At 44.9% G+C, this 285,691-nt stretch overlaps 6 protein-coding genes across 19 annotated transcripts; 3 read left to right on the forward strand and 3 right to left on the reverse strand.

Moving 5' to 3' along the window:
* The first annotated feature begins 22,683 nt into the window (after window positions 1–22,683).
* On the forward strand, window positions 22,684–76,105 carry VPS35L (VPS35 endosomal protein sorting factor like). Of its 7 annotated transcripts, none has more exons than XM_048961695.1 (31): window positions 22,685–22,777; window positions 24,983–25,082; window positions 26,116–26,283; window positions 26,575–26,697; window positions 27,043–27,067; window positions 28,436–28,512; window positions 30,313–30,441; window positions 34,153–34,237; window positions 35,189–35,248; window positions 37,251–37,347; window positions 37,717–37,764; window positions 38,804–38,897; window positions 39,588–39,665; window positions 40,268–40,390; window positions 42,536–42,582; window positions 44,561–44,672; window positions 44,905–45,021; window positions 45,351–45,404; window positions 45,807–45,887; window positions 46,690–46,752; window positions 47,372–47,457; window positions 48,295–48,375; window positions 49,983–50,046; window positions 52,266–52,364; window positions 53,182–53,259; window positions 54,723–54,837; window positions 64,732–64,871; window positions 66,071–66,236; window positions 67,810–67,928; window positions 72,845–72,991; window positions 75,390–76,105. In XM_048961695.1, exons 1-31 carry the CDS (start codon window positions 22,761–22,763, stop codon window positions 75,486–75,488), a joined length of 2,892 nt encoding a protein of 963 aa, XP_048817652.1. In that variant the 5' UTR covers window positions 22,685–22,760; the 3' UTR covers window positions 75,489–76,105. The 7 variants fall into 7 exon arrangements, with proteins under 7 accessions (XP_048817659.1, XP_048817656.1, XP_048817657.1 ...); XM_048961698.1 differs by lacking the exon at window positions 22,685–22,777 and adding an exon at window positions 22,804–22,822; XM_048961697.1 differs by lacking the exon at window positions 22,685–22,777 and adding an exon at window positions 23,721–24,190.
* A 3,171-nt stretch (window positions 76,106–79,276) lies between these two features.
* KNOP1 (lysine rich nucleolar protein 1) lies at window positions 79,277–89,895 on the reverse strand. The gene is made up of 5 exons (XM_048961404.1): window positions 89,845–89,895; window positions 86,270–87,641; window positions 82,596–82,664; window positions 82,016–82,093; window positions 79,277–79,671 (listed from the first exon to the last, which is right to left on the reverse strand). The coding sequence occupies exons 2-5, from the start codon at window positions 87,638–87,640 to the stop codon at window positions 79,360–79,362; spliced, it is 1,830 nt and encodes a 609-aa protein (XP_048817361.1). The 5' UTR covers window position 87,641; window positions 89,845–89,895; the 3' UTR covers window positions 79,277–79,359.
* Window positions 88,895–141,911, forward strand: IQCK (IQ motif containing K). Of its 2 annotated transcripts, none has more exons than XM_048961410.1 (9): window positions 88,895–89,047; window positions 90,808–90,863; window positions 92,595–92,733; window positions 95,538–95,635; window positions 101,166–101,218; window positions 101,349–101,426; window positions 110,241–110,325; window positions 116,369–116,480; window positions 141,779–141,911. In XM_048961410.1, exons 1-9 carry the CDS (start codon window positions 88,999–89,001, stop codon window positions 141,802–141,804), a joined length of 696 nt encoding a protein of 231 aa, XP_048817367.1. In that variant the 5' UTR covers window positions 88,895–88,998; the 3' UTR covers window positions 141,805–141,911. The 2 variants fall into 2 exon arrangements, with proteins under 2 accessions (XP_048817367.1, XP_048817368.1); XM_048961411.1 differs by lacking the exon at window positions 88,895–89,047 and adding an exon at window positions 89,063–89,395.
* On the reverse strand, window positions 133,395–149,585 carry GPRC5B (G protein-coupled receptor class C group 5 member B). Of its 5 annotated transcripts, XM_048961407.1 has the most exons (5): window positions 149,409–149,585; window positions 144,875–144,987; window positions 142,923–143,936; window positions 138,369–138,481; window positions 133,395–137,019 (listed from the first exon to the last, which is right to left on the reverse strand). In XM_048961407.1, the coding sequence occupies exons 3-5, from the start codon at window positions 143,926–143,928 to the stop codon at window positions 136,975–136,977; spliced, it is 1,164 nt and encodes a 387-aa protein (XP_048817364.1). In that variant the 5' UTR covers window positions 143,929–143,936; window positions 144,875–144,987; window positions 149,409–149,585; the 3' UTR covers window positions 133,395–136,974. The 5 variants fall into 5 exon arrangements, with proteins under 5 accessions (XP_048817364.1, XP_048817365.1, XP_048817363.1 ...); XM_048961408.1 differs by lacking the exon at window positions 144,875–144,987 and having other exon boundaries at window positions 142,923–143,932; XM_048961406.1 differs by lacking the exon at window positions 144,875–144,987.
* Window positions 149,586–165,147: 15,562 nt separating this feature from the next.
* LOC125700730 (zinc finger CCCH domain-containing protein 11A-like) lies at window positions 165,148–171,079 on the forward strand. 2 transcript variants are annotated; one of them, XM_048961843.1, is made up of 10 exons: window positions 165,148–165,256; window positions 165,807–166,647; window positions 167,870–168,037; window positions 168,229–168,348; window positions 168,467–168,590; window positions 168,931–169,014; window positions 169,103–169,204; window positions 169,517–169,656; window positions 170,202–170,269; window positions 170,782–171,079. In XM_048961843.1, exons 3-10 carry the CDS (start codon window positions 167,984–167,986, stop codon window positions 171,038–171,040), a joined length of 951 nt encoding a protein of 316 aa, XP_048817800.1. In that variant the 5' UTR covers window positions 165,148–165,256; window positions 165,807–166,647; window positions 167,870–167,983; the 3' UTR covers window positions 171,041–171,079. The 2 variants fall into 2 exon arrangements, with proteins under 2 accessions (XP_048817800.1, XP_048817801.1); XM_048961844.1 differs by lacking the exon at window positions 165,148–165,256 and having other exon boundaries at window positions 165,753–166,647; window positions 168,934–169,014.
* Window positions 171,080–218,921: 47,842 nt separating this feature from the next.
* Window positions 218,922–237,319, reverse strand: GPR139 (G protein-coupled receptor 139). 2 transcript variants are annotated; one of them, XM_048962189.1, is made up of 2 exons: window positions 237,179–237,319; window positions 218,922–223,421 (listed from the first exon to the last, which is right to left on the reverse strand). In XM_048962189.1, the coding sequence occupies exons 1-2, from the start codon at window positions 237,297–237,299 to the stop codon at window positions 222,487–222,489; spliced, it is 1,056 nt and encodes a 351-aa protein (XP_048818146.1). In that variant the 5' UTR covers window positions 237,300–237,319; the 3' UTR covers window positions 218,922–222,486. The 2 variants fall into 2 exon arrangements, with proteins under 2 accessions (XP_048818146.1, XP_048818147.1); XM_048962190.1 differs by lacking the exon at window positions 237,179–237,319 and adding an exon at window positions 224,469–228,722.
* Between the last annotated feature and the right edge of the window lie 48,372 nt (window positions 237,320–285,691).

Raw genomic sequence — 285,691 nt, forward strand, 5'->3', positions numbered from 1 at the left:
TCGGTAATGCAGGCTGACCGTACCCTGCTGGGTACAGCCCTTGCTGAGCACTGATTCTTAAAGCGTTAACTCCCAAATTGAGGAGTTACCAAGATTACAGTAGGTGGGGTGCATGCAAGGTCTGTAGCTGTTTCTGGGCCTGTTGTTACCTGCTACCGTGACTCCTTGTTCATAAGCCTCCTGTGGGTTGAAGTGTGCGGTACTGGAGAATTAACAGGCTGCTCCTTCTCCTGGTCATCACTCCTAGGCACATCGCTGTTCTGAAAAGTGTCAGGCAGTGGCAGAAGCTGTGCTTGCATCTGCCTTGCTGGGTAGGCTTGGTTTGTGTTCAGTGAGAACACAGGCACTTAAAGGCTGCACAGGTGGGAGTTGTAAAACGTGTGCGTTATCACCCATTTGCTGCCTAGTGGTGTGACACACACACAGCCCTGGGTTGGTGCTTACAGCTGTAATAGAACAGCTTTGTCACAAGTACAATTAGTGGGGATGGGTTTTGTGCATAGCTTCTCAAAAGTAAATCTGTTCCCTCTGTTGCTTGCTTCCTTTTGTCATACAGATTTTTGATTCAGAATAGCATAGGTCTCCATCCTATTTAATCTAAGGAAGAATTTGGTGGCTGGTGGAATAGCTCCAACTTCTTCTTTTAGGTTCTGTAGTGTCCTTATTTCCCAAATAATATTAGTCATTTCTCTGGCATAACCACGTGTTTGGGCTTTTCGGTTTGCTGTTAACTTAGATGTCACGAACGGAGTCTAACATTTCATTTTCTAGCCTCTCCCCATTTAAAAAGGGGGATTGGGGTTTTTTTGATTACTTGTTCTTAACACTCTTACTGATTCCTAAATTCACAGAAAATCACATACATTAACTCCTGCACTTGTGGCAGGGCTCCCAGAGCCTCGCAGTGCTGCACTGCTGGGAGGGGGGCAGGCTCTCTTCACTGCTTTGCAGCAATAGAACAAGGGGCAACAGGGGAAACTGGAACATCGGAAGTTCCGCACAAACATGAGGAATAACTTTCCTGTCAGAGTGACAGAGCACAGGAACAAGCTGCCCAGAGAGGTGGGGGAATCTCCTTCTGTGCAGATATTCCCAACCATGCTGGATGCCGAGCTGTGCGACACGCTGTAGGGAACCTTCTCTAGCAGGGATGTTGGACTCCATCTCCAGAGCTTCCTTCCAACCCCTGCCGTTCTGTGATCCCTGTGGATCCCCTCCATCTTGAGCGTTGAATGAAGGCGAGCCCCATCTGCACCTTGCCCCCCAGTTTCGGCCACCTACCTCCCCCCCCCTCACCCCCCATATCAAGCTCTGCTTTCCAGTTTAGACCACCTGCACCTCCATTTCAGCTGTGCCCTCCAATTTTAGGAATCCAGTCCCCCTGCATTCCTCCCAGTTTCCTCCCGGTGAGGGCCATCTGCCTACCCCAGTGTAGCTGTGCCCACCCAGTTGGAGCCATCTGCCTCCCGCTGTGGGCACTGTCCCCGCATGCCCCCCCCACACACTCACTTTGGAACTCCCCCTCCCCTCCAGCCATGGCCCTGTATCAAGCAAAATGTTTTTTCACAGTACAGCTGTTCCAGCGCAGTTTAATGTGGTCTTGATGCTGTTAGTAAAACCAAGGCAATTTCCTTTCTCAGAGGAAGAACACTGATCTCCTTGGGGCTGCCAGGGTAAGACGTGGTACAAAACTCCCTGGCTTCAGTTACAAACGTGTCCACCTAAGGACCCTGCTGCAGACACGTGCACTCCCGGGCCCTTTGGAGAAAGCTGGGGCCTTCCAGGTGCCCTCCTGTCCCCTTCGTCCCCACGGAGCTCCTGTTGCTGGAGGGAACGGTGCGATACCGGCTGAGACACGGGCTGCCGCACCGGGACTGCGCCCAGAGGCAGAGATCATCGCAGGAACCGCACTCGGGACAGCGCAGGCATCCCGGGCCTTGGGGAACGCTCCCGTTGCAGCCCCGATTGCTCTCAAAGCAGAGCTCCGGCTTCCTCACGGTTACGGATGACGAACGAGACGACGGCAGCACTCTGCTCGGGAGCGGCGCCACGGCTCTTCGCTCTCCACTCAGAGGCTTTCCGCCGTCGGGCTGCTTCTCGGCTCCCTTGCCGAGAGCTCCGCCGCCGCCGTTCCCAGCACCTTCCCCGCCGGGGCGGCACCACGCTGCGCTGGGAAGCCGACGGCAGCGGCGTGCGGAGAGCGACGGCCAGGCGCTGCGGGCGGGACTCGGGCCGTCGGGCGGAACTCGGGCCGTCGGGATACGCTGCCCGCGGCGCTTCCGGGGGCGGCCGCCGCTCCTGCTCTTGCTCCCCACCCGTTCCCGTCAGCAGCGCCGGCGAAAGCCTTCTGCTGGCTTAAGGGCGGCTCCGGTCTTCTTAAAACCTGAACTGCTCGGGGGGAAAGGGGCCCCGATACGCAGAGGAAGCTCTGCTCTGCTCTGCTCTGCTCTGCTCGCCCGTGTCTGATCTCACTTGTCCCTGCAGGCCCCCAAGGTCAACCGGCAGGGTGGAATCCTGTCCCTGAGCCGGGGGTGGACTCCAGAGGCAAGTCCCCAGTCTTCATTGCCTTGATATTTGCTCGTACTTGGTGGTGGACCTGCGGTGGACATCCATTGGGACAGCCCTTACGTTGCATGCTCGAAGCAGTGCGCTGCCGTGAGGACGCACTGCGGTGTGATGAGAGATTCCTCCGTGAGAGATGATTCCTGTGCCCACCTCCCACGGACCCGTGCAGGGCTTCTGTGCCACACATTTTTATAACCATCAGCCATGGGCCGGAGCCCGCAGGTGCTGCAAGCAGAAACACGTCAGCTTTTGCATCGGAACCGCCGTCCCTCCCCTCAGGGCACCGCCGGGCCACTCACTCGCAGCCGCCGGAGAAGCCGTGCCCGGGCCGGCAGGCGCCCAGCAGCACCACGAGAGGCGGCAGCAGCACCACCGCTCCCGGAGGCGCACAGCAGCCCATCGCGCCCGGCTTCGTCGCCGCCGGCGCTCGTGTCACAGAACCGTTGGTTCCGAGGTTTGTGCCGCCGTGGGGGGGTGCGGGCAGGAGCTGGAGGGGACCCCCGGCTGCCTTCTGCCGTAGCAACGCCCTCTGTCTTGTATGGATGGATGCGGAGCCACACGGTTGAGTGTGCAACCCAGGTTTGTGAATGACAGCAGCACGAATTTCAGGCTCTGCCCCAAAGGGAAACAGCTGCTCCTAAGGCCCTCGAGGCGTCACGCGCACCAGAAGTGGCTCTCAAACAAACCTTGCTGTGGTTTTGCGTGCTGTCCTGACGGCGGTGCCCCAGATCTGCTGAGGGTGCACAGAATGCCTCAGAGGGCAGTTTGCCTTGTGTGGGTACTCAGCTGTCCCCTTAGCGCTGTTCTCCGGGAGGTTAAGGGGAGTGGTGGGACGGATGAAGGGCTCCGCGTGTGTCTGAGGGAGGGATGGGTGTCTTTGTGGAGACAGGAATGGAGCAGCGCCAGCAGTACTGAGGAAACTCAGTCATGGCCCCAAAGCACACGATGCCCTCAGCAAACAGCACCGATCTGCGCTGCAATGCAGCAAAACCCGGGAGCAAAGGGGAAAAGTTAAGTGGGGAGGGGAATAGCTTACTTGGGAGGAGCCAAGCAAGATGAGTAAGTATTGAAAACAAAGAAAAGGGGCAACATGGAGGCCGATACGGAAATCATGTATAAGCAAGCTGCACGTTGGTTTGTTTGCGTGTTTTATTGGGCCCTGCATCCGATCACTGTAATCCACCTTAATATTTTGTTAAGAATTATTCTACACAGAACTCCAGGGCTGGGGGGCTGGAAGGGACCTCTGGAGTCCTCCAGTCCAACCCCAGGCATCACTGAGCAGCCCCAGCCCATCAGATATCCATCAGCACTGCTCAGATCCCCCCTCAGCGTTCCCTTTGCCAGGTGCTCAGCCCCAGTACTCCCTGCCTGTCCCCATCAGGAGGGGCTCCAGGCCCAACCCACCAGTTGGAAACCCCAAATGCCAAGGATCACCGACTGGTGGGATTGCTGTGCGTGTCATTGCTAATGAACGCCAATTAACTCATGAGCAAGAGACCATTTTTGCCACGTGGACGGAAAGTGAGCGCAGCCCACCCGACTGCAGGCAGCTCCAGCATCCACAGACCTTACAGAAGGATGAGGCCAGCCACATCTCCACCTTATTTAGGAGGATAGGGGAGTGGTGACAGGACAAGGGGAAGTGGCCTCAAGTTGTGCCAGGGAGGTTTAGGTTGGATCTCAGGAAAAACTTCACTACAGAAAGGGTAGTGAAGGGTTGTTTTTAAACACATCCAGGGACGGTGACTCAACCACGTCCCTGGGCAGCCCATTGCAGTGCTTATATATGGGGTTACAGGGCACAGGGCTGGGGCCAGCACTTGGTGCAAGGGAAGCAGTCGGAGAGCCGCACGCCAGGGAGGGCCTCCTCGGGCCCAGCCTCAGCTGGCTTGTCTGACCGGGACGGTCACCCAAGCTCCCACCAGAGCAGGGAAGTGCTGGGGAGACTTGATACGTGGAGGGCTGTCCTTGAGCTCTTGTTCAGAGCTTCTGCCCTGGCAGTGTATATTCGCATTTAGAATACCGTGTCCAGTTCTGGGCTCTCCAGTTCAAAAGAGACACGGATCTCCTAGAAGGAGTCTGGCAGAGGGCCACAAAGATGACAAAGGACCTGGAGCACATCCCTGATGAGGAAAGGCTGAGTAAGCTGGGTCTGTGCAGCCTGGGGAAAAGAAGACTGAGGGGAGATCTGATCTGTGTTAATTAACACCTAAAGGGAGGTGGGAGGCAAATGATGAGGCCAGGCTCTTCTCGGTGGTGTGTTGCAATAGGACAAGGAGCGCTGGCCCAAAACTTGGACGCAGGAAGGTCCATACAGGCGTGTGCAAGAACTTTTTACGTAAGGGTGACGGAGAACTGGATCAGGTTGCCCGAGAGGTTGTGCAGTCTCCTTCTATGGAGACATTCCGGACAGGTAGGCCTGTAGGCCTGGGTGCCTACCTGTGCGACCTATTGTAGGGAACCTGCTTTAGCAGGGGGGTTGGACTCACTGATCTCTTGAGGTCCCTTCCAACCCCTGCGATTCTGTGATGCTGTGACATCAAGAGCTATTGTCTGGGTGGTCTACAGCTTCCTCACAAAGGGAAGGAGGGAAGAAGACACTGATCGCTTCTCTCTGGAGAGTCTACGCTGGAGGTGGCAGCAGCGTGATTCCTTCAGTGCAAGGTGGCAGGAGTGCAGCTGCTGCTGCAGTTTCCAGAGAGCCAGGCGGGACCCTGCAGGCAATGGCCGTCAGAGCCTCTCGCCACCAAGCGTCCGGCTGCCAGCAGTGGGTGAGCTCACTTGGACGTTGCGGCCGGGAGGTGCTAACCGGCGAGTCTTACATTTCCACTACTGAATTTGGTATGGAAGCACGCTAACGATGGGAAATACGCCTGGTGTAGGAAAGGGGATGTCCTTAGCCGAGGTATGGAAAACTGAAAGAGAACAGGTGGAGCTGCAGATGTGCCGATAAGAGTGTAGGCACGTGACGCTGGACTTGGCAGGTTTGCGGGAGGGTCTAGCTCCCCGTGTTCATATTTCAGCCATCAGCCTTTGTACCAGAGAGGCTTTATGCGCTTGGCTTGCTGCACTGCAGCACGTTTCACGTGCGTGGGTAACCTGTGCCAAAGCGCCCTGGATCCCGACCCCGTTTTCTATATCACATCTTGTCCTCGGTGGCCTGCGGTGTCAGGGGCACACCGAGCTGGAAAGCATTCCCTCTCAGGGTTGTGGAAGCACTATAGAAGTTTGCCACGCAAAGTTGTGGATGCCCTGTCCCTGGAAGCATTCAAGGGCAGACTGGAGGGAGCTCTGGGCAGGCCGACTCAGCGGGTGGCATCCCTGCCCTTGGCAGTGGGGTTGGAGGTAAAAGCTCTTAGTCGTCCCTTCCTACCCCAGCCATTCCGTGATTCCGTGTTTCTATGATGTAAGCACCGGCCCCAGCAGCCCTGGTGCAGCGCATCACAAAGGGGCGGGGGCTTCCCGGGGCCGTGAGGTCACAATGCCCCACTGTGATGCCATCCCTGGGCACAGGCCTTGCTCTGCGCCTGCCCCAAGTGCAACACTTGCTGTAGCGGCTGTGGTGGTGGTGGCAGCATGGCACGAGTGTGGGGGGCCACGGCCCCTGCCCGCCTTGTCGTGCTCCTCCTGCTGATGGCGCTGCGTTCCCGCGAGATTTGTGCTGCTCCGCTTCGAGCACAGGCAGCAGGTGAGTGGGCAGAGACGGGGCCAAAACTGGGAAAATGGGGGGCCTGAAGTCACCCTTCCCTGGGGCCACCTTCCGGGGTGGACGTTAGGCAGAGGGTGACGGGCAGCACCGCAGGAGCCGGGCAAGAGCCCGTGGCAGCGCTGTTCCCCAGGGCTGGCTCCAGCCGTGCCGGGCCGCGGCTCTGCCGCTTGCTGGCTGTAGCACAGCCTTCATCCTGGGTGATGTCCTGGGGCAGACTCTGTGTGCTGGGAAAAGCGTGAGCATTTCTGCTCCGGCCTCGTGGTACGCCCCATAGACGAATCCCAGTTTCCAACACAGAGCCCCGACCGCAGCCCAGAGGAAGACACAGGTGTGTTTTCCTCCGGTGCTTCGGTGTGACCTTCCTTTGTGTACACCAGAGGCGTCCCAGGAAGACAGGCCCGAGGGGCAGCTGCTTCTTCCCTGCGGTCCGTAAGGGTTGTTGCGCGTGGCGTGGAGAGCGCATTGTGGAAGCTGCCAGGTGGCAGCCAGGAGGTCCTCCCGGCCGCTCTGCAACTGTGCCATCGTGACCTGAGTCTTTCTCCCGCCCCGTCACCTGACCCACCTCCAGTTTCTACGGGAGAAGAAGATCACAACATCCCCAGCAATGGGAACGTCTCTCATCAGTTCTTGATTCTTGATTCTAGATGCTGACATTGGTGGTGGTGAATCGACCTATTCAGATGTTAGTCTGAATCCAGGTCTTATGCCTTGGGATCAACCCAGAGGTAGGTTCTGAGTGCCTGTTTCCAAGAAGGCAGACAAATTTGTGCCCCAGTAGCATACAGTGTCATTTCAGATCCTCTCAAGGTCTTCCTAACCTGCTTGTACCTTGGAGGTCTTGCACAGATCAGTCATGAGTAGTTTGTTACTGGGAGAGCGGCCACGTTTCAGTGGGAAGGTTACCCCTGCCTCTCTCCAGTTGCGAGAACGCAGACCTTCTTCTTTGCGCCACGTCAATCCCTGACCCACCACCACACCCTGCAGGCCACTGAGGAAAAAGTAGCCCCGACATGCAGAGGAAGCTCTGCTCTGCTCTGCTCGCCCGTGTCTGATCTCACTTGTCCCTGCAGGCCCTCAAGGACAACCGGCAGAGTGGAATCCTGTCCCTGAGCCTGGGCTGGACGCCAGAGGCAAGTCCCCAGTCTTCATTGCCTTGATATTTGCTCAGACTTGGTGGTGATAGCTCAGCAAGCTTTCAGCTCTTCACCGGCCAGCGTGACAATGCTGGGTGAAATGCATGGAGTCCACTGATTCCTGGCTGCTGCATGCTCCCACTGCTGCCTTTGTCTCTCTGACTCCGAGGTCTCCCAGTCAGAAAGCCTCAAGGGGCTGAATTTTGTTCATGAGGTCTCGGAGGGCTCTTTCATGTGGCCTGGAGAAAGTATTTTGAAAGCTGCTGAATGCCAGCCACCAAGGTCCCCTGGCCCCTCTGCAACTTGGGAGCTTTCGTCCTGCGTGTGGCTCGCGTGTCACTGCCTGAGCCCCGTGTAGTCACTGTAGGTTCTAAGGAAGAGAGAGGTGGCCACGTGCAATGGGAACGTTTCTCATCTGCCCTTGACGACAGCTGTGTCCGTAGGCAGTGGCTTGTCGAAGCCTCATCTTAATCTGCTCCATGAGACTCAGGGCAATCCCCCAGCTAAGTCACTGGAAGGAAAGGGTCTGTAGGTGTTCCCCTTCCCTTCCCCATTCCCTTTCCCTGGGCAGTTCCACTTTCAATAGCACGGCGCCACTGCAGGCACCCAGCAACTGTTTTCAAGGTGCTCCTGCGTTGAAGAGAGAGAAGAGGGTTGTAAAGTAGCCCCCTGTCACTCCCATCTGAAGAAGTATGTGGGCAGGTTTGACGGCAGCTGCTCTGTCCTGTGTGTCTTTACAGATGTGGATGGCGGAGAATGGGATCCAGCTTCCCAGCTGGGTTCCAGGCCAGAAGGTCCGGCGGATCTCATGGGTATGTCATGGCTTTTTACTTCCTTTGAGAGCTGCCAGCTCAAAGCTCTAATGTCAGCCAGGCACGTCTGAAGGTATGAGAATCCAGACGTGCCTTTGCGTGCCCTGTCACCGCATGATTCCCCGATAGCACCTGCCCCTCAGTGACGCCATCATGCAGCTGTAATGCGTAGATTGCAGTGTATGGTGGAAAGTTCTCGTGGTTCTTTGGTTGCAGACGTGGCTCCGCAGAGGGCGTTGCCAGATCCTCGACTGGCGTCCCGCTGGCATCCCAGAGGTGGGTAGTCTGCCTTCATTGACTTCACCAGAAAGAGCACTCACATCAGAAATCGGTTTGCCTGAAATTTATCTTAAAACTTTCCATGAAGGTCCTGAGACATGGATTGAGGAGCTGAAGACAGGAAAATATTCCCCTGTCCTCAAGGAAATGAAGGAGGATTTGGAGAAGGCAGTCCCTGGTGCGTATATTTCCATCTGTTCACCAAAAGACTTGGGAAGCTGAGGTTCTACGTGTATTCGTGGAGAAACTGTAGCATGCATAGCAGGAAGGGACGGGCCAGAGCCTTGCTGTGGTGCTGCTCCTGTGTCTGAATCGGCTGCAGCTTTTGCCCGTTCCCTTTGAAAGAGGGCATTTAGCATCACCTTGCAGCTTGTCAAAAACGCACAGCGTGCACTGTGAACAACAAACTCACCTGCAACCTGCCGGTCTCCCAGCAGGCCAGGTTTTGCTGTCCGTGCAACAGAACTGGAAGTGTGTAGCATTTTTTTTTTCAGTGAATGACACTTTCAGACTGGTGACGAGGCGCACCGCAAAAAGCCCAGGCTTTGTTTCTAAACTTTCTTGCTGTATCTTGCCTCCTGAAGATACCATCATCCTGATGAGGAGCACTTACTTACAGTCCCATGCTCCTGCCTTCTTTCGAGAGAGGCAGACAGAGAGCCTGTGCAGATGGGGAAGGCAGCAGTCTCACGCTGCCCATCTCTCGGAAAGAAACAGAGGACACGCAAGCAACTGGTCATGCAGTTAAAGGTCTCTCACAGTGCTCTGTGTCTGTGGTTACATGTTGTACAGCTCCCACTGCACCCAGTTCCCAGGAACTTGTTGCATGAGGCACAAGGCATGACAGAAGCCTAGAGCGGGATCCCTCCTGTGAACCGAGGCGCGGGGGGATACACTGACCCACACAGATGGGGCACTGGCATTGAGGGATCCTTCTGCTCCTTCTCATGGATAGGTCGCCGAAAGGGAGGAGCATTCCGGTTTTAGTTTTCTTTCCAAGTGAACTGTGACTTCACAGTTCCTTTGCAGAAGGGAAGGGAAGGGAAGGGAAGGGAAGGGAAGGGAAGGGAAGGGAAGGGAAGGGAAGGGAAGGGAAGGGAAGGGAAGGGAAGGGAAGGGAAGGGAAGGGAAGGGAAGGGAAGGGAAGGGAAGGGAAGGGAAGGGAAGGGAAGGGAAGGGAAGGGAAGGGAAGGGAAGGGAAGGGAAGGGAAGGGAAGGGAAGGGAAGGGAAGGGAAGGGAAGGGAAGGGAAGGGAAGGGAAGGGAAGGGAAGGGAAGGGAAGGGAAGGGAAGGGAAGGGAAGGGAAGGGAAGGGAAGGGAAGGGAAGGGAAGGGAAGGGAAGGGAAGGGAAGGGAAGGGAAGGGAAGGGAAGGGAAGGGAAGGGAAGGGAAGGGAAGGGAAGGGAAGGGAAGGGAAGGGAAGGGAAGGGAAGGGAAGGGAAGGGAAGGGAAGGGAAGGGAAGGGAAGGGAAGGGAAGGGAGGTTATGGGTCAGGCTGGGTGATGTACGTGAAGTGCCGTGCCTTGCAAAGCTGTCTTTGCCGGCCACTCCAGCCGTGAGCTGCTCCCAGTGCCTTCTGCCATGGTGCAGTTGAGTTTAGAGCTGGCGTGAGCTCCAGGAGGACGTTCCTCTGGGTAGCTCCACGCACTGTTAGATTTGTACAATCGTGGTTCCCCACGTGGGCACCCAGGATCTGCTTCCAAGCTGCTTCTGTGTGGAAGGGAGAGAACAGCGTCGTGAAGGAATCTCCTGTTTCAATCGCATGCTCTGCCATTCTGACTGGCAGAACGTCTAAGTAGAGTCGCTCTGTCCTGTGCTTGTTTGCAGGTGTGACTGGAAGTGAAGGTCATCCAGCTTCCCCTCCGAGTTCCAGGACTGAAGCTCCGGCAGATCACACGGGTATGCCATGGCTTTTTAGTTCCTGTGAGAGCTGCCAGCTCAAAGGCCGAATGTCGGCCAGGTCTCTTGGCAGGTGTGAGAGCGAAGTGCTGCGTGTGTGTGCCCTTTCCTTGCACGATCCCCCGGTATGCTCCACTGTGCTCCACAGCGATGCTGTCGTGTACGGAAGCTTTTCACGGCTCTTTGGTTGCAGAAGTGCCCCCAGGGAGGGCTTTGCGTGTCCTTGGCAGGGGAGATTTAATTTCATGCATTCCGTGCAGGTCCGGAAAGAGGAAAGGGTGCATCTAGAGGAGGGTATTACGCCTGGTGGTCATCCCGTGTCCAAAGGAAACCCGTGATGAAAATAGGGGAGGCAGTGCATGGCAGAACTAAAGGGACTGACCAAAAGACTGTGCAGAAGAAGCCGTTGCAGGAAGGCAGCAGTGACACGCAGCCAGTCTCTGACCGAAATGCTCAGGCAGAACAAGCAGCTGCTTTGCCAGGTAATTTCAGTCCCGTGGTCATCCGGTGTCCCCAGCCAGAATCACTGCGTGCCACCAGGCTCTCCCTGCCTGCTCTTGCGCAGCAGGCCAGCAGCCAAACCTGAGCGTGTTCCTACAGAGCACGTGCTACAGAGGAGCCCGAGGGCCATGAGCCCTGCCTGGTAGGAGCCTGCAGGAGTGTTTCTCCACTGGGCTGGCTCCAGCTGTGCCTTGTGCTGGCTGGAGGCTGACCTTCAGCCTGGGGAATGTCCTGGGGGAGAGCTCCGGACATGAAATGTGGGGAAAGTGTGAGGGTTTCTGCTCTGCAGTGCTGCCCACGGACAAAGCCCAGACCCCAGGGCGGAGCCCGGCCCTCAGCCCAGAGGAACAGATGGGCAGTGCCGGTGCAGCCTCTCCCTACCCAACGGGAAGTGGAAGCAATCCTTCTTGTCCTCTGGTGCTTATACACCGGAGACGGAGGTACCCACTGATGAAAAAGGAAACCTCTTGGCTCCGTGAAGCGCACTGTGAGATCATCTGCATTGCAGATGACAGTAACCTGTGGCACTGTCTCGGTTCTTCCAGGGGTGGACGTAGGGAAAATCACGAAGGCTGCTGTTGGCAAGGAGCTGCAAAAACGCCACATCCCAGTGGTTGCTGTGGTCTCAGCTGCGCTGCTGTCCGTGCTGACGCTGGCCTGCATTCCTATGCTATGGATGTGGAAAAAACACCTGTGAGTTGACTTTTCCCCAAGACACTGTATCGCTGCATTTGGCTACAAAGCATTTGTGGTGACAGGATCCTGATGGCCAAATCAGCTGCTGGCAGTACACTGCCAGGATTTATGCTGCAAGGCCTTTCAAGCGTCCCTCGATTCCTATCGGTGAGCAGTGCTTTCTGAAACTCATTCCCACAGGGCGCGCAAGAGAGAACGGGCAGCTGCAGGACAAGCTCCTCGTGACACCGACTTCAAGAGAGATCAGAACGCAGGCAAAGACCGAGCGGAGCTGGGGGAGGATGAAGAGGAGGATGTAATCTATGAAAAAAACAACTTCATCCCATTCTCCTGGTCCTTCGAAGCAGAATTTGCCGAGCTGTGCAGCATAATCAGCACAGACCCCTCCCTTCAGCCCGCATGTCCCAGCAGCTCTCCCGCTGACAACATCGCTTCCGTTCATACCTGCAGTCCTTAGGACTCCCCTGAGCCATCCAGTGCCCCTGTTACCGGTGCTGAGGGCTCAGGTTCATTTCCATCAAGTTCCATCTTTATGATCAATAAAAACATCCTATTCCAAAGCTGCTGCTGTGACCATTTCCATTGGGTTACAGGGCACGGGGTCGGGGGCCAGCACTTGGGAAAGGATTCCCTCTCAGGGTTGTGGAGGCACTATAGAAGTTTGCCACACAAAGTTGTGGATGCCCTGTCCCTGGAGGCGTTCAAGGCCAGGCTAGAGGGAGCTCTGGGCAGGCCGACTCAGCGGGTGGCATCCCTGCCCTCGGCAGTGGGGTTGGAGGTAAAAGTTCTTAGTCGTCCCTTCCTACCCCAGCCATTCCATGACTCCGTGTTTCTATGGTGTAAGCACCGGCCCCAGCAGCCCTGGTGCAGCGCATCACAAGAGGGGTGGGGAGCCTCCACCCGGCTTCCCGGGGCCGTGAGGTCACAACGCTCCGCTTTGATGCCATCCCTGCACACAGATATTGCTCTGAGTGCTGAGAGACTGCCTGAGAGAGCGCACTTTGGGTTCGGCTCCTCACAGCTGAGGAGATGCAGGGCTGCGGCCTGCGGCACCTGCAGCAGCCGCCTGCTGTGCCTTCCCCGTGCTCACAGGAAGGCCGGAGCCGGGAAGGACTCTGCGCCTGGGGCAGGACAACGCTGGGTACATGTAGGACTGGGGGAGAGGGGCTGCAGAAGAGCTCTGTGGAGAGGCACCTGGGGCTTCTGGTTGGTGACGTGTTGAATGTGGGTCAACCGCATGCCCTGGTAAAGCAGTCGGTAATGCAGGCTGACCGTACCCTGCTGGGTACAGCCCTTGCTGAGCACTGATTCTTAAAGCGTTAACTCCCAAATTGAGGAGTTACCAAGATTACAGTAGGTGGGGTGCATGCAAGGTCTGTAGCTGTTTCTGGGCCTGTTGTTACCTGCTACCGTGACTCCTTGTTCATAAGCCTCCTGTGGGTTGAAGTGTGCGGTACTGGAGAATTAACAGGCTGCTCCTTCTCCTGGTCATCACTCCTAGGCACATCGCTGTTCTGAAAAGTGTCAGGCAGTGGCAGAAGCTGTGCTTGCATCTGCCTTGCTGGGTAGGCTTGGTTTGTGTTCAGTGAGAACACAGGCACTTAAAGGCTGCACAGGTGGGAGTTGTAAAACGTGTGCGTTATCACCCATTTGCTGCCTAGTGGTGTGACACACACAGCCCTGGGTTGGTGCTTACAGCTGTAATAGAACAGCTTTGTCACAAGTACAATTAGTGGGGATGGGTTTTGTGCATAGCTTCTCAAAAGTAAATCTGTTCCCTCTGTTGCTTGCTTCCTTTTGTCATACAGATTTTTGATTCAGAATAGCATAGGTCTCCATCCTATTTAATCTAAGGAAGAATTTGGTGGCTGGTGGAATAGCTCCAACTTCTTCTTTTAGGTTCTGTAGTGTCCTTATTTCCCAAATAATATTAGTCATTTCTCTGGCATAACCACGTGTTTGGGCTTTTCGGTTTGCTGTTAACTTAGATGTCACGAACGGAGTCTAACATTTCATTTTCTAGCCTCTCCCCATTTAAAAAGGGGGATTGGGGTTTTTTTGATTACTTGTTCTTAACACTCTTACTGATTCCTAAATTCACAGAAAATCACATACATTAACTCCTGCACTTGTGGCAGGGCTCCCAGAGCCTCGCAGTGCTGCACTGCTGGGAGGGGGGCAGGCTCTCTTCACTGCTTTGCAGCAATAGAACAAGGGGCAACAGGGGAAACTGGAACATCGGAAGTTCCGCACAAACATGAGGAATAACTTTCCTGTCAGAGTGACAGAGCACAGGAACAAGCTGCCCAGAGAGGTGGGGGAATCTCCTTCTGTGCAGATATTCCCAACCATGCTGGATGCCGAGCTGTGCGACACGCTGTAGGGAACCTTCTCTAGCAGGGATGTTGGACTCCATCTCCAGAGCTTCCTTCCAACCCCTGCCGTTCTGTGATCCCTGTGGATCCCCTCCATCTTGAGCGTTGAATGAAGGCGAGCCCCATCTGCACCTTGCCCCCCAGTTTCGGCCACCTACCTCCCCCCCCCTCACCCCCCATATCAAGCTCTGCTTTCCAGTTTAGACCACCTGCACCTCCATTTCAGCTGTGCCCTCCAATTTTAGGAATCCAGTCCCCCTGCATTCCTCCCAGTTTCCTCCCGGTGAGGGCCATCTGCCTACCCCAGTGTAGCTGTGCCCACCCAGTTGGAGCCATCTGCCTCCCGCTGTGGGCACTGTCCCCGCATGCCCCCCCCCACACACTCACTTTGGAACTCCCCCTCCCCTCCAGCCATGGCCCTGTATCAAGCAAAATGTTTTTTCACAGTACAGCTGTTCCAGCGCAGTTTAATGTGGTCTTGATGCTGTTAGTAAAACCAAGGCAATTTCCTTTCTCAGAGGAAGAACACTGATCTCCTTGGGGCTGCCAGGGTAAGACGTGGTACAAAACTCCCTGGCTTCAGTTACAAACGTGTCCACCTAAGGACCCTGCTGCAGACACGTGCACTCCCGGGCCCTTTGGAGAAAGCTGGGGCTTTCCAGGTGCCCTCCTGTCCCCTTCGTCCCCACGGAGCTCCTGTTGCTGGAGGGAACGGTGCGATACCGGCTGAGACACGGGCTGCCGCACCGGGACTGCGCCCAGAGGCAGAGATCATCGCAGGAACCGCACTCGGGACAGCGCAGGCATCCCGGGCCTTGGGGAACGCTCCCGTTGCAGCCCCGATTGCTCTCAAAGCAGAGCTCCGGCTTCCTCACGGTTACGAATGACGAACGAGACGACGGCAGCACTCTGCTCGGGAGTGGCGCCACGGCTCTGGAGTCCTCCAGTCCAACCCCAGGCATCACTGAGCAGCCCCAGCCCATCAGATATCCATCAGCACTGCTCAGATCCCCCCTCAGCGTTCCCTTTGCCAGGTGCTCAGCCCCAGTACTCCCTGCCTGTCCCCATCAGGAGGGGCTCCAGGCCCAACCCACCAGTTGGAAACCCCAAATGCCAAGGATCACCGACTGGTGGGATTGCTGTGCGTGTCATTGCTAATGAACGCCAATTAACTCATGAGCAAGAGACCATTTTTGCCACGTGGACGGAAAGTGAGCGCAGCCCACCCGACTGCAGGCAGCTCCAGCATCCACAGACCTTACAGAAGGATGAGGCCAGCCACATCTCCACCTTATTTAGGAGGATAGGGGAGTGGTGACAGGACAAGGGGAAGTGGCCTCAAGTTGTGCCAGGGAGGTTTAGGTTGGATCTCAGGAAAAACTTCACTACAGAAAGGGTAGTGAAGGGTTGTTTTTAAACACATCCAGGGACGGTGACTCAACCACGTCCCTGGGCAGCCCATTGCAGTGCTTATATATGGGGTTACAGGGCACAGGGCTGGGGCCAGCACTTGGTGCAAGGGAAGCAGTCGGAGAGCCGCACGCCAGGGAGGGCCTCCTCGGGCCCAGCCTCAGCTGGCTTGTCTGACCGGGACGGTCACCCAAGCTCCCACCAGAGCAGGGAAGTGCTGGGGAGACTTGATACGTGGAGGGCTGTCCTTGAGCTCTTGTTCAGAGCTTCTGCCCTGGCAGTGTATATTCGCATTTAGAATACCGTGTCCAGTTCTGGGCTCTCCAGTTCAAAAGAGACACGGATCTCCTAGAAGGAGTCTGGCAGAGGGCCACAAAGATGACAAAGGACCTGGAGCACATCCCTGATGAGGAAAGGCTGAGTAAGCTGGGTCTGTGCAGCCTGGGGAAAAGAAGACTGAGGGGAGATCTGATCTGTGTTAATTAACACCTAAAGGGAGGTGGGAGGCAAATGATGAGGCCAGGCTCTTCTCGGTGGTGTGTTGCAATAGGACAAGGAGCGCTGGCCCAAAACTTGGACGCAGGAAGGTCCATACAGGCGTGTGCAAGAACTTTTTACGTAAGGGTGACGGAGAACTGGATCAGGTTGCCCGAGAGGTTGTGCAGTCTCCTTCTATGGAGACATTCCGGACAGGTAGGCCTGTAGGCCTGGGTGCCTACCTGTGCGACCTATTGTAGGGAACCTGCTTTAGCAGGGGGGTTGGACTCACTGATCTCTTGAGGTCCCTTCCAACCCCTGCGATTCTGTGATGCTGTGACATCAAGAGCTATTGTCTGGGTGGTCTACAGCTTCCTCACAAAGGGAAGGAGGGAAGAAGACACTGATCGCTTCTCTCTGGAGAGTCTACGCTGGAGGTGGCAGCAGCGTGATTCCTTCAGTGCAAGGTGGCAGGAGTGCAGCTGCTGCTGCAGTTTCCAGAGAGCCAGGCGGGACCCTGCAGGCAATGGCCGTCAGAGCCTCTCGCCACCAAGCGTCCGGCTGCCAGCAGTGGGTGAGCTCACTTGGACGTTGCGGCCGGGAGGTGCTAACCGGCGAGTCTTACATTTCCACTACTGAATTTGGTATGGAAGCACACTAACAATGGGAAATACGCCTGGTGTAGGAAAGGGGATGTCCTTAGCCGAGGTATGGAAAACTGAAAGAGAACAGGTGGAGCTGCAGATGTGCCGATAAGAGTGTAGGCACGTGACGCTGGACTTGGCAGGTTTGCGGGAGGGTCTAGCTCCCCGTGTTCATATTTCAGCCATCAGCCTTTGTACCAGAGAGGCTTTATGCGCTTGGCTTGCTGCACTGCAGCACGTTTCACGTGCGTGGGTAACCTGTGCAATAGCGCCCTTGTTCAGCTCGTCACAGCTGAGGAGATGCAGGGTTGCATCTCTGGAAGCTGACAATCCACGGCCAGGACTCGTGCAGGGCTTCTGTGCCGCACACATTGCACACATTTTTATAACGATCTGCCATGGGCCGGAGCCCGCAGGTGCTGCAAGCAGAAACACGTCAGCTTTTGCATCGGAACCGCCGTCCCTCCCCTTGGGGCGCCGCGATATTCTTGCAGTGTGTATGTCAAAATATATAGATATACACCTATATACATAGTGTGCGTTCCTGGGAAGGTTCGTCTAGAGGATAAGTGCTCCTCCATAGAAGTAGACTGCACAACCTCTCGGGCAACCTGATCCAGTTCTCCGTCACCCTTACGTAAAAAGTTCTTGCACACGCTTGTATGGAACTTCCTGCGTTCAAGTTTTGGGCCAGCGCTCCTTGTCCTATTGCAACACACCACCGAGAAGAGCCTGGCCTCATCATTTGCCTCAGAGATCTTCCCCAAGTTAAGTAGAAGGACTCGCAAGAATTACGATGATAGCAGAGATCGTGAAATAAAAAAATTATCCAATTCTAATGCAGAAACATTTTTTCCCATACAGGATATAATAAGACACAGCATTCCAGATCACCACAACCTCTGCAAAGGAAGGAAAAGATGCGCCAGTCCAGCCTCTTCACAACTTCTTGGAAAGCTCCCCACTCAGGGAATGACTGGGGCAGGTGTATGCAAACACACCACAAAAGCACCACCATGGCTAAGGAGCCAGGCTTTGCCCTGATTTCAGCCGTTGCTCTGAGCCCCGAGGGGAAACGGGAACATGGGAAGCCGCTGGGACGTGGGATGTCTTTTGTCCCTGAGCCAGATCCTCAGGAAACACCAGCTCCCAGGGAAACCTGGCCTTGGACTGCCCTGTCACGGGGGTTTGAGCCATGCCGAAAGGAACGTGGGAGCTCTGGGCAGCTCTGCCATTGGGACCTGGCTTCCACATTGTCCCCAGAGCCTAGCTGGACCCTCGGGCAGGGCTCTCGCAGCAGCCCCCAGCCACGTCCAGCAGGAGTTGCAGCTTTGTGGGATAAAGAAGGTTGTTGTACTGCTAATGAGTGGTAAAGCTCAACAGTAACTTGAGCCAGACATATACGGCCACAAGGCACCTAACCCTTACACGTGACCAGACTTGGTTAGGCAGGAAAACTGTTGTGTTGCGGGTATAAAAGGTGGTAAGTGACTAGAATAAATGCCTTTTGTTCTGCACCAGCGAATGTGTCTGCACCTCATTTGCCCCTTCAGCATGAGAACCTGGGCAGCCCTGCCACACGGCTTTTGACAGCTAACAGCCCCGTGTGATGCCTTGGGAAGGCATTCCTGAAAGCCTTACCCTTGGCAGAGAGTTGCAGGAGCACTGGGAATGTGGAGACTAGCTCTGAGCTGATGGTCATAGTCCAGCAGCCCTCCGTGTTGCCTGCCGACGGCCCTCAGCTCAGTACAAAGGATGCTCTCCCTGGCTCCTCAACCAACAATTCTGTGCGAGGTATCCCTGCTCCTCCACGCGTTAGCGAGGGTCGCCCAGTGCAGCCTTGCAGCCCCTGACCCCACTCCTGGACACAGAAGGACAGAGCCCCTGAGCGGGGCTCCAGCAGCACCCAGGCCCTGTAGGGAAGTGCCAGCGCTGCTGGATGATACCCTTGTGATGCAGTGCATCGCACAGTGACATCAGCCCATGTCACCTGGAACCCTGTTAGGTCACCACCGTGGAGAGGGCACGACTCGGGAACGGTGATAGGGATGTCCCTTCCTGTCCAGAGAACTGGTCACCTCACTTGTCTCCATTTTTTTTATTTCCCGCAGTTTCTGAGAAATCCATCAGGAAGCCCATGGAAGTAAATGAGGCGGAGGGGCTCTGAGCAGTGCTTATGCCATTCTTCTGGCCCGGTTTGGCCTAGTTCTGTGATTAAAGGGGCTGAGGGACCCACGGGCCCACACCTCTGGGCAGGCAGAAGATAGGAAGGGAAAAAGACAGGGAGGTGGGCCTAAATACACAACAGAGGCAACGAGCTATGGGAGAAAAAACTAATATGACAGCAGAATGTGAGATAACACAATTCAATACAGTATAATTGGAAATGAAGCTAAGAAGTCAAATAAATGAGAGCATCCGAAAAGCAAAGGCCTGGCTGTGATGCTGTAGGTGGGATGGCTGGGAAGCACACACCACAGAGATGAGCGGAAAAAGAGACAGGGAAGGCAAAAAAGAGACGCCATCCCATGACTCCCAGTCAATCTTATCTCTCCCCCTTACTGGAGCATGGAAATGGAACAGCAAAGTCTTCTGGGTGCTGAAATTCCTTCTGTAGTTTCTCTTCTGAAACGGGTACCTGGAACCATCGGCAGTCCACGGAACTGCAGCATTAACTCTTCAAATCCCAGTGCGCTACATGGTGCTATGATGTGGAATACCGATAACAAGAATCATTAAACCATGACAGCCCGCAGGAGAGCAGCAGCCTGTGTGTATCCACGGGGACGAAGGAGCATGTCTTGGTTGAGGACATAGCCCAGGCTCTATCTCATAACATTCCCAAGTCTTTCATTTCAAGAGCCATGTCAGCAGGACTACCACATCTGAATGCAGTGCACACAGACGCACGTGGCCCCACCTCAGTCAGACTGCAGTAAGTGGGCTGCAGGCCAAGAGTGAGTTTGTGCAGCGCTGCCTATAGAACTGGGCCCTTGGTCTCTTTGCAGCTGCTGAAAAGCAGGAGTATAGCAACTACTTTGTGTTGATAGCAGTGTCAGCAAAGACGAGGGTAAAACAGTTCGGCACAGAAAAACAAAACGATTGTGGCTACTATTGGTTACTTCAGATCTGCCTTCCTAATTAAAGCTACGAGGAGATTCTAGTAATTGCATAATGTAGAAAACATACACCTGCTTTGAAAGCTCGGGTCTCCTGCAGCACTGTGTTGCTCTTGATCCCGCAGAAACAGCACAGCTGTTTATTTTTTTATTAACTTCTAACCCTTATTCCACACTTGCTCATTTTTTTGTGGACATCTGCTTGTCCTCCCCTCCGCAGAGATGAAGCTCAGAAGGAGGACGGAGGGGAATATCTTAGTGCCTGCCTGTCACGTCCCAATCTTCTCATGGAGTGAGACGGTCTGGCCTTGTGTAGAGGCCCTGGCTTCTTTGATGTTTGTTAAATCTGTTTTTCTTTTGCTGGGAGTTTCTTATCCTAACAGAACAACCCTACAATATGTTTTCTAACCCCTAGCACTATGCCCACATTGTTTGGAACATTTAACAACTATTGCAGTTTTGCAAGAAAGAATTAATCACATAATTCAAACCCTACAATATGTTTTCTAACCCCTAGCACTATGCCCACATTGTTTGGAACATTTAACAACTATTGCAGTTTTGCAAGAAAGAATTAATCACATAATTCAGGAATAACGTTTCTAAAACATGCTACTAACATACACAGTATTTCTACTTCTGAGATCAACTACTTCTAAGAACAAGTTACAGAATACAAGTACTTCTTCAAATCATTTGCCCTTTTTAATATCTAATGCAGAAACAACACTCCATTCCCACAAGAGCAGGTGTCAGCTTCTTTCTCATTCAACACATTTTCTGATTAGTTCTGCACTGCGTGTTCAGAATTGCTTCTCGTTCAAGAACTGTGGCACGAGGTTTGGACTCCTTGACAGCACAGAACATGGAAGGGAGGACAAGCTGTAGGCTCTTTCATACAGTGACACGGGAGCCCTCCTCTCCCTGGTGGCAGCCAGCAGCCAGCCTTGCTGGCCAGTCTCATCCAGGGATGCTGCAGGCCAGGCAGCACTGCTGCTGCCAGCTTCCCTCTGGAGACAGCAGGGATCAAACCAGAGAGATCCCAGCACCTTCAGAATCACAAATACTAGACAAAGCTGGGGTCTGCGAGGAGGGTTCCAGCTGGTGGGATCATCTTTATAACCAGAACAGACATGCAAGAAGAGTGAATGTGAGTTGGGATCCCGGTGCTTACTCTGCAGGGATGGTAGTGTGACACACAATGCTTCCATATGCTGTGAGATCCCTCTGTGAGCTGTTTACCTCTCTCTTCTCTGCTGCTCTGCAGTTCTTGTGTAGAGGATCAGAAAGTACGTGAGTGGTGACTTCTCCTATTTATCACCAGACTAGTTCCACTCCTGGACAACTTGACCTGCAACATGTATTAAAAGGTACAGAAGGAGCTGAGCGTGAGAAAGAGGTTTTCTGCCTTGCTTTACATGCTCCTAGAAACGTTCTGCTCCAGGCTGCACAGCCTGGACTGCCTCTGTCAAGATGTCATCATCTGAGAAGGATGCAAAGGGAGGACAGGTGCAGAAGCAGAGGTGGAGGGGTAGAAGAGGGCAGAAAATAGGGATTTAAAGGAAGGGAAGCATGATGAAAGTGACACAGCTGATACTCTGCTGATATAGCAGAAGTATAAAATGGGGAACAGAAGAACAAACTTTTAAGAAGCCATACATCAATTCAGTGCTGTGAATTTCTTTGGGTTCCCTTAGCCAAGCACAGCAGCACTGATGGGCTATAGCAGATGGAGGCACTGCAGCTCCTCTGTCTCTGCCCAGCCCCATAGGATTTCACAACAACTGATGGGCCAGGGCAGGCTTTTCTGATCTGTGGGTGGACCTTTGGGCAGATTCAGTCTCAGAATCACAGAATCACAGAATCACAGAATGGTGGATGTCGGAAGGAACCTCTGGGGATCACCTCATCTGGCCGTGTCCAACCGGTGGCACAGCCCAGTCTGCAGCCATCCCCCACCCCCTGCCATCATTGCAGCAGTTCTGCCCCACCTGGTGACTCGGCCACAGTCAACAATTAAGATGTTGAAGAGCACCGGTCCCAAGATGGACCCATGGGGGACACGGCTTGTGACCAGCCCCCACTTGGACATAGAGCCACTGCCAACTGGCTGTGATCATCCAACCTAGCTCTTATCCTTGCGTTGCTTCATGAGGCTTTTCTCTTGTCAAGTGCCAGATCTGCTTTTGTTCTTGATATGCTTATTTATACATCTTTAATACTGTCTGACTTGATTTGGCATGCCACCGTAACATCAGTGTAAGAGTACGTTTACTTTTGTATTCTCATTTTTACCCATCTTGTTTTCTGCTTGAACACGCTGCACAACGAACATGCAGTCTCTGAAAAGAACTAACTGTTCCTCCAAGATGTAGAACCTCGTGATGTTGTCATGCAAAATATGGGAAGAAAGCTCTCTAACTTCAACGTGGTGTTAGAAAACCAACGTTCCTTTATTCCTCACGATATGTACCAGGCAACTTGATAAATCAAGGACGTGCTCTCGCAGTTCAGGTTCTACACCTAAAATTAAGACATAGATATGTAACTAGTGGCATGCATTTTCCAAGAGCTCAGTACAAGCTCGTGTCCTTCTGGGCATGCACAGCTGCATCCAAAGCAATTGCGTGCCCCGTTTCCTCTGCTGTACTTCTCCTTCAGCTTCATCACAGTGACTTCTTCCCTGACCTTGAGCTGTTTTTCTCCCTTTTGGCAAATTTCCACTACTTGTTCTGCCACAACGAGCAACTTTCTATCTTGGTGCACTGTAACCCACGTGAAGCCCAAGAAAAAAGTCCTCGTGTGGATGCAAAGATAAAAGTCTATCGCAACTCCCCAGGGCTTCTGCGAAGCAGGACAGCTGAGAAACACACGGCTGTTTGCACATCAAGCAGAGCACAACCGGCAAGTTTTAGAAGCAGCGCTCCCTGCTTGCCTTCGCAAACATAACGCGTCGGTCCAGAAACTAATCTCCCGATCGGTACCGCTAAAGCAGCCCGTATCACTGCGCACTGCACACTGCGCGCCCCGAGCCCCAGGCGGGGCGGAAGTAGCGGCGGAAGTGGCTGCGGAAGTGGCGGCCTGGCGGCGTCACGTGACAGCCGGCACGTGACGACCGGCTGCACGTGACTGGGACAAGATGGCGGCCTTCCCCTGGTGAGGCTCCGGGGCCCGCATTCCGCGGAGCGCCGTCCCGTCGAGGTGGTGCTGGGGGAGGGTCGCGTTTCGGGCTCCCGCGTTTCGGGCTCCCGCTGACTCGTGAGGGTCGGTCGTCGGCTTCCGCGTACCCGCAGCTCAGGGGCTGCGGCGTTGATGCGGGAGACGCTCCCTTTGCGCGGATGGGCGGTGGGGAGCGGCGTCCGCCTCGCCCTCGGGAAGAGAAAAGCGGGCGGGGGCCGGGCGTCCCTGCCGCTGTCGTCTGCGGCTTTGTGGGTTTTTATTTTCCCGAGGTTAGCAAGAAAGCTAGATGAGGACGGTTCACTTTTTGCTTGATTCGGTGATGGCGCCGTGGCTGGTGCCGCTCTCTCAGAAGGAGCGGGTGAGGTACAGCAGCGCCCGGGAGTGTCACTGTTGGCCTCCGCATGGCGGGCCTGGGGCCGGGCTGGGGCACATGAGCTTTGCCTGGCAGTGAGGGAAGATGTTTGTAGTTATTTCTTTCTTCTCCAAAACTGTTCTGCTTTCCCAGCGAGCTGTTTTGTTTTGTAAGACCTGTTCTCCTGCTGCAGCCGAGATACGGTGTAATTAACAAGCCATCGGCTGAACGCAGAGTCGAACAGAGGAAAATGCCGGAGTTAGTGGTAATTAGTGGGCTGATGAGGTGTTCCCTTGTGTATGTGTGTGTGTGTATACGTATATATGTATAATACTTTGTGCTGCAGGTAACTGAAAACTTATGTTGCTGTAGCTAAGAAAACGTGTGTCTGTAAGGCATCAAGTGAGTGTCAGCGCTTCTGCTGTTTACTGGGGTTGGATCCTGTGTAGTTGGTGACCCTACAGAAACTAAACAGAATAAGTATGGGTGTAAACCTGAGCCTGTGGTGGGCTGTGTGCCTACAGGATGCCAGTGCTGGGGGGAAGGGAGAGGTTCTTGCTGGGCAGGAGGGGGCTGGCAGTCTGGCTGGTGCTCGAGATTGATGCCACATGCAGTGATTGTTGTGTATGGAAAAAGACTCCAAGCTGCTGGGGAATCTGCCTGGCGCCTGAGGTGCATCTTGTTGTGTGCACCAGAAATGAAACCTAGCTTGGTGTGGCTAATGGTGTTTTTTCTTTTTCTTTTCTTGCGGGAGTTTGTTGTGAGGCTGTTTAGTGAGATTGGAAAGCTGAAAGCAGGCTCCTCTGATCCCTGTGCTGGTTCCAGTTGTGCTGAGCACTTTATCATGTTGTAAATGTACTCTGTAAAGGGCTATTGTAGGGGAAGCAGCTTTTCTTCATTGCCGTATGTGCTTGTCCAGTGATGCCTTACGTGACTATGAGAATACAATTGATACCCTCCTGGGAATGGTGTGCCATGTGTGAGCTGTGAGCTGCTTACTTCTGCACCATTGATTGGGAGAAATGTATAAAGAAGAGGTATGGAAATACTGGCAGAGCTGTGACAGAGCAATAGAAATATGGTATTCTCCCTTTTCTGCCTTCCTACTTTGTCAGACATAATTTAAAAGCATGCTTACGTAGATATTTCTGTTTCAGCAATTAAAAATGTAGGGCAGTTGTTCTGTTTTACAAAAGAGCAGCGTCCTAAGCTGCAGTTGATAAAAATGGTGTGTCGTACTGCTAGTTCCTAGTGGCAACAGGATTTCACTCAAATACTTTTATTTATGTTGTTTTCAGGAATCAAGTTGTTTTGTTTAATAGACGTGGAGACCATAGTTCTCACGGCACTCTCTTAAATTCAGATTGAAATATCTATGTTTTTATGGTTCTTTTTTCCACTTGATGGCATACTTAATTTTCATAGGAGAAGCAAAGCTTATCCACCATGTAAGTATATGATCACAGTACATGAGCATGACTGCTTAGATTTCTTCCCTTGTGTTTTCACACCTACCATTTCCCTTCACTTGGTTTAAGAGATGTGTTCAGTGATTTCCATCAGCCCCTCTCGTTATGCTCTGTTAAACTTCCCGTTCTGCACTCGTTGAAACAGAAGAGAACCCAACTGCAGAATGCAACTGAATGCTTGCGAGGAAAATGCTTTCAGTTTATGTAAAAAAGAGAAAAAATTGCAGTATACGCTCTGACTTCTTTTCCACTGGATATTTCTTTTTGTAAATGTAGGTGCATCTATGTAAATACGTGCTTCTCTGTTCACAAGTGATTATTTATATGCATATATACTCACCCTTCTATCTTGCTTTTTAGGCATGCCAGGTCAAGAAATTATGCTTCAGAATCTGATGTCTGCAAAGTAGAATCTGTGCCCTTGGATTTTGGTGACTACCATCCACTGAAACCCATTACAGTGAGTTTCTTTTTGTGTGTTCGGAAAGCAAACGTGTAGTAAAACTGCTGGTTTTCCTTCTCCTCTTAAAAGTAAAAGGCTTTGAAATTGGTGGTGGTGCTACTGAAGTGTCCAGGTTTACTCCGTTGTTCATCCTTTACAGACATTTGCTGGTACTGCTGAGTGTCAAAAATGATCCTTTTCCGATAGAGCATTTCAACTCGTGGGTTTTCTTGATTCCTTTAAGTGCTGTATAAGGAATAAGTTGGAAATCAAATAATTGCATCACAAATAACCTGCATCGTGGCTTGATGTAAGATTTGTTTTGGATGAACTTCCAGTCAGCTGTATGCTTTAAAACACTTAAACTTTGATGTATGAGAAGTTTTTAAAAGTATGGGTGTACAAAAAAAAAAAATCCAGTTTCAATGAGATGATAGCAGTATGCTCAGTTTTTGTTGTTCAGCCTGATACCACGTAGTCTGGGGCATCTCTCTGGCCATTTTGGGTCAGCTGCCCTGGTCCCGTCCTGTGCCAGCTTCTTGTGCACCCCAGCTCCTTGCTGTCAGGGCAGTGCACAAAGCTGGCAAGTCCTTGACTCAGTATAAGCCTGGCTCTGCGCCATCTCAAACACTGGCATGTTATCAACGTTTTTCTCATCCTAAATCCAAAGCACCACAGGTACCAGCAGCTGTCAGGCAGAAAATTAACCCTGTCCCAGCCAAAACCAATACATGGGAAATAGCAAGTAAGAAATTGAAAGAGAGAGAGGAAAAAACTAAAAGAGAGATACTGGAAATAAATTTAGAATGAGTGTTCTTAGAGTTCTGTAGACTCAGAATTGGAAGAAAAGATGTCATGGAAATGCTAGTGAAGATTGCCTCTGGATTCAGAAATGTGCTTCTACTTAATGCAGTAGCTGATGCTGAAGGCTTTGTGGTAGATGAGTCCTTGCTTCCTTTGCACTATTATGGTTTATGTCGTCTGTAATGCTTCATTTAAAGGACAGGGGAAGACTTTTTTTTTTTTTTTGACAAGTTTTGAACTTTTCCAGGTTACCGAATCCAAGACCAAGAAGATGAGCCGGAAAGGAAGTACTTCTTCTACCTCTTCTTCTTCTTCTAGTTCTGTGACGGACCCACTGAGCAGTGTGTTGGATGGTACCGATCCCTTGTCACTCTTTGCAGCGGCTGCAGATCCTTTGGCTACCACTGCTTCCATGGTAATACTGTAGGACACTTAACTGAATAAAAGGAGCCAAACAACCAAGCCAGCCATGGAGAAAATATTTGTCTCACCAATTAGAAGCTTAATGTTAAGCTTGGAGAATATACTGTACTAATAGAATGAAGTTTTTCCCTTTGTGTTTCATGTTGATGTATATTTTTAATATGGTAACTGTGGAAGGATCAGTAAACACTTGAAGCGTTCAGTTAACCTTTATCAGTTTTCTCTTTTTTTCCCTAGATTTGTTAAAATGGTTTTAACATCTGCTCTCATGCTCTCCTTATAGGATGGCATACGAAAGAAACGGGATAAAGATGACAGCTCAGCACTAGGAAGTGACTTTGAACAGTGGTCAAGCAAACGTGGTGAAATACTTGCTAGATACACAACAACTGAGAAGCTCTCTATTGTAAGTGGAAGCTCCTCCAATTTTGTTTATTATTTATCTGTTTATTATCATTCTATAATGGGTTTTAGGTGCCGCTGTTTTGTAACCATTTCCTGAGTAAATATTGCACGTTTTAATGTTGTGAGCTGTGGTGCATCCTTTCTGTCACTTCTGATTGTTTAGGAACAGAGACCAAAAGTCTGTTGAGCCGTCATTTTATTGTTTTCTAACAACAGAAATAACTTGTAGTTTCAGGTCCACGTCTAAATTATTAGAGCCTTCGTTAGCATTGTACTATCCTGTGCATTCTTGGAATGCTGGTGAGTACATGTTCTCTGAAAATGTGCGTTTTCTGTTTCTTCACAGAATCTGTACATGGGATCTGAAAAAGGTAAACGGTTTCTCTGTGTCTAACCAGCAGTGTTCCTTGAAGTAGGGTGCGAGCGACAGACTTGTGGTCGAGAACAGTTGAAACGTAATCCTGCCCTGACATACGCTTGGCTGTCTGCTGTTTTTGTCAGTAAGACAAGCTGCATTTCTATTTAAAATAACTGCTGAAGACAAAACGTCTGCCTCGTCTCGTATTCCTGTAAGCTAATGAATTCAAGTGCGAGAATCACTCGGAGTCAAAAATTTCAGGTTAGGTGTAGATCTTAGCGATAGCAGCGGTAGCAGTTCTTAGTCATTATTGCAAGACGGGCGCGCGCCCCCTGTTGGCAAAGGAGGAATTGCGCACCGGTCAGCAAAACCCATTCTGTTCGGTGCCCGAACTCCAACGCAGGTAATGCTCTCCTGGCACTCGCCCACTGGTGAGCGGCTCAGCTCACAGTATCCCCGGCGCTGTTGCTATGATCCATTCCCATATAAGGTCTGTTACCAACCTGTTGATTTTTGGTATGTTTTGTACTTTCCTATGGAGATAGGAGGGCAGTGAATGTCAGGTGTGAGCACATTTGTTCTGTCCTGTGCTGGGCTCTCCCCACCCTGCCTCTTTACCTTTATCTTGTGCCTGTCTCAATTCTAGCCAAGTCAGAACACCTCCAATCTTAACTTTTTACTCTGTTCAGCAACTTTGTTAGTGGAAGAAAAACAGCTGTTTCACAAGAGGATTAGAAGTTCAGGCAAGGCCTACACTATATACAGAAAATACTGGGAACTTCTACTGCAAAAACACCATCTACATCTCGCACGTGATTATGTGCTATGGAAGAACATGTAATTCACTGCCCCTCGTTGTAGCTTAAAACTTTCTTGTATTTAGAATTAATGATAATGTGTTGAGGATCACGTTTATCATCTCTTCTGCTTGCTGGAAGGGAAAGCAAGCAATCCCATAGGAACTTGTTCAGCCTGTGCAGCATTTAAGCTTCTGCAGAAAAATGAAATGCTTTGGATTGAGAATGGTCAAACACTGGAGCAACGTGTTGAAAGAGGGCATGAAATCTCCATCTTAAATAATGTTAAATTGGTTGGATAGTCTGTTATAACCTGCTGTAACTTCAAAATCAGGCCTGTTTTGAGGAGTGAAGTTGAGCCTTTCTAACATAAATTATCCTATGGCTCTGTCCTTACCAACAGAAGTTGTATGTTCAAAACAGAGGTGGGATCAAATGCTTGCTTTCAGTAATAGCTACCAAACGGACGGAACCACCTGTCTTCTGTCACTGAAGTTGCTGAGTTTGTCAGGCTCCTTCCGATTTGTTTCTGTTTTGAAGTCCAGGTGTTCAAATGTTAATCTCAAACACGTCATCTTTTATAGGAAAAGCTACAACTAGTGGCTCAGCAGTTTCTGAAAAAGTGAGGACAAGGTTGGAAGAACTGGATGATCTGGAAGAGGTAGGAAAGTTTCTGATTCAATTACATCAATCATCATCAAGTGAAATAAGCTTCTTAATTAAGATTTCATAGTTTTTTATATTATATTTAATATTCAATATATTTATAATTAGTATTGTACTTAATATTCAAATTATTCTCAAAGGGCAGTATTTTACAGAGAATGGATGAGGCATTCGTTTCCTAATACCTGAATCTCTAGGTTACTTTTACTGTGGCTTTGGATAATGTTGTTTTGAAGCCTCCTAATGAGCTTCAGTTTGCCATTTGCCTTAGCAAGCACAATTCTGATGGTCACACAATGGATTCTTTGAACAGAAAAATACAGTATTCCTTACCAGAGAGTAACGTGTACCATTGTGTGAAACTGTAGCTGCATTAAGTACATTCTTTTTTCTCTTCATCCGTAATTGTTCTTTTTTACCGATGATTGTTTCTAGACATTGAGATCATGAAATCTGTTTTGTAATGCAGCTTGTTATATAGATCAGAATTAGTCCTAAAAGTAGTTTTTTTTCTCTGCTACTTCTAACAACTGTTCCAGAAACTACTTCTGGTCTTCTGCATGCATTTATAACCACCCATTTCCTAAAACCTGAATAATTATTTTGCCTTCCAGTGCGTTCCTAGCTCATTTCTGATATGCAAGCTTTTTATAAGGTCTGTAAGTGTGATTCTGATCTCTGTTTTGCTGTTTGCTCTGCAGTTGTAGTTTGTTGAAAAAATAAGATTGTAAAGTTTAAAAGAAGACTGTCAAGTACTTAAGATTGTTGTTGTTTGGTTTTGCTTTTTTTTCCTAATGGCTACAAGAAGAAAGGCCAAGTGAACTGTATTTAGCCTTGAGAAAAGAAAACTGAGAGGGGACCTGATCCAGGTCTATAAATATAGAAGGTGTGGAGGGCAGAGTGGTGAGGCCAGACTCTTCAGCAGTGTATGGAGACAGGACAAAGGGAAACGGCCGGAAACTGCAGCATAGGAAGTTCTGCACAAATGTGCACAACAACTTCTTTATGGTGAGGGTGACGGAGCACTGGAACAGGCTGCCCAGTGGGGTTGTGGAGTCTCCTTCTCTGGAGATGTTCAAGTCTCGCCTGGATGCCGACCTGTGCAACCTGCTGTAGGGAACTGCTTTGGCAGGGGGTTGGACTCGATGATCTCTGGAGGTCCCTTCCAACCCCTACAATTCTGTGATTCTGATTCTGTGTAATAATTATTTTGCCTTCCAGTGCGTTCCTAGCTCATTTCTGATATGCAAGCTTTTTATAAGGTCTGTAAGTGTGATTCCGATCTCTGTTTTGCTGTTTGCTCTGCGGTTGTAGTTTGTTGAAAAAATAAGATTGTAAAGTTTAAAAGAAGACTGTCAAGTACTTGAGATTTAAGCTTTTGTCGTTGTTTGGTTTTGCTTTTTTTTTTTCCTAATGGCTACAATACAGCCGTTTCTTGCTGTCAACCAATTTTTTAGGAACTTGCTGGCAAAACGCGTTTTGTTTGTCTCCTATGCTGCTGCTACATAGGTCCTAATATGAATCTGTATAGTGTTAGGATAGCAATTATATATGATATATATAATAGTGTACCACTGAAATAGTCTGATTTCTGACCGTGCAGACAGTGTTTGAGTACCAGCATGTGTCTTGAAAACCAAAGTGGTTGTGATGCATCCCCATGTAAATGCCAGAGGTGTGGATGATGCAAAGTTAAGGGAGAATAAGGATTTTTTTTTTTCTCCCCTCAGTGATCTGACACTGCTTTTCCCCTTCTCTCTCTGCCTCACTAAGCAGACTTGTGTTTTCTTGTCAGGGGTCACAGAAAGAGCTGTTGAACTTGACTCAGCAGGATTACGTGAATCGAATTGAAGAACTCAACCAGTCTTTGAAGGATGCTTGGTCCTCTGATCAGAAAGTAAAAGCTCTGAAAATAGTCATTCAGGTAAGTTTCAAGTGGTTTTCTTCTGTGCCGTTCTGATGGGTTTGGTGGTGTGATTTGTCCTATTTCTTTCAAGAGGAAAATAGAGTTTCTGTTAGTTTTCTATTTATTTTAGTCTGCACTGAAATTCATTTCTTTTGGAGTTTTATGACTTCTGACAACAGTTAAAAATCTGACTTGTTATGTAGTGAAATCTTTTCTGGGGTTTATTGAAATACTACATGGAGGAAATTCTATAATCTTTAGATGCTGTTTGACGATCAGTCAGAAGTGGTATACCTGCTTTTAGAGAAGCTTCCAGTACACATGCATTTTTATGTACACAAGTTCACACACGTTTTTATGGCCTGATGTAGAACAGCAGTGTTGACTGGAGGTTTAAAAAAACAAAAGCAAGAAAAGTAGGATGACTCTAGGTTTTTATTTCAAAACTGGTTATGAAAGGAGTGTGCCTTTCTTTATATCTTCTGTCAAACAGTTTGAGTATTTACAGTTTGTCTCAAATAGTACTGAACCAACTGCTGCTATTTCTCTTTTTCAAAACTGTTAGTGTGTTATAGACTGGCCATTAACTAATTCATGTTTTTCTAATTCTGTACAAGGTGGAAGTGACCACAGTCTGCTTACTGGAATTTTGGTTGCAGTGTTGTGGAAAATAGATTGTTCAGAGAGAGCTTTTGGAATGGCAGTTACTTTGTTCAGAGTGTCAAACCAAACAGGATTACTGTTAAGACAAGTTTATTTATGCTGCCTGGTAAAGGGGTGGCTAAATTCAAACTTTCTTGTGCTACTTCTGAATAAATTAAAGCAGTCAGTTTCATAATATTCTGAAAGAGAACCTTGAGTTTTTGAATTATTGAATGGTATTTGATAGTGCTTCGTGTCATGCAGTGTAGCTATACCTTAAAGTCTCGTAGCTGTTGAACTTTATCTTGCAATCCTAACGTTTTTCAAGATGACAGGTATTCCAGTGTTAAAATTAGAGCTGGAAAGATGGAGGTTTGCTTTTGAGTACTCTTCTGTCTCTACCTATAAGATGGTTCATGTTGCCATAAGTTATGTTAACAGTTATCCCCAGAGGTAGGAAGAGAATAAAAATTTGTGTTTAGTTTGCTAGTATAAATGGAATATGAGTGGAATGTATGTTTCAGCAGCTTGGCATACCTGAAATCTGCCTTTTCTCAGTTTTTTTGGAATGAAAGCATAGGAAAAACTAACCCACATACTCTTTTACCTCTAATACTGTACTTGTTTAATACTTCTTCTTTTCTTCAATCATTTTACTGCAGTGACACTCCAAATCACAGAATCACACAATGCTGATCTCATCATGTTTGTGTTGTGTCTTATCAGTCCTTCTCATACCAGGCGTGGATCAGATAGTTTAGGTCTTAAGGGTGAAATGTAACAACTAGGGAAAGATAAAGGATAGGATCATTAATACAATCATGCTGGGTTGGAGTTACCTGAGTACTGTATTTGTATGTGTAAGGAGACATTCAGAAGTAGTAATTGCAGCTTGCCACCTACTTGCTTATTATTAGCTCTTACTGCTCTGTGGATGTAAATCTGAAGGGCATGAAGTGATGTGTTTGAGGATTTTGATTAGGGTATGTGGGATGGGATTTCCATTTAAAAGAGTGGACAGAAAAAGGATATGAAAATGTATCTGGTAAAAGATAATAAGAGTAAATAACGTGTAGTTAATACTTTCCTCTAAGGCATGGAGTTTTTCTTTTTTCTTCTCTTCTTCCCTCCCCTGTACAGTAATGGCTTTTTGAAGCATCAGTGTTTTTCTCCGTCCAAACTTACTAAGGGAATAGAATCGCTTGATTTAGGACCCTTGCAAACTACAGGAAATTCAATTGTTAAAATGTTATTTCTTTTTAACTTGTCTGCTATCTTTCGGTTTGTTTCACTTAAGGTGATGAGCTGTTAAAGGGGCTCAGAGGGGAATGGGACAATTAAATGTTCTCTTGTTTGATGTGGCTTTAAAAAAAAAAGCCACAGGCAGAGTGCATCAGAGGAGATAATGACATCTTTTTAAAAGCTGCAAAAGTGATGTAATGCTAGTAGTCATCTGGTGGGTTTATGTTAAGTCAAGATTTTTTTTTTTTTGTGCTGGGTACTCTTGTGAAAACAGCAGTAACTTTAGCTTAAATTGTGGTAAAGACAATAAAGGAAATGAAACACAGATAAGGTGAGATCAGAAAATGATGCATGACTTAAAGTGGCTCATTCTAATGTAATAATATGAAATCAGCAAATTATTCTGGAAAAGAAGTTATAGCTTTGTGAAGTGTGTGAATGTTTTTAATGGAAAGCAGCATGGAATCTTTGGAGGAGGGGAAAAAAAGACCAAGGCATATATTAATAATTTGTGCGTTAATATTTTTAGTGTTCTTTTACAAATGGCATCACTAATGTTTTTCAGGTAAGGTGGTTTCTAAGACAGGGTTCAGTCCTTCATTTTAGAAAAGTAATATCAAAACTGAGTATGGTTATCTTGGTGTTGCCTGTATATTTGCACTTTGCATTTGAATTTTGTACAGCGGATGCACCTAATTAATGGAGAGACTGGTAAGAATGAGATGGGCATTGGGTTAATTAATGTGAACATCAAGATGAAACATAAAGGAGTCTAAAAATAACCAAGTAATTCTATGCTTAGAAAACAAGACAGGGTAGAAATCTAACCGTGTTGCTGATTCTTCCTAGTAAAGAGCGTAACTTTAAGTCTTGCATCCTCTTAATGAATTAGAAGCTTCTTTGACATCAGGCTGTGATTACACACACACACACACACACACACACACACACACACACATATATATATATGTATATATAGCCTATAACTATTAGTATAACCCTTTCTGCTTTGGGTGTGAGGTGTGAATGCACACTCACATGTCTTTCTGGTGCACACTTGTTCTTTCATGATAATAAAGCAGAGACACAAAGCACACCCCTCATCAAAGCTTGTTCAAATGTTATGATCGTGGGGTGTCAGATTGCTATGTGAATTTCTGGAATATAATGAGAACCTGCAATTTTTTTTACTTATTCCATTGAGACTGTTGAAGGGATGGAGGTGACAGAGACTCCTGTGCTGCTCAGTCTTACAGAGAGCAGAGGCCACATCTAGCTGATGCTGGGATGAGGTGGGATTCTGTCCCACAGTCATGTGGCTCTTCAGGTGGAAGCTGATCCATTCTGAATAAACCTCTGCCAAAGTTTTTGACTGATATGAACCAGTTGGTCCGTTTCCAAAAGGTTTGAGCTGGTCATGTGAACTGCAAAGATTTGTTTAAACGCTCATTAGCTAAATTTTTAACATTTTTGCTTAGTTTATTATCAGATTTTTTGTTTCGTATGTGGGGCTTAAGCTGAGGGTGAGAAATCAGAAAATGCCCTTTTTAAGGAAGGAGTCTTTTTATGCAGCTTCTGGAATATAACTGTCTGAATAAATGCACAAGTCTGCAGGGTCAGCTGAAATTCTGCATTATGGATTACCTTGTGTGAAGAAAAAACAGCTCTGTGACTAATTCTGTTGGAAATGAAGAATAATCTGAAAAATAGGGTACCATGGATGGTTATTTTAAAGTTTCTACTTTTTGGTGGGAAATTGTTACTTCCATCTGTAGGTATTAATCCAATCTGATGGAACAAAAGCATGAATTTTAATTGTTGTCTGTTTTTCTTTTCCCTTTCTAGTGTTCAAAGCTTCTTTCAGACACCACAGTAATCCAGTTTTATCCAAGTAAATTTGTCTTAATAACAGATATACTTGATACTTTCGGTAAGTATAGTTGTTTTGTGTTGGGTAGTGGGGTTTTTTTTGTTTTTATTTTTTGTACAAAGGTAAATTATCCTAAAACACTGAAATGGTTCTCTTTTAACAGTAAATATTTTTCCAATGTGCACATTTGGAAACTACTGATACAAATGTATTTTGTAGTTGTTCAAAAACTCACATTAGTGAAGACTTGAAAATAAAAATATTTTATTTTGGAGCAGTTCTGTGTTTTATGTGATAGTGAATGTCCACAACAAAACCTTGGGGAACATCCATGATCTCTGAATTTCAGCATTTAAAATGCTGTAATTATTACGAAAATACCTCATTTCTGACTTGAGCTTCTTAGAATCATAGAATCATAGAATCTTGAGTCTAAATATTTCATTCTTTGTACTTGAAGTCTGATAATTTTGCTTTAGCTGAGCAGGGACTATGAAGTGATCTAAATGTTACTGAATTATTTTAGTTTTATTATTTTTAAATTATCCTTCATGTGAAACTGTCATCCACTTAATGTTTTTCTATTGTTTTTCTGCTGTTACGGAGGGCTTGTGGTGGTGTTTGAAGTTCAAGGGCATTGATATTTGCCAGGATGTGCTATGACACAGAGCAATTGTTCTGTCAGATCTTGCTTCCTCTTTGCTCTTTCCTGCTTTCAGTGAAGTTGCTGAAGATAAAATAATATCCAGGCCCAGCAAAGGCAGGACTCTAGCTGTCCTTTTTCTGACCTAGATGCATCTTCTGCACTTTATGGTGACAGATAAATGTTTTACAGTGTGCAAAGTGCTAAATGCTGGCTACTGATGCTTCGGTCTCACTAGAGGGCAGCACGATGTTAGCATGCTGTAAGGTTTCTTCTGGGTGATTTCAGTGTATGTTAATCAACACTTTGTGTGTTACAGTTTGTTAAAAATGCTTACTGGGTTTTTTTTGTTTGCTTGTTTTAACCAGGTAAACTAGTGTATGAAAGAATTCTGTCAATGTGCATGGACAATCGTGTCTCTTCATCAGGTAGCTTTGTTTTTTTCTTCCTAATGTCCTGTGAAATAAATCATATCGAAACCGATTTGAGAAGAGTTAACCTGGACCCCTGCCTTTATCTCTTGCAAAAACAGTTCTGCTTTGGATCTAGTAAATTTTAGTTTTAAATAAAGTAAAGCGTCCATTGCTTGTAGTGTCCACCATTCATAGTGTTTTTGCAAGTTTACCTTTTAGATGTGAAGAACATATCTGAAGTGTAATAAAATGTGCTTGTGGTTTTGTTCTTGCTAAACGTAAACTGGGTCTTCCTGAGATTTGAGTTCACAAAGAATCATTTCTAAGCACAGAGAGAGTTAAATATGAATTGCCGAATTACATGAGGGAAGATTTTTATTTTTTTTTTCTTTTCTGTTAGCATGTGCTGTCATCTTAAATTACTGCTTTTTAATAGTTTAATTTGTATAACTTGAACAGACAAAGCTGAGAGGCTCAGTTTTCAGTAAATAGATGTTTTTGTTAATAGTTCTGCTCTCGTTAAGGAAGAATTTTGGAAGAAGGAGCAGGCTGGAGTTTGCTTTACTAAACTAGTGTGGTCTTTTGAGTTGGGCCCTTCTCATTTTTCTTTTTTCAGTTGAAGTTTCAACATGGGTGTAAAAGTGTATATTTAGCAGTTATGATACAGTGCATTTAGTATGTGTACATGAGATACAAAACATTTTTCTTATGTAGTGGATACTGCAGTGGTAACATTGGGTTGCAGGCATAAGTTTTGAGGCAGCAGCCTGAAAACAGCTGATACTTAATAAACTTGCATAAAGTACTTAAAATACATTTGCTTGTTGCAGAAGTGAGAAACTGTTCTTATAAACATTAACGAAAGCAGACAGTTCCTGTATCACAGCCCAATTCCTGAGCACAATAACCTCCTTTTGGAGGGGTGATCTCATGCTGCAGTGATGCTGGGAGAACTGCAGGTGGGAGATCCTAGAGCAGCTCTAAAAGCATGGAGAGAAGGAAGATCTTCCTTCTTGTCATGCATGCCTTTCTGAACCCCAGAAGCTTTCAGGCCCAGCCTCTCTAGCCTCCGCATTGGTCGAGAACTGCTTTGGTCTAAGCTCAGGAAGAACTGCTTGCTATACGAAACCTGCGTCTATCTTGTGGCTTCTCTAGCCTAGGAAATGGGATACTTCCACGTGGAACAGGACCTTCTCTCTTTCTGAGGGCATGGATAAGACAGCACTGGTGTTCTAAAAATGTTACACAAGGAGTTCATGAGCAGATATTTGCTGCAGTCGCTGCTTGTTTAGCCTTATTCTGTGAGGACTTATCCTTCCCGACCGTCTGGGATCTGTGGGATCCCAGAAGCCTGTTTTGTCTTCTGATTCAAGTAACTTAGAGAAGGAAGAGGCATGCAATTGTGTGCCCAGCTGACCAGTGCACTATCCCCATAACCCATCTGTTCCACTCTAGGGTGACAGCTTTTTCCTGCTGGCAGCTGGTATATACACAGCCCCAGAGCTCGTGAAAAGACTGCACTGCAGTGTTGGGTGTTTAGCATGCAAGAACATGTGTTGTGTTAGTGTCTAGTATTTCCTGCTCCTCCTTCCAAGATCATTCTTAAAGTCTAATTTTTTAAAATAATCTTTAAGAGTGAAGAATTTGAGTGCTAGAACATAATTTACCAGCTATGTATATATGCATGCTGTAGATAAAAGCAGAGTAAGAAGTAATGGTTATGGGGAAGCAGGGGTTAGATTTTCTCAGACGCTAGAGCTAAGATTAGTTTTGAGAGCTTGACTTCAGCTTGGACTGAAATGTTACATAACACAAGTTGGAAGCTCTAGTTGCCTTTTCTAGCTGCACATCTACTCAGTTCTTACTACTGTAAGAAATAGTGGAGAATCAAACATAACAGTTTATTATGTTGTGCCTAATTTCTTGTTGAAAAAATACAATTTTAAATCTAGAATGAAAAGCAACTTGCTTCCAGGAAGAATGTAAATATTTCTGACTTGTTGTTTCTTTTCCCCAGATAATTTTTCTCCAGAGACTGTTAATGATACTGCTAAAGAGACTTGCTTAAACTGGTTTTTCAAGATTGCTTCAATCAGGGAACTCATTCCTAGATTGTATCCTTGTCAAAAGAGGCTGTCAGAACACATCCGCATGTTTTTCAGCAGACTTTTCCAAACATGAACGTATTTACTGCAATAAAACCCGCAGTAATCTGTGTTTATACTGACTTTGTTTTGTTTGTTTTGAGCTGCATGTCTTAAATTTTAAGCCATACCTGATACTCAACTGAAAGCTGAATTGGCTGTGAATAGCATGGCAGAGCTCGGGAATAAATGAAAATCTTACAGACAAATTGTAAAGAACAATAAAGCATAGTGAAGTTAATTGCAAAACATCTTGAAGTGTGTTTTGTATATAATGTTGAAGTTTATTTTTAAATGGCTTATACATTAGTTTTGTTCCTTAACTTGGCTTCTTTTCAGTTACGTGGAAGCAGCAATACTGAAGTGCAATAAATTCCTATCTAAAACGTAAGAGTGAAGTAAGAGTAAATGCTAAGTGTGGGAAGGATGGGGATGGTTGGGCTTATAAACTACTTTATGGGGCTAAGTGTGCTCATTCCATCTTTAGTAGTGGATAGGGTGTTAATAAGTCTTTGAAGAAGCAGTGCTGAGTTTTTGATGTTTGTGGTGAGAATGCCATGGAATAAATGCAGGGTGGACTGTGGTACAAATTGGAACGCAGCAATGCTTGTGACTTTGAAATATATCTATAATTGTGACATTCAGGAGGTTACAAATAAAAAAAATCCCATCACAAAGCAGTGACTTCACATGGTGGAGAGGGAAGACAGATTGTCAGTACTAGGAAAGAGGCAAAAAGGAGAAAAACTGAAAGGAAAATATTGATGTCAGCTTAATAGAAACAGAGTTGGAAGAACAAATTAGGAGCAACAAGAGTCTTGGTTAAAGTTTCAGGTGTTGCCAGACAGTGTGAGTTGCTGAGCTGAAAATGTTCTTTCACATGTCATTGTCCTTTTCAGTTGAATTTTGAAATGAGTGATTAGCCAAATTGCTACTACAGAGACAGCTTCATTACCAATGTAAGGCACTTCTTGTGCTGGAATCGATGGGCCTCATCTCCTGGCACTGGTACAGCTCTGTCAAAAAGAACCTGTGGGAAAATGAGACATTCAAGGAGTTTTGGCAGTACTTGAGTTGCTTTTTTTTCCACACTGAGTTACAGTACTGCTAGAGCTCTGCTGTTTCTCCAAAGCAGAGAAGTTTTCTGCTTACACTTGTCTTTCTACAATCCAAGTATACAAACCTTGGTGTTTGAACTGCTCCTAATGGCAAATGCTGCAGTTCAAATAGAGAGTATATGTTATAAATGTTAAATTTGCTTCTGAAATAACATGTTAATAGGAACTCCTACCAACGGTGAACGTGTAAATTGTGCTTGTTTGTCAGTCTACAAGGCTGTTTCTTGGGTTATCAGCAGGTGGTATAATTCTTTAACTTTAAAGATTTTTTTAACTTTAAGTCTTTTCATTCCTGAAAAATCTAACAGGGGGATTTCGGAGTGTCTCCCACGATTAACGTCTGTGATTAGAGGAATTGGAGATCCACTGGTTGCAGTCTATGCCAGAGCATACCTTTGCAGGGTAGGCTACCAGATAGCTCTTCTGTGTCGGAAACTTAATACAGCTAGCTCTGCCACTAATGAGGTGGGGGAGGAATTAACTGCCGTTTTCATCTGATATGGTCAGCAGCTTGTCTTTTCCTTCAAACAAATTAAAAAAAAAAAAAATCTCTTACGCTGTTTCCTTTTTTTTTTTTTTTTTTTTCATTTTATTTGTATTGAAAATTGGTGTAAATAGCTTAGTTCCCTTTGCAGGTTCCAGCCTCACTATAGGACTTGTATAACTGTAACTTTCTATTACTCATCAGTATTATTCCTGTGTCTATTAATATTTTCGTCTGGGATCCTTCCTTCATTCCATCCTCAGAAATTTTTGTGCGTGTTTTTAAGCAATTTCTAAACTTTTGGCTGGCTTTTAAAAATGATTTTTGCTGTAGCCTTTCTGTCTATAACAAATACAGGCTGCTGTACTGCAGGTACTGGGTAGACACTGATTTCCTTACCACTTGTAGTCCTGTGTGGATCTGATGTATGCGAACCATGTTTGAACTCAGTGTAACTGCCTTGAGTAATTGTCAGTGAACACAATTATATTAGCAAGTTTTGATGGGTGCAGCTAAGTGTATTCCTCTGGGAAATACATTTTTTGTTTTACAGTTGAAGGAGGAGCATAGGTGATAGATATAAATGAAGTCCTTCTCTTTTACTACAGGTTGGGATGGAAGTGGCACCACAGCTCAAAGAAAGCCTCAACAAAAATTTCTTTGACTTTCTTCTAACATTTAAACAAGTGAGTAAATAGTATTTTTTTATTTGCCAAATCACATAAGTATGTTGTAGTTTGCTTAAGAACTATATAAATACTTTTTGAGAACATTTCAAGTTCTTAAATCTAGATTTAGGATTGTTCCTGTTTCCAGATGTAGTATAGGAAATGTTACATGCACACTAGTAAGTTTTAACTACTCTATTTAGTATATTTCTATGTTTTTTTGAATAATCTTGTTGGTTTTTTTTTTTCCCAGTGTGCAAAGAATGTCTGTGAATTTTTATCACAGAATCGTTAATGTTGGGAAAGACCTCTAAGATCATCAACAGTCAACCTAACCTACCGAGTCCATCACTAAACCATGTGCCATAGTACTTTGCTCACATGTCACTCCCTTAAATACCTCAGAGGATGGGGACTTCCTAGGGCAGCCTGTTCCAATGCTTGCCCACCCTTGGTGAAGAAGTTCTTCTATTATCCAGTCTAAATTCTTGTTAGGAGACTCTTCCTGGTATCCAATTGTATGCTCTTGTTTCTCAGTTCCTAGTTAACGAACAAAGTTTGTCACTGTTTCAGTTAAGTACTTTTTCACTGTGGTGCGTGTTTGTGTTCTATTTCGACAGATTCATGGGGATACGGTTCAGAATCAACTGGTAGTACAATGTGTAGAAATTCCTTTGTATTTAACGCTCTACTCTCCTGCTATAGACTGGATTTTACAGTGTATTGCATACCATGCTCCTGAGGTAAGTGTGGTAATGCTCTGTACCAATGGAGATGTTGAAATGGAAAGTTAACTTGCTGAAGAACTGATAGGCCTACACCTATGTTTTTCCCCACTGTTTAACTGTGCAGTGCTGAGAGTAAAGCAATGCTTTGTAAACCTTAGGAGTGCTGAAAGCATCTCATGTAGTAACACTGTGTATTTTCTTGTTTGAAATTCTTGGAGAAGGTGCTCAGCACAAAGTATAAGTATTAAATATGAAACTGAAGCTTTGGCAGCATAAATGCTTTCTCTTATAAATTGTAAAAATTTATGGCAAAGCACATTGGATTATAAATGATAAAGCTAAAATATCAACAGCAACTTCAGCTTGGCTGCTCAATGTTTTATTGTCTAATACAGTGATTAGGTCTGAGATCTTGCTTTTGGAATGTTAAAATATAATTTGTTAGAATTACAAAAAACATTAAAAGCAGCTCCCCTTTTCTGTGTTTTGTGTTAATTGGCTGTATGTGTAACTGCTGATTAAGTTCTGCTCTCATCTAGTACAAATCATGCTAAGAGACATCATGTGGAAGGGTTTTCAAAATACAAACCTAAAGCAAATATGGACATTTGAAAGCACTGCTAACTAATCTTTTTAAAAAGAGGTACATTCAGGACAATGAAAGTCACAGAATTATTAAGTTGGAAAAGACCTGTAAGATTGTCTAGTCCAACTGTCAGCCCATCATTGCCATGCCCAGTAACTATGTCCCCAAGTGCAGCATCTGCATGCTTCTTGCATGTCTCCAGGGATGGTCACTCCACTGCTTCCCTGGGCAACTTTTTCCAATACTTGACCAAATCCTTCAGAGGAGAAATGTTTCCTAATATCCTGCTTGGCCTCAAGTTGCACCAGGGGGTGCCCATTACATCTTGTTCTATTGCAGTTATCTGGGAGAAGAGTCTGACCCCCATCTCACTGCAGCTTCCTTTCAGGTAGTTGTCCACAGTGATAAGGTCTCCCCTGAGCCTTCTTCAAACTGAATGATCCTAGCTCCCTCAGCTGTTCCTCATAATACTTGTGCTTCAGACCCTTTGCCAGCTTTGTTGCCCTTGTTTGGATGAGCTTCAGTGCCTTGGTCAGAATCACTGAATTGTAGATGTTAGAAGGGATTTCTGGAGGTTATCTAGTCCAACCCCATGCTGGAGTAGGTTCCCTAGAGCAGGTTACTAAGGAAAATGTTCAGGTGGATTTTGAATGTCCTCAGAGAAACAAATTTCACAGCCTCTCAGGGCAGCCTGTTCTAGTGCTGTCATTTTCCAAGTAAAGAAATTCTTTCTCATGCTCATATGGAACTTCCCATATTGCAGTTTGTGCCCACTACCCCTGTACTGGCACTAGACACCACTGAAACGAGGCTAACCACATCCGCTGGATTCCACTTGGTTTTTATTTCACAGGTGTAGGACTCTGCATTTACTCTTTGAACCTTAGGAGGTTCTCTCTTCCCAGCTCTCCAGCCTGCCCAGGTCAATGTGCTATAGTGAGAGGCCCAAAACTGAATACAGTGCTTGACATGTGGCCTCAACAGGGCCAACTGCAGGGGAACAATCTCTTCCCTGTGCTGTTTCTAATGTTTTCTGTTGGTGACTTGTGTGTGCTGTTGGCTCATGTTCAGCCAGCTGCTGACCAGCACGCTCAGATCCTTTTCTGTCACACAGTTTTCCTGCCATGCTGCCCCAGGCATCACAAAGCATTGTTGTGAATGATATTTTGAAGTAATTGCTTTCTGAAGATATAAAAGTTATGCAACTGAGGGGAGAAAAATGAATATAATCCAAGGGCATTGAATATTTAAATCTCTTACCATTTTTTTTAATGAAACTTAAAAAAAAAAAAAAAAAAGTCAATTTGTACATGAGCATACAAGCTAGTATAAAGAGCCTGAATTTGGCTTCCATAAAATAGCGTTTTTGATTATAATATTGCTGTACCCATTGTGTTTTTTACGTTGTACTACATTGCTGTTTCCTTGTGCTGTAAATACAGGATAAGATGGGATTATTGGAATGCGTTGGGGAGGTAATTAAAGCAGTTCTTAGTAGATTTTAGTACAGTAAAAAAAAAAAAAGCTGAATTTATTTACAGAATCTTACTAATTTTAGTGAGTAATTCTTACAGGTTCTGCTTACTGAGATGATGGAGAGGTGCAAAAAACTGGGAAACAAGTAAGTATCGTGCAGTCCAGAAGGCATGAGTCTGTAATGAGTACCCCAAGTGCCTGTAGTAAAATTCTCCATCTCCATTTTGCAACCACTATTTGGATGCATTGTATGGCTTTTGTTACTCATGTAAATGACTGATTATAATTGTTAACATCTTTTTTCCAGAGACGAATTCTGCCAGGCTGTATATTAGTTGTAAAGCAAAAGTTTAATTGATTAATTTGGTTGCTGCATTGTGTCCCCTAAGGCAAAGTTTAAGAAGCATCAGCCCTGTCTGATCCCTGGTTGTGCTTCATTTTTCTCTGCTTTCCTTCCCTTCCTTACCTGTGCCCTCCTAGCTACAGTTAGCTTATACGTGTGTTTTCCAAGGAAAGTTGTAAAGCAGCCAGTGTCTTTGGAAGAATATTTAGGTGACTGCTTTTTTTTCAAAACTAAAATTAGTATCCCAAATGTCACCTTGATGTCTGTGTGCAGACTAATCATGTTAAGTGAATAATTCAGGAAGATGGTCTGAAAGTTTTGGATGTGGTTTCTTTCTGAGCTTTGTGAATGTGATTTAGCCTGCTCATGAGTTAATCTCAGCTCATTTTACTGCTGAGCTCTGTGAAAGTTTTCAATTACATTGGCTTTTGATGTGCCTTACACTATTTAATTCTGCGTGGTTGAGGAGCTAAAATATGTTAATCACTTAAAGAGGAGAAACTTCTGCATTAGCATACTGTGACTGACCTAAGGAGTAGGAGAAGAACATGATTTTTAAAAAATGATGTTAAGATTGTTTAATCTGTATTAATTGTTTTATGTGAGTGCTGTGGAACTTATTTTTAAAATGCTTTTTAGCATCCCATTGTAAAGATGGGTTAGGTACCTCATCGTTCTTTTTATTTATTTTGAAATTGAATTATCCAGTTTAGATTGCCTAAAAACTGGTAAATTTCTTTTTAAGTGGAGTCACATAGCTTTGTCTTCTCATGGGTGTCACAGTGTCACAAGCAAGTCACACCAGTTCATAAATCTTCGAGTAATCTCAGTATATTTCATAATCATGTTGCGGCAGTCTAAGTGAAAAACGTCGGCCTGCTTCTCTGCATTGCAAAGCACGTATCTGGTGAACTGGAAGTACTTGTCTAATGAAAAAATGCAAATTCCAGTTAAATTGCAGTGGGACCACTAATGCTCAGTCAGGAACAGGGGATGCTGGGCTATTTTAAGCATGTTATCAAGGTTAATTGACTTGTATTCAGACTGCCCACTTTGGAGTGGTAAGGACACAGTATTGCTTGGATTGTGCAGCAGCTTTGGTGCTAACTTGTGGTTGAGTTTGCCCAAAGGAATTGCCTTTTGAGTAATACTGGATTTTGTTTCTTATATTTGCATAATAATATCAGTAAGGTGGATTTTGAAGTAATGAGTTGACTCCCCCACAGCAGCTTTGGCTCAGTAGTAATACAAACTTGGATCAAAGCAGTTGATTGTAAGTGTCTAAACATGTCATTGGCAATTGCATTATAATGAGCGGATGTTCTGTTATTGTTTTACAATCCTAACAGTGCAGCTACTAGAAATCTGATTTTCTTATGCACGTATGTATCTTCTTAATTTAGTGAGAAAAAACTTGGATAGAGCTTTGTCCTTCCAAAGTATACTGCTGTTCTGTAATTAAAAAGAAGTGTGTTTCTAAATACTATTTACTTGATATTTTTTTCCTGGCAAGTTTTTGGTCAAAATGATGGTTTCAAAAATAAACAATGCAGACCAAGTATTCTACAGGCTACTTTTTCTTTGTCTGGTAGCTTAAAATTAGTCCTTAAGAATAAAAGTTAATTTTCTAAGGCTTTTTTGCTCACCCCTAGCTTTTTCAAAATTTAGAAAAGATGCTGGATTGGTTTTAGTTGTCAATTTATATTAATATAACTTCTTTAATTAATAAGAACTTCTAGTTGCTGTTGAACTGTATTGATTTATCTTATGTTCATTGTAGTGCTCTGCTATTAAATTCAGTAATGTCAGCCTTCAGAGCAGAGTTTATTGCTGCAAGGTCTATGGACTTCATTGGCATGATTAAAGAGTGTGATGAATCTGGATTCCCAAAGGTAACATTTGGATGTAATATAACACTTCCTTTGTTGCTGTCTGGCTGAGTTATTTATGCTCTACTTGCATCTTTTCTTCTGCTTTCTATCCATACTCTGTTTATACTAGTTGCCTCCACGAGTTGCACATTACTGAAATAAAAGGAGATCTAAACAATCTTTCTACGTGTTCTAGAAGAGTGTTGGACAAACAGATCTTCATCTTTTAATTTAAATTTCTCATTACTTTTAGCATCTTCTCTTTCGCTCCTTGGGGTTAAACCTGGCATTGGCTGATCCTCCTGAAAATGATCACCTTCAAATATTGAATGAAGCCTGGAAGGTTATAACGAAGCTGAAGAACCCACAGGTGAGTTATTGACAGTGCAGTTCCATGTTGATCCTTGGTTCAGGGCAAAATGGCAGCTGTTGTTCAGCAGGCTGTATGTTTTGCATGGCATGGTTTACTTTTCCTAGATTCCTACTGTTGCCAAAAGTACAATCCCTGATAGTATTTTAATATAATCCCTCGGGCCTCTTCTTGCCTACATAAGTAGTGCAGTTTTGAAGTATGTCATTATCTCCAGATCTTTAGGTCTGCGTAAGTCACACCTCTGCAGTTGTTATTTTGATTTTTTCATGCATGTTTCTCTTAACCTCCTGTAAATACTGGTAATCATTGGACACGTGTATTTCTAGGATTACATCAACTGTGCTGAAGTGTGGGTGGAGTATACATGCAGACACTTCACGGTATGTGCTAATTTATTTCCTTTGAAGGTCTTCTCGTTCAGTGCCCATATCAGCTGTTCAATATTAGAAATAGAAAAGCCATGCGAGTTTAATATTTAAAATTCTTTAGTGTATGAAAAATGTATTTCCTTTCATGAAAGATGAATAGTGACAAAAGATATGGCACAAAGGAGTCCTCCACCACCATCACCCCTAACCCTGTGTGATATTTCTTACTTTTTATTGCACTGATTTAAATGAGGATTTACTGGAATACAGGCTAAAGTTCTTTGCTTACCTAGAGCTGTGTAGAAGGCTGATGCTTAGGCAAATGGAAATAAATTATCCAAATGGTTTTCAGTCATTTGATTTCTATTCTGGTTTCATTACTTTCTTATGTAACCTCTTTTTTTCACTATACAGAAGCGAGAAGTCAATACAGTTTTGGCAGATGTTATCAAACACATGACTCCTGATAGAGCATTTGAAGATGCTTACCCACAGGTAAAAACTTTTTTTTTTTTTTTTACAAATCTGCAAAATCTGTGGATTTTCTTAGATTGAACTGGTTCTTAAACATTGTTGATGTCTCCTACAACAAAACAATTTTTTAAAGGCTGGTTGTAATTTTGGAATCATTTTGGAACAACATAATGCTGTGGTTTGGTCCATCTTTCAGTCCAGAAAATAAAGCTAAAACAGAGATTAGTGTATTTAGTGTAAGTAGCAATAATGAACTCCCAAGTCAACAGTAGTATTCTAGTGAGACATGGAACATTGTGTAAACAGAAGTGAACATAAGTAATAATAAATCTATGTCTAGTTAAAATTGCAAGAGCTTCAGTGGGTTTTAGCATCCAGTTCTTGAGACTGTATGTCAGGTGAGATGTAAATTAGTTGGAGTGGTTCTAGAAAGGTTTTGTGATTACGTCCAAGTAATAGTAGAAAAAGTGCATACAAGAGAAAATCTAACAACATGTACTTTTTGTTTTAGTCTAGTGAGCAGGAGATCATAAATCAGAAAAGTCTGCCTTAGAAAGTAAAGAACAAACAAATAAAGCCTGGGTAGACTGGTTATCCGCTCTTCATGTGAGTTCTGAAGAGCATGTTGGAAAAACATCTGCTAGGAATAGCGCAGCGGTATTTGATCCTGCTTAGCAGAAAAGAAATTGCATGAATGAACATTGAAGAGGCTTCCAACCCAGTTTTCTCTGAGTGACCAGAGAATGCTCTCTGTTGTGGATACTCTTAATTTACATTACAATCATTTTCCTTTTTTTTTTTTTTTTTTTTTTTTTTTTTAAAGTTGCAGTCAATTATTCAGAAAGTTATTACCTACATCAATGATTTCTCTCTGCTTTTTTCAGTGGTAAGTAGTATCATGTTTCCTAATTTTTTTAGGAGAAACTGTTGCACGGTTTCCGTGAGACAGTTTAGCCAAGTTGCATGTTTAGATTGTTTGGAAATTCACATTGTGAGAAGACTTTTTATCAAGTAAGTGCAGAAACATCTTGGGAGTTGTCTACTGCTTACTACTTAAATAGTCATTATTCTAACTGCACTTTCCTGTACTTTTTCTTGCTTATGCACTTAAATTCTGTAAATTTTGTTGTTACAGTATAGGAGACAATCAGTGAAAAAGAAAATATCACTTATTTGCATCTCTGGGTGTAAGTGCTGATAGCTAGCTGTTCCTGTGTTATCCTTTAACATGTTCTATCATAGAATTTAAGTTTGACATCAAATCACAAAGAAAATTAGAGAAGTCAGAGTCTGGGTTAGAGGTGGAAAAAGGAAAGGCAGCAGATGTCAAATTAGTGAAACCAGCTCTCCAGAGTAAAATTCAAGACTGAGTCTATGGCTTTGGAGTCAAGTCTTGTTCATAGGTTGCTCAAGTACATCTGACAGGTTTACGCTCACTGTATTTTTGAGATGATGCAGAAACAAAATTTACCTTATTTTAATTGTTCATGTATTTGTACTTTCAGGAGAAATTCTTGCCATTTCTGGATATGTTCCAGAAGGAGAGTGTGAGAGTGGAGGTTTGCAAGTGCATCATGGAATCTTTTATTAAGTAAGTGGAGAATATTCAGATCAAATGCACTCTGGAGAATCTGGGCAACGTTCTGTAGGATTATTAGGGAAGATGGATTGAGCCACTGTTTAGTCCACTTATCTTGTGAAGATAAATCTAGGCTGTGGGGGGAGTTGGGGAATTGTCAGTTTTGTTAATCTATTGATTGACTGCTTAACTGTTCACAATGAAAGCTGAAATTGAAGTATTCACATTGATGCTACTTACCGTTGATCAACAGATGACTTGTTCCATGAGCATTGTTTCAACTGATGTTGCTTTAATTAGTTTATGAAAGGTTTTATTCCATCTGACATCATCGTATAGAACTGTTACTTTGGTGTAAAAGAGAAGAGAGTTCCTTCTTACAAGCTCCATTATATATTAAAAAAAGGTATTTTTGCAGCTGAAAATGCATTTGTAAGATGAGGTTTCATGCTCAGTTATTATAGAAGTCAGGTGGTTCTTTTCAGTTAATAGATTCTTGGAAACGCCTTTTTCTTGATCACCTTTTTGCTTTAGATTACAGTATTGCAAGCAGATGCTAAATGATGATAATCCACTGAGAGAAACTGGAACAAGTTTCTGTTTTTTCATAGAAGAGCATCTTAGCACATTCAAAATAGTGGGGTTTTTTGTTTGGGTTTTTTTTTTACTCTTTTGTAACTCTTGTACATTCTTACATGTACAAGAGTTGTACATGTACAACTGTACACTCTTGTACAGTCTTACAGCCCTGGTAGTAGGAATTACTCATTAAATATATGTTGCTCTATTCACTGTTTAGCATCTTGACAATGCAGGATTTTTCATTGTGTTTTCTAAAACACTTTATAGGCATCAGCAGGAATCTACAAAGGACCCTGTTATACTCAATGCTCTTCTGCATATCTGCAAGACGATGCATGACTCTGTGAAGTAAGATTAACTTTACTCCTACTAATAACTGCTTACACAAACTTTGGCTTCTTGGTGTACAATCTTGCTCATCTGAGAGTGTTTTATGATGGATTAAGGCGTGAATCCAGTTAGTGGTGAGGGAAGAGCTGTACAATGAAGTGGTAGCACATGCTATTCTTTAATTAGTGCTTTATGTACCTGTAGAGAGAGAGAGAAACAGAATTTTGAAAGGAAAGCAGCAGCAATTTTGTAGGTTTGTCTAAGGAAGGCACTTAAAATACAATTAAAGATACTTTTGCCAATTAAACTAATGTCAGCTTTGAGTTATAGTGAATAATAAACTATTTATGAGCTTTCAATGAATACGTGGTCATTAAAACACAGATTGCCATCCTCAATTTATCCTTTTATTTTGGCCACTTTCAGTCATAACCAAAGGTTGTGAAATCTTCAAAAGGACTCCTGGAAGATCCCTAGGAATATCAGCAAAGCATCATATTTCTAATTATTTTGAAGTAACTCTGACTTTTTTTTTCCCACATCCTGGTTCAGGAAAGTCCCAAGCCACTTGTAAGGGCTCACTGGCACAGTAACAGTTGTTGGAGGATGACAGCCTCCAGACTGGTAGCAGTTTGATTTGGTATTGAACTGGAAACCTATAATTGACCTGGCGATCCCATTACAACTCTTGTGATCCTCTCAGAGTTGTCTCTTTTGATTGGCAAAGCCCTAATAAAGAAAATCTCATCATGATTATCTTCTGCTTTTACAGAATTTGTATAATAAAACTACTGTCCTATTCCCATCTGGTGTGTGAGCTATTGGTGAATGGTAATTAATAACTAAAGGTCAAAGTTGGAGCTGAGTACATAATACAGGGATTAAATTGTAGTTAATTGTTATTTAACTGTTCATCTGTTTTCAGTAAAACAGATTTGACTTAGTGGATTTTCACATGATGTGAATTTATTTCAAATCTTATTTGAAATAAAATTGATATCAATGACAATCTTGAAAACAAAATTTTTACATATCAGTCTAGTTCTTACAGTGCTGCCTTTCTGTTTTAGTAACAAGATGTTAATGACAATTTTTAAATAGTGTAATCGGATTTTTCAAAAAAAAAGACAAGGTAGTGTTGTCTCTTAAATAAATACATTATAAATAAATACATTATTATACACTATTCAGTGTGTATTTGAAAAGTTTTCCCCCATAAATAGGATGATTTTTCTTCTAAAAAATAGGTTTACTTAATACTTTTCTATAATCAATTCCCTTTTAAGTTCTCAGGTTGTAACACAAGACTTAAGCCATTTTCTTACTTGCTCCAGTTAAGAACATTGAGCTTTGTCTTCATACTAAATCTAAGGTTCTGTAAAATGTAAAGAGACTCTTAGCAATTTTTATATTTCTACAAAATTTGGATTTTCGTGCATCGTTGTCTTCATGACATTCATATTATTTCCTTTGTTTTATAACTGAAATTATTAGGTTAGTGGTCTTAGCATGCAATAAATATTTTATATAGGCATAAAGTTAGCGTGTAACATTTGAACTCCTACAGATAAAAAAAAGTTGTTAAGCAATATTCAAGAATTTGCAATGTAAATCTTCTGTTACAGTGCTCTGACGCTTGAGGATGAGAAAAGGTTGTTAGCAGCTTTGATAAATGGATTCATAAAAATGGTGAGTGGCAGTTGTGTGCAACTGTTGGGGTGTACCTGATAGCTGGGATTTTCATGAGAAACAGGTGCCTATGCACCAGAATTAGAGATGGTACATGACTTATTTAAGGCTGCTGAAAACCTGAACCAGTGTATTTTATTGAGTATGCAAGTGTTGAAAGAAATAATGCAGTGTTGAAGCTGGCGTGGTGTGGTATGGTTAAACTGTACACGTGTATTTAATCATATTTTTCTGCTTGCGTAAAACATATTGAGTATTTATAAGTTTAATAGTAATTAACCTTTTATACTGCAGCTTTAGAGAGATGATCACAGAAATCACTTCTATGCAAATGAAATTCCCCTTCCCATAATAAAATGATCCCATTTTATTGATTCCCCCAAATGGGATCATTTTATTATTAGGAATAAGATAACTTCTATCATTAGTAGCCCCACAAAAACTCCAGTTGTTGTCATTAAATTAATTTTTAGTCCCTCTCTCCCTTTTAGCCAATAGATTTAAGTTGGATCTTGTCCCCTGTATTTGTGACGTGGGTTTTTTCATTTGTTTGTTTGTTTACAGAGGTGTTTTAAGTTCTTCTCTTGGTATTCTCTACACAGGTGCCTGCAGTGCTTGGCTTTTCTTTCACATAGTCATAACTGGCAGGCTTTGTCTCTGCTTGTCCTCGTTCTTCCTTTTAATTCTACAAATGTATCTCTGGGTTGTTATTTACTCTCTTCAGCTTTAATTTTAAGGCTCTGTAATGTGGTGGTTAAAGTATTTGTATTAAGGTTTTCATGCAGAGTAATATACAAGGGCTGCTTCAAAAGTATTGGCTCCTATTTCATTGTGTTGGCCCACAATGTCAGAGGTGAATGTTGGTGGGATGGCAGCAGAGGTTGAACGTTCCTGCCTACACCCCATTACATTTGATTGCTGTGTGACAGACAGCAGCAGAGGGACAGTCTGACAGAGCTGCATCTGATGTGAGAGTGCGTATGGAGCAAAGATGTGTTACTGAATTCCTCCATGCAGTAAAAATGGCACCCACTGACATTCGTGGACACTTGTGAACGTTGATGGAGAGCAAGCAGTGGGTGTTGGAGCAATGAGGAGTGCGTTTCAGCAGTGGTGACAGCAGTTCACCTCCGCTGGTGCAGGTTTGTACGAGTGTGACATGCAGCTCTTGTTCACTGCTAGTGAAAATGCAGAGCTAGTGGTGGTGACTGTCTTGGAAAAACAGTGTTTTGTAGCTGATAATTTGCTCTATCAAATGGTGTTAGTGTGTTCTTTGCATTTGCTGTAGTTTGCATTGGAATAAATAGGAAGCAATACTTTTGCAGCAACCTACATATAATTTCCCTTAGGAAGATTTCACACACTGAAGAATATTTGATGTGTATTTATAGATCTGGTTGGGAGAGGTAAAAAAAAAAAAAAAAAAAAAAAAAAAAAAAAAGTCCCAGAGTAGCAAATTACTAGTTCCAGTTTTTAAACTGAACATTAAGGTATTCAGTTTTCTTAAGGGTAGGGCAGAGTGAGCAGTTGCATAAACACAAGCAAGGCAGTTGGGTCTGCAGCATTAGAGGCAATCTTTTGTTTTCTTGTATGTTTCCTTTGATCTTTCATGTAATTTTCCTTCAATTCTCTAAAAACTTATTTTATGTGTGACTTGAGAAATAAGATATAATGCAGCCATGACTCTTAGGAAAAAAAAAATATATAGAATAGTTGTATCCATAAATATAGACTGCCTGGAGACTTTCTCTCGCTGTGCTTTTGATTGACAGCTCAGACACTCCAGCTGACAATGCTGGGTTTTAAAATCCAGAGGGTTAGAAGTAGAGCATTCTCAAGTAGGAATTGTTTTTGACTTATTTCCTGCCATTACTTTGTTGCTGCTATACCTAGTTAGAAAAATAACTTTTCCTGAGGGCCCACTACATAAATTGGAATTAGGAACCTGAGTACAGATGTATTCCTGGATTTGTGTTGTTTGTTTTTTAACCAAGCCTGTGTTTCCCAGTTCCATAGTATCGGGTGTTCTGCCAGTTTTGAAAGTACTTCTCATGAATCTAGGCAATCTTGTTTTCTTGAATAAATATTTGGTTTGCAAAATAGTGGAACGTACGCAAACAACAACAAAACATTCAGGTTTTTCTGAAGTTTAATTATTGGGAAACAGTTAAGTGCTTGTACAACAGTAAAATGTTTCTTTGTGTATGTGTCTGTTATAGGTTTCATTCGGTCGTGACTTTGAACAGCAACTGAGTTTCTATGTTGAAGCTAGGTCTATGTTTTGCAATCTGGAGCCTGTTCTAGTCCAGCTAATTCATGTAAGCAATAGTTTATCTACATTATCTTAATAGATGGGGATATATTTGCAATTCTCCCATTCCCTACCCAGATTATTGGTCACTATCAAAATGACTAACGACCTTACATCAGGTATTTTAGAAGCAGACTTTGATCTCTTCTTTCATTTTTATCATCCAGAACTCTCCAAACTTCTTGCTTGACTCTGAGGTCCTGGTGCACGATAGATATCATAGCAACAAAGAAAACTAGTTATACTGGGAGAGATTTCAAGGCCAAAGTACCATAAATGGTACTCTTATGTATTTGGAATTCGGGCTCTCTCTTATGTAATCCTCTGTATAGCAGTGGGTCTGATCTGCAGACATGGACAGAATCCTGCTGTAATTGGGAAGCTTAATTGCTTTTCAGTGATATGGCAGATGAGCATTTGCTGCAACCAATTCCTTTGTGTGATACACTACATCATATCTCCTTTTAAATCCTACTTTTTTGGTTATGTTTTTTAGTGAGTTGTATGTGATTTCTAGCTTAGAAAAGAGGTGATGCCACTGCATTAGCTGGGAAACAAGGGATAGTTTCAAGTCTTGAATTAATTGAAAACCCTACATTGGCAGACCTTCAGAATCATATTTACTTAAAGAATCAGTCATTAAAATTCTCCAAGTGGGGAGAGAGTAAAAACTAAATAATATAGTGAAGGCACACCATACCTGAATTCTTTTTGACAGTTTCTTTTCTCTAACAGCATGCAGTGAAGCATGCAGTTTGTTATTTGCAAATGACCTAAGAAAGCTGCATATTTCTTAATGTTTTGCTTTTTTTGTGTGCATGTAGTCTGTGAACCAACTAGCAATGGAGACAAGAAAGGTGATGAGAGGAAATCATTCTAGAAAGACTGCTGCATTTGTCAGGGTAGGTAAGAGTCTAATATGTTTTGAGCCTGTTTTCTAAGCAGTACTAATATCTGCTGCCACCAAAGCTTAGTGTTTGCAAAAGCAGTGTGTTATTTTTTAATTCTGTTTGTAATCTCATTATCTCTCGGTGCCATTGATCCTTAATCTCTAAAACCAAATGCTTATGTTTAAGAAAATGTAGATCCAAAGCATCCACTGACAGCTTTGTGTCAAGAAAGGACAACACTGTCTCTATCCCCAGAAGTGCTCATGTTCATTCTAGAAAGCTCAGCTTTTCATACTGTATTTGAAATAAAGCCTTTAATTTATGTGTAACTCAGTCACACAGAGAAAGGGAGACAGGAAAAATTAATACATTCAAATTTCCGTCTCATAGAGCCTTTCAGTGTTTAAAGGGGCCTTATAAGAAAGATGGAAAAAGACTTTTTACCAGAGCCTGTAATTGATGGGATAACGGGTAATGGTTTTAAAGTAAAAAAGGGTAAATTTAGATTAGAGGTAAGAAAGAAAATCTTTACTGTGAATGTTGAGGCGCTGGCATGGGTTGTCCGGAGAAGCTGTGGATGCTCCACCCTTGGAAGTCTCCACATTCAATTTGGGAGGAACTTTGAGTGACCTGATCTCTGCTTCAGAAGAATGTTGGAGCTAGACGATCCTTAAAGGTCTTTTCCAACCCAAATCATTCTATGAAGACAGTGCTTGAATTTCAAATGAAGAGCTCCCTTTGGCTTTAGTGTTTCCAAGGGTAGCCGGAAGAGTTTTGAAACACTCACAAACTCTTCAGGTTCTTTTTGTTCCAGTCTTCTCACCTGAAACATAGCAACAGAGATCAGCTGCTGCTTTATGTGCTGTGAAGGAGTATGTTGTTATTAATGAATGAGTTTTCATTTATGGACTTGCACTTGGGGTCCTGGACAGAGAAGTAACTAAGGTGGCAGCTTGTGTATGGCTGGGAATCACTCATTCCATCTGGATGTTTGGGCTGCTCCAGTTGGTTTAAATCAGCAGCATGCCATGCTAGATCTCATTCCTCCCAGTCGTGCACAGCACATTGCTATAAGGAGTTTGATACGTGGCTTGCCCCTGAGCACCCTACATCTAATAAAAGCACAACATGCTAATGAAAAAAATCAGCTTGTAGCTCAAGACCAAAACCTGGTTACTTAAGAAGGGCTATCTGAGTTAGAGTCATAGATTGAATGAAGAGGTAATCTATGGTAATTACAATAATTAGTAACAAATATTGTTATAATTATTGAAATAATAATGAGAGATACAAAGTTGCTGATTTTGGACTTCACATAATACCTAATTCTTATTCAAAATCTTTCCTTAAACCTATTGACAGATTTGCATTCCTAATCACATATGAAATCAGAAATGATTGCTGTAACTCTTGAGTTAAGAATTTTCTTCAGGTTTTTTTTTTTTTTTTTTTTTTTTTTTTTTACTTTGCTTTAGGCTTGTGTTGCCTTCTGCTTCATTACAATTCCATCTCTGAGCAGCATCTTTACACGTCTTAATTTGTATCTGCACTCTGGACAGGTTGCTCTGGCAAATCAGTGCCTTTCACAAGGTAAGGGAGGAGTTTGTTTACTTAAAGGTTTTCCTATTTCAGAAGTATTTCTAGCTTTGAATAATAATTTCATTGAGATTATAAGTCATGCAAGTATATAGCAGACGTAATTACAAGACTGTTTTACACACAGTAACAATGGAAGCATGTCATATTGAAGCAACTTTTTAGTTCTGTCTCTAATCCCATGGGGTAAATAACTAAGACAACTGATCCTATTTACATACTTGTGGATGTGAGGTGGGCAAAAAAACATGAATGTTTTTCTGCATGATTGTCCAAGAACTCCAATCACAAATAGTGTGCTTTAACATAACTGCAAAAGAAGAAAGTAGTTAATCTGTTAGCAGCACAGAGGATGACACAGTCTAGGAAAAAGCTGGAAAAGATTTAAGACTTAAGCCAATGACACCAGGAACTTGACATATTTTTTTCTTAAATCTGAATTAGTAATTGAAATGGAGCCTGAGTACAGATTTTTCTTCCTGTTAGTTCAGTCTTAAGTAATTTGAAACACTGACAAAAAGTGATTTGTAGAAAAATCTGTAGCTACACCAGAAAGTGTATGTGAGCAATCCATCTATATCACCACTTAATTGTGATCTTGTTCACGTTCATGCTGCAAAGGAAGACAGTTACCTATTTTGAAAGTCTCCTAATTTTAACTGTCTGCAGTATCTTTTCTTTTTGAAATGCTGTCATTCTACTTTATTTTGCAGTTCTAATATTAACTCTGAATGTCAACTCTAAAATGGTGAATGCATTTTCATATACATATTTTCAGTATAAGCAGATTGTCCCAGTTATAACCAATGTGTGATGGCTCGCTTGGCAGTGAGCTTTGCTTGCCCTGCCTTACTGTACTACAGTGAGCTGGGTAAGATCGTGCTGGTCAGCCTCTTGGGAATATTTATGGCTACTGAAATGAAGGTCAATCATGCTTTCTTTTGAAGAAAAGCAGCATAGACCAAATGGGTGACTAAGATGTGGTTGCTTTGGGTTACAAAAGGCTCTTGTTTACCACAGGAATGTATCAACACAGTAAAATTGAAATTGTAGCTGGGTTTCTTGTTGTGTGTACTCTGCCACAGAAGTCATAGGTTATATCTTTGGAAAGGCTTTATCTACAGGAAGGGGAAAGCAATTCCAAGTGTGTTTAACTTGCCAGCAGTCAGACGATTGCAGAATATTGAAAAGGATAGATTTTCAAGTAAGGAGATGCATCAGAATTGGGTATGGGTTCTGCAGTAGAAACCTCTTTGATAGCCTTTTAATACCACTGTAGGGAATAAATGCATGTTTACAGGGAGACAGAGCTGGATTCATTACCCAGCCTGACTTCTGCCTTGTAGGAGGAATAAAAGGGAAATCTATCTTTTTATTTGCTTACTTGGGTTTCCTTTTCAGTTTGATGTTCTCTCTGCATTTACCAGTAAGTTCCAGCTGCACAAAAAAGCTGACTTAGGATGCTGATTAGGATTTTTTTAGTACAGGATGATGGTTGTATTTCTTTGTTTTGAATGTGATGCTGCCCATGGAGCAACGAAGAGGGATTTAGGGCAAAGCTGCCTGTTGTGCTCAAGAATGCTGTGCAAATAAAAGATTTGCAAAGTTGGTTGTTGTGAAAAATACTATTTTTGCAGTTTCTTTGTACATAACTGAGTTAACAAAAAATAGACTCTTTCCTGTAGAGCTTACCCTAGTGAAGCAGCTTACCCTATCATTTGTACCAGTTTTTGTTGTCATCACTGTGGTGCAGTGCATCTTTTGTTGAAAACAAAACCAGAGCAGTTTTTCTGTCATATAAAGTCCTTGAGGACTCTGCTCTGCTGCTGCTGGGACCAACTCTGTGATTTAATAATTCTTCAATTTTGAAACTGCACTTCCCACCATTTTTGGGATCCATGTCTTGTCTGACAGGCTGGTGGCCACCAGCAGCTGTCCTTTCTTCTCAGGGTGAAGAGGTGATACATGTGCACAGCTGTGAGTGCACAATGCTCTCACTAAACAATGAGCAAGCATCTCTGTTCTGAAATCTTTTAAGGCAGCAGGTGTGCGCAAAGTATCATGAGGTCAAGTTCATGTTATTAACCATTCTTCTGAATTTTAGACTCACAAGCAGAATTGGTGGTGGTTCAGTAACTTGATTCATTTAGCAAGGTTTTACAGTTAAGCACTTGTTTGCTTCCTCAGGAAATTTCTTCTGAGTGTAATTTTTATTCAGTGACATCTCATTTGCATGAGTAATTTAGCTTTTGTTAAACAGGCAACAGTGGCACCAGTCTGTGGACATTTCTGTGATCTGTCTTTGCATATTCTGCTCTATTGTAGTCAGATAAAGCACTCAGAGAAAGCATTCTTGAAAGTTTAGTCTGTCTCAGTGTTTCATGTGTGTAAGGAATAATGATTAATTCATAAAAACAAATTCAAATCCAGTCAATTAACTGATTCCAAATCTGCACCTATCTATTAAAATCAACGCAGCATGAAGGCTTAAGAGTGTGCAGCTAATGATAGTATTAGACTAGGATGTGAAATCACAGAGTGACAGGATGGCTTGGGTTGGAAGGGACCTCAAGGATCATCAGATTCCACCCTGAGCTGCAGGCAGGGCTGCCAACCACAAGGTCAGGAGTAGAACAGGTCGCACAGGGCCCATCCAGCCTGGCACCTCCAGGGACGGGGCATCCTCAGCATCTCTGGGCAGCAGTGCCAGCACTGCACCACTCTCACTGAAAAACTTCTTCCTGATATCTAATCAAAACCTAAATCTCCCCTCATTTAGTTTAAAACCATTCCCCCTTGTCCTATCACTATCTACCCATCTGAAAAGTTGATTTCCCTCCTGTTTATAGTCTTAAATATAAAACTGAAAAGTACAGCATGTGATCCGATGGTTCACTTGGTAGTGGGACGTGTTTGCGTGTAGTTTTCCTTTTAAGACTCCAGCTGCTGTGTTTTGCAGTTTGTATTCTTGGATTTCTTTTTAACTTGAAAAACCTTACAGTGAGTTTAGCTCTTGTAGTGGGTTGAGTTTTCACTTTAAATATGTTATTAAATTGGATTTGACAGGATGCATTTCTGTTGGTAATAGGATGATTTTTCTAAATTGTCAATATATCTAATGCCAAAAAAAAAAAAAAAGTAAAGTTGCCTGCTGAGCTAGATAAGGGGAATTAAAAAGACTGTTTCCTTTTTTTAATGGAGAAGATGTGCAAGTCATAACAGTAAACAACATTGGCTAAAGTGGGGCTCACACTGATCAATTACCAACAATTGGAGAGCCACAGCTGACCTGCTTCCAACTGCAGGAGTCTGTGTTCCTCACTCTCGGTACTGAGGGGCCATAGTAACACTCCCAGAGCTGGTATCTGATTCTTCCATTTCCCTCTTGCGGATCACAGAGTTGCCTGCTGGATTTGCCATGTGGTTATCCAAGTAATTGGTTGTACCCACCCAAGAAGTTAAGTACTAGAATTGTAATTGTCATTTTTCTTGCAATAGGTTTTCCTTAATATGGCATAATTGGAACAGAAATGTGAATTTGTGTGTAAAGGCTAATAATAACAACAAATGGAGCTAGTAAGCGGCTGTTACTATTGAGAGCTTTTGCAGAGGACAGGAAAGAATCTAAAATGAGAAAAGTCATTGCATGATTTGGAGAGAGAGGCTCAAAAATACATAGAGATTGGTTTTTTAAACTTAATGTGTTCTATCGAACTATTGTGGGGAAAGGATTGAAATTAAAAACTAATCTAGCAGAGAAAAATAGCCTTATTTTCATTTTGGATCAGTTCTCCAGTTCTGTAGGGAGGAAGGCACAGTCTTAGGTTGACATACAGCTGGAAAGTAATAGTAAAAAAAAAAATTTCTTAGCTGCACAAATGCAAGGAATTTTTCTTAATGCAGATCTAGTATGTAATATTTCTATGCATTAAGTGCATGTTTTCATATTTCATATTTTCATATGTTAGAGAATCCTGGTGACAACGTGGGCTTCAATTCAGTTTCTTTCATATGGCCCATAGGTAGAAATATTGTTATAGAAGACACAGATTCCATAGCAGATCCCTAAATCAGCATTGGCAAAAGGTTGTTCCCATTCCCCACACCCCCCAGAATTTCTGATAATTTTTCATCTTCAAAGAGAAAAAAATAAATTGTCGTGTCTTCCCTGAGCCTTCCAAGTGGCTCTGCCTCTTGTATGCCTGCTCTTCCTGTATGATAACCTAGAAATATGTGTGAAAGAACTGCACAGCGGGAGCAGGGGAACAGAATTAGCTTTCTGATATGTTCTTAGATTGTACTGAACTTCATTTTGAGGTCTGTCTAGTACAGTGCGTCTTCAGTCAGGTGGATGTCTGTCCAGGTGTGCTGTTCAGAATGTATTAAATATGAATACTGTTTCCTTTGTCTACAGCTCCCAAAGAGTTTTTAAAATAAAATTAATAGACCATTTTCAGTGATTTTTGTCCTAGATTTGTTGCTTGTATCTCTAGAGAGCCAATTAAGGGCCCCCTGAGCTTTTTTTCTTTAACTAAGTCACACACCAGTGCTTTGGAGGGGCATGCTGCCAACCTGGAATTATGAATTCTCATCAGTCATGCTTTCTGTCATACAGAGTGCTTGACTAGATTGAGATTAAATGCATGCTTCATTGTGTCACTCTTCTGGATTTTGAGACATGGGTATTATTTTAATTGCATGTATTTCCTCCCTGTGGAATTGCTGCTTTTGCCTGTCAAAGAGAAGACAGCATGATTCCAGCTGTTGGTCACAGCATTAGCAGGTGGATATGGATGATGCAGCTTGCTGGTAACGTTTGTTGAGCAGTGCTTTCATTTCAAAGGCTGTGAAACCTTTGCCACACTTCAGAAGTAATATGCTGTGTGAATAATGTAATTTCATTGATTCTTCATGAGTTATTTCAAACCTAATGTTGTCAAACAAAAATTTATCGAACATGGAGAGTCTGTTCTCATAATCATCGGGTGCCAGTCAGTAGGTTTAGCAAATGCAGACTTTAATTCTGAAGCATACCCAGTGCTTAACATACTCTAAATATCCATTGCTCTGGTTTTTAGATGTAACAAGCAGATTGAAAAATGAATTCTTGTGCTACTACAGACAATGTTCTCTAATTCTGCTAGGCTTCAGCCGTGCTTTGGAAAAGTGTAGCATGGAATATTTAGTAAGTAATTTTTAATCATGTTCTAATTATGCTTCATCGTGTTTTCTCAATAGAATTATATAACTATTAACAAAGACTCCAACCTTTTGTATTGCCTTGAAATGTGTGTGCAGCTTACCTGCTGTGTATTGTGACAATTTCAGTCATCTTCAGGTTTTTTCTTACTGCATCTGTTGGAGTTGATAAGTTCCTAAAGAGTCTGTGTCAGTATGGTCTGTTCTGATAAGGAAATAAACTCTTATCTCAGTGCCTTTTTAACCTGGAAGGATAAAGAGAAGGAATCGGGAGGGCAGGACTGTGTTTTGGGTAGAGAAGGACATCATACATAATGACTACAATAAACAGAAATGACACAATGACAATTCTGTTTTTCCATTAATGGCCTAACGATTACTTGCCTTCTTGGCAGCTGTTCAGGGTGTGTTTTTCAGGAAAGCAACCATAATGACTCCAGAATTTTTCATGAGTGTAAATAGTTTATTTTGAGCTTATCTTCCCGTATCTACAGCTATGCTGTTTTCCTGTTTCTTTCCCCACAGGCTTTACTAATACTAGATTTTGTCAGCTGTTTTATTGCTCAGAATCATGAGCTCCACCAGAAGCTCTTTGTAGTCATGCTCCAGAGCACTCTGTAACGTTGTCACCTCTTCTCTGTTCAGCCCTGTTCATGGGAGGACACATCTTTCTGCAAAGCCTAAAGGAACCCAGTGGTCGTTTCACTTCTCTGTGAGACCTTGTCGTATTCATGCTCTTTTCCCCATCCATTCAATACTTGTATAGGTTTTGCATCCTCAGAGAGCTTTCCTTCTTATCTTTTGTTAGCTTAGGTTGGCTTTTCATTTGTTTATTTTTGAGCCTTTTATATGAAATATATTGTTAAAAGCTATGTAAAAAATCTGAGGATTTGCATTGGTTGGATCACCGAATGGAGATTGGCAGGTTTTTTTTTTTGTTTTTTGTTTGTTTGTTTGTTTGTTTAAAAAAAAAAAAACTTCAGAGATTTGAAGAATTGCTTTCTCTGCAAAGTTTATAGTAACTTTTGAGTCATGTTGCTTTGTTTGGTTTGGTCTTTAACTAATGGACTTCTCTTTAGAGGTTGTTGATAGTATTTTCCCTTTGTCTTTAAAGGTTACTTCAAATTTCAGCCTGACCCTCTAAATTCCTAGTTATAATTTTTTTAATGTACTTTTGTGTGTGTTTACTAACTGCAGCTTCAGGATAAAAAATCTTTCATCCGTTGTTCTTTGTCAGAATGTGTGATCTCTCTGTATGTATTTTGCCTTCTACTTTTTTGCCTCAATGTGCCTTTGTCTAGAAGTGTCAAGGACTCGGAGTAGCAACGTGCTAGCCATGTAATTACATCGTTGTGTGGTTAATTGATAATATAACTTTACATAATACATTGCAGTTCACCAAATCACAGTACGTCTGTTTTCTTATTTTGTCTTTGTTATTTCAGAATCTTTGTAGTTTGTAGAGAGCAGTGTTTAGACAGTTTTAGGACTGGGAACGTTCAGTAAATCAATAACTCAAGGGCAAAACACACTTCCATTATGTAGCAGATTTCTCACTGTGACCTCACTGATGTTTAAAGAGAAGAGAGTTCTAAATGTCTGCAGAGCTTGGTTATTAAAACTGCCATGCATTAGTTTACTTAAAGCCAGCAACAAAAACTGCACCTAACTGCACCTGTTAGTTTTTGCACTAGAGCACAAGGCTTCATTAAGTTCCCAACATCTGTCAGAAGTGGAAGCAAAACCTTTTGAAAATACTGGGATGGGCTTAATGGTGTTGTAGGATGTGACGGTGATGTGGAACGCAGACGGCTGCGTGTGGTCCCTGATCTTGTCCTTTGGATGGACTTGGCCTTCTGTAACTTATCTGTGACTAAAAATAATTTGTGTAGGCATCCCAGACCTATTCCCTTCTGCTCCTTAAAGGAATGCTTCAGGAGCTTAATTTTTTCCTATCTCTACTAGTTTTGTTTCCTTTTTTTTTTTTTTTGCCTGTCTGAAATCTTTTATTAGTATTGTTTAATGAATTGTCTTGCTAATGATGCAGCAAATATAAGTTAAATTTTTGCCTGTAAAGATTGATACATGGAAATATATGGAGATACAAAAACGTAGAAAATAATTAAATATGCGCGTAGGTGCCTCCATGAACATAACAGAACACTGAACAGTAATTTTTTTTCCTGTAGCAGAATATTACTGGAAGTTCTGACTTGGGTGAGACTGTTAGTTTTCCTGGCCTGAAGGTCAGTGTGTATGCTCAAGGGAAAGATGTGTGGAGTTACGGACAATCCAAGAGAAGGAGCTGCTGTGAAAGGATAAATTTGGCAAGGCACGATGTTTGTCATGTGCAGTGCACAAGATTAACAGCAGTCTGGGAAGACTTTTATCAGGATAATTTGTTGTGGTGAGCAGGCTGCTCTCCACATAGCCGACTTAAGTGGTTCACTTTAGAAGCAGTGTTGTACTTTTGGCAGGTGAGGAAACGGCATGCTTCTTCAGAAGAGGATTTCATCTTCTTCCCATTTTCTTTTTAATCAAGAACAAAACGTCTTTATAGCTTTTAGGTAATTATGGCTCCTTATGCCTTTTGGATACTAGGAAAAGTTGGTGCATGGTTTTAACTTGAAATATGTCTGGAGTAGTAGCTTTATAAATGGACTTTTAAAAGATGTAGAGAAAGCACTCTTACATAAAATCATAATCAGTGCAATTCAGAATTAAATACCAGTGGTTGTTCTGTACTTAGTAATAGCCAACACTTCTGTTGACAGCGTTGGAAGTGAACTTCTACTCCAAATTTGGAGCATGTGATGCGCACAGTGGCACCTCTCCACAGAAGACTGGTGTGGTAGTGTTCGCAGGAGAGTTACTTTTCTGCAAAATCTTTAATAAAACCTTTGCAATAATGTGAACTCACTTTATTTTTGCTTCTTATAAGAGGATGAATGTGCTTTAGTTCCCGAGTAAGAACCATTCTGTAGTTAGAAAAGATGAGGTGTACTCAGCGATCATCTTCTCATTTGCCAGTACTTTTCTGGAGGTACCTAAGTAAAACCTCTTTCTTATCGATAGAAAAAGCAACTGCCGTTTTGTTCTGTCACTTTTTTGTTTACCATGCTGCACTGTATTGTGTCCTCTTATGAAATAACTTCAGAAGGCAAGAGTGCACTCTGTGCAGACATGTATGCTTTGGTATGCAGACTGTTTTCTGACATGGCTTTTCATTTTCTGTTTGCTTGTTTTGATTATAAGGTGATGTGGGGCGCAACTTTTTTCCCTATATAGAAAACTGTGAAAGTGATACCAACTCATTTACATGTGCTGGAATGAACATCTGCTGTTACTTTCCTTCCTCTAGTAAAGCTCAGAGGAAGATCGCTTACCTTCCTTTGGGTTGGCTATGTAAACTAATATGTTGTTTAAAATAAATAGAAAACATTCCTTCACCTCAAATTAAATGTGCAAGATTTGGAAATGTGAGGTTTGACTGAAGGAGTCTTGTGTTCCAAGTTCTGAAAAGTTCAGGACTCAAGCACTCATATGCTGAAAAGAAATAAGAGTCAGAAGAATTAGTTTTTCCAAAGCAAATGTTTCACTGGTATTCCTCAAGAGCTTAAATAGATATCAGGCAGTACTATATTTAGCAAATTTGCTTGGAGTCTCGTGTGCTCAAATGAATCTGCCAGTGTGAGCTGCGCTCCCGGAAATGGCTGTGCATGCTTGTCAGCAGTTATCTCTGTTCCCACCTAACACCCCTTGTCTTCTGCCAAGAACCCTCTTTGCTGAAATTTGATTTCATGGCCTCAGTCTGTGTTCTTGTAAAATAAAAGATGAATATAGTATCAACTTTGGAGTATTCTTTAAATTATATGGCTGAAAAACTTGAATGGAACTTTTGGATATTGATGATATGATGAACTTTTGGATTTTGAATGATGCTTTTGGATATTTTGAAACGTAGCCAAGAAAGTGCAAAAGAATGTTGCTGTCAGAATTTTTTGTGCAATGAACTCATAGCCTGTAAGAGCACCTACATGTGCTAAGAGGAATGGTAGTGTTTTTAATTTGTGAATATTAACTTAATCATAAGCTGAGTTCCAGTGTTTGTTTTTTGTAGGGTTAGAGACATAGCCAAGAGCTATGAAAAATCTCTTAATAGCTGCCTGTAAATAGCAATAATTCAAATACTGTGTTCATATTTTAATGATGGTGAGTAAACACTCAGATGAAGTTGGCTGTATTTTCTTAGAATTTTAGCAGCCCTTTGTGGATGGATTAGTGTGTGAGTTAGTGTGATCTAATGCATACCACCCCCCTGCCCTTCTGGTTGCCTGTACTTATGTCATAAGCCATTCTTCACATGAATTTTGAATTGTGAGGGTTTTTTTTTTTACGTTATTTGTATTTTTTTATGTGCTTGCATTTGAAATAGTGATGCCCTGTCATTAAGTAAACCAGAAGAGTGATAATTTCAGATGTCTCCAGCAGTGTAGGGATGTTTTAAAAAAACAGCATTGTCAGAATTAACATAGATTTTGCCTTCTGAGTCTTGAGTTTCTTCACAGATAAGCATACAATCACTATTTGTAGTCTGTTTGAAACAAACCCTAAGCAACCATCATATCACAGACTTGGCTGCCTTATCGGTTGGACTGATAATACAGCACCTCTATTTTTGTTTTGTAGCTGATGCTTTTTTCAAAGCTGCAGTGAGCCTTGTTCCTGAAGTGCCAAAAATGATCAGTGTAGATGGAAAGATGCGACCTTCTGATGCCTTCCTCTTGGAATTCCTTTGTAACTTCTTTTCCACATTATTGGTTGTTCCAGTAAGTTGCTTTTGTGTTTAGTGTATGTTTCATTTAATGTAAACTTTCATTGTGTTCTGGTATACACTCGTTTTTCTATCTGCCGATTGTAGTTCTTTCCTCTTTTATTCTCCTCTTTCCTGACCAAGTACAGGGTGAATCAGCTTAGTGTTACTGTTTCAATCCTCGTAATTAGAATGGTGTATTCTGCTTTTTCCAATGGCAAGGGGTCTCCTCAGCCATGCATTTCGTGGAGGTGCTAACTTGTTAGAGGGGGAAGGCTCATTGCCACTGTGGTTGTACTCCACTGACTACAGAAGATGCTGAGGAGAGCTGTGTCGGAACTGGATGCTCCTCAGAAAAATGGCTCAGGTGATTATAGGAGGAAGATCCAAACTCTCAGATTCAGTAAAGAACTTGCAGTGGCATTATAGGGTTCAGTAACTAGCTTCCACCATTCCTTTTTCTATTTACTTTGAAGTGCAGACAATGAGAAGGAAGGGTTCCAAGAGGACTGAAACTTGTCATACAAGTGTTGATGGCATTGCACCAGCTGCAAGCTGGAATAAGCTGGGTGCAGTATTAAAACTGCTTGCAAAAAAAATCATGGTTTACATAGAACGCATCTTTGTAACTGTATTCCTTTCCTATTAAAAGTTTCTTGATTGTGACTTTGACTTCCCAGTGTAAACGTTCTCATAAAACTCATATGAGTAATACACTTGTTTCTTACTGACATTATTTGAATTAAAAAAATTCTACCCAGTAGGTGATTTTAGGGCCCTGGGTTTTAAGAAGCTGACAATTCCGCATCACTCCCCCATGAGTATAAAACAAAGCCTTTCAAAGTGTCTCTGTGAGGGCTGCATAGAGAATGTTTATTATTACGGGAAAACGAGCATTTTGGTATGAAACTGGAACACAATCATAGAATATCCCAAGTTGGAAGAGACCCATAAGGATCATTGAGTCCGACTCCTGGCAGTTGGACTATGAGTTCTCAAAATGGGGAAGAGATTTTTAAAAGGATTTTCTGAAAGCACACTTCAGGGGAGGAGTTGCCAGTTCTTGTTTGTGTTGTGGTTTTTGCTCACACAGAGTTCACACTGTGACTTGAAACCGCCAAATGCCTCATAATAATCTTCATTTTGTTTTGGGATTGGCTGGAGCTTTGCTTTGGGTGTTTGGTTTTTTTTGGTTGCTTATTTTCTTTTCTGTAGGACCATCCAGAACAAGGAGTGTTGTTTCTTGTGCGAGGACTACTAAACGTGATCCAGGATTATACTTGGGAGGATAACAGCGATGACAAAGTCAGGATTTACACTAATGTTTTGCATCTGCTGTCTGCAATGACTCAAGAAACATATATCTACCATGTAGATAAAGGTAACATGTTTGCCTGTTCCATCATGCAATTTGCAGTATTCCTATACCTAGTTAATGAAGATCAGTGTTACCCAATTTTCCCATCCAGGTTCACATGTTGTGGGTTAAAATGATCACAGGAGGTGACTGCCAAGCAGATATCTAGTAAATAGACCTGAATCTGATATGAGAATTCTACATTTATGGGCTTTTTGTGTCTGAAGTATCAACCTGATTTATACTTATCACTGATGTTTCATTCACACACATTAACACCAATTCTAAGAATATAACGCCTGGTTTTCATTATTTAAGTAATGTATTTGCTGCTTTGAAGGCACGTTTTCAGCTTCGGCAATTGTAATAGCTTATAAAAAAAAAAAATCTTCAGAATAGCTGGAAAATATTCTACAGATCTTTTTTTAAGTGTCTGTAGTCTTTCTGTAATAGCATGATATTTTGATGGCTCTGGTGTTGAGAGTTTTCATAGAGAGGTCCCCAAATTGTGATACAGTGACAATTAATTCTTTCAAAGAATACGAGCAAGATGAGTCACTATGAGAGACCAAGATAGCTCAGAGTTCTCTTTTGGTTGCACAGGGCTTTCAGGCGGCAGCAAGCTGGGATCCATTCTGCAGCAGTCTATCAGAGTTACCAACCATGACAAGAATATCTCTTGCAGTCAGCGGTGTAGAAGCTGGGTCTCAGTTGAATAACTGCTCTGCAGTGAACTTCCTGTTCACATTTCTCATGGAACTGTGGTTGACCTGCTTTTGTTTTCATTAGATTTTTATATGTGCAAAAAAACTGCATAAACCCAATATGAGATATTCAATTATATTTCAACAGAGAGAGAGTTGAGAGTATGAATTAGTGATTTCTCCATGCAGTTGGACAATGGTTCAGATCAGGTATCTTAACTTCTTAAAATGAAGTTTACCTGAGAACGAAGGATAAACTTTTGCTTATGTGATATCTGCTTTACCCATAGTACAGTTAAGTTCACAAATTTCTTATAACCTTTGTCTTAGAGCAGTATAAATAAATAAAGCCAGAATTAAAAGTATCAGTTGTATAAATTCTAGAAACTTCAAAAAAGAACAATCTTTCAAGGTCTCAGAAATTAAAAATGTGCTTTCTGCATTTCTTTCCAGCACATAAGATTTTACTGTAGGAAAGGACATAATTTATTTTTAAAATGTATTTTCCATTGAAAATCTTGTTTGCACCAAGTAAAATACAAACTTTGGCCAAGTCCTGCTGCTATTGAAAATGATGACCAAGCTTTTCTAACAAGGAAAATGTGAACACTGATACCATTTTCTTCCCTAGTGTTTGAGTGTAGCAGGTATTTTTGGACCTGGCTGCATCCAGGAATATAGGAGTGGTTTTAGTCTAGGAGATTCTTTTAAACTGTTACATTCTTAGAATCAAGAGGACATAGTAGGCAGCCAATTTCAACAAGATTATTTCATTTGCTTAGTGAAGGAAAGTCATTTTATAAGATCTGGTCTTCTATAAATTGCTGGTATTTTCAGTAACAAACAAACTCATAACTCTTGAGATAGGCCTGATCTTTACTTTATCTCTGCAGTGGATTCCAATGATACCCTGTATGGTGGAGACTCCAAGTTCCTGGCTGAAATCAGTAAACTATGTGAAACAGTAATAGCACAGATTCTGGATCATCTCAAAACCCTTGGAAAGGAAGAGGTATGTCCATACTTCAACTGGATTTAATGCAAAACCAAAATTACTTTGGAGTTGAGTAAACAGACCGCCTTCTTGGCCAGGTTTGATCTTTTTGGAAGTTCTGGAAGCTTTACAATGAGAGGGAATCAGTTTTCTTGTTTTACTTAGTTTTACTTCTTTAAAGAAGTTAATTGATCGTGTATGCAGACTTGTGGTAGAAAGACCTAATGAAGGTTAAGAGTTTCGAATTTTCTAATCTGAATATTGGCGTAGTCTGGGTTGTGGAAACATGACACTCTGTGTGGGGCAACATATAGATACCTTTATAAAGAAAAGGTCTTTGGAATGAGTGAGCTTCATGATGCAATCCTTGTCCTTAGCAAACTGGAGATTGTGCCACGCTCACTTATTTGTGGTGCAGAATCTGCTCCTTGTCCATCTCTCTTGTATCCTCCTGGCTGTCACCTTTCTCTCTCTGTAAATAAGCCATATTTTCTTGCCAGCTAAGTTATTTTCCTGAGATGTCCCATTCTGTAATAAGCAAAATGGGAGTTCATACTTAATGGTAAGTGCAGTGGAAATCTCCTTAAATTTGTACAAGTTTTGGATCTCAGACCATAGAAAGAGAGGTGCAGGGTGAGGGAAAACATGCTTTGTCTCTAACCTCTAAGTGTGTTTTATTTGTTCAATATGAGGTAAAGAAAACTCTTGGCATTTCATTGGATTTCTTGATTGGAGTTGTAGAGTCTGGGAGATGAAACACTGTACCAGTTTGTGTGTGGAGGGCAGGTGACCCGTGTTTTTCAGTGAAATCGTTGTGCTAACTTGCCTCTTTCTGAGGTTGAGCCTCGAGTTGCTCCTACTGAGCTACTGAATATTGGTTGCAGTCTTGTGGGCTTGTAGAGGGAGGTGGGAAGGCAGGAGATAATCATCTGATGCAACTTTTAAAGTACCATGTTTCCCAGTAGCTTGTGGTGTTTACAGAATGTATAAGGCATGATATGCCAGTTTGGAGACCTCTGTTACGAGTGCAGTTAGTCTTTTCACTGCTTTTGCTATATTGTTTACCCTTGTTAAGCAACCATAGAGGTGTAAGATGCTTTGGCAGGGGGGTTGGACTTGATGATCTCTGGAGGTCCTTTCCAACCCCTACAATTCTGTGATTCTGTGAAATCCTTTGGAAATGCCTTTACGTCATTGTATTCATGACCACTGTGAATGGCAATTCTTTTTCAGAGCTGCTACAGGAAAGAAAAAGACGCTTTGCTAAGTGGTGTCCGAGCAGATGTTGGCAGGAGATTTTAACAGTTTTCTGGGCAGTGGGTCGCGTATGAGGGATTTCTTATGTCTGAATCCCATTTGGAGTATGTGGGTGAGGATGTTTGTATGGCTGTGTGTGTGGTTTCTGAGAGGCTTTTTTTCAACTTTCAAGCTTAATTTGAGAGGTTGTTATTTCTCTGATGTATCTGTTATGTAGAAAACTGGATTTAAAGCTAAGCAGCATGGCTGTAATTCCTGCCCTGCCTTTGTCTCACTGTGTCTTGGATTTATTCCTGTGTCCATCCTTACTTATGGAGTATCTAATTTGCTTTGTTGTGTAAAAGTCCTTGAGAGATTTTGACCAAAAAAAAAGTTCTGTAAGAATGAATGTTTTTTGGAGGAAGCTGTTGTTGCTGAGGAAATAGAGGTGACAGTATTGTCATAGCCCTCTGCTGGTACATAGGTACATAGGACCTAGCATGAGATCTCTGTGGCGTTTTCATTGCCTTGGTGACAGTGACCTTATATTATTCATCAGCTTGGCCGCGTGTTTAAACAAACAGACCTCTGATACTGAGTTTTAATTGGTTCATTCCCTTTCAAAACTACTGAGGAGAATAGTAGGTCCTCACAATAAAAGGCTTTCACCAGAATGGTGGTTTGGAAGAGAGCAGTGCTGCTTCAGTCAACTCAGTGTGGTCCTTTTGCATTATTAAAGAATCCTTCATCTGTGTTACAGTGCTTGAAGTACAGTTCTCACTTCTGGACAGTTCAGTGTAATGCAAAGAGGTGCCCTGCCAGCCCAGAGACTTGGCTGGGCTGACCCATGCCGTGCCCTGAGGCAGCGCTGTGGCCGTGCTGAGCTCTGTGGGTGCCTGGGCTCTGTTGTGGGACGCTGCAGTGCTGGGCAGCCTGCACAGGGAGCAGCGGGCCAAAGTGAGCCACAGCTTTTCTTAGAGAAAGCTGGAGGTATCCTTATGCCATAGGTGTCTGGAGAAAGTCTTTAAAGACAGGAGTGAGTGACTGAACCACTAGCCAGAAGGTCACGAAAACAATTACATATTCTGTTGTGAGAAATATTGTATTTTCTTCTGCTTAGCTGTATGAAACTTGGACATTGCTCTGCACTTTGGGGAGCCTGAGGTCACATCATTGAGTGATGATTTGTTGTGTTTTCTTTTCATTCTGTGGTGATCAGCATTATTCCACAGGTTTTGGAAAATGCAGCTCCTGGGGGCAGCTCCTCTTGGTGTGGGGATTGTCAGTCCCGTGGCTCTGCGGCTGCCGAGCAGCTGATGGCTCCTTTTTGTGTGCAGCCTCTGAACGCACACTGCAGGTCAGCATGCAGCACAGCCACAGCTGCCAGCAGGCTGGCAGTGTGCTGGCATGCATCACTCCCCTGGGTGGCAGAGTGGTGCCATGTTGCACAAACATGCCTGCTGTCACCAGGACCCTTGTCTGACCCTGCTGGTTAGTTTTCATACACGGATTTACTGCACATTTGTGCCGCTCTCTCTCTCTCTCTCTCTCTCTCTCTCTCTCTCTCTCTCTCTCTCTCTCTCTCTCGTTGCACTGTGTAAATGGGAACTGGGTGCCAAAATGCTGTCTGAGATGACTGTGCCTACCCCAGCATGATGGGAGTTAGCATGTGTCTCTTCCAGCTTTTTTACTGTTTCAAAGTCATTTTTTTTTTTTTTAAGTACTTATGTTTCCAGTTAGTCAAAACATCATCCCTACTTTCAAGAATGGATGATCTGCTGGTGTTGTTACTGCCTGGAAAGCCTTGCTAGTTATGTCCAGTTCTGAGTGCTGCTGCATTTGTGTTTTGCCCAACAATTTCAGGGCTTATGAGAGTGCCTCCAGAGACCTCCTTAAAGGTTGGAGGTGCTCAGTGGAAGATGCACAAGCATTAGATAGTGGGGAAAAAAAACCAAAATGTAGTTAAACACCCTGTTTTGCCAGTTCAGCATAGATGGTGACAGGAGGGAGGCTGCGTGTAACACTGACTAGCAGGCAGTACACTGTATCTTTTTCCCTGAAGGATGGCAATCCTCTGAAAGAAATACTGTAGTAATATTTAAGCATTGACAGCTATTTTTCTGTTTACTGTCATTCAGAGTGGCATCTCTGTTCTTTGTGTTAACATTCCTGGACTAGACTGATTGTGTTCCTCTGCCTGGTAGGGAGTATGGTTCAACACTTCCAAATAATGGCTGCAGTTTCAGCTAATAAACCAATTTTGGAGCTACTGGGATGAAAGATTCTGAAGTAGGTAACTGTTAGAGGAAGAAAGAGCTGTCTTCCTGATAGCTCCATGTAATCAATTCAGTGTTTACAGAACATTTCCTGGACCCTGTAGCAGCTCTGGGCATTCTGTATGTATGTGCAACTCATCAGATTTTCTCTGCATCTACTGCTGTGTGGCTGATACACAGTAGTAACCACTCTTACACTTCTCAATTGGAGCACGCTGTGCCCTCTTTTCTAGCTTGCCAATTCTTTAATGGCATGGCTTTCTGCTTTTACAGAAATATCTGGGGGACTGATGGCAGTCTGTGTTTCTTTGTTTAGTAGCATCTCACCTTGCTTCTGCTGACAGTGAGAAGTGAAATTAATTTACTTTTGGTCCCTTAGGGAAAGGGCAGAGGCTGTGTGGCTGCACTGGTGGTGTCAGGAGAGCACAACTTGCACTGATCACACCGCTTATCCCAATTTTTGCCTCATTCCCTCTGTAGTCTTGTACCTGAGTGCAGTATGTTAGCTACCCCACCATATATTGAACTGAGAGGGCTGAAGTGAGTATCAAGTTCAGTAATCGAGGTGCTGAGCTGATAGTTCTAGTTACTGCCTTGCTATTGTGGATAAGATGCAGCTTTGGTTTTGTCAGGGACCTGTTTTCAGCCAAAACCAAAGGACAGCAGCAGCAAAGCAGTATAAAAGAGGTGCTGTGTGTAAGATGCATCCAACAATAATCTGTCTTCAGTGCAGAACTGTCAGTGCTGGAGAGCTGCCCTGCAGAGTCTGAAAGGCAGTGGTGTTCCTCATGGTAGGTTACAGCAAAGCACTGGTTCTCCTCGAGCTCCCTCCTAAAAATTGTAAGGAAATTAATTACTAAATTAATTACTAACATGGTACAGGTGTGTTTCCCTAGAAGAAAAGCAGGTTAAAAAAAAAAAAAAAGGAAGTCACCCTCACTGTGAAGTTCATCCACATATTTGTGTGGAACTTCCTGTGTTCCAGCTTTTGGCCATTGCTCCTTACGCTACCATAACACACCACTAAGACCCTGGCCTTGCCTAATTGCCTCCCACACCTTAGATATTTATAAACATTGATCAGATCCTCTCTCAGTCTTCTCTCTAGGCCCAGGTGTCTCAGCCTTTCCCTGTGCAAGAGATGCTCCAGGCCCCTATATTGTCTTTGTTATCCTCCTCTGGACTCTTTCTAGGAGATTTCTTTTTTGAACTGGGGAGCTCAGAACTGGACATGTGGGTTGACTCATAATTATCATTTTTTTTGTTTTATTTGGAATGGAATGTGGAAACTGTTCCATATTCCTGCAGCTGTACTGCTGTGTATTTCAAAACAATTATCTGTCCCTTGCACTTGCAAGCAAACTTGGAGAGGTTATGCTGGGATGACTGTATGATAACACAGGAATTCTTTTCTCATTATAGACTCTGAAGCGACAAAGCCAGCTGGCACTCTATTTCTTCAACACGATTTTAGCTCATGGCGATCTACGAAACAACAAACTAAACCAGCTTTCAGTGAATCTCTGGAATCTTGCCCAGAAACATGGCTTTGCTGACACCAAGACAATGGTAAGGAGTACGTACTGCAGAGAAATCGGTTAAGATTTTCTTTAGCTCCTTTTGTGGGAAAAGGCAATCCTATATAGGTTGATCCAAAAGTAACACCTCCTATTTATTTCCATGGAAACAACAACAGATACGAAAAGCACAGTAATGTTGTTTGATAGAGCAAATTCCCAGCCACAAGAAACTATTGTTGTTTTAACATAGTCATCACTGTTAGCGATACATTTTTGTCACTGATGAAATCTGCAGAGGTGACCCAGTGTTGTTGCTAGGAAAATATTGCCCCCACAGTCCACCTTTCAGCTGCCTGAACAGATGGAAGTTAGAAGGTTCTGAGTATGGACTATATGGTGGGTCTGGTTGGAGAGTCCAGTCAAGGTTAGCAATGTGCTGCACAGTCTTCAAACCAGTGTGGAACCTGGCATTACCCTGTGGCGAGAGAAAGGCTGTCTTCTGCTCTGGCCTGACTGTAGAAGTTTTAGCCTTCAGCTCAGTCAGCATCACAGTGCAGTGGTCAGAGCTAAGGGTTTGCCCAGGTTCCAGGAAATCCCTCCCCTTTTCCATCCCAGAGGACAGTGCACATCACTTGTCTTGCTGAGGATTTTATCATTGACTTTTTCTTCAATGGGGAATTCACACCTCACTGCTCCATGGATTGCCCTTTGACTCTGGCACACAGTAATCTCATCACCAGTAATGATTCAATCTAGGAAACTCTTGCTCCTTCACCTTGTATCAGTTCGATAGATCCTGACAAAATTGCATATGGTGTTCTTTCTGTTACTTTGTGAGCATTTGTGGGAACCACCTGGTGCAGACTGTGAGATTTTAACACTTATACCATGGTTTCCAATACTGAGGCCAATATTCAGCTCTTATAGAATCATAGGTTCCTAGGTTGGAAAAGACCTTAAAGATCGAATTGAACCACAACCTAACCATACTACCCTGACTCTAACAACCCACCTCTAAATCATGTCCCTGAGCACCACATCCAAACAGTTTTTAAACGCATCCAGGGATGGTGACTCAGCTACTTCTCTGAGGAGCCTGTTCCAGTGCTTAACCACCCTTCCTGTAAAGAAGTTTTTCCTGATATCCAACCTAACCTGGTGCAACTTAAGACCATTTCACCTCGTCCTGTCACCAGTGAGAAGAGACCAGCCCTGCTCTCGCTGTTGTCACCTTTCAGGTACTGGAAGAGAGCAGTAAGGTCTCCCCTCAGCCTCCCCTTGCCCAGATTAAACAGCCCCAGTGCCTTCAGTTTCATCCTATAGGCCATATTCTCCAAGCCCTTCACAAGCCTTGTTGCCCTTTGGACCTGCTCCAGCACCTCCATGTCCTTTCCGTGTTGAGGTGCCCAGCCAGCTTCGCCCCGTGAAGGACAGTGTCAAAGGCTTTACTGAAGTCCAGGTAGACCACTTTGACAGCCTTCCCTTCATCCATTAAGTGGGTCACCTTGTCATAGAATGAAATCAGGTTTGCACACAGTTCTCTGGTTGTGACCAGCTGATTTGTGTTGATTAGCTGATCGAGACTCTTTTCATTTTGTGGTGTGAGAGCTGTGCATGGCTGTCCAGAACATCAGTTGTCTTTCATGCTGCTGTTGCTGCTGAAACACCCCCCCATCCTTCACTGTGTTAACACCTGCTGTTTGGTCTGCACAGACTTTTAGCAGATACTGTTGAATATCAGTGGGTGCCATTTTATTCACATGGAGGAATTCAGTTCCACCTCTATGCTTTATCTGCACTCGCATGTCAGACACTGTTCTGTAAGACTACAAAATGTGATGGGATGTTGGTGGGAAGGTTCAGCCTCTACTGCTATCCCACCAACATCCCTCTCTGACGTTGTGGGCCAATGCAATGAAATAGGAGGCTTCCAGAGCCCTTTCTTGACCTAGACGAACCTGATCTCCTTACAAGTGTCTGTCTTGTTCTAACTGGGCTTTGAACTAAGTTTAAAACAAAAAACAACAAAACAACAACTTTATTTTTTAAAATGCTTCTTAATAAATAAAACAGCTTCACTTATTTGTACTAATCTGCTCTGTCTCTCACATTTTTAAAAGTATTTCACACGTTAAAGGATCTGGAAATACGGGGTTCTGCACTTTTCAGTACAGAAAAATGTAAGCTTTTAAAGAAAGACGTTGTTATGTAGTGGAGGAATTGTATGTTGACATATTGGAATGTGAGCACTTGAGAGCACTGCTTGAGAAAAGTGTCTATGGTCACCAGCTCTGGAGTCAGAGAAGCAAGTGGTTGTGTATCTAGTAGAATTTAGGGGAAATCAGAGGTGCATCTGTTAAAATGCCTTCCTTTAGCAAAACTGTGGCCTCTGAAATGAGAAAAGACAAAGACTAAACATCTCAAAACACCTTTCTTTTTGTACCCAGGTAAAAACTCTGGAATACATGAAGAGGCAAAGCAAACAACCTGATATGAGTCACTTCACAGACTTGGCCCTTCGCCTTCCTCTGCAGTCCAGAACCTGATGAGCGCCTCTTCCAGGGAGCCTTATGAGAAAGTGAGCATGTAGCCAAGGCCACAAATCGCTGATTCTTCTGGTCTTTGACTGGAATTCACTGCATTTGAATTTTACTTAGAGTGACAGATTTACTTGGGTACAGGTAAAACAGTTCTGAGTGCAATAATTTAATCTGAATTTTTTGTTTCCAGTTCTGCCACTGTATTTTAAATCCAGGTTAGATTCAGTAAAAGATATTTCAGCCTTTCCAAATAAAATTTGTTGTCATTGTAGCGACAAAGGAATAAAATCTGATACTCTACACAGATCAATTCACAGCCCCCAGACTTCATCCTGCCTGTACAGCAGTGTTTCTCCTGTGTAAAAGCAGTATTTCAGTGTAGTAATCCTACTAAGTTGTCCTCCTGCTTTGGAATGCTGCCAACATTTGGTCAGTTTGAGTAAGAGAAAAATGGACCAAGTGTTACTGTTCTAATTTCTAATATACATTTTCTCAGCTGCGTTTGTAATATCACTTCAGTTCAGTAGTGTTTTGTATCTTTAAACGCTGTCTGCAAAGGAAAATGGAAATGTACGCATATTCTCTAGTATGCTGTATCACTGAATAAAGCAATTTGCAGCTCACCTGTTTGTTCTGGAGGAGTTCCTTTGTGTATACAAGTTTATTACTTAGTCATGCTGTAATTCAGCTGTGTGCACTGCTTTTATACCTAATAAATTTCATTCTGTCTGTTTCTGTCCTGTGGTAAGCAACCACAGTGTGATTTTGCATCTATTGGTACTTCTATGTGGCAGTGTTTTAATGACTGAAGTCACATATTAAGATGTATTTGCACAGAAATGTTCTCTTTGTTAAGGCAGATGTCCTACTTTCAGCAGGGATAGAGCTGATTTTTCCTTCACTGTGTCTGGTATGAGGCTGTGTTTTGGCTTTAGGAGAAAGACTGCTGGTAACACATGGATGGTTTGGTTGTTGCTGAGCAGAGCCAAGGATGCCTCAGTTTCTCAGCTTCTCCTGCTGAGGGGGCTGGGGGGGCACAAGGAGCTGGGAGGGAACAGAACAGCTGCCCTCAACTGGCCAAAGGCTATTCTGTACCGTTTGGCATCATGCAGAATCAGCCTGAAAACAGGGAGTTGGTCAGGGTGGGCAGCTGCTGCTTGGGGACTGGCTGGGCATCGGTCAGCAGGTGGTGAGCTACTGCATCGTGCATTGCTTTTTTTGTCTGTATATCATATCATATGTATATAAAACTTTTGTTGTTGTTGTTCCTTTGTTGATAAATAGTTTTATTTCAACCCTCAAATTCTACTTTGTGGGTTGTTTTTTTTTTTTGTGATTCTCTCCCCCATGCCACTGGGAGGTGGGGGAAGTGAGCAAATGACTGCCTAGTGTTTAACAGCAGCTAAGCATATAATTGGTTTTGCTAGAACCATATATTCATTTCTAACCTTCAGTACCCAATTTAATTACACTTTCTTTAGATAATTCTGTATATCCTATGCATAGTGAGATGACAGTACTGCATGTATGTTACTATGATTTAGCTCCCCTTTTTGCTGCAGCTGCACAAAGCAACTCTCAGCAGCACATGGATGATTCTTTCTGTTAGACTTGGAAACTGGGTAAGTGCGATTGAACCGAGTGTCTAACCAGCCAAGTAGGTCACAGAGAGCAGCTGCAGTATGGTAGAAATTGTCCTGCAGGGGTAAATGCACTGCTCCAAACCCAGCGTGGAGCTGTTCCAGGATCTGTAAAATGGAAACTTACAGCAGGCTTAGTTGGCCCAGCCAACCATTCCTTTTCCCCCACAGACACCCATTTTTGCCTGTCATCTTTTGTGCACAGTATAACTTCATTTATTGATGCAAGACTGCCATGGAAAAGGTTTTCAAGGTTTTTACTGATGCTTTGATTAGTGCAAAAACAGCTTGGTTATAGCCAGAAAGCTCTAATTAGTTACCAGGAGCAACTTTAAACATCCAGCCTTGAAGCTCACCCCACCACTCTAATAACCTGCTTTTGGCTTACTTCCATGTTAGAGAAAAATTATTCTTAGTTTAAGCATCCCACTTACTATAGACCCGTGCGGCTTCTGTATGCAGTAAATACACAAGCTAGAGCAAATTTGACTGCTTGAATGAAGTTAGTTTGTCCTGGATGTCTTCTTTTTCCAACTGTGACAACATTAGCAAGGGCAAGGTGTCAAGCCATGCACAGAGCTACAGTTCAGCAAGTGTTGTACATCATATATGGCTAGAGGGGGTAAACATCCACATCCAAGGGCAAGTGTAGAACTATTATCCCCTTCAGCCTCTTCAGCAGTGGCAATGCAAGGCCAGTCACTACATACCCAGTAATGGCTCTGCAGCAGAGATCTGTACATGCTGTTCTGTCCTTCCCTTCTTAAAGGAAGCCATCAGTTAACAATTTCCCACCTATTCCATTATTTCAATGCATTTTTTGCCAAGTAGTTGAAGGCCTGAATTCAGCATCTGTCTTCATAAGAATGTTTTCTGACTCTGAACCTGTGGTACTTGAAGCCAAGCCACAGCTGCAGCCCAGAAAGGTGCTGAAGCCAGTCCTTAAATGCAACAGTTCTCTCAAAGCCAAGTCCAGGCCCTGTAGGAAGTGGTTCAGTATCTCCTTCCCCAGGTATGGCTTTTGCTGGAGTCTCTGCACGATTTTTCATTTCCCCATAGGCATTGCCCAAAATGCACTGAAACACACCATTCTGCATATTTTCTGCCAGCAGTCAGTTGCTTTCAGGCACAGCAGTCTGATAGAAAAGGCTACTGTGCAAAGAAAGGCTGCCTTTCTTTGCAAACAAAAAATTTAGCAGATTAATTTGCACCATCTTATCAGAAAGGACAGGTAAAACAGAAGAATGAGATGTAAGTAGAGACAGTAACTTGTGTTGAGCATGATGGGTTCCCTGCAAGGAGGCCACCATTGCTACAGCAGTCCCAGACATAAGAGATGGTCATCTTGTCACGCTCGAGAACCAGGATGACCTGAAAACTTACAGAACACCACATCCCACAACAAACAGCACGCAGTGATGGAATATGGGACATTTCCTCATTATCTTTTTGTAACCTCCCACAAAACAGTGCTCTGGAACTTTCAATTCTGAACTCAACGTAAACAATACACTCTTAATAGTTTGTGTTCAGAAAGTGAAAGTGCAGGTTGCATGAATGTCTGAAGATTAAGAGTTTCATTCATTTACAATAAACCCATAAATGCATTATTACAACCACCTTGCTTTTTATAATTTAGGAAACCTACTCACAAAGTGTTTATTTACAGGTAACGGCTGCTTCTTGAGACTCACACTGCTAGAGCATGTTGAAACAGGACGTTCGAGAGTATTTCTATTATAGTGAGGATGCCAATAGTCAAGAAATCACTTCCATAGTTAAGTCTTCCCTCATGAAATTTGTAGGCAACCCAGTAGTATTTCTTCCAAGTACAACACCATCAATTTGTACTGCTCACTGAGTGTAAAAACATGAAGATTTTACAGAATATTAAAATCCTTTTGAATTGCAAAGATGCAGCTAAAAAAAAGCTTATCAAATCTATTTTTTTTAAAATTACCAATTTGTACTTTCTTGCAGGCACTGTCCTCATACCTTCAATCTGTAAGGGAAATTTTCTTTTGTCTGTGGAAAACGCTGGGAAGGTTTGAGATCCTACTGTTCTTAGCTCCTTTTGTGTCCAAGTGAGGACACAACTCCATGTAAGCTAGAAGCTGAAAACTTGTATTAAAAATGCCTCATAAGTACAATGTATTGAACACTTCATATTTTATTTCAAGTAAAAATAAGTGGAAAGCAAAAATAAATTTCCCCATTTTCATTCCATTACTTCAGTTTTAATCTGCAAATTTTATAGATCTAGATGCATATTTGTCTATGTACACTTTCCTGTTGGCAGCAGGTTGAAATCCAAGACCAATTCTTTTGTGTTGCTTCAAGTCCATTGCTTTGTCAAATTCCATCTTCAGAGCCTGCTGTAACTTCTCCTCCCCTTCCCTGCTCAAAGCCATGTTCTGTTTGTTCGTAGTCACATAGAGATCTTCCATAGGTGCAGAGCTCTTTTTGAAACCACCCATCAGTCGAAGAAATTTCATCCCTCGCTCAGAACTTTGAAAAGCAGCTGCACTCCACTGGCCAATCTTTGTATCCTGTGAAACACACACACAGACAAACACTAAAATACCACCACCACTGACAACTTCCGGCTGTGTACCACCAGCCACCACCACCTGACAGGGCAGGCTGCTGCAAGCAGTCATTCACATGCAGCACCTCTTGCAGTGTGTAATTAGACTGCCGTAACCCAATGCTAGTGCAGCTTCATTAGCATAGGAATTCACTTAACCTGGAGACAGCATTTAATGCGCTTTCAGATTCTTTTCACCTGTCTTTACAAATCTTGACTTTCCTGCTTTCTGCTCAGAGCACCAGACCCTGCACAGATATTTCTCTTACTCTAAGACGATTCTAAGACTCAACCTTTCTCTCACTCTGTTGCCTCGTACAGCAATTTTTGTTTTTAATTTTTCTACTGCCCTTGATTAGGTAGCTTTTGTTTCCCAAGTATTTTGTTGTATTAGTGTTAGAGACAGTATTCCATCTGGCTCGTGTGCTTTATATAACAAGGGCATTCTCATCCCACTACTTACCAACTTCATTGCAAGGGTGCAGAAATTTTAGGGCATACATTAACCAACAGGACTAAATGTAATGCCCTTAGAACCTCCCCTCCCTTGCAGTTTGCCACCCCACAACTTTGCCTTTCACTGTATTCTCTGAACAAATTACTCCTTCAGTTTTGTTTTTGATATTGTTTCCTTTCTGAGACTGTAGATAACATCCAAGTAGAATCAAAATTCAACAATTTGTGTTTGCAAATAACCCAAGACAGAGGGTGTGATTTAAGAAGTTTATGAACTTCTGGCTTAGCTATGAACATACTTCGTTACATCAGGATCTTTTTGACTCCTGACCACATATCTCCTACTGTTGCTCATTTCTGACTACTCCCATTTTTTTCTTTATAATTAGGGTGATATTAAATGGAAGAATGTTTGATCATTAATTAAACGTGATTAAACTGATCTGGCTTCATCCCAGGAAAAAAATGCGAATTTAGCAGTATGTTTATGTGAGCCTGAAACCCTTCCAACCAAACAGTTGTAGCTTACATGAAACAGTCGGTTCTTCATCAGACAGCCAACACGACACACAGCATGCTATGCAATATGAAGGCAAGCTGTAGCAGGTGTTCTAAGTTATAAAAACACAGAGCTGGAGTATCTGCCAGTATCACAGGCCAGAATACTGATACTAAAAGAAAGTTATCCATGAAAACAAGGCTAAGCTGCTGTACAAGCCCTGCTCTGTGACACAAATGCAGACATACATAAAGTCTTCCCTTTGGAACAGGAGATGGATATCTGCACAGATGCAGAAATAATTATGGCTTGTCAAACCTTTTTTTTTTTTTTTTTTTTTTTTTTTTTTTTTTTTAAGTGAACTGCTGGCAAGCACCGGACATAGCTTTTGCTGCAGTATTTCTAGCTCTCTCCTTTTGAAGCCCATCAATTAGTTTTCACAGCTTTTATTCTTTTATGTATTAATAAACAATGACAGACGAACTCCACAGAGCTGGGATCCCCTGCCAAAGAAGTCATTTTCCCCTCACAGACTATCAGATAGCTGCAGTTCAGAACGCACTGCAGTCTTGCTCCTACTCCATAAAACTTACATGACTTGTTTCTGGGATTTGTTGAGGTCCCAGAAAGGCATTTATGGCCTTTGTAGTCCTGAGCAACAATTCTGCAAACAACTAAAGAATTCCACATTTTTAGCAAAGCTTTCTCTCCTTCTGAATCTTATTACTGCTGAACACTGCTGCAATAGTAATCTGAGAGGTAAATCTGCCAGGAGGCAGGCTAAGTACAATGGAAAAACAAAAAATAAAGAACAGTCTTTCAAAGAGGTGGAAAAATGATGTAGAAATTAGGAGGCTATTGGCTGTAGGTACTGCAGGACTGTACTGTCAGTTACCATCCCTCTCACATTTTCATGTGCATCTCCATGTATGAATGTCTGCAAATTCTTCCAGATAGCAATTCAGATAAAATTCAATGGTACCTTATGACCATGGCCTAGGATCATTTAAATTTCACAGTAAGTAGCAAATGGCTTTGTAGCAATTCTTTGTAGCAAAATCTCCAGAAGAACTAGAGAAAATAGTGCTTTTCAGTACTCATGATGGGAGTCAGACCTCTAAGCAATTCCAAATGATGTTAAGAATTCACTGGTCAGCTCCCAGATTCTCTTGGTATTGCAATTCGTTCCAAAGCATGACTTCAAATTTACAATCAGGAGAGCGCTTGTGCCAAGCCACATACATGAACCACAAACAGAAAAAAATGCTGTTTTCAGTGCTTTCTTTTTTCCCCAGGAAGTGGTTCTGGGACATAGTATTTCCATCAGATCAAAGTCTGAATTCATACGTACCATGTTCTCTTTGGGACTGAAAATGTTAGTTTTTCCAGATTCTCTATCAATCTCTTCTTGCAGAGCCTGCCGCCTCGCCTAGCATACAGAGAAAAGCAACACAAGCCACTGTCCTCTGTGTTAAACAACACTTAATTTAATTCACAGTAAGCAGATGAGGGAAGATTAAGACGATTATTTGTCCTCAGTATTTTGCAAGGATAATTAAGAAAGTTGCATGTGATCTTCTTACACACTCCACTTAAGAGCTCTGCATTTTCTTGTGCTATTTTCAATGAACATTCTGTAGTGTCAGATATGTTTAACCTTCTAACTGCAGGTAACAGCTGTGCTGAAACTGCCAGCAGCAATGAGAGGCAAAGGAGCCTGTATTAAACTGAATAAGCTACTTAGAAGCTTCTGACATTAAGTGGAGCTGTATATTTTTTACCTAACCCATGAATGCAAAAGCAAATCTTAAGCAAAGGTCTACTTTAGAAAATACTGGCACAGACCAGCAGAAGGCATTCTTTTCATTACAAATCCTGCTACACCCTAAAAGCTTACTTCCTTCAAATCGTGCTTAACTGAGAAAGCATACCTTGTCTATATTAATTTCATCACAGTTTCCTTTTTTTTCCTGCACAACAGTCACATCATCCACATCTTCCTGTAAAACAAGGAAACACTCGTATGAATATTATAAGCCATTCTTCTTAATTAATTTACACATGAGTAAGCAGAGAAATCACTAAGCAATGAGCAGTATTACTGGGGATCAGAAGAAACAGTCAGATTAAAGCTGGAAATTCCAGCCAAACTTGTACCTTTCTTTGGAGGGATTTTCTCCATCCATTCCAAAAAAAACTTACAAAACACATTTAAAGTGACATTTTTAATATATATATAATATATATATTTAGCAATAAAGATAAGGGACTTTTTGATTCACACATTAAAATGGACCTGCCAGTATCAGAGGCACATACATACAGTAATATTTGCAGGCAGGAGCACTTCAAATCAAAAGCTATTGCAGAAGTTGAAATTTGTAATTGAAATAAAAATAGTACAGTTAAAAATAAAAAGTTAAACCAGTGGTAACATAATGGCCAATCTGAATGCACGTGGCAGGCCTGAAGCATGCTGACCCCACCACCAGCACCAAAACAAAAACCAGCCAAACAAAAAACACTCAAGAGGCATCTGCTTTGTGCCTGCTCTTGTACTAATGCAGAAGCAATGACAGTCCCCCAAAAGCTTCCAGTGTGGAAAGAGGAGAGGCGTAACATGTACATAAGCTGCCCCTGCAATGGCAGCATCAGCACGTTAGTCCCACATTTGGGAGTGAGGAACAGAGAACTCACAGTGACAGAGCAGGAAGGGACAGGCAGGCTGGCAGGAGCCACAAACAGCCCCTGACTGTTAATTCTTCCTCAAAGTGCAGCCCTCCAGCACTGCCTGCTCCCACTCTTTCTTTCCCAAATTTGCGGGCACCCACTGTAACAGGGTTAAGTTTTAAGTCCAGGATAGCGGTAAATCTAAGCCATGAGCTTTAGACCAACCTGCAAAATATGGCCAGAGGGAAGATCTATTGATACAGCTAACACAGTAATCCAAACATGAAATAGCCACAGAACATTAAGACAAGCAAAAGATCTGTAACATACTTCTGCGAGCAGAAGCTTTTGTTTCTTTTTTGAAAACCTTTTTTGAAGGTTTACAGCATTATCTAAAGCCATGAATGATTTACCTAATTTTCCTAAGCTAGCTTTTGTGCGCTGCTTTCACACACAACTACACTGACTATCAAAAATGAGAACGCTGTCTGCAGTAAGAGGAGCTCATAAAAAAGAAACAAAAACAAAAACACCTTACTTCTTGATGGCCTGGCACTGCCTATTCAGATCTCTCAAAACAAGCAGGAAAGCTGCTGTGACAGGACTTTGCAAACAGCTGTGCTGGGTTCTCTTTTAGCTGGTCAGAGGCAGACAGGCAAGGAAAAGCAGTGCACCTTCACGTGGGCCAATCTGCAGCATGTTTTGGAGCTGCTGAAGGTCACTGAAAGACAATAACAAACCCGTCCAGGGGTGTGCTGACCTCATCTCCCCCACACTGCAGGAAGGGGAGCACATCCACGCACAGAGATGGCTTCAAAGAGGTACACCAAGTCCTCTGACACTGGATGTGCATCTGCTCTGTCATCTGACTCTCCCTGGACTCCTTCATGTTACAACACACAAGGCACTGTATAGCACTTTTGCTCTGCAGCTGAGTGCTTTCTCACAAGGAAGAAAATCCCGTATGCATGGTGGTGATGTCTCTGCAAGCAAGAACGACCACCTAAGCACAACACCTACCACTACACAGACAGAATTTGTTCACTTTCAGAGTTTTCTCCTCCTAACGTCAAGAGAAAAACCGAACATAAGATCCCAGCCTGCTCCCAGAAACACCAGTGCAGGCATTCATCCACATGGCAGAGGGCTGAGTTGGGGATGCTCATCACTGGCACGTTCCCCTCCCCCACATACGTAGACTTGCAGCCCAAAGTGCTTGTGCAAGCTGCTGGTACTCTGCTGGACATCTTCCAAAGGAGGGAACAACAACAAGGAATATTTATTGGCAAAATACTTTCAGGAACTGCCTGCTCTATTTTTGTATTTTAACAAAGGAACTGAAAACAGCCTGCATCACAAAGACAGAGGGTCAGCATACAGTGGCCTGAGAAATGCCAGCAGCACACGATTTCACTGGGAGCATAATCAACTCACGCTGACTTTCCCCAGAAATGCCTCTATGTCAGCATACAGCAACGCTGGAGTTAGTTGTGCATGTTTTGTATCAACAGACACATTCACTAATAACCATCCTCTTTCTCCCTCTGGATCATCTCAGCCTTCCCCTTGCTTTAGTTGGCTGTAACAGCATCCAATGGGAAAACACAAATCTTTGATATTAAGCAGGTATGATTCCACAACAATCACTACTCTCTTTGCTGCAGAAATCTAACAGAGGATGCTTCAAGGCATGATGCAGTACGTGATGCAGTACAACCCAGAAAATGGTTAAAGACTGAGACACAATTAAATGCAAGGCCGACACAATAGGCCATTTATTCCAGCAGTCTTTGAGCCTAGCAATAACTAGATGTCCCAATTACCCAGAGTTCTAAATCTTGAGAGCTTCTCTGAAACGCCTTTTTACTGCTGTACAGAGCTGGATACGGGGAAGAGAACCAAAATGTGCATCACCCTATCCCCGTTCTCCTTAGTAGATCACAGAGGCCTTGCTGTGTTCTCCATGTTCGGTTACCTCTGGTATACAAGTTTACTTATCATCATAAGGCTCATCTCGCCTCCATTTACACATGAGCAGCTGCAGGACTCCAAATAACGTCCAACAGTCTCAAAGAGACTTTACCCTTTGAAAGGTCAAAAGGAAAAAACACTGCAATAGTCTTATTCTTCAAGAGCTTTGAAGAAATCCCCATATTTCAAATACTTTCTCTTTTACATACACCAAGCAGATCTGTTTCCCCTGCTATTCCATCAGGTTCTCCACGCTTGCCTCACCACAGAAACAGCAGTACTCTGACTCTTGAATGAGATTTCCTTTAGCAGTTCCATTTACCTTGAGTTAAAAGTTGCACAGCCCTTGAATCTATTTGTTTTTCGTTTTACATACCTTTCCACCCACCTCACATTAGGAATTTGACTTCCAGTTTTTGACTGGGTTGTTCCCTGATTTTCTATCACAATTTATGCATTGATTGGCTAAAAAATCTCCCGTTTTCTAGCACTACACAGTTCCAGCAGTTTTCCTTGGGGAAAAAATAAATTGTAAGAGTCAGAATGTTACCTACCTAAACTGATTAAATGACATAACATTAAAATGCTGTTTTGTATCATAGTTATGACAGAAACAAGTGAAAAAGAAGAACATAGGTAACTGTGCAGACTAGCATTCTTTCTGCTCTCATACTTGCTGTCAGGTACTTTAGGCATTTTATATTTTCACAGTTGAAACACTAAATGACTACGGCATCAGGCATTAAAAAAACATACTTTCCTGCATTTCACAAACATGACATGCTAAAAATCAATGGATGCTCTGAGCCTGTGTCTGTTTCTTAAAACCCAGAGGAGTCCCCTTACTGACTTAAGTAAGCACAACCCAATGGTCTGAACAGGCAGAGGAGGCTACAAAAGAGGGTACAGATGGCCTAAGAGGCCTTCAGCTCCAAAGCAGGAGGGCACCTTATTAACAACTTACCAAGATCTTATCTCCCCCATCTTCTATTTTGGGCCTTTTCTTTTTGATACTTGCATTTGATCTTGACTCTTCTGCAGAGTCCTCTGGTACTTTTTTCCTCTTCTTGTCAGAGAGCATATGACTAGAATTGCATAACACCCTGTCACCTGCAGTGTCCCCCGTGACACATTCAGCTGGCTTCACTTTCCTCTCTTTGTTCTTTTTGTTGCTTTCTAGGGGTGTTATTTTTTGGCTTTTAGGTGCACAGTCATTGCTTAAAGAAACTTTTGAAAAAGTTGTTTCCTTATCTTTTTTGATCTTCCTTTTCTTTTTCTTATTGGTTGCTTCATTATTATTCTTGTTTTTCTTCAAGGTTTTTCTCCCAGACAGCTCTTCCTCCTCAGGCTCAACTTCTTGCGATGTAGGAAGATGCTCATCAAGAACTCTCTGACTGTAGCACTGATCATCTTTACACTTTAAGGAGGAAACATCTTTTTTTTTCTTCTTCTTCATCTCTCTGATACTTTCTGGGTTCTCAGTAGCATCCTTTTCCTCTTTATCTGTCAACCTAATTTCTTTTCTGTGCCTTTCTCCAAAGCTGCTTAATGCAATGGAACTATAACAAACTGCAGAAATGTTTTGATTACCTGCTAGTGGCAAAAAGGAGCCAGATTTCTTTTTCTTCCTCTTCTTTCTTCTCATACCCTTCCCATCGTTATGGATAGTATCTGCTCCATGACTTTCACCAGTAATAGATCTTCTTTCTGAAGCGTGCACTTTTGTTTCTTTGCAATTTTTTTGAGACTGTTTATATTCACTGTCCTGGATATCTCCTAATGCTAAAGAAAAGGTGTCTTCCTTCTTTTTTTTCTTATTTTGTTCACTATCCAGTTTCAAATTCAAAGTGTTATTTCTCCTGCTTTTTGCAAAAGCAAATTTATTTTCCTGCATATCATCTGAATAATGATTTGAAAGCTCCACATCACTATTTTGTTTACTTTTCACTGATAAAGAGGCACGACATCGGTCTTTTTTTCTCTTCTTTTTGAACACTTTAGAACATTTTACCTCTGATGCTTCTTGTTCTAAATCCTGATGGCCTTCTACATACAAAAAGTCTTCTGAACATACTTCTTTCGGTAATTCAAAGCGAACCTTCCTCTTTTTGTTTTTCTTCTTCTTCAGATTCAATTGGTCTGAACATTCATCTTCTTTCACACTTTCCTTCTTCTTTACCTTTATTTTTGTTTCAAACCAGTCATCATCCTCCGCTTCAGTGGCAGCCTGAATTCTTTTCTCAGTTATGACAGTCTGGCTACCACTGCTTCTCACTTTTTTCTTTCTCTGTACAGTTTCCTCATGAACCTGTTTCCGCTTTTTATTGACTGTCATCCTAAAAAAAAAATAAAAAAAAAAAAAATAAAAAAAAAATTTTTTACTGTGTGGCGTCAAGACAGTATTGCAAATTCTGGCCTATCTGGTGTTCCCTTCCTCTGAAACCCGTTCACATCTCTGACTGCAAAACTGGGGAAAACAGCACCAGAGACCATGGATTTTCAGAGATGGAAGAACTAGAAGCATACACTGCACTGAAGTGCAGTTACTGGAGCAGTGAATAAGTTGCCTTATTCTTCCTTTTTAGCAGCTTCAGAACTCTTACTGTCACAAAAACATCTATCCTCCAAAACTCCTTCCTAGCAAGACATGTACAGAATCACAGAATGGCCTGGGTTGCAAAGGAGCACAGTGCTCATCCAGTTCCAAACCCCTGCTGTCTGCAGGTCACCAACCAGCAGCCCAGGCTGCCCAGAGCCACATCCAGCCTGGCCTTGAATGCCTGCAGGGATGGGGCATCCACAGCCTCCTTGGGTTCCAGTGCCTCACCACCCTCTGGCTGAAAAACTTCCTCCTCATATCCAACCTAAACCTCCCCTGTCTGTTTAAAACCACTTCCCCTTGTCCCATCACCATCCCGCCATGTAACCAGCCATTCCCCCTGCTGTTTATACGCTCCCTTCAAGTACTAGAAGGCCACAATGAGGTCTCCCTGGAGCCTTCCCTTCTCCAAGCTAAACAAGCCCCTCAACCATTCTTCAGGAGAGGTGCTCCAGCCCTCTGATCATCTCAGCAGCCCTCCTCTGGACTCTGAATGTAATGTACGTACAGTACAGTTTAGGCAGATTTCCACATAAGTAAGAGGCCACACTTAGGCACCCCGGCTTTGTATCCCTTCATCTTCCACGTAACACCCCAGGATCCTTACAAGGCTCATCAGTCCCGGTGCGGAACGGCCCGCTGCCCCTCTGGGTCCGCTGCCTATGAGGAGCCAGCAGCGGCCGCGGGGCACCCTTTCGCTAAGGAAACCCTCGCATCCGCTTCGGTTCTCGTCCTTTAACTGACAGCGAATGCACAGAAGGCCCTCCTGCAAGGCCCCGCAGAACGAAAGGCGCTGCCCCCCGCCCCGAGCCTCCGCGGGGCCGCCGGAAACCTCGCCTCCTCCCGAAGGTACAGATGAGGCCCCGCGCCGGGCGGGACGAGCAGGAGCGGGATTCAGCCCCAGCTCTCCGTTTCCCTCACGGACGGCACGAACACAGCCGTGTCCACAGACCCACACACAGCCACAGTCGCGGCCGCCCCTTACCTGCCGCGGCCCACGTGCAGAACAGCGCACCGCCCCGGAAGTAGAACGGCTCCGCGACCGCCGCGCCGCCCCGCCCCGATCCCCGGTTGCCGTGGCGACGCGGCGCGATATGGCGGCGGGCGGGCCGCGGCGTGGCCTGTGGGAACAGCCGTGCGCAGGTGGGCCCGCCCGGCGCCGCGGGGCTGAGCGGCCTTCCCACGGCCCCGTGCCGCAGGGCGGGGCCACGAACGTCGCTTTCAGCGACGAGGTGTGATTCTGCCGTGCTGCCGCGGTGCGGTCCGGCGGGCGGCGGTCGCGGCTGGGCTATGGGGCGGTGAGGCGCCGTGGGTGCCCCGGACTGCGTCCGTCATGGCGGTGGGCGGGGCCTTGTGAGCTCGGTGCGGCGCTGGGCTCTGAGGGATGGCGGCGATCGCGCTCGTTCTCCTGCTGTGCGGTGACTGCGGCCGCTCGGGGAGCTGTGTCCCACACCGCGGTGTTTTTGATGTACTGCTATGTAATGCCGTCAGGTATTATATATTCATATATATATTCACATACAAAGGGCAGTTTCTAACGTGGAAAGAAGTAGTTTGGTGCAGTGTGACGACTGAGGCACTGCAGCGCACGCATGGGGCAATGCGGTGCATCCGTAGCAGATGAGCGGTGTGGCACAGCCTGTAACAGAGCAGTGATGCAGTGCAGCCCGTAGCAGAAGAGCGTTGTGGTAGATCATGGTTTTAAACTGAGACAGGGGAGGTTTAGGTTGGATATTAGGAGGAAGTTTTTCACCCAGAGGTGGTGAGGCACTGGAACAGGTTGCCCGAGGAGGCTGTGGATGCCTGTATAACCAAGATGTTATAATCACAATATAATTGTGTATAATCAATAGATATCAAGATGTTATAATTGCAATATAATCAAGAGAGTAAGGCAAAGCAGACAATGATCACAAAAGAGAATAAGTGGAAGAGCTTACCCTTGGGTTGAGCTCACCAGAAGACACCAAAAGAGGGGATCTCCAGAAGAGATTCTTCCCCTCTGGTAGCCAGCTCTTAAATAGGTCCAGGAGGGCTGGAGCCTGGCTCCACCCCTTCCAGCAGCACAGGTGAATTGCCTTCACCTGTGCTCCTCTGGCTGACTCAAGGCTCACCTCAGGTGATTAATCAGAGGTTCAGGCCATGACTTAGCAGTTCCCATACAACGCCCCATCCCTGCAGGTATTCGAGGCTAGGCTGGATGTGGCTCTAGGCAGCCTGGGCTGCTGGTTGGTGACCTGCACACAGCAGGGGGTTGGAGCTGGATGAGCACTGTGCTCTTTTTCAATTCAGGCCACGCTATGATTTTTTGATTCTGGATCCCATAACTTAGGATCACTGACCTTGAGTGCTCTGTCTCTCAGGGCCCTTTGTGTTGCCTGACCCAGGAGGGTTTGGTGTCCCTATCAGATTCGTTGCCGTTCTTGGTTATTTTTCTTACCTTGATTTGCTCTAATTTCAGTGGGTTTACTGCTCCTGCACTGGTGCTTTTTTGGAAGTGGGGAAGATAGGTCTTAGCATTGTCCTGGGAGCTTGAATGCTCATAGGGAAACACAGGGGAAGTTGAAAAGCCATGCTGTATACTGGTGAAACCAATGGTTGATAACGTGTGAGCATCTGCATTATAATATTTTAGATTATTATTTTTTGGTCAAAAATATTTTTTCTAATGAGGAGTTATTTTATAGCTGAAAACCTTGTACTTGACTTAAAACCAGGACAAGAGACTTCAAAATGTTGCCTTTTCTTAGCACATCAGGTTCTGTATTAAACTAATAGTCGTTCTGTACTGACTTTATTTTTTCAAACTGGAGTAGAGCCTTTCAGAAGGTAATGCTTGGTTAGAATAAAAGTGATTTTAAAATCTTTCATGTAATTGTTGTACTTTTTTTTTTTACTCTAAGAGTACGAAGCAGAACAGCATCCGTTTCCAGACATCCCTGAATCAGCGCAGAAATCTGTAAGTATAGTTCAAGTACCAAATCTTCATAAGGTGTCGTGTTTTAAATAACAGAATAGGAAAATTAGTTATCCGCAGAGTAGGGTCATTCATAAAGTGTAAACAGAACTACATTTTGTAAACAACTGTGAATCAACAAATGCAATATTCCAAATCATGGCTTTTGTCGAAAGCAACTTGGGGAGTGCTGTCCTAAAATTAGATGGCAGCTGTGTTTTGTGTGCACAGCCTGCTGCCTTTTGTCTTCAGCTGTCAGCTTTGCAGGGGGGAGGCAGAAGTGTGCAGGGATCTCCTGCTGCTGCTGGTGCAGGCAGACCCAGCATTGATGTGTAAAACAGAGGGAGCAAGCACTGCCAAGGAGTTATGCCTCAGTTTCACATTTGTGGTAGGTCACGTAGATGTGACCGTCGAAGTCAGAGGAATTAAACCCGATCACAGCTGCCCAGAGTCTACATTTGACCAGGTAAATTCAGTCTAGGAAAACTAGTTTGGCAGACAGAAGCAGTACACAAGAACAAACCCTTTTAACTCTTTTTCCCCAGCAGTTCTACAAGCAGCAAAACTAATTATTTTAATAATCACAAAGTTAACTTTCATTTAAAATAGGTGTCTTCTTATTACGCTGTATTTAGGTTACTTTCTTCAAGGCCTTCTGGTTCAAATTGTTTGGCATGTAGTAAGTTTAGGCCTTTACATAGTATATCATGTTTCCTTAAGTAAAACTAGCTTCATCACAGGACATTGTTGAAATTGAATTGTGTACTCTGCTTAGGACATTCATGAGTCTAGGCGTTATATATTGACATATCTGAGCATTTAATGCCAGAATGTAATAGTGTGCCTTTTTATGTTGATGTGTACTTTTTATAATTTCCTGAAGCATCATTTTATGTATCTTGCAAACATCACTGCAGTCATTGCGTATGATATTGCAGTCACTGACTTGCAATATTGTATATTGTATGTGTGGTGGCCTGGGTCCACTGCTTGCTCTTCAGCAACTTGTAAATCCAGCTGAATTTCAAAGGGAAACTGTTGAGATGACATCTTTTGCACAGCATGTTTTCATACCAAATATGGTGGAGTGCATTCTTGCGTATGTAATGGGAGGTATCTGGATTTCTGTAACAGATGTAGTTCACAATCTGCTAAAGGTACTCTCCTGGCTCACTGTAACAATTCTTGTACTTCTAAATACATAAGTAAAATTGTGGACTGCTTTTTTTTTTTTGTGGTAACTGTAATTGTTCCTGTATGAAGAAACTTAAGATTGGCATTTACACTTGTTCTGAACTTATTTACTTGTGCTTTGTTTCTTTTAGAACTTCTGAGCAAGACAGAATATATAAGCTTCTGAGTGGAAGAATACTTATTCAGAAAACATCCCCAATTTTAATTTTCAAAAAATTATTATTTTTTTAGAATGGCTAAAATATTTTTTAAATTATGATATCTTGCCACCTTCTTTTAAAAACAATCACATGCCTTCTCCAAGCTTTGAATGTTTTCATTCAGTGGAAACTGTAAAAAATTTAAAGTGAAATTGTTTGTTTTTGAAGTGTGCAGAAAATATGGAACTAATTTAATATTTGTTTTAGAAAATTAGAATTTCTTTCTTTTATTTTTTTTTTTTAACTGACTGACCTTACAGCAGTGTACCTGCTGAATTGGTTTGTACGTTTCTTTCAGTTTGATTGGGATATTTATGTGGGTTCCGTTTATCTTAAACAGATGAGTTGGGAAGCAGGAATGTTGCAGCCATTCTGTACAGAACAGTTTTACTCATCCCCTGCAACTGATGCAGTTGTCCAACAGTTGCTTCCCACACCTGAGGCAGCCCCCCTTCCAGAAGCACCTGATCCAAAAACGTGTAAGTAGGGCTATATTACCTTGTATCCTCCTGTGAATATTTTTCTCTAGTTTGGCAGGAGTTTGTCACTGGCTGCAGTTCATTACAGAATCACAATATCATTAAAATTGGAAAAGACGTCTAAGACCATCAAATCCCACCATCCAGCTACCACCAATATTGCCCACTAAACTGTGTCTCTGAGTACCACATCTCCACAGTTCTTGAACCCCTCCAGGGATGGTACTCCACCACCTCCCCAGGCAGCCTGTGCCAGTGCCTGGCCAGTCTTTTAGAGAAGAAATATTTCCTAATATTGAACCTGAACCTCCTCCAGTGAAACTTGAGGCCATTCCCTCTTGTCTTATCACTGGTACTGGGGGGAACTTGCACCTCACCACAACCTCCTTTCAGGAAGTTGTAGAGAGCAATAAGGTCAGCCCTGAAATTTCTCTGCTCCCAGCTGAACAATCCCAGTGTGCTCCAGACCCCTCACAGCTCCACTGCCCTTCTTTGGACACACTCCAGAGCCTTGTTGTCTTTCTTGTAGTGAGGGGCTCAGAACTGAACACAGCACTTGAGGTGCTGCATTACCACTGCTGAGTAGGAGGGATGATCCCAGTCCTGCTGGCAACACGGTGTCTGATACAAGTCAGGATGCTGCTAACGTCAGTCACGTGGGTACACTGCTGTCTCATGTTCAGCTGGCTGTTGACCAGCATCCTCAGATCCTTTTCTGCTGCACAGATTTCCAGCCACTGTGCCCCACATATTCCATAGGGTTGTTGTGACTGTTTTTCAGAACACTGTGCTTGGTCTTGTTGGTTCTCATACGCTTGGCCTTAGCCCATTGATGCAGCCTGTCTAGATCCCTCTGTAAGGCCTTCCTACTCTCAGGCAGATCAACACTTCCCTCGGACTGGTGTCATCTGCAAACTTAATGAGGACACACTCAATGCCATCATCCAGATCATCAGTAATGATATTAAACAGGAGAGGCCTGAATACCAACCCCTGGGAGCACTGCTCGTGACCCATTGCCAGCTGGATGTAACTCCATCCACCAGCACTCTGGGCCGAGTCCTCCTGCCAGTTTTTTACCCAGCAGAGATCATACCTGCCAGACCACGGGCTGTACCTTCTGCAGGAGAGTACTGTGGGAGACAGTGCCAAAGGCTTTGCTGAAGTCCAAGTAGACAACAACGACAGCTTTTCCCTCATCAACCAGGCAGGTCACCTGGTCACAGAAGGGGAAGAGTCAAAGTGCTAACAGTTCAAAAGCATTGAAAAAAAAAGCACCTAACAGCTGAAGTGCTAACAGTTACATCACCTTTTCTGAAGTGGAACTTACTTTGGTCTGTGTGCAGGAGCCAGCTTGGCCTCTTTGTCAGGTGAAGGAATTGTTAGTAGTGTCTAGCCATTATAGTATTCTACTATCTTCTGAATTATTTGACCAGTTAGATCAGAGAGGGACAAGTATTTCTGCTTCTAAATTAATAATGCAAAATTAGGATCTACAGACTAGGCAGATGATTAAAACTGCTTTCAAAATATTGTTCTACTCAAGTGATTACAAATCAGAGTGGAAATAACTCTCGAGTTTTGTTATTTTGTTTTTATCAGTTTCTATAACATTTCTACCAATTTACAAATAATGGTATGTTTTTAGTGTTTCAGCTGTGTGTTGCTGGAAGAGGAAGTATCTGTGACTTCATCCTTATCAAACACACTAAAACCAGAATACATACTGCATGGCAGGTAGTCTGGCTTTAAACTGAGGGCAGCACTTCAGTCAGTAAGTCATCCCTGCTTCTCAGAGATTTTGACAGCTTCTGGTTTGTTCACCATTCCAAGAGTAGGGCTCTTACAGCTACATATGGGGTCATGCTCCTTGTTCCCACAGGCCCAGTGAGCATGAGTTCCTGCATGTATGGTATGGTGTCCTCATTAAAGGAGGCAGAAGGCTCCTTCACCTTAACCAGTTTATAAGTTGGTGGTGAAAGATCCTGTTGGAGGAGATGGGGATGTAGCTGAGACGAAGATAGCGTGAACATCTTGGGAAATGTACAGCCATTCAGCGTTATGTAGAACAAAGACAATGGGTTGTTTTTTGTGGTGGTGTTTGTTGATTTGTTTTTTGTTTTTGTTTTTTGTAACACTGACAGTAGCTGCCTTCTTTTGCATAGAATTCAGAGCATGAGCACACAGGAAATAGGTCAAGTAGAGCTCAATGTACTGTCAGTGGAAACATAAACAAGAGAGATGCCAATCCAGACAGCCCTTTCAAGGTGTATGGATTAATGTTCAGATTCAGAAGGATCTGGTGAGTAGGAAGTAGTTAGGAGAGAAATCACTGAAATACAACCTTTTTTCCCCTCTGCCTAGAAAGTCAGTTTTATAACCAACACTATTACAACAGATTGTTAAGAGCATGAGTGCAGATATCAAAAGAGGTCTGGCTGTAAGAGCCCTGAGTGCAGTGCAGTCACATTTGCTGTTCTTTCTGTCAGGGTAAAGCAGTCCACGTTGCTCCTCATTTCCTCATGCTAAACTGCTTCTGGTGTTTGAGTTTTACTCTAGTCTGACATCTTTGAGGCACACTGCAGTGTGCAGTGTTGATGCACCTTTGGTTTGAAATTTATGTTTATGTAATCTTGTCTGAAGAAATGGAAGACAGACCTATGGCTGTATCAAAGCTTAGAGAATCTGTATGTGGTTCAAGCTGCAGTCATATTGATTAAATGACTTCTACTTCATTTATGTTATCTACTCTTTGTGAAATGTAAGTGCTTGTCTACAAGTGAAAGCTGTACTGTTCTGTGCAGGTTCTCCTCAAGCATATTTAGAGTACTACATATTTCCAGTACTCTTACCCGGAATGACTGAACTTCTGCATCAAGCAAAGAAGGAAAAGTGCTTTGAGGTTAGTTCTTAGTTTGCAGTTCAGATCACTGTCAAGGAATTACGGCCTTTTATTTCACAGGTTGTGTTTCTTTATGTTGTGCTTGTTTACATGAAAACCGATGACAATACTATGAAATAATATATTGTGAGTTGTTTTGGATCTAGTTTGCTGGGAGTGGTTTTTTGTCTGGTAATCCAGAATAGATTGTATACCACACACACTTCATCATTATGCCAATGTCTATTCACACCCAATTCTCCTTAAATATTCAGTTGCATCTAGCCAAAGCTGTGTTGTATTTCCAAGAAATGCACTTTCTTTTAGATTACTGTGCATCACTCATTTCAAAGACATAAAAAACTTGATGTTTACTTAATACAGTTCATTTTATTACTCATTTTTTTTTTCTGACATCCTAAGACAGGTATAATTTCTATTTTAGATTTTAAAAGTTCTGTATAAATTAATTCCATTTAAGTGGAAAGCAGGGTATTTAGCATTGATGAGCTTTTGAAAAATGTACTTCTAAAAATATTTGTCTTCTATGTATATTTATGTATTTCTTCTGTCTGTGTGTGAATGTACCTATAGAGGCAGTCCACTTTGTACATAGGGGATACTTAAGAATACATTAGAACCAGTGCAAAAGAAAGCTCGCCGTATCAGCCTAACTTCCTGACCCCCAGCAATAGATTAGGAACTCAGGGTTGTTGGGTTTGCATCATTTCTGCTATTTTCTCCAGCCATAGAAGTATTTTTTTAATTTCTTCCCCACTTTTTGCCTGTCATCAGCAGTTTTCATGCTAATACTTACCTCTTCTTTATTTAATTCTAAATTAAAACGAAAGCTAAGTGAGGATGATTTTGAGATACTAGTGGGCTAATTATCTGAGGTCTTGGCATACCTGCACTCCAACTACTGACACTGACTTCCTGTTATAGGTATGTGTATATGTGATAACAGACATCATGGAACAAATTGTAAAAATTACATCTGTAGTGTTTGCCATTGCCCCAGATGTGCTTAGCCTAAAATTCCTTAATTCACTTACCAAAAATTCACTTACCATGCTTGACTGGACACTCCAAACTTGTATTTCATATCCAGATCTGTACTTTTAATAACAGTGAGTTATTTCCATTTTTTGCTTTGTCTTTAAAAGATTTGTGTCTGTCTGTGAGATGATTGGTTTTATAGGTACGTTTGTGGGCATTTATAATTTGTGATTAATACATGTGAAATAAGAAGGTGGTCAGTGGACGTGTCACTGTGGCTTGACATCTCTATACATTATTCCTGCCATCAATTTTATGGTATCTGGCCAAGAACAAATTGAACATGTATATTATTCATCACACTTTAATGAAATTTATATTGATTCAGATTTTGTTTGAAGGAGTAGATACTGTCTAACAAAAAAAGCATGTTTTGAAGCTGCCTTAAAATACAGTCCTAAATAGGTATTACATATATTTGAAGGCAATAGAGCAGTGCTTAATACAGAAGTATTCTTAGAAATACTTTAGCTTTAAACTTAGCACAAATCTGAGATTACTTTGTCCTTTTTCAATCTGAGATATTTTGCAGAGGTTCTGTGGTATGTATATTGATTGTCCTCAGAATAGATTTTTGTATGCTTCTGCGCGTCGCTTTATAGAAAACTTTTTTTAAAAAAAGTCAAATGCCAAGTTTAAGCAATTATTTTCTAATATCTAGAAACATCATAATAATTAGCAGAGTGGTTTTTGTGGTTATATGGAGAAGTCCTGATATTGAGGAAGGAAATTTAGGAAAGCAAGTTTATGCCAGATGATCATTTTCCGCTGTGGCATCGTTTCCTTCTCTTTTTGAACAATAACGACTAAAACAACAGCTCTCAATCCTTGCCATATAAACGAATATTTGTGTTCTTTTCCATTACTAACCAGGTGCTTGTACTTGGACATTCTGTTTCCTTTTCTGACTTAAATGCGTAATTTCTAATTGTACTGTTGTTTTGTAAGAAATATGTTGTTCTGTATGAATTCGAAGGAAAAAACTGTGCCACATCTTGTATTAAAGTGGTTATTGCAATGGCTGGTACTGATTTTTAGGATAAAAAAACAACCCTTAGAAAGCCCAGAGGAAGCTGAGAGCAGGGAGAAAGATTCCTGTGATAAACACAGTGGAAATAGCTTCAAAAATAGGAAGAGAACAAAGAGTAAAAAGATTCATGGAATTCATGAGAGAAAAAGAGAGCAACATGATCAATTGTGATTAAGGTAACTGAAATTGTAAAGGATGAGAGCAAAATATGGGATTTGAATTCTGGCTAGACATGAGTCATTAAAGCCCCTTTACAAAGGGCAGCTCCAATAGAATAAACCAGAGGAAGATAAATGGAAGAAGCAGTGCAAAAAAGAGAGGAGTAGTTGAAATGATGGCAGGCACTGGTGTGTGAGCCTGGGGAAAGAGAGAGGGAATGGTGGGGGGGGAGCAAAGAGTGGATTGTTGATGAGAGCACTAAAGGTCTTCACGTGTTAAAGGGATTGAAGAAAATGGGATAAGGGAGTTTGGGTCATGGGAACAACAGAGGAAGTCAAGGTAGAGATCAGAAAAGACACCTGTCTGGAAGGGAAGAATCAGAATCAGAAGGGAAGTGCGGAAAAGGAAAGTAGTCGTCTATGTAAGAAAGCAGTCTGCAAGGTCTTATTTGGAAAGTGATGGAACAACTTAAACATTTGATTTGTAATAGGCTTCTTTTCATTATATAGTGAGTACACATGAGAAATCTAAAAGCAAAACCCTAGTAAAGCTGCCAGCTGCCAGATATATCTGCAGGCTTCAAATGAACTGGGAGCAGTCTGCAGGAGCTTCATTTTTAAATGAGAGATTTAAAAGAGACCTATTAGATTGTCCAGTGCATTCCCTTGCTGATTTTTTTTTTCTATTGTCATTTGTCCTGCGCTTTATTGTGTCTGCTTTCAAAAGTCTCTGGGGAAAGATATTTTATTAAATCTTTTATTTCATGAAACTTGAGTAATGCATTCATTTTTCAAAATAAAGACTAAACAAGGTTTGAACACTTTTATTTTCATAACTATGGTTTTTCTCTCTTGTTGGCAGTTGCAGAAAGAAATTGCTGTGACAGACTGTGTGGAATATATTATATTTTAAAGTATGTTAAATGAGGGAAAGCAAATGGAAGAAGATCATCTGATGTCTCTGGAATCTCCCCATCACCAATATTTTTGCATTATTATTACCAAGCACACTGAAGATAGGAACATGCATTCTGATCATAAATAGTTAATAAAGATTTCTGCAGGTTAACAATGTGCATTGTGCAGATATTTCCTGTGTTTATCTTGATTCACGTGGCATAGGAGGAATGTGTCAAAGACAGGTCAATTTATGTCATTCTTTCCCTTCTGTAAATGTTGACTGCTGTGCAACTCAAGATTTAATTGACTAGCAGAGTGAGCTGTTTCCTGGCAGGAAAAAGAAAAAAAAAAAAAAGAAAAGAAAGGATTTAGACTGAATCACTCTCTGATAAGCTCACTGAATCTGACAAGGATAGGCTAAGAAGAATTTGATTCACTGATAACTGCTTTGACAACATTATTCTGATCGTTTTTCTTCCCATTGCAAAGGAACTTAAAACAGATTAAATTACTAATGCTAGATTAAATTTCATTTTCTTGACAAAGCATAGAGTTTGGCTTCAGAAACAATTCGTTGAATAATGGATCCAGTTTTGTACTGGGCTTGGGAATATCTACATAAGGACAATCAAGCAGTGTTTTCAGATTCTGTTCAAGTGAAAGTCATCATGTAAAATAAGCTGCAGAAATCTCCCTAGTAAAGGGTGTTGGTGTCTCAAAACATAGGTGTTTGGCATTGTACTGATAAGTGAGAAAATTCCTTGGAGAGACATACATGTTCTACACAGCCAAGCATTGTAGTGGAGCTCTCCATGAACCCCAGAACTTTTGTTGGGAAGCCTGAAAAGGGATGTGGAGTTCAGGACTGAAAGGAGTTCTGTAATCTCCTCATTCTGTTCTCCCACTTACCTTTAAGGCAGTTGTCTACCTATGGTAAGATTTACTTAGAAAAGTAGGTGCTTTCTGAGGTGTTGTCTAGGGATGCTGTGCTGTCTACCTGTGAACTTCACTGTTGTCATCCCCTAGTTATGTGACCGCCCTGCATCCTTCACTGGATGCAGTCCGGATCTTAAAGAACTTTCCTCATCCACTTCAGGTGTGGCTGTGATACAAAGTGATTCTGTGTTGCACGCTAAATCTCAAACCTTGAGAGAATGGCAGCACTTCTTGTCTGCCTTGCTCTTCACGTGCCCTTTTTTTTTTTTTTTTTTTTTTCATCGTTTTATGCAGTGATCTCCAATTGTGTAGTTATTCTGATTTCTTAGCAAGTGGCAGTATTTCCATCATTTCTTGCAGTTCAAGGCTCCAACCTTTTTCATGACATCTAATGGTTTTCACTAACGTGTTTGACCAGTATGAATTGTTTTCCTAGAGTAATGATTTCAGTTTATACTCCCATCTGACGTGGTGTTACCTTCTGTGTGGGAATAGGCTTTCTTTCTTCCAAATGGCTGCTAGTTTAATAAAGTACTGATTGTCTCTCTTCAGCAGTGGCTAAATATCTTTTATCCTTCACTCTCTGGCTGTATATGTCTGTTACACATCTTGTGTAAGAGGGATCCTGAACAGACTAGTTAATTCTGACCAGCAGTCTAGATTATATTTTCCATGCTATGGAACCACACCTGGTGTATGAAAAGAAGAATAAGCACCTGTAGTCATTTGTACACTTTATTTGCAAGGATGGAATGCAAAGAGGAAACCTCCAGGAAAAGACAGGCTTTAATTCTATACTGATCAAAATTCTTGCTTGGTATTTTGATCTCAAAAGGTATTTTGTAGTATGTAGTGCAGTCCAGTTGAACAGGTCCTGTTCAACTGAGTCTGCAGTTAAAGGCTGCATCTGGACTACCCAACAGGAAATTTTGTGTGAGCAGCCATGCAGTGCGCTGTCGTGTGTACGTATGCACAACACCTGCAAGTTTCCTCTATGCAAGAGGAAACAATATTCCATCAATGTCCTTTCAAATCCTTGGAAGTAATGAAGTAATTTAAGTATGATAATAGAGCTTTGAACAAATGGCAAGTAGGCTTACAACATATTTTCATGTAAGAGTTCTGTTAATTTCTTTGCATTGAGGTTGCCACTAAAGGAGATTACCCTTCAGAGACATTTCTTTCAGCTATACTACAGTGAGTATCAAGATAACGTATGTAAAATTTTCTCACTCATTTTTTGACTTGGCTTGACATTATAACTTGACGTTTTAGCATTTCACAAAAGGTTGAAGATTTTGGCTGAGCCACTGACTGTTGGCAATAGCAGTATTTAAGGAGACAGAGTAACATCCCATATATTTTATTTAATAAAAACAGTCAGTTTAGCATCTGTTCCTTTCCGCTAGTAAAAACATGTGACTTATCCAAAGATAATAAATAATATGAAACTATCTTCTATCTTTAGAGAAAAAGGACCAAATTTATTGCCTGTGATTTCCTAACGGAGTGGTTATACAAGTAAGTTAATCATGGCTTTTGCTGTTAATATATGTCCAATGGCTCAAAGACAGTAATTTCTAAATGGAATAGCTGCTCTTTAATATTAATTGCTTTCTTTTTCTCTTGTTTGTTTGTTTGTTTTAATCAGCCACAATCCAAGGAGGAAAGATGAGTCATTCACAGAGTTCTTTTCTATCCCTTTTGTTCACGACTGGCTAAAGAACCAGTAAGTTATTGCAGTAGTCAGAATAATCTCTCCTCTTTTTATTCTTTTCCTCCAGTTATTACAAAAATGTACTATGGTTTCAGTGCATTATATTTTTTCCACTCTAAATGCCCTCTACTTTGTGCAGTAAAGAACTATATGATCCTTTCTAACTTGGTAGTGTATTGTTTACAACGTATTTTTTGCATTAGTTTAGAATTGGTTTAGAATTGCATTGGTTTAGAATTCTTAAACATCAATTGTTAAACAGAGCAGGACGTGCAAATAACCTGGTAGTATTATGAGTATAGCTGTAATCAGGAACAAAACAATGTTTTTAATGCTGCCTCCTACAGTGGAAATCTTTGAGGAAATACGATCTAGAAGTTCTTCCTCTAACTGTAAGCAGCTGTTTTAAAAGTACTTGTAGTAATCTTTGGCATTAGTATGCATTTATGCCCATATGTATGACTTTGCACTTGAGTAATGAACACTTGTTTCAGCAGTCTCAACCCCAGGTTTCTCATTATTCCCTCAGAACCCACCTACCTAGCAATTTGAAACATTTGTTACTGTTCTTGAGGTTTCACTTTGTTTTACAGTGCAGCTGTGGTATGAAAAAAAGAAAAAAGTACAGCCCAGGGTGAGAGAATAAAGAAATTGAGGAGGTCAGATTTGGGAGAAAGTTTTCTGTTAAATACTTAATTGGAGACTAGATTGGTCGTTGGTGAAAACTTAGAGATGAATGTCACTGTAGACATGTTTGAGTCTTTGTGCTACATAAGTGGAAGGTGAGCTTTCTTGTGAAACAGAATCCTTTGGAGAGACTTAGAACCTTGAGTCACTGACCCAGCAAGAGAAAAGCTCCTTGGTATATTCTGGTTTTTGGAAGCAAGTTGTAAAGTGAGGCATGGACAATTAACTCTGGCTATCTTAAGGACAGTCATGTCATCAAAGCTGCCTAGGAAGCGTCTGCACTAAGGGAGCCATTGGGGGGTGACCCATTTCATCTCAACTGTGTTAGCTTCAGGTACCTTTACTGTATCATACTGCCCAGCTGCTGTTGTTCGAGCCTTGTGTGGCGCCTCTAAAATTTTCATTCACTAGGTGGTCTTGCCAACAAAATTCCTAATTAAGGCAGTAATTTTGGAGTTGTGAAGCTAATTATGAAATGCATTGAAGTTGTCATACTGATTTCCTAAGCATACTAAGAGCCTTTGGACAGTAAGGCAATTTTGATACCGCTGAATGGTTGGGGTGGATATCTATGCATAAAATAAATGTCTAAGTTCACAGTTTAACAAATATTCCTCCTAGATGTAAAGCTAACCTACATTGTTCCTTGCCCTCTCCTGTTCTTCATTCCAACTTGCTTCTAGTCAACATGATAGCACCTTGTTTGATAGTATGCTTGGTTATTCTGACCAGAAACCTCCTCCGAGTTAAAAATATCTCTGCCAAATATGAGGGTTTTGTATAGCTCTTTAAAATGTAGATCATTTCTCCAATCTGGTTCACTTGGGAGTCAAACAATCCTTTGCATTGGCACAAAAGAAAGATTAAAATGAAGGGCTCAGGCCAAGGTGAAGAAAGCAAATGAGCCGGTAAGATGTAGTGGTGGTGGCAGGAACTGCTTAAGTCAGCTTTGCCAACAAGAGAATACACTGTGGAATCACAGCCTGAATGACTCATAGCTTCTGCTAGGACTTGTGCTCCTAAATAACATAGTGACAGCTCCACAAGGACACTGACGTGTCAAAGTATTTTTTAAATTTATATGCATTTGGTCTCCAGTCCTCTGAGCAATGAGGCCTTCACAAATAATTTATTGAAAAGCAATTCTAGTGTGAACACTCCTTGCAATTACAGATTTCTTAACAAATATTGCTTATGAAGTAAGCATCACTATTGTGAAATGAAAGATTGAAGTATTAAATGAGAATTTGTTATTATGTTCTTCTGGGTAAGTTATAAATAATTTATTATTTTATCTTCCTGGACACAACAGTTAGAATGTGATTGAGTCTCTGTATTTTATTGTCATTTCTGTTTTTGTCTGTAATTGTTATATTTTTTTTTTAATATATTCCATACTTGACTATGACTTTTTGGCTCTCCTCCAGTGCCTCCATTTCTTCTTTGCAGCTTTTTTTTTTAAGAATAGTCAAAGTCATGGTCTTATGAGCCTCACTTCCCATACTGTGTGTTTCTAAGTGAGATCCTCCAGCTGAGTTTCCCTTTAGGAGACCTGAAGTCAGCTTCCAGAATTTTAAATTCAAACATTGTTGCCTTAAAAGTTGGTTGTCGTAAACTTGTAAAATTACTTCAGGTTTGTTTTCAGCTTTAGTATTTACAGTAATTGCTATGATAGCAGTACATAAAAGCCCTAGTATACTTACACTGTCTTCACTGTGCTCAGGATAGTACTAGTAGCACAGACGACATATGAAGGCTGCTCCAAAAGCAATGCCTCCTATTTCATTAGTTTGGCCCATGATGTCAGAGGCAGTTGTTGGTGCTATGGCAGTAGAGGTGGAACCTTCCCCCCTAGGAAGGCTCTTGCTCATCACTGATAAAATTGTGCAGCTAGTGATGGTGTCTGTGTTGAAAAATAATGTTTTGTAGCTGAGAATTTGCCCTATTAAATGGTGTAATTGTGCTCTTCATGACTGTTGTAGTTCATGAGGAATAAATATGAGGCATTACTTTTGGAGCCACCTAGATATTATATCCCTTTGGAATCCTTGATTATTGAAGCAGATTTCATAAGCAATAGAAGGAGCAGCCTCCACACTGACTGTTAATCTACATTTCACTCCCAGGGGAGCACAAGACGTTTATGTTGCATTGAAGGATAGCTGTGCCATTTAGAGGACAGAAAACTGAAGTTTTAACAAGCAACTAACAAAAGGTTTTGGAAACTTACTGGAATATATCCCTATCTTACTTTCAACACCACTGGTATATTCAAATGGAATTAATGTAATTAAAGCCTACGTTTTTTGCTTTCCTTCTTTAAATGCGCTAATAAGCAACGCTGTTGTCTTCTGTCAGTATTTTCTAGATGTTCAACCACATGTAACCAAACTCTATACATGAGACTGAATCATGGAGAAGTCAAGCTTGATCTGTGTTTATGCCCTAATCCCACTTAAACTTTGCTTTTCTAGCATAGGCTGCATCTTTATTCTGAGCATTATGGGAATGTCATGGGAATGTCTTAAGCCTATTAAGGAAAGAAATAGAAAACAATAATAATTTTAAAAATCCAAAGCATTCCATTGCACTGATAAATTTTGGTATTATAAAAGCCTGATGTTAACTGAATTTAATAACATGACAATATTTTTCAAGTTTATCTTCAACCCTTACACTCACTGAAAGATAATGCTGTATGGTTCTAGGTTAGGAATAAGTATGTATATTTTTCTGGCTGTTGAGGATTAATCTTTGCATATGCACATTACAGGGAATTCAGGATCTTTTATAAACATTTGTTCACAAGGGTTGTTTTATCTGCATTTCCTAATTTTCTGTATAGAGAGAGGTATTTACTGGATATTCAGTTCTGAAGGATACATTTCCTCATTTAATGTCTGTGTGTATGAAAACAAATGTGCATCCATAGAGCAAATCATTTATCTTTGCTTTAATGAAGTGGACAGATCATATATATATCTACAAATGATTGCTAAATCTGAAGTAGTGGCTTTCTGCCAAATGTCTGTTTGTACATATATACACATTGATTTTGATTTTTTTTTTTTCTCCCTTTACCCATCCCCAGAACTCTAATTAGAAAAGCCTGCTGGTCTCAGCTGTCTTTACAGTTGACTTCATTGTCAGTTCTCAGATGGCCAATAGGGGTAATTTTGCATGGGTGACTGATTTCTTTCTTTCCTTAATGTGCCCATTTTCTACAGGCTTTGCTTTCTGCAGACTGTTTTATTTCTCTTGTCTGTCTCCAAATTAGCCCTATTTGGTGTATATTTAGTTTGCATTATGTTTTCTCTTTAATTTTCCTTACTAATTTGAACCTTAAACTTTTTAATGTGATGAGCAGCACCTTTAATTTTATTAAGAGGGAAGTCAGACAAATACATCTGTATGGATTTTATTCTGCGTGGATCCAAGTAAAGAATTGACATTGCAGTAATGTGGCAGAATTCAAGTTAATGAAGGATAAAATTTTGACTTAAAAGAGTATTGTGTATTGGAAAATTGCATTGTCAGAACTTCAAAAACTTTATGTATTAAATATTTATGTCGTGTAATGGTGCTTTATGAGGTTGAGGTTTTATGGCTGCAAATCCTGATGCAGTGTCATAACTTGCCTTAATTTATGTAAAGATTGTCCAAGTGGCAATGAAAAATTCAGAACTTATTGGTGGTTTGTGGCATCTTCATAATGATGATGCTACTAGAGTACTATTGGAGACTAGTTTTGCTGCTGTTCCTTTTTCATATTCTGCAATATTTTTCTGCTACAATTATAGGTAATACATGCACAGTATTGTCCCCATTCTGAGGCCTTTGCATAGAAGGAAGAAACAGCCCAAGTTAAATTGTACGTAGAAGGTATTTTTTGCTAAAAGCCTTGGAAGTGGAAGAAGCTGCAGCTCTAAACTGTTGGGTTTCCCAGCACCCTGAGTATGGAGGTGGAGGAAGGGTTGCATATCTAGCCTACATTCATGTGTTTTACATCAGATCTGTTCATCATTGTATGTCGTCAAAACCAATTAATCAAGCTAAAATTTACTACTTGTTAGTGTTTGTTAAAATTGTAAGAGGCAGAAATGGGGCAGATGATTTAAAAGTGAAATGTTTGCCTTGTTCATGACCTATAGCCTATACTTGAGTTATTCAAGATACAGAAGTGTGATCCTATGAAGCTGTGTAAGATTCAGAGAATGGAGGTAGGCAATAGGGGTCTAAATCTATTTATTTATTCATTCATTCGTTCGTTTATTTATTCTTCACTTAACAATTGATACTATCGAGGAGCCGTTAGTTACAGAAAGTAATAGGAGGTCAGACAGCAAGAGTCACTCTTCAAAATGTCAGCTCATTTGCATGTCCTTACTTCAGGAGATTAAATTTGCCCTTGCCCACATTCACAATTCTTCAAAAATGTGCCTTCCATATAATGCACAAAAATGCTTACTTATATACTGTAAGGAATTTTTTGTTCCAATGCTTTTCTCTTATTACAGTGTATTTAGATTACTGCATGTTTTCATGTTTTACCACGATGCACTATGCTTCATTATGCACCCAGCCTGCCCTGTGGAAGTGTTCCAGGAGTACTTTTGTCAACTGTTTCTGGGAATCTTCCCCTGCAAACTTCTGAGGCTCATGCAGGGACAGTGTAATATGTGATTAATGTACCTAATTAGTTTTAAATACCAGCTCAGATAAATTGGTACCTTGGTCTCCCTTTTTTACCAGCAGTTTTCTTCTTGTTCTTTGTTGTTTTGGTGGTTTTTTTTTGGTTCTGTTTTGTTTAGGTGTAAATAATCTTAAATCTTAGCAGTATCTATAAGAAGAGCTTCGGGATTTTATTTATTTATTTATTTATTTTTGAGATGAAACAATACCTTTGACATGGAAGAAGCACACTATGAAGGCAGGTGCTGCTGTAATATTTCTACATTCTCTGGGTGGGAATAAGAAGTACTGGAAATATAAATGATGGCTTTGATTGTTCAGGCCACCATCTCATTTGAGTACTTCCCAGACTTGATCAGAATCCTCTTTTAGGACTTAAGGAGATCACCGCATTCATTTATTTTGGTGCCTTATGTATTTCTTCCAATTCTTTGTTCTGTTATTTTGTCCTTTAGATCAGGAATTCTGCCATGACTCTGTCATTGCCTGTGTTCATACATGATACCAATACTCAAGAACGGTAGTCATCACAGTTGGATAGAAGGTGGAGTGGCTTAGGCTGTTTGGTGCGCAGTGGCTGTTATCTTGAAACTCTCAAGCCTCCAGAAGAGGGACCTGGTGCCTATTTGCAAGGTTACTTCATTATTTCAAGAGAACAGCTTTCTAAAGAGAGAAAACCCCCTGGCAACTGCACTTACCTGCACTCCCTCCTGCACTCCCTCCTGCATAATTACCAAGTCCTGAGTTAAGCACAGTGAAAATTGCCCTCCATTAAATTTCTTTCTTACATTTACTTTTCAAGGAAGGAATCGGGCCTATCTGTAGGACAGAGGGGAGTGTAAGAACAGCTGGGGCTTCCAGACATGACTGCATAACAATACCGACTGTATGCAGAGCCCTTTGTGGGACTGTGAGCCTCCATGTCAGCTTGGCTGTTTTGCTGTCAGTGGAGGTTCTTCCCTGCCCTTTCTGAGAGCTTGCTGGGAAGCCCAGCTTCTCTCCGGGAGGAAACAAGACACACAACATCAGTGAGAACCTCTCCCAGTACCTCACGCATCTGTTTAATGAAGTCTGTTTTGGACCTTCTGGGAGGTAAATTTCACCTGTGTGCTGTGGTGTAATTAAAAAGTATCTCACATGGTCAGGATCTGTAAAGCTCGATTGAGCACAATGAAAGAAATGTGTTTCCTGAAATGTAACTGTCCTCTGGTCAGTGTCTGCTTTATTCATGTTTGGTAAATTGTAGTACTTTGGACAGTCGTTTTATTGATTCTCTTTTACAGGTACAACTTTATGCAATGTATCACATACATATATCAAAATAGATACTTAAATCGTAATCAAAGACTAAATAAGCAGAAGATAGCTACTGTGCATTTTGCTGTCAGTTTTAATCTTCTTGGAATCATACAGCTGTCTTCTGCCACAGATGACATATTCCCTCTTTTCCTAGCTCGGTGCTGATGGGTGATTACCTCTGTTCAGACTCTATTTTTATTTGACCTGAAGCCAACTGTGTATATTCGCTTAGACAAAAATGGGCCTGGCATGACTTTTGTTCTCTAAAGCTGCCCTGCTAAAGTGATTGATATTTCAGAAGTGATTGATATTTGCCACTAGCTGTCACACTGAAAATGAAGTCCCGTACTTCTTGCTTGAATTTATATTGGTTTCTTAAATATAGCGTTGGATTATAAATGAGACGTTTTTATAATTTATAAATGAAAGCAATGGAATGCTATAGTTGGCCTTGCAGGCCAGGGGGAATCTCAGTCTGTTCCTTAGAGATGTACTCGTTCTTAGGAAACTTCAGTGTCTTTCATATGACTGCTGTGAAGTGGGTCTCTGTAATGTAGGTCTTTCAGTGTGTTTCGCACTGTAAGATTTTGTTTCCAAGAAGATCAAAAATAGAACAGTGAATGAAAGCCTATCAGCCAAAACAGCAGAATCTAACTTTGTGTTTTTAAGTTTAATTATGAGAAGCAGTTAGTTCAGGAAGCTTTGCTTCTCCTGCACATGCAGTTTCCCTTGAGCAGCAGAAATGCTAATTAATACTCATAGAGCTAGCACTGTTTTACTTAGTGGAGCGAATTTCTTCATTTTTGCTTTATTTCCATTCTTCCAAATAGTCCATTCTTCCAAATAGTAGAGGTTTTCTTTCCCATGAAAATAAATGTACCCGAGAGCCAAGTAACAAGATGATGAGAGCGGTGCAGCTGAGTGTGCCAGCCCGAATGGTGCAGTCACTGCAGCACGAGGTTGTGCTCTACGTGGAAATATTCCTTCATTGAAGATAAGCTCTAAGAGAAAGGCCTTGGAGAGCACAGGAAGCTTACCAGGGCAGAGACAAAGAGAAATGAAATTAAATGGAAGGAAAATGTAAGCTGTCAGCCCTTCTAGCCTGAACTGTAATGTATTTAAAAATAGGTTTCGAAAAGAAATAGCAGAAGTGGTGTTCTAGCCACTAAGTGTAGGACTGGATAGATTGGTTACTTATGGTCTTTGTAGTACATGGCCTCTAGTATTGTTAAAGCAGAGCTTAAGCCTGATACCGACAAAAACATATTTTGTACTTAAATCCAAATTATTGCTTCATCCAAACTCCTAATGTTGTGGTCTTCTGAATCAAAGTTGTGCTGCTGTGTCCCATGCAGGGAGAGTGGCTCTTAGTGCCATTCTAACACTGCCAACTCCACTAATGGTATTTTCATGAGTTGCAACATTGAAGTCTGTAAATACTACATTACATTTAGTACAAAAGAAAGCTGTATAAATTAATGTCTTCTCCATCCAGATTGGTATTTCTTAAATCAATGTGTGTGATACATAAATCAACTTTCATAGAAAATGACTTTTGCAAAGCAAGACTTGATATCATGATTTGAGTTTTTATTAGTGATGTCTGAAATGTAGATATTGCTTAGGGTACTTCTCAGTCATCAGAAATGCAATACATGCAATAATTATCATTTTTTTAATTTTTAGTACATTCCACTTAAGTGAAATCATAACGTAGCTGTAGGTACTAAAATAGATTGAAGTTGTACAATTTTAACAATTAGGTTATAAACATTTGTCATAAATTTGTTTGTTGTTACATGCACTCTAAAACCTCCTTTGCTTTACAAATGACATGTTTCCAACACCTCTTGCTCCCCTCCCACTGCAAGCCCAAACCCCACTGTAATGGTAGCAATTCAGAATCCACATAGGAAGAGTGAGAAAGATTACTGTGCTTTGCATTCCATTATCTTATTATTATTTTAAGGAAGAAATGATTGTAGCATACATAGAGTATATTTTAAAGGAGAAATAACTGCACCTTTTATCTTAGAGCATGTTTCAGGCTTCTGAGCAACCTTTTTTATGAAACATATTGCTAAGGAATAAAGTAATGTACTTTTGAAGGCCAGTCTTTTACAATTTTTTTTTTTTTTTTAAATTTAGTCCCAGGCAACCATTGCCTCTGTCTTTCTTCCTATCAGAAGAAGAAGCAAGCATAATAATTCAGGCATTCTGGAGAGGTTATCGGGTAAGAATAATCTATAATTACTTTGCTTGATGTTGAATCTGTAGGACTGTGAAGGCCCTAGGGAAAATCCTTACATAAATTTTAAGTAGAGGATACTATAAATAGCTGTTGAGACCCTCATGGTTCATTGACTTTGGATGTTGCGCTGCCTTATGCCTAGTGACTACAATCTTTTCACAGGCATTTACACTGATGTAATCTTCCTGTTTTTCTCATGAAATCCACAGTGATTCAAATTTCAAAATACTGAACAATTTACATTTTGTCTTTGGCAAGTTGCTAAAATGTTATTTTGTGTCATTTAGAGTTATACAGAGTGAGTGCGTGTAGGGGTGCATAGAGGATCAGTGAGGTCTGTTCAGAAATAGAAGCGTATAGAAACAAAGATGGTAACACTGAGACAACAAACCAGACAACAAACCAGACCAGAGAGGAATGGGGGCTGTTCTTCAGATGATGCAAAGCTTACTAGTGAAACAGCGCTAATGCACTCCCCAGTGTAAGCGGGAAAAGCAAGGCCCTTGAGTATGTTGTGAAGAAAATTGGTTATTGCTGTGTAACAGTAGTGCTAAGCCTAGGATAAGATATAAATTATTTTGAAAATCCTGAGGAGATTCTGGCAAGCTTTTCTTTCTAAGGCTCTAAAACCTTCATGATTTTAGAAAAAATGGACTTAGAAATCATGTGACAAAAGTGTCTTTGACTGCCTTTATCATAGCTTAAGGCTGTAAATAGCTTCTGCTATCATGATAGTCTCGCTGTGATCTGTCTATACATCTGGTGTTCTCTAAATCACGTTCAGAATAAAACAATCTCTGTTAATTTTTTCTGTCCTATTTTAATAATCGTGAATATATGAGTTCCTATTATAAAGTGCCATGCAGGCAAAAATGGTGAAATATCCTGAGATGATCTTCTTGACTGATTTTTGACACTTTGTATTTGTTTGTTTTTCTTGATTTTTGTTTTCCTAAACAGAGATGGCATTGACTATAACATTAATTAGCACTGACAGTATCACTGCAGGCATCCTTGCAGTGGAGTATTACAAAGGCATACATCCAATAATAGTGAGCTGAGGCCCGCATGGTTGCTCAGATACCTTGTGCTTCTACCAGACATTCTGAAGGGCACAATCCCTTCTCATTTTGTTAACTTTAAAATTTTCAGCATAGCATTTATCATTTGAAACTGATTCCTAGAAATGAGAGAGGAACTGTAGCATTAAAAAGTAAGAGACATTGAAAATCAAGTGTTCTATGATATGATTCTATGTAAATAATTCAGACTATAAAATTAACGGTTACATACTTTAGCTTATTAGAGATGAAAAAACTTGGGCTTTTAAAACTAGAACTTAAAGTGAGAATAAAAAATCAAAATAATTTGTAGCAAGTTATTCTGCAGGGTTACATGTTATCTTTGAGCGTATAAGTTAAGCAAACACTGTTTAAATGAGAATTCAGTGCAGTAATGATAGAGTCTGAAAAATTAGAGGAGAATTTAGATGATTTTCCTTAATATAAATAACTCTGATATGAACTTTCTAAGTTTATATTATATTATTTATAAATGATCTCATATAAAATATGAGAAAACAGAGCTGGTTATTTTCTCTGACACATCCTGTTTGAACTCACTGTGTTTCAGATGCTTCATTAGCCATGCTGATCTGGACAGTGGACTTTATTACTTGCATAGCTGGCTAAGCATCTCGTCTTTTCTTATTTTTCTCTTATTTCTGCACATCTGGCTGTCTGCCTGTGTGCAGGAATCATAAAAACAAAGCTGTCAGTCAATGAGGATTTTTCTATATGAAGTAAAAAATCATATAGATATACCGCTTTCTGGTAATAAAAGATAACTTGAAAAACTACATTCATCCTTACCTAGAGCAGAATTTAGAGAAATCCTTGTTTTGGTAATAATATTTAATGATTGCTCTCCACAAAGCCTTTGCTATGATCTTTCATACAAAGACATTTGTTTCAAATTCAAGACAAATTCTGTACTACAAAGCAGATACTGTATGAGAACTGCTGAATCAGGGCCTGAACCTCTGATTGATGACCTGAGGCGAGCCATGAGGCAGCCCTGGGAGCACAGGTGAAGGCGATTCAGCTGTGCTGCTGGAAGGGTGGAGCCTGGCTGCGCCTTTCCCAGACCCATTGAAGAGCTGACTGCAAGTGGGGAAGGATCTCTGCTGGAGATTCTCTCTGCTGGAGTTTCATAAGTGAACCCAGGAATATGGGTAAGCATCCTATCTTTTCTGCTCTGGTGTAATAAATGCGTAGCTAAGCTCTCTGGTACATCTCATGACATCTGTACGTTCATTGATTGTACAGATACAAAAGCACCAGGCCACACACACACACACACACAAACAACAATCTAGTTTCTTTTATAACAGTTTTCTGGTTTAAAAGTCAGGAAAAAAGCTGACAAGATAGTGGAATGTTAGATTAGGACCTTAGCAGAAGAAAACTACAGTAAGTGATGTTAGCAGTTATAAGCACAGCCTAGCCGGAAAGGGAAGGTGCTTTCTGGGTGCAGAGCTTGCCTTGCAGGGAGGTGCAGTTGAGCAAACAGGCATTTGCTGCCATCACCTCCATTGTTTTTCTGGAGATCTTGTTGTTGGTTTACAGATATAAAGGCTCACTCAAAAGAAACTCTAATTCAAACCTTCAGTTTCCCATTCCTATCAGAAAAAGTCTCTTAGTTCCAGGACCAAACAAAGGAATATTCGGTAATCAGTATACTTCAAAGGAGTAATGATAATCTCATTTGTTGCTTGTACATGAGACATACAAATGAGACACAAAAGCAGTCTGGCTTGGTTCTCTGAGGAGGTCAAGAAAGAAGATCTCGAGAGGTCTTTGTGAGGCAAGCAGCTGGAATAAAGCTTTTGACAGCTATTTCATCAAATATCTTTATCTTTACTTCTCACGTTCTCTTCTATTGACATCCAATTTATCTATCATGGGCCAAGGCAGTATTCCAATGTCTAATGAAAACCCTTGACTGGTAGGTATCAATTTTCCAGGCACGTCTCCATTTCAAGAAGGTAAATTTCACCCTTCTACTGCAGAATATGTGCTTACTGCTACTCATTTCGTGGGATCTTTTTAATCTTTATAATTTGTGTAACTTATCTAGACTGACAGATTTCTTCATTAATAGAATTTCCTCTAATGTTTCCAGCAAAAGCATCCTTCCACTGTTCTGACATGTTTTTACCTAGCATTGAACAGAGAGTATTTGTCTACGTAAATCCTGAAGTATTATAAAGCTTTAACTGTAGCTTAAGCTGTTCTATGTAAACATATTGGTCAAGCAAAAGTTAATTCAGAATGGAAGCAGGTTTATCTCTGTATCTTACAGAGTGTTCTTGTACTTTTGCTGCCATAGGTTGTTCCTTTCCAGTAAAATGTGGCTACTGGTGAAGGCTCAGATCTAGAAGGTCACCTGAATATTTGCTGTTCTTTACAGCAAGTGTAGATTCTGTCCATGTGATTTGAGTTTTTAAAGAGAAATGTTATGCTTGCTCTCAGTTCATAGCTGGGCTGCTGATCTACAGGAAAGACATCAGTTGAACAATACTTGAGCCATTGATTACATACCTGGAGTTTTGGCTGCTGAGTCATGGCTTTTTAACCATAGAATTGCACTCTGATTACAAATAGGCTACCTTCTGTGAAATTATCGTGAATATGCTGAATTAGAGATCCTGAAGAATATTTAGAACATGAGGATGGGATTCCATTCAGATCCTACTGCCTATTTTATTCTCCTTTTTCTTTCTTGTTTCTAAAAAATCTCTTTGTCCTGGGAGTTCGTGTTCCTGCTCGGATTTCATATGGGACCTTGGAGTATCTAATTCTGTCTGACTATGCCTTTCTTTATCTCAGAGCCCTGTATTTTGCTGTGTATTTCACCGTACTCGCTATTTCGTTGAGAGTATACAGAATCCACTGTGCTTATCTCCTACCTTTTAACAGCTTAGAGTCATTATCTTCATTTTCAGTATACAGAGAGCACTGTGGTATTGTTGCATACCAAAATACAGATTCTAAATGTCTGCACTTATAAAAGGACACTTTGTTTTTTTTCCCAACAGTTCCATATTTAGAAGTAGGGGTACTCATTTTTGTGTCTTCCTGTCTCTTTTCTGCTGTTTTTTTTTTTTTTTTTAATGTTCCATAAGCATTCCCTTAGCCCCTTTCTGTGTAAATAAATGGACTCATTGAAATAGAGAATTGGGGATTCTATAAAAGTATACTATCCTCTGTCTGGGATTATATTTTATTTTTTGAAATAGTATGTCAAGGATTTCATAGAAGATAGAAATATATTTTAAAAATTCTGTGGAAAGAAATCACTAGTAATAATACATTGAGGTTTTGTGTTTGTTTGTTTTTTTTAAATTTTATATTCACCTTGTAAGAACTTTGTGTATCCTTTATAGGAGATAATACAGAACTGTAGTAGTACAGTGGGATATTTTAAGAGGCCTAAGAAGTATCTGATGTCAAGTGACTTAGAGAGAGTCTTCCCCACCTGTACTGATTATATAACCTTGCACTGTATTCCTACTCTGTCAGTGCTCTGAAATATGCCAAGTTATCTTCTCCAGCGTGGACTGAAAACTGCTGCTGGAGTGCAGCTGCTGTCTGTTGCATTTTTAGTTGCACCACAGAGGAGAAATTCTGTGTGGGAAGAATACTTCTGCTAAAAAATATATATATATATTATATATATATATGTATATATATATATATATATATATATATATATATATAAACAAGTGGAAAGTTGCATGCTGCTGTTTTGCTTTCTGTGCATCTCAGAAAAGCATGTGAAAACTGGAATGTATTGCAGTAGAGTAGCAGAGTTTAAATCACAGAGCAGGCTCATTACTGTATCATCCAAGAATAAAGTAAACATTCTCTGGACAGCTAAGCAGTCAGCTTCCTGAAAGTAAAACATATCCAGGAGAATCCATGCATATGAGTGCTTGTTTCTCCAATGCTGTTTAATTTCAGCCTGAATAACTAGGACATTATGTCCTAAGGCAAATGGCATTTCGTATCCGTATCATTTAGAAAAAAACAGAAACTCTATTTTAAATAATTCTATTATTATCTGAACGTGACTCTAAGAGAATAATCACTTATCAGTGAGCAAATACTACAGTGACCACTACCTGCTATTGTCAGAGTGATGGCATCTATTCTGGATTTTTGCTCTAATGCTGGAGGTAGTAATTGTGTGAGTGCTAAGGTGGATAATGGGCAACATACTGCCATTTAATCAAGTGTGGATTAGAGCCAGTTCAGGAGTGGTGAAAGCTGAATTACTTCTTATGTTTGTAGGATCTATACCAGTACAAAAGCAATAATGGAGGAATTCAACTTATATGGAGATAAAGCCTGTGACTGTTGTCATTCTCATGGAAGTAGAATTAGGCTTTTCATGGAAGTGATTGCCAAAGAATAGACATCATGTAATGCATTCCAATTACTTTAAATAAGAGATTAATGCCTCTTCTATTTGTGAAAATGGTATGGCTAGAATTGCAGCTGGTAGCAGGTGTGAATCAGCTTGCTGGAATAAATTTCCTGCTGTATGACCCTTCATGTGCCTCTTCTATTCTATTGTGTTGATCAAAGGGTTGGTTTTATAGCATTGTGGTTTTCTAAAGGCATTAATACCCTACAGTATAATGCTTTAAATTTTAATTGACTTAAGAATTGGCATCTCACTACATTCACATTCTCAGGAGTCCTTGGTAATCAAAATGATCCCTTAATTGGCATATTTATGTTTTTAGGGGGGTTAGTCAATTGTGTGGGTTTTAGTTCTGTGTAAGTTGAATGCTGTAAACCTCTGGGAGGTTTGTTTGTCTGGCTTTATATCAAGCCTTGCAAAAAGGATGAATGCCACATATTTGCACAGCCACAGCCCAGCATAAAAAACAAAGACTTGTGACCTTGAGTAACATGAGTGTATAATGTTAGTTGCGTTTTCTGCTTTCCTTTTCCAGGTCCGCTGTGATAGGGAAGTACAGGAGCTGCGTCAGTGGCAAAAGCAGTTGAGAGATGAAAAAATCATTTTTCAAAGAGTAGAAGAGTTCTGGGCTAGGCAGGAAGCCAAAGGTAGGTGAATTAAATTGCTTACTGTAATGATTTTTTTTTTATATTAAATATTTAATTTTTATACTTTAAGTTGCATTAAGAAATAAGACACACAGTGGAACACTAATCATGAGTGACAAGAAAAGGCAGTGTCTGGTGGAAGTGCCTGGCTGTTTCTTCACAATCACTATTTAACTTAGTTACTAGTATAGCTGAAAGTGGCAATGAAAAGTACAATACAGGGCCAAAGATCAGTAACTTCACAGAATTATGATAATGTGGTGGCACAGTTATTTCCTAGTATCAGACTTCTACCCGCTGCAGAACACTGAAATGCTGATTTTTACCAGAAGGTTTTAGTGCAGTTTTTCTGAACTGCAGAATTTCTGCACCCTTCACTGTGCTAACACTCACTGCTGCATCTCCATCAACATTCATTAGCATCAATGAGTGTCAGTGGGTGCCATTTTTCCACATGGAGGAATTCAGTGACGCACCTTTCCTTCATACACACTTCCATGTCAGATGCCATTTTCTGAGAGTACCCCTCTGCTGCCATCTGTCACGGGGCAACCAAATGTAATGGGGTATTGGTGGGAAGATTCAACCTCTACTGCCATTCCTGCAACATCTGCCCCTGATGTTGTGGACCAACATAATGAAGTAGGAGGCATTATTTTCAGAGCAGTCTTCATAATTGACAGAGAAAATGAGGCCATGCTGCTTTAAGAAACTTTTTTGTCTGATTTTGAACAAGGCCCTTCTGACAGGGACAAAATTATTCTTTCGTTATTCAGGCACATTGGTATGATTATGATCGCTCTTTGCCTGGTCTCTCTGCCTGCTATTTGTCTACTAACACAGGAGGATTCTCTAGCTCTTTATCAGCCTCTGCTGCCTGGACTCAGATGAGATCCACACAGGGATGTGAGGTGCCTGTCAATAGACAGAGGTGATAGGAGTTTATTCAGCTATACTGCTCATCAGCTGATGAGAGGGAAACTTCTGCTCTACCAGTCACTATTGCGTCCCTTGTTCTGATGGCCCTGCTGCCAGTCTTTGCCTACAACTACGTATTCAGGATGTAGTTGCACGCAGTTGGATCAAACTAGTAATTGCCAAAAGGGTTTGTCACAGTCTATCTCTGGAAACAATTTCAGTGACTGTGTAACTGCACCACAGGTTTGGATCTGTGGGGCAGGTTATTTTTCTGTAATATTGCCACATGATGGCTGTATCTATCAGAACAGAAAGAGAACTGGGGACAGAGGGAATTCCTTCCAAGCAGCTCACAGCTTGGTTAAATGGAGCAGAACGTGAGATGGTGTTCTCATCATAGCTGGTTCCTGTTCAAGCTGAGGAAGTGCTAACCTCCGGGTGATCAGCAGGAGCTAATGGCTGGGGGCAAATCATGTTAGATTTCTGAAGCTTGGTGTGCAAGAAGGCATCCATCGGAGTCCTCATTCTGAGCCTGGTTTTCATGACACTTTGCTGGGATAGGAGGTTTGTCTTTGAATCCCTTCAAGGCTAAGGGAGTTCAGAATCAGGTTTCTGTGAAAGCTTTTAAAATAGGGAGTGCTGGTCAGTTAGATACCAACTATCCAGAAAAATCTCCACCTCTAGTTTTCAAGTGATTGAAAATTGCTGATACACAGATAGGATTAGGCAGCTTCTTTGTTTTAGGATACCACTGGTCTCAGTGCTCTCAAATGAACTAGACAGCTTTTCACTCAAGCCCTGTTTATAGTCACTGTTTGGAGCTGTTTCTCTTAGCTGTATCTATATGCCTTGCTGGTGCTTTATTAGTTAACTTTCTTGAGCCATGTTTAGAGCCATGTTAGATGTTTAGAGTCTAAACTGAGACTTGGAATTTATTGTGCTGTGGCTTCATTCAAAGTGGTGTTTCTCTCATTATTTTGTATGCAACCTAACTCTTCTTACTTAGGTGGAGTTAGTGTATTCATGAGCAGATATGAGGTAGGGTATTCTGGAGTTGAGTGCTTAACGTTCTCACAGCAGGCTTTGTTTTAGAAACTACAGTAAGAATGTCTGTACATAAAGAGTACTCATTAATGTTACAGCTGTAGCAACCAGGGCTTTATTGTACAAGAAGAGAGCCTTGCAATTTTTCAGTGACTTCAGGCATTAACTCTTTTGTGGCTATTGCTAATTCCAAAATAGTACTGCTTTTTAATAAATGATATGACAAAACTTCTTTATTAAGTAGTTAATCATTAAGTAGCTCATGCTCTGTAAATGCCAATGGGATTAAGAGCAGTTAGGTCATTAGCCTAATGCACTGCAATTATTCTTTCAATTTTGTTGTGCATCCAGTCTATCTGTCCAGTCCCAAGTAGATCAGGGTAAAAGCATGGCACAAAAGTCCCAAACATTTCCCTCTGCTTGAAATCTTCTATAGAAAGTTTTTGACTAAAGGTAAAGGAGAAATCTGTCACTAATAACAATTGTTGTAACAATTGGAATGACAAAATAGCCCATTTTTTTCAGCTTTCCATACTTTAATGGCTTTTTTCCTTCACACAAAATAAATGTAGTTGGCACTTGGGTTAATAATAATATTTTAAACCAATGCTAGGATTTTCTGATGTGAAATGCTGGCAATTCCAGAGGGGCTACATTTATGTAATACCAAGAAACACAAAGAAAATATGTAGCACTTACTGACTGATAACAGACATTGAGAAGCTTTTGATTCCTTCAACATCTGTTCAATGATTTCTGAATTATACTTGTTCATCTGTTGGGTAGCACCAGTTTTGAAGGGACCCTCTCAGGGTAATGTTGCTGTTACGCTGTAAGCCGTTGAGTTTGTTGAAGTGCAGTGCAGAGCACCAACTAATTCTGCAATCAAAACTGGATAGTTGGACCATATTTCTAATGGACAGTAGTTACAGTACAAATCTTTCCAGTAAATACCTTAATACACTGTGCTTTTGTAACACAGTTTCTCATCTGTTGTGTGGAGCAATATTTGAACCCACTCTCACATAACAGCTGTACAGTTATGTTCTGGTCCTGCAGCTACCACCCCAGGGGATGGGCAATCTCCTGGCTCACCTGCACTGCGCAGAGCCTTACACAGAGGGAGGTCTGTCTACAGTCCTGCTGCTCTCCCTGTAATGACAGATGGGGACAGTGGTGGTGGCTAAAGGACAGATAGTTCTGTGGCTTGCAAATTTGCAAGAGCAAGGAGAGCGGTTCCCTCTTGGTGGTACTTTTTGTGCCCAGGCAGCTGTTCTTCATGATCTCCAGGGAAAACATGAGCTGGAGACTAGTTTCAGCTACATAATGCTGCTTAACAAAATGTGTCTGAAGTCTGCTTTTGTTGTGATAGTGAATGATTTGGAGTGTGTGTACTGAAAACTCCATCCACTGGAAAGTGTGCAGTGGAAAAACCTATTCATCCAATTCTGATTGCAGAATAAGTTGGTGGTCTGTGCACAGAGGATGACATCCATCCAACATTAGCGTACAGCATTCATAGTTGTTAGCATGGGAATGACTGGCCTGCATTGATACCAGTGTTGCTGCCAATGAAGTAGGACCAGATTTCTTTGAGTGGGTATTAAGGTATGGAAAGGCAGGCCCATACCTAACAGAGACAGCATTGAATGGCAGCCCGAAAAGTGGTGCCTCATACCCACACAAGCAGCAAGGACTGCAATGAAAGCACATTGTATTTCACCTGGGAAGGCATTGTGTCAGCTGGCAGAAGCCTCACCAGGAACATTTTTTAAATTAAGTGTTAGCCAAGAGAACGTGCATGCAAGAAAACATGCAAAAAGAAAAAAGGAAAGTTAAAATTAAAGCTGCCATAAATAATCATTTTTTCAAAAGACATTGCTTTCAAAACCTTGATGTATCACAGCCTCCTCAAGTGCCTTGCTGTTATAGCAATATATGAGGGCTGCTCTGAAAGTAAGGCCTCCTATTTCATTACACTGGCCCATATTGTCAGAGGCAGATGTTAGTGGGATGGCAGTAGAAGCTGAACCTTCCCACCAACACTCCATTACATTTTGTTGCTCCGTGACAGATGGCAGTAGAGGGGCACTCCAGCAGAATCGCATCTTACGTGGAAGTGCAGATGAAGCAAAGGTGTGGCATTGAATTTCTCCATGTGGAAAAAATGGGACCCATTGACATTCATTAACACTTGTGAGTGTTTATAGGGACCAAACAAGTGGGTGCTGGCACACTGAGGGGTGGGTGCTGCATTTCAGCAGTGATGACAGTGACAGTGGGGCACTTCTGCTGGTGCAGATTGTTATGAATTGCATGCAGCTCTTGTTCTTTGCTGGTGAAAACGCACAGCTAGAGCATTGAAAAAATTGTATTTTGTAACCAAGAATTTGTTCTATCAGATGGTGTTATTTTGCTCTGTTGGGTTTTTTTCCACAGAAATAAGTAGGAGGCATTACTTTCAGAGCAGCCTATGATAATGTAAGGTGCTACAAGCTGGCAAACTTTTCTGTATCTGCATTGTGCTATACACAGGACTTTCAAAGCCTCACTTCAGTATTAAATGTTTAGAACATTGAGTATTTATTTTCTTGTCTTCCAGCAGATCTGACTATGTGTAATGTCAATTTTTGCAGTGATCAAGTTTTTCTTCAAAAAAACTTTTCCACAGTATATTTCCAACACAACGCTTTGAGAAAGGGTGTAAATGATATTAGATGTCTGATTACAGCTTACCGTCTTCACGCATAGAAAGTTTTAAAGGTTGAAACTTGAAGTATGCTTCCAGGGGACAAGATGAAACCATTCTGAATGTGATGTGAGCAAGAAAAGTCAGGAACCGGGGGGGGAGGGAGGGGGAGGGACTGTGCCATTCAGCTGTTGAATTCATACCAAAAACCTCCCATCTCTGAAGAAATTTTTCTGTAAACTACACTTAAGTTGTTTTGGAAAATCATGTAGTGATAAGAGTTCCCTTGCCTTCTCTACCAATTGTTTCCCAATGAAAAACAACTTCCTTGTAATCATCCTCATAGAGATTTCCTGTCATCAAATTAATTATTTTAGGATGGTAGGACAAAGCTGTTCCATCACTCCAAAGTATGATGTAAAATTGTTCCTTTTCAATTTCTTGCTTCAAACAGTGCAAGTTTATATTGCTTATATCACATTAGCTTTCAATATTATCAACTTGTTTCTGTAATTATTTGACTGAGCCCTGCTAAATTAATATAAGACTATCCATTACATAAAATAGCCTTGGGGCACAGACAGATGGCTGTTTGAAACAGCTGTACCACTTTAAGAAGTTACTGTCCAGGGGTTTTCATTATCAATCTCAGCTGTGATGCCATAATTAATTATGTTAGTGCTCCAGCTGCTCGTATTTCTGCTATTACTACTCTGCTGTTTATTAATGTTCTTAAAACTCATTTCACTGTAAAGTCAACCAAGTTGGTTTCCACTGCCTTTGTCCATGGTGTGGTCTCACCCAACTGACTCTGCACTGAAGGGAAATACGAGCACTTACGCAGTAATTAGTAGCATAACACAACTGCTTCTTAAGCTCATCTTTCTACGCATTTAACTGAGTTACTGTGAAATCTCCCCTCTAATTAAACCACTGAGCTCCTTGCATCAAGCAGGACAAAGCATTTGTTATTACTGAAAGCTCAGATGTCACAAATAAACCATTAAGATCAAAACATTTTAAAGTTGATAGATCATTGTGTTACAAAGTTAGCTACATCAAGAATAACAATGAAATCTCAAATTTGTAGATGACTCAAACCCTATTTATTAGATGCTGTAAATAGTGTTGAATCTAACTGTGGGGGATAAATGGTGAGCTGCCAGATAGCTTTTAGAAAATGCTGACTCAAGCAGTAATGTGATTCTATTGACACTACTAGAAGGATCAGCATACCTCTGTGTGAAAATATCAGCCAAAATGCAAGCTAGCAGTCACATTCTGCTGTGGTGCAGCTCGCAGCACAATGCTACCTATACCTTATTTCATGGGTCTGTCTTGGGCAAGTGTTTATTATATTGGTGCTGAAAGCAGAGTGATGCTGAAAAATGCTAAAGGGAAGTTAGAAATGCGGCTGTATTGTAATTAATGAGTTTAAAGGCATTCTTAACTTTCCTCTTTTCAGAACGTGTGTAACACATCCATCATAATTGAAACAAATTGTGAAGTCTTAATTTTTATAAGATCATTGGCAGAACAAAACAGCTTTTGAGTATTTTCATTTGTTTGTTTTTAAGTAGGGGCCAGTTTGTGATCTGCTTTGGGCAGCTGAGGTGCCCAACTTGCCCATCAAAAAGATAGTCCTTGTGCTTCCTTGGCTGAGCTTTCTACCCATCTCTCCTTTCCTTGGCTCTTGTGCTGAGGGTTTTGTAGTGAGCTGCTCCAGCTGGCTGATCTGCCCAAAGACTGCTCTCTGTTCTGCACTGTGGCCTTCCACATTTCTTTTTTGCTGGATAAACCCGGTATGACACAGCCTTTAGATCCAGTGCAAGGGAACTGATGCCCCAGTAATGAGGGGAGCAATGCCACCCATTTGAGATAGCAGCTCACTTTTTAGATCAGCTGATCTGTGCTGTGCCTTACAGGGTCATGTGAAACCATACCCTCTGTGGTATGTCTGCTTGGTGTGCTGGGCCAGGGTATAAAGCAACCTCATGTAAACCACTGACTCTCCCCCTACTTCAAAATGCATTTAAAAGCATCGCTTTTTTTCCTCACTTTACAAATTTTCCCTCTCCTATCATTGTATCATATGTACTGCTCATCACTTGTTTTGAAAAGTATTCTGGGTGTATGAGCAATGAATATTAAGATGTTATAATTATGAAATAAACAAGAGAGTTAGGTAAAGCAGACTATGATAACAAAAAGAGAATAGATAGAAAGCTTACCCATATCCTGGGCTCCCGTACAAAACCCCAGCAGAGCAGATCTCCAGAAGAAATCCTTCCCCCTGCTAGCCAGCTCTTAAATAGGTCTAGGAATTGCCTTCACCTGTGCTCCTGTGGCTGACTCATTGCTCGCCTCAGGTGATCAATCAGAGGTTCAGGCCGTGACTCAGAAGTTCCCATACACTGGGATATAGCATGTGAAAACTTTGCATGAAAGTACTGAAGAAAAAAAATAGGAGAAACAAACAGCATCCTGCAGAACTGTTGATCTCTTTTAATGCGTGGCTGATAAATTTCTCTTTGAGTGCAAAGAAAAAGTTACATTTCTTTCAGCCTTATCTAAGGTCACAGTGTTATAGCATTGTTTGCTACACTGCTCCATTGCTGTAAAATTGCATTCCATAAAATGATCTATACATCAAGTGTAAATTACTTTTATCAGTACCTACTTACAGACTGAAAATGTAGAAATGAAATGCATAACAGTCAGGACACAGTTTAGTGGTGCACAGCTTTAGACTTGTAGGGAGAATTAGAATTCTTACCTGTATAGATCCATTGGTTTAGCATAGTTGATGGGATAAATTAGTTCTAGAGTATTTACAGAAGTTTTTAAAATTATTACCTTCAACATAGAATATGTAGGCCACTCCGAAAGTAAAGCCTTCCACTTATTTCCTTGGAAATGACAGCAGATACAAAGAGCACAGTAACACCATTTGAAAGAGCACATTCTTGGCTACAAAACACCATTTTTGAATACAGTCACCACCGCTAGCTGTGCATTTTCACCAGCAGTGAACAAGAGCTGTATGCTGGGGTCATCCAGATCTGCACCAGTGGAGGTGAACCGCTGTTGCTGTCACCACTGCGGAATTGCAGCACCCACCCCTCACTGTGCCTCACCCACCCACTGTTTGGTTTCCGTAAATATTCAGCAAGCATCAGTGAATGTCAGTGAGTGCCATTTTTTCCGCGTGGAGGAATTCAGTGACACCCTTTTGCTTCATCTGCATTTCCATGTCCAATTCTGACCATTCTGTCAGAGTGCCCCTCTGCTGCCATCTGTTACACAGCAACAAATTTTAATGGAGTATTGATGGGAAGGTTCAGCCTCTGCTGCCATCCCACCAGCATTTGCCTCTGTCATCATGGGCCAGTGTGATGAAATAGGAGGCATTACTTTCAGAGCAGCCCTTGCACTAATAAAAAACGACCACAGAAGTTATGAATGAGCAGCAAATGAGCTTGAGGCTTCCTTTTTTTTCTTTCTTGGTGACTTTGTTAGCTGCCTGTTCTCAGAGGCCACCATAGCCTTAGCTTTGCCAAGTTACAGTGAATGAACACTGCATGTGGAAAACATAATTAAACCAGACTGAGAAATAAAGTAATCTTCAGATGGGGAGGGTTGATTTCGAGACACAGGATGGAATATTCCTTTGCATGCCACTTGATTTTCAAGCTATATTTCTCCTTTGGCAGAAGTTATTACTCACCTGTGGTGGGAGCTTTTAAGAATAGTGCTTTAAAAGATTCTTTCTTTTGCCTTGGATAAGTGCAACCAGCAACATGCTGGATGAACTCAGAACGTAGGTGTTATTTCACTGGAAAATCCTTGAAAGTATGAATGAGGCAGCAGATAGATAAAGGAGGGCTGGGCTGCTTATTTTAGGAGCATGTGTTGTGCTAAAGCAGGAACAGATGCATACTGTCATGAAGTAAGGAAATGTGGTCAGTCCTGCAGCTGTGATATGTCTCCATCTGAATTATGAAGAAGGATTTGAAAACTGAGTAGGTTTACCAAGTTAAGATGGAGAGGGGAAGTCTTGTCTGCATTCTTGAGAAGGATGGCTGTATCACGATTGTATCACAATAAATAGCAATATTACAATGAAACAGAATGGAAAAACATTAAATTCAGTGCCCAGAAAGAAAAGTTCTGCCTGATGAAACTTCTTGGAACTTCTTAAGCATGTGAATATAGTCATGGACTCCAGCACATACTCACTGATGAGTCTATAAATGAAGTTACAATTGCATGCATGTTTGCAGAGTGAGCAGTTTCCCAGACAAAATACCAGGAGTAAACTTTTTGCTCCCGAGAGTCACGTGTTACACTAGGCTTTAAAAGTATGTGTATTTAAATGCACCATAAGTAGTAATATTGCATTAGCAGAAGACAAAGTCTGAGTAGATAATGGATCTCTTAAAAATGTAGTTTGCTTATGAAAATTCAGCTCAGTAAAATGTAAGGAATTCATTATTTCTACATCTTGGGTTACTGCTTCCTTATTTTTTTCCACTTTGATCAAGGGAGGTTGAAGTGTAGTCATGTCTAAGCATGGTACGCGCCAATTTTTTCTTTACTTTTTTTTTCTTTCGTGATTTAATCAGTCTTCCTTTAATAATACATCTAATTCTTTAATTGATCTCATTATGAAGTTCTTGTAAGCGGAGACTTCCCCATATTCCATGGTCCCACACTTTTAAGTTATATGAAAATATCTGTTAACATATGAAATGTTGCAGGTTTGTCTTCTGATGATTTTGCAACTGTGATGTATGAATTGAAAGGCTTCTTGCTGCCACTGTGCAACTAGAACAATTCTACTCCTAAAAAAGAAAATAATCACTGTATTTACAGACATTCCATTGTTTCTTTCCCAAGCAAAAGTGCTGTATTCAGAATGATTTTCAGTGGAACCAGGCGTGTAGTTGTTTTCAGTTTAAAAGTAGATCTGTAAGTTATCAGTGGCGCAAAAGACATTGAAATTTCTTTTTTAAAAGTGGAAGGAGATCCAAGAACAAAGCAGTGTCTGTGGCTGAGTACGTGATGTTTTTCACCAAGTCTGATTCGAGATGCTTGAGATGTTTCTGAAAGTTTAATCTTGGCATGAACAGCTGAGAATGTAGTGATAAAAGTCATAAGGCTCATGATGTAGATTCTGCCTTATTGGTCCACACCCTGAACTCAGACGTCTTTGAAAAGTGACAAAGATGACAGTCACTTAAATTTCTGAAACTGTGCTGGGAGTGTTTGAGAAAAAAAAGTAAATAAAGATGGCAATTTAGATAAGCTACAAACTATGCAATCTTCTGAACTGTGCTTACACAGTTACCAGCAGCACAAGGCCGAACAAATCTTCCAGCACCAAAGTTGTACTTTCACCCATCACTGAGCAATTTTTAAGAATGATTGTAGTGTAATAATGACTGCAGTGGACAAGAAGACAGTTGCTATTTGCTGATTGTTCTGTGATTATAGAAATGCACTTTGTTTTTCTGTTTTTAAGGAGGGGAGAAATTCTTCGTGGGCTTTGCAATATATTTTCTTTTAACGTTTACAAGATAATAGTGAAAGAATGAGAACATTTGAAACGCTTGAACATTGAAAACTTTGTTGTTTTTTTTTTTAATTCAGGCATATGAAAACAAATGTATATCTTTACACTAACTATGAGATGTGTTAAAACCCCAAAGGAAAGGCTGCTCTCAAATAAGAAGTAAAACCTCCAAATATTTCTGCAGCAAAACTAGATTTGAGACTAATTTGGTTGAGAAGAATAAAACAGGGAGGCAGGAAAAGAAAGACCATTAATGAAGGACAAACTGCAGAACACACAAGTTACTTGTTCCTAACTTCCCTTAGGTATTGGACATCTTTTTCAACATAACTGTCCCTTTTTTTTTTTTTTTTTTTTTTTTTTTGGTGCCTTGTCATTTCTTTTGTCATTTCTTTTAGTTTATATGAGTGTTTACATTTGATGGCTTTACAGAACTTACCTGTTTTCCAAACAGTAAACATGTCAGAAATAAGAGGGGTGATGGCTGTCAATGCAGCGCTGTTGAAGCTCCCGTCACACCTGGCATTCCAGCTCTGCCCAAACTGCCTTCTGCCCATCATTCCCCAAATGCTTTCTGGGGGGCCCCACTTCCAGCCAACTTCTGCTTTTTGCATCTCAGCTACTTGCCTGGAAGAGCTGCAGCAATCAGCTCTTGCTGAAGATGTGCTGGTTGCCTTCATTCTGGACTCTTCTCTCAGTCCAGGATCTTCCTCCTTGACTGGCTGTGTTTATGTGGCTGCCTCTCTCTGTTTGATGGCTGGGCAGGCGTAGGCCATGCAGTCCCCAGCACAGGAATTCTGCATGCTTTGTGCTCTCCCAGACTCAGGTGTTCATCTCAGCTGTTCATGCAGTTTAATAGATGTCAGTCAGTGCTTTCCTCTTTGTAAACCTTGAATTGCAAAAATGTCATCTGGATATTTTGAAATGAATGCTTCAGCTTTTGGTCAAAATATTAGGAAGTATGGTACATTACATAAATACTGCTAGACATCTTCCAGTCCTTTTTCTCATCTCCATTACTGCCTTTTGCTAGCTGGGGGTCTCATGCTTCCCTAGTCTGAATGTAAGTGGATAAACAAATTCCCTGCAGTAGTTTGTTTTGCAGGCATTGAATGCAACCATTGTGGCTGTGTATGCCTGGCACTTGAGGGAGGCCCTGGGCCCCAACAAAGCCCTGGGCCCAAAGCAGGGGCTGCTCAGGCACCACCTGCCCTCTGCTGCAATGTGTGGGGCTACAGCAAATGTCCTTGTGGCGACAGTAAGTGATTCACAGCCTCTGTGGGTGCTTTGGAGAGTTGGGTTTGCCCTGTCTCTTTTTTATGCCCCTTTTACAAAAGCATTGTTACATGAGTGATTTGGGAGTTGCATTTCAGATTTGTGGGAAGCAGACATGTCTATGGGCACAGCGTTTCGGTTTTGTTTTTTGTTATTGTTGTTTGTAGTTTGTTGTTTTTTTTTTTTTAATCTTTTCTTCACTTCCCTATTACAAGTGACTGAACATTTCCTGAAGTGAAAGATTTCACTAACAGTTGCCTGCATGTTGACTTCCAATAATAAGAGGCTAAAATTATACACATTCTTCATAGAGAGCTGTCTCTTTGAAACTCAGGTCTTATTTCAGAAAGATTGCTGGCAGCTCCAGTTTCACGCTCAGGCTTCTTTGGCATTTCACTGGGAGGCGAGGGTGAAACTGATTTCTATATATATATTTTTTACCCTAAGCCCTTGCTAGTAAGTTATTCCAATATATTTTCTTTAATGGATTTTCATCTTCTAATTGTTTGAGTCTTTTTCATTACTGTTTTCAACTGTTTAAATTACTAAATGTAATTCTCACTGTTTTTATAATTTAAACAGAGTGTGGGTGTATAAACCTTTCATAAGCTTCTGTCACAAACCAGTTGTATTTTACAGTAGTACGTAGCATAAAGTAGGTCATAGGCTGTTCACTGTTAAGTTGAAACAACCAGATTTTACAGAATTCTGGTTTATTTGTGCATTAAGATGAGGGAAAATTGCCTGTTACCTAAAATAGATGGTAAGGATGTTTGTACCTAATGTATATGTGAAAAGGACAAAGTCCTAGGCAGGCAATCCTTTGATGTGTAGTTGGAGTTCTGCAGATTACTGAATATTCCACTCCCAGGAGTTGACTGAAACTGTAAATGCATTCAAACTCTGTGCTTCTTTTAGCCATCATCTGTGCCTTCAACACTGCAACATCAGTACCATAAACTATGTAGAACAAGCTGCATTTCCGAGGCATGTGGCAGACAAACAAATTATTGTAGCGGGAGCTGCAAGTCAAAAATATGGCTCAGTTAACAGCTCTGCTCAGAGACCCTCACCTCACTCACAAAGAAATTAAGTGCAGTCTCCGCTGGTGTTAATTGTTGTAGCATCCTGTGATTTAGGACATGCATGTGGCTGCAGTTTGAAATAGGAATTGTTAAAATCAGTAACATGAGTGCACTGGTGACAACAACCTTATCTACTCTGGCAGTAGAAAACATATGCCCTGTACAGATAGAAACCATATATCAGAAATCCCTACACTACACTATCCCTACACTATTTGTCAGTTTTAAATAATGAGCACTACCAGTAAATCTTAAACTATGAGACTGTTCTAAACACCACTATAAGATGTGGGGGTGATTATCTGTTACAGAATGGACATTTGGACTGTTCATTTCACATCCTGAATAGTGATTGCAGAAAAGCACCTGAAAAGATCTCTCCTTTTCTTTGTTTGGGTTTTTGTTTTTTATAAACTTACATGGCCATAATGCCTAAGGGCCTCAGCTGCTCTGTGCCTTGGGTCTCGGAGCAGGCGCTGATGTTTTAGAACAAAATAAAATATTGTGATAATACCTTATGTTCCACTCCTATTTAAATCTCACATTACATTTCCTATGAATGTATAATTCATGATTAGGAATTCCCTGCAGAATTTTTTTACACATTCTGTTACATGAACAACTTGGGAGTTAAGGGGTTTGTCCTTTTTCTGGGAGCTGAGTCCAACCTCCTGTCAAAATGGTTCTCTTGGCACTGCCCAGACTGCAATCGCCCCAGTCTACCTGGCATCCTCAGGCAGCTCGTTCTGCCCAGTTATGTCCATATGCCTTTCCCCAGCATGCAGGAAATCTCTCTAAAAGGGGATGGCCTTCGCTGCAGCAGAATCACATTCGTGCAACGGTGGTAATCTGTTAGCGTAAGGAGGGAAGAGGGATAAAATGGGAACAGTGCTGTTCAGCTTTAACATTTTTAAGGCCATTGAAAATGGAAATGGGTCTTTCTCTTGCTCCTGCTGAAAGAATGGCAGGACTCGTAAGACTTCAGAGATTAAAATTCAGCATGTAAGTAGCAATGGTGGTAAGCTTGTTCTTCGTATCAGCATTTACACTATTCACTGCTTTTAGATAGGTGTTGCCTGAAAAAATGTGTTGGATTATCAGCTCATGTAAATAGTTCTAAACTCCGTGGGAGTTATGCTAACCTGCCAACAAATCATCTTCCTTAGGCCTTTAAAAATATTAAAGCAAGTTAGTTCAGCTTGAGGTGTCACGGCCTGAAGAATATTTCCAATGGAAATTTCTAGTGAAAAGACTTAGGCAGGCAGACTTTGTTCCCCATCCTTCCAGCCCATCTGAATCCTAAGGACATCTTGCTTTTCTGTCAGCATAGGAAGCAAGTATATGTCAAAAGCTATTTAAATAACTCTCTGAAATCCCAATTCATGTTGACAACCTGTGCTCCCTGGTTAGCATGATGTGATTCAAAATTGTTGTGCTTAAGTAACACAGGGTATGATAAGACATGGAAGCTCCTAACTAAAACCTAGAAGCTACCTAAGAGACCGGCTTGTCCTAATGTTGGACAGCATGTGTGAGCCCTGGGCTTTTGGAACTTTCTGCATTTTTTACAAAATATTTACAAAGGACAGCCTCATTACACCAAGAAATATCAAATAATCAGATATCTGGCCACCGTGGTTGTACCTGGGGTTTCTTAGGCATTGACTGTGCTTCTTCTTCATCATGTATCACTTTTCCTTTATGTTTTCTACTAGCAAAGATCTTCCATGTTGGCAGCACTTTGAGCACCTTAAATGAGCCCATTGGAGTGCTGCAGCCCAATATTCTGGGAATAAAACCAAAGTTTTTCTTTGCTGGTTTACAGCTTCATACCTCAGAAAGGTAACTAGGCACTCCTGAAACTGTATGTGAAAGTATTTTTTTTGGCTTGAATGTCCTTCTTTGGCTTCAATGTAACTTCCCAATAAATGTGCTTGATGTGAAAAGCATACAGTATAGACGATCCATCTTGTAAGTAAATAGATTTTTATCTTTATAATTTAAAATTTGTAATCTAAAATATTTGTAAAATATTAAAATATTAAGAATGAAATGTGACAGCTGGAATCACAGTATGCTGAGAAACCAAACTCTTTTATCGAGAGAAGGCAAACATTATGTTAATCTGTATTACAGCATTCTGAACGAATACAGAGCTTTGAAAACAGCTTTCATTAGGAGTTGGGACATTTCACTTTTATGTAGAGCTTTTGTTCATTTAGAACTGTTTACTCCAGCAAGCAACCCTGTGCTCTTTGTTTGACTCATTTTTCCCATTTGGCAGACCCTCTGCAATCACATGGATAACATTCTTCTTTCCACTGAGACATAGAAAAACTATTCATTACTGACCTTGCTTGTTGTTCTTAATGACAAAAATATATTTATGTGCTAGGTGAATTGTATGACTCATCACTGACTTTTAATTGAAAATTCTTCAAAGCAAGAAACTCAAAGAGCTGCTTTCATTTTTAACAACCCAGTGACTTCTGACACCCTCTGCCCTCAGCTACACATGCCCCATTCCCACAGACAGCGCTGAGAACTGTGTGCAAGTATCTGAGTGCTGAAGCTTTGTTAGAACAAAAAATGACATACACAGAAAAAAAATACACTTTTTTGGCTGGATGGGGGATTTTTGTTTTTGTGTTGAGTAGGAGAGCATCTGCTGTGGAAGCGTGGATGTCTACATTCTGATTTATGTGCATGTTTTGGAAAGCTGAGTATTTAATGTTTTATTAAAGTGGGAAGCAAACTGGAAGCCTCAGAACATACACAAAATGATTCAGCATTTCAATTACGGTTTTTTCACCAAGCTCCCAAAACATGGAGCTCATGAACTAACTTGTGTAGTACTGATTTAGAAAGGTTAGCATGACAGTTTTACTTTGACGTGTGAGGTGTTATAAATCAGAGAGGTTACATCAGGGGCCCATTCTGTCCCAATGTAAGTGGCGACAGTTTTGTTCAAGCAGACGGGATTTGCAAATTTAGCTAAAACGTTTGTGTCCAGGTTTGTGTTCCTGAATGGTTACATAGAAAAACTCTTCTGATAGGCAAAAAACTATGGATAAAATAAATTGCATCTTCAGTTAGAACTGGAGTAGTTCTGATTTCTGCAGGGCTGCAACAATTTGTGCAAATTCATGCTCTGTTCATAATGGTCTCATTTTCAAAAATCCTGCAAAGGCAAGGAAAGCTAGCTTTCCTTGCTCTGCATTTCTGCAGGGGAAAAGTCAGTGGACCTTTTGTTGTCACTTAGCATATGTGCTGAGAAAGTGTAAAATTCAGATCACAGTGATGGCATTTTCAGTGATCTCACATATGTGCACTTACAAAATAAGCAAGCAGAATAAAAATCGGATTGGGTACTCTTGCGAATGACCCCATGGTTTCTTAAATTCAGCTTGGCCAAGCATAGTTCCACTTAGGCCTTTCGTAATGTCACAGTACTGGAACAGGCTGCCCAGGGAGGTTGTGGATGCCCCGTCCTTGGAGGTGTTCAAGGCCAGGTTGGATGGGGCCCTGGGTAGCCTGGTTTAGCATTAAATGTGGAGGTTGGTGGCCTTGCATGCAGGGGGGTTGGAGATTCATGATCCTTGAGGTACCTTCCAACCCTGGCCATTCTGTGAATCTGTGATTCTGCTATTTGCAGTTCTGCTGCTTTTTCCGTATAAGTCCAACAATGGTCTAATTGACTGGAGGGTAATCATGGTAAAATGTGGATACCACCTAGCTCTGCTGTGATCCAACTTCAATTTCTTCCATGACTTACACCAGCTTTGTGCTCAGGGACATGATTTAATGGAGGGTTGTTAGAGATAGGCTGGTATGGTTAGGTTGTGGTTGGACTTGCTGACATTGAAGGTCTTTTCCAACCTGAGCAATTCTATGATTCTGATTCACAATTATACCAGTAACCCCTCATTTTTTTTCTTCTTTTGGATGCTGATGCATTTCACCAGATCAGGAAGATCTGGTAAGACAGCAGCTGTGTGGTCCTGTCCCCTCCTTTTCACAGGCATTAGCAATTGAGCCAGCTCAGGAAACTGCTGAGCCAACTGGAAGAATAGAAATCAGCGGTAGTGTTAAGAGTTTGTCTGCACAGCTCCTTGAGTGTCTCACAGAGGGTTTGGTGGATGCCAGAGCCAGGAGCAAGTGTGGGAATGTGACCAAAGGTGGAGGAGCCAGCTTCCTTCACTTCAACTTAGCTCACATTGCAGAATCGCACCCACAGTGTCACTGCAGGATAAAGCTGTCTGTAGCACCAGAAGTTTGCTTCTGCAGAAAAATTCAATGTGGGTTTTAACACCGAGTTAACACAAGCATTGTAAGTAAATAGTAAAGCCTTTATTCTCGTTAAGAACAGCATTTTGAAAATAAAACATTTGCCCATGCTTTACAACCTTTGTAGTTTTGTATATGTATGTACAGACATCATGGTATGCATTGATTGTCTTGAAAATCCTTTAAAGATGTTCTTAATAAGATACCAGTGTATGCAACAATCAGCGGAAAAAGGGTATGTTATAAAACACACATTAATACATTTAATAAATATATATCATCTATCAAAAATGAGCTTTAGCTCTCATCAGTTAATAAAAAGCACCTGCTTTGTAATCCTGTAAGTTGGTAGAATAGTCCAATTGTTTTATTATGAAAGCTACAATGCTCCCTTTTGCACTGCCTTTGGTGAGGCCCAAGGCATCAAGCTCCAAAGCCAACCAAGATGCCCGTGTTTACACTAAAAACAGATACAGCTAGTTCTATATTTCGTGTACCTTGTTTCTAGAAACAAGTGTATGTACTGAGAGTGCTGTTTTGAAGATGCTACATATTTTCTGGCCAGTGTCAGATGCCCTCAGCTCATTTGAAAGCAGAACAGGACCTGTAAAATTATGGCTCTGAACTCTTCTTGGCCAACTGCAGAAGCCAGTTATTAAAAATCTTGTTCTGGTAACAATTTTTTCAGATGGTTTACAGTTTCACTTTTCTGTATGGAAACACCATGATCACAAAGCCATCAAGGGACAACACAGGAGCTTTTATACTATAAAATCCTAATTAACTGAACTGTGAAAGGCTTGTGCTTACACTTACTATGTTGTTCACAGATGCTTTACATTCTAGATAACTCATAAAAGGCAAAAGCAAACAAATTGTTTGACTGTAACAGAAGTATAAGCTAACATAAAGGTGCCTTTCTTTGATCACATTTTTATTTGGGGCATTTAACATCACGAACCAGTGACTTACAGAAAAAAAAGTTGCTTATTACTAATTGTACAAAATTGGAAAATAAAGACCTTCCTAATCTATTGCCACACCCTCACCACCACAAATTAAGACCAATCCTGCCACTTAGTAATCCTGTGAAGGGCCCAAGTGATTAACTGGCTACAGTAGTCATGCCAGTAGCAGCCTCTAGGATCTGGCCTTATCCTTACATAAGGCCTTAAATTCTAATCAGCTTCATTAGGAACAGGATTGGGAAGTCTATTTATCAGAAAAAAACATTTCTTAAGAGAACTACATGTTGTAAAGTTTTGTCCAAGGTCTGTAGCAGTTGTATTGTAGTTCCTAAATCTTGGTTGTAGCATGATAAACTTTTTAAAAGAAAACTGTCCTACCATTTATGCCATGGTCATCTTGTATGTTTTTACAGTAGAGCTTTGTGATTTTTTAAATTTGATTTTTAAAAGCAAAATTCAGCAGGCAAGTGATGAAAACAGGTTTTATATTGTTCGAAGTGATGCATTTTCAGGGTAAATATCATGAATGCTATCTTATTTAATTAAAGCTTTGCTTTTAACAAAGCAGATGTATTTCTAAGTCACTGGATAGCATGCAATATCCACCCCTACCCTACTTGGTTACTTAGGCCATCTAGGTACTTAAAAAATAAATAAGCAAGCCCTAAACAAGCACATGCTTCCTTTGCCTTGAGGAGGGAAGGGCAGGGGGGAATATCCAACATGGAGCTAACATGTTCCTTTACTCATGCATGACAGAAAAACACTGCTTCTGGAAGAGAACAGCTGTGAAGTAAAACCTCATAAGATAATCATGGCAAGAATGGCAACATATATTCCTTCATATAAATATATATATATAAATATACACACAGGCACACATGTATCTGTGTGCAACACTTAGGGACTGGTCTTGCAGCTTCTGTACCTGTATGTAGACTGGCTGGTATCAAAGGGACTACTTGTGGGAGTACAGTCTGCAGGACTAGGTTCCTAGTTCTGCAGAAATGGAGGTAAGTGGAGAATCAGGAAGACTCTTGAAAAATAGAATACTTGTCTTTCTTCTGCAGTAGAAAGCAAGTAACTTCTTTCTGTGAAGCTACTAAGCTATTTGGTTATTTGTACATTATATTTTTTTAGTTTGAAAATATAGTTTTTTATTATATCATATGCAGAGTTTATTTGTTAAATGTTTCCTGTGCCCTCAAGTAAAAACAATTTGCTTTTAGAATTCCGGAAAGCTAAGATTGACGTTGGCCAAATGGTGAGGATACGGTGATGTTTTCAATGTCCGATATGTATTAAATGTTAAATAAAGGAATGACTGATTAAACGTAATGAAAATCATGACACAAACAATGGGCAATGGGAACCTTTTAAATAACCTGGAGAAAACTAAGATAAAAAGCTTTGAGAAAGGCTGCCATTTTAACTCGAAAAAGCGGAGGCAGAGGGGATGACTAAGGAAGAAACCACTGAAAAAAAAAAAACAACAACAACAAACCACCTCCAGAAGGGAGATTCTACCAGCTAGCCACTAAAATGCACAACCACAACTAAATGCACAAACAACCGCAGTCAATAAGACTACCCATACAAACAGGGATTGGAAGCAGCAGCCTCAGCCCTACGCGCACCGCGTTCCTCCCGTCAAGCGGTCGGTGCTCTGCAGCTGCCACTGACCAGCCTGCCACAAGGCGCCGGCCTTGGCCCACCAGCACAGACAGACTCCAGCCCATTATGGACAGACCTCAGCCCACCAGCACCGATGGACATCACCCTTCATCTGCTATCACAACGCACTCGTGGCAAACACAAATCACGTTCTCTCACCAGCTAATTCTTTGCAAAGCGTATCCCTCCAGATTCCTTTAATGGCTGCTTCTGTAGGAGAAGTGAGAACGTGCAATTCTGCTCACATCCAGGTTGAGGAACAGGAGGGAATCCAATTCCAGGCTGCCGAAGAGCTGCCTATGCTGGACCTGTACTCCTCTGCCTCAAGAAGCTCCTGCGCTCGCATAAAGCACGCACAGACCTTGCATCTCTCCAGAACTGCTTCTCATACATGAGCTTTTTAAAGAGAAGAGTGTCAACCTACAGCGTGATGGTAACGGCGTTGCCACAGAGCAGTAACGCGTGATGTTCCAGTACAGCTGGATCATGAGGCAAACAATATACTTTTCATGACATTTCAAATGAAAGGAAAAGGAGCAAGATGGAAAGAAATCCTGCATGTCTTCACACTGTGGTGGCAATCTCTTGTGGCAACGTGAATTAAGTTTAGGTGAGAGGAGGGTAGTTTGCAAGCAGCTGGTATCCAACAAAAAGAATCAGGCTTGCCTTGCACACTGGTTACTGGTTACAGACAAGGGAATATCTTACATTTCAGAATACAATATCCCCCTCTTCCATTTTGAAGTGTGCCTACCTCTGTTTTAATTCAGATTTAGCTTCAGACTTATAATTTTCTTTTTGCAGTTAGTTTATCCATTCCGCGGTGTTCACATTTACACAAAATCCTCTGTGGGATTTCGCAAGCTCCTGGATGTTCTGTTGCTTTGTTCTGGTACTGGTATCAATTCCTCCCTCAAAGACACACTGCCAGGGAATAATTCTGCAACAAGGATTCTTATTCTCTACAGCCTACAGCCTTTCACCAGAGGTGTCGTCCAGTGTAACTTGGCGGAGCTGTTGGTATCTGCAAATAAGGATAATAAACCCATAACTGGGAGTTCTGGTCTGTTCAGCAATCAGTGTTACCATGCGACATGCACAGTATTTCCAGAGCAAAGCAATACAATGAAACTCATGTTCAACCCACATGGCACGTTTACCTCTCTGTAGAAACCATGGCTATATACACGTTTCTCTCTCATATTACTATCCAGTGCTCTCCATTAAGTTTTGTATTCACCTCAAAACAAGACCAAGCAAATTCCTTAATTTCTCATCATCCTTGAACTGCTTTTCCCTGAGCTGCATATTCTGGTACCAGAAAACACAGGCATGGATGAAACCAAGCATCAAAAGGGTGCTATTCATGACTGACAGCAAAGCACAAACCTCTTTTTATTCAAATTGATGTGTTCCCACTGTGTTACCCACACGACAGAATCCTTGTATCTAGTCGGCCTTGTTCACTAAATCCAAACAAAATGGTATTTTCTTACAAACAAACAAAGAGACCAGCATTTGGATTGCATTATTTGGCTTTAAATGTAGAGGCTGCGTTATGGAATCAGCTCATGACTCAAAATTAAAAAAAAACAACAACCCAACTCATGTGTAGAAAGCTCATGGATAGATTTTTACAAGCACATAGATATGCATGAAAAAATATGGGGATGAAAATTCTTTTTCAACATTATGCCTACTATATGCCACTTCTTAAACGCAAATTACATGTAATGCTGGAAATATTTGGAAGGTTTGTTTGGCATCAGCTCACTAAGCCATTCCTACAGCTACCATGCTGCAAAAGACGAGTCTATGGAATAGTGGCATACCAAACTATTGCCTAAGAGAGAAAGATCAGTGTTGTTATCATTAAAATATTCTACACTGCTTTTTATTTCCCAGAGATCTTTATGTCTGTATCTTACAAAGAACTATGTGCATTTGCAAGAAAATGGAAACTAGGTGAGAGGCTATCACTATCTGCTACAACGATTCTTATTTAAAGCAAAATACTGGCTTGCAAACATTTGTGTGATTCACAGTGTCTTGAGAAAAGATCAGGTTAGAAATTGTGTCACTTAATAGTTAACTTTAACACAAAAGTAATTCAGAGGGGTCACTGAATAGATAGAGTTACCAAAACACTGGGTCCTCCCAAGCTACAATGCAAAATGTGAAGGGGCAATTAATGAAAAGCAAAATACTTTCAAATGACATCTTTTCTAAAGGGGGAGGGAAGCATTACATGCATACTTGCTGCCCAAATTTGCATTTATAGCTTTCCCCCTGCTCTGGACAAGCTAAATGCAGAAGGCTTTTCAATTAGTAGCAATTGCATATATCGGTACATCATCACATTTTGATACTTACAGTCCCACCATTCAGCACAACTGCCATCTCAGTTGGCTGATAAACATTGCTTCTAAAAGGAGCACTAGGTCGGCTTCCCAAACTGCCGTTGCGAAATCCTGCTGTCCTTAGCGCTGCGTTTAAAAAGAGAGACTGTTCTTAGGAACACGAGTAATGCTGTGCATCTCCTTTGAAGTCATAAAATATCGTGCTCCCAGTGCAGTTACTGGGAACTGTGCCACTGGTTTTAACTTTTATGCTGCCGTATCAGTTTCTGTATTGATTTTGAACAGCAGTTTTTCTTACAGAGTTGGGGATGGATATCAGAAGAAATAATGTTTTACACAAAAGTAACTGCTTGCGGTGGAATGGGGGCACGTTTCTTGAAATTTGCTTAGTTTCATTTCACCAGGAGTTAAATATCCTCAGTCAGTGCACCCGTGATGTATCCTGAATAATGTTTTTTGCCGTGTGCTTTCTGCATCAGTCTGGATACAGTGGGGTTAAGTGAAATGCTATTACACTTTGCTTTCAATCAAACTGGGAAGACAGAGATCCAAAGCACTGCTTGAGCCAGCAAGCATGCTCACAGTCCCCCTGAGCATTACTTCAGCATGACTAGCACGTAAGGACTTTCCAGATGTTTCAGATTATATTTACCCTGAGAAACTAGAAATATGAAGTAAATACTGCTTTCGAATAGCTTAAACGTAGCCATTGACCGAAGCAAAAGAGAAGGCACTGACTGCCCTTCCGAATGCAGAACTACATCAGCTTCTCCATGACTTTTAGCACAAGTTTGGATTTCAGGATTCTGAAAGAGACGCCGAGTTAGAGATGTGCTTCTTTCTGTCTAAACCAGGCTGGAGATTGGCACACACATACTGTTTTTTTTTACTTCAGGGGTAAAGAATGGCTTCTCTGAATTCAGATGTGGCCGAGGAACAGAGCTCGTTTATACGCACTGTGCGAGCAGTTCCAGCGGGCAGTGCCCATCTGTCAGCTGGCAGATAGGTGCTGCATTGGGCACCTGGGGCAAGAATTCCACTTAGATTTAATTCAAATTACAATTCTATTCTATGCTCTCCAGCTGAAAACGGAGGAACTAAGTTTAGAGGAATTTCAGCATAAACCTTAATGAAGTCCGGATTTAATATCTTTGCAGTGTGTGCATCAGGATTTAAATGGAGCCTACTGCTATGCACAGTCCTGCATACACTGCTCTCTTCTCTCTGGGAGTAGTGCACAGAGATGATGAGCAGTACTGACTTATCACACATATTTAAAAATCTAGCCCTGCAAGTGCTTAGCTATTGACTTCACGTATATACAGATCCTCACTTACTCTATACTTAAAATTTATATATGTACAGAATTACATACTTTTTTTTTTTCTTCTTTTTTTTTTTTTCCCAGAACACTAGAATAAAGGCTTTCATCTGCTGTTCACCCACAATTCTGTATCTTTATTTTATATTTAACTATCTCAGGGTCAATAGTATTCCTTCTTTGCAGTTTGGCTTCTTTCTGTGCCTTAGACACAACTGATTGCACTAGTATTTAGTACTACACAAAGAAAAAAGATCTCCTTATAATGCATGCTATCAGTAAAACATTTACACATTCTAGCATATAATTTGCACGGTAATTTCAATCCTATCCTGAGACAGTACCTTCAAAGCCAGCTGAATTTTTCTTCCTTATTATTGCCAAAAGTCTAAAATTCTCCTAATGTGAGAATCAGAGACAAAGTGCGTGGGCAGAATAAATACTCATTTGAGGATTTGCTTTTCCTAGTGGTTTTACTATTTCTCTTGTATTTTTCCTGGTATTACTAAATGCATCTACTCATGTAGAGGATCAGTAGGTTAAAAAAAATTGCCAAGGAGGATTGAACAAATGCCAGGTCACAGTCTCCTATGTGTTTTTAATTGTTAGCTTTGTTTGTAGGTGGCTCAGAGGATGACTTTAGTGCTAACAGTTAAACAAAATTTGGCGAGCAGCAGAGCTTCTTAGGCTCGGGTTTCCTGACAGCTGCAAAACTCTACATTTCACACCCACGTTCTTCATGCAGAAAGCAAACTGTGTTTGCTTTGCTGAAGCTGCCCCATTACTGTGCACTGCACTTCCAGTTCTCTGGGAGCTCACTCAAGTTGCCCTTTTTCAGGGATTGTAAATACTTTATTGATATTCTTACAAGAGACAGAAATGAAAGTTAGTCTCCTAAGTACTTTGACATGTCTGTTACATGAATGTTAAAATTAGTGTGCTGTTTAAATGACGGTTAAGTAACTGAATGTAGAACCGTTTTGCCTTACTAATGCTTAATGGTATTCCTGGAACAGAGCAGATCTGTTGGTAAGTATGACTTGGGGCTACATAGCAGTAAGAAAAACTATGAGAATGCATGCTTATTTGAACCTGTAGTTTAAAGGTTATTCCAAGTCTGAAAATGATAAAATCTTTTTAAAAAGGAAAAAAAAAAAAAAAAAATTGCTTTATATAGCATGAATTAATGGAAAATACATCCAACCAAGCATGTTTTCTCAGTAAAGCTATTTGTTTAAACCAAGTCAAGGAACTTAGAGTTGATTTCTGGTTACAGAACACTAGAATCATCTAGGTCAGAAAAGACCTTCAAGTCCAACTATAAATCACATCTTCCGAAACTTTCCAGCTAGTAGAGCTTAAAATCTGAAACACTGTTATTATGCATAATTGAAGAAAGTACTCATCCCTTAATTTCTGAACTCTTAATTACATTTCATTAATTAATTTATTACATTTAATTAAATGAGTAACAGAAGAGAATATGCCATAATATGTGACTTGAATATTTTTACTTCTATTTAATGCTCTACTGTAAGTTATGTCTCCAAACCCTGTTGTCATGGTTCTGTACACAACGTAGAGAATCCAATCTTTTCCTCCACGTGCCATGAGGATAGGAATGACATTCATTTATTATGATAAATATTAACAAGAGAATCAGATGAGGAATTACTTTATATTCAGACTAGAACAGAACATCGTAAGGTACGCTAAAACAGATACTATAATGATTTTATAGCTGTCAGGCGTCTACCCTTGTCACTGCAAAACCTGATCACTGACCAATCAGATCTAAATGGAGCTTCCAGTTCTTTTTTAAGTGTAGGCATGAATGAAAATAATGGGGGGTGAAAGATCTGATTTTTTTCTTTAGCTCTGTCTTAGTCAGGAACAACTCCTCTCTAGTCACTGCACTTACGTTACTATGACATTAATTTACTGGGGGATGGAGAGCAGTAAAATAAAATAGAAGTGCATTTATAGTCTACAGTGAAGTTCCTTTGGAATGCTGGTAATGAACAGCTATTCTTTTATCCACATTTTGTTTTACCACTGCCTTGCTGTGTCCTCACAAGACCTTAACTCTCTTCTGTTCAAAGCTTCCATCCAAAGCGGAGACCTTTGAAGTTGCTGCTAAAACACATGGAGGGAAATACCTTCCTGACCCAGCGCTGTCACACGAGTGCTCTTCTCCTTCATCCCTGCTCTACATCCAGCGGAAACATCAAGACCCAAGGAAAATAAAGATAGGTGGAAATGAATGAAGAGGTAAAGTGCCTGGACTATATAACCAAAGCCTTCTTTTGTGGACTGCCATAACAGTGTGGCAACCATTGGCTTGGATACTAAAGCAGTTTGAGTAGTATCCAAATCCTTTCTTCAACCATGAGGCATCAGCAGAACACAGCCTTCTCTCCTCATCACCATCAGGTGATTTCCACCACTGCTCACATAAGCAGTCCTGGATATTTCCTGATATGTGTTTAACCTTCAGCAATGCTTTGGATCTCCTGAGCAACCAGTTTGCTGGCCTTTTTGGTACTCATTCCAACATTTTCATTGCAAATTTTCTTTACATGTCATCCCACATTGTTCTGTGTCATCCAGTGGCTGTGACAAGGAAAGCAAGTAAGACCTGTCTGTGCATATTCTGTTAGCACGTTAAAGTCTTCAGAACAAAGACTGTCTTTGAACTTGTCTATATGCCACCTTGCATCTTTTTTTCCAGTGTCACAAGAGGAGACTGAGTCCTCTTTTAATGGTAGTATGATTAATAGTAATTATTCTGTTGCTGAAGAGACTGAGCCTTTGTAGCATGAGGAACTCAACTTATTTCTTGTTTGGTTTTTTTTTTAGGAACATATTTCACACAAAATGTTATTAACTAAGAAAGGCAAAAAATATTGTACTGTTTTAAAATAGAAGTTATTTTTCCCACTGTGTTTTTCTTCTGCTTTTGGTGTTGTCTGTTTACATTTGAAATTGTTCTGTTTATCAAAGAAAAAAAAGGCAAATGAAAAAAAAAATTCTAACATTTTAACCAAACATCTGTTTTCTGTACTACATTTTTTTAATGTTCTTCTTCCATTAAGGTGGCTTTAATTAATACATTGAAAGCAAGCTGTATGTGAGGTGTAAAGTATGGCTTTTGTAGTAAGCCTTGTTTTTGACACCCGAAAAATGTCTCACACAGATATTTTCTTTGCTGCTACAAAAATAAAGTTATGAATAGTAAATTCTTACCTGCATTATGTTCATCCATAGAAAAGGCTTTGTTTTCCATGTAGCTCCGAGGAAGCTGTATTTCTTCCTCAAAAGCAGTTTCGCGCATCCTAGGCTGTGAAGTGTCAAAATAATTGGGAGTGTTTTCCTGCTGTGATGGAAGGATGGTACAGTGGACCTCTGGGATAGCATGAAAAATAACAAACACCCAACCACTGGACACCAGTGCAATAGCAAGAGTGGGATCACTCCATTTGTCTCTTTTCTTTAGTTCAGCATTACCAAAGAGGTACATAGTCATCCAGGCTACCCAAATCAGAATGGAAAAAAACAGCGTTATAATCAGGCATACTCCATTTTTCTTCCACTTCTTAAACTTTCCACAGAGAGTGAAAAGAGAAAACCCCATGGTAAATACCATCAGGAACATAACATAAATCAAAGCCATAGCAAAATCCATTGGTTCGTAGCTGCAAGACATCTTGTTGTCTCTGACAACTGTCAGTATTAACCACTCAGTTGCAATGATGACCTGAACAAGCATCAGGCAGATGGCCACACCAGCAAGATGCCAGCCAGATGGACTCTTCCCATGCCGAACAAGTCTGCGAAGTCTCCAAGCCTGAGCTAGCAAGCACGAGAAGCACAAAGCAAAGATAACTCCCCACAGAAATCTTCGGGTAGAACACACCATTTCATCTTCCTGAATGATGAAAGCAAACGTCAGTCCAAACAGTCCGAGTGTCCCAAACAGAAAGAGGAAGTGCATTCCCAGGGGGCTCTTCTTCTCTTTTTCCTTGATGAAGGGCAGCCTCACCAGCAAAATCAGCATCAGCAGTAATGTTGTCAGCACACCTGCTCCCGCAACCGCCTCCACAACGATTCCCCAGATGGCATCCAGGTCACAGAGGTACACATACTGAGGGAGGAGGTCCAGCCCGCACCCTCTCGGCGTGCTGGAGTTTTCAGAAGAGCCATAGCTGATGACGAAGAGGACGAAGAAACCAATGGCTGGGTAGGTTTTCATTTTTCTGTCTGAGACAATAAACATTTGGGTGTTTAGCCACAGGTCACTCTGAAGGACTTGACAGCAACTGGAAGTACAGCCTGTTTCAGTAGCTCACATTTACTCTTTTTTTCTGCGTGGGATTTTCAGCTGGATTAGCATAGCCCTACACCCCTTTGCTGCCCTCCCTCAAAGAAACTTTTGCCTGCTCTCTTAACACAGAGAGCAAACTGATTTATTTCTGTGTTTGCACTGATTGAAAACATTCCCAAGCACTGTCCCTGCAAATATCCTAAAACACCAGCAGAAATTGTTTACCATGTTGTTAAGTAATATATTATCTACAGTATTTTATTGTTCAGATTCAACTTCTTAAAGAATGTGTGAATTGCACTGGACTGTCAAAATTAGACCATTTCACAGACTTGCCCCTTTTACTGGAATGTAGACAGAGCAAAACCTTTTTTTTTCTAAAGGAAAATATTCTTTTCCTCCTCAGTCAATAGGCAGTTATAATATTAATTCCCTTCAAAGCCCAGGTATTAGGTTGCAATTGCAAATGGGAATGGTTGGCCAGAGAAACCCCCCACGCTCTGCAACAATGGAGCACACATGCAGTGTCATCAATCAACTAATCAAAAATGAATGACTCTTTGTGCTTCTTAGCAAATCTAAAGCCATTCAGATGAAACAAACAACAAGAACCAGAGCATCGCTCTCCTCGGGCTGCAGAGTGAACAACTGTAAACTCTCCAGGACCACAGCAACCCCACTTGCCATCGGGACCATTGGGCTGGACAGATTCCAAGAAGTCAGGACAAATGCTTACTTTCAGGAAGAACACAGATTAGGTGGCTTTAAAAGATGTATGTAACAGCATTTGCTTTTACCAAGCAAAGCAGGGCATTGTTAAAATGTACTCTTTAAATGAGCAGTCTGCCCCACACACAGTAAACACAACACATACCAGATAGGAAACCTTTCTGTTGACTTCTGCTTGCATAGTGCCGTGGGTTTCAGGTGGGTTACACTCAGTGATGCGAGCTGTGTGCCCAGCTTAACATGCTCAGAATAAAGCCTCTGTGTGTGGGAGAAAAGCACCACGTAAGCAGGCACTAATGTCACTCACACAGCATCCTTACGACACAGAGCAAGAAGTAGAGAAGCAAATTGCACCAAGTCCTAAATGACTGCCTAATGACATTTTATAAATCAGAAGTGCGTCTAAGGGAAATATTAAAAAGTTCTCTTTAAACCATTTTCAACTCTCATTAATGGTGTTATATTGGACTTGAACAGTCCAAACTGATGCAAAAACCATTCACATGTACTGCATGGAACAGCAGAGACTATTACAGATGAGAATGATGGGTTTTCTCCTGCGTGTTCTAGTCTTTTAATGACTGAAGCTAAATCCTGAGGATCTCAACCTTTAAGCACGTTCATTCATTCTCCTTTCACTGAGTTATGAATCCATGGTAGGTCTCTGTCTTGAGAGAATGACAGAAATTACTCTGTTTCCTATCAGAGGCACCAAGACTACAAACAGGCTAATATAAATGCATAATGGCTTCATGCTCTTCATTCACACAACAGAAAAAGGAGCTTACTACAAAACTTCATCTCTGCAGTGGGAGCTATGATACATAACGTGATCCGGGCTGGACAAATGAGAAGAAAGCAGTGACTGAGCTGCCTGCTCACAGGAGCAAAAGTGTCCTCGCACTGCTGGAAAGGCTGACATGTTCTAATGATGGGATGACATGTCGATGGTGAATAATGGGGTTTTTTTTCTACTTAGCTTTAGTTTTCTTTATGGCGAATCAGAAGAAAACTTACTTCTTTGTGTCTGATCTGTGTTTTCCAATGACTGTCACAACACGTTAAAAAGCACTGACTTTACCATGAGAAAATCAATCATCAGTGAAACGGATTCATTTTTCTACTGAAAATGGTCATGCTCAATAAATCTTTGCCCTGCGAATTCATAATTAACTAGAAGGAAACATTCCAAAGGTGATTTTGCAATTCCTTCTGTGCACAGGCAGTTCTTCCTTCAACTGCTGCATTCACTTGTTAGAACATCCAGAATCTCCTGAGAAGTGCAGAATGGTCAGTGCCTGCTGATGCACAGAGGAAATCCACGGGGATCCATGAGGGCACTCCTGAAAACCACTGGTACCAATCTCAAGAAGCAGGAGCTCACATGGAAAATTATTCAAAACTCCTCCTAAAATAATGTAGCCCCAACTGGAAGCAACAAATAGCCCTTTAAATGAGAATCACATTTGTTTTCCACTATCCTCTCACATACATATGATGACATACATGCACTACATTGATTTTAATACTGGCTTTGTTTATCCACTGCTCTCCAATGAGCTGGGGGGTAATGAATTAAGAGCAAGTATTGCCAGTTCTAAGATATTTTCCAGTTTTCTGGTTACTTTATTCATGTCATGTAACCCTCATGTGATGAAGCTATTCTAGGACAGTCTGTTTCCATGGCGATGGTGCTGCATGGGTAAGCAGTCATAGTGTCAGCCCATCACTTCTTTCCTCTTCCTATGTGGAAGTGTTTGGGAAAGGAGGATTAATGATGTTAAATATTTCCCCCTACAAGAAGGAATAGTTTCTTCCGGAAAAGGGGAATGAATCTGTGTCAAAATATATTTAAAATTCAGACAAAATACATCCTCAGAAAGGCAGAGATGTTCAACTCAAGAGAACTTTTCCTAAGTTACTTTGATTTGTGAAATTACTTCCGGGAGAACTGATGGAAATGAGCAGTAGGTCTCTCAGAAGGCACTGACAGAGCTGCAGTATCAAACAAGAGCTCACTGGGACTGCAAGTATTCCTGGTGTGGAATCACGTTCCCATCACATGACAGCAACCCGTGCTGACCCGCAGAGCCTTTCTCCACCAAAGCCTACAAGCAGAGCTCCATAGGAGGAACTTCTCCCCACCGCCATCAGCACAGCCACTCTCACAGCAGTGTACAGTGGACTGACTGGGTCAGAATCAACCTCATCAGCAGCCCCACGGGGATGTCAGCCAGAATCCTTCCGGCACTGGAACTGGCAGCGCACCCACAGCGCTGTGTGGGCAGGGAGAACAGTGCAGCACAACGTCAAGTCTGGCACAGGAGTATCACAGCTTCTGCTGAAGACACAGACAGAGTAAACGTGAGGGAAAACCAGAGAGCCCTTTTGCTGGAAAAGTTGTTTTGAAAAAGCAAAGGATATCAGTGCGGGTTTGTTATTAAAATAGTGGCTTCCTCCAGCTTGTGCTGTAGGTGGTGAGCCTGTGTGCCTCGAGGCTCCGTAGTAAAACCAGCTCCTCAACTCAGCAGCTGCACACATCGGTGGCTGCACAACGGTGTTCCTTCCTCTTTATGTCCAGATCAGCTCTCAGCAGAGCTGCACAGCCTGGCAGTGCGCTGACACATCGCTCTGCCACCACCAGAGCTGCAGTGGGAGCAGAGCACGACCAGCACAGAGACATTGCAGTGTGGTGCCCAGCAGTGTGACACTCCCTGTAGTGCAGGGGGGAACTCTGGCACAGCAGGAATCACCTCGACTCTTTTTTTTTTAAACCTCAGATCCCCCTCCAAAATGATATCTCATTGCGACCGGTTAAGCCAACATACCTGAGTCTGAGAGCAACCACAAGCACATGACATGAATCGAGAAGCCTCAGATATTTCAGAAACAAGCAGCAAACAAACAGCAGGACAGCTGCAGAGCCGGGCCACAGTCCCGGATCGGCTCCCAGCACAGCGGGCACTGCGCTCTGCAGCCGGCACAGCCCCCGTGCTGCGGTGTAGGCAGTGCACACAAACCATGACAGGAGTGACACGCATGGGGCCCACACATGGCACAAAGCATGGCTGCGGACAGCTCAGCAGGAACAGAAAACCTCACCACTCTCTTCCTGAAGTTGTCATGGTTAAAAATCAGTGAGGCTTTCCATTGCTAACGCCTTCTAGCTACAGACCTCAAACATCTCCCATCCAGTCAAAACTATGCTGTATGCTGCTAGCAAATATCTATGTGTAAAGAATAACATTACAACTGTGCAGAGATGTAAGGTGACGGTATTTATGGATTGCTGTGTTACCCGATCCCCTTTTTACAGACCTAAAGTTAACAATGCAATGCAAGAGGATGCATCCAACCACAGAGGAGGAAATCAATCTGTAACCGAGCTCAGGAGGAGCCCCCAGCCCCTGTTACCCCCAATCACAATGCGGGTCTCTGCCAGCACCTTCTGCTCAGGTGAGGGGTGGACTCCGAAGCAGACAGCGGAGCGGCAGCAGCCCAGCCAGGACGGGACTGCCGGGAGATTCATTTCTGGAATAACAATTAACGCTGCTATTGCGCTGCGGATGCAAAACTACAGCACTGATTGAGACGCGCCCCGTGTCAGAGGAACGCACGCACCGCTCGCGGCTGCACAGAGCACGGTCCGCTCCGAAACGCACAGAACGAGACGTACTCCGTAAGGCGCAGCGATCCCTCAGCCAGCGCTGCTCCTTCGCTTGGACTCCGCCGCCCGCGGTGCCCGCACTGCCCGCGGCTGTCAGCCCCGACGCGCTGCGCTGCTGAGCGCGATCGATAGCAAGCGATCAATGCTTCCCTTTGCTCCGCTCGCTCTCAAACAACTGTTTCTCTTCACGTCACAGCCTCACACGGACGGCTTTCTTCACGAGAACACCTCAGCACCTCCGCACTGCGCTCCGCCGCTGAGAAGCGCTCGGCGCTCCGCCCGTAACCAACCCTGGCGCGCAGCTCCGGTGGAGGAAATCCCGTTACCGCGGGATAACCATTAGCTCGGGCGTAAACAAAGGGTTCACATAAGTACTAAATCCCATCGCCGCTCGGCTTCGGGGGGCGGGAGTACACCGAGGGCTCCGCATTGAGATTCAGCTGTGGCGCGGCCGCCCCGAGCGGCACCGCTCCGCCCCGGGCCGCCCCTCCGCCCCCCCCCCCCCCCCCCCCCCGCGCCTCCGGACTCGACCGAGGCGGTGGGGTCAGCGCTAGGGTCCTCCCCGGGTTGGGCTCTGCGCCCCGCACGGAGCTCCGCTCCCTCCCACGCGGACAGCCCTGCAGCCCCCCCGCCCTGCCCCGCGGCACCTCCTCCCGCCGTCCTGTACAGTCTGCTCCGGCCCCGCTCTTTTGTCCCTCCGCTCGTTTCTCTCTCCGCTTTCTCTCCCTTCCTCACCTTCCCCCGTTCTCCCCGCTCTTCTTACCCCTGTCTCCTAACTCCCCTCGTCGTCCTCCCTTCCCAGACCCCTCCTCCACCCTCTCGCCCTATATCCCCTCTAATCCCCTTCCTTGACTCCCGGCCCCAGCCGCTGTCCGCTCCCGTTCCGCGAGCACAGGGCAGGGCAAGGCGGGGCGGAGCGGGGCCGCAGCTCCGTGCCTCCCACCGCCCGCGCACCTGCCTGGGACCGGGGCAGCCCCCTCCCGCTCGCCCGCTCCCTCGCTCTCCCACTCACCGCCTGTGCCGCGGCCGTGTCTCACCCGCCGCCACTCACATCCCGGCGCGGCGGTCAGAGAGCGCAGCGCCGGCTCCCCCCCCGCGCCGGCGGCGGCTCATGGAGCCGTGCTGTGCGCGGTGCTGTGTGCGGCTCTGCGCTGCGCTGCGCTGCCTGTCCCGCCGCGCTCCGACCTCCCGCCCCCTCCCACCGCCCCGCCCCGGCGCGGCCGCACGGCCCAGGGGTGTCCCGGCTGCGCAGCGGCCAGTGGCGGGTATGCAGACGGCCGTCGTGAGCCTACACACACGCGCAGACACAGCCGCGTACGGAGCTCGGTGTGCAGCGCGGCACGTATACACCTCCAACACACCTCCACGGGCACCGTACCGCGGCCGCGACTCTGCGCTGCCGTGCGGTGAAGTGAGCGCGGGGCACGGGCGTGCGGCGGCCCCGCGTGCTCCGAGCGGTGCGGGTGGAAAACCTCCGGCGGCCGCGGGCTTCGGCGCGGTTCTGAGATCCGCGCTAGGCCGGGGACGTTCCCGGGGTCCGCCTCGAACGCCCGCGCCCGGCTCTCGGACGGAGCTCCGCGTTCGGCGAGGAACGTCTGGAGCGATCCGTGCTGCATTCGCTCCTGCACAGAGCCCGGGAGAGGGCCGGGCAGCCCCGCAGCCTCGCGGTGGGACAGGAAAGCAGCAGCGGAACAATTCCACGTTTCTCCTCTTCCTCCCCCAAGTTCCGATTCTGGACTCGAGGCGCTGGCCGTCCCTGAGGCGGTACCCCCCGCTCCGCCTCTGTCGGTGAGACGCGGGAACGGCCCGGCGGCGGCGGAATGGGCAGAGGCGCAAACGGCAGCGCGGAGAGGTGGGCCGCCGGAGAATGATGGATCACAAGGACTCATGTGATGGAGGCTTCGGCCCGCTCACAATGGAGCAATGAGCAGAGTCTTTCCGCAGATGCAAATTCTGCCACTGTTCCTTGCCGTGCTCCTCTCCCTGCTCCCCTGGTGCTCTGCCTTCTGCGGGCAGAGCCAGGAGCGTGATACCCCAACCTGTCACCGGCGGAGTGATAGCAAATGAGCCCGATTCCTGACCTGGGGAAATATTTTGTTACATTGGCTGCCCTGAAAATGCAAAGAACAGAACACGGAATCCTCGAGGAAATTCTAAGAGGACTTTGTGTTGCAGCAGGACTAAACCACATCTCCCTGTGCTTTACTTCCTTCTTGCAGTTAACTTGGAAGATGTGCTCTGAAATGTGCTTTTATGAAGGGAGAAAGCCCTTCTGCCTGTCAGGCACCCACTCAGCAATGCCCTCAACACCCCCTGCCCTGGGAGTTGGGGTGGTGGGTGGGCAGAGCTCCTGCACTGATGTTCTTTCTCAGCTCCTGCACAACACCTGCTGCAAAATTTCCTAATTTTTAACTTGTTTTCAGTATTTGTCTTCCAGCTTCTGACAGGATGTACACAGAGAACCTTTCTGATGCTGCACGTCCACAGATTCCCTCTGCTGCAGCAGTGCTTTCAGCAGCACTTGACAGCAGAGAAAGTGCATTCCAGCCCTGTGTGGATGGCACTCACCACCAACAAAGGCCAAACTCATTCTGCCACAGCCAACCACCCTCATTTCAGAACTACTGTCGTGTTCCAGAGTGACATAAAGGCAATTTCTGCCCTCTGTTCTCTCCTTCACCATCAGACAGCCAGGAAGGTGCTGTGCTTTCTGCAGGAGTGGGAAGAAGCTGTCAAACAGCATTTCTCCACAGCTATTGGTTCTGCAGAACCTCAGTTGAGTGCTTCTGTGGCTGCTACCAGCACAGACCCGTGCTCGTGTCAGTGCAGTTTAAACACAGTATTTCACCAAGAGATCAGCAGTAGAAGCAGGAGATGACAGTGATCAGTAAGCCTGTGTTGCTGACGGTTGCACAGCAGGAGCACGTTGAGGCTCTGGCATACACAGGGCTGTGCATTGGTCCTCTTGCACGTGGCCCAGCTGGACTCAGATTCCCCCCAAAAGTGTGAGGATTACCTACCATTCGCAGCAAGCAGTACTCTACTCACCCACGGGCTTTTACAAAAGCAGAACGGGCCTTTCTGCTTTAATTTAATGCCATCTCCACCCAACACCGCTACGGAAAAGAGTTCATACAGTGGCATTAAGCATAACATTTCTTCAAAATCTTCAAGTTATTTGCCTCCTTCCAGCCTAATTTAATAAGAAAGCTACTCAACTCTTTGTTCTAGGAGTCTCTTGCTGTTCTCTAGTCATTTTAAAATCACTGTACTTTTACAGAGCTGTGAAATGGAACTTCCACTTTTTATGGACTTGATTTTGACAGTGCATGATCTTTTAACACTTTCCAGGCATCTAGAAAATGTTAAAAAGATAAACCACTCTGGTACATTAACGATTCAAAAAAGATAAGTTTATAATGAAATCACTCTGTACATGTAACTATTTTATTTGGCATTTTGTATTTAAATGGCTGTACTCACTTTCATGTCATGACAATTTATATATAACGTGCCACAATTGTACAGATAGCATGTTTCATGAGTATGGCTTCAAAATGGAAAACAACCAAATGTTTATATTCAACAAAATTATAGACTGCGTAACACAACACCTTAATTAAAACTACTGCTTGCTGTGAATGGTAGGTAATCCTCACACTTTTGGGGGGAATCTGAGTCCAGCTGGGCCACGTGCAGGAGGACCAATGCACAGTAAGTATTTAAAAAAAAAAAAAATGAGCGTACACAGCATGACAGAGGGACTGGGAACAGGGGAGCTGCCGTGTCCAGCAGCACCAAAGGAAACCCCAAGTGGTTCCATCACTGGATGAGCTGCTGTGGGGCCTCTTCTGGGTGCTGGGATGCCCTGAAAATGTACGTAGATGAAGAGAAGGAGATGTTGGATGGATTTGCCCCAGATGGTGCTGTGTGATTGTTTCACAGTGTTTGTGACCCGTGGGCAGAGAGGTGTTTGTCATTACACAAATCCCTGCAGCGTGATTAGTTTGCCTAATACTCGGCCTGCTTTTTCTCAGGGCAGGATACAAATCCTGGAGCTCTCATTGGCTGGCAGCTTCAAGGAGACAGTGAGACTTTTGTGGCTGCTGCGAATGGGTTTCTCTATGACTGCCGCGGGTGTCACACGTTGCTCCTCACGGTGCACAGGACTGCTTGGTGGGGCTCAGTCACCAAATGGGCGGAGAGGAGAAGGAGAGAAGGGGAAATGAAAGAAGGAAAGAGTCTTGAAATCACCATGAAGCAAGAGGAGGATGACAGGGAGGACGTGGACACATGGGGTAGAAAGAATTACGAAAACATCAGGGAGAAAGGTAATCTGGTAGAATTTACATTCATGACACAAAAGAAAAGTGCTCTTAGGATGGGTAGCACTGGCAAAAGATGTGGTGTTGGTGGCCACACCAATGCACAGAGCCAAATTACACCAGTTTTGAAGGTAGGAACACATTTTTAGCACTGCACACATCATTGCCTGTCTTAAGGTGTGCTGTAAGGGGAGGTCGTGAGTGCTCACTTACAGCCAGGACAAGAGAGCAACTGTGCAGGCAAGATTTACATTGCAGTCAACTTGTTTTCTCAACACATTTAACACATGAGTAATGAATAAATGCTGCAGAGAAGCACAGACAAGTTAAGATCCAGTGCAATTGGCAGCATTTGACTGATACACCATTCAGATCAAGATGTTCTGTCTTATCGGGCACCTGGCTTGGGTTTGTACACCTTCAAGTCCTCACTTCACAAGGAAAAGTTGCCACAGACTTTCAAATGAGCACCTCCATGCTGTGTCAGTGTGCAGTACTGAGGCTCCAGCAGAACAGACTCTTCTCATGCTGGACAAACCATTCTGTTTTTAAAAGTCTATTCTTGACTTTTGCTCCAGCAAAGCACCAATTCTGTTAAATTAGATCTGACCAGACAAAGAGTTTGTGGCTTTTTGTTTCCAGCCAGAGAATTTATTGCCTTGAAAAACTGCATTTGCTGGGGAGCTGGAGATCCTTGCCAACACTGAACATTTCTGCTCAGCAGCTTAGAGCTCCTTTCTGAGATCATCTGAGTGCAGGAGGGCTGGATTGCTGTGCATGGAGCAGCTCTGTGCCCATGGGGCCTCAGTGCACTGCCATGGTGCAGGCAGCGTGGTGTCTGCAGGGAGGTGTCTGTGCTGCTTCATGTAAAGGAATAAAACAAAATGGTCGTGGAGTAGAGAACAGGTTCTCGTTTTTCTCTTACATCACTTGCTATGGTTCTGGTCGAGCCATTCAAACAACTGCTTTATTCCTTTGGATGTTAAGCAAGGTGCAGCCATTTAATGTGCATGGCGGCTATGTGGGCTAAGGAAATGTTTTCTTAGCTTTCAGCACAAAGGTTGTCTTGGCCATCACCAGCAGCTGTGTTGTAAACACACAGATGTGTGCAGAGGAGTTTGTACTCCAAACACAAGTTTTGCCTACGGCTGCTGCAAAGAAAATGTTGCAGTCATCTAAAATGTGCATTCAGGTTCTCTGCTCTCCTTGAAATGTTATAGGTATCAGCTGGTGTGACTGTGTCAGCTTGAACATGCTTATGTTTCAAATGGGCTGCATTTCTAAGTGCTTTTATTTATATATGCTTGGGTTGCACCTACACTGAGATGTAAAGATGATTTTCTGGTGGGGTCAGGAATCTGCACTCAGGAGCTTTGCTGGCCTTCCTTCTTTTGGTGTGCTATGTGAGAAATATTGCCCCCTGTTGTGGACTGTCTGCACGTATAAGCACACACAGATAACATTTACATCCTGACAGAAAGGGGAACAGCAGCCCCTCTCTGTGAGCTGCCCAGGCTCTTCTGTTTCTAAGTCTGTCCTCCACTGCCCAGCCAGCAGCTCTAAGCAGCTCTGTGACAGTCTGACAAGAGGAGGCAGCTCTGCATTTAGAAATTATATGCTGAGATGGTCCTGTTTTACATAACTGCAAACAGCAGTAATTCTGTGAATGGAGCTAGACTGAAAACTGGGAGGTCTTCCTCTTTTATGAAACATCCAGATTTCCTGGAGTTTTGTTGCAAAGGAAACTGATTCTATGAGTCTGTGAGAACTTGCCAGAATGGAGTGTGTCTTGAGTCCCAGGAAATATAAAATGAGCAACCAGTGGTTAGAAAATAAGCCATGTCCCATAATCAAGAGGAAGACAAAAAACTCAAAGCCACACAGCTGTTCTGTCTGTGGATTTTTGTTGTGTTAGTCCATAGAAGCAGGACAATATCAGGAAAGGGTCAGATCTCAGTATTGCCCAGAGCTAGATGGGAATGACAAAGAGCCTGTACAGCAGAGTGACTCTGCGGCTTTGTAGGGAAGGGGAAGAACTGCTGAAAGCTCTTTTAGGCCCTCTCACCTCTCTTGGCATTGAGAGCTCCTGTTCTGCCAGTCTTCAGGTCTGAACCTCGGACTGTACAAAGGAGAGTCTGACCTCATGGCTAGGAATGGGACTGGGATGTGGTTCTGCTCCTGCCCAGCCCTGGGAGCAGGTTCGTGTACTGCCCCAGCAGTGCTTTGCAGCTGGGATTTTTTTCTGCTGACAGCACAGAAATGAGTTGCTGAGCTGGACAACAGGTGCTGAACTGCAAAACTGCTTCTCTACCATGTATTCCAACAGAGCATCCCTCTGTATAGCCTTCTAAAATTTGTGTTTTTTCTTTTGTATAATCGAGATGTATTCCTGGTGTTCCACAGGGTTACTGCTAGGAAAGGGAAGCTTGTGCCACAAATACATTTAATGGCAACTATCCTCAGCTCGCTTGGAGTTACACTGGGGTGTTGCTGCCTGAAAGCACAACTAAGCCATCCCTCAAGCTCACTGCTTTGTGTTACACTGAAATTTTAAAGAGGAGATTCTTTTTTCTGGATCTTTTTTGTCATGCGCTTCTTAGTGCACATCTTTAAAAAAGGAAATTTCTTGTTCTTCGAAGTTTCTTGTTGACCGTGTCTGGAGAAAACCCCTGGCACTTCATAAGCTCAGACAGGCCATATATGTATTTCTTGTTGCAGCCCGTTTCTGTGACATAGGAGCATTATTTCCCTTCACTTCATTCCTGTGCTTGGACACAAACAGCCTTCAGTAGTGGTCAGATGGTACCTGGGTGTGTCCCTTACAAAAGCAGCAGGTTAAAAAAAAGTAAATACAGAGTTAAAGTCTGAAACTTCACTGAATTCGGTGAAAATGGTCATTTTGAGCAATTTAGGATCCGATTTTAAATGCATTTCAGGGGAGACTTTGATCTGGTGCTTTAATAGAGGATGCTGAGTCTCCGTTTCCCCCTCTGCTGGAGGGGGAAAGGATAGTGCTACAGGAAGGAGAATGCTATTTACCTCCCTGTGGATTACTTCTCCACCCCACTGCTCATGCTCAGCTGGAAAAGAGTAAAACACTTCAAGGCCATTCATTCAACATCAAGATGCAGGAAACCTCTGGATTGCAGCTGAGCAGACCCAGAGGCAGCTCCCTAACACTGAACAGCCACAGCCTTTCCATTTCATTGAGAATATCAGCCTTTCCCCGAAATGCTCTCTGGTATTTCTGAATGCAAAGCTGGAGAAATCCCCCCAGCTTCCTTCTCTGTGATCCACCCAGGCTTCTCAGGAACTGATTTCCTTGAAGCTGGTGATATCTTGTGTTCAGGCAGGAGGTGATTTGGGAGCAGTGTCTGTAGGGCTGCAGAGTGCATTCCCTGCAGCCTCCTCAGCCCCATCCATCACTGTTCATCACATGCAGATATTCCCCCATTGCTGGAGACAGATTTCCTTTAGAAGCACTCATTTTCTGGTAGATTTACCTTGCACCCAGACATGACACAATTTCACATTGGTTTTGAGGGTAAATAAAGGGCAGTGAGGACTGGAGCCCCAAAATGTATCACATGAGTTCTATCCCTGCACTGCGCATTCGTTTTAATGGTCCTTGCTGTGTGTTTTATTGAAGGCTGAGTCATAAGCAGATCTTACTGCTTTGGAGGGAAGGAAATGGAGTTTGGGCACAAACATTACATGTCTCAAATCCAGTAAACAGAGACTGCTCAAGCTGTGAAAACACAATGACGTAACGAGGAGAGCTGAAGGTCAGATAGAAATTCCTTCTGTTGTGTTATAGATTTCATCACCTGAAGTTTATCTGAACTCCAGTTTTTCTGGTGACAGGGCCACCGTGGTGAGAGGGAGAGGTCCTGCTCCCGTCCCTCCCTTCAAAAACTCAGGTCTGCAGGTAGCAGGGCTCCCTCCCAGCATCTCACAGTTTTGCATCGTGATGAGAAACTTCTGCTCACATCTTGGAGCTGATTTCTGCACACAGCTGTGGTTGGGACTTGGTAACAGAGGCAAAGCATTTTTGGCTGAGATGGTTGGGAAAGATGAGAGGAGCTCTGTTCCGGCAGCATCTGTGGGGTACAGAACAGTAGAACATGAGATGGCCTTAGGAGCTCTGCCCTGTGCTGGTGAGGAGCCACACAAGCTGGGCTGCACAGCTTGGGAGGAGGTGCTGCACCTGCTGGGCAAATAGCTGTGCTCCTGTGTTAGAAGTCACCCCCATCTCATGCCATGAGTAAGACTGGACTGCAGTGCAGTGAAGAAGATGCTCTTTGTGATGAACAGTAACCTTTATTTTTATGTTTTTTTTTTTTTTCTCTCTACATCTGTTTGTATTCTTTAAGGCAGAAACTGGATCAAGTGCATTCTCCATTCAGAGGGAAGATATGAGAGACAGGCGGGGAGCAAACAGGGAGCACAGCCCAGCAGCAGGAACAGTTTGGGCACAGAGATCAAGAAACTGCCAGGAGGAGTGCGAAGGAGGCAGCTGGGCTCAGGGCTGCCCAGGGTGCCACATGGAAAGGCACAACTGGCTGCAGCTCAGAACATCCCTGACTGTCAGCCAAGTCCTGAAATAGGTTCTGCAAGGGGCTGTGCATTCAGTCACTGGTAGTATGACTTTGAGTTTGTTTGGAAAGGTCCATTTCTTGATTCATTTGTGGGTGGGTTGTCAGGTTGTTTTTTTTGGGGGGTGGGAGGAGGGAAGAGGGGAAGGAGTGGAGATAAAGCGATAAAGCCTGTGTATTTGAGAGTCCAGAGTTGCTTTTTTGTTGTTGTTGTTTTGTTTTGTTTTGTTTTTAATGGAGCACACCACAAGGGAGAACTTCAGGTGTATCTAATTCAAAACTCTAGACAAGTCCTTACACACACCTGTTTTTTGGTGCAGGATGTTGCTGCTGTCACATTCTCAGACACAGTTGTAGACCAGAGATGTTCCTTTAACAGGATCCCTTTACAGGAACAGCAGTCCCAACTCATAAGCAGTGGCCCAAGAATTCTCATCCTGCAACCCAGGTAGGCATCATGGTCCATCCTCTGCTCCCCCTGAACGTGACAGGTCCTGATCCTCATTTGCCACAGCGGAACAGCAGAAGTGAGGAGCATGATGCCTTTCCTCTTTAGGTATCTGCCCAGGACTTAGCAGAGTGAGTGGGAAATGTGTGGTCCCCATGCTGGTCCAGCACCCAGGGGCTCTGGGGGAAATTGTTGTGGGAGTTGCCCGGGGCACCCAGCTCTCCTGTCCGCAGCTCAGCTCCCACCCCGTGGTGCCTGGGAGCTCCCCTGCTGGGAGCACTGTGTGTGTGTGTGCTGGTGTTCTGCTGTGCTGTGGGCTGAGCTGTTGCATTATTTCAGGGTGACATATAGAGGAACAGTATTCCTGTGCCCAGGAGCATTGCTTGCAGGCGGCTCTCTGCAACGAGATGACATCTTCTGAAAGTCACTCTCAGTGATATGAGACATGGCCAGACCAGTGTGGTTGTTTATCAAATTACAATTCGAAAAGCTACCTATGAAATACAGCTGTGAGAAAATGGCCTCTTTCTTTCCTCCCCTCCCCTTGGCCATTTGGTGGTCTTCCCAAATGCTCCTTGGTTACAGAGGAATTTTACATTGTTAAAGTTCAGGATCAGGCTGCAAATCTGGTTGGTGTTCAGAGGGGCTTTGGAGAATACCATCTGATGTTTCTGACAGTCCTGGCCACAGAGGGCTGCATTTGTCCAAGCTGCTGGTTTCTGGTCTCCTTTGAGCTTTATATTGCAGCAGGGAGGAATAAAAGACCCTTTCCATCTTACTTGTGGAAAATAAAGAGACTGAACAAGACAAAAATTAAAAGCTAGTTTTACAAATACCAGTTTTGTTTCATAAACGTTGTGACTTTAAAGAATGATATCCACATTGCACATGCAGAAACTTTCAGGCTTACGTTAGATGTGTACATCCAGACTGTTGCTGTAGAATCCTCAGACCTGAGGAGTTTGTTGGCCTGTGTACGTGTATGGGAACTGTTGGGTCACAGACTGAGCCACTGACTGAGACCTGGGGAAAGGATCTGGTCAGCCCTGGCAGCACAGGTGAAGGCAATTCAGCTGTGTGACTGGAAGAGGTTGAGCCTGGCTGCACTTCTCTTAGACCCCATTTAAGGGCTGACTGCCCCTGGGGAAGGATCTGTTCCTGCTGATCCCTCCTTGTTGAAGCATTCTGCTGTGGACCTCGAATCTTCTGGTATGGTGAGCAATCTTTTTCCTTTCATTTATAGCACCTTTCTATTGCGCTGGTCCTTTTGTCATCACACCTCTGTTGTAACACCTTTCCCATTGTATTGATCTGTCCAATTGCTACAATATGCCAAACTCATGCTGATTGCAGCTGTAATGTAGGACTCCAAACTCTATGGGAGAACACAAGCTGGGCTGCCACAAACTGGTGGATCAGGATCGTTAAGTGACTGTAAGATTGCTTGATTTTGCAGATATTAAGCAAGTAGCATTGTATTTAACTGCCAGGCCCCGTATGTATCATGGCACTTCAAATGCTTTGAAACTTCCTGTTTTAGTAAATTGAACTGTTCCATTTCTAATTTTGAGCGAGAGGCCACCGGCTGGGCTTGCCCTGCAAGTACAGGTCCAGGTGCTGCACACAGCTGTGCACAGACATGTCTGTACTTCCCTAGTCTGGTAATGGGATTTGTGGACCCAAGTGGAGAGAAAAAAAAACATATAACAGAAACAAAACAACAGAATCTGTGTTTAACCACTGTTTTGTTAAGGGTGTGTGTGTATGTGTTCTTTTCATTTGCCTGTTGTTTGTCTCTATTGGTAGATAAAGGTCTTCAGCTAGCAGGATGAAGCATGGCTTTGTTTTATTCCTTATAGTGTTGTGTTTGGCTGGACAGCATGAGACTGTAAGAGGGGGAAAAAGCATGTAAATAGCTTGTTTATCCTCAGAGATGGGAACTTTGTGCTGTAACGAGCTGTGCTGTTGAGTTGACCTAGCTTTACTTTCCCAGAATTTGGGGAGCTGACAGAGATTGCTGAGAAGGCTTTTAAAACAGCCAGCTTTTGATTTCACAGCAGTGCTTTGATCTAATGGTATTGATTACACAAGAAAGGAGAGGAAGGTGGGAAGTAGAGATATTAAAATAAAATACCCAAGCACAAGTTTAAAGATCCGACAGCAAAATTTGAGAGTGGTATTGAGTAAGCAAATGGGGTTTGAGTGGCAAAAGGGGAAAGCTGGTGACTGGCAACAGGAGATGGCTACTTTGCTTGCTAAAAGGTTATGTTCTGAAATGCACAAAAAATAGGTGTGAGTCAGATATTTTAACGTAGAATAAAAAGTCGGTTCCTTTTTAAAATGCTTAAGAAACGAGTTTTTCCTCATGTTAAAAGCAGGACACTGAAATTCAATGGAAATATCTTATGTTTGGATGCATGAAAGTGAAGTCTTAAACTGGATGCAGTTTCTCAGATTTTTGGCTAAAGCTGACTCTTTTGCCCTTTCCCAAGCCATGTGGTTTGATCACCAAGTTATTGGCTTAAAGCTTACTGAGTAATACTGCCTTCAGCAGGAGGATCCTGTGATGCTTCTTGCACTGAGGAGCTGAGTACCTGTCCTGAAATCACCCATCTGACTTCTACTGAGACTTCTAATGGATGGTTCTGAAGATTTATATTTGATTTCTGTAGTTGTGAGGCAGGCACTAAGAGTGTTTATATTAAAGTTTCATGTAATTCCCTTTCTGCATCTTTGTACAAAGAGATCATAGAATGGTTTGGGTTGGAAAGGACATTTAAGACCATCTTGTTCCAACCCCCTGCTCCCATAGCCCACATGTTGCTCACAGCCCCGTCCAGCCTGGTCTTGAGTGCTTCCAGGCAGGGGTCATCCACAACTGAGCTGGGCAACCTGTGCCATTGTCTCACCACCCTTACAGTTAATTTCTTCCTAATATCTAGTCTAAATCTCCCCTCTTCCAGTTTAAAATCCCTTGTCTTGTTGCTACCTGCCTTTATAAAAAGTCCCTTCCCAGCTTTCCTGTAGTCCCCATCATGTCCTGGAAGGCTGCTGTAATGTCCTCCCAGAGCCTTCTCTTTTCCAGACTGAAAAACCCCAGCTCTCTCAGCTTGTCCTCGTAGGGGAGGTGCTCCATCCTCTGATCATCTTTGTGCTCTCCTCTGGACCTGCTCCAACATCTCCATGTCCTTCTTGTCTTGGGGGCTCCAGAACTGGATGCAGTACTTCAGGTGGCATGTCACAAGAGAGAACAAAGGGACAGAATCACTTCCCTCTGGTCACACTTCTTTTGATGCAGACCAGAATATGTTTGGCCTTCTGGGCTGCAAGCATGTGTTGTTGGCTCATGTTGAGTGTTTCATCCACTGGCACTCCCAAATTCTCCCCAGGGCTGCTCTCAAGCCCTTCTCTGCCCAACATGTATCTGATCTTGCACTTGGCCTTGTTTAACTTCATGAGATTGACATAGGCACCTCTCTCAAGCCTGTCTAAATCACTCTGGGTAGCGTCCTTTCCCTTTAGCATGTCAACTGCGCCACTCAGCCCAGTGTCATCTACAAACTTGCTGAATGTGTACTCAATCCCACTGTCTGTGTTGCCTATGAAGACGTTAAATCCCACTGGTCCCTGAGAAACACCACTCATCACCAGTCTCTACTTGGACATTGAGCAATCGACCACAAGCATGCAGCCAATGCCAAATCCAGCCAGCGGTCCCTCTATCACATCCATTTGTCTCCAATTTGGTGCCCAGGCTGCTGTGCAGAACAGTGCCAAATGATTTGCACAGGCCCAAGCAGATGATGCCAGCTGCTCTTCCTTTATGCACTGATGCTGTAACTGTCATTAAAAGACCTACAAGTTTGTCAGGCATGATTTGCTGTTGGCAAAGATGCACTGGTTACAATCAATCACCTCCTTTATTTTCCACATGCTTCAGTGAGGCCTCCAGGAGGATCTGCTCCACGATCTTGCCAGGCACAGAGGTGAGACTGACTGGAGTTCCCTGGATCATTTCTTTTCCCATTCTTGATAATGGGGAGTTATGTTTCCCCTTGTTCAGTCAGTGGGGAAATTGCATGGACTCAGCAGCATTTGATAGTGCTGGATACAAGCTGGAGGAAATATGGCAATAGTGGAAAAAAAACAAAAAAAAACAAAAAAAACAAGAAAGATAAAGAACATATAGAACAGCAGAATAAGGAGGCATTACTTTATCATCAAGTTCAGACCGTGAAATCCCACATGATTAACGTATGCCATAAACCATCATCACAGGAAAACAGCAGGAGGTAAGAATGGCCAGAAGCCTGGCCATACAACAGTCCCATTCTGAGTGCACCTTGTATCGTAACGTCTGCTGCTGCTTAGATCTCATTACCCTCAGTAAATTCGCAGATGACACCAAATTGGCTGGAAGTGTGGATCTGCCTGGGGGTAGCGAGGCCCTACAGAGGGATCTGGACAGGCTGGAGAGCTGGGCTGAAGCCAATGGGATGAGTTTCAACAAGGCCAAATGCCGGGTCCTGCACTTCGGCCACAACAACCCCAGGCGACGCTACAGGCTTGGGGCGGTGTGGCTGGAGACTGCATAGAGGAAATGGACCTGGGGGTATTGATTGATGCTCGGCTGAACATGAGCCGACAGTGTGCCCAGGTGGCCAAGAAGGCCAGTGGCATCCTGGCTTGCATCAGAAACAGCGTTGCAAGCAGGAGCAGAGAGGTGATTGTTCCCCTATATTCAGCACTCGTGAGGCCGCACCTCGAGTACTGTGTCCAGTTTTGGGCCCCTCACTGCAAGAAAGATATTGAGGCCCTGGAACGTGTTCAAAGGAGGGCAACAAAGCTGGTGAGGGGTCTGGAACACAGGGCTGATGAGGAGAGGCTGAAGGAGCTGGGAATGTTCAGCCTGGAAAAAAGGAGGCTCAGGGGAGACCTCATTGCTCTCTATAACTTCCTGAAGGGAGGTTGTAGTGAGCTGGGGGTCGGCCTCTTCTCTCGTGTCATCAGTGATAGGAGCAGAGGGAATGGCTTCAAGCTACGGCAGGGGAGATTCAGGCTGGACATGAGGAAGTATTACTGTTCAGAAAGGGTGGTCAGGCACTGGAATGGATGACCAGGGAGGTGATGGAGTCACCGAGCCTGGGGGTGTTCAAGGGAAGGCTGGATGTTGTGTTGAGGGACATGGTTTAGTGGGAGCTGTTGGTAATAGGCAAACGGTTGGACTGGATGATCTTTTAGGTCTTTTCCAACCTTGGTGATTCTATGACTTAGCAGGGTGACGGAGGGGATCCTCCCTCTCTGCTCTGCCCTGCTGAGGCCACTTTTAGAATACCATCCAGTCACTGTGATGTGTGCCTACCACCTCCTGCTCATCTGCCATGTCCTGGGGCACTGGCATCACTGAGCGTTTGATGGAAAGGGCACACGCTGGCACGACCATGCACCTAAACACTGGTGAGCACCTATGGTACCCAGAAGTCCTTCCCCAATGTCACACTGAGTGGCTGATACGGCACAGGACCAGCTGTGTCCTTTGGTTACTCTGTGCTCCAGGGCAGTGGCTATGAAGTCGCTCTGGTCTGTGGAGAGGAGGAAATGGCAAGGGGAAGGAGCTGGGCACTGAGGTGTACGAGCGGAGCGGGGTATTCCAGGGGACCCAGGGTGTGGGGCCTCCCAAATTCAAGAACTCCAACTCAGTGGTAGACCAGGTGTCTGGGATCATCCCATCCCATTTCCACCTCCGGTCCCCATAGCTCCCCATAGCTGGTGGAACCAGCAGTCTGGGAGATCCCCGTCGTATTTCTAGTCCTCGGTTCCCATAACAGGGGTGTCCGGGATCTCCCCATCCCATCTACAACCCCATGACCCCATATTGGAGTTGTGAACTCAGGGATCCTGAGATTTCCCTGTCCCATGTGCACTCCAAGTGCCTCATTTCCAACACCACGGAAGTGTCCCCACTGCACTGACCTGCTGATGCCACCCCTCCAGGAGGCTGGGTGCTCTGTCCCCCTGCTCCTGCTGATGCCAGGGGGCCGAGTGTGCACGGAGCAAAGGGGGGACAGCAAAGGATGGTGCTGCTATTGGGGGTGCACGTGGCCTTCAGTGGTGACAGTGCTGTGACAGCGACTGCCGCGACGGAGCTGCAGGAACAGCTCTGTGGGATCTGTGTCCATCTTGAAAACAGGGGGACAAAGCACTGCGAGTAGAGGATGGGAATGGGACTGGGTGCACAGTTCTGGGGTCTGGAGGTGGGGTTGGGTGGGGAATGGGATGAACCAGCCCATGAACTGCTGACAGGATGGGACAACATAGGGTTGGGGACGGGATGGGGAGCACAGCTGTGGTGTCTGGAGATAGGGTTAGGACGAGGAGAGGTGGGGATAGGGAGCAATGGAGATGAGGAAAGAGGGCTGGAGAAGAGTGATGAAGGGAGAAAGGGATTGAAAAATGGTTGAAGTAGTGCATGAGGGAAGGAGGAAGAAATAAATGAATGGATGAAGAGATGGAGAAGTGGGTGAAGAGGAGGAGGAGAGGAGAAATGGAGGATGGTTGGAGGGCTGTGGAACCCTTCCAGCAGGACTACTAATCTAACTACTGCTCCTTCTCTTTCCCCAGCCCCGTCCTGCTCATCCAAACACCCACAGAGGCTGTGTGCCACCATCCCGAACCCTGTCCCCAACCCCAATCTCACCAATGCCACCTGCTAAGCCCTGGGTGTGGGCCATGGCTGCACCTTTGACCACCTCCAGCATGATTTCTCAGGCTTCTGCCTCTACCTTTTGACTGAACACTGCTTCAGAAACAAGAGCCCCAGATTCTTCTGTGTCCTCATCCAGGGCAGCCCTGGCAGTGTCATTGGTGCCAAAGTCCATGTCTTCCGCACGGTGAAGGAGCTGGAGCCTGGGCAGGTGCTGGTGAGTAGCCCTTGGGATGAATAAGGGAAGAGGGGCGGTGCTGAGTAAAGATATCAAATGGTCTTCAGAAGGGTGGTAGGTGGAACATGAAGCCCATGGAGTGCCCCAAGAACTCAGGAACACAGGTAGAGAACCCAACATTCCAAGGGGGACACAGCATTCTGCGTGGGATCCTGGCACCCAAGAAGGGACTGAGGGCTTGTTTGTTTGTTTGTTTTTAATATTTTGTAAAAAAAGCTTCCCTCGTTGTGTTAGAACAATGTTCTGAAGTTTGATATTTGTCTCTACGTTCCTTCATCAGCTGGGGCGTTGATGCCGCTGCACATATCTCCTGTTTTGTCACTCTGGTTTGTGTGAAAGATTGGTGAGATGTGCAATCTCTGCATGAAATTTCATTCAAGTGTTTTCCTTTATTTGCCCCCAGGAAGCAATGGCTTGGAAATGGCGGTGTCAGCCAGGAGCCCGCACTGCAAACTGAAGTCTCATCATGTGGATCTGTTGAAAACCGCCGTGATGACAAAGGAACGTTTGCGTCGTTTCTGTGCTGACTGTCACACAGCCTTGCGGAGCAGGTAGGGATACGGCATGGCAGAGAAAAGGGATTTCCCTCCTGATGGGGAAAAGATGCCCAAGGAACGTTCACATCCCACGTGCCGCTGTGTAACCCCCCCTTGCCCGTGCCCCATGTGCTTCTGAATGGGCAGCACAGCTTTTGGTTCACTCAGCCGCCTGTGGCACAGCAGATCAGGCTTTCTGCAGGCATGGGAAATCATCCCATCGCTTTGTGCCTTACAAGGAAAAGGAAAACTTCCTCTTGTTAAGAGTCCGACTTCCAACCCTTACCGCCTACAGTGAAGAAGATGCCGTTTTTCTTGTATCCTTCAAGTCCATATTTTCCAAAAGGCACAAGAATTCAAATTTGAACTCCAGCAAGCGATTTCAGTGCCTATTTCTGATTGTGGCAATTATTCAGTTCAGAGGTCCCACTTAATTTGAGGTGCCTGTTAATCAGACAAAGGCTGCAGTTGCAGCTGACTCCCCAAGACTGCAATAGGAGGTGGTGACACAGCCTTGGGCTTCCGTGTTTGTGCTAATCCCACGTTTCCTTTCTCTGCCTTGCAGGGCAGCTCGTGCTGCAAGTGGCCAGGATCGCACTGTGAATGAAGGTCGGCGTGGGAGCAGCTGCTGATGGGAGCAGGAAGTCCAGGCTGATGCACTCTGAGGCATCTCTTGGTGCGGTACCAGAGGTGGCAGTAATGATGTCGGGGCACAGCTGCAGAAGAACATGAGGAGCTCCCCAGCAGGAAGCCACAAAACCTGCAGAAAGCTGCAGGAGAGCCAGAGAGTGCATGGGAGCCCAGGAGGAAATGCAGCCCAGGAGTTTGAGCGGCGCCTGGCAGTGGAGTGCTGCGGCCCACAGCCAGAGCTATTCTGCCTTCGCTGCTTCCCAAGCAGGAGGTGTCTGTCCTCGTAAAACCAGAGGGCTGGCTCATCCAAATGCTTGCTAATTGTTTGGAAGATCAAATTCTGAGGCTCAAATCCTTCCAGCCTCCAAGCTGGAGGCAACATCTCCTGGGTGCAGTCGTGCGGTGCCTGAGCGAGAGGGTGACCCGAGATGGCTGCACAAGAGTCACCTTAATTTCTCTGTTATCTTACTTCCAATAACCCCACTGGGTGACCCCTGTGTCGGTCTCTTAGAATTTGGATCTAGGAGGTGCCCGCTTCCTTTGCTTGGAATGAAAGCGCAGGAGTGATGCGGAACCGTGCTGAGGTCACAGTCGTTGCTGGGGTGGCAGGGCTTGGCCCTCCGTGGCGAGCAGAGCTGGTGCTCTAGTGAGCGAGTGGCACACAGAGACTGAGCTCTGAGCGTTTTGTGGCAAGGATCATCCTTGAGAGCCCGTCAGAAGCACCGCTGCGGTGTGTGTGTGACCTGGGCACAGCCTGGACTGACCTGGACCAAGAGGTGAGCTGGGCTTGGTGCTGCGTGGTGGCTGGAAGGAGTCTCAGCAGAAAAGCTGGGCTGGGGAGGAGTTCCCAGCTCAAACGAGGCCCTTCCCAATGGCTGTTTCCAGGGGAAATGGATTCTCTGAGAGATTGTGGCACACGTTTGGGTGAGGATGACGAATTGCCGTCACTCCCCTGTGTAATGCTACAGTGCAATGCAAAGTGCAGCAGTAACAACAGGGTGGCAAAGTCCTAGGCTGCAGCAAGGGAGGATTTGCCCAAGTGCAGCAGCTGTGGACACAGAAAGAAAGGAAAAAAGCTGCTGAGCCTTGGAAGGCCCCAGGTAGCAGGGATCTCCACTCAGACACCCTTGCCTCCACTGCCAACCCTTCAGTGATGACTGGGAAGAGTTTGTGTGCACCTGAGCTGCCCTGGGTTCCCACCAGGTGCTCAACCACTGCCTCAAGCTGTGACTGACCATTGCCACTACAGCCCTGCAAAACTGCTGCTGGGCCCCAGCCTTCACCTCAGACAGGACAAAGGAACAAGAGCACAGACTTGACGCAGTGCAACTTGTGCTTTAATGACCCACGGAGCGCTGGCTGTGCCGTATCCAGCACATTTTTAACAAAACCCCACTGAAGTCACGGTGGAGAGCCGGGTGCTCAGCTGGGGACATGCACTGTCCGGTGACATCACAAGCACGGTGACATCACAAGCACTGTGCTGGGGCCGTGGCTGCCACCAGTGAGTGCCACAGCCGTGAGCGCTGCACAGCAGTGTGGACACGCTGCGTAAGCTCTCGTCCCGGCTGGCAGTGAGAGTGGTGGTGGCTGACGGGTGCTGCCCGCTGTCGCTGACGGTGCTGCTCAGCCATTGGGCTGCAGTGTGAGCTGGAAGGGAGAGGGACTGCAGCTGTGCCTGGTAAGCCAGAATTGTAGGTTTGTCAAACGTGGGAGTCGTACCAGTGCATCCATTGCAGCTGCAGCAAGAGGAGAAGATGAAGGGAGTCATTTTCATGTCAGGAACGCAAAACGCGTGCTGCTAGGTGTATAACTGGTGGTGAGATGGAGGACAGTGCTTGCTGGGAGAAGTCGTGGCAGTTAGACACAAGTTGGATCTAGACTTGGCACAGTTCTTGCAACCTGCTGCTTCTGAGACTCCTCGAGAGTCACATAAACAAAGAAAGCTGGGAAAATGCTTATTCCTCATGGTTCTTCCCTTGTTGACTCTTTCCTTAGGGTTCCACTCTGAAAGGTGATCTTGGGTCCAAGCAGTCCCAGAGTGCAGCCGCCTCTTTCCAAGAGCGGGGAATTCCTTTGGAGACAGCCCAACCTTGCTCCAAGAAGTTCCCCATGCCTCAGAAAGGAGTTGACTGCCACTTCTATTTCAACTCTGTCTGCTTTAAGGTATGGTTGGGAGTCTTTTGCCTGGATTTTCTTCCTTTCCTTGCTTTGAAGAGGAAGGGCTGGAGCAGGGGGAGACCTGCTGGCGATGCGTTGCCTTCATCAGCAGTGGGATTGTGCGCTCCCTGCTACCAACCTGGGCCGACAGCACGGACGTCTTTCAGGCTGTGCTCTTATGTTCCTTTTGCTTGCAGGGAGACAGCTGTCCCTTCCGCCACTGCGAAGCGGCTCTGGGGAGTGAAGAGGTCTGCAAGCTGTGGATGCAGGGTCGCTGTTCCAGCAGCAACTGCAGGCTCAGACACACAAAAATTGATGTGAGTGCTTGCCTAAAGATGAGCTCTCCACTTCCCTCAGGCACGACCTGCAGCGCTGCATCTCTCTGCAAACCTCCTCTGCCTGTTTCCATGACCCTTCCTTTCTCTCTCTCTTCAGAAGAAGCGCAGTGAGATTCCCTGCTATTGGGAGAATCAGCCGGGAGGCTGTCAGAAAGCCCACTGCCCTTTCCTTCACTTGAAGGAACGCAGTGGGAAGGCACCGACTGTACCACCAAGTGACGGTGAGTTCCTGATGGCATGAAGCATGAAAGACTTAATGATGAATATTAGTTCTGAGCAGGTGCAGGATGTCAGGTAACCATTCATTGGGGAGCGCAGGGAAGAGTGGTGATAAGTGAAATATTGGTTTGTGTTTTGGCTGTCAGAATAGGGGTGGGTGTTTTCTGGAGAGAGGTCAATGCATTGCAGGTCTGTGCCGACTGCAGAAACGGCACAACATTTGAGCAGGGGAAAGGCCAATGCAAGAAACTGTGCTTGAAAATTGGAAGCTTGTGGCTTGGTGTGCTGAAACCTTCCTCCAAAGAGATGCTCTTCAATTATTTCTTGTCTCCTTTCTGCCAGAAGCTGACACAAGCCTTCCTCTGACCAGCGGCCCTGCACAAAGTCTGGAGAGCCAGACAGAGGTTGAGAAGGCAGCAGAGAGAGGTACAGATACCGAACAGGCATTTGGGTTTGAGGCGCTGCCTTTCTACTCCCATGTTCTGATTGTTCTCTCCTGGACTGTTCTCTGCAGGTGACATCCCATCTTCCTCCCATGGCCCCGCTGCGCAAAAGCGCAAGCGATGTGAGGAGAAGGGCAAAGCAAGCGAGTTGCCTCTCAAGAAGAGAGTCAAGGGTGAGCACCAGGAGCTTGTTGCTGTGCCTCAGCACAGTGATGCTGCCACTCAGCATTGTTGTGTGTCAGAGTTTTCCTTGCCCTGGACTATTGCTGAGTGCAGCTCGTGGGTTTCTTTGTTCCTTTCGATGCGCTGTTGGTAGAGATGGCTGTGTGGAAAACATTGCTGAGAATCCTGGACATGGCAATGTAATTCCGCTGGCCAAATGTATTTAGCTTTGTTGTGGGTTGGGTTGTGGGAATGATAGGAGAATGGGGATTTCTCTTGAGGCACAGCAAGACCTTATCAGCAACCTCTTCCTTTTACTGCAGCTGGACGCAAGGTGTACCTCAGGTCTGTTGATTGGAAATCCACCTTCCCCAGGAAGCAGACACTGAAGCGGAAAGCAGCGGACATGGAACCGTCTGCTGCTGAGGACACCGATGAGCCCCCAGCCAGAAAACTGCCTATGGTAAGAGCAGCAGCAACAGCAGCAGTGCATACGGAAGGTTTACACTGCACTTGAAGTCAAGGTGGACATTGCAAATGTTCTACAGGTCTGCTGTTTCCTTTGAAGGCAGCAGATGTCTCACAGGGTACTTGTGGAAGACCTCTATTTTGGGTAGATGTAGAGCAAGGATTATGTAAGACTCTGTGATTCTACAATTCTCAGATTGCTCTGTGGTGTGAAGGATTTTGTCCACGAATGCTGCGCTGTTAAAAGCACCCAAGGTCACTGTAACCTTCAAGAGAACGCTTTCTTCAGGAGCCCCGAGCTTCTGTGTTTGGGTTCAGGCTCAGCAGTGCCCAGGGGAGGGAGGAGCAGTCCTCAAAGATCATCTGGTGTTCCAGCTGTCCTGCTGTGGCCAGGGCTGCCAGCCACGAGATCTGACAGCCTGAAACCCATCCAGCCTGGCCTTGAATGCCTCCAGGGATGGGGCATCCACAGCTTCTCTGGGAAAAGAAGCTACTTAGGAAGCTTTGAGCCATCATACACACTGTCTTGTTTCTTCCTAGGCCATCGTTCCAGCCCTGCCTGGGGACAGCCTGGTGACCATTCCTACAGTTGAAACACCTCCTAGCAGGTGATGACCACAACTTGTTCTTTGTCAGTGCCATTTTTACATTGGACATAAGTTCTTTCACATCAGGGGACAAATGGGGTGTTTGAGAAGTGCCATGGCATAATCCAACAAACAAAGAGGTCATCGGCAATAACTTAAATTGCTTGCTCAGAATCTCTGCTGAGTATGCCATGGGGACAAGGAACTCAGTCAGTAAACAGCTTTATGCAGAGGATGACTTCTTCACACATTTACAGTCAAATAATGAGGCTGGCAGTGTGCTTCTGCTACAAAACCTGGCCCCTGTTGGCTGGACTCAAACTGCTCTATCTGTACACATCAATTCCCACTGTGACACTTGTGCCTGCTGGTATCTTGCACTCTCAAGGCAGCCTCAGGTTAACTGAATTGCCATCCCTATGCGAGCGTGAGGTGTGGGAGGGGTTAACCACAGATCTCAGAGCTGGTAGCTGAAAGCGTACCTGCAGTTAGAAATGTCAGGTGCTGATTGTTCTCTTCCTTGTTCTCCCCAGTCTGGAACTGCTTCTGGGAAGCCAGGCAGACTCCGTGGCAGACTCTGTGCCTTGTGCCTCACAAGCAGCACATCAGATGCAGCAGCTGAGCTGCACAGAGGCGGGGAAAGCGCTCATCTCCGAGGATGAGGACATCGAGACATTAATGATGGAAATCATTGGAGATGAGTTAGAAGGAGAAATTGACATGGATACTGAGAAGGATACGGACGAGCTCCTTCAGGAACTGTCTGACATCATTGACAGTGTAACACCATAGTCTGATTGTATATTTTAAAACAAACAACAACAAAAAACAATTAAAACCAACCCTATTCCTTTTCAACCCTGTTCCTTTTCTTTCTTATACTGTGGGGGCACTTTTCCTGAAACTGTGCAATGAGTCTGAAAGCAAACTGGTAAAAATCAGCAGTGGAATAGAATGGTGCAGGAACTAGAAAATGCTGGGATCATAAGACCTGCACATAGCCCGTGTAATTCCCCCATATGGCCAGTGGGGAAGTCAGGCTGCACATGGAGAATGACAGTGGGTTACAGAGCATTAAATAAGGTTACTTTCCTGTTCATGCAGCCGTACCCAATATTGCCTCTCTGATGGACACAGGGATGGAGTAGGGACATAAAAACCTACCACTGTGTCCTAGACTTGGCAAATGCATTCTTCACTATTGCCATCCATGAAGAATCCCAAGGTCGGTTTGCATTTACATGGGGAGGCAGGCAGCAGACCTTTCAGGGCCTGCCACAAACGTATGTGCATTCACCAACCTGTTGTCAGGACAGGCCCAGGCACTGGGTATATTCAGTCCTACCCTTCCAGCCATACTAGATGTCCATGGAACTCAGGATGGCTTTGGCTGGGGCCTATGGCAGTTCCAAAATTCTCTTTGAACTCCAGTTGGGTTCTGGTCTCAGGTTTGGCATGGAGCAGAAGTGAGGTACAGCATGACTGAAAAACATTACTGGCTGCCTATTCCATATTACAAGCAGTAGAGCTAATAACCCAAACAACTGAAGTCGTAGTTAAGACCACCTTGCCAATTCAGGGCTGGGTGAAAGATCTGACCCACCTTCCTAAGACAGGAGTGGCCCAAGTACAGACAATGGCAGATGGGTTGCCTATCTCGGGCACAGGAATAGTCTGCCTTCATCACCACTGAAAGAAGAGCATCACTTTGGCCCAATGATGTATCATGGCTATGTGCCAGAAGAGACAGTGATCTCTCCATCAGAGAAGAGTCCCATTCAAGAAGGGAAATATCTCATTCCTGAAGATGCCTGGTATACAGATGTGTCCTGCAAGGTAACTCCAGCAAACCTTCTGGTTTGAGGATGAGGATGGTCAGAGTAGCCAACGGGCAGAGCTGTGAGCTGTGTGGATGGTTATAACCAAGGAACCCCGTGATGATATCCTGAATATCTGCACAGGCAGTTGGGCTGTGTACTGTGGGCTCACCCTTTGGATTGCACAGTGGGCCATCCAGGAATGGACTACCCACACCCAACCAATCTGGGGCAGAGATTTGTGGTTAGACACAGGACTGTACATGTCTACCACATTTCTGGCCACTAACCTCTACAGTCACCAGGAAATGGTGAAGCTGACACGACGGCCCGAATTGGATGGATTGAGGATTCACCATCTGAGAACATCGCCCATTGGTTACGTCAGAAGCTGCAGCATGCAGGACAAGACAGTGTGGACAGCTGATAAAGCATGGGGGCTGCCCATACAGCTATCTGACAATGCCAAGGCATGCTGAGACTGCGATGCTCCAAGATGAGACCTGTGGGACAAAGAATGTCATTACCCTGCAAATGAGTAAACAAGCTTGGTAGCTACTTGCGCCAGATGTAAACATGCACAAGGTGCCTGGTCGGTCCATGTGAGCAAGGAGTTGTTGTGCAGGTATATTGAAAGCACATAAAATAAAGGTCTTCCTTCTGCACCAGCAAGGGAGTCCATGACTCTCCTGCCACACCTTCGGCTCCTGCTTCTGACATTCAGAGAGAGCTGCAGGCAGAGGGATCCCAGGGTGCTCAGGCCCAGTTAGGGCCAGTGTCTCCTTCAGCTTATTGGGGCCAGGGAGGGCAGAAGGGACTGCAGGAGATCCCCTGAGGCACTGTGCAGGAGGAAAGGCAGCAAGGATGCTGCTGCAGGCAGCGGGCTCTGAGCTGGGACTGCACAGCCAGGCACAGCTGCACAGCCCACAGCCTGGCCATGTGTGGCAGGCTCATCCAGCCAGGGCCTGGGGATGTGGTCTTTTCCCTAGCAACACACCCTGATCTTCCAGTTCTGGTGTGTCTCAGCCTTGTGCTTGATGTCTTTCTGCTTCAGGATCTTTGAGATGACTGTGAAGGTTTCTCCCAAGGCCTGTGGAGCAGCAGAAGCTGGCAGAAGGCACCACAGCACGTGGAAGGAGACCTGTTGTCTGCTGCCTCTTAGTCAGGGTGCGTTACGGGAAGTTGCTCAGGGGAACAGAGTGTGAACTGGGTTGGAAGGGCAAAGCGGGGACACAGAAGCAGTAACCCTTCTGTGGGCTTCCCCAGGACGATGCTCAGCTGGGTGTCTCACAGCTCCTCCATGCTCAGGCTCCAGGTGGCAGAGCTCTGAACCCAGGCTGCAGGGCCAGGGTTCCTTCATCTGCACTGAGGGAGGAGGCCAGCCGTGATGGACGTGGCATGAGGAAGGAAGGGGAGCCGTGCCCCGGCTTCAGGGACTCAGGCAGTGGCACCCCAAGGGGACAGACATCCCCAGGGGCCAATTGCCTGCATCCCTGGCCCTTGATGCCCAGAGCTGTGTGGGGTCAGCACACCCCTGCCCACACAAATGGTCAGGGCTGAAATCCATACCTGTGCCACGCTCTGGGTCTTGTCATTCACAGGGAACAGCAGCAGAAGCAGGCTCAAGCACAATCTGCATTTCTCTCTTATGTTCCACTGTCTTTTTATTAGTGTACAGTGAGTTCTCACAAAACTCCTGCTTTTGTTGTGCTCCGGCCCCCCTGGCTGGCATATTCTAGATGGTGCCTTAGAAGGGCAGAGTAGAGGGGAACAATCATGACTCTGCTGCATCCAGGTACATCAGTGGAGGACCTGATCCAGGCTCTCAGGAGGACCTTGCACTTGGCCTCGTTGAACTCCACCAGGTTGGCATGGGCCCACCTCTCAAGCCTGTCCAGGTCCCTCTGGATGGCATCCCTTCCCTCTAGCGGCTCATTGCACCGCTCAGCTTGGTACCAGCTGTAAAACTGCTGAGGGTGCGCTCAATCCCACTGTCCATGCTGCCTACAAAGATGGTAAATCAAACCGACCCCAGCACTGATCTCTGAGGAATACAGTCGTCACCAGTCTCCATGTGGACACTGAGCCATGGACCACAACTCTCTGAGTGCGATCATCCAGCCAATGCCATATCCAGCAAATGATCCCTCCCTCACATCCATTTTTCTCCAATTTGATGACCAGGATTTCATACTGGACAGTGTCGAATGCTGTGCGTAAGTGCAGCTAGATGATGTCAGTTGCTCTTCCTTTAAACACTGATCCTGATCCTGAATCCTAATTTTGACATATGTGGATGGGTTAACTCAGAAGCAATGGAGAAGCAGGGAGTTGTTGAAAGCCCCTCTCATTTTGTCCTCTGCTAGAGCAGAGTTGTGCCTCTACTCCTTTCCTCTCTATGAAATGTGATGAATGCTACTCCTCACCAGCACTGTTTGTGAAGCTTAATCTCCTCTTTGTAAGCCTCAACAGGGGAGCCCTCACAAAATCAAGATCATTTCAGAGTAGTTATCAGTTAGTTAGAAACTTCTTTCATGTTGTGATCAGAAAGCAATAAATCTCTCATATACCCTGCCCTCTGAAAGCAGTCCTCTTTGGGATGACAACATCAGTGCGTGACTGTGCTAATGTTCAACCACACGTCCTGGGAACATCTTAGAGGCAGGTCTCTGTCTCCATTTTGCTGTGCTGATGGAGCTGCCCTGCACAGGGAAGTCCTGAGAAGGGACAGGTATTTGGGACCAGTGCCAGCAGTTTATGTTTGGGATACCCACTAGCCTTGCCTCAGGAAGAAGTGGAAGATCAGCTCACTTCTCTGCTATTTGAAAACCTTTCAGCCCTGTTTTCTCTCATGGGAGCAAATCTATCCTTTTTTTTCTGTAGATATGGTGTATGTTGTATGCATGGTGTATGTTGTATGCGTGGTGTATGTTGTTTTCTGTAGATATGGTGTATGCAGTTTTACTGCATGTATTTCTATGACAGCCCTGTGCTTTTGGGAGCAGGAATGTGGAGGCTTTCAGGAAAGAAGTGGAGTTCTGGGCGTGCTGAGTTCTGCTTTGTGCATGTGGTGCAGCACTTACCTCCCCCTGCCCAATGTTTGTTCTGCTTTAACTGAGACCTAGCATTACAGTATCATATACTTCGGGAAAATGTAAGAGAAAATTATATGCAGTGTCTTGTCCCAGTGCTAGTAGTAGGAGAAAATGCTTAGAGTAGAGCTTAGCCTGCTGATTGGTTATTATGAGGCTCTCTTACTCCAAAAAGTGTAACTTGTTAAATGAAGTAACTGTCAGGTCTATACTATCCTGTGTGATAGGTTTCCAAAGCCCTACCAGATCACTCACCTCAGACCACCGACACATTGCAGAGGTGTCTCTGAAACGAGCACCATGAATTTCAGCAGGTGTAGAAAATACCTGTACATGTTTCTCAGCAGGAGGAAGGCAGGTGCCAGGAGCTGCACCTTTAGCTCCCACAACAGGCACAGCTGGATGCAGACCCACATTTCCCTGTCATCTGGGCCAGGAAATTTCATCAAGGAGATTTATGACTGCAGCTGGCAGCCACTCCCCTTCTTCCCCCCTCCCCCCCCCCCCCCCCCAGGCCTGCAACAGGGCTGTCCGTCGCCATCCACAGGGAGCCAAGCTGTTCCACCAGCAATGCAACAGTTTTCCCAAATGACTTCTATAGCGTGCAAAATTTAACCTCAATTAAATATTTTCTTAGCAAATATCAAGCAAGATATATCTGCTCAAATGGTGCTTCTCCAGGCTTAGCCAATCTCAGTTCCACTCAGGAGAAAGCTGCCATCTGCTCACATCTCTGTCACTCTGCTGTATGGGCCACCCCTATGAGCCTGCATTTGTTTGTTGTGCCAATGCACAGGGACCTTCAGTGCCAGCTCAACTGCTAAGCTGGAAAACCACTCACGTAAGTAAATGACCAGAAGCTGACTGGCCTCTTTCTGGTGACTCTGCGCTTACTGTCATTAGCCCTAGTGCAATCCGTGACCATTGCTTGAGAGAAAAGTAACACAAGTTCCATCCCAGAAAACCATAATTAGCTGGACTGAGCTCAGCAGTGCCTCACATCTCCAAGATTTTAACATCTCATAAATTAAGAAGCCTTTCAGGCTGGGCAATGCTCTGGCAGCGTTCATAGGCATTAAAAGGCTGCTGTAATGAGCCTCATAAAATGAAATGCTGGTTTTTAAAAGAGAGGAAACAACTGATTGCCTTCAGCATACATTCAGAAATATGAGGGGTTTCACCCTCATCACCATCATTCAACCATCAGCTTAGTAGATGTGGTTAGATCCCAGCGCATAGCTTTTGCTGATCAGCAGTTGCAGATGGCAGGGGTGAGAAGAGACACCCACCCACATTGCATGGGAAGTCATGGCAGGGTGAGGAGGTGAAGAGAAAAAGAAACTGCAAGGTACCGCTTGTGAAGAGTGAAGTAAGGTTGCAGTGACTAGGTGGAATACCTCTTAGCTTTGCAGATAAACCATGACCTTAGTTATCCAGGCCATGATCTTGCTTTCCCTGGAGCCTGTGCCAAAGCGCTCCTTAGCTTTCCCATTGCCAAACAGGCTCCAGCTTTCTTTGTCAGTGACAGTTTGTCCCTTGCAAATGATCTGTGCAAGCAGAGCACTGAGCAAGTCAATACAGTTCTCCGTGCCAATGATGGATCTGACCTCACAGGAAATTATTGTGCCAATGCTTTTAGCCAGTAAAATTTTGGGCAGCAGTCATGCAAATGTTTCAATTCATTTAGCTACATGAGTACGCCAGGAAAATCAATGAAATCACTTAGATGATTAAAATTGCTTTGTTCGAAGTGTTTCTAGCCTCTGCACAAGTCCTTGATCTATATGGATGGCTTATGCACAGATTGGTGCATTTACAATGGAAAAAATAAAAGCCTTTTCCTTAAGAGATGTTGCAGAGAAGGTAACTATAAGTAAAGCGAGTCTTTATTTTTCCACTGACATATGTTGTCTCTGTGTTGTAATACACAGGTACTGTCCATGGGAGACATGAAAATCTATTATGCCAAGCTCTGTGAGTCCCTGATACTTGACAGTGTGTGCTCTTTATCTTTAGTATTTCCTGGAGAAGAGTTGAGTCCATCCATGTGCAAAATATTGCAACTGACAGGGAGAGGAGGCATGCATGTGTTTCAAGACATGTGCCTGGGGAGACTGTGGTTATGTAAGGACTCTTTTGACACGAGCAATTATATAAAATAATAATACTGGAAAGGAAGGCAGTAAATGAATGCACAGAAGGAATTTATTTGCAGTAGTAGAGCCTGTGTCACTGCAGGTGATGGGAATGGAACAGAATGGTCAATAAGTTCCTCATGGTCTGCTCTGGCATTCTGCTTTCCTGCCCACTGACCCCCAGGTGCTGCTACTTTTCAGTAAGTAAAGCAGGAACCCTGCTGCTGCAGTCCCTGCACTACACAGCCATGGGCAAGTGAATGTTAATTCCCCTGCAAGCACAAGAGAGGAATGAGGCCATGAAACATCCTAGTTACCGAGATGCAATATTTGAAAAGCTGTTTCTTTTGTTACATTTTAAACAGAAGCATTTTCAGCGAGCTGCAGGACATGCAGCATGGCTGGTTCTGCTGCTGCAGTGGTAGGAAGGGAAGGAGGACAGGTGCTTACTTAGCGATGCAGTGTGTGCACTGCAGAGAGGATGTGCATAGAAGTGCTCAGTGAACCATGTGCTCTGCCTGTGGGATTTCATCTCCCAGGGTAGGATCTACAGCTCTGATATCCCAGGAGATGACACACTGCATTGAAAAAGGCTTTTCTCAAAAATTCTTTTTCAGTTCTGAAAACGAGACAAGTTCAGAACTGTCTGGGCAGGCAGCAGACTTTCAGTCCAGTCTGAAGTTGGACTCTGCTCAACATACAACAAAGCCTTCACCATTGTAACTTGCCTTCTTCCACAGGTATAGCTCAGATGTCACCATCACATCACTGGTTTAACAGCAGGGAGAGGAAAGGAGCTTTGTACCACTTGGCCTGTGCTTCTGTATTGCAAACAAGAAGCTAGAGACCTCCCCTGAGGACAACCACAGTGCACATGTATTTCATGTGCTGTAACCAATCTCATCCTTTTCAGGTATAAGCACTAGTACTGAGACTAACCAACGGGATATGAGAGCGCTAAATTTGGGCCCCAGAGCAAATATTTCAGTGTCTGCCTTGCAATTTCCAGTGAGTCATGCTGCCCATGCAGCTCCCTGCACGGCTCATGGCATGGTGACCTCTGTGCCCAGCTTCACAGCTCTCTGCTGGGGACTGGGCTAGTTACAACCCTGTGTCTCTGTATCTACAGTCTCTGGGTTCAGAAGCAGAAGGGTCTACCCAGTTGTTGGCTCACAGTGAACTTGGTGGGGCTTGAAGAGGTTGCTTAGGGAAAGACACATTCAGCAGCTTACAGATAACCCAGGTTTTGGTCAGCAACTACTGAAGCGACTTGAGGGATTTCCAAACTGCCTGCTCATGCGTACAAGCGTGAAACATTTGTGTGTGTGGCATCATCAGCTGAGAATAAAGTGCAGGCTAGCCATTTTTAAGGCTTTTCCAACAGATGGTGCTGTGGTATCGTGAAAAACTAAATTTGTGTTTGGAAGAGGTTTTGGAGGCTGTTTCCTGCTCTCCTTGCTTTCCCTTCCCTGGTTTCGTCATTGAATGGTTTCTAGTACTCCCTACAAAGTTCTGCACAGACTTTCCTCAGCTTCAATTTATTCCTGACAGTTTGGTGTTGCCTTTGCTGCCCCAGCCTCAGGGGAGGGCTGACATAGCAGGGACTGCCCAGAAGGAGCCTGCAGCTCTTCCACCTTTCTTGACTCGATGCACCTGCTCCTGCAGACAAGCTGTGACTCACTGCACACTCGTGTCCACCTTGCCATAGGCACTACTGCTGTAGTCTGTATCATGATAATGGAGCAGCTGTGCCACTGCCAACACATGCCATGAACGTAGAACCTTCAGTCAGATACCTGCTATACCTTGTGTTTTATCATTGCCACTTCTCCTGCCTGAATGTCACTTACATTGTTGAGCCCTTTGTAGAGTCTTTGAAACTAAGTGATTACTTCTTAGGTAATTTGCTCAGTTGATTCCTTTAAAAATCCAGAGGAGCCCTTGAACAGGCATGTGAGTAAGTGACCAGTTTGCCTAATTGATGCTGTCTGTAAAATTTGGTTCCCACCTTTGTGAAGGGGAAATAATGCCAAGATCAGTTCACCCCAGTTTAGCTGAGGTACTTGTATGGGTAGGTGGTTGCACTTTGGAATATGGAAGAATGTTTGGATTTATTCTCACATTAATATTTTTTCCAGTGGATCCAGTCCCATTGCGATCAGACTTTTGAGTACTGTATCCCTTTTAAAGAAACATCTGTTATAATTAACTTTAATGCCTTGGGCTGAAGTACCACCCTCGTGCCAGTGATGGTTTCATCATCCTTTTGTGGGGCAGGTGGAAAATCCAGCAAGGCAGCTGGTCTCCTTTCACCTGTTCTGCTGCACTTGGCCTTAGTGTTCTAACTCCTAGAACCAGTAAGAATCTCTGCTCAGCAGAGTACAGACCAGTAATTTGTCAAAGACAACCTGTGTCACACAGTATAGCTTTGTGAGAACCAGGTTGCTTCATCTTGTTTCCTGCCCTTTACTCTCACAGGAGCAGTAGTGACTGTGGCCTTGATGGGACTGAGATTTCTTTCTGCCTCCTGGTTTCAGGATTTCGCTTCTGCTTGCACGGGCACAGGGAGATGTAGCTCCTGTGGTTTTCTGCACAGGATCCTGCTCATGCAAAGCACCAAAACGTTGGGGCCTGCTTGTGCAGACCACTGTGGTTGGGATCTTGACTCCTTCATCCAGGATTGATGCTGTTTACGATCCCGGAGCAGCTGTATCATTACTCATGTGGCTCTGCTGCAGTCATCTGAGCGATGACTCCATTTGTCACATGTGAACCTCCCCCAGCTGGGCCCGTCAGGGCCTTGCATCTCTGCTGCTGGTGTCAGTGCAAAACTCATTTCCTTTTGGCCCGGTGTGACTGCACCAGCCCCCAAATCCAGCCCCAGTCCCTGGTAAAGATGTTAAACCTGTGATTCGGGAGGGCTGACTGCTAAGTTAGGTTCTGCAGACTTTTAGGCTGTCAAAACAGGTTTTTAACCTATTATTTGTGCCTTATTAGACTCTTGGACACTTGTAGGCGTGCAAGCAACATGGGGCAGCTTGGCTGAGACTTATGATTCCTGCCTCTGCCCCGGAGAACGTGGAGGGAAGGCGGCCAGTGAGAAGCCAGCTCTCATGGTGAGTAGGAGCAGCTCCACAGTTGCCCTCCCAAGAGCACATCCAGCTTTGCTCATAAGCAGCACCGCAGGACGTCTCCCATCCTTCAGGGCTCACAGCCCCGCTGGCCAGAGGGCGAGCAAAGCGCTGCAGCCGTGAGCCCCGGACCGGCGGCAGTAGGTGGCATCACGGAACCGGAGAGCGGAGGGAGAGCGGGGCTCGGAGCCGCCGATGGGAGCAGGGGAGGGCAGCTCTTCCCAAGGCCTTCCCACAACCCAATGCTCGGAGCGTTTTCATCCTGTGTTATATAGGGACTTCCTATAAAGTATTGCCTTGCCCAAACAACCCTGCCCCCAACCCCCCCCCCCGCTCCCCCCCCCCCCCCCCCCCCAAAGTGGGCATATTTACAGTGATACAAGCACAAAGCACAAGGAGTGGCAGGAGCTGCTCAAAAAATATTTTTATTAATATGTAATTTGAATCAGAGCATTGACTGAAAAATCTGGTTCTATGGAAGCAGAAACCAATACTTCCTGGGGGTATTTTGGTTGTAAATATTTAATGTCAGGATTTCTCTGGAGAAACAAAGTGTAAATGAGTGGGAAAATAGTGCTGAGTAGGGATAATAGGCTGCGCACAGAAAGCTTCAGACTAACCATCAAAACTAATTAAAGTAAGTTGTTACCACTGAACAGCGTGGTTATTAGTTGCTATCATGATAGGAGAAACATGTGAAACATTCTTTTGTCAGGAGAACAGTAGTTGGATGCGAATTGCATCACGCCTGGGAATGCACTGTGTGGCTGTGCCTGGAGCTCTGTGCTGCCAGCATCCCCAGCTGGGAGCCAGCAGCAGCTGCTGTTGCTGCACCTGCCTTAAAGAAAAATGCTGCTTCTCCGCTGACTCATCGGTGGGGGTGCCATGCAGGTCCTGTCAGTTGGTGGGGTTCAGCGTTCTGTGGTTTGTACTTGAGACAAAGAATGCTTTTCTGAGGCTGGATTTTCCCAGCCTAGGAAATCAGGTAGCTGGTGCAGAGGCTCCAGTGCTGCTTGCTCTTGTGCTTTGGGAGCACCTGTGGGGCTGACCTAGCAGTAAGGGGAGCCTTGAAGCAGGTGAGCAGCACGCAGACTGTCCATGTGCTGTGGAGAAAGCTCAGCATTGATAACCCAGGTGGAAATGAGCTCCAAAGCTGCTGGCCAAGCTTTTCTGTGTCCAGATCTGTTCAGGTCAGTGTACTTCCCAGATGGACCTAGAAAGCTGGGTTTGTGCCCAGCTGCCCCTTAAATGCTCCTTGTAGCAGTTGTGGTGGCCATCAAGCTGGGCAACCCATGGAGACATGAAGGAGACTGTTGTTCCCTCATGTGCTGCTGAGCTGTCCCAGAGCTGCATGGGGAGGATCAGGGCTGACTCAAAATGCAATGTAAAAACCCTTACTCTAAGCTTAAGTGGTTATTGTATGTATCACTTAAATACATCAGCCTGCCACCCATTATAATACTGTAAGTATAGACTAATAACAGGGCGTTATTATACACATAGGTGAAGCTTTTCCAACTCTGATTCAGGCTTCTTGCTGTATTGAATATCACTCTGAGCTCTGCCATCCTGGCTCATCTGCTGTCAGATCCAACACTACCAACCCTATTCCTGTCTCAATGCACCATCTTGAGAAGAGCACCAGTGGAATATGGTGCAAATGGCTCATTTTCCCCTAAAAATGCTGTCTTAGAGCAGTTGCTGCTGTTGATGTCAGTGCACAATTATATAGGTTAGAATATGTTCTGTATTTGACTTATTCAGAAGACATGTAACAGAGTAACAATAGATGAGTAAGCATAAGGTTTTGGCAGTTAAAGATGTGGAAAGATTTGGCTTTAGGAACTGTTTAAAAGCAACTTAAGCTATCTCTTTAATGCCATGAAGTATCAGTTAATGCATTGGATAGGCTGTCATATGGGATGTCAGAACCATGATTTGGCAATTTCTCAGTCTTCACCGATCAGCAGGAAGATAGGCTCCTGGCATCTTTTCTGAGATAATTCACTGAAACCTCATTTCAGGCAGAGGCAGATAAAGTTTTCACTGATTAGACGAGGGGAACTTGAGAAACCAAATGGCAGGAACAATAAAAAGTGATGTGTGATGGTGGGGAAAATACTGAAAGTACTGAAAATACTGAAAGAAAATACTGCAGGAGATGGAGATAGACTCAGGTGGGGATGGAGACAATCTGAAATAAGTTGGGAAAAAAAATGGGCATGGTTTTTCATCCTTTCTTCCTATTTTGCTCTTTGCTGAACCACACATGGGTGAGACAAACTGACCTATCCTTGTACCAAAAGGTTATTTAATCACTGAAGCATAGAAAAGGCACTGAAATCAGAGCTCTGTTTTCATGCTGCCTGGTGTTGATGACAGTGGCTGGTGAGCCAGAGTGTAATGCTGCTCTCTGTGGCTGTTGCTTTCAGGGTGAACTTGGGCTTGCTGGATGTTGCCTCCTTGTCCCACCTCACCTGAGCTTTCTGCCTGCTGTGTAGTTCCTCTTTGTGAATGCATTACTAGGAATGAGACTCAGAGTGATGCTGCCCAGAGGAGGCCCAGGGGACATAGGTGTCACGTGGGAGTGTTTCCTCATCCTTGTGTTTTCTGAGAAGGAGATGCATGGAGAGAGCTTGCCAGAGGACAGTTCCATAACCCATTCTCTTCTGCACTGGCACCTGTGCTGCCTGTCTTTATTTCTAAACATTCCAGGCATCCACTAAGTAACATCAGTCAGTGGCCCATTTTATTTACTCAGGTAGGTAGTAATAGCACAAAGGGGAATGGTTTTAAGCTCAAGGAGGGATGGTTTGGATTAGATGTTAGGGGAAGTTCTTAGCTATGAGAGTGGTGAGGTGCTGGAACAGCTGCCCAGAGAGGCTGTGGATACTCCTTTCCTGGAGGTGTTTGAGGCCAGGTTGGATGGGGCCCTGGGCAGCCTGGGCTGGTATTAAATGTGAAGGTTGGTAGCTCTGCATGTGGCAGGGGGTTTGGAGCTTGATGATCCTTTGGGTCCCTTCCAACCCAAGCCATGCATGGACAGTGAGTGTCTTGCAAGCTGCTGCTTTTAATGTATAAGCATTTATTAACAGAGCGAAGGGAAGCCCCACCTCTTTAGATCCCCTTAGGTGAAAAACCACCAAGAAAAGACCAAGACCAAAGACCAAGGAAACATACCTCCTCATCTCAGGCTTACCTGTGGACTGGAAGGTGTTCTAGCACACAGAAGATGAATGTAGTTCTTCCCAACCCGCTGCCTAGTGGTGGATCTGGCCTGTGTTACTGTGACATGCTGTGCTGTCGTGTCCCTCCGTTCAAGGAGCTGATACTGAGGTCTCCAGGGACTTGCTGGAGGGTGGAACATCTGACAGCAGGTGGCATTTTACAGGACCATGCATTTGTCCCACGGCTGTCATGGCGATGCTTAGGAGAGACAAATAGTTCAGATCCCATATGGAGCACTGGGCTCGGTGTCTGGCAGCAGCATTAGCCTCAGCAGGGTGTTGCGCAGTATGTGTGTCTGTGTTTTAGGGAAAAGAAAAGAAATAATGGTCTTGTCAAGGCCACTGTCTCAAAAAAATCTGGTTTTCCTTCACTTAGGTTGTGATGGACCGAAGTAGATAGTTCAGCAGGCACCTTGACCTGCCCAGACACAGCCTGTGCTGCTGAAAGCCTCTCCAGTCTTATTTTATGCAAATGTTCCCCATTCTCTACATTAAGATATGCTGACCCATTTTCACCTCTGTTCCTTCTCAATAGTGTCTGTTTTCAGATCAGAGGGATAGGAAATGGGTGAAAACACCTTGAGAAGTGTAAATGCTGCACTAAGGGCCTATCAGCCTGGTCTGAACTAGAACAAATGCTCTGTGCTTGACACAAGAGCTGGGTTGCACATTTTTCAGAGGCAGTAGTTCATTGAGAGGCTGCACCTAGTTCAGTTAGCTCATGACTGAAAGAGTAAAAAAAATCCAGCCCCAGAATTTTCTAACCTAACTCGGTTAGACCTTCCATTATTACAGTCTGCACCAATTTGCTAACTACTGTTCCGTGTTGCACAGTCCATCTAATAATGCCATATTGTCTTCTGATTTTTCCTCACAGAAATATTCTTTACAGGGTGCTGCACTACATGGGATTTGATTATGCTTTTTGATATTTAGCCTTGACCCTCTACGAGAAATCAGTAGCTTTGTTGCCCCAAGCCAGCTTATGCTGCATGCAATGATGCAGAAGTGTTCTGATGCTGCTGGGTTTGGTCCCGGCACAGAGTCAGCCTTACGTGTCTGCATGCTTCCAGTTGTGAGACTGGGTCAATAATTAGTGAACTGGCTTACATTTCTTTGTGGAAGTGCTTACCTGCTCTGGTTCTACAAATCTGGGGCCAGGTTTGATGCTTCAAGGGCTGCCCTGTGCTGCCATGAGATGCTCCTGGAGGAGCTGGTACAGCTTGCACCCTTACAATACCCAGCGGGGTGTTTTCTTCAGGTTTAACTCAGATGGGTGTTTTATTCAGGGCTAGTAACAAGCACTGTATATACCCAATGTAACTACCAGGAGGGCAGTGAGGTAGTTAAGATGCCTCAAGGGAGGTTGGCAAAGAATCCTATTCAAGGGATTGTACTGGCAGAAATTATAAAGGCTGATTTGGATAGCACAAAGTCATACATTAATGAAGTGGCATGATGTTGCACAGTCCATGATGATGGATTTTCTTGGTGGAGGAAGAGGATTGCCAGGGTGGCTTGGGGTGCCTCACCCAAAGGGACAGAGTGGGCTGAGCAGCACTGAGTGCTGCTGTGGCTCTTGGGTGCCTGAGCCTGGCCATATCAGCCCACTGCAGCAGTTGCTGCCTTGGGCACACAGCACTGGGACTTGGGTTGCCCCAGCCATGGAGTGGGAACAGATGGGAGTTGATGTGCTGGAGGGGGAGTAGGGGCTTATGTCAGAGGAGAAGGTAAATTTGTTTCCTGAATTTTGGAAAATGAGGTCTTAAAGAATTTCTGTTAACTACAGGAAGTGAAATGCGGGGTTGTGCCAGGTTAAGGAGAGATTCCTCTGTGCAGAGGCCACAGCTTCAGCTCTGCAGCTTTAGCTGAGGGAACAGGACTGCTCAGAGCAGCTTGGGTATTCTGTGCGCTGCTGCCTCGTGCCGGGTTGATAAGGCAGAGGCGACTGATAAAGAACTGTGCTGACAAGTGAGCAAATGCTATCAGCAGCTGAGTACTGCAAGGTGGGAAATGGGAATGGTGCTGTTGTATCTCCAGATCTGGTACAGAACGGTAGTTAGAAGCAAATCCTCTGAATGCCTCCAAGCCCATCTTCCTGATCCCTGTGTTCACATTGCTTGGCTTCTGGGAAAAGGGGACTCCTGTCTGCACTGCTCTGAGCTGTTGTCCTGCAGGCAGATGTGACAAAGGCAGTAGGTGATGGCTCTGGGAATTTTGATCTACATTGAAGGAACTATGGAGTTCTGGTGCTGACAGCCTTGGCCAAGCTGAGGGGTGTGTGGACTGACGTGGGCCTGCTGAATGCATGCTCTGCCCACTCCTCTCTCCTAAATCCTGTGCTCTCTGTGCCTTGGATCCAAGCAGTCACTGCATGTGCTGCTGGGGGCTTGATGGGGTTAATGCTGGGCATGCTTATGGCTCAGCTCTGTGAGGAGTGCTGCTGGTGCTGTCAGGCTAGGGGCTGAGGCTGTCTCCACTGTGCTGCTGAGCCTTCCCTTCCATCTTCCTTATTCACTTTGTGGCACCAGATCACAGAGGGATGAGGAAAGCTGAGTTCTTTGTGCAAGTGGGCCACCTGAAGTGCTTAAGTCTGGTTTAGAAGAAGACTGACCTTTAGACAGCAGGGCTGAGCTTTATTCGAAGAGCTGGAGCTATTCTGACAGTTGGCTTCCCAGGGCACTGGAGACATGAAACCAACGTGTGCTGCTAATTGCAGATGCTCATCTTGCAATAGGATCCAATGCCTTTCAAGGGATTGAGCCACCCCACTGCCTTCAGTGCAGGCAGGGTGTCACAGGTAGTAGCATGGAGATACAGTTAAGCAGATTTGGGTCCTTATTGCTTAGTAAAGAGTGCTGGGTGGCTGGTACTGCTAGTTACAGGGTTGTTCTCTTCGTTTTGGCTACAGAAAGAGCACCGCACAAACATGATGGGCTCCTGGTGCTGTAATGTGGGTGCGACCTGTGGTCAGCCCTGTGCTGCCTGGCATTGTGACTCCTGGAGGAGGTGGAGGGGTTGTGGTGCAGCATGGGAGAGCAATGTGCACCTGCTGGAGGAGGAGGAGAAAATGGGGAGCCCCAAAATGCTGGAGTGTTAATGAACTCTGGTGCTGCTTTTGTCTCTTTGGGTTTGCTGAGCCCAGGCATAAATATAAGGCAAATGTAAATTCTTATGTACCAGTAATGTCTTGTTTTCCCTATCTCTTCCCAAAGTCACCCTGCTGTACTGTGAACCCCCCAACATATTGTTAATTAGCAATGGATCAGTGTGCCTCTGATTAAAATCCTTCCTACTTCATGGCTTTTAACTAACTACATGTGTGCATGGGTTTGTGCCAGCTTTGGTTTTAAACCTTTGAAGAATCTCTAATCTGCACAGCACAGACCAGACGATTATTTTTCTTTATAAACAGTAAATATCTATCAAGCATTTTGTTGCAGATAAGGGTGCTCCTTGATGAGCTCAGTATTTTTCTCCATACTTTGCTGGGGTAGAAAATACCTGAGATATACTTCCATCAGCTTAGTACTGTGTGTGGGAGAGAACAGGTGATAGAAGTGCAGCTGTTTAAGGCTGTTCTTTAGGCAGAACACATCCAGGCCGGAGCTTCACAGCGAGTTCACATCAGAATAACTTATCTGGAGAGGTCAGATGCTGTACATAGATTTCCCTGTTAATGTGTACAAAAAATACAGAACATCTGTGGAAAGACAGAATGCTGTGAGGGGACCAAACACTTGCTGCTTTATCTAACTAATTATAATCTTAGAGGAGGAGAGATATCTGTGATATTTTTTCATATTGCTTTTGCATCTTGGGAAAGGTATTAATTTTTCTGCATGGAGGGAACAGAGCTGAGAGTGAAGTAAACTCACACCTGTCCCAGATGAAGGCGACCACCTGATGGTTTGTCACACTTTAAGCAATCCTTAAACTCTAGAAGATTCTGAAGATTTGACTCCATACCTGCTTTTTTAGAATGTTATTTCTTAACTATAAAAGCAAGTTCTGTTCTCTCACATTTCTGGTGCAAGCAGGCTGTCCTCATTACCACAGAGTTGTTCTTATCTCCCTTTTGGAAAGGTTTTGCCATAGCAAAGCATTAGCTGGGGAGTGACTTCATGCAGCTATAAAGCATGAAATTTCAGATGTAACCTGGGCAAAGGAGCAGTGCTGACCTGTGGGAAGGCATTTTTAAATCATCTGTGTATGTTCTCGCTTTGTAAAGCATAATACTGAGAAGTAATAGCCTAGCAAATCTCCTGAGGCTCTGGTGATGCTTCCCAAAACTGGTGCTCGGTTCCTTTATAAAGATATGTTAAATGCATCTTCCTAACAAGCTTTACTTGGCATTGTTCTTCCTTTTCTTTTCTGGCTGTACCATCACACACGAAACAGCAGTCAGTGTCTGTCTGACCTACTTAGGTAAAGCTAGAGCCAAGAAAATGCATTGTCATCTGTTAAATAACTGTAAGGGAGGAGGAGTAACATTCACGCTCTTCTACATGCCTCAAAACTAATGGCACTAATATGCTTTTCTGCAGTTCTGCCACAGGACAGTATTTCTGTTCCTTACAAGGATGTCAGTCAAAGCACTTTGCTGCAATAAACAATAGCTCTAATTATCTTGACAGCTGGTGGCAAGTGCTAGGAGGCTTAAAACTTTCCCAGAGGAATAGGGAAGCAAACAGAGCTAATAGTCCCCTGTCGTACTGCCTTGATGAATGAAGAGCTGACACGGTGCATCAGTTGGTGGTCCGAGGGCATAGAAGGAACAGTGGCACTGGGACTTGCTGGGGTGTCACCAAAGGTCCTTCCTGAACAGGCTTTCTGGGCCAGCTAATTTGTTGCCTGCAGCAGTGGAGAGCAGCACAAAGCAGTTGTCTGCTACCTGCCCTGCTTTCCAGGTGTGCTGCCTGCTGTGCTCGTTCCAGCTCAAGGTAGTCCAAAAGGAGCTTCAGTGCAGCTTGACTCTTTCTTATGCCTGAGCCATGCACAGCGTTCCCCTGGCTGTTAGGTAAGAAGGTTAAAATGCCATGCTTGCAGTATCACCTGAACGCTGCTGCTTAGCCTTCCTCATCAGTGCAAAGTTTCCCTGATCTCTTGCAGATGTTAACACCACGTGTAACAAAGAACTGGGACCCGGTGCTGGGATGTTCTGTAATCTTCTGTGTTCTGTGTGGAGACCCACATAAAACATCACATCGCCCCCAGAAGTGAAGTCATCCTTGGCTGACAGTCAGCTGAGGAAGCTGGGAAGACACATTGACCAAGGTGACTTTAGTAAGCTTAAAATGGGTCTGAAAATGCTTTTAAGGTCCTGGAAAGACTTATGTCATCTTGCTGGGGCACTGGGGGCTGTGCAGGGGAGAAAGCTATATGGAAAGGCAAAATGGAAACTAAAATGGTGAAGAGTTACTATTTTGCTGTTACTGATTATTTTTAAGTGTTTTGGGGTTTGCAGAGATCCGGGCTTTTCATTTGATTATAGCATGGAGCAGGTAGTTAATCACACAAATGAGGTCCTTGTGATGCTTTTAAATAAACAGTACATACAATTTAATGTTTGTGGCTTATAAGCACTACAGGCTTTGTTACTGTCTTTAGACCGTGGATGCGTGGTTTATAGATTGGTGGTCAGTGGTGCTCTTAACTGAATGTGGACTTGTGCAAATGAAATCTGGATGCTGTTCTCCTCAGGAACAAACTGTTCTGATGACATTCTGTCTGTTCCAAAGCCCTAGAAAAGTCCAAGTCTACATCTAAAGGCATTCTTGGGCACCCAGGACTCTGATAACTAGATAGTTTCTGAGCATGTATTTTTGAAGAAGAAGATGTTTCTATAGCCTTTACATCCAAATGATCACAGTTGAGTCTCTGGTAGAAGACAATAACATGAAGTTTAAGATGTGTGTGGGTAAAATATAGATATGTAGCTGCATTTGGTGTATTGCATGAAATATACACAGCCTGAGCATCTTGAATGTGATTACTAGAGCTGGGTGACCAAGGAGAAATGGAGAAATGGGCAGAGGGGCAGTGGGTAAATCAGCAGGTGGCATCTGCAGGGTTTCCAGTCCTGTGGGTTGGTGATCTTCAAAGCTGAGTGCATCAGCAGTGCCCATGTTGTGTATCTATGGACTCCTGCCTCCTCCCATTCCCTCCTTTCTCCAGCACACTTTTAGATCAGCAGCAGGAACTCATGCAAAGAGGCTAAAACATCTTTTGCCAGAGACTTGCTTCCTCCATTTGACTTGTCCAAACTTAGCTACTGTTCTCTGCAGCTTTTTACTTACTCTCCTCCCCTGGCATTCAATTTAGTTCCTAGCTTACTCACTGAAGAGGTGGACTTTGGTTGCTCTGGGCAACTGGAGTCAGTGTATTCCAAGAACTGATTTTATTTCATTATTTATTGTCCCAGACTTGCCATAGTCCTGTGTAGGACCATCTTCATGGGAAGACAGTTTTGGCTGCACCAACCCTGTGACTTCTCAAGCAGTCGGTCAGCATGAAAGGAAGAACTTCTGGAGCTGAATACATGATGAAAGATCAGGTCTGATGCTTCACCCTCTGTGGATCCTTGCTCTGCTGAGAACAGAAGGGGCACCTGTACTCATGTGTCTTATTCTGCTCCGTGCTGAAAGAGCATTGCAGCCCCTCTTTAGTCTGCTGTTACTGTTGGCCTTCTGACTTTGGATGGCGAAGGACTCCTTGGTAAGCCAGTCTCTTGCTAATTTTTCTTTGCTTAAAGTCTATGATACTGCTCTCTGCCTTTAGCTTAACTGAAACTTTAGATGCTGGTGGGAGGTGTGTGCATGGCACTCTGAGCACAGATGTTCCTCCTGAGCTTTGTGAGCAGCTCTGTGAGTAGGGGAGATGTCACTGGAGGCGTTCGGCTGGAGAACTGGGTACACTGACAGTAATTCCCCGAGCAAATAACAGGCAGCTGCCGCAGAGGTCTCACAAATCAGACATGTCTCTTCTCCTTCCTTCCCCCTCAGGCCTTTTTGCAGTAGTTTGCAATTTATAGCAAGGAGTCTTTCACCTTGTGCCTCGTGAGGATGTCTTTGCTGGGACGGATGGTCTGCTGTGCACTTTGGCACAAAGCTGCTTTTACTGTTTGAAAAAGGCTGTGAGTATGGGGAGATATTCCAGCAAATGGTCAGTTTTTCTTGGAGAAATGGGAACTAGCAAATGAGGCAATAAAATATTTTTCCTACCAGCACCAGAAAGCAAAATGGAGTAAAAAAAAAAAAAGGGGTGGCACAGACAAGTAGGAAAGAAAATTAAAAACCAATTAAAACCCAGCCTCTCCCTAATGCTTTTATCAAAGGTAATGGTGAAATGCTGCATGGGGCAGATGTCTAAGCCCTGCTGTGCTGGGGACAAGCAGCAGGTGATGAGGGCTGTGTGGGGCAGGTCCCAGTGCCCTTGGACTGCTGGTGACAGATGTGTAACCATGGGTGGGAGTCAGAAAATCCTCTGCTGTGTGGAGCAAATCTGTGTACTGCCCTGGTTGCAAGGCTAGCCTTTAATCAGAGATAACAGCTTGTGTCCTGTTCCCAGTCTTGAAGTCACCCTAGTCCCAGTTCTTGGCTTTTACCTTTCTCTTGGAGGCAAACATGGCAAGAGGAATAAAATTTACAGCCCACAGACTTACTGCCAAGGACCTTCCACCTCTTGGGTTTTATTTCTTCCCATTTGTTCTCCTTGCAGCCGTAGCCACTTGCTGCTGCCAGTAAAATGTATGCTGTCAGTGTCTAACTGTGCCAGGTGCAGCATTTGATTTCCAAAATAATTTTCAAAAGTTACTTTTTTTTATTCTCCATTAAAGAAAACTTTCCTTAGTAAGGAGGCATAATAGATCAGGATTTGAGTATGACACAGTAGCAACCTCTGTGTTGCTGTTGTACCGTTACAGGAAAGCAAGTTTCTCCCAGGTGACCTCCTTGTGCCTGGGCATCGCATCAGTGTGTCCTCTTGTGAATCACAGAATGGCCTGGGTTGGAAGGGACCTCAAGGATCACGAATCTCCAACCCCCTGCCACAAGCAGGGCCACCAACCTCCCCATTTCACAGCAGCCCAGGCTGCCCAGGGCCCCATCCAACCTGGCCTTGACCACCTCCAGGGATGGACGGGGCATCCACAGCCTCTCTGGGCAGCTGTTCCAGCACCTCACCACTCTCATAGTGAGCTGCCTTTCACTGACCACGGGTCGCCCTCTCTGAGCTATGGATTTGAGATGAGCCTTTAGCACTCAGCTGCACTGTTTTAGGGAGAGATTTATTTTCCTTGCTTTGCTGACTCTGCCTGGTCCTTTGGGTGAGCTCACAAATGGAATGGACAATATTGCCCTAGATTTGCCAGCTGAAAAGCTCTTCTGGGCTGTGAGATGGGCTCTGGAAATCTAAATGTGCATCACCCTAACCAACACCTAGCAAACTGATGTACCGTGCTGGCTGGGTGATGTCAAACAAAGATTAAAAACCTGAAGACCTGAGGAACACAGTGACAAAAAGACTTCTTGGGCTTTTATTTTTTCCAAACCACTTGCAAGTGTGTGACTATTTCACATACTGTAAGTATTACATGAGTAAATCTGAAACAACTGCTAGAGCATTAAGACATCTTTAAGGATTCCCCCCTCCTCAATTGTTATCAAACAGAACTCTTCCATCAAAGCAGTTCTCTCTGATCTGACTGAAAGTTGGAGAAATGCCCCCAGAGAAAGAATTGCAAATCAGGGCCATGTGGCTAAATTAGCTTCCCGAGCAGGATCACGGGATTACTTCTCATTGGAAAGCATGACTTTGGTTATTCTGTTATTTATTTGTTTTTACAAGATGAGCCCCTGTCCCCCACCCCCTGCTCTTTTATTTAATAACAAGGGTGCTGGTATAAGCAGAGCTGACCTGCTGATGAAAACTAATGAGTGAAATTACTGCATTAATGAAGAAACTGCTACTAGAAAGTAGTGAAAAGTACTTTAATCATAATTAATAGGACAAAATTAAAAATGACCATTAACTTTCCTCTGGTGATTTAATGAAGTTTACTACTAGTAACCTAGTAAACTACATGTCTGCATGCTTCAAAGTACCATGTCAGAGCAGCCAGGAGAACACAGCAGTTCTGGTAACTTCTACAATGGCACATTCATGAACTTTAATCTATGAGGACTGATGATTAGCTTGTTCTATCCAGTATTAATAACCACTCCTAGAAGCGAAGTGGGTTGAGATGTATGCAGGTGCAGCACATTATGCAAGTTACAGTTAACGGTGTGGTGGGGTAGATGCTACAGCTGTTTTACCAGCTATTTCTTCTACTGTCAGCCAATGTGTTTTGCATTAAAAGTGCAAACCTTCTGAGACTCCATTTATCATCCCTTCAGAGCCCCACAGACCTCCAACAAAATACAGGCCAGAGAATGCTGTCGGGTGGTTTTTTTTTTCTTTTTAGCTCGAGCTGCAGGCTAGTTTCCAGAAATATTTGATGGCAGGACACTGTCACTGCCTGCAGAGGCTGGGTGGCAACAGAATGGCCCCATACGGCTTGCCGTGGTTGCTTTCTCCCAGTACTCATCTCCCCAGACCCAGGCAGAGCCATCTCATGTGAACAGATGGAAGCTGCTTCTCCCAAGGTGCCTGTCTAGTGTTTAAGCTTCCTTCAGAATGTGCCTACAAAGCAAGAGGAGTGTGAGCGATACACCCAAAGCTGGTAGGTGGCCTAGAAGCTGGCTCTGTAATGCTGTGTGTTGTAATGACCAAGTTCTACAAGGCAATTTGAGGATGGATGTGAAGTCTGTGGGCAAAGCTGATGGGTTGGCAGGGAAAAGCACCTAGAAGGCGGCAGCTTTGGCTTCCAAGGGCTCTGCTCCAAAGCTCTGATGATGCATAGCTAGGCTGACGTTTGTGACAATGAAGTGACAAAATAAGATGCCAGCTGCGTCACAGTGCAAACAGTGCTCTCCTTTTCTGCCACAGAATTTATTCCCAAATTCAACAGATATGTGAGAACTGAGACTCAGTGAAATACTGTCACAGTTTACCTCTTCTGAACTTCCTAACCTTGAACTTCCCCCACCTATGTGGTGGGGAGGTTGGGATTACAAAGCAATTTTGGGATGTGGTTGGGTTTGCAGCAATCTGGAAGCAGTGCTGTCTTTGTCCCTGTCTCCTGCATGGGCTTTGGACCTTTGTTGTAGCTGGATTTCTGGACTTGTCTCCTTTCGCTTCTGGATGGAGCCTGAACCCTGCTAATCCCTTGCCTTCTCTGGATTGCTGATAGATGCTGATACCAACATCTGGTTCTACCCACTGTTTGGACCCCGTGGTGGTGGCACTGCTTGCTCCTTAGCATTGAGAAAGATAAATTCCAAAAGTTGGGGAGCTGGTCAGCTAGCAAGAGGTGATTCTGAAATTGCAGTAGTTCTAGCTGTTTTGTGCTCTTAGCAGTGCTGGATTGAAACTCTTCCACTGGAGACTGAGTAAGAGGAAGCAAATAAGTCAGAGGTGTCCAACCTTGGCCACAGTGAGTGGTGAGGGTTTGCCTTGAGCCACATATAATATATGTAATATAGCTTGTCTATATAAGTAACAAAACTTTTTTTAAATTTATATAAGTTGTTAAAACATTAAAAAAAATGAGAGCAAAAAAGCATAAAACTAGTGGGATATTTGACTTTGTTTTTGTGAAACTAAAACACGATTCTGGTTCACTGGCAGAGGTTGCAGCTCTTAGTGAGTTCTCAAGGTGCTCATTGGAGATTTCTGATGACATTTTACTCTTCCTTTACATCACCCTTAACCACAGTCACTCACAAATGTACGTACTGCCAAAAAGCGATGACATGAACAGGGTGTCAATGTGAAGTGAGGGATATCAACATTTTGATGTTTTGATGTTCAGATCTTGAAACCTACTCTCAAATTCATTCATCAAAACAGAAGGGAAGGCTGCATATTTTTCACCATTCACATGTCTGTTCAGCCATTGTATCCAAATGCATGCAATTATTTCCTGTAACTTGAGATAACCATAATTTAAGTTTCATTTTAAATGCTGTTATGGTATGAAATATAGCACAGATAAGTTGATTTTCACCTTGAAGACATATGCCTAACTCATTAAACTGAGTGGTTAAGTCCACCAAAAAATGCCAAATACATGGGCCGTTTTTACTCTTCATGTTCTGGCACAAATTTTAATTTTGATTCCACAAATGACTAGATTTCATGTAGCAAATCCTAAAATATTTTTTGCATTTTACACTGACTTAGCCACCCTCCTTCAGAAAACATTATCAGCACCCATACTTTTAAGGTATGGAATTGGTGATGATTCAGTCCTTTGGACTTGATGCTTTTATGATTATTTGCACAAGATTATACATTTTTTAAAGCACTTGCATCAATTTTCTTGATAAAGGATGCAGTGATATTTCATCAAATGTGAGTTGCTGGTCACAACTGAATCTTGTATTAATTTTCTTGCTGGGCACCATCGGTAGCTGTACCAGATATGTTGACAGAAGTTAAAGAAAATCACTTTGATGTAGTTTTTACAGCTTCATGTAAATTGAGTTGTGTCTTTTAATGGCACCAAAGCAGCCCTTTCTTCAATGATGTTATATTCCTTTTCCTATTCACCTCCAGTGAAAATAGCAAGTTGAGCCATAGCAGTACCTTCATCTATCACCAAAGCTTAAAATTTGAAATTAGCAGCTCTGCCCTCCAAATTTCTTTTGATAGATGTTCCTGTTTCTTCGCTTCACCTGGCTACAGGCTGGTGAGACAAAACAATGTTAGAAAACTGTGGGTTTTAATCAGGACAAATTGTATCTGCCATGCTTTCCATCCATTGCTCAATAAACTCATCATCAGTCAGTGGGTGTGATGTTTTTGCTTTCAGATTTGCTACTGCATAACAAGCTTCAATATTAGAGTCCATCTAAGGTGTAACTTTAAAAAATAAAATTGTTAAAAGAAGACATTTTCTTCAGTTCTGCTATTTCTCTTTACAAAACATTCCTTGGCATGCACTGAATTTGCAGCACATGTTTGCATATAACAACTTTTCATCTTTGAAAATGGACAGAATTTCCTTGCAAATTAAGCACAGTGCCATGTTATTTGTCCTGCCAAAGAAGTACTCCTTTGTCCATTTTTTATTGAACACCCGTCCTTCATCAGTTTTTCTTTTTTGGGTTCTATTTTCTTTGGAGATAGTACTAGGATGGCTGAAATGTTATTGGCAATTGCTGGACTGGAAGAGGATCTTAGAAACTGGAAGGCAGGGCACCCTGTGCTGCACTAGAAGGGTTTACAGAGGAGGGGGATGTTGTCTTATTTAACTGAGGTGTGATAACTACTCTCCCAAAATGTGAGCCTATCTAAATAGCTTTGGGGATTGTAGAAATACTCTGTTGACTTCAGTGGGCTGTCTCTTGTGTGGAAAATATCTTCTTATGCGTGTTGTGATTCCAAGTATGTCCACCGTCCAAACAAAACTGGTGCATGGAGTGGTAAACTGGTAAACTGGTTATGGAGGGTAAGAGATCAGATGTCTTGTCCAGTGTGTGTAACTTCTCATTAAACTACTGCTCTTTCTTAATGAGGCCGTTCTTATCTACGTGGGGAGATGGCTGTGAGAGAAATGGCACCAAGTGGTTGTTTTCTCAGGTTTCACTGATCCACAGGTGAACACAGTGTCTGGAAGCATTGCTGGGAATAGCTGAATCTGTTTCTGGATTTACAGGAGTAGCTTTAAAAATAGCAGCAAATTCAGGCAATTCTTTACCTCTCCAGTCTCCTACACACAAGCTTCTTTTGTGTTTGCAGTGCTTCTGTGTTCTTGGAATGGTCTGAGAAGCAGTGATAGAGATGCAGCAAACTGTAATGAATCAGTACAAGTTGCTAGGAAGTGAGCTTTTAGTTTGCAAATGCAAATATTCTTCTTGAGATGGTGATTCTATGTTGTTCTCATCTAGTTATGGATTAAACTGTTATTGAGTTACTTGTTAAGTCCAAACCATGCACAAAAGATTTGGATTTCAAATCTTGAACCCTTACCAGGCAATGCTCATAAATAAATTGCAGATCAGGAGTTAGTCACCAAAATCTTTGTGATTAATTTAAAATAACAAATTAGATATGAAAGGGAACAAATCTGCTCACAGATTATTGAAGAAAATGGTCTAAATATTATTCATCAAGCTTGATCAACCTTCATTCTTGAGTAGTGTTGTGTCATCGCCAGCAGGTGGTGGGACACGACACAGCATACCGTAATTAGTAATAGCCACGTGTTTTTGATCATAGTTCATCCATGTGATTTACTTCCAGATGGTTTTTGAAAATACAATCAAGGTAAAAAACAACTTCCTGGATCAGAATTTGCTTGGATGTCTTTTTTTAGATCAGTGTTACCATGGGTATGTGTTATTAACATCATCTTACTAAATGACTACATACATTTTGTTTAGAGCGGATGATCACTACATTGTTTTGCCAAACTTAGGGCAAAACCTCAAAAGTTATCAAAAGCTAATAATAGAGAAGATGATTGACTTCACAAAAAATAATTAAGTGCTATCCACATGGTCAGCATGTATGCACAGCCTTCTTCCCATGAAGAATCTATAGGTAGCATGACACTGAATTGGAAACAGCAGGAACTGGGCTTCAGGTGGGCACACCCTCCCTTAAAGAAGTAATGCTTATTCATAACATGAATTATGTTTGCTGGATCACAGTGCTCTCTTGTATGTCTGTAGCCTTTGCTAATACAATTTTCCTTTCAAACAGCCTGCAGTTCCATCAGACAGCTCTGAAGTTGTCTCTGAATCTCTTGACCTGGCATACTTGGACATCTTTTGCAGCAGAAGTGCTCCAAGAAATCTCCAAGTCTTTTCTTCTTTCCCTTTTCATCCTCACAAGCAAGACTAACTTGTTTGCATATATTAGTAGTGTGGTCTTTGGCTGACAACACTATAGATGTGCAGAATTTAGTTCCAGTCCTACATGAAGAACAGAGGAACCCAAAGTTTAGACATCAGCTAAATTTAAGATAGCTGTCTACGCTCCAATAGCCAGCGAGAGAAATGCCTCCAGGTTTGTTATATCCCAAGAGAACTAGCTGAATGATGGCAGCTCTTTGTTCAGACTGTAACTACTTACCAAATAGAGTAATAGATCCCTCCTTAGATTTCAAGGTGATCGAATCGGTGACTAGTTGGTGTCCAGACATTGGCTTCTAAGGAACCTGGCCATATTCTACAGCAACAAACATTGAGTTTATGTGAGAACCTAATAAATTGGACAGAGTGTAGGGAGGGGATTGGGGGAGGAGGGGGGGGTGAATCTTGTGTTATTTACGTTTACTCAGTTTCCCTGGGCCAGCCAGCAAAGCTGAAGAAATCTTCTGTCTGGAGATTTGGGTGTTTGTCATGGAATGCTTGTTACTGGGTGACAAGTCTCTTGGTGCAGCTGAGGACTATCATGTCTGTAACAGTAGCAGTAAAGACATGCCAGGAAACATTTTAGGTAGTTAGGACTCCTCAAACTATGTCCTTGAAAGCAGGCTGCTCATTAATCTTACTTGATGGTCAGAGCTCAGTGTTTTCAGAGTGACTGTGCAATTTATTTCAATGGCTGTCAGTTTTGTTGGTATGGAAATCTCTAAGATTGAAGTGGACTCCTAGAGTGTGAAAAGTTTCTGAATTTGCTATTGATGTGTTTTTGTCAGGTAGAACCATTTCAGAAAGACACATATCTTGATATATTTAACTTAGCCTTCTTTTCCTTTACCAAGTCACTGCAGCTACATGGGATGTGGGATCTCCTACTTGGCAGTGTGCTGGAAGCTGCATCGGGTTGGCTTCTGGTGCTGACCTCCTCATCTGTGCTGAGAGCCATTTGATGGTCAGTCCAGGTCCATGCAGCACCCAGCTGTCCCTTCCCAGGTGGTTCATTTGTTGGAGTAAAATCAAAGTACTCTGAAATCATTGTCTACAAGGAGTTATACAGTGCTGTGGAAGTGATGCTATGAGCACCTTCTCCTGGAGAAGGATCATTATGCAGAAAGAAACAATGTGTGACCAAAATGCAGTTGCATTTGGAGTGAATTTAGTGAGACAAAAATACCGTACTTATCTGGACTAAGTTGCAAGAGGAATCCAAGTAAAAGTATTTAATCACTCACTGTGAAACTTGTATGGGTTGTGGAAGCCGGCATCTTTACTCAGTGGAGGAAGAGCAGGTTCTGGTTCAGTGCTAACAAGGTACCCTTGGCAGAGGGCCACTCTGGTGCTATTGCTCAGTTCCAAGCAGGAAAGAGCTGTGCTGATAGACACATGGCTTCACAGCCCTTTGGGGTTATCTTTCTGCCCGAAACTGTCAGAAAAGAGATCAAGTTGTGAATGTGTTCTACAAGTGAACTCAGTCAAGTTTTTTCACTGGAATTCAGAACTGGGGTTCTGCTATCTTAAACTTAGGACAGGAAAAGAGAAAACAAAAATTAACCCATGGAAGAGATTATGATGCAAGAAATGTAGCTTCTTGCAGAATGAATGCATGGCTTCCTTTCTTCTCACTTCTGAGTGCCTAGCTTGAGTCCAAGTGCCCCAGTTCACTGAGTGGGTGCCTAGGACTTTGCAATCACCCGGCCTTCTGTAAGGCAAATATGCAACCATAGTAAAGGCAAAAAATTCAAATGGAATTTGGTTCCTTCTGACGTTATTAGCAGTGGATACACCGAAGTAGCTGGCTTCAGGACTAGCAGCATTTTGTGTGGGTGAAATAAGCTTGTAGGACCCATGCCTTAGCACCTTCTGAATATATTGCGTTAGGCCAGATTCTTGAACACCATTCATTTGCACTTAAGTCTGAATCGTGTTCTTTGTAAAAGACAAACTACCAAGTACTGAGGTGCGTATGTAAGTACTTTTCTGAATTGAGCTGACTCTGTTGAATTAAAGCCAATAAAAAAGTGGCAGAAGTCCTTCTCTGCACTGCATAGGCTCTATTGTTTCTTTTCATCAACAATTTTAGGGTGAATCTTCCAACCAAAGCCACTCCGACAGGACAGAGTCATGGCTTATGCTGACTGGACAAATCCATAAGGTTTTCAAGAGATGGGTGGATACTACATGGGGCTTACAACAGTATGTGTTTCACTGAAATTTTTTCTAGGATGAGAGGAATCTGCAAAATATGGTGGTTGTTTCCAGAGCTATTTAGTTGCCCAACTAACTTCCTTCACAGGAAGGAAGGCCTGAGATAGCATAGGTGGGCAAAGAGGTCACAGGCACGGCTCAGCATTTTCTTTCTCATTTAAAACTGCCTTGTTTCCATCTCTTTGAAACCTTTGGGGCAGGCTGATGCAGGTAAGTGCACACTGAGGTTAGAATGGACAGAGCAGTGGTGTGAGGCTGGGCTGGCCCCTGGGCAGCAGGTGGGCAGCAGCATGATGGGAGCAGGATGGTTGGTGGGGCTGCTGCTTCTGGCAGGGTGTTCATTACAGCTCACTTGGTAGGCATAGAGCATCTCTGAGAAGCTTTAATTATCAGTTTTCCTTCTAAAGCATGTACCACAAAATACTGCTTAAGAGCCTCTTTCATGCTGCTGAAGGCTCTTGATGGGATCCTCTGGCTATCACTGTGAAGAAATAATAAGCCTAGAAGCATTCACCTCTAGAAATGTATTTTCCAGTGCACGACCTGTGGTGATTGATAATACATGTGCCAAGTGAATGAATTCTTCTTTACCAGCCTCAGCAATCTTGATGCCAACTGTATTTGTTATTCAGGAGCAGTTGACACTGAGCAGTGCTCTTATCTCATTTCTTGGCAAAGGGGAAGAACGAATGCATCCGTCACCTTCACAGGTGGCAAATGCTTGGACTCAGAGCACAAAACCAGAGGAAGTTGCCATCCTTTGCCCGGGTGGACCATCCAGCATGGCACAGAGTCCAGGCATTTTTCCTCTGGGGAGGAGAAGGGAGGGAAAAATGCTAACCACTGCTACACCCAGAAATGTGGATTTCCTCCTCCATCATCCTTTGTCCATACCAGGTGAGTTGTGATGCATCAGTGTGCTGGGGCAGCGCATCACATTGCTTTTCTGTGAACTGCTGAACATGAAAGAAATCTGTGTGAAGAACTGAGTTGCAGAGTGGCCCTTGGAAGTTTGAAAGGCATTGTGTTGAAGTGCTAAAAAGTGCTTAAGTGTCAGCTCCTTGGGAAGCTGTGACAGGAATACTGTGTTTGGAGAAAATTGAATGTGTTGCTGTACAGCTGATTTCCTTACTGCCAATGTCCCCTTCTTAGGAGGAAGGTGTGGTGCTGGTTTAAGCAGGAAACTTTTGCAAAGTTTGCTGTACCAACTTTGACAAAGGCTGGAGGCCGTCCCCGCACAGTCACCTTCATCTGCTGATGCAGCAGGTTCACTCCCAGACCATCCTTCTGGGCCTTGAGGTTGGGCTGTGATTGTTTTGCCAGAGGTTAAAACGTTAAGTGTGGTGGTAGGTGCTGCTGTGCTGATGTACATACAGTTGGTGCAACAACAGCATTTTGGTCTGAGAAAGACTCCACCTTGGCAGATGCACAATGCTGAATGCAAAAAGGAGAGGTGATATAAAGCTAAAACTGTTCATGTGGTATGCCTCAATCCCCAGGGAACAGACTCTGCAAAAACAGTGCTGAGCAGCACGAAGAACTAACACCCTGTGTGCAAACAGAATAATGTGTATTGAGACAGCTAGACAGACAGAGGCACAACCAGCATGGCAAAAGACAAGCTAGGATGCCAAAGGCAAATATTTTGCAGGGCACTAACTCAGTACTGGGAGTGCTGGGAAACAGTCTGTGCCTAAGAACAAACAGGGGTCTGTGATACCTGCTAGTTTGAAACTGGGCAGGCAGAGATGTGGACAGAGGAGAACAAACCTATTGGTTTGCTGCCCCAAGGCAGGTATGTTCTGAGTATTTACTACATTCAAAAGCATTGCATTGTCCTTGCAGGTCTCTGATGCAGCTTGAACCCAGCTTTGCTGCTCATGCAGGAGCTTGTGCAGCGTGGATTTGGCTAGGCACTGGTAAGTATGAAGGGGAAGCAGCCCAAACACTTGATTTGCTGTGCTGATGCCCAGGTTGGGACAGGGCTTGTCCTCGGTGCTGCCAAGTGCCGTGCTTCTGGCTGTACCATGGCTGGGCCTGCCATCTTAAGGGGCATCCTGCATAGCTGTAAACAGAGAAGGACCTAGCGCTGCCCTGCAGTATACCAGCACTCAGCACATGGGCAGGTTTGGCCTAAAATGAGTTGGTTTTACATGAGGTGAGGAATAGCTTTGGGCTGGGGACACAACCAGGTGACAGTACAGGGCTGAGGGTGTGAGTGCACCTCTATCTCCATGTGTACCTACAGCAAAGCCGGGCAGAGCTGGGGCTGCAGCCAAATACTGCTGTTCTCTTCCACTGAGTGTCCATTTTAAGATTACCTTTTGAAAATGAAAAGTAAAAACTAATATAAGGACATCTAATGGAACGCAGTAGGAAGACAGAACAAGCTCAGATGCGTTTTGATGTCTTTTAAGCATCACTTCAAGAGATAAAGCTGGTCCCTCGCCTTCAGAATAAGTTGTGGTTAAAAGCTGGCCATCTGCAGTGAGAAGCAGACAAGTGGGTGAGCACCTGGCAGATGTTTAATCATTCTGTGGATTCTGTCCTTTCCACTTAATTAGAAATCTGCCTGCTTGCAAACTTCCACTGGAGAATACAGCTCCTTCTGCACATCTCTGGGGGAGAAAGCTGTTTTTGTCATGACAAATGCTCAGATGGTAGAGTGATGTTTCAGCCAGAGAGATGTCATGGACTATAGAAGTTTTGACTTCCACGGAGACTGAATATTGCTTCTATTCATTGAGCTGGCCTAGCAGGGCTGTCTCTCCCCATTGGATGGAGTTGTTGGCTGGGGAGACCACCTGTAGATACGCTATTGCTTCCTCCCTGAATGCCTGTGAAATGTTTACACCCTGGAGCAAGAGAGCTCTTTGCAGGTGGTGGGGGCAGCTGAAAAAAAGCTTGAAATGCTGCACAAGAGTGTAATGGCTGTTTAATAGTAAAGATCTGGTGCAAAGCTTTGGCTTTGATAGTTTACCTCTTCAGTGGTGTGCCTTTAGCTTTCTCTGATCCCATTCTGCATAAGGTGGGATGGCTGGTTGCCTTTGGAGCTGGGCCTGGCAGGGGAAGGCAGAGCTGCTGCAGATAGCAGGGTGATGGGATGTGCAGGACAGGTGACCCAGCCTGACTGCACTGCATGGGCACAAGGGCATGGATGCGAGTTGGTGCATGGAGGCTGTGACACCAGCAATCACAGGACAGTGCCTGCATGGCATGGCTCCCTTAGCTGCTGTCACTGGATTTCCCATTGCTGTTTCCTTCAGGATAGCAAGCAAGAACTATGTCCATTTCTCCTAATGCTCACTCAAGCTCACTTGCCAGCCTGGAAAAGAATTAGAAGTCTGCTGGCAGAAGTTCACAAATTCTCTGGCTATTTCAACTGGTTGTGCAGAGCTCAGAAATCCATAGAGCATTGCAGTGGAGATATAATATACATGTTTCCAGCTTAATGTTCAATATGCCTAGGTCCAAACTGCTGGAAATCATCCTGCCCATGACAGAGGTCTTCTGTGCTGTCTGCCAGGCTAACAGAGGAAGGTGAGGTTTGCCAGTACAAAAGAAACGTCCTTTAGAGTTTTCTGCTTTCCTGCCAAAATTGCTTTTAGATCATCTTTTAACCTCTTCTCTCCCATGTATGTCTGCTTTCAGTAGACAAGTCTCTTCATCTCTGTTTTAAAGCAAGAGTGACAACGGCTCACTTTTTTGTGTTCTGTGTTGACAGCACAAGTGTGGAGGAGCCCCAGAGCTGCATGGTGTCTCCTGCCTGGCCCATGAGAGTGGAAAAACACACACAGCCACAGGCTTTCTACCCCACGCCTGGGAGTGGGAAATGCTTTGCCATACTGCCTTGCATGATTACTGCCAGCCCCTGTGCAAGGAAAGGGGCACCTGATGTTGTTGCAGGAGAACCCGAAGGGAACTTGGGAAGCCTCAGAGATGGCATCAAACTGACCTCGTGGACGTGGCTGAACTGCCAGCTGTAGTGTTTCCGAATACAGCTCTCTTGATTAAGAAGTGATTTTGTTTTACAGCCCTGCATGGTGTGAGAACCAGACAGCGGTGGTGATTTGCTGCCATGTGGGCTGTTAACTACTCAGAATGCTGCCAGATCTGCCTGATGTAGATGTGGTCAGATCTCGCTCTGTATGTAGGTGACTTGAAAATAATATAGAAGCCTCTTTAGGCTCCTAGTGGGGAATGATGCTGGTCCAAAGCTTTGACTAGTGCAAATCAACGCAACTCCACTGAGATCCATAAACACTGATTGACAGCATTGGAGGATCTGCCCTGTTGGCCTTTCTTGAAATGCTGATAAAGCTGCTGTGCAGTTCACATGGGCTTTCCCCATGGGTGGGTCAACAGGATGGTCTGAAGGCAGAGAAATATTGATTTGGAGGGACACCAGTAGGCACTTTGTCCTAATAATCAATCCCAGAAGCAGTATTTGCATAAGCCTGAATTAGAGCAGGAGCATTTCATGGTGAACTGCATTCTGCAGACTGCTGGTGGAGAGAGACCCTCAAGATGGGGCGTGCATCCACCCTTCCCAAATTGTACTGCAGCTTTAGAGAAGGCACTGCATTACTTCAGTAAGTTTAACTCGAACAAAAGGGGATACCAAATTAAACCCCTTTCTAGCTCTGAGGAGGCAAGTTCCTCTAAGTTGGTACTTATAGAAAACAGCTGAACTCATTGATATAAGCCACAAAATACATAATTATTCTGGGGTGTGAAGAGGGCTCAGGAATGAATTACCCTTCCCTCTTCTCCCCCCATACCTGAAACATGACATCAGCTGATTTAAAAGCCAAACCACTGAAATTTGATTCTGTGTACTCAAACCAGTGACAGCAGTGGCAGTATGTAGATAGATTGCTCCAAAAGTAATGCCTCCAATTATTCCCATGGAAAGTCCCAGTGGGTATGAAGAGCACAATAGCATTATTTGATAGAGCAAATTCTCAGCTACCAAAAAATGCTTTCCAACATAGACACGACCGCTAGCTGTGCATTTTCACCAGCAGTGAACAAGAGCTGTGTGCTGTACTCTTAAAGTGGAGAACCTATTCAAGTAAACCACAAACATTCCTACAAAAATACTGCACAGTATTTTCTTCATGTGATACCACTCTATGCCTTATAGCTGTGATTAAAGGGTTATTGTATATTTCTGAAAATCTTTGACCTCAAATTGGAATTTCAAGTTTTACTTATCTCCTGTTTTTTTTGTAGGTGTCACAGCGTTGAGCCACACCAAAACACCTATCCTTTGGCTTCCTGTTTCCAGCAATGACTAGAAGGTGATTAAGAGATATTTTCTGCTTTTTTTTTTTTTTTTTAATCTGTATATGTTTGCAGGGAATGGTTGTCAAATGCTGCATTTAACATCTGCAGTTATCTCTCAACAAATGGAGCAGAGTTTCTCTTCAAACCCCATGATGATTGCTCAGGCATTATTCAATCCGTACTTCATTTGGAGAGGTGCATTTTCGGAAATGAACCTTCCTGCCTTTTATCGTATACTTCTGCAATTTTCCTTTTGAATCAGACGGATGTGTCCTCTTACACACAGATACAGCCATGAAAAGAGTGTGTGAATGTGGAATGAAAGTTGATCCTCTGAATGTAATCAGTAAATGTATGTATTTTTCCCATGTCCACTTGTTTCATACATATACAGCTACTGTTTTGCTATTCCTGGTCTTGTTTCATTTTTCCTAGACCCTGGCCTATGGTAATAATTGATTTGGGACTTTTTCTTATTTATTTCCTTCTGCAGACAGTGTAATTTTTGCTTGTCCAGGATCTATATTATTGATCTCACACAGTCCGCTTCACTCTTGCAAATGTTTCTATCCCAATTCCAAATGGATTGACTTTAGTTTGTTGGCCAATTTGAGAGCTGGAGAGCTCCTAAGTGACTCCTGGTGTCCATGTAATACAGTGAAAAGCAGGATTCAGCTGTAATGATTCTGAAGGGGGCTATTTATTAAGGCCACTTGGTGTTCAGAGAAGTTTAGATTACTCTGACTTTCCAGCCCTCAGGGAAATTGAATTGTTGACTGCTGTTGGTCTCCCATAGCTTCCTTTGGCTAGGCTCAGTGCTGGTGATTATTAAAGTTATTTAATCTGCACTTCATCCTTAAAGCAAGAACTCAGGCAGAAAGTTAGGAAAAGCTGGATGTTAACTGTGTAAAACCATTAGGAGATTCTTCCATAAAGCCCATTTTATTTCCAATAAAAAGTCCTACACAAGACACATCCTTTTCTATTACAAAACAAAACCAAACAAAGCAACATTGCGTTTAGTGGCATTGTAGGAATAAAGGCGCAGTCAGTCCTTTCCCTTGTCAGCCAGCACTTCAGAGCACAGACAGTGCAAAGGCCATCATGGCACATGAGTGAGAACTGTCCTATGAGCCACTGAATGGCTGTTGCATCAGTTTCTACTCTGAAGCTGCCTTGTGGAGCCCTGTTCCCTGATTTTCCTTTCTATTTTAGTTTAACTGACAGTGTACTCCCAAACAGAGGTTTATTAATGAGAACTGCATCCAAATTCATTCCTAAGAAGTTGAAGGTAGGGTCCATTGAACTTGTCAACGTGTTTTTTCAAGAGAAGCATTGAGATCAAAGTCTCAGAAAACCATTTGATCTTCCAGCTATAAACAACTACTAAGAGCACATATGCTGTATTTAATTACAACCCAGTGCAGTCCTTGTAGCCAAACTCTGACGAGCTGGTTTCAATAACCATTGCTTAAAACAGAGGTGAAAGAAATGAGATCAGCATTGCCAGAAGAGACCAGTGCAGAAGGCAGAAGAGTCGATACAAGTTTCTGTCCTTCAATTTTTCTTTAGTTCTTTCTGGAACTCTTAGAGTGCAGCTGGGATGCTGATTTTGCTTTAGGAGTATCTGTGGGTGCTTGCTTTCCCCTGTGTGTATTCTCTGGCTGTTTTTAAACAGCATCCAGAAAACTCGTTAATAAGTCCTTATTCTTCGAGGCTGTCTGATATGCCCCTACTCACCCAATGAAATGAACAGACTGTTAAATCTGGACAACAGTGGTTCTCGCTTTCACAGTTGATTATCCAAAAGACCTCGGTATGTTTCACTCTCTCACCCCCACTCATCAGATACTCAAACAAGGTGCAGTGGTTACCTGATCACACCAATCTGCAGGGAGTTTTGTAGTGTCCGGCTGTCCAGGAGAGCACTTGCCTGGGGAGCTATCAGCACGTCAATCTCTGACTTTAATGTAATTATCAGTATACTGAAGTTTACGTCTCTTTCTGCATTTTAAAGTGGCAAAGTTTTAAAGACGTCAAAATTCAGTGGAAAGCAGTGGACTTCCCAGTCATTTAGAGTCATTAGTGTAATGAGGAATAATTATCTATGTGGTCTTGGAAGGCTGGTTCATTGGATAACTGATCACTCTGGATTTTTTCCAATAGCTAGGAGCATTAAAAAAAAAAAAAAAAGCAACACAAAAGAAAACAACAACAAAAAAAAGCCCACATAAAACAAAACAAAACCAACCCAAACTTGACAAGAAAGTCAATATTAACAAAACAGATATGCTTATCTTCCTCATGTGAGGAAGCCTGCAGGGTTATTCACTGGTTTCATATCAATCAAATTTACAATATTCATCATTTAACAAATGCTGCTTTATGATTTGGATCTCCTCAAAAGAGACAGTAAGTAGTATTACATCCCTGGAAACCTGCTTTTTCTCCTCATTCCCCCCGTCCTAAGCTTCTTAGGTATGATTTTGTTCCAAAACAATGATGCATAGCCATGAAACAGCTTTGCCCTTTATCACTAATAGGAGAAGATAAACCAAAGAGACTTGTTTATTCATTTTGGAGGGGAAAAAAAAAAAAAAAGGCTTCTGTGCATTGCAGTAATGTAATTCCTAATCAATGACAGTAGTTTTAACAGATTTATGGGTTTTTAATTTCTAAGATTAATGGCTACATACATTGATGCTGTCAAAATGACAGTATCATGGTCACGTACTTCATGAAACAGAGAGTGACCTCCTGCCAGACACGTCCTTAAGGAAATGTAATTATTGCTGCCCATTTTACAGCGCTTAACTTTTTTTTTCCCCTTGGTAAGTGACAAGAGAATGGGTTTTGAGAATAAATTAATTTTTCTAGGTGAACTGTTAACCCTTCATGCCTGGCAGCTGGTTTCATTAACTCAATGCCTGCATACTGTTTTCTGAGTTGGCCCTGGCAAACAAATCAATGCCAGAAGGACCATCTGGAGCACTCAGCTCCAGCAGCCCTGGGAAAGGATCAGATCTGCAGTGTGATTGTCATCTTTTGGACTGTTAGTGTAACACTGCACTCAGTGTCACAACTTTTCTGTATTTGTGTGTGTATATGGAGGAGCAAACATCTGCATATTCAACACAGCATACACCAGGGAGCTACCAAATGCAGCTCCAGGGCACTTATATTTGGGGGAAGATAGCTTCATTTGAAAATGTTTTGTATACCATTAAGGCATTTATCTGCAAGTAATAGCCTCACAGTGGTTTCACACAGGCAACAATGTATTGAAAAATAAGACTGGGATTGTCTGGGAGAGGAATTTCTAGCACTGGTGTGTTTAAACAAAACCTCTCATCAGCAGTCAGTCAGTGAGTTCCCATGTTGGAAAGCAGACTCTGCTCCATAGGCAGGTCATCTAAATATCATCACTTACAGGGAAATCTGCAGAGAAATCACTGTCAGGGATGTCAGTGATGAGCAACAATAGTGCAGTGCCTTAAAGATCCTGAGAAGCCAGTTACTGATAGGAGCAAAGTTACTGATGATCAAGAGATTTAATTCAGCATAATTTCCTGCATCTTTTTCTTCTCGGTGGTACTTACCTCTCAGAAGTGAAATATTTGCGAGTATGTGAAGAAGACCAGTTGTTCTGAAAGGCTTCTGGTGAGATCAGCTCCCTTTCCAAGTGGGAGTTCAGGATAGGTGGTTAGGGTTGTAGGAGCAGTCAGTGGCAAAACTGGCAAGAGTTCTGTCTGGAAATTGAAATTCCCTTACTGGCACTTCAAAATGTGCACTTCCTTCTCATTTTTCCATATGGTAATGCTGGGGACGCTTTGCTCCTCATCCTGACACCTGCCAAGCTAGCTGCAGAAGGATGCTTTCCTCTGTGTGAGTTGTCCACACGGTGCAATGGCAATGAAGTGTTAGTTCTCAGAACTGGCAAATTTATGTTGTACCCAGAAATGGTTGATTTTGTTTTTGTTTGTTTTTTAAAGTAGAAGTTGCAATTAAATAGTTAGCTTTTTTAAAATTTTATTTTATTTTTTAAATAAAACGTATCCAAAGGGCACCTGGCCTTCCTGCTTCAGCTGCAGTATTTACCACTGTCTCCTCTGGCAAGAAAGCAGTAGAGTAGGGGCACAGAACACTCATTGTTTGAAATGTAGTAAATCTCAGGCAGTCCTAGTTAATCCGTGAAAATTTACCATTAACTTGTTAAAATGGTAGTAGGTTCTCCTTTCCTGACAAGCACAGAGATGCTTTAAGATTCTGAGCTATCACAGGCCTTATTTTTATGCTTGCTTGTCATGTTTTCTGGCTCAGATCTTCTAAGGTTGTTCTCCCCCAAGGATTTGGAGATGATAGAAACTCTCATCCGTGCATTAATAGCCATCTTGGAATGTGCACCCTCCCTTGGTCTCTGGCTCTTTTTTCCCAGTCATAATTGTCTTCCAGAACATCTGTAGCTTCTTAGTGTTTCATACACACACAATGATTGCAAAAAGTATATCATCAGGTTCTTGGCCTCTCCCTGTGCCTGACCTGCTTTGCTGTGCATTGAGACCGTGTCCTCTGGTGCAAGCAGCTCATTTCAGATCTGAGGACAGTGAAATGACAAGGCAAGTGTGACCTAAATTGCTGACCTGGATGTTGGTGCATTTTCCCTGGAAATATGCAGATTTCTTCTTCTTGAGTCTTTAAACCATTAAAAAGAAGCACATTTTCTTCTCCAGCTAGGCAACAGTCTTCATTCCATTTCCCAGTTTTTTCTAAAGTGACCAGACACTGTGCTGTGGCAGCATTTGGTACTGATGGAAGCACATGCAAGTTAGTCAGATCACACCGACATGCACTGCTGATCTGCATGCAGGGCCTGCATGTGTTTCACGGCTTCCTGGTAAAAGGCAGGGTCCTTCTGGAAATCATACCTTTGCTTTACAGGGCTGTCTTAATATCAGATCATCTATTTACAGTCGTCTTTACAGCAGGTTTCTGTGTCAGTGCAGTTATTAAAGCATCACCTTTTTCTCCCCTCTGGCCATGCTGTATGTAATGCACTGCAGAGTACCATCGGCCTTTCTTGGCCACCAGGGCACACTCCTGGCTCATGAAGAAAAGGTTCAATTTAGGAATTGCAGACATTTTGGCAAAGTTTGGCATGTAAAGGGCTGATCCACAGAATCACAGAATCACAGAATCACCCGGGTTGGAAGGGACCCCAAGGATCATGTAGTTCCAACCCCCCTGCCTAGCAGGGCCACCAAACATACATATTCAGATCAGGTTGCCCAGGACCCCGTCCAACCTGGCCTTAAACACGTCCAAGGACGGGGCATCCACAACCTCCCTGGGCAGCCCGTTCCAGGGCCTAACCACTCTCCTAGTAAAGAACTTCCCCCTAACATCTAACCTAAATCTTCCCTCCTTCAACTTAAAACCATTTCCCCTAGTCCTGCTGTTGTCAGCCCTTTTGAAGAGTTTACTCCCCTCCTGGGTGTAGGTTCCCTTCAGGTATTGATAGGCTGCAATGAGGTCACCCCGCAGCCTTCTCTTCTCCAGGCTGAACAAGCCCAACTCCCTCAGCCTGTCCTCATAGGGGAGGTGCTCCAGCCCCCTGATCATCTTAGTCGCCCTCCTCTGGACCCTTTCCAAAATCTCAATGTCTTTCTTGTACTGAGGGCTCCACACCTGGACACAGTACTCCAGATGGGGCCTCACAAGAGCCGAGTAGAGAGGGACAATCACCTCCCTGTCCCTGCTGGCCACCCCTCTCCTGATGGAGCCCAGGATCCCATTTGCCTTTCGAGCTGCCAGAGCACACTGCTGGCTCATATTCAGTCTCTAGATGGTCTCTAGATGGTCTAGATGATCCAGATGAGCTGCTTCTTCTGATCATTCATTGCTTGGCTGAGAGTTTACTGGAAATTAGGAATTTACACTTTTGAGCCTGTTTGAACTGTAGTGCAAGTTTCATCAATGAGCATTCTGCAGCAGGTGGGGATGTGCTAGTGCTGAATGAGGAGACAGGGCTATGCAGGTGCAGGAGATGGCTTTCCTGGGAGGCAAAGTCTGTGTGGTGGTAATAAAGCAGCAGGAGGCTGGTATGGCGTGTTGAACCTCTGCAAAATCCGTTTCTCTGCCTGCCTTACTTGAGAGCTGTCTGAGACTCATGGCCCATGAAGTTTGTGATGAATTAGCTGAATGCTTGGCTACAGGAAGCTCCTGTGGCTCCAAGTGAAGTTGGGGGCATTAAATACACAAGTGACTTTCAGGACAATGTCAGAATACCTTCTGTAAGAATATAAGACCTGGAATTTCCCGGTCTAATATCTACAGAAATAAGCAATTAACAAAAAATGGGGCCACATCTCTCTTTGCAGACCACTGATACATCAGAGGAATGTGTGCAGAGGGAACACGCTGCGGTCCCAGTCTGGCTGTGGGGAGGTCACAGGCTGAGCAGGAGGGATGCAAGCTGCCAACCAGCCACATGCTGGGCTTTGCTAGGCCAAAGAAAGGTGCAGCAAAGTCTTTTAACCCCAAATTTGTCTGCTTTCTAGAAAACGACTATAAAAAAAACATGCAATCTAAGTTTTCAGTGTTCAGTCTCCTGTGAGAATATGAAGATGAGTTTTGTGGAATCCCCTTAGTAGTTAATATTTTCATTTCGAACATCTAAAGCATTAAAACCTGATATCGCACAGTGTAAAGGTGAGGAGAGAAGCAGGAAAAAATGTTTTGGTTTTTTTTGCCGAGCCTTACTTGCAATTTTCATCTTTAGAGGGGAGCTACTCACCAGGAAGTGTGCAATACAGAGGTGAAAGAAAGACTTTTTCTAGTGATAGTTTAATTCAGCCTGGGCTAACTCTCAAGCAAGGAAACCCAAGTATTAAGAGATATTAGATAGTAATTAGTGTAAATGCTAAATCACAGGGTATATGTGTGGTAAGAGCTGACTTGTCTGAACTTCTTCTAACAAGGCCTTGTGCCAAGGCCTGCTGATCAGCTAGGCCCCAAAATGGCTGCCGCAGCCACCTCATGAGCCACGCTCAGCTGCAGCCTATGCCTCCTGCACTGAGCTGCTCAGGCGCCGCATCCAGGGAGTGTCCAGAGGCTCAGGTCAGGTCTGGACCCGCATTGCTTTGTAGGTTACGAGGATATATTTGCTGAATCTGAGAAGGAGGGATTTTTTGGGGAGCAGTCTGCACAAGGTCTGGTGAGTTTAGCACAGGAGCATGGATACAGTCTGTGTTTTTGGAGGCTTCTAAGTCTGAGATGTGCAAACTCTAAAGGGCAGATGAGGAGACAATCAATTATATGAAGTTTTTATATACTTTTTGTCATAAAAGAACTATTAAAATTCTCCAGCTGCCCCTCTATCAAGCCATTACTTATGACTGATTTCTTAGAGGCACCCAAGCATGAGTGGGGCAGGAGAAGCAATTTCCCTTCACAATTAGGTTTGTGAATGTTTGTGATATAGAGTGAAGTGCCGTCACATCCAGACTCAAAGGCAAACAGCTGTGGAAGCAGCATTTCTACCCCATCAAAATACAAGGGAAGGGAATCTTGACCAGTTTGTGGGGTTTTGTTTTTTTGTTTTGTTTTGTTTTGACAAGCTCTTGGACACATGGCGCAGATCAGATCTTCCTCTAATGCCTCTGTGTCTGTTCTTGTGACTCATTTTGGGGAAAAATGCTTCTCTCTAATTTGACATGAGTAGGGCTTGTTCACTGCAGAGAAAAATAACTTGTCCTTATGCATTTATCCAAGGCTTCAACAGACAGGGAAAAGATGATGATAAGCCACTAAAATAATAATAAAATAATGGCAAACTTGCCCCACTTGGCAGATGTAGAGTGGTTACCAAACAAGCAGTGTGGTTGTCTCTTGTCTCTTCCTGAGATTTCCTCTGGCCTGAAGAGCAGCAAAGCCTCTATTGGCCAATATCCCACTGGTTTCAGGGGGACTTAGGGGTGCTTGGCCCAGACACTTCTGGCACGTGTTTCAGTTCAGGATATTTCTGTCTTTACAGTTAGTAAAGCAGAATAGTGAAACACTGAAAATATGGGGAAGAAAGGGCTGCAAGTCACTCTGCTATGTGGCAGCTTTTCCTAGTCAGAAATAGAAATGACTCTCAACAGCTTGCCTGGAGCTGCTGCTCTTTAGGGATCAGTGCAGGAGCCCAGAAGGTTCCTATGGAGAGGTTGCTGAAGAGGGGCTGCTCAGGTAGTGCAGGGCCATCTCTGTGTGGGTTGTGAGTAATGACTGCATCACTTATTTTTCAGACCTTCTAGTGCTCTCTTTTAATGTATCTGCTCTTCTCTGAGATATCAGCTTTGTGGCATAATTATTAAGGGTGTCGGGCCCTTACCAGCCCACAGTGAACTTCGGTCAGAGCTTGGGTGGAATGCAAGGATGCTTCGGAAGCAGCAGTGCCCATTCACAGGGGCAGAGCTGGAAAATGTGAACTGGCAAAGTGTAAGGAGCATAGAGAATGCAGTAGGAATCGCAGGGTGGCTCTGGGAGGCCCTGTAAAACATAGGCTTGACATCTTGAATGGTGCAGGATATTAATTTGGTAATAGATGATGCAACCATTTCCAGCACTGTCCAAACTGGAGACTTGCTGTGCATGTGTACACCTGGGCTCTGAGGAACATGGGTTGGCTCTGACAGGAGGGAAATAAGCAATACTAACGTCAGAATAAAGATGGAATAAATAAATAAATGAACAAGACACCTGCTTTGCTAAGCAGCAAAAGGAACAGCAGCAGCAACTACCAAACTCCAATTCCAGGACTCCAGCAGTTTTATTCATTATAATTACACCTATTGACTCTTCAACTGTTTCATTGCTATAGCTACCAAAGTGGGTAGCATAGAGAAGAGCCTTGGTGCTGCCTGCATGCAAGCTTGCGGACGCAGTGCCCCACTGAGTGAGGTTGCACCTCAGCATGGACGGACAGAGAGGAAGTCTTTTCCTTCCTGGTGCAGCTGGTTGTGGCTGATATGGGCTAAGGATACTGTTCACATGCATGGTGCTGCCCTGTCCTGTCATGCCCTGCATTTGTCCTACACTCTGTGGACAGAAAGACTCCAAACTCTTCACCATTTCCTCCTGGCCATTCCTCTCTCCCTACAATTCATAATTCCCGTTTCAACAACAATTCAGGATTCAAAAACATTCAGGATGTTTTGTAAATCTAATTTTAGAGAGTTGCTTTGGTGCTCCATCCCCTTGATCTTGTAAAAGTTGTTTTTCTCTGGCTGTAGCAATCTCTGGAGCTGCAAATGCAGAATGACCTTTCTGAGACTGTAGTTCTGTTGCAGGTCACCACTGCCATGCCATGGGTCTTCCATGTCACACACACACAGAATCACAGAACTGTAGGGATTGGAAGATACTCTGGAGATCCCTCAGTTGGGATCCCTGTTAAGGCAGGTTCCTTAGAGCACATTGCACAGGAAAATTTCCAGGTGGGTTTTGAATGTCCCTAGGGAAGGAGGTTCCACCACCTCTCTGGCAGCTTGCTTAGTTCTCTGTCCTTCTGTGGCTGGGCAGGCTATGAACAGCCTCTTCCCTGCCTGCATTGCTCTCCAATTCTGTGTGGAGCTGGTAGGATACCTTAGAGTCTGATCCCGAGGAGCACTGACCTTTCTGCTGCTCTGCACTGTGGCAGCTTCATTCTTTCCTTTATGCCTCCTGGACTTCTCTGTCCCAGAGAACCCAACTGGTGCTTTTCAAGATTTTACAATTTTTTTAGTTACACTAATGCACTCCTATTTTAGCTGACACTTTAGCAAAATGTCCACTGCCTTCTGCCTGTGGATTCCCTGGTGCTGTTTCCCTGATTCCCCCCACACTTGATAATTCCTAGTTGTTTAATTAAACTGCAAATTTCATCCCTTCCCTATTCATTCTCCTCTCCGAATCACTGATGCAGTTGCTTGTGTCGAGATGGTTCTGCATGTTAAGCAGGTCTCTCCTACAGCTATTCCACAAATGTGTATCCTCATCTTCACCCCGCAAGCTCCACCACCCTCTCAGAGCTGCAGCCGTGAGCACAAAGCGCCATTTTCATCTCAGTGTCTGCAGGGTTTGCCTTTGAGAGGTGAATTTTCAGGCACGTGCCTTCCTGCAGGCAGCTGCTGAGCTGTTGATTGCTGGATATGCACTCTTGGTAAAGGTTACACCGGTGCAATATTGGCTTATGGGAAAATCTGTGTCTGTTCCTGCAGGCAGCTGATTAACCAGCCAGCTGTGGCCAGATGTCTGAGATCCTCCGGGATAACCGCCACTTTAAGAGCTCACATGGATTGAGTTGGACTGCCGTTGCTTTGTAACATGCTCAGGCTCAGTGCTGAACGGTCCTGAACCATCTTTCATGTCCGAGTTATCAGAGTGCATGGGCTGAATGCTGGAGGGGGGCTCTCCCTGTGAAGATTTTTGTCTTTCTGGTTTTGCCGAGAGCAAGAGACTCCGAGCAGTACCTAGGTTCCCTTCACTTTGTACTTTTCTAACCTCAGTCAGATGTAATCTATAAAGCAGCTTTCAGCCAATCTTTTTCCCACGTAACCACTGTTATCGCCCATGATAAATAACAGTAGGTGTTATTTTAAAAAGACTGATCAGAAAGATGTAGATGACATGATTCACTCGATATCTATAATTTGCAATAAAAGTACGGCATTTTCTGGTCTCAGTTTCGGCACACCAGGGCTCTGTGCCTTACGCTTCAGGGCTTGTTCTCATCTTCATATCCCCTTACATGGAAACCCTTAGGGAACTGGGGCTCTGTCTCTGCCAGACGCAGACAGCGAACAAATCCTACATATTGCATCGCTCACCCTTTGTTTTTCAGGGCCTGGTTGGGGTTCTTAGCCAGGGCTGGGTTGTTTCTGCTTACACTGCATCCCCTCAGTGCTGCAGCTAGAAAAGAAGGCAACACAGGCATTTCCTCCAGCATGCTTATCCCTTCCTTGAAACTGCCTACAACTCAGGTAGGTTTCTATTGCAGAAGAACAAAGCAGATAAAACAAAACAAAACAAAAAGGAGGAAAAATCCCATAGTGAATGGTTGTTGTTTTTTATTTGTTTGTTTTCCCATTAAGGGATATGGGGAAGTTCTCTTAAAAACATGCAGGTTGAAATCAGGGAATGGCTTTTGCTCAATGCTGATGTAAGCAGTGCTGGCAACACACAGTTTGGGTTGGCTGCATCCCTTTGTAATTTTGGTGTAGTTTGGTTCCCAGTGTCCTGAGACCCCAGGCAGCCAGAGGCTCTGATGGATTTCATCAGTAGCTCCCTTTTGGACTTTTATCATTTCCTATCCCAGAAACAGCACCACCAAGAGTCAGTGCTGTCTGTACCTGCCGGGATTGCTGGGGAGTCAAGTTGCTGCCCTTCCCCCCCAGCAGCCCTGCGAGAGCACTGCCTTGGTGCCTTGGGTCTCATTCGGCGAAACAGGCAGCAAAAATGCCCCTGCTCTGCTTTGTGTGTGCCTGGGCTGCAGGGTGCTCCTGTAGCAGACAGCAGGAGGTGCTGCTCTCAGCTGACGCCTTCGTTACTGCAGTGCTACAGCCAATTAATCTTCTGCCCATAATATTCAATAGCATACCTCTAGCAGGCTCAGCATAGAAGCAGCTGCTGAGTGAGGAATGCATGGAGCAGGCTTTCCAGCCTGTCTGTGAGGCAGGAAGACACAAGCCTTTAATTTTTTTTGACACTATTTTGTAATTATCATAAATGTTTATGTTGCTTTGGTCCACCATGGCAGGCCAATAGTAAATTCGTTTGTGATGCCTATTTGTTACAACGGCTGGAGCCTCTCAACCCCCTTGTTGTGTCTGGCAGCTCCCAGGGATTAATTGCATGCTGTCAGAAAGGCAGCTCCAGCAAATCCAGCCCCAGCTTGCTAATAGTGGGATTATTATTTAACAGTTCAAGTCTGTGTGTGGTTGCTTTTTATTCGACTGCTTAGCAGGTTTAAAGAGGTTTTCAAAGAATTGAGCAGCTGAAGCAGAAGTCACTATGTGTTCAATGGGGAGTCCATTAGCTGTAGCCGCCTGCTGGCTCCCAGCTCACTGATGAGCAGCTCCCTGCTCTTGTACTGGGGGGAATGGGCTCACGGGGGCACGACTGCAGCCCTTGGGGTCCTACTGAACTGTGCAGGAGGTGCGGGCACCCAGGGAGAGTGGCAGCATGGGGCTGCACAGCCCCAATACGTCCTGCTGCTGTCTCACCACTCTGTTCACAAAGCTGTTGAGCTCCACTTACAACCACTGAGGTAATCTGTGTTCTGGGTGGGCTTTTGTAGACCTTCCTGCTTTGGTGAAATGCCTTCCAAAGCAAACTGAGAGAAGGCCATCACCACTTATTCTTGTTCCAGCTCTGTTTATCATTGTTATTTCTGGCTACCGCTATTTATCTCTTGATATAAATGTATATCCCAGACAAGGTCTTGCAAAACAGAATGAATACTATTCTGTCTCTTTACAATGTCTTTGTGATTTAATTCTGGGCTTTTTTTTCAGCTGCTTTCTGTTGGTGACTCATCATCGTTCCAGCCCAGCTGGCATAACCGGGTTCTTAGTTGTTTCTGATTGCTGAGGCTTTATAGGAAACGTATTGTTACAGGCAGGCAAGTGGAGGGCCCTGTTTATTACTATTGAAATCATCCCATTTTTATCACTTGAATCTTCAAGGTCATGCAGTTCTTACATGAAATACCTTTCCTTCTGCCCTCCACCAGCAGTATGATGCCGTTTCATAATCTCTGCATTTCATCAGTCCCTCTCATGCTGCAGCTGTTAATGAAGATGCTGAGGCTGGCGGGTCCCAGGCTCCCTCCTTGGGGAACAACTCACAGTGCTGCCCCTCCACCACCTCCCCTTTCCCACTGACTCGTCTAGGCTTCCTCCACATGCTGTCCCCTGAGGTCCTCACTTCACTTGGTTTATCAAGCTGTTCTTCTGGGAAATAAAAACCTTAATCACAGATGCAGTGTTTTTATATTTCAAATGAATTTAACTTGTGGTCAGTTGAGCTAAAATTATTTCCTATTAGGCAAGAAAACTAAATTGAAAACACTGTTCTTTCTCTTTGGCCTGGTTACCTGTGGGGTGCTGAGCTGCCAGAGGCCCTTCCTGTGTGAGGTGGCCCAGCGGGCTCCAAGCCATTCTCTCATGGCTCTGGGGATGGGATATAGCTGCTCAAGCAAGAAGCCTGTGCCTTATGCTAAAGGATAATGTGTTCTCTCTAGTGCTTTGTATTTCACACTCCAGGCAGTGCCCAGCCCATAGAACACACAGACATGGGGCATCCCCCAAGTGTGTGGATTGGGAAGATTTCCTTTTTTGGGATCCGTTTTTCTCCCCAGTTTGAACCACAGTGCTATTTGTCCCATTTCCTCCAGCTCTCATAACAAATGCAGCCTAACTGCAGAGAAATTTATGCCTTCAGTTTTGTCACTTACCAATGCTGGGACTTAGGTTTATGCCTTTTGCTCTTCTAGGCCCGGTTTTCTGCATATTTCATCACTTCCAGTGGCTGCTGACAGCAGCCCAGCTTCTTGACATCACACTCACTTTGGTCAGGTTTCAACGATCTCTGCAGGTCAAACCTTTCTCTGGTGTTAGGGATAGGGATTAGTTGACTTTAACAGCTGACCCTAACTCACAGCTTCAGCTTACAAGGAAAATTGGGCCAGCAATGACGTATCTTGTACTTCAGGTTTTTTTTTCCAGCAATGAATGAACACTCATAACGCAATGCTGTGTTTTATTGAGTAGCTGTTGCAAGGATCAGTCTTATATGCAGTGCAGTTAACTATCTAGAAATCCAAAGTATGTAATAAGAACCTATAACTGAAACATAATAGCCCCAAACACTGTAAGAAGTTATGCACCATTTCATAATTTATTATAATACAAACAAGCCCATCAAACACAATATGTCTACTTATGAAAATATCAATATTCACAATTTAAATAGATGATAAGTCTCATAATTTTATATATCAGTAACTCATCTAAAAAGTATTTTGTTCCTAGCTGTGGTCTTGAAGGAAATATTACCTACGTGTAATTGTAAAACTGTCCATTCACAGTTTATTTTTTATAGTTCTTGATACTTGAAATAGAAATTGAGTACAAAGGACCACCTCCGGAACAAAGATGATTTTGTCTCCAGGATGTTTTTTCCCTAAATTCCCTAAATAATGAAACTTTATGTGCTCAGTTAATTGTTTTTACTATTGTAAAATTAGGAGGTATGAATAACACAGCAAGACATTGGCTAGTTAGCAACAGTCATTGCAAGATGCTCCACAAAACCAAAAAATAAGGCAAGTATTATCAACAGCAGCTCTCATACGCAGACCAAAAATGTCAAGGCATTATTGTCCAAACCAGACTCTAACAAGGCTTCAAACGTCTGTTAACAAGATACGTCTTGATCCAAAGCCCTCCTAAATTGATGGGGATTGGAGAAACCAACCACAAAAGCCTCATACAATCTTCTCTTTGACTTGAAGGGGCTTTGGAAGCAAGCTCTTAGAGCCCTAAATTATCAGAAATAAGATGACCACTGTATGTGAAAATTGCACCATGTCATTTCTAAAGTGATATGGAACAGGTTAGGAGTTGTTTTTTGAAATGAAGCTACAACTATTTAATGAGTTAGTCTTAGTTGGAAATAAATATCGATGCAAAAAAAAAAAATCTTTAAATATGGGAACTTACAAAAATACTTCATTAGGACAGGAAAAAGTCAGATGATTCTGCCAGTTTGCAGGAAAACCATTATGTTACAAAAACTGGTAAATCACACCATGTGTATGGCAGCATATGCCATGCACCTAATTGAGTTTTTTTTAATAAATAAAAGCCCTAAATATTCACTATTTTCTGTAAGGTTACTGTTATATTAAGCAGAATAGTGAATATCTTGTATAAATATTTTTTCAATAGATACATTCTCAAAAATGAATTACTTATCTATATAGATATTGCACTTCAGACTCATTCACATGTAACTCAGACTAGCATTCCTCATAACAAATTCAGCATAAAAATAAGTTATAAATACAGTGTTTTCTCCAAAATGAGACATACAGTACCTTTTCCATAGGTAACTTTGGTTACTATCAACAGACACATAAAGAACAGAAAGAGATTTCTGAGTAAGGTAGAAGGCATGACCACAAGACTATTTATGTAAAACACTAGTAAAGGGAGGAGTAATTTTAACCTTGCTGTGATAAATACAGCAAGGCTGAGCATCCCTTTTATGCTTTATTATTGCAAGTAAGTGTGATATTTTGTTGAGATTACAGGAACAAACAGGCCAGAATATGAGGAGGCTCTTCATTTCCCTTTGAATATGTGGAGATTTGGGCTTGCAGCATTCCTTTGGAAAGGGACAGCTTTCACTCTGCCCGCCGAGCCCCTCTCCTTGCCACACCAGCACGGTCCTTGGGGTGCTGCAGCTCTTGGCGGAGCAGCTCTGAGCATCTCACCCGGCCCGATGGCTCTGCTGATGGGGAGCAGTGGGCAGCACCTGCTCACCAAGGCGCTGGGCCCATCCAACCTGAGTAGTCCGACCTTTCCTGAGAAAGCCCTTCTGCACCTCAGCCAGCCACTGCATGCAGCCCCACTCTTCATGGTTTGTGCCTTCTGCTGCCATTTCCTCCCAAGGTGTGCTTGGGTTTGGGATAGGTTTTGGTCTTGCAGGATGCCAGCAGGAGTAGGTATGTAATTGCATGGCAGAAGGAAACCAGGCTGTTGTCCTCAGCAGGACTTCTGCAGACTTGGTATTTTTTAGGATGTGTTTGTGCACCAAAGCTGAGCCATCCACAGGTTTTAGAGGGATGCTTTCAACCCTCAGATCCCACTGAAGCAGAACAGACTGTATCCTTTTTTGGGAACCTCACTGTAGTAGTCCCAGATACACCATGAGCTCCCCGCTGGTAATGGAGGTGGACACAGACACAAACACACTGCTAGCACCAGGCTGTGGTTTGTTTGCAGTTACTGAGAGGCTGCTGTGTTCACTGACCAAATTGTGCTTGTGTTCACCATGCAAGGAAGTCTGCTCACACATTTAGTAAGGCTGTATTAAACACCCAATACCTAAGTGAAAAAGCTGGGGTACATGATTCTGAGAGACCATATGCCAAGATCTGAAAATGAGACAAAGTAAAAGAAATGCACTTTAAGCCTTCCTGTAAATCTCTTCCCATTTTCTACACCCAGCATTGCTGTGAAGCTTTTTTTGAGTGTAAAGAAAGAGAAATTAAGCCACTTTAAATAAGGTAAATATTTGAAACTAATCTATGTTTTCACTGCCGTAGGGTATTCAATGGATTTATTGGATTTCTTTCACAAATAGTCTTTTAACAATTGAATGGCAAATCTGCAATAGGAATAGCATAATCTGCCAGGAGAAAATCTCAGGTTAAGGTTTTATACGTACAATCCCTAAAGGCCTGAACGTGGGGGATAACTGAGAATCTTCACTGATTAACGAGGAAAGTGAGGGCTGTAATCAGTCCAAATCTTGCAGGACCAGCTTCAGTGGCAGCTCAGCATCAGGCAGGATTTGGCCTCACACTTGAGAGTCTTCAAAACTGTAATTGAAATAGCGGGGACAATTCTCTGCCTTTGTTCTTGGCTCTAGAAACCTCCCTCTGTCAATCTCCCCTGTCTTGGTTGTGTCTTAAATAACTTAAAACATGTGAACGTTGGCAGCTTGCAGGATTGCTTTCCATGCCAAGGCTGTGTAACAGGTCAAATATCGGCCCTTGAGCCCCGCTCAGATGAGCCAAAAGGGGCTTGTCATAGTCTGTGCCTCACGGACTGCCTCCTGCCAAAAGGACTTGACAGCAAATCTGTGTGGCGGTATTTCATGTCAGAGAGAACACATCTGTTTTGGCAAGGGCATATAACAGAAATGGCACCTTCCACAGCACGTGAAAGCATCAGTTTGCTCTTTTGATGGTGAACTACATGGTCAAGTAAGACTTTGTTGTTTCTGAAAAGTAATTAACTATTGCAGCTTCCTCCCTCAAAAGACTTTGGACTGCACTGGTGTTTGGATGCAAAACGTTTGAATGCAACTGAATGCTAAGACTTGAACTCTGAAGCATATTCAAAATGCTGTGTAGAAGATGAAGGCATTTGCCTTCATATTTCTGCTCCTAAAATCAAGTGCTCCTATTCCCTTCTAACAGTCACATCTGCCCTCAGCCTCCCAGGGAAATGAAATCGGATGACCACTCTTTAAAACAGCCACTTCAGCAGATTACATCCTGAATATGTAACCACTTGTAAAGAACTTTCACCCAGAAACTCCAATTATTGCCCTCTTCATGGTGATATTTTTATAGGCTTTCCATTCTTATCGTACTGGTAAACAAGCATTTTGATGCAATGAGAGTTGGCTGGGGAAATCCAAGGACTGCTTGTTATTGAAAAGTTATGGTTTGTATAGAATTGTACAGGTTGCTTCTGACACTTAAAGAAGGCTTTCAGTGTGGCAGCTGCCATTGTGCGAAATCTTTTGCTAATAAAACAGTAGAGGAAGAAATTAATTGCAGTGTTCAGCAATGCTAGCATATTGGCAATGTCCGACACAATATGTACCACCCAGCTGTTGTTTATAGGTGATACGTAGAGGTGATACAGTATCATGATTATTCTTGGTGCCCAAAGAATGGCAAAAATAGAAGTTATAGTAAACAAAATGGCTGTTGTTTTCCCTGTGGAGTATCCTCGCAGTCGGAAATTGCTCTTTCGTCGCAGCTTGTACACGATGATCGAATTAAGTATGAAGAAGATGGAGCAGGGCACTAAGTAAACAGTAAAGCAGTGGATCCAGATGAGGACGTGATGCATTGATGTGCTTATGTAGTCTTCAATCCAGATATTGGGCCACCAGTAGTAGGGAATGCTGGTCAAAAAGCAGGTGATGTAAACACTTACAATGACTTTTCGAGTACGAGCAGGGTAGGAGACTGTATGATACTTAAGTGGATGGCACACAGCTATGTACCTATCAATTGTTAGTGGAACCGTAATCCAAATGGATGTGTGGATGGAAGAAAATTCCAATACCTCAATTATTTTGTCCAGTACCTGAGGCATCTGTTTGTTTAAGACGAAATCTTCCAAGAGGAAGTCAACAAAGACAATGAAGAAGAGAACGAGGATGTCAGCAGCAGCTAGAGCTAGAAGATAGTTGTAGGAGGACTTCTGCCTGCGAGCCACCAGCTGGGAGAGGATGATGACTGTCAGGATGTTTGCTGTGGAGACAAAAACACAGAGTTAGGCCTTTAAGATGTGACATCAGCTTTTCTGAGTGCTTACTTGGAGCAGCAGCTATGTTTGAGCACTTGGCAACATGACCTTTATTAAAATCTGAGAAACTGAAAGAGAGCAGCTGTGGTACTGGCCCTGCTCCCAGCTGTGTGTTACACTGTCACTTGGTAACCCTGTACTCCAGGAAAAGGGCAGAAAGTTGGTCCCTTGAGTCCCTGCGTGGGGTTAGGTGATGTTCAGCAGCCCTCTGCCACCTCCCTGGTGCAGATGTAGAAGCAGAGCTGTGGCTCTGCTGCTGCTCTCTGGGTGCCCCACAGACCCCAAAGGAGCACCCTGAGCAGGGGGCTGGGATAACCAGCCTTGCTCAGCAGGGATGAGGGCACAGAAAGGCTGTTCTGCTGAGAAGATGGCTGGGGTACAAGGAGGAGCTGAGGAGCAGCTCTCCTCCTGCCCAGGCTGGCCCTGCAGCAACACTGCTTACACATGGGATCCCAATCGAGCAGAGGATTCCCAGGACAGCACGTGTCTCAGCTCCTCCCAAAAGCTGGAGGTACTCTGCAAGGCCTTGAGATGTTCCCAGCTATGCCTACGATGTCTGACCCGCTCTCCTACAGATGGTTTCTGGCAAAATGTCTCTCCTCACCACTGAAATAAAGACCTGCCTGCTTAGCCACAGCTGCTCTTCAAAAGTCCTTCCCAGTTTACAAGGTGTTTTTCCTCTGGAGTGGTACAGCCAAGTCTTTAAGGAAATCCTGCTGCTCAAGTCAGACATGATGGATGTTCTGGCTCAGCACAAACGTAAACATCCCTGAGCATCCTGAGAATCTTTCTGCTTGCAACTATCTGGCTGCAACACAGACCCATCACCTAAATTGTGCCTGGAAGTACTGCATGGCACTTAAATAATATTGTGGTGAAGATATTCTTGTCTTTGCTGTTTTCACTGGCTGGTTTGCTTCAGACTTCCAAAGCTGTGATTCAGCTTAAAAGTACTTTACTAGCTGGTTGAAAAGAGACAGTAAAATAGGTACCTGTATGTAAGTGCTCTACGGAGGGCTCAGTCCTACAGCCCATGGCCCTGCAGGGATCCCCACAGAGGGAAGGTCCGGCAGTCCTTGAGAGCTTTGCTGGGGCACTAAGGTATACCCAAACTTTCACTGCTTGCTCATGTTTGCTAGAAATTACTCTATAGTCTCGAATCAGGAAAGAAAAAGCTGTAATTCCTCCTAGATGCATGGCTGGAATGAGACAACCACGACTGCTCCCATCAGAAGTTTAAATCACTAGCCTAGAATACCTGAAGCTGTGCTTAAAAATCAGAGCGCTGCTGGCACACTGCATAACAAACTGCCAAATGTTTGTATTTGACATTTTCATAAGTGCTCCATAAATCACATCATCCGTGCATTCAGTGCTTCAAACATTTCTGCCAATTTTGATGGATTTCCCAAAACAAATCAACAATAACTGTAAAGATTCCTTCACATTAGAGAAAAAGGAAGTTAAAAACACTAAGGTAGTGATCTAAGATGTCCTACAACTGAAAACACACTTTTAAAAAACTGTTTTACTCGAATCTAGGTAAAAATTCCTCTTTCATAAATGTCTTCAAAACTTGCTTTCTGGGAGCTGATTTCTGTTGTCAGGGAAATGAACTGCAGCAGAGTGAGTGATCTTGAGTAATAGCCCTTGTAAGTGTCAACTATTTTTGTATTACCTGAATTGATTAATTTTGTATCTTGGAACAAAACTAAAGCAAACATGACAGCCAATGGAATCATTCTCTAGGTTAAATATATATACTTACATAATCTCCCCAACAATATATAATCTCCAATCACCTTTGGGGGAATTTGTCTGATTCTGCTCTTTTACACAGGAATGCAACCTCACTGAGCTCAGAGTGGACATGGGAGTGATAAACTCAGAACCACAGCACTGTTTTTCACTTCCTTGCTTAAATAATGTCTCTGCTGTGCCTTCTGATCACTGAATCACAGAACAACTTATATTGGAGGGGACCTTAAAGATCATCTACCTCCATCTGTACTCCTGCTCCATCCTCTAACTGCCCCAGTCCCCTGAAGACCCTTACGATAGCCCTCATGCTTTTCTCAGCGTCTTCATTGCTGCCAGCCTGCAGTGATGAGCCCTAAAGGGTAAAATGAGTGATGTACTGTCAAGGAAATCCTTAAGTCAAAGCATTTACCTTGACAGTGCCAGTCACTGTTGGCTTTGGTCAGCCAGGATGAATAGCTTGGCTTCACTTGGATATCACTCACGGTGTTCACGTCCTCTTTAATCCTTGGATTTGTTTCCCTGCAGCAGCAGCAGCTGGAGCTAGCACGCACCAAGGGGAACAGCTGGGGACTTTGGCCCCTGCAGGTAAATATGGCCGCTTGGGCAGAGAGCTCCTGCAGGGATGCTGAAGCTGTGCCCAGTCCCCTTGGCATATGCCCTTTCTGGGAGTCCTGCTGTTTGGTCCTACCTCCTCCCTTTATCCTACAGGAACAGATTTATAAACAGCCCTTTCTTCAATCCCTTCTCCCTCCACCATTCACAGGGTTCCCAGAAATGGCCGTAACAGAGTGTACTGAAATGCAAGTTCAACACCAGCAAGCTTTGCATGGTGAGCTGGATTAGAAAATTGATCTGACAAAGTACATGCAAGCCTTGTCCAATTTTTCTGCCAGGGTTATGGTATCTTGTATTGAAAATGCTTTCCCTGGGATCACATTAGTGCTTTTCTGGCTGGATGATATGAAATATAATAACATCATTGACTTTGTGAAAACAGATATACAGTGGGGTGCAGCTGCCTGTATCACAGCACCTTAGGTTTGGGAGTATTTGTCCTGTGCAGGCTGTATAGGGAAAGCAAAGAGAAGCTATGGGAAAGTCTCAGGCAGTCCTTCACCTGTTTCCTCAGGTGATAAGATGGTCTTTGGTACGTCCTCAAACACTGTTTAATGCTCAGCAAAACAAGAAAGCAGTGGGAATGCTGTTCTGTGTGAACTGTGCCCTTGTTCCTGGTGACTCCTGGATGCCTGCATGGTACCCTGCGAGTTCTCCTGTGGGCAAAGATGACCTGCTGGGGGCAAAAGGGGATGGATAAGCATATATGACAGAGAACATGTTTTAACTGTGTTTACCCTAATTCTTGTCCTAATGTTGTAGTTAGAAGTGAGGGCAATAGGATAATGATGAATATATAAAAATATCTCTTTATTGTAATATATATACTGCTGGAAGGATCAGTGTCCCTAAACTGTCCTGGACAGTAGCATCCATTTCTTGCAGTATTGTTTTCCAGGTACTGAGCAGTTCAGGTCATCTGGATTTCAGAAAGATTGCTCACAGTGTTGGGAGTTGATTATGAGAGGACAGATGGGAATTTATGCCAGCGTTGCTTTTTGCAGTGCAGTATTTTGAATTTAAAAATATCTAGTTGAGAATCAAGGCTTGATTAGGGACTGACTGGCTAAAGCCTCAAGAGATGTCACTAGCAGATGATGAGAAGCAACTGTCAGAAATGGTGGAGTCTCAGTGCCTTCCCTTCCATCACGAGGATCTATTGCCTTTGAAATACAGTATGTGAAGATCTCTGGCACCCAAACACCATTAATCTGCAGTGCAGACTCTTGGTTCTCACCTGGGTTTGGGTTTGCTCCCCCCACCAACAGCTGCCTTGCTGAGTCCCCTGCAGAGCCTGGGCAGCCTCCTGTGCTCCCTCAAAGCTCTGCCTGTGACCTAAAGGCACAACATTTTCCACAGCTTCTTGTGTTGTGGATTACAGCCATAGCTCAAGTATAGCATCTAACCATAGCTTTTGTGGGGAATTCACACAATTCCTTCCATGGCTTATTATCGCCACATGTGAGCTTATGCAGGAGCAATTTTATCTGTCAAAAGAAGAAATAGGCATATTCCTTGGTTTTGTTTTGTTTTGTTTTGTTTTTTTTTTTTAGAGAGAGCATTTTGCATGCACACAGCAGTTGTGCAGTGAAACAGCCCTCAGAAGTAGAAGCGCTGCTGTGTTGTGAATAAGGCCTGCTGCGTGGTTCAGCAGTTCACTGTCATAAACCACCTAAATGAAGTAGCTATGAGGGTCAGTTACTGAATGTGATAAACATTAGGTCACTGGATATAATGGACACCTTTTACCAAATGCAGTTGTTGCTAGGATCCCTGCGAATCGCCGTGCAATGTAAGAAAGTACCAGCCATGCATTAGCCACCTGACTGGCACACAGACAGACTATTTATGAACACAAAATTCTAAGTTGCTTTGGAAAATACGTGAGCCACCCCTCCTTCACAGATTTAGAAATCGTGAGACTTTAGATTACAGCACATTACAAATATATGCTGAAAAAAGTGATTGTTTCGCCTTGGTGGGAAGAGATGGTTTCCTCTGGGCCAGGAGGCAATATTAAAATGTAAACATGCACAGTGCTCGGCAGGCTGACCCCAGCACGGTTACCAACACAGTCATGTGCCAGCAGTTACCAGAGCTGAGAGGCGGACAGCATTCAGCCTTCGGTTTGTGCAGCAGCTCTCGGGGGACACTGATGACAATGGGAAGTAATCATTTTAAAAGACAAATGCCGCAGCGATGTAAGCATCTGTTAATCGGGGCTGCTGGCTGTGTCCAGCTAGATGTCTTAAAATGAAACCTGCATCTCATTGGTCATTAGAGGAGATAGGGCAGTTTGGTGTTTTTCTCTTGCAGCCAGGACGGGTTGAGCTGAGTTCAACCTTAGCACGTCAGCAGATGGGAACAATCTTTTGAGAAAGGCTCTTGGGAGGTCTGTGCTCAGAAGCCCCATGTGCACAGACAGGCTGCAAGGCCAAAGTGAGAGTGCTGGTAGTTACCGAGCATCTGCTCTGCTGCCCAGCACAGTTCAGGCTCCCCTGCACAGCAGAGGACGGAGCAGCAGCCAGGGACGATGCAGCATTGCCTCGTCCTTAGAAGTCACAGGTGAATTAATGCATCATGGTCACCAGCCCGGCTCTGACAGTGAAATCTGGCTTCTGGGGCCATTTTTCTCCCTGACAGCATTTATTAGCTGAGGCACCTCTGGGGAAGAACACTGAATGGTGCACTCTTCTCAAAAGCTGGTGTTGGCCATAATTGGGTCATTGAGGCCAGAGAAAGATTTTAACCAAGCCAAGAGCACTTCCTCTTCTGTTCAAGGGCACAGATGCTGTAATGGTGCGGAGACGCCGATGGCAAGTGTTCATTCTGAGCCCTGCCAACCACTCAGGCTTGTTAAGTGCAGTAACTTGTTTGGCAGACAGGAGTAATTGTATTGCTTTTGGCTTTCCTAAAGAGTTGGAGTAGGCTTTTGCTCATATATCCATAACATAGAACACTGTTTGCAATATGAAAACTGCCAGAAGGAAGAGTAAAATAAGCCTCCATGGAGGCCCAGCAGACACGTTATGTCAGAGATCTGGCTGTGCTCTTGCTTGTCCTTCCCCTCTTCATCTATCTGAGGGGTCTGCCCCTAATTCAATGCCTTGGGGCCAGAATATGACTTCCATGCCTTGGTCTTTCTCCCCAGTCTCCAGAACAGCACCATTAGCCATTCCCAAGCATGGACAGCCTCTCACTGACAATTCTGGGGACTACCCCATCCCCTTTCCCTGCATCTGCTGCTGACCCCAGTGACACAGCAGCACCGTTCCAGAAAAGGCACTGAAGATGGATCTGATAATGTGGTTCTGTTTTCAGAGCTGTAATGCTAAGTCTAACACACCTCACTGACACCGCAGAGCAAACTTATATATTTTCTTCCAGAGAACTAGCTTTTCATACATTCCAAAAGCACAGACAAATGCAAATACAAGGGCTGATCTGAAAGTAATGCGTCCTGATTCATTATGTTGGCCCATGGCATCGGAGTGGATGTTGGTGGGATGGCAGTAGAGGTCAAATCTTCCCATCAACATTCCATTCCATTTTGTTGCTGTGTGACAGAGGGGCACTGTGATAGAAGTCTCATATGGAAGTGCAGTGAAGCAAAGGGGTATCAGTGAATTCCTCCACACACAAAAAACAACACCCACTGACATCCATCAACAGTTGCTGAATGTCTATGGAGACCAAACTGTAGGTGCTGCCACACTGAGGGGTGGGTGGTGACAGTGGCAATGGACCACCTTTGCTGGTGCAGATTTGTATGAACACTGCATGATGCTCTCCTACATAGCTGATGAAAATGCACAGCTAATGGTGGTAATCGTGGATGGTGCAATTGTGCTCTTTGTACCGGTTGTGGTTTCCATGGGAATAAATAGGAGGCATTACTTTTAGAGTGACCTCTGTTTTTTCCTCACCCAACTGTGGACTGACACATTTGCTCAAGGCGAAACACTGCCTCTAGGGTAGCAGATAAAAGAGGTATTACTATAAGGAGGGAGTGGGGAAGTACGTTTTGAGCAATGTCCAATAATATTTTCAGGAAAATTTTACAGAACAGATGGACAATCCAAAGACCATTTTTCCTCTTTCTGTTCATTGGATTTCAAAGGGCAAATCTACTGTCTTTTGGCTGTTGATAAGTTTGACCCAAATACCTGGGGAAAAAAAAGCAGTCTCTGCTGAAATCAAGGGAGCTTTGCCATTTATTTCCAAGTGACGTGTGTAGTAACAAGCCTCACAGGTGTTAAGCTGCTCCGCATTTGTAAGGATTTGGAATCAATACTGAGACAGGATAGGCAAGAATATGCCCTTTCCTGATTGGGTCTGCGGTGCAGAAAGCCTCTAATGACCTTAATGTTCCCTACATGGATCCTTTCTGAGAGGCAAGAAAGGACAAAGATAAAAATGTCTAAAACTTGCATCTTAACATCTAGCCTCACATCATGCTACTAGAGCAGAAAAGCTTTTTAATGGAAATTGGTGCTGGGAGGAGAAAAAGCAATCTGCAAGATAATGCAGAAATCATAAAAGGGATTTGGTTATTCATGTGACGTAGCTGGACAGACTGAGATTTTCTAGGCAATTTGAGTGTCTCATTTGGCAGGTGTCTGTGGCTTCCAAATGTGGGCTGTCAGCAAAATGTTAGAGGTCTCAAGCTGAGTAACTTGAGCTTGAGGATGACAAAACCATCCTATCCTTTTGATACTGAATGTCAGAGCACAGAGGTGGGTTGCAAAAGTATTCGATGGAGGAAGGACATGATTTCATAAGGGCAAATATCATGAATTGTTTACTGAACATGAATAATTAAAAGCATTTTACCTTTGATTGTGGTTTGGCTAAAAACAAAGTCTTCCTGAAGCATTAGCTAACAAAACAGGAGTTCATGTCTGCAAACCCCATGCTGAGCTTTCTCAGAGGCAATGCCAACTTCAGGCAATAAGCAGGGATTTGCAGGCTATGTAAAGCCATCCCAGTTAGGCTTTATTTCCCCCACTGAGCAAATATGCATCCACTCCAGATACATCGCTTTTCAGTGTGCCAGTCTGGACAGTGAACAAAACATCTGGAACAAACATTTGTGAAACATCCTAGATGGAAGGAAATGGTTGAAAGGCAATTTGTCTTAAAACCAAGAGCAACCACTCATGCACCTGATAACTGAGAAAATGGAAAGTTAAGTGACAGTACATGCCAGGAGCTCTCTGTTTCAGGTGATTGAAAAGAACAATTTCAGTGAAAAAATCTGTTTGGTGTGTTGATAGGCAGGCTTACCTCCTCCTTCATGGGTAAAGTGAGCAAACTCCTTTTGGTCTTCTTCCACACTGTTGATCCCAAGTCCTATTTAGCTGCCTCTGCACAACCATACTGGCGTCCTGGGAAACAACCCAGTACGATGGTCCTTTATCTGGTCACCCCAAACAGCACAGCACTGCTCCTGACTTTGAGGTTTAAGATCTCGACATCTGTCTGCATCTCTAGTGTGAAGAATGAAAATGGAATTGTGTGCCAGCTCTCCTGAGCTCAAGAGGTTAACTTTGGTTTTGCTTCCTTTCTTTGTGTCTCGGAGTTAATGGGAAAAGAGATTAAAGTCTGGAAAAGACCACCTGAAACCAAAAACCTTTGTGCCCAGGGACTGTTTTGTACCTGGAGTGTGAATGCAGAGAGAGCATCAGGTCAGGAAATCTCTTTTGTTTGTCTGCCTACAATAAATTGTTTTGACGTATGTGATTGAAGGCCTTCTCCTGCTGGTTTGTGTCTGCTGATTCACCCCCATTTTACTGAGGGGAGCAGAAAGAGGAGGAGGAGAGAACTAAGTAATGGGATGGATGGAGAACAGCAGGATATCAGACTGCCTAGTGCTTTTGAATGGCTTGGCTTCTTAACAACTGGGGACTCTGCATTACCCACCTGCAGGGAAAACTGGCTGTGCTCTCTCTTTGTATCACCATTGCGAGGAAAAATCTCCTTAGGAGATCTTCCTTCCTAATCCATTTTAGCACAACCATGCAAGGTTGTGCACTTCATAGTCTACTGAGCCTCCCCAGTATTGTACCTTGTTATCATTTCAGCCCTGATAGTGTTGTTCCCTAGCGATATGCATAACGAACCAAACGTAACAGCTGTATCAAGCCCTCTTCTGCATTAGCACAGGTTCTACCACCTGCTTCCTTCCAGGCTGCAAGGCTTCAAGTGGACACAGTATCCAGACATACTGACCAAACGAAACAGCTGCCATCTGTACGCTTTGCTAGCACCATTTCTGAGCAGGAACACTGTAATGAATCTATTCTTTTTCATGAAGCTTCTTTCCTTAAAGATAAAGCATTCATTTTACATTAGGAAGTGACACATTTTAAGCATATTAGCAGGACTTTTGTTCCACTCTGTCCACTAATGCTTCTGTTACCATGCTTTGCTTGCACTGACAGCTGAGATAAAGTTCTGCCAATTAGTTCTCCTTTAAGCAGGATGCAATGTACTGGCTTTGGGTCCAATTCAGATTTTAAGTCAAAGACAGTACCAGCTTTGAACAAAACAGCCTCGGGAAGGTTCACTTCTTATTTATTGTGTGAAGTCTATCTAATGAGTGACAGCAGAAGTGCTGGTTTTTCGAGGTCGTAACTCTGCATATAACGATTCTCCCACTCATATTTTCAGATCTTCCTTTCATGCTTCTATAGTTCAGGTGTGCTGTTACGAGAAAACCTATTTATTTGGGTGTTGGAAATGCTCTCTTTAATAAGAAACCTGTACTGCATTTGCAGACTACACTAGGCAGTAGATGGCGGGAATCCAGAAGGGGTCAGACACACCAGTAAGTGTGCTGTATGCACACCTTCTTGCTGCCTGCTGTGGTCTCTACTGGCTATTACCTGCCACGTGAGTCACCTACAGATATTGCCACCTGCCTCTCTGGGTCGTGTCTGTAAGTACAGAGAGCAAACTGCTTCAGCTCTTGTTCCCCCAACACTGCCACATAGCAAAGGGAGCTGGGCTGGGCTGCCAGAATGCTCAGCTTCATCTGTTTGCTCCACAGGCACCACTACACCACCTCTACCCCTTCTTCCTTCCTTTCCATGGTCACATCACTTCCTATTCTTCACCCTTAGCCTCATCATCTGGTAAAGCACCATCCAGGTGCCCTCTATGCATTCTCTCCCCTCTTCTACTCTACCAGTGGCAACAACATCAAGACAGTGCACAGCTGCTTCTCTCGCCACCCCCTCCTCCTGTCTCTGGTGCTTTCTCTGCACAGATTGTTCTCTCTTGAATTGCTCTGTTTGCTTCCACTTCCCTCCTCAAACAGTCCCAGAAGTCAGCCAGCTTGAAACAACCTGGGCAAGTGTCACATACCAGCTATGCCTATGCCTGCAGTGTATACAAAAACTTAGTATAAGATGCAAACCTTTCACCATGCTCAGACAGGGCACGGTTCTCAGATCAGGAGTGCTCAGCCCACTGCCCACAGCAGCACCTGCCATGTCAGGACAATTACCCTAGCCTTCACATCTCCTTATTCCAAGATGCACATGGGGAAAAGGCTACAGACAGACCCGTTCTTCCTCATTTCTCTTTTTCTTAGACTACACTGCAGCTTAAACAAGTGCAGTGCAAATGTTACATGCCTGTGTGTCACTCTGACCCCCTAGGAAGCATCAGGCTTGCTGTGTGAGGACAGATGGTTTGTCATCTGTTAGGTAATGGTCCCTAAGGTGCAGCCTTTCCTTGACAGTGTCAAAAGGTTAGGGATCCCGATGAGTCTACGGACTCCTCTAGGCTAGGACTACAGCTTCTCTCCTGCTGCATGGAGCCCACTGAGTGTGCTCTGTGTGGTGCTGGGGTTTAAATGAGTTTATCCCTGGGACACCCTGTTCAGCAGCAGGTCTGACACAAAAGCTACCTGTTGGAGGTACCCATCTGCCAAGTGTGTGCAGGCTGCTTTCCCAGCCTTGCAAAGTCCTCAATCTGCATTTAAATCAGTTTTAAGCAGAAGGTTAAAGCAGGAGTAAAAGAAACATCTGAGGCCTGGGCTCTCCAAGCAGACAGTTTAGAGTGGTATTCCCCTAGAGCACCAGAGCAAGTCTTTTCTCCCAAGGACGGTAAGGCTGCTGGGTGTGAGCCTGTATTTTACACCACTACTGGGAGGAGGAAACCCCAGGAAGCATGATCAGGCCTGGCCTGACTTCAGAAATGCTGCCACTCCATCCTTTCAGCAACACACACTATACCCCCAGAGGGGAAGGTAATTACATGCCAGGCAATTCTGCTGCTGCTGCACCTCCTCATGAAGCAGGCAGCTCTGCTGGTCCTGGGCTGCCCTGCTGGGCTGCCTTTGGTGGCACTGTCACTACAAAAGCTCCTCGGTGCAGCTGCTTCTTGCAGTTCTCACTAGTGGACATAGACTGAGAGTGGATACAGACTAAGAGCAGATACTTGTTGCTTCCTCACCTTTCCAGACTCTTTGATTGAATCTGAGCAATTTCTCCTCTCCCCTGCATTCAGCAGCACCTCTTCTCTGACACTTTCCCTCCCTGAAACAAGAAATGTCCCCTTTAAGCCTTCCTGCAGCCCTTCTTCCCTCCCAGGTACCAGGAGGTGCTTCAGAGGTCCTCCACCACTGCCAGCAGAGGTGAGCACAGGGATGGCAGAGCGGGGGCTGCAGAACAGCTCTGCGAGCTGTAACACTTGCCCCTCTCTCATCAGTAAGACCCCATTGCCAGCACTGCTGCCTCTCTGCTCCTCAAGGACAAAGGGACTTCACCTTCCTCTCTTTTGTCTCTACCTTTATCAGACTTTCTGGAGCCTGGTTGAACACAGAGGGAGAGCCACTGCAGAGAAAAGGATCTGCCCAGATGTCTGGGTTACACAAGCGAGGGAAATGATGCTTTCTCTGCATACACAATCAGGCCCGACATAGCCTAGCCTCGAAGTGGATTGCTGAGTTTGTGAGATTTCTTCTCATCAGTCTTCTCCATGACTGAAGGCAAGGAATTAACCATTTCCGTTTCAGAAAATGTGCTGCACTTGAGCACAAGACCCTAAACAACGTCTCTCTCAAATTCACAGCATCCCACAAAGCTAATTGCTCAGACCCCACCAACTTCAGGGCTCTTTGTCTAACACTAAGTGTGTTACCTCTACAGTTTCCTAATATAAAAAAATTAAAGAGTGGCTTCAAATAAAAAAATGAAGAGCTCTTTTATCAGTGTTCTCATTACATTCCATGTCCCCAAGAAAGCCTGGCTGTACGAGTCCTCCCCTAACTGTACCCAACTAGTTTCCCTCTCCGTGCAGTCTCAGGATGAACATTCTGAGTTTCTCACGCATGCACATACTGTGCATTTTTTCAGCATCCTGTCCATGTAACCATGTTTTCAGGTTTCACTGCAACCATTGTCCTCAAACATGCACAGAACAAGCTGACACACTGACAACCTGGTGTGAAGCCACTGAACTCAGCAGTGCTACACCACCAAATGCTTTGGACAGTCCTGTTAAAGTCCTGTTAAAGGCTATTGCTTATGCCACTGCTCTAATCAAATGGATGAGAAGTGCCCACGGCCCGGCTGGACGGGGCCCTGGACTGCCTGATGTGGTGGGGAGCTGTCCCCACAATGGGACTGGGGGGGCAATCCAAGCCATTCTGTGCTTCTATGAAGTGGATGTCTAAGCTCTTGAGAAATGCATGCCACAATTGGTACTTTGGATCGTTCATCAGTTTTAACCATTCTTAGAATGAGAGCATTAGGTCTGTAATTACAACATGGTATTCTGAGGGAGCTGGTGCAAGTAATCTGCAAAACACTCATCAAGTGACTTTTCCTGTCTGTGCATGTAAGATTTTGCTCCATTTAAGAGAAATACAAAGGCAAGCTTAGCCACATACGTTTTCATGACACCTTCTTCATACAATCATAATGGTTGGAAAAGACCTATACGCTCATCCAGTCCAACCATCCACTCACCACCATACTGCCCACTACACCAAAGTACCACATCCACGTGTTTCTTGAACCCCTCCAGGGGCAGCATCACCCCTCTGGGCAGCCTGTCTCCATGCATCACTGTTCCTCCTGAAAATAAGTATTTCCTAACATCCAACCTGATATCATTGGATAATCTTGAGAGAGTCTCGGTCAGTTCCTGCAGGAGAGATATTGAGATTGAAGCCTGTCATTACTGAGGAAACCCAAAAAGCTCCCAAGGGATGAATGAGGAGAGAACAACCTCATCCCTCCAGGTCTGGGCTGAGTACACCAATGTAATGCATCACAGACACCTCCTGATCCCCCATGTGTTCTGGGGGTAAATACAGGACTTTCCAGCTCTCTGAACTATTAGCCAGTCTGCAAAATTTTATTACAAGCCAGGAAGAAAAAAGAAACACACAAAGAGCATCAATTCATATGCAGAGCAGTAATTGCATATGTGCTGCTCAGAGACAGGCTTCCCTTCACATCTAATTAAAAATTTTTCTGTGAATTAATTGCTTGAAGAATGTTATTTTCTAAGCCAGAGGAATTAAGGTGAACAAAACACCCAGAAGTTGACGGACGCCTCCAAACTCCGCCGTACTGCGCTCTTTGCATCCTGCTTCAACTGATACCGCCGACAGCTCCAGCCCTCCCCCGACTCCTTCTGTCCTTGGGATCACCCTTGCTCTCCGAGGGCCGGAGGTGCCGCAGTCCGAGCAGCCCCCGCAGCCCCTACGAGAGGAGGGCACTGCTCGGAGCTCGGCTCGGCCGGGACGGGGATGCCGATGTGATGCTCGCGGGCACCTGCAGCGGTGTTCGCCCCAAGCCTGAAACTTCCCCCTCACCTCGTTCTCTTTTTCTCGCAGTCTGCCTTCCCCAGCACCTCTACACTGTCTCTGTCCCCTTGTTAAGTGAGAAACCCCACCGAGGACCACACGGAGGGGCTTCCTGCGCCCAGAGACCTCTAGGCGGATCCTTCCACGACCCCCGTGGGGCACGGACCCCAAACCCGATCCCCTCTGTCCCCTCCGCTCCGCCGCCCAGTCCGTCCGTCCGAGCTCCGCCGGCCGTCCCCAAGGGCGGACCCGGGGTCGCGCTCCCATCGCTGCCGGCAGGGTGGGCAACGGGCGGGGACGGCGCACTCACGTTTTTCGGGACCGCTTCACTCCCAACGGCCGAACGGGTGACGGCAGAAACTTGGTGACGGGCTGCGAGCCGGGCGGGACGGCGCTGCGAGGGCAAAGCGGCGATCCGCTCGCGGCGCCCAGGAGCGGAGCAGCAGCCTGGCGGGAGCCGCTTCCCTGCAGCCCGTCGCCGGGGCTCGGCGCGGCACTCACCTGGCAGCCCGAGGCAGAGCAGCAGGCTGTAGTAGACGACGGGCGCGTACCCCAAGCCACAGCCATAGCGGTGGTGCGGCACCAGGGAGCCGTTGTGGAGGTGGAGGTGGTTGTGCTCCATGGACCCGCTCTCCCCTCGGCCGCGCCGCCGGCGCTCGCTCCGCCGCCCCGGCCGCGCCGCCCGCCCGCCCCTCGCACGCTCAGCGGCGGCGGCGAGCGCAGCGCGGCCCCCGCGGCGGGAGGCGGCGGCGGCACACGGCGCAGCCCCGGTGGCGCGGGGCTGAGGCGGCGGGAGGCGGGGCGGCGGCGGCGGCACGGCTCCGGCGGGCGGGGCGGGGGCAACCCCTGGCTCGGGCGGCCGCGCCTTCGCCCCCCAGCCCTGCTGGCCCCCGGGCTGCGTCGCGGTGTGCCGTCTGCCCGGCCCCGGGCTGGGGTCGGTGTCGCCGAGGCGAAGTCCCCTGGAGTAGGAGAAGCCCGGCAGGACGGGCGGAGAAGGGCCCGGGAGTCCCCGCCTGGGGACCGCGCCCTTCTCGACCGCGCTCCGCCGCCGGCCCTGGGCGATCCCCGTGGCGGGGCCGGGCTGGGGGCGGTGGGCCCGGAGGCTGTGTGGTGGCATCGCTCCCCGAGAGCTCCTCCGGCAGCGAAGCGCACAGAAAGGGAATTTCTGTCCAAGTTAGCGTAGCATCAAGAAGACAATAAAAGCAGGTTTTGTGCCTGCCCGCCGCTGTCAGCCCTGCGTTATGCTTTGAAACCCTTCAGGAGGAAGGTGGTAAACCCACACGTGAGTGTTTTTGCATCTCTGAATGGGAACACGAACTGAGGGTGATGGCACTGCTGCTCCCTTCCCTGCAGCAGTGGGACCACACAGCTCACCGTGCTGAAGGGAAGCAGTCTGACATGGCCAATTCCTTAGCATTTGTGTGCCTCAGTACGTAATCTCTTGTGTAATTAATAAAGGATTTGGAGTTACGTGTGTTATCTGAAGCTGCTGGAGTGCCGGCTGTGTGCTGTGGTGGGTGAACTGGGCAGGGGCAGCATGCTGATGGGCTCAGGGTTGTAGGTGCTTAATTACACTGTTCACAGAATCAGAATGGCCTGGGTTGGAAGGGACCTCAAGGATCATGAATCTCCAACCCCCTGCCACAAGCAGGGCCACCAACCTCCCCATTTAATACCAGCCCAGGCTGCCCAGGGCCCCATCCAGCCTGGCCTTGAACACCTCCAGGGGTGGACGGGGCATCACAGCCCCTCTGGGCAGCTGTTCCAGCACCTCACCACTCTCTCTGTAAAGAACTCTTATTGAGCAGAAGACAAGTTCGCTTCACCAGAAGCCAGCCAGGTTGTATCCATGGCCCAGCGCTGCTTTTGGGAAGAGCCCCGTGGATTGCTGTGGCTGCTCAGGCACACCAAGGAAGGAGTGAGTGCGTGTGCCATGCATGTGAGTTTGGTCAGTGGCACTGTTCTGTTGGGGTTTGCACAAGCGTGTGGTGTGTGGCAAAACTAAGCAAAGGTGTAGTCCTTGTGATCTGAGAGCACCTCACCCCTGAGTGTACTGATACAGCATGAAAAGAGTGCTGCAGGTGAGAAGGCACTGTTAGGACAGGGACCGTGACTTTGTTGTGTCACTAAGCAGAGCCATGCATGTCTTCGTGGTTCCACAGTCTTGCTGCAAACATAGCATAGCTTCTGTTTGGACACAAGCAAAGAGCAGCCACAGCTCTGACCCTGCAAAGAAGGTTGCTGTGTAGGAGATGCCTTGAGGTTGTTCACGTGTTTAAAATGTTTTATAGGACTTTTTGAACTGTACTGAAACTGCTGTCAACATCAGAGGTTAAACGTGCTGGGGAAAAAAACCCACGTTTTTCCTCTGCTTCTTCAGTTGTTAATGCAGCCTTAAAGACTGTTACACTCTACTTGTATGGCCAATAAGTGAATGTGTTCCCTTTAAAAAAGAAATCATTTGAAACTACTCAAACAACCAGAAGAGCTGCATAAAGTGGTGCCTGTGTGGCAGAAAGGCTGTAAAGGTTAAAATCCCATGAGTTTAACTCTGCCTGCTTGTATGTTTGTTTTTTTCTCCCTGGGTTTTAACCAAAAGTTTTCTTCTCACTATTTCGAAAAGTATAATTTCTTCTCATGCTTCTGCTGTAGAGCTGATGAGAAGAGAGATGTTTCAGTGCCTACTGAAAGTGAAGCAGTGATTCCTGGAACCTTCCTTAGGTGGAGTTCAATGCATCAGCAGGGCTGAAAGCATGACTCACTGCTTTGGGTCTGAGTGAAGTTTATCAGCAAAGAGGCACCAGAGAAGGAGCTGGCAGCGGGGCAGTGGCCTGGCACTGCACTGCACCTCATGCACAGCTTCCTGATGAACACAAGTGAAACCCCACAGAAGCTGGAGGCTAAGGAGGTATCCCCATCACCCATTTTCTACTGTGCTTCTGGAACTGTTCTGTCTGGCCTAGTTTGGAACAGCCTGAGCAATAGGACTTCCCCCAGAGAGGTTTCTGTAATAGTAACATCCGTTTGCTCAGAGTTAGAGCTGTGGCTAGGGCACAGTTCAGGAAGCTGCTTGTGTGCTGGGAGCTTTTGGTCATAAGAAAAACAGTCTTTTCCCATCTTTCTGCCTTGAGCTCTCACTGGAGCGTCCAAGCTGCATGAGGCTCTCTTGCATCTGATGAGCGTCTTTTGTATGAGGGCAAAAACTGGAGAATTAGTTCACTGTCACTGGTGCTTCTTCTGGCCTGCCCTGCCAGCAGAGAGGGAAGACAAAACAAATCTACTTCTGATGGCTTACTTAACTCGTTTGATATTTATTGAAGACCTCTGCCTCCCTGCATGCTCATCAACACAGAATGAGATATATTTCATGGTGAGCTAATGGAGAACGGGCCGGGTTTCCAGGTCTGATGTCACAGAATCACAGAATCACCAAGGTTGGAAAAGACCTTTGAGATCATCCACCTATCACCAATATTCTCACTAAACCATGTCCCTCAACACAAAATCCAAACTTTTCTTGAACACCTCCAGGGTCGGTGACTCCACCACCTCCCTGGGCAGCCCATTCCAGTGCCTGCTTTGCTTTTGCTTCACTGAAGTCAAATAAAGGAAGTATTCTGGAATATATCAGAATGAAAGGCCCAAAGTAACTTTGAAGATTGCTCTTGTGTTCAGAGTGCAAAAGAAGTTTCGAGGTGGTTTTGTCCTTCAAACAACTTCAGAGAAGGTTTTGACCTAAATGAAATGATTTTGGTTGTTCCACTCTCTGAATTCTGCAGTAACAGAACCTTAAACATAAAGAAATGTCAATAAAGCTGATGTAAAAGCAACCACAATGTGTGCTTCTACTTAAAGTTGCTTATTTTTATACTCCTTGCTGCTTTATACCGCTTTCCAAAGTGATACACTACATAAGAAGTGTGTATATTTTGCTTCCAAACTGCCAGAACCACTTGAACTGGATTAGCCTTACATTTTTCAGAGGAACTGAGTTTCCCTGTAACCTTACAGGCAGCGATCTGGGGAGAAGGAAGCTGGGGTGGCATGTTTGTAACTCACATCCCTTCCTCTTGAGCTGTGGAGCAGAGCAGTGACTTTGAGGGAAGAGAGCGATTGACTGAGAGTGTCTGGAAGGACTGAATGTTGTGTTGGTGAAAGACAGCGGCACGACTGACATGCCTGGCAGACAGCAAAGCTGGGAATGGAAAGGTGGTACATGGCTGGGTGTGAGGGGGTAGGAGAGGCTGTGGGAAAGATTTTCTTATTTGTGTAGCTGGAGGAATTCATCTCAGAGCTGCTGCAGAGCACATGATACCTGTAAGACAGACAGGTCTGACGTTATACTTTGCTATATTACATAGGAGCTTGTCTATGACTTTGCTGCAATTAAACCCATTGCTTCCAAGCACTGTTTTCATTAGAAGTTGTAGAGGGACATGGTTTAATGGGAAATATTGGTGGTTGGAGGACGGTTGGACTGAATCACAGAATCACAGAATAGCCAGGGTTGGAAGGGACCTCAAGGATCACGAATCTCCAACCCCCTGCCACATGCAGGACCACCAACCTCCCCATTTAATACCAGCCCAGGCTGCCCAGGGCCTCATCCAACCTGGCCTTGAACACCTCCAGGGATGGATGGGGCATCACAGCCTCTCTGGGCAGCTGTTCCAGCACCTCACCGCTCTCTCTGTAAAGAACTTATGGAACTTAAGACTGGATGATCTTATGATCTTTTCCATCCTTGGTGATTCTATGATTCTATGCAGAGCAGTTGGATCAAATTCTGAGTGTTCTGAGTTAAATGGCTGTCTTTGTCAGCAATGTCCTGCAGGTTTCTCCAGGCTTGTAAAGGGAGGAAGACCTTTCTTCATTCTTGGAAGAGGCATTAGAAAGAAATGTCATTATGAAAGTTCTTTACTGGGGCTTCATCAGTGCCTCTGAGCAGACAGGCTCCAGTTTTGCAGGAGGGAAGACTTGTTTCCATTCTTAGGGTAGGAAATGGTTGTTGCACTGTCAGCTGCTGCTCAGGGAAGGTTGCTGGACCAGACCACAGCGATGTCACAGCTCTTATGGGGATGTTGTTTCATGGCCTGTACCCTCAGGCACCATACCACTGCCCGTTCAGCTCTTCATCCTTTGGTTTCATCTCTCTGTGGAGACCCGAGATCACCAATAGGTCTCAAACAATGGCTGCGATGGAACTCTGCCAGTCTGGGCCATCTGAAAACATGTTTAAAGCTTCTAAATGCCTTTCCCCCCCCTAAAATTAAATGTGTATTCCCTGAAGTCCCTTTTAGGTTTCATCTGACAAATCTCATTGTAATTCATTTGAGCGCTCTTGTGAGTGTACTTTCCGAGGGAACAGAAAACAGATGTGATAAATGCCTGAACAAGAGATTTAACCTGGCATCTGTTGTTTTAAAGAAATGTTACAAAACAAAGGAGCATAACCATGTTTTATTGAGATTTAATTGGTAGATGATACACCTGATTTTCCATTGTATTCTTTTCAGGTCACAGTGAGAACACGTGGTGGAAATGTGCACTGAGGTAAACTCATATGGCCTGTCTACAGCAGTTATGACAAATCTGTGCTGTTTTTTTGTAACAGTCAGCATATCAGATAAAATTAATCCAATAGTCAGAATGGAAAACTCTTTGTTCAAGACAAGGAAGTAAAGAGAATCAAATGTGGTGGGCAGGATTGCTCTGAGGGTCTGGAATCCCTCAAAGCTTGTGTGATGCACTTGTATGATACTTAACTGTAGAGCTAAGGGGCTAATTTGTGTGTTTAGCATAATTATATGCTTAAGTCCTTTGCCAGATTCAGGAATAAATAAGTTGGGATTGTAACATAACTACTTGATGAGTACTAAAGATGGAAGCTAATTTGTCCTCTCCTCTGGGGAAAAGGAACCACGTGAGATTCATGTCATAGAGATTCTTTGCATTTCCTCTATCGAGACTTTTGGAAGTTGATTGATAAAATACTGGAATATTTATCTTTGCACTTGTTCAGGGAATGCCACATGTGCAGGCAAATGGAACATGAACTGAGAAGTTCAGCGTGTGGGTACCATGAAAAGGAGTGAAAATAGATTATCTCTTATTTTTAAATAATGGTACTAGTTATTTGTACTAATTGTTGCAGAATTGACAGAGGGTTTTCATATCTGGGTTAGTAGGTAATTTTTCTAAACCTCTCGTTTCAGTTTTAAAAAAAAAGTTTGGAATGTGTGCAAACCTTCAGTCTTCTCTACACTTGAATGCAAGAGACGTTTCAAAGTGAACGTTGATCACTGGCAACACAACTGGACTTTCACATTCGTCATGCTAATATTAGGTATCATCTGAGGATCAAATGACAAGGTTGTGTGCTTTGTTCTGTCGTTTAAGTTTTTTGCATGCAAATGACGGAGTTGGTTTGTTAAATTCTCCCTATACATCTCAAGATAACAGTACACAATTTTTCTTTAGATTTGAAACTCTTTGTCACTTCAACAAACATATAATCCTTCCCCATATTTGCTTGTTGATGCATTTACATTACATGGGCGGGGGGGGGGGGGGGGCGAGGAGTGATGAGTACCAGCAAAATCAATGCTCCTCTTCATGAGAGCTGAGGCTGTTTTCTATATGGAGCTGTCGTCACTGGGTGGATGCAAGGCACACACAGAGCACGGCTTGTCATGTGCCAGGGCTCTGCTGCTTGTGTGCTTGTCACGGGTGGGCACGAGGACAAACTGTGCAGCTGCAGAGCTGGGGCTGCAAAGGCAGCCTTCCATCAACCACCCTGTTTGAGAGCTGAGGCACTGGCACAGGTTGCCCAAGGAGGCTGTGGATGCCCCATCCCTGCAGGCATTCAAGGCCAGGCTGGATGTGGCTCTGGGCAGCCTGGGCTGCTGGTTGGCGACCTGCACACAGCAGGGGGTTGGAACTGGATGTGCACTGTGGGCCTTTGCAACCCAGGGCATTCTATGATTCTATGAAAGCCGTGCTGCATTGCCTTCCTTGTGTATGGGGAGGGGTGGGGGCATGGAGAAGTGCAGCTCTGTGAACAGAAGGTTGGTGCACACTCTGATCCTTTGGCCAATTAAACTGATTGCAAGGCCCCTCGTTAACTTCTGTCTGTTTCCAAGCAAGCAGCCTGAGCAGAATAAGATTACTTTCTCATTTTACATAAGGCTTTCACATTCTATCCCCCATACTAATTAACTGCATTAAAGGGTCTGGCTTCCTTGAGTTCCTCCTTTCTTGTCTGATACACTTTGAATTAGATGTAGCCATTATGAAAGGTATCAGAAGAAAACCACTAATTTCTTTTCCTGCTTTCTACATATTGTGGGTATTTTTAGATAACACACCCTTCACCAATGCAGCAAAAATACCTTTCTGCAGGCAAATGCTCTATGTGCCATTAAAACCACTGTCCAACTGGCTTTATTTCATTGATATGCAAGTTCTTGTTTTAGATTTTCAGCAAGAGTAATTTATCAGTGGCCATGAGTTTTCCTGCTTTTCAAAATATTTTTTTTTGTTCTGGATCCAAAGAGTTGGTACTTATTCAAGAAGCAGTGCCATGAAAAATGCTAACGAGCTCATACCCAGTCTTACTGCCATGCAGTACCACTGAGTATGTCTCAATGTCTGTTGCTTTACTTCGGAGTGCACGAGGCAGAGGCAGAACCAGATTGAGTTAACCAAAGATTTACTGTAATCCAGGAAGGCGGTGAGAGCACAAGGAAGCGCTGCGCAGTCAGAAATCCAGCAATGCAGCCTCTCGGTGCCTCTGGTTACTGATATCTGATGTATGTCCAAGCCTTCACTGGGGGCACAGTGAGCAGTTGCCAAGGGAAAAGCAATGAGACCGGCAGTGTGTTTGAGCCCTGAGACTAAGAATGGCTTTCATTAAATTCATGTCATTTTATGGGGCTCTGATATCCTTATGTTTATTTTGCATCTCACCCACCTCTGTCTACACCGTGAGGAAAAGACACTGGAACACATTGCTGAGGGAAAAAGAAAAAAAAGAAAAGAAAGGAAATAAACAGAAAATCGAACTTGCCAGTATTACCAGGGAGAGTGGTGTAACTGCAAAGGAACGGATGTGTTTCAGCTCGATGGGGACAATCGTGCAATCCTCTGGGCACGGTGCAGAGCTGTAGTCAGCCTATCTGCTGCGTGGGACCAGATTCATTAGCTTCAGTAAGATTGCTTCGCTGAGTAGGATGAGTAGGACCTGGCTTTTAGAAAACCACAGAGAGTACTATTGCAGGGCTCTCAGGTTTTTCTCCCTGTTTAAATTGGCTCAGCAGGGCTTGCAACAATCCCTGTTGGTTTGAACAAAAAATGATTTGCAGTTTCCTACAGGCCGACAACTGTTTCTCTTCTAATCCGATATTGCCCCGAAGGGAGGTTTCATCTCCCTGTGGACCAGGCAGCAGTAATCCAAAGTTACTTACGTGGGGCAAATCCTGCTTGCCACCACATTTAGAAGATGCTCAGTAGTTTGTTTTACATCTAAGTCCACAGTGGCTCTGGATGATATACAGAGTGTGGTAAGATTACATGGCAAAAATGACTGTCCTTGATGATATTAGTGCTTGGGCATACTTTTGACAAAGACATATAGCTGTGATTTTCCTACCTTGAACTTGAAAGAGAAGTCAGGATTTAATTTTATGTCAGCACCCGGAGGCTCTTTATTTCTTGCCTCTGCTCTTTATTGCTCCCACACTGCAAAAACGTACACCAAACTGAAGTCTCTAATAATACGGCCTATGGAAATCACAAAAGCAAGGTCACACAGTGCTTGCTATTGGCCTCTGAAGTCCAACTTGGGCGCTGCTATAAAAGCAGAGATTCTTCTGCCGTACTCTTCTCTCTTCCTGTGCTGTTGGCCTGGGAACACAGAGCACTTAAAGAGACTGCAGAGCTTCCCTTCCACGTGCATGACAAATGGAACAGTGTCTTCCAAAAGGGCCACTGATCATTACCTGGAGTCTGTAGAAGCTGTCAGTGATCAACATTTCCCAGGAAACAGCCAACAGTCATGCGCCTGCTCCTGAAGGTTGATGTGTAAGGGCTTTGTCAGATCAGCGGCAGAATTAAATTGCAGGGTCAGTCTTGACTTCAGTTTTTTTTCAGTAGATTTGGGTTTATGTGAAAGGGGAAAGGAAAGCAGTCAGAAGGACTTCATCCCTCTCCCCTCCCTCTGGCCTGGCTGATGCTCCTGGGTCAGACAGTTGTGTTAAAGCCCTGTGGATGCACACAAGCACTGACGGAGTATTGCACCAGCACTGAGTTCCCCACAGCCGTAGGTTGGATATTCTCTCTTTAGTCTTTGAATGAACTTGTGTACTTCTGCTCTTCTGCATGATACTGATGGTAAATCTTAAAATATGCCTTGGAGAGACAACTGAGTGTGCCCTGTTTTGGGGAGTTTATTCTATTTTATAGTGGTGCACTGTGATGGATGAAATAAGCATTTGCTTTTCAGTTTGAGGTTGCTAATGGATTTCAAAGCTATTTGCTATTGTAATATTTTGCCTAACTGTTTTCTCTCTGTAACCGTATGCCTTCCCTTCTAGGATTTACTTGTACATTCCCATGCAGTTAGATTGATGCAGATTCTTTGCGCTTCCACAAAATGACTCTGTTCAAAAGCAACTGGGGTTGCAGACAGAGAAGACAGAGGCTGCAAGATGATTTTCATTTGCTACTTGAAATGTAATTTCTAACCAGCTTTTGGAAAAAAAATAACACCCCAATCTCAGGAGGTGGGTGATATATCATTTTATGTGGCACTCATTTCGAGGCACTGGGCAGCTGACTAATGAAGGTGACAAACAGGCTGCACATGAGCCAAATTTTTGACTCAGCTTCATGAAGGCTTTTTTTTTTTTTTTTTTTTTTTTTTTTAAAATCTGGCATCATTTTACAAACAATGTGCTTTTTGGAGGATTTGGTATGGCGTGTAGGAAGGTTCTTGTAGGTTCTGCACCACATCAGAGTGGTATGCAGTTTCTGTAAATATTGATTCTCTTTGAACAGGTTGACTTTAACTCGTTCTTAATTAGTAATGGCAGATGTTCAGATGGAAGCTGGGATCATTATTCTAATAAAGTCTTATTAGCTTTTCAACTTTCCTCTTCGTGTAAGTCTGTAATTAGAGTGCTCTGTCTATCTGCTGTAGCCTATCACAAATCCTATCTGTAAGCCAATACACCGGGATGCCAAAAAGCTGCAGGGATTGTAAATTGTGTCTTATGACCATGTTTTGGGTAATTGCACTCTGAGGACAAAGCAGAGCAACGCAGCAGAGCTGCAGAACAGCACCTAACTTTCCTGAGCCCACAGGAACAATACTGCATCCTGCAGTGATTCTGAGAGCTGCTCCAACAGCAGGGGCATCCAGGAGAAGCGAAGGAGCAGTGACTGCAGCCATGCCATATCCCACCACCACAAACTGACTCATATGCAGAGCAGCGCTTGGTGCTGATGGTGGTGACCCAGCAGCCCATCTGCACTCCATTCCCGGGGGAAGCAGGGAGCCAGAGCAGGTTTGGGATGGGGACAGGGTGTCCAGGTGGGCTGGGAGAGCTCCTGGCCCTGTGGGAGGAGGCTGTTGTCCTCTGGGTTTGGCTGAGGATCCAGCAGCTCCCCTGCTTCACAAGGCCCAGCTGCATGGCTGTGGGACATGTAGTGGTGTTTCCTCTGCTGGGAGCTTCTGGCTTTGTTTGCGTTCGGATGAAGCACATCCCCTAAGCTGTTGTTTTACCTCTTCACTTGTGTTTGTGCCCCCATTCCCAGCACTGGGCACTCACTAAGTGTTTCCTTCAGGCAATTTTCTGTCAGCGCAGCTGCACAGAATCTCACCATGCTGTTCAGCACCAGTCTGATGGAAACCAGCACTGAACCCAGTGTGAGATGTTCCTTCAGTGCCAGTGTGTAGAACTTGGCTGGTCTAGTTATTTTATCCTTGTAACTTGTCTCTTACAAACAAGAAAATAGCCTGTTTCATTCACTGCCCTCTGGTGGCATATTCACTTTTCCTCATATTAATCCTTCTCACGTACGAACAATCATCCATTTCGTTTGTTGGTCCCAAAGGAGAAGTTAATGTCATTATTTGCACATGGCAAACATGCAACAGAAAAACAGATGCGTAGACCTTATTAGCTGCCTGCAGTAACATCAGCAACACCCAGAACTGTGATGCCCCCAAGGGTCGGGGAACAGCCCCATGCTCCCCCGGCTCCCTTCCCACCTACCGTGAGAGATGCTCCTCCTTCCCTAAATGCTCATCCCAGTCGTGTTTTCTACTGGAATAGAAAATGCCAGTTATTATCATCAGATAGGAGGGCACCAATTCCGTACGTTTGATGTTTCCCTCAGGAATAGTGTCATTAAACTCCTTCAGTGTTGAGTCTTAATTGTGTACTCACACTGAAATAAAATGGCATTCTAAAAAGCACACTCCAACTTTTCAGCCTTCTGGAATCAAGCCTGAAATGGCATAAAGCTGTCGTGCTGTCCAGAAGAGACTTCTTTCTAGGCCAGCAGTTACTCAGACCTGATGGCTTACCTGCAAAGCTTTCCTTCCTTGCTGTCTCCCCATGCTGATCATGGTGTCTTTCTTTTCTCCTCCTGAGGGCACATGCCTTGGTTACTGATTCCATTTAAAACAAATGAATGGTCAGACTCTTCTGGATCCCTCCAAAGCAATTGCCTGACCAATTTCTCTGTCCTACAGCCTACACCAGGCAGAGTCTGCCTGTTCTGATTAGGTATCTGTGCAAATGGACTTAACAGATGGTAAATTGTATATTGATGTGAGACAGGAATCAACCTCCATGTCTGTCTTTGCATTATTTTTACAAAACAGAAGATTCTTCTGAAAAGCAGAAGGTGTTTGTTGGGCTAGGCCACACTGCCATACTGCTATGCCCAGATTCATTCCATTAAATTCATACCCCCTCTACATGTTGTGCAGTTTAACTTGAAGACTATGTAAACTATTGCTTCTTCAGAGGAGAAGCTGCCAGGGATTTTTTTAATTACCTTGTATTTCTCAGTGTTTGTTTAATTTCATTCTTTCATTCAGACTGTGCTTGTAGCATATCCAGCCTGATGTGACTAAGCTGTTGACTCACTTCTTTTATGGCTGCAATAAAACTGGATCTAATGACCAGTGTCTGCATTTCAACCACCAAAAGCATTTGCAAAATAATCCAGATTGTTCCTACTCAAGATTCTGTGTCCTGGTATAACGCTCACTTAATTTGAAATGCCAAGTGAGCACAGCCCACTGTAATCACAGTTTTGTCTTCTTTTCTAGAGATTATCTGCCTGGCTTCAGCGTTATCCCAAACCTTCCAGTTCGGAAGGTTTTAAACAGCATTCTTTTGGAATCCGTCCCTGCAACCATTAGCACTGGTAATTGTACTTAAAGACTTAATGTCAACAATTAGCCTTGCAAAGGGGCTCTAGGGATTTCATAACTTTAGGAATTAGCATCTTGCCTGTGTGTAGCCATCCCTATGCTGTAAGTCAGGTGTTCCTCAGCCCCTGCGGGTTTTTGATGGTTGGACTGGATCATCTTGTAGGTCTTTTCCAACCTTGGTGTCTCTGTACTTCTGTGACTCTGTGATTCTGTTTTTAGCCCTAAGACATCTGCAATTACAAGGCTTCCAAACTGCAATTGTATCATAATACCTGATGCTAAAGTCATTCAAATGCATAAGATCCTCAATTTCATTTAAAAGAAAAGGTAAATTAGCCTGCACAGATGAGCTGAACACCCAGGAGAAGCTCATGGTCCAGGGGTCTGAACAGGGGAAGTTACCCTGAAGTACATGCAGTACTGGGTTGTGCATTAGTACTAGCATGGAAAAACTTAGCTCTGCTCAGAGTCTGGCCTCCTCTTCTCTGAATAATGCTTTTTAAACTACTGTGTGCAATTTCATTTGCTTTAACTTTCTTATCTTGCCACAAGCTGAGTTCATCTGAACATCTCACCTTTCCAGGTGTAGTCAACAAGGAATTAGATGCACATTAAAGCCCTCTTTCAAAATGATTTTTGAGTTTCTACTGAAGCTCTCTGCCAAGCCTAGCAATGCCAGCAGGGAACTCAGCTCCTCTTGCTGCGTCTCTCTTCTCCTCAGGGCCTCCTCTTGCACTTTCACTCCCTGCAGATCCTGCCCAGGTCCTGGTGAGGGCTGGGGACAGGTCAGAGGAAAGCCAACTCTGCTCTGTGCAGCACGGCCAGCACTCCATGCCTGGTGGCCCAGAAGAGTTTATGTCACTGCCATCACTGCCACGGTCATGTCCACTTGCTGAACAACAGTGGAAGAGGCAATGGCTGTGCTATGAGCTGCATGTGTGAGAACAGCCTTTTCTCTTTTCCTCATCCTGACTGCATGGAATGGAAGGTCTCCAGGGGCAGGGATGGGCATCTTCCTTTTGTACAGTGCTGGGAACAAACTACAGACTTCATGCCTGATGGGTGTTTGCTTGGGACACTGTTTCTATTAGTGCATGAGCAGGCACGTTGCCTGTGCCAATACTGGTACCCATTGCTTTAACTGTTGTCGTAAGCATACAGGAAACATCTGACCCCAGAGGGTACTGTATATATGGTGAGCCTATTTCCAGAAGGATGCTTATTTTTTATCTGCATTATTTCACCTAAAGTTCAACATTCAAGATTCGTTAAAAGCCAAATATAGCAGAGAGGCAAACAGCCTCTTGACAGTTTGGGAGAGAAAGCAGCATCTCTCTTTCCTCTGACAAAAGCAAGCAATGGTCCCAAGGAGCCATGTGAGGAACTTCTGTGCACACCTGAGCTGCCCTTTGAGTGCCACCAATTGAAGCTGTCCTGCAGTGAGTGTGCCAGGGTTTGGGATGGCTCAGTGGAAGCCAGCCCAAAGGTTTTGTCTGACCATGGCACTGCTGCAGCTAACACGGGGTCCACAATTCCTGCAAAAAGGCAGCTACCTTCTGTGGAGCTCGACAAGAAGTTGTTATGCTCGCTGCAAGAACAGCACTGGCTTTTGCTAAGTGGTTGAGTGGTTTTAAACAATGAAAAATTAAAACAATCATTCAATTAAATGTGAGCAGATGCCCTGAAGTGAACTGGTGTGGCAAACTTTACAGTTTTATTGATGATAGGGCTTGGAAGCATTTGATCATTCTTATTTCATGACACTCTCTTGCTTAATATTATCTATTTTTTAAATAGCTGAGGTGGTTTTAAAACCTGAGATAAATTTTTGTAGCAGCAATATGTTTTCCTAGAAAAAATACGCAAATCTCCAAGAGCAGGTTGCTTAGAGGATACTTAGCCACAGGGGCCTTGCTTGGTGTTACTTAGAGAAAGATTGTAAAAGATATTTAAGCATTTACAGAGGAGACTGGCAGCTGGGATTACAGGCTCAGATGCGCAGCATCCCCTGAATATGTCTTCTATAGAGAGACGAAGCTTCCTGTTCACACAGGAGCCACTTCATGCAGGGACCAGCACAGAAACCTGACAGTGCAACCGACACCACAATGACAGAGGAAGGCTCCTTTTCAAAAACAAGTGTTTTATTTATCAGTTCTTCTGCATGAGTTTGTACCCAGATACGCAACAGAAGTTTGAGGACTTAGAGAGTAGATGATTCCTCCTACTGCCAACACAGGACAGCACAAAGGTGACATCTCCTAACAGCAGTTTCTCTTGTTTCTGGATGTGACTCCTTGCTTACCCCTCTGGTCCATAATGTTGTTCTCAGTATCATTTCATCCCCATTCTGGTATTTACTGTACTGTTTCTGCTTCATTTCTGAATAAACCAGGCAGATGCTTTGCTTTTGTTGCGAATGAAGTACTGGAAAGCAGAAAGAGTGCAAATAATGACTTCCCTGGAAAGGTGAAGCATCACTTGCCTTATTACAGTAAACTAATTAGAGCTGAGCTCAAATCTTATCCTTGGGGCTATACATTGGCACCTGGTGATAATATATCTAAGTACACATAAGTCAATCGGAAATAAAAGTCTCCGTTTTTATTAATACAAAAGAATGAACTTTATTCCTTCCATTTGGGTTTCTAAGACTGGCTATTAACAACCCGGGGGGGTAAACAATGTTCAGATGCTGCTATCTGTCCTTCCACTGTAGCATGTGGCTGTCCGGGGTGGAGCCCAGCAGGAAATGTGCGGATCTGGACAAGAATTCAGTTTCCTGGAGGCGAAGCCTCTGAAGGCACCACCCCATCTGAAAGCCAGTGCAGGCTTTGGTTCTTGTTGGAGCTGCCTCAGCCCGGAGTGCTCCACCCTGCTTGCTCGAGTCAGACTGTCATTAAGAAGTTACAATTCTCCTTCTCTATCAGATGAGATAATGACTGGGGAGGTCCTGACTAGGAACTGAAGAGATTACCCAGTCTCTTCCTCGGTCTTCTGCCTTCATTTCCCAAATCCAGTATCACAGAGATGCTAAAGATGCTTCAGCAAGTTCCCTGCACATGATGCACCTTTCTCCTTGGGCAACAGTTGCTCATTGTGTGTATTTCTCTCTTGTCTCTTGATTTCTCTGGAATTGTATTTGGCGTTGAAGCAATCTCTAATTATCTGCACGTCCACATTGCTGCATTCGTGGCCTTGGATCCCAAAGGGATGCAGTCGTTGCTTGTTATTTACCAGCAGCAAGCTAGAAATAACTCATCTGTCTGTGCAAGTATAGGAAAGGTGAATTGAAGAATAGCATTGAAGCCAGCCAAGAGGTTGCATTTCTGAGAATTGCAGATGAGCAGAAGGAGCAGCCTGAGAAGCTTCTACATGCCCAGAAATGTCACTTTAAAGGTATTGCTGATATCACTGGCTTCTTAACCATGCCAGCGCTTAGCAATTGCACATTAAAATGTCCCAAACCTGAGTGTTAAGTTGAAAGAGGAGAAATGGAGATGATAACTTCAAAGTAGAAGACATCAGTGCCTAAGGCATCACTTTGAAAACTCCTTGAGAAGGATCATATGTGATGCCTCAGTCATCTAGGGCCATATTGCCAACCCAGCAGCCGTCTCTCACTGATAAACTGGATTCTTTACAGACAGCTGAGACAAAACCAGGCTGCAAAACATGTGCTGGGCCAATCCACCATGACTGTGGCACTGCTGTGGTCCCTGGTGCAGTGTTAGCTGTTGCTCTGAAAAGCCACCTTAGATGATGGCAGATGCTGACCAGATCCAATCCAAAATTTACCAGGGAAAGTGAAGAGCTGTAGAGTTCATGCAGTTCCTGACTGCTGTTCAGGAGGGGCCCTCAGCCTTTGTTGCTCGTGTGAGAGCCATGTCCTTACAGAGGAACAGGGAATCACTTGCTCTGTCAACAGTCATTCCAAGAGATTCTTTCTGCATTGGTAACTCTTCAGCTCCCATTTGTCATAGCTCCCAGAGTGGAATCACAGAAGAGATGAGGGATGTCAGTTTGAATGGCTGTGTTGAGGATCTATATGGAAAGATTTCTTGATGTAATTTTGGATCTGATCCTGTAAGGAAATGGAACACTCATCTAAGACAAAATGAAAAATTCAACATGAAATGTTGAGTCTGAAATTAAATATTCCCATTTGTTTTTGAACTCTTTAACTCTTAAGTCCTCCATAATCATCAGGTCCAGCTGGTGGATCTACCACCACCATGTTCACTAAGCCATAGAATCATAGAATGTCCTGAGTTGGAAGAAACCCACAAGGATCATCGGGTCTGACTCCTGGCCCCATACAGCACCACCCAGTATTTATACCCTACATCTGAGAGCATGCCATGTTCCCAGGAGTCACATCTCCATGTTTTTTGAACAGTTCCAGGGACAGCCACTTCCTTGGGCATCCTGTTGGGTTCTTAGTTTTTTTCCCTAAGCAGAACTAGTTTGGGTTCATATTTCTGTGAATAACTTTGTACATATTAGCATGGTATCCTCTGTGTTTTTCCCCTTTTTTTGGAATCACAGCACTAATTCCTGTGTTCAGCAGAAGAGATTTTAAAGCATCTTTCAGTGAATGAGAAGCTATAAAAGTCTTCTTGTTGCCAGGTCTTGGTTACTGAAAATGAATTCTCATGAGAAGTCATTCTCTTGGGGTAAGTATATGGGAATTTTTTGGAAATCGGGATCAACAGAGTTTTCTTTAGTTCAGGACTGACCATACTGAATGCACCTGTGTCCGTAAGGAAGTACAGCTGTTCTGAAATGAAAGATAGGTTAGTGTGGGAGAGAACACTGTGTTGTGAGAAGTTAGAGGACAACCTTAAGTAAGTCCCAAACCTTTCATTTCTGTGATGCATTTTACATGATTAATAGGAATGATGAAGCGACTGGAGGCAGAATCCTCCCATGCAGAGTGTAAGGTGAAATGATCTCTGTGTACTTATTGAATCTAATAATTTACATCTCATTGAATCCAATCAAGTTAGCAGTTTATCACATTAAGATTGCATTAAGTTGGCTGTCTCCAGCATGGCTGTATTACTGCTGGAAGGGACCCTACAGCCCCAAGCATGGGGCTTTTCTGTTCCTCAGAAAAGGGTCTGACTTGTCTGAGGAATGGACAGCAAGAAGGAAACAGCCTTGCAATGTCTGACAGAGCTCCAAGTGTTGTTGGGTTGCAATGGAAGCAAGCTGTGGGCCGTCAGCAGGGACTGCTCCACGCTGGGTCCTGTTCATACTCAGGCACTGAGCTGTCTCTAAAATCAGCATGGTCGTTTCCAATTCCTGTCCTTAAAGCTGATCACTGGTCACATCTGTGCACGTTTTTAGTGGGATATTTTGAAATTCAAAGCCTTAAGCTGATCAGCTGTAGTCAGAGAAAAGTAAAATACAGCTACAAATCCCAAAGTGTCCAAGTTTCAAAGTGATGAAGAAGTGGCTTTCTGCTTGCAGCAAGCTGCAGCAAAGGCAGGGAATGGGGTTAATCTGAGAAACTGAATTTGGAAAATGAAATATCTTGCGTAGTACAGCTACAGCATTCCAGACTGTACAAAAACACCAAGTAGTTTTATAACTAACTCTTGCTTATGAGGCAAAATCAAATTACTGTGCTTCTTCCTTCATCTGCAAGAACCCAGCCTGTGAAACGTCAAGAGCCGGGGAGAAGGGTTGGTCGGATGCCATAGAGATTTTTAGGGAGTGTTTTGTCCTGGTGGCCATTCATTGCTGTCCTCTGTCCTGTTTTACTTGGAGAGAAGTTAGCTGGAGGGAGATGCCCTCCTGCCCAGCTGAAACGTTTCAACCAGAAGAGAGAAATAAATAAAATAAAAAAGAGTGTAGTAAAAGAAAGCTAGTTCCAGTCTGTAGCAAAAGAAAACTAGTTCCTGTCTATAGCATTTTAAACAGCTTCTGGGCTTTTGATCTAGGATTACTAGTGTCCTGCAAATTGGTTGTCATTATTTAAACATCAGGCAGGGAATTCTTGCCCTAGGCCCTGGGCCAAATAAATATGGTTTTGCTGGAAAATGATTTTGCAGTGATAATGGGAACATGAGCTGAGGAGAGGGGAAGGCCCTCATTTCCTTGCCGGCATCTCATAACAGCTCGCTCCAGCACAATAAATTGGAAGTCATCAGGAAAGACAGCTCCATTTCTATCAGATGCTCAGTGCGCTTGTTTTTGGGCTTGCAGCAGCATCGGGTTTGTTTAGGACTAGGCTGAGTAAAATAGGGTTCCACAGAGGCTGGGAAAAAAAGAACACCTATTCCTCAATCATGATTTGAGGATTACTGGAAAGGCACTGAAATGTATATACTGCATTTTCAGAAAGCAGTGTGGATTTTAAGTAATTTCCTGTTTCAGTGCTGGAACTGTTAAAAGTGAGCAGTTGCCTCTTCATGGTGACCAGTGCTTGTGCTGCAGCAAGCCCCTTGCCAGCAGCTGTGCAGCCTGCTGTATGCAGAACATTCTCTTGAGCTGCCTCGCAGGTTCAGTAGCCCTTAAATGAACTAGATCCTTTTTCTCAGTTGCCATCTTCTTTGTAATCATGTAATACTTTCTGTCCTTGCAAAGACCTTTCGAGTTTTCAGGAGAGCTCTCACCTATTGCAGTGCAGGCAGAGCTCGGTGCAGAACTGGGGCTGCAGGGGCATGCAGCAGCACAGCGCGGCTGCTGTAACCAAGGTGACTTTGAGCTGCCACTCTGTGCTGGGAGTAGTGAGGTTGGGGAGCTCTGAAGGAGCACTGAGAGGGAGCAGGTTCTGTCTGATCATGATACCTTTCTTTTCTTGGCCATCATTTACATGTCTCCGAGGCAGCAGCCCCATTAATGCTTCCAGCTGATTTTAGGTAAGGAATCGTCAACTGCTATTTTTATGTCTGACTTTTGCCACTGTGAGACAGATTCAGTGCACTAATGAATGAATTCACCATATTTAAGATTTGGCCAAGGAGCAGCTGGGCAAGAAAATCTTTAAGAAGTCATCATGCCAGTAATTATGCTTTTTTCTCAGCTATTTTTGCTTTTTCACGGGATATTAAAAAACCAACCAAACAAACAAAAACCCAAACAACAAAACAAAACAAAACACAATAAACACCATTAATTTAGTGGCTGTATTCCAAATCATCTACACTTTATGCACAGCAAAGGAACACAAAATGCTCAAAAGTATCAGTGATTTCTCTTGGTGTGTGCTTTAAAATGGCTGTTGCATTTGGACTAGACAGAAAATCCAATTTTTGAGGCTGGGAGAGTATTTTTTTTTTTAAATCAGGCTTGTTTATTAAACTCATAAAAGTTAATGGAAACAACAAGAAGCCAATATGATCTGGGGAAGCAGTAATAAGGTTTCTCTCCTTTGTAAAAGCACATGTTGGTGAGTTCCCCTCTGCAGGGAACTGGGCCCTGGGCACCACGAGGAGGGACCTGCAGGTGTCATAGGACAGAGCAGCCCTGGAAAACTCAATCATAGAATCACCAAGGTGAAAAGACCTCCAAGATCATCCAGTCCAACTGTCCACCTAGCATCTTCTCCAAGCAGGCACTGTGACCCATTGAAGCACTGGCCTTTAGGAGAGATTAGCAAGTACAGTTCCTACCTGAGCCTATATTTGGGATTTTCTCTCTGGTAATCTTTACTTACTGAAAACTTGGCAAATACCCCAGGGGAAAAAAACCAACATGTGGATTAACTCTCCTGGCATATTGGCAATAGCAGTAGGGAGGTTCACACAACCAGAGCAGAACCTGGTTACCTTCAGAAACAAGGACTTCTGTAAAGCAGGGCATGAGCTCCCACACACTAATCTGAACTACTAGGAGGAAGCTCGCTTTCTCTTAGAAGACATCATTAACCGTTTGGTTCTCAAACAGCAAGGAAAGAGTTGCATTTGGTGATCTTGTTGGAGCTGTAGGAGATCTGTGGATTCCCTGGGAACAGCTGGCACACAGACTGGGGCATCCTGCAGCCACCACGAGGAGCTGCCAGATGGGCCTTGCTGTTGGGAGAACACTTGGCTTTGTCCAATTAATGTCATCGTGTGTAAATCTGCTGTGTGACTCCAGAGATAAAGAAACCTGATGAGCTCCACTCCAGTGCAATAAATCTTTGGGCTCTGACCATGGGAATGCCAAACCATCAGTGTATTATTCATACACCCATCAACTGTGTCGCGTTTGCTACCGAAGTCAGTATTGTTTTGTGTGGAGGAAAGGAAAAATCCTGTAAGTGTGAAGCCATGTTTTGCTTTCCTACACATGCTCCTTTTCAGTCACATCCCTGTGACCATTCTAAGATGCTCTAATTCACCTTCCTGCCCCATGTTCACCACTATTTCAGATGACTCCTACGACACACACATGTACTCGTGTCTTGCTGCTCTCTGGTCATTTGGACCATATTGACGAGGGGATGACATGATCTGGTGATGGTGGCACGGACTTGGTCTCTGCCCTACAGCATGCTGGTGGCCGGGCTCTGGCTGTGCCCAGCTCATCAGCTGGGAGCATGGGGAGCTGCTCACAGATCGAAGTGCAGCTCAGCATGGTGAAATCTCAGCCTTGGGCTCAAAGAGATCCCCTGCTCTGAAGCTTTCAGTTCTTTCCTTAAATAAATCACTTGATTTTGCTGGAGACCTCAGTGTTTTGTCCAGTTGGTGTCCACTGAATCAAGCACACCATTCTGGCTGACTGAGGCATTTGTAAAAGCCACGCAGCTCCTACTGACGGACCATTTGGGACTCACTCTCATTACAAGCTTTTTTATCATTATTCTTCAAGTAGAAGCCTGCCACAAATAATGTATGTCGTGTCTGGCGTGAGCTAACTAATGGCCTGCTGGCAGGCAGCTGTTTTGCTGCCTACAGTACTTTGTGCCTGAATATTCTAGTGGGATGGGAACTGTGCGATGTTAGCTGTAGTAATAACAGCCTGCCCCTCAGGCCTACCCCTATATCCCAGAAACCTGCTCCCTGTTGTTCTTCTTTAAGCACCTTATATTGCATGGGCTCTAGCAACACCATAATTTAGTATCAGAAAAATTAGAAGGAAATGAAAAATAAAGCATAAAAATGCATCTAAATCCTATTATTCCGTTGTTTGGTTGTTTTTTTTTTCAGAACCATCTTTGCTTCGTGAAGAAAGGGTGAGGGGCAGTGAGATAAGAAATTTCACTTCTGAGCAGTCCTTATGATTATTTATGCCCCATCGCGACAGCAGTCCCACTAAGGGATGCTGTCTTTATGGTGGCTGTATAGTGGCATGAAGGATGATGTACTGCTGCAGGAGAGCTGTGACAATGTCTTATAGCACTTAGAGAGCAAGGAAAGTGAAATGGGTTTTGGGAAGCTTGTGAAAGTGCTCTGGTAGAGAAAACACCCAGGGAAAAAATGTTTTAAAGGCAGTGGATTTTTTGCATTATTTTCTGGCTGTTTAGATTTAAAAATAATAATAATAATAAAAAAATCAAACCAACAGCTGATTGCTCAAAGTTTCAGACAATTCCACGGATGAGCAGGCAGCTCCCACGTTCAATGCCATTTGTCATTAAAGTGTTGGATCTTCACCTTTTTCTCTCTTGCTTTTCCATTAGCTTTTTCAAGAAAACAAACAAAAAGAGTAGTAACAATATTTGAGCATCTGCAGGGCAAAAGTCTTATTGAAATCATCCATTGCTGTTTGTCTATGAATACCATTAGCTTTCAGAAAGTAAAAAGTGTAAAGCTGCATGATTTTTGAGTGAGGGTGTAGGACTGGAACACAGAGGTTTCTGTTCTGTCCTGCTATAATTTGCACTGGTTGATATTTTGTGCTCTGCTGGTGAGACAGGAAAGCACAAAGCATTGCCAGTAAAACTCATAGCACCTTTGAAAGCAGGAGAGCTTCTTGTATGCACGCTCATCCAGTCTGCAGAACAACTGAACTGCACATTATCAGTGTTGGATATGTCTTTTTATCCCGTTTATCAGAAGACCCTCCGTAGCTCTTATTTTTCTTTCTAAATTGTCCAAAGAAAATGAGAGCAATTCATATAACGTCTGCACTCTGACACTGAATTAGATCTGCTCAAGCTCATGTTATTCAAGCGATGCAAGATCAGGTTTGTAAACTTTCTGAAGTTTCTGCTGCTTTCTGGTTTTACTTAGCCTATTTAATCAGGAATCCTACACTAAAACTGTGTGCATCAGAAGATACCACCACTATGTAACGTTTCAGACAGCTGGATTTGCTACTGTTCTTGCTGCGTTAAGATAAAATAGAGGCAACACCGAATTTTCCAATATTTGTTGAATTACCCGAATCCCTTTTTAATAAATTAGGAAGTTGTTTCCCTTCTTGTAAACGTGTCTATTTGCACGAAGCTCCTTTTAATCCAGGAAGCCTGTCAACGATCTTTCTTGCTTGAATTTTGGGTGTCAATTTTTATCACCGTCAAGATGATGGAATTTAAATTTGTGATTAAAAAAAGACATCCTTAAGGATTTCACTTGCTTTTAAGAGCCCTGCAAAATACAAGTGGTTCAATTCAGAGCTGCCAGTTCAGACAAAGTCGTTGCAGTTTCTGGAGCTGTGACAGGCATGCAAGGTCGGAATAATGCATTGCTGCCCCACGTGATGCATTTTTTGGTTTCTTTTGCCTTAAGATATACCCATCTTCTGAGCTGGGAGCAGATTGGTTTGGGGAGGTGTTTAGGTTAGCAACAGGAGTTGGAAAAGTATAGGTTTGTGTTTTGTCTTTTTGCTCCTTGAATGAAGATGCCATGTCTCTGGCATCTGAGATGACAAAGGTGGGTTTGGCCCTTTCGAAGTGCTCTGGGACCACTCTCTTCTGAACGTACTCCACATCAGGAGAGCAGACACTGGTTTGTATCCAGCCTTATTTTTACATCTTTTCACTGGCTGCTTACTCTTAGCTGTTGTAATGATCCCATACTTAACAAGCAGCCATATAACCAAATACACACACACACACACAGATAACATATCGATGCTATCGGGGCACGTTCCTTATTCCTCTTGCAGGGATAAGGGAACTCTTTATGCCGCTCTGCATAACAGCATCAATTATAGATCAGATAATTATACTGTGTGACTGTGGGAAATAATAGGGTGAAAGTTAGCCAAAACAGACCAGTGGTAGAGCAGCAGCTTTAGGTGGCATGAACTATGAACTGAAGGGAAAGGTTCAGGTTTTCTGATGCCAGTCATACAAACATTTGTTACCCAAGCTTGTATCTTAATCCTGAGTCCTCTCACTACCACAAAACTGAATTTTGGAACTTCTGGGACGTCTGGAGGTGATGATGAATAGTCGAACTGGAGAACACTGTGCCAGTGGGGCACTGTTGGGGCAGAAGGCTGCGATGAAGCCTTGGAGCAAATGTCTGTGAGCCCCTCAGAGCTGACCAGCACTGCCTGATGAGGTCTGGCACCCTAGTGTGGATGCACATCAGTAACCTTGTGGTGTCTGGAGTGAACAAAAGAAACCTGCACAGATCAGCATAACAACGCAGGCAGGCATAGATTTACATGAATTTATTGGTTTGGTTCACAAAAGCCTGCTGTATTTTGCTCTCTGGTTGTATTGCTTGTCTTTGTGCTGATATGTTTGAGTTTGCTTTTCTGTGAAGGAAAAATAATAAAAGATGAAACTGCAGGTATTGTCATTGTTTATAGATCTCATACATCTTTGCAAAGCAACGCTGGTTATAAGGAAGCCTAGCTACAGAGCAGTGTTCTTTGCAGCTTGTAAGATGCTTTTCCAAACAGCACAGTAACACTGCCTAGCTGCTCCCTACCATTCAGGAGCCTGCACAAAGCCAGGGGTCTGCTCGCTCTGAAACCCAGAGTAGACAGCCTTACAGATTTACAGCAGAACTTTTGAAGTAACTGAGTTATTACTGGGGCTTTTTTTCCTTCTCTCTCTTTTTTTTTTTTTTTTCTTGAAGTGTTTTATTCAGCAGATTTACATCCATAAGCAACTGCAGTGAGCTGCTGCATCAACTGGGGCAGTTCAGAGCAGCATCAGCTGCAGCTCCCCTAGGAGAGGTCCCAGCTGTCTGCACGAGTCACCTCCTGATCCACACCGTGCAGATCTCAGTGGCGCTGCAGGGTCTTCACGTACGGAGAAATTCCTCTACAGTTGGTAGCTTAGCAATGACCCCGTAATAGAGATGCTTGTAGGCATCTTTATGTGTCTATATGTTGATGTATTTACCTCTTCAGTTGTATGAGTGGCTTTAGCTGGATACTAGATTTTATTTCATAAGTGGCCTGTAGATTGGAATCTGTTCTTCTACCTCTAGCTAGAAACAGAGTCTAACTGTAATCTGAAAACCCATCTAGACAAACAGCTCCAAAGCCCAGGAATGTGAACTGTGATGATTTGCTGGATTCCAGAGCGCTTTGTGCTGTACAACAAAGGTTGCTGTGATTTTTTGGAGTTCAATATACTCTCAGGTATTCTTCAGGCTCTCAGGTATTCAGGTTCTCAGGTATTCAGGCTCTCAGGTATTGATGTGTATCAATGTGCACCACAAAAACCGAGAAAGATGTAGAAGGAAGAATTCTTAGATGTATGTTGGGGGGGCTGAAGGAGTAGCCCAGCTCCAAGCTGAGGCATCCTGTGTGCAGTGTCAGAGAGAGGGCTGCGCGTGGCTGTCTCCATCACAGCACTGTCAGAGCTGTTCCTCCTCCCCATCAGTACCTGTTATGAAGACCTTTGCAGATTTGAATTTGCTTGTCCTTGAGTCACCCCTGAAGTAATATTATATCCATTTTACAAATGCGAAGCTGAAGGGCAGGGAAGCTAGATGGCTGTCGGCAGCCTCATCTTCAATCAATGTGTATCAAATTACTTAATGTTCATCCGAGTGTTCAGATTTAGCTAGAAGAAAGTGTGATCATCACCAGATAATGTCATTCATGTGTCATTATGGTCAAAATGACCAGACAGCATGAGGATACGTTGCTGCTTGTCCTGAGAGCCAAGTCACTGTGCGTTATGGGTTGAAACTAGATGATCATTTTGGTCCTTTTCAACCCAGGCCGTTCTATGATTCTGTGATTCTATGATTCAGTGGTAAAGTTTTACCCTATGTATTATCATGTTGCGGTTGGGTTCAGCTCCCCAGCTTTCAGCTAAGGACATCATCTGTGCTATCTGTCCCCCTCCCCCCTCTTACCCCATTAGGTGCAATTTATGTAGTTTAATACAAGTGCAGTAAGGTTCTCTTTGGGATGATGAATGCTATTTCCTGCCAAGCAGCACGCAGGCTCCCCAGTTCCTGAACTCTGTGTGACAGATAGGTGAGTAAATGTGGTCACTCCCAGAAGGTCACCTCGCATAAATGCATGGCTTTGCTTGCTGGGACAGGGATTAGTGTGTGTCCTAATTAAATGAATGATGAAATGAGAAGAAAAACTCATTTTCAAATCAGAAATCCTGGCTACAAAGCAATTATTCTACATACTTATAGAAGAGTGGCCTCAAACAGGCTGTGATTTTTACAGGGCTTTGGACCACAGAGGCAGTGCATATTTCCATGGCTCTCTGCTTATAAAGAAAATATGTATCAGCAAATCTATTCTGTGATTTACAGCATGTGAAATGCAGCACGAGACACAGCAGGAATACAGCACTGAAAATCAGAATGGTTGCTTCAACATGCACAAACTGCCACTTCTGGAAACAGGTGGATGGGAAGTGAATTCCTTTCCTTTTATTTTCCTTTACAGACTCTGAAGATGTGTGCTGGGAAAAGCGTGAGCATTTCTGCTCTGGCCTGCTTTGCTCGCCCGTGTCTGATCTCACTTGTCCCTGCAGGCCCTCAAGGACAACCGGCAGAGTGGAATCCTGTCCCTGAGCCTGGGCTGGACGCCAGAGGCAAGTCCCCAGTCTTCATTGCCTTGATATTTGCTCAGACTTGGTGGTGGACCTGCGGTGGACATCCATTGGGGGTGGCCCTTACGTTGCATGGTTGAAGCAGTGTGGTCTTGTGAGGACTCACTGCGGTGTGATTAGAGATCCTCTGTGAGAGATGATTCCCGTGCCCACCTGCCACGGACCCGTGAAGGGCTTCTGTGCCGCCCACAGTGCACACATTTTTATAATGATCAGCCATGGGCCGGAGCCTGCAGGTGCTGCAAGCAGAAACATGTCAGCTTTTGCATCGGAACCGCCGTCCCTCCCCACAGGGCACCGCCGGGCCACTCACTCGCAGCCGCCGGAGAAGCCGTGCCCGGGCCGGCAGGCGCCCAGCAGCACCACGAGAAGCGGCAGCAGCACCACCGCTCCCGGAGGCGCACAGCAGCCCATCGCGCCCGGCTTCGTCACCACCGACGAAGTGCTGCCCGTTGTCCGCCGGCGCTGATGTCACAGAACCGTCGGTTCAGAGGTTTGTGCCGCTGTGTGGGACTGCGCGTGGGTTGCGGGCAGGAGCTGGAGGGGACCCCCGGCTGCCTTCTGCCGTAGCAGTGCCCTACGGCTTGTATGGATGGATGCGGAGCCACATGGTTGAGTGTGCAACCCAGGTTTGTGAATGACAGCAGCACGAATGTCCCAAAGGGGACTTGTCCCAAACTCTGTCCCAAAGGGAAACAGCTGCTCCTAAGGCCCTCGAGGTGTCACGCGCACCAGAAGTGGCTCTCAAACAAACCTTGCTGTGGTTTTGCGTGCTGTCCTGACGGCGGTGCCCCAGATCTGCTGAGGGTGCACAGAATGCCTCAGAGGGCAGTTTGCCTTGTGTGGGTACTCAGCTGTCCCCTTAGCGCTGTTCTCCGGGAGGTTAAGGGGAGTGATGGGACGGATGAAGGGCTCCGCGTGTGTCTGAGGGAGGGATGGGTGTCTTTGTGGAGACAGGAATGGAGCAGCGCCAGCAGTACTGAGGAAACTCAGTCATGGCCCCAAAGCACACGATGCCCTCAGCAAACAGCACTGATCTGCGCTGCAATGCAGCAAAACCCGGGAGCAAAGGGGAAAAGTTAAGTGGGGAGGGGAATAGCTTACTTGGGAGGAGCCAAGCAAGATGAGTAAGTATTGAAAACAAAGAAAAGGGGCAACATGGAGGCCGATACAGAAATCATGTATAAGCAAGCTGCACGTTGGTTTGTTTGCGTGTTTTATTGGGCCCTGCATCCGATCACTGTAATCCACCTTAATATTTTGTTAAGAATTATTCTACACAGAACTCCAGGGCTGGGGGGCTGGAAGGGACCTCTGGAGTCCTCCAGTCCAACCCCAGGCATCACTGAGCAGCCCCAGCCCATCAGATATCCATCAGCACTGCTCAGATCCCCCCTCAGCGTTCCCTTTGCCAGTTGCTCAGCCCCAGTACTCCCAGCCTGTCCCCATCAGGAGGGGCTCCAGGCCCAACCCACCAGTTGGAAACCCCAAATGCCAAGAATCACCGACTGGTGGGATTGCTGTGCGTGTCATTGCTAATGAACGCCAATTAACTCATGAGCAAGAGACTATTTTTGCCACGTGGACGGAAAGTGAGCGCAGCCCACCCGACTGCAGGCAGCTCCAGCATCCACAGACCTTACAGAAGGATGAGGCCAGCCACATCTCCACCTTATTTAGGAGGATAGGGGAGTGGTGACAGGACAAGGGGAAGTGGCCTCAAGTTGTGCCAGGGAGGTTTAGGTTGGATCTCAGGAAAAACTTCACTACAGAAAGGGTAGTGAAGGGTTGTTTTTAAACACATCCAGGGACGGTGACTCAACCACGTCCCTGGGCAGCCCATTGCAGTGCTTATATATGGGGTTACAGGGCACAGGGCTGGGGCCAGCACTTGGTGCAAGGGAAGCAGTCGGAGAGCCGCATGCCAGGGAGGGCCTCCTCGGGCCCAGCCTCAGCTGGCTTGTCTGACCGGGACGGTCACCCAAGCTCCCACCAGAGAAGGGAAGTGCTGGGGAGACTTGATACGTGGAGGGCTGTCCTTGAGCTCTTGTTCAGAGCTTCTGCCCTGGCATTGTATATTCGCATTTAGAATACCGTGTCCAGTTCTGGGCTCTCCAGTTCAAAAGAGACACGGATCTCCTAGAAGGAGTCTGGCAGAGGGCCACAAAGATGACAAAGGACCTGGAGCACATCCCTGATGAGGAAAGGCTGAGTAAGCTGGGTCTGTGCAGCCTGGGGAAAAGAAGACTGAGGGGAGATCTGATCTGTGTTAATTAACACCTAAAGGGAGGTGGGAGGCAAATGATGAGGCCAGGCTCTTCTCGGTGGTGTGTTGCAATAGGACAAGGAGCGCTGGCCCAAAACTTGGACGCAGGAAGTTCCATACAGGCGTGTGCAAGAACTTTTTACGTAAGGGTGACGGAGAACTGGATCAGGTTGCCCGAGAGGTTGTGCAGCCTCCTTCTATGGAGACATTCTGGACAGGTAGGCCTGTAGGCCTGGGTGCCTACCTGTGCGACCTATTGTAGGGAACCTGCTTTAGCAGGGGGGTTGGACTCACTGATCTCTTGAGGTCCCTTCCAACCCCTGCGATTCTGTGATGCTGTGACATCAAGAGCTATTGTCTGGGTGGTCTACAGCTTCCTCACAAAGGGAAGGAGGGAAGAAGACACTGATCGCTTCTCTCTGGAGAGTCTATGCTGGAGGTGGCAGCAGCGTGATTCCTTCAGTGCAAGGTGGCAGGAGTGCAGCTGCTGCTGCAGTTTCCAGAGAGCCAGGCGGGACCCTGCAGGCAATGGCCGTCAGAGCCTCTCGCCACCAAGCGTCCGGCTGCCAGCAGTGGGTGAGCTCACTTGGACGTTGCGGCCGGGAGGTGCTAACCGGCGAGTCTTACATTTCCACTACTGAATTTGGTATGGAAGCACACTAACAATGGGAAATACGCCTGGTGTAGGAAAGGGGATGTCCTTAGCCGAGGTATGGAAAACTGAAAGAGAACAGGTGGAGCTGTAGATGTGCCGATAAGAGTGTAAGCACGTGACGCTGGATTTGGCAGGTTTGCGGGAGGGTCTAGCTCCCCGTGTTCATATTTCAGCCATCAGCCTTTGTACCAGAGAGGCTTTATGCGCTTGGCTTGCTGAATTGCAGCACGTTTCACGTGCGTGGGTAACCTGTGCCAAAGCGCCCTGGATCCCGACCCCGTTTTCTATATCACATCTTGTCCTCGGTGGCCTGCGGTGTCAGGGGCACAGCGAGCTGGAAAGCATTCCCTCTCAGGGTTGTGGAAGCACTATAGAAGTTTGCCACACAAAGTTGTGGATGCCCTGTCTCTGGATGCGTTCAAGGCCAGGCTAGAGGGAGCTCGGGGCAGGCCGACTCAGCGGGTGGCATCCCTGCCCTCGGCAGTGGGGTTGGAGGTAAACGTTCTTAGTCGTCCCTTCCTACCCCAGCCATTCCGTGATTCCGTGTTTCTATGATGTAAGCACTGGCCCCAGCAGCCCTGGTGCAGCGCATCATAAAGGGGCGGGGGCTTCCCGGGGCCGTGAGGTCACAATGCCCCACTGTGATGCCATCCCTGGGCACAGGCCTTGCTCTGCGCCTGCCCCAAGTGCAACACTTGCTGTAGCGGCTGTGGTGGTGGTGGCAGCATGGCACGAGTGTGGGGGGCCACGGCCCCTGCCCGCCTTGTCGTGCTCCTCCTACTGATGGCGCTGCGTTCCCGCGAGATTTGTGCTGCTCCGCTTCGAGCACAGGCAGCAGGTGAGTGGGCAGAGACGGGGCCAAAACTGGGAAAACGGGGGGCCTGAAGTCACCCTTCCATGGGGCCACCTTCCGGGGTGGACGTTAGGCAGAGGGTGACGGGCAGCACTGCAGGAGCCGGGCAAGAGCCCGCGGCAGCGCTGTTCCCCAGGGCTGGCTCCAGCCGTGCCGGGCTGCGGCTCTGCCGCTTGCTGGCTGGAGCACAGCCTTCATCCTGGGTGATGTCCTGGGGCAGACTCTGTGTGCTGGGAAAAGCGTGAGCATTTCTGCTCCGGCCTCGTGGTACGCCCCATAGACGAATCCCAGTTTCCAACACAGAGCCCCAACCGCAGCCCAGAGGAAGACACAGGTGTGTTTTCCTCCGGTGCTTCGGTGTGACCTTCCTTTGTGTACACCAGAGGCGTCCCAGGAAGACAGGCCCGAGGGGCAGCTGCTTCTTCCCTGCGGTCCGTAAGGGTTGTTGCGCGTGGCGTGGAGAGCGCATTGTGGAAGCTGCCAGGTGGCAGCCAGGAGGTCCTCCCGGCCGCTCTGCAACTGTGCCATCGTGACCTGAGTCTTTCTCCTGCCCCGTCACCTGACCCACCTCCAGTTTCTAAGGGAGAAGAAGATCACAACATCCCCAGCAATGGGAACGTCTCTCATCAGTTCTTGATTCTTGATTCTAGATGCTGACATTGGTGGTGGTGAATCGACCTATTCAGATGTTAGTCTGAATCCAGGTCTTATGCCTTGGGATCAACCCAGAGGTAGGTTCTGAGTGCCTGTTTCCAAGAAGGCAGACAAATTTGTGCCCCAGTAGCATACAGTGTCATTTCAGATCCTCTCAAGGTCTTCCTAACCTGCTTGTACCTTGGAGGTCTTGCACAGATCAGTCATGAGTAGTTTGTTACTGGGAGAGCGGCCACATTTCAGTGGGAAGGTTACCCCTGCCTCTCTCCAGTTGCGAGAACGCAGACCTCCTTCTTTGCGCCACGTCAATCCCTGACCCGCCACCACACCCTGCAGGCCACTGAGGAAAAAGTAGCCCTGACATGCAGAGGAAGCTCTGCTCTGCTCTGCTCGCCCGTGTCTGATCTCACTTGTCCCTGCAGGCCCTCAAGGACAACCGGCAGAGTGGAATCCTGTCCCTGAGCCTGGGCTGGACGCCAGAGGCAAGTCCCCAGTCTTCATTGCCTTGATATTTGCTCCGACTTGGTGGTGATAGCTCAGCAAGCTTTCAGCTCTTCACCGGCCAGCGTGACAATGCTGGGTGAAATGCATGGAGTCCACTGATTCCTGGGTGCTGCATGCTCCCTCTGACTCCGAGGTCTCCCAGTCAGAAAGCCTCAAGGGGCTGAATTTTGTTCATGAGGTCTCGGAGGGCTCTTTCACGTGGCCTGGAGAAAGTATTTTGAAAGCTGCTGAATGCCAGCCACCAAGGTCCCCTGGCCCCTCTGCAACTTGGGAGCTTTTGTCCTGCGTGTGGCTCGCGTGTCACTGCCTGAGCCCCGTGTAGTCACTGTAGGTTCTAAGGAAGAGAGAGGTGGCCACGTGCAATGGGAACGTTTCTCATCTGCCCTTGACGACAGCTGTGTCCGTAGGCAGTGGCTTGTCGAAGCCTCATCTTAATCTGCTCCATGAGACTCAGGGCAATCCCCCAGCTAAGTCACTGGAAGGAAAGGGTCTGTAGGTGCTCCCCTTCCCTTCCCCATTCCCTTTCCCTGTGCAGTTCCACTTTCAATAGCACGGCGCCACTGCAGGCACCCAGCAACTGTTTTCAAGGTGCTCCTGCGTTGAAGAGAGAGAAGAGGGTTGTAAAGTAGCCCCCTGTCACTCCCATCTGAAGAAGTATGTGGGCAGGTTTGACGGCAGCTGCTCTGTCCTGTGTGTCTTTACAGATGTGGATGGCGGAGAATGGGATCCAGCTTCCCAGCTGGGTTCCAGGCCAGAAGGTCCGGCGGATCTCATGGGTATGTCATGGCTTTTTACTTCCTTTGAGAGCTGCCAGCTCAAAGCTCTAATGTCAGCCAGGCACGTCTGAAGGTATGAGAATCCAGACGTGCCTTTGCGTGCCCTGTCACCGCATGATTCCCCGATAGCACCTGCCCCTCAGTGACGCCATCATGCAGCTGTAATGCGTAGATTGCAGTGTATGGTGGAAAGTTCTCGTGGTTCTTTGGTTGCAGACGTGGCTCCGCAGAGGGCGTTGCCAGATCCTCGACTGGCGTCCCGCTGGCATCCCAGAGGTGGGTAGTCTGCCTTCATTGACTTCACCAGAAAGAGCACTCACATCAGAAATCGGTTTGCCTGAAATTTATCTTAAAACTTTCCATGAAGGTCCTGAGACATGGATTGAGGAGCTGAAGACAGGAAAATATTCCCCTGTCCTCAAGGAAATGAAGGAGGATTTGGAGAAGGCAGTCCCTGGTGCGTATATTTCCATCTGTTCACCAAAAGACTTGGGAAGCTGAGGTTCTACGTGTATTCGTGGAGAAACTGTAGCATGCATAGCAGGAAGGGACGGGCCAGAGCCTTGCTGTGGTGCTGCTCCTGTGTCTGAACCGGCTGCAGCTTTTGCCCGTTCCCTTTGAAAGAGGGCATTTAGCATCACCTTGCAGCTTGTCAAAAACGCACAGCGTGCACTGTGAACAACAAACTCACCTGCAACCTGCCGGTCTCCCAGCAGGCCAGGTTTTGCTGTCCATGCAACAGAACTGGAAGTGTGTAGCATTTTTTTTTTCAGTGAATGACACTTTCAGACTGGTGACGAGGCGCACCGCAAAAAGCCCAGGCTTTGTTTCTAAACTTTCTTGCTGTATCTTCAGAAGTAGTGCCTCCTGAAGATACCATCATCCTGATCAGGAGTACTTCTGCAGAGCCGGCAACCGTGGTGCAGTTGAGTTTAGAGCTGTCCTTGGCACGGGAGATTTAACTTCATGCATTCTGTGCAGGTCCGGAAAGAGGAAAGGGTGCATCTAGAGGAGGGTATTATGCCTGGTGGTCATCCCGTGTCCCAAGGAAACCCGTGATGAAAATAGGGGAGGCAGTGCATGGCAGAACTAAAGGGACTGACCAAGAGACTGTGCAGAAGAAGCCGTTGCAGGAAGGCAGCAGTGACACGCAGCCAGTCTCTGACCGAAATGCTCAGGCAGAACAAGCAGCTGCTTTGCCAGGTAATTTCAGTCCCGTGGTCATCCGGTGTCCCCAGCCAGAATCACTGCGTGCCACCAGGCTCTCCCTGCCTGCTCTTGCGCAGCAGGCCAGCAGCCAAACCTGAGCGTGTTCCTACAGAGCACGTGCTACAAAGGAGCCCAAGGGCCATGAGCCCTGCCTGGTAGGAGCCTGCAGGAGTGTTTCTCCACTGGGCTGGCTCCAGCTGTGCCTTGTGCTGGCTGGAGGCTGACCTTCAGCCTGGGGAATGTCCTGGGGGAGAGCTCCGGACATGAAATGTGGGGAAAGTGTGAGGGTTTCTGCTCTGCAGTGCTGCCCATGGACAAAGCCCAGACCCCAGGGCGGAGCATGGCCCTCAGCCCAGAGGAACAGATGGGCAGTGCCGGTGCAGCCTCTCCCTACCCAACGGGAAGTGGAAGCAATCCTTCTTGTCCTCTGGTGCTTATACACTGGAGACGGAGGTACCCACTGATGAAAAAGGAAATCTCTTGGCTCCATGAAGCGCACTGTGAGATCATCTGCATTGCAGATGACAGTAACCTGCGGCACTGTCTCGGTTCTTCCAGGGGTGGACGTAGGGAAAATCACGAAGGCTGCTGTTGGCAAGGAGCTGCAAAAACGCCACATCCCAGTGGTTGCTGTGGTCTCAGCTGCGCTGCTGTCCGTGCTGACGCTGGCCTGCATTCCTATGCTATGGATGTGGAAAAAATACCTGTGAGTAGACTTTTCCCCAAGACGCTGTATCGCTGCATTTGGCTACAAAGCATTTGTGGTGACAGGATCCTGATGGCCAAATCAGCTGCTGGCAGTACACTGCCAGGATTTATGTTGCAAGGCCTTTCAAGCGTCCCTCGATTCCTCTCGGTGAGCAGTGCTTTCTGAAACTCATTCCCACAGGGCGCGCAAGAGAGAACGGGCAGCTGCAGGACAAGCCCCTCCTGACACCGACTTCAAGAGAGATCAGAACGCAGGCAAAGGCCGAGCGGAGCTGGGGGAGGCTGCAAAGGAGGATGCACTTGACCAAAGAAACTACTTCTCCATCCCATTCTCCTGGTCCTACGAAGCAGAATTTGCCGAGCTGTGCAGCAGAATCAGCACAGACCCCTCCCTTCAGCCCGCATTTCCCAGCAGCTCTCCCGCTGACAACATCTCTTCCATTCATACCTGCAGTCCTTAGGACTCCCCTGAGCCATCCAGTGCCCCTGTTACCGGTGCTGAGGGCTCAGGTTCATTTCCATCAAGTTCCATCTTTATGATCAATAAAAACATCCTATTCCAAAGCTGCTGCTGTGACCATTTCCATTGGGTTACAGGGCACGGGGTCGGGGGCCAGCACTTGGGAAAGGATTCCCTCTCAGGGCTGTGGAGGCACTATAGAAGTTTGCCACACAAAGTTGTGGATGCCCTGTCCCTGGACGCGTTCAAGGCCAGGCTAGAGGGAGCTCTGGGCAGGCCGACTCAGCAGGTGGCATCCCTGCCCTCGGCAGTGGGGTTGGAGGTAAACGTTCTTAGTCGTCCCTTCCTACCCCAGCCATTCCATGACTCCGTGTTTCTATGATGTAAGCACCGGCCCCAGCAGCCCTGGTGCAGCGCATCACAAGAGGGGCGGGAGCCTCCACCCGGCTTCCCGGGGCCGTGAGGTCACAACGCCCCGCTCTGATGCCATCCCTGCACACAGGCATTGCTCTGAGTGCTGAGAGACTGCCTGAGAGAGCGCACTTTGGGTTTGGCTCCTCACAGCTGAGGAGATGCAGGGCTGCGGCCTGCGGCACCTGCAGCAGCCGCCTGCTGTGCCTTCCCCGTGCTCACAGGAAGGCCGGAGCAGGGAAGGACTCTGCGCCTGGGGCAGGACAACGCTGGGTACATGTAGGACTGGGGGAGAGGGGCTGCAGAAGAGCTCTGTGGAGAGGCACCTGGGGCTTCTGGTTGGTGACGTGTTGAATGTGGGTCAACCTCATGCCCTGGTAAAGCAGTCGGTAATGCAGGCTGACCGTACCCTGCTGGGCAAAAGGCACGGCACTGCTAGCTGATGAAGAGAAGGATTATCTTGCTCTGCCCTGTGCTGGGCGGCCTCAGCTCAACTGCCGTGTGCAGTTTTGGGTGCCACAATACAGGAAAGACTGAAAACTTGAGGGAGTGCCCAGAGGAGGGCATCAAAGATGCTGGCAGTCTAGTGGGCAGTACGTGTGAGGTCACTTGGTTTGTTCTGCTTAGAGAACAGGATCTGTGCAGAGAGGGACCTGGGGGTTCTGGTGGGCAGCAGGCTGGCCGTGAGCCAGCAGCGACCCCTTGGGCCAAGAAGGCCAATGGTATCCTGGGGCGCATTAAAAAGAGCGAGCCCAGCAGGCCAAGGGAGGTGATGCTCTCACTCTGCTCTGCTCACGGTATTCACATTTAGAATACCGTGTCCAGTTCTGGGCTCTCCAGTTCAAAAGAGACACGGATCTCCTAGAAGGAGTCTGGCAGAGGGCCACAAAGATGACAAAGGACCTGGAGCACATCCCTGATGAGGAAAGGCTGAGTAAGCTGGGTCTGTGCAGCCTGGGGAAAAGAAGACTGAGGGGAGATCTGATCTGTGTTAATTAACACCTAAAGGGAGGTGGGAGGCAAATGATGAGGCCAGGCTCTTCTCGGTGGTGTGTTGCAATAGGACAAGGAGCGCTGGCCCAAAACTTGGACGCAGGAAGTTCCATACAGGCGTGTGCAAGAACTTTTTACGTAAGGGTGACGGAGAACTGGATCAGGTTGCCCGAGAGGTTGTGCAGCCTCCTTCTATGGAGACATTCTGGACAGGTAGGCCTGTAGGCCTGGGTGCCTACCTGTGCGACCTATTGTAGGGAACCTGCTTTAGCAGGGGGGTTGGACTCACTGATCTCTTGAGGTCCCTTCCAACCCCTGCGATTCTGTGATGCTGTGACATCAAGAGCTATTGTCTGGGTGGTCTACAGCTTCCTCACAAAGGGAAGGAGGGAAGAAGACACTGATCGCTTCTCTCTGGAGAGTCTATGCTGGAGGTGGCAGCAGCGTGATTCCTTCAGTGCAAGGTGGCAGGAGTGCAGCTGCTGCCGCAGTTTCCAGAGAGCCAGGCGGGACCCTGCAGGCAATGGCCGTCAGAGCCTCTCGCCACCAAGCGTCCGGCTGCCAGCAGTGGGTGAGCTCACTTGGACGTTGCGGCCGGGAGGTGCTAACCGGCGAGTCTTACATTTCCACTACTGAATTTGGTATGGAAGCACACTAACAATGGGAAATACGCCTGGTGTAGGAAAGGGGATGTCCTTAGCCGAGGTATGGAAAACTGAAAGAGAACAGGTGGAGCTGTAGATGTGCCGATAAGAGTGTAAGCACGTGACGCTGGATTTGGCAGGTTTGCGGGAGGGTCTAGCTCCCCGTGTTCATATTTCAGCCATCAGCCTTTGTACCAGAGAGGCTTTATGCGCTTGGCTTGCTGAATTGCAGCACGTTTCACGTGCGTGGGTAACCTGTGCCAAAGCGCCCTGGATCCCGACCCCGTTTTCTATATCACATCTTGTCCTCGGTGGCCTGCGGTGTCAGGGGCACAGCGAGCTGGAAAGCATTCCCTCTCAGGGTTGTGGAAGCACTATAGAAGTTTGCCACACAAAGTTGTGGATGCCCTGTCTCTGGATGCGTTCAAGGCCAGGCTAGAGGGAGCTCGGGGCAGGCCGACTCAGCGGGTGGCATCCCTGCCCTCGGCAGTGGGGTTGGAGGTAAACGTTCTTAGTCGTCCCTTCCTACCCCAGCCATTCCGTGATTCCGTGTTTCTATGATGTAAGCACTGGCCCCAGCAGCCCTGGTGCAGCGCATCATAAAGGGGCGGGGGCTTCCCGGGGCCGTGAGGTCACAATGCCCCACTGTGATGCCATCCCTGGGCACAGGCCTTGCTCTGCGCCTGCCCCAAGTGCAACACTTGCTGTAGCGGCTGTGGTGGTGGTGGCAGCATGGCACGAGTGTGGGGGGCCACGGCCCCTGCCCGCCTTGTCGTGCTCCTCCTACTGATGGCGCTGCGTTCCCGCGAGATTTGTGCTGCTCCGCTTCGAGCACAGGCAGCAGGTGAGTGGGCAGAGACGGGGCCAAAACTGGGAAAACGGGGGGCCTGAAGTCACCCTTCCATGGGGCCACCTTCCGGGGTGGACGTTAGGCAGAGGGTGACGGGCAGCACTGCAGGAGCCGGGCAAGAGCCCGCGGCAGCGCTGTTCCCCAGGGCTGGCTCCAGCCGTGCCGGGCTGCGGCTCTGCCGCTTGCTGGTTGGAGCACAGCCTTCATCCTGGGTGATGTCCTGGGGCAGACTCTGTGTGCTGGGAAAAGCGTGAGCATTTCTGCTCCGGCCTCGTGGTATGCCCCATAGACGAATCCCAGTTTCCAACACAGAGCCCCAACCGCAGCCCAGAGGAAGACACAGGTGTGTTTTCCTCCGGTGCTTCGGTGTGACCTTCCTTTGTGTACACCAGAGGCGTCCCAGGAAGACAGGCCCGAGGGGCAGCTGCTTCTTCCCTGCGGTCCGTAAGGGTTGTTGCGCGTGGCGTGGAGAGCGCATTGTGGAAGCTGCCAGGTGGCAGCCAGGAGGTCCTCCCGGCCGCTCTGCAACTGTGCCATCGTGACCTGAGTCTTTCTCCTGCCCCGTCACCTGACCCACCTCCAGTTTCTAAGGGAGAAGAAGATCACAACATCCCCAGCAATGGGAACGTCTCTCATCAGTTCTTGATTCTTGATTCTAGATGCTGACATTGGTGGTGGTGAATCGACCTATTCAGATGTTAGTCTGAATCCAGGTCTTATGCCTTGGGATCAACCCAGAGGTAGGTTCTGAGTGCCTGTTTCCAAGAAGGCAGACAAATTTGTGCCCCAGTAGCATACAGTGTCATTTCAGATCCTCTCAAGGTCTTCCTAACCTGCTTGTACCTTGGAGGTCTTGCACAGATCAGTCATGAGTAGTTTGTTACTGGGAGAGCGGCCACATTTCAGTGGGAAGGTTACCCCTGCCTCTCTCCAGTTGCGAGAACGCAGACCTCCTTCTTTGCGCCACGTCAATCCCTGACCCGCCACCACACCCTGCAGGCCACTGAGGAAAAAGTAGCCCCGACATGCAGAGGAAGCTCTGCTCTGCTCTGCTCGCCCGTGTCTGATCTCACTTGTCCCTGCAGGCCCTCAAGGACAACCGGCAGAGTGGAATCCTGTCCCTGAGCCTGGGCTGGACGCCAGAGGCAAGTCCCCAGTCTTCATTGCCTTGATATTTGCTCAGACTTGGTGGTGATAGCTCAGCAAGCTTTCAGCTCTTCACCGGCCAGCGTGACAATGCTGGGTGAAATGCATGGAGTCCACTGATTCCTGGGTGCTGCATGCTCCCACTGCTGCCTTTGTCTCTCTGACTCCGAGGTCTCCCAGTCAGAAAGCCTCAAGGGGCTGAATTTTGTTCATGAGGTCTCGGAGGGCTCTTTCACGTGGCCTGGAGAAAGTATTTTGAAAGCTGCTGAATGCCAGCCACCAAGGTCCCCTGGCCCCTCTGCAACTTGGGAGCTTTTGTCCTGCGTGTGGCTCGCGTGTCACTGCCTGAGCCCCGTGTAGTCACTGTAGGTTCTAAGGAAGAGAGAGGTGGCCACGTGCAATGGGATCGTTTCTCATCTGCCCTTGACGACAGCTGTGTCCGTAGGCAGTGGCTTGTCGAAGCCTCATCTTAATCTGCTCCATGAGACTCAGGGCAATCCCCCAGCTAAGTCACTGGAAGGAAAGGGTCTGTAGGTGCTCCCCTTCCCTTCCCCATTCCCTTTCCCTGTGCAGTTCCACTTTCAATAGCACGGCGCCACTGCAGGCACCCAGCAACTGTTTTCAAGGTGCTCCTGCGTTGAAGAGAGAGAAGAGGGTTGTAAAGTAGCCCCCTGTCACTCCCATCTGAAGAAGTATGTGGGCAGGTTTGACGGCAGCTGCTCTGTCCTGTGTGTCTTTACAGATGTGGATGGCGGAGAATGGGATCCAGCTTCCCAGCTGGGTTCCAGGCCAGAAGGTCCAGCGGATCTCATGGGTATGTCATGGCTTTTTACTTCCTTTGAGAGCTGCCAGCTCAAAGCTCTAATGTCAGCCAGGCACGTCTGAAGGTATGAGAATCCAGACGTGCCTTTGCGTGCCCTGTCACCGCATGATTCCCCGATAGCACCTGCCCCTCAGTGACGCCATCATGCAGCTGTAATGCGTAGATTGCAGTGTATGGTGGAAAGTTCTCGTGGTTCTTTGGTTGCAGACGTGGCTCCGCAGAGGGCGTTGCCAGATCCTCGACTGGCGTCCCGCTGGCATCCCAGAGGTGGGTAGTCTGCCTTCATTGACTTCACCAGAAAGAGCACTCACATCAGAAATCGGTTTGCCTGAAATTTATCTTAAAACTTTCCATGAAGGTCCTGAGACATGGATTGAGGAGCTGAAGACAGGAAAATATTCCCCTGTCCTCAAGGAAATGAAGGAGGATTTGGAGAAGGCAGTCCCTGGTGCGTATATTTCCATCTGTTCACCAAAAGACTTGGGAAGCTGAGGTTCTACGTGTATTCGTGGAGAAACTGTAGCATGCATAGCAGGAAGGGACGGGCCAGAGCCTTGCTGTGGTGCTGCTCCTGTGTCTGAACCGGCTGCAGCTTTTGCCCGTTCCCTTTGAAAGAGGGCATTTAGCATCACCTTGCAGCTTGTCAAAAACGCACAGCGTGCACTGTGAACAACAAACTCACCTGCAACCTGCCGGTCTCCCAGCAGGCCAGGTTTTGCTGTCCATGCAACAGAACTGGAAGTGTGTAGCATTTTTTTTTTCAGTGAATGACACTTTCAGACTGGTGACGAGGCGCACCGCAAAAAGCCCAGGCTTTGTTTCTAAACTTTCTTGCTGTATCTTCAGAAGTAGTGCCTCCTGAAGATACCATCATCCTGATCAGGAGTACTTCTGCAGAGCCGGCAACCGTGGTGCAGTTGAGTTTAGAGCTGTCCTTGGCACGGGAGATTTAACTTCATGCATTCTGTGCAGGTCCGGAAAGAGGAAAGGGTGCATCTAGAGGAGGGTATTATGCCTGGTGGTCATCCCGTGTCCCAAGGAAACCCGTGATGAAAATAGGGGAGGCAGTGCATGGCAGAACTAAAGGGACTGACCAAGAGACTGTGCAGAAGAAGCCGTTGCAGGAAGGCAGCAGTGACACGCAGCCAGTCTCTGACCGAAATGCTCAGGCAGAACAAGCAGCTGCTTTGCCAGGTAATTTCAGTCCCGTGGTCATCCGGTGTCCCCAGCCAGAATCACTGCGTGCCACCAGGCTCTCCCTGCCTGCTCTTGCGCAGCAGGCCAGCAGCCAAACCTGAGCGTGTTCCTACAGAGCACGTGCTACAAAGGAGCCCAAGGGCCATGAGCCCTGCCTGGTAGGAGCCTGCAGGAGTGTTTCTCCACTGGGCTGGCTCCAGCTGTGCCTTGTGCTGGCTGGAGGCTGACCTTCAGCCTGGGGAATGTCCTGGGGGAGAGCTCCGGACATGAAATGTGGGGAAAGTGTGAGGGTTTCTGCTCTGCAGTGCTGCCCATGGACAAAGCCCAGACCCCAGGGCGGAGCATGGCCCTCAGCCCAGAGGAACAGATGGGCAGTGCCGGTGCAGCCTCTCCCTACCCAACGGGAAGTGGAAGCAATCCTTCTTGTCCTCTGGTGCTTATACACTGGAGACGGAGGTACCCACTGATGAAAAAGGAAATCTCTTGGCTCCATGAAGCGCACTGTGAGATCATCTGCATTGCAGATGACAGTAACCTGCGGCACTGTCTCGGTTCTTCCAGGGGTGGACGTAGGGAAAATCACGAAGGCTGCTGTTGGCAAGGAGCTGCAAAAACGCCACATCCCAGTGGTTGCTGTGGTCTCAGCTGCGCTGCTGTCCGTGCTGACGCTGGCCTGCATTCCTATGCTATGGATGTGGAAAAAATACCTGTGAGTAGACTTTTCCCCAAGACGCTGTATCGCTGCATTTGGCTACAAAGCATTTGTGGTGACAGGATCCTGATGGCCAAATCAGCTGCTGGCAGTACACTGCCAGGATTTATGTTGCAAGGCCTTTCAAGCGTCCCTCGATTCCTATCGGTGAGCAGTGCTTTCTGAAACTCATTCCCACAGGGCGCGCAAGAGAGAACGGGCAGCTGCAGGACAAGCCCCTCCTGACACCGACTTCAAGAGAGATCAGAACGCAGGCAAAGGCCGAGCGGAGCTGGGGGAGGCTGCAAAGGAGGATGCACTTGACCAAGGAAACAACCTCTCCATCCCATTCTCCTGGTCCTACGAAGCAGAATTTGCCGAGCTGTGCAGCAGAATCAGCACAGACCCCTCCCTTCAGCCCGCATTTCCCAGCAGCTCTCCCGCTGACAACATCTCTTCCATTCATACCTGCAGTCCTTAGGACTCCCCTGAGCCATCCAGTGCCCCTGTTACCGGTGCTGAGGGCTCAGGTTCATTTCCATCAAGTTCCATCTTTATGATCAATAAAAACATCCTATTCCAAAGCTGCTGCTGTGACCATTTCCATTGGGTTACAGGGCACGGGGTCGGGGGCCAGCACTTGGGAAAGGATTCCCTCTCAGGGCTGTGGAGGCACTATAGAAGTTTGCCACACAAAGTTGTGGATGCCCTGTCCCTGGACGCGTTCAAGGCCAGGCTAGAGGGAGCTCTGGGCAGGCCGACTCAGCAGGTGGCATCCCTGCCCTCGGCAGTGGGGTTGGAGGTAAACGTTCTTAGTCGTCCCTTCCTACCCCAGCCATTCCATGACTCCGTGTTTCTATGATGTAAGCACCGGCCCCAGCAGCCCTGGTGCAGCGCATCACAAGAGGGGCGGGAGCCTCCACCCGGCTTCCCGGGGCCGTGAGGTCACAACGCCCCGCTCTGATGCCATCCCTGCACACAGGCATTGCTCTGAGTGCTGAGAGACTGCCTGAGAGAGCGCACTTTGGGTTTGGCTCCTCACAGCTGAGGAGATGCAGGGCTGCGGCCTGCGGCACCTGCAGCAGCCGCCTGCTGTGCCTTCCCCGTGCTCACAGGAAGGCCGGAGCAGGGAAGGACTCTGCGCCTGGGGCAGGACAACGCTGGGTACATGTAGGACTGGGGGAGAGGGGCTGCAGAAGAGCTCTGTGGAGAGGCACCTGGGGCTTCTGGTTGGTGACGTGTTGAATGTGGGTCAACCGCATGCCCTGGTAAAGCAGTCGGTAATGCAGGCTGACCGTACCCTGCTGGGCAAAAGGCACGGCACTGCTAGCTGATGAAGAGAAGGATTATCTTGCTCTGCCCTGTGCTGGGCGGCCTCAGCTCAACTGCCGTGTGCAGTTTTGGGTGCCACAATACAGGAAAGACTGAAAACTTGAGGGAGTGCCCAGAGGAGGGCATCAAAGATGCTGGCAGTCTAGTGGGCAGTACGTGTGAGGTCACTTGGTTTGTTCTGCTTAGAGAACAGGATCTGTGCAGAGAGGGACCTGGGGGTTCTGGTGGGCAGCAGGCTGGCCGTGAGCCAGCAGCGAGCCCTTGGGCCAAGAAGGCCAATGGTATCCTGGGGCGCATTAAAAAGAGCGAGCCCAGCAGGCCAAGGGAGGTGATGCTCTCACTCTGCTCTGCTCACGGTATTCACATTTAGAATACCGTGTCCAGTTCTGGGCTCTCCAGTTCAAAAGAGACACGGATCTCCTAGAAGGAGTCTGGCAGAGGGCCACAAAGATGACAAAGGACCTGGAGCACATCCCTGATGAGGAAAGGCTGAGTAAGCTGGGTCTGTGCAGCCTGGGGAAAAGAAGACTGAGGGGAGATCTGATCTGTGTTAATTAACACCTAAAGGGAGGTGGGAGGCAAATGATGAGGCCAGGCTCTTCTCGGTGGTGTGTTGCAATAGGACAAGGAGCGCTGGCCCAAAACTTGGACGCAGGAAGTTCCATACAGGCGTGTGCAAGAACTTTTTACGTAAGGGTGACGGAGAACTGGATCAGGTTGCCCGAGAGGTTGTGCAGCCTCCTTCTATGGAGACATTCTGGACAGGTAGGCCTGTAGGCCTGGGTGCCTACCTGTGCGACCTATTGTAGGGAACCTGCTTTAGCAGGGGGGTTGGACTCACTGATCTCTTGAGGTCCCTTCCAACCCCTGCGATTCTGTGATGCTGTGACATCAAGAGCTATTGTCTGGGTGGTCTACAGCTTCCTCACAAAGGGAAGGAGGGAAGAAGACACTGATCGCTTCTCTCTGGAGAGACTGTGCTGGAGGTGGCAGCAGTGTGATTCCTTCAGTGCAAGGTGGCAGGAGTGCAGCTGCTGCCGCAGTTTCCAGAGAGCCAGGCGGGACCCTGCAGGCAATGGCCGTCAGAGCCTCTTGCCACCAAGCGTCCGGCTGCCAGCAGTGGGTGAGCTCACTTGGACGTTGCGGCCGGGAGGTGCTAACCGGCGAGTCTTACATTTCCACTACTGAATTTGGTATGGAAGCACACTAACAATGGGAAATACGCCTGGTGTAGGAAAGGGGATGTCCTTAGCCGAGGTATGGAAAACTGAAAGAGAACAGGTGAAGCTGCAGATGTGCCGATAAGAGTGTAAGCACGTGACGCTGGATTTGGCAGGTTTGCGGGAGGGTCTAGCTCCCCGTGTTCATATTTCAGCCATCAGCCTTTGTACCAGAGAGGCTTTATGCGCTTGGCTTGCTGAATTGCAGCACGTTTCACGTGCGTGGGTAACCTGTGCCAAAGCGCCCTGGATCCCGACCCCGTTTTCTATATCACATCTTGTCCTCGGTGGCCTGCGGTGTCAGGGGCACAGCGAGCTGGAAAGCATTCCCTCTCAGGGTTGTGGAAGCACTATAGAAGTTTGCCACACAAAGTTGTGGATGCCCTGTCTCTGGATGCGTTCAAGGCCAGGCTAGAGGGAGCTCTGGGCAGGCCGACTCAGCGGGTGGCATCCCTGCCCTCGGCAGTGGGGTTGGAGGTAAACGTTCTTAGTCGTCCCTTCCTACCCCAGCCATTCCGTGATTCCGTGTTTCTATGATGTAAGCACTGGCCCCAGCAGCCCTGGTGCAGCGCATCATAAAGGGGCGGGGGCTTCCCGGGGCCGTGAGGTCACAATGCCCCACTGTGATGCCATCCCTGGGCACAGGCCTTGCTCTGCGCCTGCCCCAAGTGCAACACTTGCTGTAGCGGCTGTGGTGGTGGTGGCAGCATGGCACGAGTGTGGGGGGCCACGGCCCCTGCCCGCCTTGTCGTGCTCCTCCTACTGATGGCGCTGCGTTCCCGCGAGATTTGTGCTGCTCCGCTTCGAGCACAGGCAGCAGGTGAGTGGGCAGAGACGGGGCCAAAACTGGGAAAACGGGGGGCCTGAAGTCACCCTTCCATGGGGCCACCTTCCGGGGTGGACGTTAGGCAGAGGGTGACGGGCAGCACTGCAGGAGCCGGGCAAGAGCCCGCGGCAGCGCTGTTCCCCAGGGCTGGCTCCAGCCGTGCCGGGCTGCAGCTCTGCCGCTTGCTGGCTGGAGCACAGCCTTCATCCTGGGTGATGTCCTGGGGCAGACTCTGTGTGCTGGGAAAAGCGTGAGCATTTCTGCTCCGGCCTCGTGGTACGCCCCATAGACGAATCCCAGTTTCCAACACAGAGCCCCAACCGCAGCCCAGAGGAAGACACAGGTGTGTTTTCCTCCGGTGCTTCGGTGTGACCTTCCTTTGTGTACACCAGAGGCGTCCCAGGAAGACAGGCCCGAGGGGCAGCTGCTTCTTCCCTGCGGTCCGTAAGGGTTGTTGCACGTGGCGTGGAGAGCGCATTGTGGAAGCTGCCAGGTGGCAGCCAGGAGGTCCTCCCGGCCGCTCTGCAACTGTGCCATCGTGACCTGAGTCTTTCTCCTGCCCCGTCACCTGACCCACCTCCAGTTTCTAAGGGAGAAGAAGATCACAACATCCCCAGCAATGGGAACGTCTCTCATCAGTTCTTGATTCTTGATTCTAGATGCTGACATTGGTGGTGGTGAATCGACCTATTCAGATGTTAGTCTGAATCCAGGTCTTATGCCTTGGGATCAACCCAGAGGTAGGTTCTGAGTGCCTGTTTCCAAGAAGGCAGACAAATTTGTGCCCCAGTAGCATACAGTGTCATTTCAGATCCTCTCAAGGTCTTCCTAACCTGCTTGTACCTTGGAGGTCTTGCACAGATCAGTCATGAGTAGTTTGTTACTGGGAGAGCGGCCACATTTCAGTGGGAAGGTTACCCCTGCCTCTCTCCAGTTGCGAGAACGCAGACCTCCTTCTTTGCGCCACGTCAATCCCTGACCCGCCACCACACCCTGCAGGCCACTGAGGAAAAAGTAGCCCTGACATGCAGAGGAAGCTCTGCTCTGCTCTGCTCGCCCGTGTCTGATCTCACTTGTCCCTGCAGGCCCTCAAGGACAACCGGCAGAGTGGAATCCTGTCCCTGAGCCTGGGCTGGACGCCAGAGGCAAGTCCCCAGTCTTCATTGCCTTGATATTTGCTCCGACTTGGTGGTGATAGCTCAGCAAGCTTTCAGCTCTTCACCGGCCAGCGTGACAATGCTGGGTGAAATGCATGGAGTCCACTGATTCCTGGGTGCTGCATGCTCCCACTGCTGCCTTTGTCTCTCTGACTCCGAGGTCTCCCAGTCAGAAAGCCTCAAGGGGCTGAATTTTGTTCATGAGGTCTCGGAGGGCTCTTTCACGTGGCCTGGAGAAAGTATTTTGAAAGCTGCTGAATGCCAGCCACCAAGGTCCCCTGGCCCCTCTGCAACTTGGGAGCTTTTGTCCTGCGTGTGGCTCGCGTGTCACTGCCTGAGCCCCGTGTAGTCACTGTAGGTTCTAAGGAAGAGAGAGGTGGCCACGTGCAATGGGATCGTTTCTCATCTGCCCTTGACGACAGCTGTGTCCGTAGGCAGTGGCTTGTCGAAGCCTCATCTTAATCTGCTCCATGAGACTCAGGGCAATCCCCCAGCTAAGTCACTGGAAGGAAAGGGTCTGTAGGTGCTCCCCTTCCCTTCCCCATTCCCTTTCCCTGTGCAGTTCCACTTTCAATAGCACGGCGCCACTGCAGGCACCCAGCAACTGTTTTCAAGGTGCTCCTGCGTTGAAGAGAGAGAAGAGGGTTGTAAAGTAGCCCCCTGTCACTCCCATCTGAAGAAGTATGTGGGCAGGTTTGACGGCAGCTGCTCTGTCCTGTGTGTCTTTACAGATGTGGATGGCGGAGAATGGGATCCAGCTTCCCAGCTGGGTTCCAGGCCAGAAGGTCCGGCGGATCTCATGGGTATGTCATGGCTTTTTACTTCCTTTGAGAGCTGCCAGCTCAAAGCTCTAATGTCAGCCAGGCACGTCTGAAGGTATGAGAATCCAGACGTGCCTTTGCGTGCCCTGTCACCGCATGATTCCCCGATAGCACCTGCCCCTCAGTGACGCCATCATGCAGCTGTAATGCGTAGATTGCAGTGTATGGTGGAAAGTTCTCGTGGTTCTTTGGTTGCAGACGTGGCTCCGCAGAGGGCGTTGCCAGATCCTCGACTGGCGTCCCGCTGGCATCCCAGAGGTGGGTAGTCTGCCTTCATTGACTTCACCAGAAAGAGCACTCACATCAGAAATCGGTTTGCCTGAAATTTATCTTAAAACTTTCCATGAAGGTCCTGAGACATGGATTGAGGAGCTGAAGACAGGAAAATATTCCCCTGTCCTCAAGGAAATGAAGGAGGATTTGGAGAAGGCAGTCCCTGGTGCGTATATTTCCATCTGTTCACCAAAAGACTTGGGAAGCTGAGGTTCTACGTGTATTCGTGGAGAAACTGTAGCATGCATAGCAGGAAGGGACGGGCCAGAGCCTTGCTGTGGTGCTGCTCCTGTGTCTGAACCGGCTGCAGCTTTTGCCCGTTCCCTTTGAAAGAGGGCATTTAGCATCACCTTGCAGCTTGTCAAAAACGCACAGCGTGCACTGTGAACAACAAACTCACCTGCAACCTGCCGGTCTCCCAGCAGGCCAGGTTTTGCTGTCCATGCAACAGAACTGGAAGTGTGTAGCATTTTTTTTTTCAGTGAATGACACTTTCAGACTGGTGACGAGGCGCACCGCAAAAAGCCCAGGCTTTGTTTCTAAACTTTCTTGCTGTATCTTCAGAAGTAGTGCCTCCTGAAGATACCATCATCCTGATCAGGAGTACTTCTGCAGAGCCGGCAACCGTGGTGCAGTTGAGTTTAGAGCTGTCCTTGGCACGGGAGATTTAACTTCATGCATTCTGTGCAGGTCCGGAAAGAGGAAAGGGTGCATCTAGAGGAGGGTATTATGCCTGGTGGTCATCCCGTGTCCCAAGGAAACCCGTGATGAAAATAGGGGAGGCAGTGCATGGCAGAACTAAAGGGACTGACCAAGAGACTGTGCAGAAGAAGCCGTTGCAGGAAGGCAGCAGTGACACGCAGCCAGTCTCTGACCGAAATGCTCAGGCAGAACAAGCAGCTGCTTTGCCAGGTAATTTCAGTCCCGTGGTCATCCGGTGTCCCCAGCCAGAATCACTGCGTGCCACCAGGCTCTCCCTGCCTGCTCTTGCGCAGCAGGCCAGCAGCCAAACCTGAGCGTGTTCCTACAGAGCACGTGCTACAAAGGAGCCCAAGGGCCATGAGCCCTGCCTGGTAGGAGCCTGCAGGAGTGTTTCTCCACTGGGCTGGCTCCAGCTGTGCCTTGTGCTGGCTGGAGGCTGACCTTCAGCCTGGGGAATGTCCTGGGGGAGAGCTCCGGACATGAAATGTGGGGAAAGTGTGAGGGTTTCTGCTCTGCAGTGCTGCCCATGGACAAAGCCCAGACCCCAGGGCGGAGCATGGCCCTCAGCCCAGAGGAACAGATGGGCAGTGCCGGTGCAGCCTCTCCCTACCCAACGGGAAGTGGAAGCAATCCTTCTTGTCCTCTGGTGCTTATACACTGGAGACGGAGGTACCCACTGATGAAAAAGGAAACCTCTTGGCTCCGTGAAGCGCACTGTGAGATCATCTGCATTGCAGATGACAGTAACCTGCGGCACTGTCTCGGTTCTTCCAGGGGTGGACGTAGGGAAAATCACGAAGGCTGCTGTTGGCAAGGAGCTGCAAAAACGCCACATCCCAGTGGTTGCTGTGGTCTCAGCTGCGCTGCTGTCCGTGCTGACGCTGGCCTGCATTCCTATGCTATGGATGTGGAAAAAATACCTGTGAGTAGACTTTTCCCCAAGACGCTGTATCGCTGCATTTGGCTACAAAGCATTTGTGGTGACAGGATCCTGATGGCCAAATCAGCTGCTGGCAGTACACTGCCAGGATTTATGTTGCAAGGCCTTTCAAGCGTCCCTCGATTCCTCTCGGTGAGCAGTGCTTTCTGAAACTCATTCCCACAGGGCGCGCAAGAGAGAACGGGCAGCTGCAGGACAAGCCCCTCCTGACACCGACTTCAAGAGAGATCAGAACGCAGGCAAAGGCCGAGCGGAGCTGGGGGAGGCTGCAAAGGAGGATGCACTTGACCAAGGAAACAACCTCTCCATCCCATTCTCCTGGTCCTACGAAGCAGAATTTGCCGAGCTGTGCAGCAGAATCAGCACAGACCCCTCCATTCAGCCCGCATTTCCCAGCAGCTCTCCCGCTGACAACATCTCTTCCATTCATACCTGCAGTCCTTAGGACTCCCCTGAGCCATCCAGTGCCCCTGTTACCGGTGCTGAGGGCTCAGGTTCATTTCCATCAAGTTCCATCTTTATGATCAATAA

Source organism: Lagopus muta, chromosome 15, assembly GCF_023343835.1.
Source record: "Lagopus muta isolate bLagMut1 chromosome 15, bLagMut1 primary, whole genome shotgun sequence".
Classification (NCBI taxonomy): domain Eukaryota; kingdom Metazoa; phylum Chordata; class Aves; order Galliformes; family Phasianidae; genus Lagopus; species Lagopus muta.

Excerpts from the sequence above, each read along its gene's own strand:
- VPS35L (XM_048961695.1), top strand. Across the intron at positions 26,698-27,042 it reads CAACTGAGAAGCTCTCTATT|AATCTGTACATGGGATCTGA; the intron begins GTAAGTGGAAGC and ends GTTTCTTCACAG. Across the intron at positions 37,348-37,716 it reads AGGGAACTCATTCCTAGATT|TTACGTGGAAGCAGCAATAC; the intron begins GTATCCTTGTCA and ends GCTTCTTTTCAG.
- KNOP1 (XM_048961404.1), bottom strand. The coding sequence starts at position 87,640 with ATGACAGTCAATAAAAAGCGGAAACAGGTTCATGAGGAAACTGTACAG. Across the intron at positions 82,665-86,269 it reads ATGGGGGAGATAAGATCTTG|GAAGATGTGGATGATGTGAC; the intron begins GTAAGTTGTTAA and ends CTTGTTTTACAG. Across the intron at positions 79,672-82,015 it reads TCAGTCCCAAAGAGAACATG|GATACAAAGATTGGCCAGTG; the intron begins GTACGTATGAAT and ends TGTGTTTCACAG.
- IQCK (XM_048961410.1), top strand. The coding sequence starts at position 88,999 with ATGGCGGCGGGCGGGCCGCGGCGTGGCCTGTGGGAACAGCCGTGCGCA. Across the intron at positions 89,048-90,807 it reads GTGGGAACAGCCGTGCGCAG|AGTACGAAGCAGAACAGCAT; the intron begins GTGGGCCCGCCC and ends TTTTACTCTAAG. Across the intron at positions 116,481-141,778 it reads GGCTAGGCAGGAAGCCAAAG|CTTCCATCCAAAGCGGAGAC; the intron begins GTAGGTGAATTA and ends TTCTGTTCAAAG.
- GPRC5B (XM_048961405.1), bottom strand. The coding sequence starts at position 143,952 with ATGTTTATTGTCTCAGACAGAAAAATGAAAACCTACCCAGCCATTGGT. Across the intron at positions 138,482-142,922 it reads TATGGATGAACATAATGCAG|CGCTAAGGACAGCAGGATTT; the intron begins GTAAGAATTTAC and ends TTTTAAACGCAG. Across the intron at positions 137,020-138,368 it reads TTGTGCTGAATGGTGGGACT|ATACCAACAGCTCCGCCAAG; the intron begins GTAAGTATCAAA and ends CCTTATTTGCAG.
- LOC125700730 (XM_048961843.1), top strand. The coding sequence starts at position 167,984 with ATGCCTCAGAAAGGAGTTGACTGCCACTTCTATTTCAACTCTGTCTGC. Across the intron at positions 168,038-168,228 it reads TCAACTCTGTCTGCTTTAAG|GGAGACAGCTGTCCCTTCCG; the intron begins GTATGGTTGGGA and ends TTTTGCTTGCAG. Across the intron at positions 170,270-170,781 it reads GTTGAAACACCTCCTAGCAG|TCTGGAACTGCTTCTGGGAA; the intron begins GTGATGACCACA and ends TGTTCTCCCCAG.
- GPR139 (XM_048962190.1), bottom strand. The coding sequence starts at position 224,673 with ATGCATCTAGGAGGAATTACAGCTTTTTCTTTCCTGATTCGAGACTAT. Across the intron at positions 223,422-224,468 it reads CGTAGAGCACTTACATACAG|CAAACATCCTGACAGTCATC; the intron begins GTACCTATTTTA and ends TTGTCTCCACAG.